Genomic DNA, 288,358 nt, shown 5'->3' with positions numbered 1-288,358 from the left:
CAACAAGTATCACACCTTATAGTGTGATAATTTTATAATAGGAGAAAGTAGGAACAGTGAGCTGCAGAAACATCTGGGAAGGACATCCAGCTTTGTCAGGGGGGAGCATCAAGGAGGAATTCCAGATGGGGGTATCTGAGGCCTGAGGGCCGGGCAGAATTCTAGCAAAGGAGCTGAGATACCTCAAGACTTCCTACATGGTCGGGAGCTTGTATACTATTGGGAGCTATGCAAACTTCCTGTGTTCTTTCCCACTGACTCACGTGAAACGTATGTTGGTGTCTACCTTTGCACCAGGCACTGAGCTAAATGCTACACATACAGTGATGATTAAAACATGGCCCGTGTTCTGCCTGGAGAAAATACAGTCTAGTGAGAGACACAGATGTCAAGAGATAAAGTATAAAATACTGTGTAAAATACTTTAACAGGACCCTGAATGCAGCAGTCAGACAGAGCAGATAAAAATAGTAGTAATTAACATTTACCAAGCTCTCACCATGAGCTCAGGATTTATACTAAATTTATACTATTTATATAGTATACTAAATAGTATACTATACTATTTATACTAAATATACACATATCTGATTTTTAAAAATTCTTTAATGTGTATTTATTTTTGAGGGAGAGACAGAGTATGAGCAGGGAAGGGGCAGAGAGCAAGAGAGAGAGAATCTGAAGCAAGCTCCAGGCTCTGAGCTGTCAGCACAGAGCCTGACGCGGGGCTGGAACTCATGAACCATGAGATCATGACCTGAGCCGAAGTCAAACATTTAATCGACTGAGCCACTCAGGCGCCCCAACACAGATCTGATTTTTAATGTTAATAACAATAACACTTATAGGGTTTGACCCAGACACTCTTCAAAATGCTTCAAATGCATTAATCCATTTATTTTTCACAATGACAGTGTAAGAGATAAATAATATTATTATCCTCATGTCTCAGGTGAGAAAACTCAGGCACAGAGTGGTTAAATAACTTGCCCGGAGTCATGTGGCTAGTGAGTGGCATAAGCGGGATGTGGACTTGGGCAGTCACTGTTCACTCTCAGCCCCTGCAAAGCACCTAATTACATATGGAGATAAAGGAAGACTTTGGGGGAGATGAAAGTTGATGAGGACTTGAGCTACAGCAGAACAATAGGGATATGGAGGAAAAACTATAGCCATTGGAGGGAGACCCGACAGGGTTTGGTGGTTTATTAGGGATTGGTGGGGGGTGGAACTGGGGTGCTGAAGAGGGACTTTGGGAGGGTCTAGCCTAGGAGAAGGGAGAATGGTAATGCCATCGGTCTGGAATATGAGAAGATGGATGTAGAAAAAGAAAGAGAAAGAACTTTGTTTTGATCAAGTTCCCTTTGAAAGATATGGTGGATAACCAAGTGCAGATTAGTAGCTGGAGGTCAGAGAAAAGATTAGGCCAGAAACAGAGATTGTGCAATCACCAGCATGGTATGACCGATCCTGGAAGCCTTAAGATAAGATCACTGATAGAGCATATGTGTGGCAAGGATAAGAGAGACCCAAGAGTGGAACCAGGAGAAACCCTAACATTTAAGGGTGGACTGAGTTGATAAGACAATAAACAAGATAGCACCAGGTAGAAAGCTTTCCCCTCCATGTTGCCATGAACAAGGAAAATAAATTCTGGAGCTTTAGCAGCCATCTTATAACTGTGAGATAATAAGAGGAGAGGACGACCAAGGGAATCATAGATATGTTGATCCTAGCATAGTCAGGGTACCAAATCACACTAGCATTTGGCTTTCTACAGACTTCTCTGTAGGAACCCATTCAACAGTACAGATTATTGTTAGCTATTGAGAATAGCTATCACAAAGGACAGTTGTGAAAACTAAGCCCAGAACAGCATTTGTCATATATTACACATTCCTTAAGCAGATGTAGCATAAAGATATACGGTAAGTGGGAGCACCTGGGTCACTCAGTCAGTTAAGCGTCTGACTTTGGCTCAGGTCATGATCTCACGGTTTGTGGGTTCGAGTCCAACGTCGGGCTCTGTGTTGACAGCTCAGAGCTTGGAGCCTGGTTTGGATTCTGTGTCTCCCTCTCTCTTTCCCTCCCCTACTTATGCTCTGTCTCTCAAAAATAAATAAATGTTTAAAAAAAATTTTTTTTAAAGATATATGGTAAATGTTCTTAAGCATTTATCTGACAATCTGGGAACAGAATCAAAGAAGGCAAATGGTTGGGTATCTCCAGAATTGGGAACCAATTGCAAGGGGTAGGGTAAAGATAATGGGTTACACAGAGTAGATGGTGAAAATATGCTTTTCTTGATCAGTGGGTCCAAACTGGGTAGGGGAAAAGATGAATCCAGGTGGGTATTGACATCTTGGATCTTCCCATCCCAACCACCAATGAAGAGGTTAAGTCTGCAGTGAGGACAAACTACAGGACCATTACTTAAAACAGGATAGAGGGTTAGGTCTTGGGACCAGAGAAAGAGATTCCCATAATTTAAGATTTCACAGGTAAAGGGGTTTCAAATAGTGACAAGTACAAAAGTAAAGGATTGTAATGCAGAAGAAAGGAATTCTGTCAAAATAATTAAAATTAATAATTAACATTTTATTTTCATCCTTATCTACCAGATTCCAGGTAATACCGGCTTGCTAAGGCTTCTATAACAAAGTGCCACAGACTGGGAGGCTTAAAATACAGGAGTAATTTTCTCACAGTTCTGGAGGCTAGAGGTCCAAGAGCAGGTTACGAGCAGGCAGTCTTTTCTGGGATCTCTCTCCTTGGCTTATAGATAGCTATCTTCCCCCTGTGTCTTTACATGGTCTTCCTTCTACACTGTGTCCTAATTGTACTTTTTTCTAATTTCTTTTTATAAGAGATTGGATTGGGTCCCACCTTAATGATCTCATTTTACCTTACTTACCTCTTTAAGACCCTGTCTCCAAACACAGTCTCTTTCCAAGGTAGGGGAGATTAGAATTTCAACATATGCATATGGGGGGGAGGGAGGGTACCATGTAGCCCATAACATCAAGCAAGGTGTTATTCTTTTTTCTATATATGAATGCTGAGCTTCTCTGTGTAGCGTTTAGTTCTCATACAACCCTGTTGAGAACAAAGTTACTTGTTTAAATTTTACATATAAAAAGCTAATATTCGGCGAGATTAAGTAATGTGCTCAATGTCTTCTTCAGTTCAAGCTGTTATAAGAAAATGCCATAGACTGGAGTGGCTTAAACAACAATTTATTTCTCACAGTTCTGGAAGCTGGAAAGTCCAATATCCAGGTGACTTCAGATATGGTGTTTGGTGAGAGCCCTCTTCCTTGTTTGCAGATGGCCGCCTTCTTTCTTTGTCTTCACATGGTAGAGATAGAGATCTCAAGTCTCTTTTAATTAAAAAAAAAAAAACGTTTATCCCATCATTAGGGCCCCACCCTCATAGCCTAATCTAATTCTCAATTACCTCCCAATGGCCCACCTCCAAATATCCTCCCACTGGGGACTAGAAGTTCAACATATGAATGGGGGTTTGGGAATAAACATTCTGTCCACAGAGCATAAGTACACTCTACTGTTTACCTGGTGCTTGTGTTCAAGCTCAATTCCATCTGATTCCCAAGGCCCTATGACTTATTTTCTCCCTTGCTTTTTTCTCTAATTTAAAATTTATATCCTCTATTCTTCCAAAATGGGGGGCATCTTACCGTTATTTCTAACATCAGTCAAAAATACTTTTTGTGTCCAAGTTCTGTGTTTTCAGAGTAACAAGAAGTAGAGAGGAGGGGCCATCAATCATGAAAGGGAGCCAATAAAGAGGTTTTAAAAGAGACAGTTTGGGACAAGAGCTAAGTGATCTCCTAAAAAGGGCTATAAACAGGGCATACCTCCAGGATGCATTTCTATTCGCCTCCAGTATTAACTTCTCTATTGCTACAATATCAAATTACCACCAACTTGGTGGCTAAGGACACCACAAGTGTCTAACAGTTCTGGAGGTCTGAAGTCTGAAATTAGTCTTAGGAAACTAAATCACGGTGTTGGCTGGGCTGTGTTCCCTCCGGAGGCCCCAGGGAAGGATCCATTTCCTTGACTTTTCCAGCTGTGAGGGGCTGCCTGCATTCCTTGGCTCCTGGCCACTTCCTCCATCTCCAATATGCATCACTTCAACCTCTGTTTCTATTGTTACATCTCCTTGTCTCACCATGGCCCTCCTGCCCCCCTCTTATAAAAACCCTTGTGATTGCAGTGGACCTGCCTGGGTAATCTAGAATAATCTCACCAAAACAAGACCCTTAATTGGGGCACCTGGGTGGCTCAGTCAGTTGAGTATCTGACTTCAGTTTAGGTCATGATCTCATGGCTCATGAGTTCAAGCCCCACATTGTGCTCACCACTGTCAGCGAGCCCACTTTGCGTGCTCTGTCCCCCTCTCTCTGTCCCCTCCCCTGCTTGCATTTGTCCAAAAATAAATACATATTTTTTTTAAAAAGATCCTTAATCACATTTACAAAGTCCCTTTTTTCCATGTAAGTAACATATCTATAGGTCCCCGGGGATTAGGACATGGTCATCCTTGTGAGACCATTGTTCAGTCTATACACCTACTACTAAGGATTGTCCTTGAGTGAAAAGTTGAACTAGGAGGGAAAGCACCAGAGATGTTATTAAAGTGTGTTGAAATTCCCAGCATATAGAAACTTTTGGAAGAAATTGGGGGTGCAGCACTGATAAACGAGCTAACATTCCTCTGTATAGTGAAGTTTGCAATATGTATGGTGTAGCCAATTGGAGCTGACAGTGATATTTCTGAATAATGGACATCTCTGGCTGTAAGATTTATGACTCTTATCATGTTAATGTGTGGGAATTGAAAACCAAAGCATGAATTATGCTCATGATTCACTCCTCAATGTGATATGTGAAAGGGAAAATAAAACATGACTGTTGTCAAGCACAGGACTTGAATTTTTTCTCTACCCTTATAGCACAAGGCATCTTAGGCAAGCAAGGTGTACTTTCTTGTCCAGACAAATGAAATACCAAAAACCTCCTTGTAGGGTTGCTTGACAGGTTAAACAGAGGTGGGGGGTGGTACATGAGATACTCTAAAATGTCTAATTATGCTACGTATCCTATGCCACTACTCACAGGAATTTGGTACCCGCTCCTTTTAGACCCACAAAAAGAATTGCCCTTCTCCCACTCCCTCGAAGTGAGAAGGATCCATATATATAACTTGCTTTAGCCAATAACATATGATTGAAGACGCTCACGCTACACTTCCCCTGCAACGGTGATCATGGAAACAGGTCTTGACATCATGACACCAACACAAAATGCCTAAAACTATGAGCCTGCATATGGAGGACAGTTGCACTGAAAAGCAGCCGAGACCCAAAGCAGAATGGATATAAACACGAAACAAACTCTTGTTTCACGCCACTAAACTTGTGGGGGGTTTGATTTCATAGGCTTAAACAAGCTGACAGAGATGAATCTTTAAAGGTGGGAGAGGCTGCCTCCAGAAGGTTTGGATGCTAGCCTGCTCCAGAGCTTTCAAGATAAATATATAGTAGCATTATTAATAGTAATAGAACTGCTTTGGTGCTTATTGTGCTCAGGGCGCCACATCAAGCTCTTCAGTTTCTTTGCACGTTTAGGCTGTTCATGCTGCTAGCTGCAGTGCCAAGAAGAGTGTAAAAACACACAGGAGGAATTTAAGTGCCTGCTGAATTACTAAATTTCTATTTTCTATTAGGTAGGGATTTAAGCTTTAAATGAAAGAAAACGAGTTTGATGAACTAAGTGATAGAAAATTGTTAAATGAGTAAGGTCACTCGCTTCACATAGGCATTCATTTGCTTTTCAAACTTTGCCATTTAGTGCTGATACCTCATCATCAACCAACGTCTTTTTTTTAATGTATTTTATGTTATTATTGTATTGTATTGTATGTTTTGAGAGAGAGTAAGAGACAGTAGAGGGTGGGAAACAGAGGGAGGGAGAGAGAGAATCTTAAGTAGGCTCTTCACCCAGAGCAGAGCGCAATGAGATGCAGGGCTTGGTCACAGGACCTGAGGTAAAGTCAAGAGTCAGATGTTTAACTGCCTGAGCCACGCAGGTGCCCCTCAGCAATGTCTTGAATGATTGTTGTGACTATTTCTGCTTCAATCTTTAGTGGTTTTCTCAGGTGTTTTATAGCTGTCATAACAGAAGAAGGTGAGCAAGCAAAAGGTGACAGGTGTCATTAGAGGGCAGAGTAGAATCTTTTTTATTGAGAAACAAACTCTAAATTCAAAAGAGTATGTATGCCTATTTATCTAATCTAAAGAGTAATAAGGAAACCCACATGCCATGTACCCTTCCAGACTTTCACAGAAATTCCAGTACCTCTGAAGTCCTCCACACCCCACCCTTCACACAGAGATGGTCACTCCCCTGAACTTTGTGTTAAGTGTTCTCTTTTTCTCTTGAAGTTGTATTTCCTCTATGTAGACAGTATCCCTAAACAATCATACTGTATGTATTCTGAGTCATTTTATTTTGCCTAATATGTTTTGGAGATTTATCTATACTGATGTAGGTAGTTGTCACTCAATCACTTTCATTACCAAGTGTATTTTGTGACTTTACAGAAAAAAATTATCCACTCACCATATGATGGATTTGGGCTTTTTTTTGTTTGTTTGTTTATTTCTGTAATGAATAGTTGAGCTATGGATATTCTTGCACATGTGCAAGGTTTTCTCCAGCTATTATTTCAGTTAGGCTTGGTTTCAGCCATGAATTATAGAAACTCAAAATAACAGTGGGTTAAACCAGATAAAAATGTATTTAAGTGAGACCTTGATAGATGTGGTGCCAGGCTAATAAAGATGCTCTGCTCTTCTAAATCCCCAGAGACCCAGCCTCCTCCCAGCTCATGATGCTGCCATTTCTAGAATGTGGTTCTCATTCTCACAGTCCAAGATAATGGCATCCTGTATTTCAGGCAGTGAGATGAAGGAAGAATAAAAAATCAGGTACAAAGCACACACATCACCTATCCATTAAGGAAGGTTCTTGAAAAATGTTACACAGTATTTCTACTTATATCCCATTGGCCGGCAATTATGTGGCCACACCTGGCTACAATGGAGGACAAGAAATGAAGTCTTTATTCCAGGCAGTCATATGGCCAGCTAGAAATTCTATTTTCAGAGGAAGATGAGGATAGATCTTGGGAAAGAGTTGGAAGACTCTATCATAGGTACATGCCTAGGAGTAAAATTGCTGGGTGACAGGGTAGGCATACCTTCATTTATACAAGGCATTACCAAATCATTCCACCAAAGAAGGTAGAATTTAAGTACAGTCACTCATTGGGCAAGTATTTACTGAACACCTGTTATGCTCCAGATTGTTCTAAAAACTGGGCTGTAACAGTGAGGTCCTGTTCTGGTGGAGACAACAATAAGCAGGTAAACAAATCAATGTTCTAATTTAGGGAGTAGTGTCAGGGTAACGAGTAGAGGTTGTAGGAGTGCTAGGTTTAGAGAGTGGTCAGCGAAGGCACTCTCCAGGGGACTGATGGGAGAGAGGTGAAAGGTCACAGTGGACTAAACTCAGATCCTTCTGTGTGTCTTGCATTGGCTCATAAGAACAAACTTGTCTTTTCTCACAAGTGGTCTTCTTGTTTAGCCCATCAAAAGAACTAAATGTGATGTTACTGATAATATATTCAAATAATGATGATTTGGGGAGCACCTCTTGCCTGGAATGCAGTAGAGCTATCCAGAAGTTTGGAGGCCAGTCTCTGATTTACCATTTATTCATCAAGAACATCACAAGTGCAGAGCATTGTACCAGCTGAAGGGGTATTAAAAATGCACGAACGAGAGTGCGAATGGTAGCTTGCAGGCACAAAGACAATGCAGTTGTACTGCCATTAAGGTGAGTACAGGAGGACAGATACCTGCCCCAAAATGTGCAAGGCTGGGGCGCGCATTCTGGGAACCAAGCCCCAAGTGCAGGTGTTCATATTTAATTTTCCCAAAATATGCTGAGAGGACTTCTTTGAATACAGCAGCCCAGCTGATGGCTTTTTCTTTGCTACTTATAGTTATAATTCTATTCCTGCTAATCCAGTTCCCATTGCCTAGGAAAATTATATACAAACCATTGCAACTTGAACGTGATATGGACATTATTCTCTCTCTCTCTCTCTCTTTTTAATCAGTGGTGTGTGAGCTAAATGGTATTTTTAAAAACACATTGCAGCATAGCAGATTCTACTTGCACATTGCATTTTCAACGCTCAACTATCCAATCCTGGAATGCAAAACTTTACTTGATGTAACTCCACATCCCCATCCCCTAATCCCTATCACACTATTTGATCACTGATTCCTGACTAAACTTTTGCCTGAAGGGTCAAGAAACAGCATGATGCTAATCTCCACCCCTGGCTTGAACTTGCAGCCATGCCCTAATTAGGCTTCAGCTTCAGGCAGCTGAAAGAGCCAACCACAAACAGCAGGGAAGCTGAAACAAAGAAACCAGCCACCATTCAATCAACAAACACCAAAAGTGAGGGTGCAACGCGTATTCTACGTGAACATCAAGGCAGACCCTCTAGGGTGCCTGTCCTTGAGAAGCGAACAGTCGAACAGGGCACCTAATCTGTACAAAACCATTAATTTTACAAAGCAAAACATGAGATGAAGTCAGTGCTATGCAATCTGGTGATGAACGGCACTTGCTGCTTCTGGAGCCCCATAAAGATGCTTTTGCAAGTCCCAGGACTGGGACCATCTATTACATTGAACCAGACAGGGCTCCTTTCCCCTACACATTACATCTTGGAAGCAGTCTTGGCACACGGTTACATTACAAAATTTCATCACCCTAAAGTAATCTAAAGACATTAAGTCAGGAAACAGAGTAAGACGTTTGGCAAGCCCCTTCCCCTGGCTGCCAAATTTCTGATTTAACAGTGCCCTTTGCTTCACTTAGGAGATTCAGGTCTGAAGTTGCATTCCTAATTTTCAGCTTCTCTGGGTTTAGCAGAGACATGTTGCCAGGGACACCTCCTCCACTGAGTGTTGTCACTGAAACCCAGGGGTACAACATATCTGTGGATATGAGGAGAGGTTGAGACTTTCTCAGACAGTGTCTTCTGTCTCCTGCTTTTGTCCCCCATCTCTCTATGTACAGAAAGTCCTTCACCACTCCACCAAAAGAGATCACTTCCTATCTCTTCTGGAGGCCTTCATAATTCACCAATCCACAGGTCTTCATTTCCCTCCAGCCCACCCCCCAAAACCCCTGCATTGTAGTGGCCAATCGCCAATGCGTCGGATACAATTGGGCATTTAACAATTAAGTGTTAAACTGGAATGACGTGCATTGGGCTTGTTTAAAGTCCCACTGCAGGTACAGGATTATTGAGCAATTATTTAGTAATTCCAATTGGGGAGGTGGCGAAGTCTTCTGAGAGAAGGCAGCATGTGAGCCTGAGGGATGGAGTTGGTCCTGATGGGGGGAGAAAAAGGATGGAACAGCATGAGTAAAGGCATGTTCAAGGAACAGTGAGCAATTTAGTGGCGATGCAGATTGCATGAAGTCGATGGCAGATAAAATTGAAAGAATGGGCTCGAGTTAGATCATGGAGAATCTTGAATGCCAGATTAAGAATTTGAATTTGACTCAGTAGAAAATTGAGAGCCATTGAAAACTTTTGTGGAATGAAGTTCACCTGTGCTCTAGAAACTCGGGCAAACTTGGAGGCCAGTAAGAAGGCTACCATGTGACATAATGAGTACTTATCATGGAAAGTAAGAGTGCAAATTAAACGGAGGGGACCAGATTCACAAGTCACTGGAGAAGCTAGCGCTTGGCTGCTGACTTTCTGATTACTAAAGTGAGATCCTGGGTGAGACCCCAGGATAGCTAGTCATGGGTCTGCCCACGTTTCTATGCAGGGGCAGAGGAAGAATAAGGAATAAATGTACAGAGCATTGGGAGACACAAAACTGATAGTTTTCCCATGAGTCATGTGTTTCAACATGCTGGTTACTTTAGGGCTTTCTTATATATTCACCAGGAAACAGTGCTATCCCCAAGGACAGGTGAGTAAGTGAGAACTGCTTCATTTATTCATTCGTCGAATATTTATCGATCACTTACTGTATGTTAAGTGCTCCATACATAAGGTGTTTATCATCTGGGGTGATGCAGAAAGTCATACAAATGGGGCAATTCCAATGGAAGGGGTAGCAGGTATGGTAGAAGCAAGCACAGGCACCCATAGATCACTGAGGAGGCAGCTAACTGAATCCTGCAAGAATAAAGAAGCATTAGCCAGAATAGCAGGAGGGCAGTGAAGGGAGGGACCCTCAAGTCAAGGAGAACAATCTTAATAAAAGCCCCAGGGTGAGAGAGGGCTTGGGTTTAGGGAAATAAGTCACGTGTATGGTTTGAGGTAAGAAGGAGACAAGAGTAGTGGGGACAGTACCACATGCAGACTGTGCAGCCTCCCAAACCACCCCAGGGGCTGGGGACTGTATCCCACGGCACTGGGAGCTACCCAAACTTGTTCAGCCAGGAGGCAACAGTCTTGTGCTTAACAAAGCTCCCTCTGGCTGCAGAGAGGAGAGTGGATCAGAGGGGCTGATCAGAGGCTGCAGCTTGGGTGTGTACCATTCATCATGTGGCTGTCCCTGCCCGGTACTCTCTTCTGCCCGTAGAAATCAGTCCTGTCCATCATGCAGCTCCTGGGACACCTTCTCTGTGTCTGTCAGCCAATCACAGTTAATTGCTTCTTCTTCGGCATTTCCACTATCCAGTTGCATACACCTCTATTTCCCTTAACACACCCAGCTCCATAACACCTCCTGGGATATTGAAATCATGAGGACACCCTTTGTAAATTATAAACTGTTGTACAAATGTTTGCAATGTGATGACAATAGCGATAGGTGGTCTTTCCAGTAGACCGAAAGATGGCTGAGAATAGTGATTGTGTAGTAAATCTCCCAAACCCGCACACCTCTGCTTGGGCAAGTCCTCACTCCAAATGGGCTTTCATGCTGAAGAGGCACCGAGACATAAAGTAGCAAGGACTTTAGAGCCAGACAGCCCTGGGTTTGAATTCCAGCTCCTGACTAGCCATGTAGTCTTGAGCTCATTTTACCTCTCTAAGGTTTAGTTTCTGTGTCTGTAAATAGTAATACAAATACTTAACCCACAAGGTTGTTGTGAGTCTCAGGAGTAACATATTGAAAGTGCCTGGCATACTATCTGAGTAGTAGTGGCTATTCGTGTATTGTCTCCATTGGTATACCCACGTGGGTGAAACCAAATCCCAGTTTAGGAAATGGCCCTCTGAAGAAACTAATACACAAACAAGAAAAGCTGCAATGAAAATTCATTTTGCTCAGATAAAATCCAACGAACAAGTTCCGGAAAGACAAAGCTCCTCACGGTGATTGTATATTCAAATAGGACTTTTGATGATGGAAATTTTATAAATCCACACTGACCAATATGTAGCCACTGGCCACCTGTGACTCTTGAGGACTTAAGGATGTGTCTAACGTTAATTTTTAATTTAATTTACTTTAATCTAAATTTAAATAGCGACCCATAGCTTGTAGATGTCCTGATGGACAGTGTGGACAGATGCTATGTCCCGGGGCAGCCCTCACAGTGTGGGGCTAGTGAAGAGCTTGGGAGGGAAGGGTAGGGTCAGGAAGGGGGAGAAGGAGATCTGTTTTCAAAGCTGTCCAAGAGGTTGGGTTAGTCTGCATACAGGAGTTATAAGAAGTTTTAAGAAGAAAGGGCCAAGCAGCCAGGCAACAAAGCAATAGGAGTTGAGGAAGACAGATGCCACACCCCTGCGTAAGGATACAGATGATCACCACTGTGTTCGGGGAAGGGAACGCCACCTCCAGAAGGCTGTGCTAAGTGCAGGCCCTGTCTAGGTATAACAGCCCTATGGCGTCCCTGCAAATGAATTTTATCAGCAGGTCATGTGGCATGACGTGCGAGGGTTTATGATCATACTTCACAACATTTGGCTAAACCCTAGATTTTACTCCAAAGAAATCTAGTTCTGGGGAGCAGTGAGCAACCGCCAGAGACTTCAGGTGAAAGCTGGGGTGCTAGGGTGGCATTCTGAATTCCAGAGGGGTCCCCTGCTCTGTGTTATCTCCTCTCACAGTGCCACGCAGGGGTTTATCTACAGAACAAGAGAGGAAAGGGGGCCTGAACACATGATTCGTTTTCCCATTCCTTTGCCTGCCTGCCGCTGGATGATTGTCTTGTTACATTCTGGGTCACATGGAGACAGTCCCAGGGAGGGCCACCTTCCTCCTTTGTGGGACCACCAAACAAGCCAGAGATGAAAGGACGCTGATCGCACACCCACTGGCCACGCAGAGGAGCCAGAGACTGGAAAGGAAAAGGAGAAAGAGAGGGACAGCACCAGGGTGCTATGAGGCAGGGGTTTTAGCTTGGTGTGAAATATCTAAAGATTTGAGGGAATGTAGGAACCTAATTCTAGAATCTATACCTATTTCTCCCAATTTTTCGTCCTGAGTGATATAACCAAAAATTAAGCTTGCACATACAAGTTTGGCTCAATTCAACAGATGTTTATTAGCCAGGCCCTGAGGGGATACATTCAAATTAGGCAGAATCCCAGCCTTCCAGGAAGGAGCCAGGAGGAATGTAACCATTGTCAGAGAGGAGTAGACAACGCACACAGGAGCAATAGATATTGTGAGGTTTGTGATCCCAATAGGTATTCAGGGATGTCTGCAGAGGAGAACGATGCTGGAGCTGTGCCTGGAAGGGTAAGAAAAATCCCAATTAGCCTAAAAAAAATAAATCAAGAACATTCTTGGAAGAGAGACTAAGTGAATAAAGGCCCAGAGACATGGAGTTGATATTGGTGACAAGGCACAGAGCAGTGCATGGTAGGTGCGCTCTAGGGGAAGACAGGGTTGAGAGAAAGGATGGTGGGGAACAAAGCTGTTGATTATCGCAAGGAAATGTTGATTATGGCAAGATTCACAAAGCACTCTGGATGCCCTGCCCAGTCTTTCTGACATCAGGTGAAAGGTAGTGGGGATCTAGCGAAGCATTTTATGCAGAGAAGTGACACATGTTCTTTCAACAAACTTTCCTGAAGACAAATACTTCTAAAGATAAAAAGACTGGGGCGCCTGGGTGGGGTTAAGCGTCTGACTTGTGGTTTCCGCTCAGGTCATGATCTCACAGTTCGTGAGTTCAAGCCCGCCATGGACCTCTGCACTGACAACGTGGAGCCTGCTTGGGATTCCCTGTCTCCTTTCTCTCTGCCCCTGCCCTGCTCGCTCACTCTCTCTCTCTCAAAAATAAATAAATAAACGTTAAAAAAAAAAAAAGATGAAAAGACCCTAGACACTTTCGTTGGGTTCTTAGGGTGTAAACGACAAGATGCTTTTGGAGGGACACGAGGGCAGCCATGAAAGCAGAGGTCAGCATTCTGCAGCATGGAGCGTGCAGCGAATGCAATGGTAATTCCTTAAAAATCTGTGTGAATGGAAAAGAAAGAATCATTGTATTTTCTCTCTTATTTACCCAGTGAAGTGAATTTAAAAAAATGATGAGTTGAATCCCAGGGCAACCATCCACATATAGTCAATATTGATCCCCATCCCAGGGAAGACCATAAGTAATTTTATCAAGCTGTCTCAACAACTCTGGATCTGAACGCAATGTGCGCACATGCAACAAAAATATACCCACACTGCTACTTGTTTTCTCTTACTAACCACTGGTAAGTTGTCAGCTACAGACATTCATTCCATATTCCCCAAGGCTTGTGTTGACGAAATGACTAGCTCAGGATTACCAACACTGTGGTATGTCACTGTTCATCCAAGATAAAGACTTACCCAGTGAAGGCTGGAGAAAAGAGGACACCACCAAATCAAAGGAGCACTAAAACAACTTAAAAAAATATTTTTTTGATCTTGGTGATTCCATGGTTCAAAAAAAAAGTGTCTGGGTATCTTCAAGAAACTGAAAAAAACAAGCCACACAATAGGAGAAAATACTTAAAAATCATATATCTAATAAGAAACTAGTATCAAGAATATATAAAGAGCTCTCATAACTCAACAATATAAAGACAAATAATCTAACTGAAAAATCAACAAAGTATTTGAATAGACATTTCTCCAAAGAAGAGAAATAAATTATCTCTAAACATGTAAAACATACTGAGCGTCATTAGTCATTAAAGGATACAAATCAAAGTCACAATGAAGTAGTATTTCACACTTACTAGAAATGGCTAGAATTGGAAATATGAATAATAACAAGTGTTGATGGGGATGTGGAAAAATTGAAACTGTCATACATTCCTGGTGGGGATGTAAAATGGTGAAGCTGCTTTTGGAAAGCAGTTTGGCCTTACATTAAAAACTAAACAGTGGGGTGCCTGGGTGGCTCAGTCGGTTAAGTGTCCCGGCTTCAGCTCAGGTCATGATCGCATGGTTCGAGCCCTACATCAGGCTCTGTGCTGAAAGCTCAGAGCCTGGAGCCTGCTTTGGATTCTGTGTCTCCCTTACTCTCTGTCTCTCTCCTGCTCTCCCTCTCTCTCTCTCTCTCTCTCTCTCAAAAATAAACATTAAAAACTAAAAACACACACAAAAAAAACAACTAAACAGAGTTATCACATGCCCTAGCAATCCCTCTCCTAGGCATATAACAAGAGCTGAAAACATATATTCACATAAAACCTTGTACATGACTGTTCATAACAGTATTATTCATGATAGCCAAAAAGTGGAAACAACCCAAATGTTTATCAACTGATGAATGGGCAAACAAAATGTGGTGTATCTATTCAATGGACGATTATCCAGTCACAAAAAGGAACACAGTACTAATACATGCTACAACATGGATAAACCCTGAAAACATTATGCTAAGTAAAATAAACCAACACATAGGGCCACATATTATATGATTCCATTTTTATGAAATGTCAAAAACAAGTGGATCCGTAGGGGCAGAAATTAGATTGTTGACTGCCAATGACTGGAGGAAGGGAGTGGAATGGAGGGCAATTGCTAATGGGTATAAGATTTCCTTTTGGGATAATGAAGATGTTCTGGATGCATCTAGTGGTGATGGTTGTACAACATTGTGGGGAAACTTAAAATCACCAAATTACATACTTTAAAGTAGTGGATTTTATGGTATGTGCATTATATCTCCATTAAAAAAAAAAATCAGTTGACTTCTTGGTCTAGTAACCTAGCTATTTTTTTAAAGGTAATATGTCTTTTTCACTTGTTGCTTTGAATACATATTATGATGTACCTAGGAGTGTATGTCTTTTAGCCTCCTTGGAATTCATTGGTCTTTTGAAATTTGAGGATTAGAGTCTTTCATCAATTCTGGAGCCATTATTCTTCAAAAATTGCTTCTCCTTCATAATCTCTCTTTTCTGCTTTTGGGATTCCAGGTAGACTCAGGAGAGATCCTTTCACTCTTTTTTTTTTTTTTTTTTTGATACCTATTAACTTTTTTCGTATTTTTATTTCTCTCTCTCTCTCTCTCTCTGCTGCATACTGGCTTTCTTCAGATTTATTTTCAATTCTGTCTTGAGATACACCTCACTAGCTGTTAAATCATCGATTGTCTAATTTAATTTATTATTACCATCCAGGTAATGATAATTCAGTCTAAATGAGACCATATCGTGCTTATCAATGCTTAGGTGGGCCTCCCCACCCCCACCCCCCACCTTAAGCGTCTGGGCTCAAAATAGGCAGTTTTCCTGTCTGTCCCCTATTGAGAAACAGGTGAATATTTTCATGTTTGTACATGAGCAAAAACTCCTAGCAAAGTATGAGTAAATGGCAAACACTAGCTAAAGACGGTACAACCCAGGAGAGATTTTCAAGTTTATCTCTTCCTGGAGCTACTGTCTGCATTTCAAAGGGTTGTAAATACCTAGAGAACTTCTTCTCTTCCCAGAGCAAATTTGTTTACATTAGAGAGCGAAGGGTCCTTTCCCTCTCTGCAGAGGGGAAGGTGGCCGCCGTGTGGCAGTTCCTGTGTAAACCGAGATTCATCATTTCAGCATTCCCCTCCTGCAGGACAGACTCCTCTGTACATGCAGGGTGAACATCTGCCCTTATCACATCACCCTTCAGAGGGAAAATGGAGCCTGCGGGACCAACACTGTTATTGCTGTAAGTAATAATGGCTCTGATCTCTGATCCAGAAACCTGGTGTTTGCTATCAAGATAAAATAACTAAGACCTCGCCCTCCCTTGCATGCGCAGGAGGTGAAAGGCTGGTTTATTCTATGGTCACTCTTACATTTAACATATAGACCTTTGAAGCTCCGGCTTTGCACAGGGGCTCTCCTAGTACACTCAGAAGTTGAGGCTTTTTCTCTTTTTCCCCTTGCCCTGTGAGGTTGTGAAAGAGAAACTCTAGATCACCAGAGTTGGTGTCTGTGCTCAGGGTGACCCCCACCCCACCACCTGCTCAAATTGCACCCTCTTTCTCTCAATAAATAAATAAACTTTAAAAAATATATAATAACTTATTTAAAAATATTTTCTCCAGACTTCTTCATTTTCATAGGAGGGTCAGTCAGAGAGTCTATTTTGCATACTGCCAGAAACAGAAATTTCATCTTCATGTCTTGCTGAGACTTCTAGATAGACATTTCTGGGGAACTGAAGAAGTCATACCTAGTAGACCCACTCCAGGGTCCCTTTCTGCCTTAGAATGTCATTTCTTTTACTACATTGTACCAATGCATTTTGGCATCTCAGCTGCATTTAGGTAGCAGAAAGCACAGGGCTTTATTTAGAGAGCTGCAGGGTTGCTTGAAGCAGGCTTTGGCTTCCTCCCAAATCTCCACAAGCCCTAACACATTGATATGGACAATTAGTATTTTTTTCAAAATTATGTGAAGTGCCAGGCAAATTCAGTTTGCCATGTGTCCTTCCTCTTCCAATTTGATTACACTTCCTAATTTCCTCTCACATTAGCACTCTAAATTACAATAATATGTAGGGGAAAGTCAAGGGACCATTTAAACAAACAAAAATCAGCATATACTGTGTCAACAGGAAGTCATCTAGGCCATGAAACAAGCTAAGGATGTTACAGAGGGGTCTCAGAAGTTCCAGAAGTCACTGGCTAGCTCCAAGGCAATAGAATGGTTTTACACTGGGGCGTTGCTCGGGGATCACAGTCCTGGAATGTATCTGTGCACTATATCACTACCACCTCGCAACGTATTTAAGCAGGTAAAATGGGGTTAAAATGAAGCACTGTGGCAGCCCAGAGGTGAGAAAAGAAATCAAAGGGCATCTTCTGCTATTTGTGTGTTCACAGAGCCTAGCCCAGGTCTTCACTTCCAGTAATTGCTTACGAAAAAATCAAATTGGGTGACCTATTACTTCAAGCACTGGAGCGACCTTCCTTTTTTAGGGTTGAGGTATAGACTTGTTTGCAAACGTTTATTAAATGTTTGCAGAATTCAATCCAGGTTCAAACTAAATCATTTCCTGTTCACCATGGGCCAGAGAAGAAGGTTTTCTGACACCTAAGTTCAAATCCAATCTCTGTCACTTTTTAACTGTGTGGACAGGTCACTTTGGAGGGAAGAAAGGAAGTGTCTCAGTTTCGTCCTCTTTAATTGGGGGGAGGAGGAATCCAACCAGCCCAGATTATCGTACTGCTGTTACCAATCGTTACAATCAACAAATGAGAGAAGAGATGTATGAAAAGTATATAGTGGTAAAACAGCGTAAGGAATAATATTATGTTTGCTGTTGATAATAATGCTAACAACTCAGCCCACTCCCCTGTTTGAATGGTGCACAGGAAACTTAGGCAGGAAAATACATTTATTGCTTTTGCAAGAACCTCCAGGGCACCTTCAGGAGTCATGTCTGAGTCAGGGCCTTTCCTTCTTCTCTCCAACTTCATGACAGGTTGGAAAAGACCTTAAATTAGATGAGAGGGAAAAAAATCATGAAATGGTAACCTCGTGGGCCAAACGCTTTGGAGGAGAGTTTGCATGTGTTGGACCACGGAGGGTATGGCTCTCTCAGTGCCAAGAGTTATTCTAACCCCCGTTAGGATGGAGACACAGGCTCTTTAGAGCCAGGGAGCTCGAAACACAGGCAACCACCTCATCCTGACTCACAAGGATGATTTTCCACTCAACAGCCATTCTTGCATCCCCCTGGCAAACAGGGCTTGTATTTTATTCTGGTGTTTAATACCTTCCTCACTTGACTCAGAAGGAAAATCCTAATTAAAGTCAGTCTTGGTGGTTTCATTTTCCTCTCAGCATATATTTATTGAGCACCTATTACATGTCAGACACTGCTCTAGGTTCTGGGAAACGTCAGTGAACAAAACACAGTCCCTTCCCTCAGTCTAGAGGGCAGACAGATAACAAACAGATAAAAACATATATCATGTCATATGGAAAGAAGTGCTTTAAACAAAAATGAAGGAGAATAAGGGTTCGAAGAGAGTGACAGAGGATATGATTTTAAATAAGGTTGTCAGAGAAGAACTTTCTGAAAAAATAACACTTCTGCACAGACTTGGTATATCAGTACCTGAAGCACTTTTACAATAGGCACACCTTCTGTATAAGCTTTTTATTAACACCGGCGTACCTCATTTTGTTGTGCTTTGCTTCGTTGTACTCGTACATACTGTGTTGTTCACAAATTGAGGGTTTGTGGCGATCTTGCAATGAGCAAATGTATCAGTGCCATTTTTCCGATAGCATTTATTCACGTCATGCCTCTCTGTCACATTTTGGTAATTCTTGCAATATTTAAAACTCTTTCATTATTACTATATTTGTTTTGGTGATCTGTGATCAGTAATCTTTGATGTTACTATTGCAATTGTATTTGGGACACCATGAACCACACCTATGTAAGACAGTGAGCTTAAGGGATAAATGTATCATGTGTGTTCTGACTGCTTCACCAACCCTGCTCGCCTGTATTTCTCCTTCTCCTTGGGTTTCTCTATTCCTTTAGACAACAATATTGAAAGTAGTCAGTTAATAACCCTGCAGTGTCCTCTAAGTTTTCAAGTGAAAGGAAGATTTTCACATCTCTCACTTTTAAATGTTTTCTATTTAATTTTTTATTTTAGAAAGGGAGAGAGATCGAGCACATGATCAGGGAAGAGGGGCAGAGAGAGGGAGAGACAGAGAGAGACAGAGAGAATCCCAAGCAGGCTCCATGCTCAGCACAGAGCCTGACGCGGGGCTGGATCTCAGCATGGTGGGATCATGACCTGAGCCAAAATCAAGAGTGAGGTGTTCAACTGACTGAGCCACCCAGGTGCCCTTCACATCTCTCACTTTAAATAAAAAGCTAGAAACAAATGTGGTGCCTAGGTGGCTCAGTTGGTTAAAGCAGATGACTCTTTTTTTTTTTTTTATATATATGAAATTTATTGTCAAATTGGTTTCCATACAACACCCAGTGCTCATCCCAAAAGGTGCCCTCCTCAATACCCATCACCCACCCTCTCCTCCCTCCCACCCCCCATCAACCCTTAGTTTGTTCTCAGTTCTCAACAGTCTCTTATGTAAAGCAGATGACTCTTGATTTCAGCTCATGTCATGATCTCACGGTTTGTGAGTTCAAGCCCCGCATCAGGTTCTACACTATGACAGTGTGGAGTCTGCTTAGGATTCTCTCCCTTTCTCTCTCTCTCTCTCATTCTCTCTCTCTCTGCCCCTCCCACAGTTGTCTCTCTCTCTCTCTCTCAAAACAAATAAACTTAAAAAAAAATTAAGCTAGAAATGATTAAGCTTAGTGAGGAAGGCATGTTGAAAGATAGGCTGAAAGCTAGGCCTCTTGCACATTAGCCAAGTTGTGAAGGCAAAGGAAAAGTTCTTGAATGAAATTAAAAGTGCTACTCCAGAAACCACATGAATGACAAGAAAGCAAAACAGCCTATTGCTGATGTGGAGAAAGTCTGAGTGGTCTGGCCAAAAGATCACACCAGCCCCAACATTCTGTTCCCTTATGCCAAAGCCTAATCCAGAGCAAGGCCCTAACTCTCCTCATTCTATGAAGGCTGAGAGGTGGGGAAGCTGTGGAAGGTAAATTTGAAGCCAGCAAAGGTTGGTTCATGAGATTTAAGGAAAGAAGCCGCTTGTCTAACACAAGGTGAAGCAGCACGTTATCCAGAAGATCTAGTTAAGATCTTTAGTGAAGGTGCCTATACCCCAAAACAATAGACTTTCAGTGTAGACTCCTATAAGAAGAAGATGCCCTTTAGGACTTTCACAGCTAGAAGGGAAAAGTCAATGCCTGGCTTGAAACCTTTAAAGGACAAGCTGACTCTCTTGTTAGCAGCTAATGCAGCTGATAACTTTAAGTTGAATCCAGTTCTCACCATTGGAAAAATCCTAGGGCTCTTAAGAATTATACTGAATCTATTCTTCCCGTGCTCTATAAATGGAACAACAAAGCCTGGCTGACAGCCCATCTGTTTACAAAATGGTTTACTGCATATTTTAAGTCCACTGTTGGGAACTACTACTCAGAAGAAAACATTCCTTTCAAAATATTACTGCTCACTGACAATGCACCTGGTCCCCCAGAATCTCTGATGAAGATGTACAATGAGATTAATATTGTTTTCATGCCTGCTAACACACCATCCATTCTGCGGCCCTTGGATCAAAGGAGTACTTTGGCTTTTGAGTCTTATTATTTAAGAAATATGTTTCGTAAGTGTAGGAGTGCTGATAACACTGACCCCATCTCTGGCCCTCCATCTTGTTCGTGCCTGTGCAATGATCTCCCTTGGGGCTACGTGTTCCAGGCCCCGTGAAGTTCAATGCATGCCCTGACCAGAATGCAGGAAGGCTTATTCTGATCTTCCCTAAAGTGGTGCACAGAAGGTTCCACTTTATTTTTTAAATGTTTTTTATTTATTAGAGAGAGAGAGAGAGAGATAAAGAGAGAGAGAGAGAGAGAGACAGAGAGAATCCCTGGCAGGATCCATGCTATCAGCACAGACAGCCTGTCTCAGAGTTCAATCTCACAAACCATGAGATCATGACCTGAGCCAAAATCAAGAGTCGGATGCTTAACCGACTGAGCCACCGAGGTGTCCCTACTTTAGATAACTAGTAAAGTTGATAGCCCCCTGGCACACAGATGGTACTGCTTTGGATAACTACCCTGTGACCACACCACCATGCTCTCCGCTTTATAAAAGCTGAGGTTGAGGCCCAGACTTGGCGGAGAATAGGGAGCAGGGGATAGCTTCATGGTGCCTGAGTCATACGTTAGCCAGATTCCTCCATCAGTAAGTTACTCTGAATAAAATTTGGTGTAAACAATATGGATATGGAATGACTTGCCTGCTTTTCAGTCTCAAAGTGCCTTCTCAATCTGGAGGATACTTTACTGACCCTCCTCCACCTTCTAACAACTGGCCAGCTAGCCAGGAAGAGACTGAAAACGAAGCAAGCATGGGAAAAAGGCTGGGCGGGTGACGGGGGGCGGGGGAGGAGCCCATTGTCCTTGCCTTGGGGTTTGTGGGGCGGGGAGAAACCCCTCTGCCCATGGGGGAAATCCCAGGTTGGCCAGCTACCTGCATGTGGGGAGACTTGGCCAGATATTTCGAGTGGTTCGGACCAGTGCATGAGTATAGGGCTGCCACCCAAATGCCTGATTGTTAGATATCCAATCTGAAATGACAGGAAAGAGAAATGGAAAAGGGAAAGTGAACAAGTTGTTGCTGCCATGGCTTGGTGATTGATCTGTGTGTTAAGAGATGCCATGGGAAATGGATATGAGTAAGGAGAGAATTGAAACAAGGGTAGAGAAGCATTAGCTTTGGAAAAGGATGCAAAATCCATATCTTCAATACAGACATTATGTCCAAAGAATCCAACCGTAGGAGGAACGTTTACGAATTCTGGCACATGAGATGGTAAAGATGCATGGGCACAGACTAGCGGGTGCTAAAGTGCGAACTCTTCCATCTCAAGAGAATCGGGCCCCTAAAGCATGGGATCCCTGAGGTCACGACTCCTCTAATGAGGAGAGCATTATCATGGAGGAGGAAAATGACTTATAGGCATGCCCTTTGATTCAAACAAAGACCCAGGCTACTCAGGAGTCTAGGGATGATCAAAAAGAAATTCCTGCTGGTCTGAAAATTTTACTGCTAGGGAATATCGTACCGCTTAGTGTAACTAAGCAGCTGCTTTAAGCAAAAGGGCTAAAAAGGGGTAGCTACTTGGTGCTACAACTGTGGGATACTGGGGGAAATGGTATTATGTTAAATGGGTTTGAGATTTCCAACATGGCCTCAGTCACTGTTCATCCCACCTTGTGACAAAGATTATTCACCACAGGCATGGGTGAGAATCTTGGGCACTTAGCTAATATGACCAAATGAATGCTTGTATTAGGATAACCTGGCTTCAGGTTCCCTCCCCTCAGTGACACTGGACCTCTATGGAAGAACTACAAGAAATTATATGTGAACTGGGAATGAAACATGCCATTTTTGCCAGGCATTTTAGAGGTCCAAAGAATTATTTTCCCCTGGGATGAAAGATTGTATCTTATAGTCAGCACTGGGGGCGTGGTATGAGACTTAAGTATCTGCTTTTGTCCCTAGGGTTTATCAGCCCCTTGCTATAGTAGCTGCGATGGTGGCTGACTTCAGTAAAACTGAAAAAAATCTGTCATAAGGATAATAGGTTGAAAAACAGAAAATCCTGCTGATGATAAAATGGCAGAAAGAGGGACCATCAAGGTCTCAAACAATTGTGGCAAGATCTAACATTATCTGGGGCCTCTAGAGAAAATACAGATCGCCCGATTCAGTCTTGCTGAGCCTATGGAAGGTGTTGTGTAAGGAAGGCAATTTATTCCTTTGAAGGAAGGTTCAAGAAAGCCAGGTGTGTTGCCAAGCACCCCTGCACTAACAGGAATTTTAGGGAGGGATACCCCCTACCTCTAGAGACCAAGGATTAGGCCAATGGCGAGAGTTGCCCTGTAGTACATGCAAGAGGACATGACTGGAGACCCCATCTTGAATTAACCATTTATTGGTCTCCCCGTAGCAGACTATATTAGCTCTAATAGACACTGGAACTGAATGCATACTTACTTATCCATGGAAACCTCTCAAGATTTGGAGGAGAAAAAATGGCTATTGATGGTTATGGGGGACAAATTGTCAAGGTCAAACTAGTCTCTCCCTACAGATTGGAAAACTCTCTCCCTGCTGTTTTCTAGTGCATATGTCCCCCATTCTGGAGTATATTTGGGGAGTAGATGTTCTATAGGACCTAGATCTAATTACAGTGACCGGTGAATTCAGGTTGCGTATTCAAGTAGTGAAGCCCATCATTGTGGGTCCCGAAAATGGGAACTTATATAGCTGCCAGATCTGGGAGAACAATAAATTTAAAACAATAGAAGCTACCAGGGGGCACTATGAGATTACTGCCTCATTAAAGAACTAGAAAAGCTTTGATAATCAGGCCTTCTCAGAGCCCATTCAGTAGTCTAGTTTAGACAGTGAAGAAATCTAATAGGACTAGCAAATGATGATAGATTATAGGGAACTCAAGTTACTCTGCCCATCCATACCCACGTGCCTAATGTATCCTTACGTGAGAAAATCACAGCATCCATTAAGACCCATCATTATGTACTTGACCTATCTAATGCCTTTTTCAGCATTCCATTAGGACTTGAATCCCAAGACCAATTCACTTTCACATGGAACAGGTGACAGGCATTGCCCCAAGGGACTATCTCCATAGTCCACAATTTGTCACAGGATGGTAGCCAGAGATTTGGAAAAATGGGTATTGTCAGAGGAAATGGTGCTTTATCATTACATAGATGATGTATGTTAACTTGTGGTGACTTATCCTCCCTTTCTCAAGTAGTCATACCATTACAGGATGGATTAAGGACAGGTTCAGTAAACCTAAGAGTGCCTGTGTTCAGGTAAGCATCTTACATAAATGGCATGCTTACCTACAGCAGATAAGCACTCATACTACCAGCCCGCTCTCTTATGAACTGCACTTGTTACTGGGGCTGGTCACCTATGGCTACCCAGCTCAACTTCCACAATTTGCAGACATTATGCCTCTCCACCCCAAGTAAAGGGTAGTCTCACCTCCAGTGGACACATGGAGCGCACACTGACAGCAGTTGCCAAGGAAACTCACCTATTGGGAATTCCTTTGCTGTCTGACTAGATTTTGATGCACTTTGGTTCAAAGAAGAAACAAAATAGTGGACAGAATTGAGAGCGGTATGGATTGTGTTGATGCATGAACACATGCCCCTCAATTTAGCCACTGATAGCTGGACAGTGTGAAACAGATTAACACCATGGTTACCACAATGGTACAAATAAGATTGGGCTATATTAAATGGCCCCCTGTGTGGAGTAGAACTATGGAAAACTATTTGGAAAGCATGCATTACACCTGATGCAGCCACCCATATATCTGTTCACTGCCCATCCACGCTACTAGGCAATCATGAGGCAAACTCTCCAGCCCTGGTATGAGCCCTTCTGCTGGAGGAAAAGCTGACTCAGAATGGGTCCACTATAAATCAGGATACTGAGGTCCCTGGAAAACAGTGAAAATATTACATTTGCCCTTAATATACTCTGGTCTACAAGTTGCTGACAAGGACTGCCCTCCATGCCACCTCAGGTGAAGGCTGTTGCACCATACCCCAGGGCATATTGGGCTGAATACACACCCCATTTCTCACTAGCAGAGGGATGGCCTGCACTGGAATTGGCAGAGCACAAATACGCACTGACCTGTGTGGACACATCTACAGGACTTGTGCAAGCTTTTGCCTATAAAAGAGCCAATCAGGGTGCAACTATAAAGGGATTAAAAAAACAACAACTAGAGGTCATGTATGGAATACCGACTCAGATAGTGATCAAGGGACATGTTTTACTGGCCATGATGCCCAAGAATGGGCAGACGCCTGGGACGTACTATGGACTTTGCCCGGGCCATACCGTTCCACTGCTGCCAGCCTAATTGAAAGGAAAAATGGACTGATGTAAAATACGCTGAAGACTCGGTCACCAGCTGGCTCCCTCCAGGGATATCTCCATAGCTAACAGGCAGTTTAACTCTTTAATGCCACATTCACAGCAAGACCTATCAGTGTATGAAAGCCTAATCAACAACCCCCCACAGCTCAGCCCCAAAGGTGCAGGTATTGTCTGGAGGTTTGAGGCCTAAGGTGGGGGCAGAGAGACTCATCTTGCTATTGCCATAAGACCTCCCACCTGGTAAGAATTTAGTTCATCGGACATTAGCTCGGGTGCCTTGCTACCCCTGAGGTGGGCTGATGTCCTAACACCTTGTGGCCAAGGGCTCACATCCAGTATTCTTAACCCCTCCTTCTACCTTGGTCAGGAACCCATACACACAAGTAACTTCTTCTGAACCTCTGGTGCTAAAATAAGGCTGTTAGTATGGGGGGCCCACCCAAATGTCTATACACTACAGACACACCCTCACATGATACTAAGGGGCAAAATAGATGGTATCGTCCCCAGGGAAAATACCTAAACCAGGGATGGTATTGGCTCATGGGGATCAAACCGCTACCATGTTGTTGCTGAATGAAGATTTGCTGTATCTATTGTCCGTAAAACATCTGTCTTATTGCGCCTGGCCTCTCACTGCTGATGTTCCATTCTGTTGCATCAGGAAATGTCTTCCTGTCACAGGCCACCACTTACGTTGAAGTTCACAATCGCCCCCACAGTTGGGTCTGTGGAAAGGACCTCTTCACTGGGTTGCTTAGCACCATGGTTCTAAGCTTTTGGTCTTCTAGGTATGTTAATATTGTTGCTGTGGCATAGGAATGCAAGTCGCCTCCCAATAGCTGGCTATAGAGTCATTGCAGAACAATGGCACGTAAATGTTGTATGGGCCGTATAAGAAGTTGGGAGGTAGAGTGTAGGAGTGCTGATGACACTAACTTCATCTTTGGCCCTCCATCTTGTTCATGCTTGTGCAATGATCTCCCTCAAGGCTATACGTTCCAGGCCCCATGGGGGTTAATATATGCCTTGACCAGAGTGCAGGAAGGCTTGTTCTGATCATCCCTAAATTGGTGCACAGAAGGCTCCACTTTAGGTAGCTAGTAGATCTGAGATCCTTTGGCACACAGATGATACCACTTTAGATAACTACCCTGTGACCTCACCACCATTTCCTTTGCTCTATAAAAGCTGGAGATTAAGATCCAGACTTGGCGGAGAAGAGGGAGTGAATAATAGCTGCACAGTGCCTGGATTGTCCACCTGATTCCACCCCCCCCCGCCCCCAATCAGTAAATTATCTTGAATAAAACTGTATAAATGGCATGGAGTGGCTTGCTTCACTTTTTGGTCTTGAAGTGCCTTCTCAGTCTGGAGGATACTTTATTGACCCTCTTCCACCTTCTAACACATAAGGATACAGCTGCCATGGATAGTGATCCCACTGATGGATCTGGGCAAAGTAAATTGGAAACCTTCTGGAAAGGCTTCCCCACTCTAGATGCCCTTAAGAACCTTCATGATTTGTGGGGAGAGGTCAAAATGTCAACATTAATAGGAGCTTGCAAGTTGATTCCAGCCCTCATCCTCCGTCCCTCACTTTGAGGGATTCAAGACTTCAGTGAAGGAAGTAACTGCAGATGTGGTGGAAACAGCATGAGAACTCGACTCAGAAGTGGCACCTGAAGATGGGACTGAATTGTTGCAATCTCATGATAAATTCTGACCAGATGAGGAGTTGCTTTTCATGGATGAGCAAAGACAGTGGATTCTTGAGCTGAAACTATTCCTGGTGAAGATGCTGTGAAGATTATTGAAATGAAAGCAAAGGATTTAGAATATTACATAAAGTTAGTTGATAAAGCAGCAGCAGGGTTTGAAAGGGTTGACTCCCTATGAAAGAAGTTCTACTGTGGGTAAAAGGCTATCAAACAGCATTGCATGCTACAGCGAAATCCTTGATTCCACAGGCTACCATTACGATAGACCGCAGGAATGTCATGTAGAACCACAGTGAGACATCAGCCAGTGGCTGGTTTCCCATTGCCTTACAAGTCACCCGAGTCCTGTGTTCATGTGCATATGCTCAGTTACTCGAACAAAACCAACTCTGCAGTGTTACACAGGTATCTGTAGAGACAGGACAGCATAAGCTGAAGGGAGTTTATTACTGCAAGTCACCTTAAAGGAGAAAATACTAAGGGCAGTTTTCACAGATATTACTTCCAGAGGCATGGGGGCAGACAACCCACCATCTCACTGCCAGAACAGATTGTATAATTTGTATGTTCAACCCCCAGTGGGTTTGTTTAGGGGCAGCCATACCACTTGGTTCTGCCCGGTGAGATACAAGCAGAGGTCGGCTAAAGGTATCTGGTCATACTTTTCTTGCTCTTGAAAGTAGGCACCTATCTGAAAGGCCATCCCAGGTACCCAACCCATGGTACTTCCTGCTCCTTGTCATTACCAGAAAGTGAACCACTTTTGACACCCAGATCCCAAGAAGCCCTTCTCCTGACACACCACCATCTTTTCAGCTCATTTGCTTTGACATCCCTACTTCTGCAATTCTAAGTCTTCCATGAGACCTCTAATCCACTAATCCACTGACTCGTCTATTATTTCCTTCTTTGGTGGCTTAGATCAGAGACGATCCTTGTCACCACTCCCTTGAAAACATCTCAACACCCTTGCCCCACTCCTTCTAAGGTATTTCCTCACCTTCTTGGAACCACAGGACTCTTGCTAACTGCCTCTCCTGTCCTGCTGATACTTAGCTGGGAGATTCCAAGACAGCTGTATCCATGCTTATGGCTGGCATCGGCCCTGGATGAATTTCAAAGTTGGGTTCACTGTGAAAGGAATGAAGTTTCAGCTTCAGGATCCTCCTTTGCATAACACCTTTCAAAGACCCTAGTGATGGATTTACAAGGCCACATCAGTTTTGTTTTTAAACTTTAACATGACGTTTTCTTAAAAATGTCCCCCTAAATTATATAAGCTTTAGGTCCTATAAAACTAAGTCCACACCTGCCAGGTGTTGATTATTTTGAATATTACCCCTGACCATCCCTTAAGCAGATGTACATTGCTTTATAATAGACTCATCACATCTACCCAAGGCCAAGATGATCTGGACCCTGCTTGTGTCTGCTCATCTGCTGAGGTCCTCTTCATTCTACCCTCCAGGCACACTGGTCTTCCTCCACTTCTTTAGCATGCCAAGTTTGTCCCCTCTGTGTCCTTCACACATGCTGTCCCCTCTACTTGAAATACTCTTCTCTTACTTATCAGGTCTCTGCTCCTGACCATCCTCACTAAAGCAGATGACTGTCACCTTTCAATCTCTTTCCAAACCTTCATAGCCCTGCAAAATTAAATTCTTTTATTTTTGCATTAACTTTTTGTCCATATCCTTCATGCAACTATATTCTCCACAAGTATAGGGATGGGATTTATATATTCACTATTGTGTCCCCAGGATCTACACACAAATGGTTTGAATTAATTGTGAACGACACAGACTGTGTGGGGTTGTTAGTGAGGGTCTATGGCTGAAAGGAAAGTCTGTAATGACTCTTTATGTTTCCATCAGACTTCTCTAGCTTCTGGGTACCTGGGTGGCTCAGTCAGTTAAGCATTTGACTTCAGCTTAGGTCATGATCTCACACTTTGTGAGTTCAAGTCCCTCATTGGGTGAACACAAGCCCCACTTCTGGTAAAACACAAGCCCTCTCTCTCTCTCTCTCTCTCTCTCTCTCTCTCTCTCTCTGCCCTTCACTCACTTGCGCCCTCTCTCGCAAAAACAACAACAACAAAAATGCCTAAAATGTGAGCTGGTCTCCCAGGCACATGGCCTTTGCAGGCTGTTTCTCCAGACTCCTGCAGAACCCTTAATGTTTCCAACCTCTGCAGGAGAGCATGACAGTTTCATGATGCTCTAGGCAAGTCGTAGTACTCCTCTGACTCCTTTGCTATAGCAAAAGTGAGGCCTCCCTTTCGGCACCTGCGTGCCTTCTCCTCTGCCCGCAACTTCTCTTGTTCTCTCCATTTGTCCAACCATGACAATTGTCCTTATATTAGGGGAAAGACCAGGGAAAGATACCTCCAACATGACTACTGCAGGGTATAGTACATTTATTAAGTTGGAGATTGTTGAACACAACATGCAAAATTATATAAATGTTCATGCATATACATGTAAATGTTAATTATATAAAATTTATGTTCTGATCACCTGGGGCTGGAAATATGGTAACTTTAATCAAGGGTTCCCTGAGGGAGGTAATATTGACAACTTGGCTGGGACTTGAGAGATTCCGGGTGTGTTTGCGAAGAAACTGTTATGTAAGAGCAGCTGCTTTTCCTTCCCACCATCAATCACGGTTTAACATCTCCCCAAGTGCCTTTTATAAACAGGACACTGTGCTGGTCAGTATTACCTCCCTTTACCTGCCTACTTTTATCACTTCCATTTGTACAGTGTACATTTTTCATACACTTTCTTTTTTTAATTTTTTAATTAAAAATTTTTTTTTCATTTTCGAAAGTTAGTATTGATTTGCTTTTAAGAGTAGACAATCCTGGGGCGCCTGGGTGGTGCAGTCGGTTAAGCGTCCGACTTCAGCCAGGTCACGATCTCGCGGTCCGTGAGTTCGAGCCCCGCGTCAGGCTCTGGGCTGATGGCTCAGAACCTGGAGCCTGTTTCTGATTCTGTGTCTCCCTCTCTCTCTGCCCCTCCCCCGTTCATGCTCTGTCTCTCTCTGTCCCAAAAATAAATAAACGTTGAAAAAAAATTAAAAAAAAAAAAAAAGAGTAGACAATCCATATGACATTATTGATTAGCAATATGAATGCTAAATTTTTTATATCATTTCCTCATGTTAATATGGTTTCATTATCCCAACACTCTTTCACCCAATTCTTTAAACTCTTACTGAATATTTATTCTATAGGCTATATAATGAAATTCTACCAAACAGTTATGTGCTTTATTTTATTGCTCTCTAAAGACCATATCTATCACTACATTGGACCATGGGCTCCTTGAGGCTGTAGATTCTTTTTTTTTTTTTTTACATTTTATTAATAATTTATTTTTTAATTTACATCCCAGTTAGTTAGCATATAGTGAAACAATGATTTCAGGAGTAGATTCCTTAATGCTCCTTACCCATTTAGCCCATCCCCCCCTTCCACAACCCCTCCAGCAACCCACAGTTTGTTCTCCATATTTATGAGTCTCTTCTGTGTTGTCCCCCGCCCTGTTTTTATATTGTTTTTGTTTCCCTTCCCTTATGTTCATCTATTTTGTCTCTTAAAGTCTTCATATGGGGGGCGCCTGGGTGGCACAGCCGGTTAAGCGTCCGACTTCAGCCAGGTCACGATCTCGCGGTCCGTGAGTTCGAGCCCCGCGTCAGGCTCTGGGCTGATGGATGGCTCAGAGCCTGGAGCCTGCTTCCGATTCTGTGTCTCTCTCTCTCTCTGCCCCTTCCCCGTTCATGCTCTGTCTCTCTCTGTCCCAAAAATAAACGTTGAAAAAAAAATTAAAAAAAATAAAGTCTTCATATGAGTGAAGTCATATGATATTTGTCTTTCTGTGCCTAATTTTGCTTAGCATAATACCCTCTAGTTCCATCCACGTAGTTGCAAATGGCAAGATTTCATTCTTTTTGATTGCCAAGTAATACTCCATTGTATATATATATATACCACTTCTTCTTTATCCACTCATTCATCAATTTGGGCTCTTTCCATACTCTGGCTACTGTTGATAGTGCTGCTACAAACATTATAGCAGCATGTGCCCCTTCGAAACAGCATATCTGTATCCCTTGGATAAATACCTAGTAGTGCAATTGCTGGGTCGTAGGGTAGTTCTATTTTTAATTTTTTGAGAAACCTCCATACTGCTTTCCAGGGTGGCTGCACCAGTTTGCATTCCCACCAGCAATGCAAAAGTGATCCTCTTTCTCTGCATCCTCGCCAACATCTGTTGTTGCCTGAATTGTTGATGTTAGCCATTCTGACAGGTGTGAGGTGGTATCTCATTGTGGTTTTGATTTGTACTTCCCTCATGGTGAGTGATTTGAGCATTTTTTCATGTGTCAATTGGCCATCCAGATGTCTTCTTTGAAAAAGTGTCTATTCGTGTCTTTTGTGCATTTCTTCACTGGATTATTTGGTTTTTGGGTGTTGAGTTTGATAAGATATTTATAGATTTTGGATACTAACCCTCTATCTGATATGTCGTTTGCAAATATCTTCTCCCATTCTGTCGGTTGCCTTTTAGTTTTGCTGATTGTTTCCTCTGCTGTGCAGAAGCTTTTTATTTTGATGCGGTTCCAATAGTTCATTTTTGCTCTTGTTTCCCTTGCCTCAGGAGACATGAGTAAGAAGTTGCTGTGGCCAAGGTCAAAGAGGTTATTGCCTGCTTTCTCCTCTAGGCTGTTTTGGTTTTTTTGTTTTTTGGGTTTTTTTTTTTGTCAACAATATGCATGTTTATTACTTTAAGCCATTAAGTTTCAGGGGGGTGTTTGTTATGCACCATTACTGTGGCAATAAGTCATTGATGCACCCTTGTTTGCGCTGTCTGATATGCTCTAACCTAGTTCTTTTTTTATTATTACTAATACGAAATTTATTGTCAAATTGGTTTCCATACAACACCCAGTGCTCGTCCCAAAGGTGCCCTCCTCAATGCCCATCACCCATCCTCCCCACCTCCCACCCCCCATCAACCCTCAGCTTATTCTTCCTCTAGGGTTTTGATGGCTTCCTGTCTTATGTTTAGGTCTTTCATCCATTTTGAGTTTATTTTTGTGTGTGGTGTAAGAAAGTGGTCCAGGTTCATTTTTCTGCATGTAGCTGTCCAGTTTTCCCAGCACCACTTGCTAAAAAGACTGTCTTTATTCCATTGTATATTCTTTCCTGCTTTGTCAAAGATTAGTTGGCCATATGTTTGTGGGTCCAATTCTGGGTTTCTATTCTGTTCTGTTGATCTCAGTGTCTGTTCTTGTGCCATTCATACACTTTCATATGCATTAGCTCATTCACTTCTCAGACTAACTCTGCAGTGAGGGAGAAGGGGTATTGTTATGCCTTTTTTATAGATAAGAAAACAGGACATTTAGAACCACAAGGAAGTGTATGACATACCCAAAGCCTATGCCTACAGTGTGTTCCAGGTTGGACTTCACATGCCCAATGCTGTGTTGGAGAAAGGCAGTACAGGACAGAGGGAAACGCCAAGCCTAAGGTTCCAACCATCTGTTTCTGATTCCAGTTATTCCCCAAACTACCCTGTGATACTTCACCGCTCTTTAGATGTTTGTTATCCTGACTAAATGAAGCCATTGTACTAATAGCAGTTCTTTGCCTGGGCTACCCATTAGGATCATCAGGTGAGCTTTAAAAAATTCCCGTGCCCAAACTATATCCCAAATCAATTATATCCAATCTCTGGGGCTGGGAGATGTGGCTTCACCTACGGTTCTTTCACACTCCCCTGGCTATTTGCAAATGGAGCTAAGGTTGAGAATATTGGCTCTGAAGTAAATGATTCCTTGTATTTTTCAACACACTGTAAACTTCCATCTGAAGACAACTTGTAGCCTCTGACCAATATAAATGTTCACTGATTGAGCTGTCTCCAAAGAAGCCCATTTAACATTGTTAACCCACCCTCTCCCAATCATATGTGACCACAAAAGCCTTTCCTCGCGTGATAATTTGTAATACCCTATTAATATCCTACATCCCTAATGTACTCTGGGAAACACTCCATTCAGGGTCCATCTTTTTTTTTAAGTCAATTCAGAAAAGTTTGATTCTCTGAGCTGTTTGAGGTGCCTTACATGAGTAAGTGCTTTACAGGAGTGCCTTAGAAAACATTCTCTTGCAAACTGCCAGCACGTGCCCAGATGGGATGATGGTAACTTCTACTCACTCCTCTGTGTTTGGGTTCAGTTCTATAATTAGCATTCCCATCAGCATGTTCTGAGGGTAGACTAAGAGAGACTCTTCCACATATGTTTCATGTGTTTCAGAGGTTTTAAAGAGCCAACCATTAAGGCATAACCATTAAAATATAAAATAAAATGCAGCAGCATACATAAAGGCACAAAATGCAAAAGCAAGAAAGGCGAGATAAATAAATTTGAATACATCAGACTTTTAAATGGCAGAAGACCGCACAGACTAAGAAGAAAAGTGTAGACTGGGAGGGAGCATGTGAAGCATACATAACAAGTCACAAATGTGTGGAATATGTAAAGAAGTCTCATAAGTCAACAAATAGCCCCAAATAAAAATAAATGAAGACATGAGCAGGTAATTCACAGAAGAAAGACAAATAGCCAACGTGAAGAAATGTACAGCCTCACGAATAATCAAGGGAAAACAGACTAAAATAATAACAAGACATCATTTTTCACACATGAGATTGGCACAAAATGTAAAAATATTAATAACAGGTTTTCCTGGGGAATAGCAAAAGCTGTACTCTTCCACACTGTTGGTGAGGAAATAAACCAAAAAGACCTTTTTGGAGGACAATTTAAAGTAGCTAACAAATTTTTTTTAATTTTTTTTTTCATGTTTATTTTTGAGAGAGAGAGACAGAGACAGGACATGAGCAGGGGACGGACAGAATGAGAGAGAGGGAGATACAGAATCCAAAGCAGGCTCCAGGCTCTGAGCTGTCAGCACAGAGCCTAACGCGGGGTGGGGCTTAAACCCATGAACAGTGAGATCATGACCCGACACAAAGTTGGACACTTAACTGACTGAGCCACCCAGGCGCCCCTAATAAAATTTTTAATTCACATTTCCTCTCACCCAGAACTCCATTTCTTCGTCTTTACCCCGACTTGCAAGTACACCAGCCCATGTCAATGCAAAAAAATGCAAAATAATGCCAAAAAAAAAAAAAAAATGGGCAAAGAGTAAGTAGCCAACAAATGCCTCTAGGGAAATGCAAAGAGAAACATCTGGAATCCCCAGGGGACTGGTATGTGGAGGTCAAAGTGGACTGCTTTATCTACATTATTTCATTTTTTTTTTTTTTGAGAGAGAGGGGATAAGATTGTCTTAATGACAGTGCACAACTCACAAGGTTGTAAGCATTAGATGAGTGAATATGTATAAAGCATACAGTGCTTTCTCATAGGCACTGGGTAGTATCTTTGTCATCTTTAGCAACAGAGAATGGTATTCAATAACCGCCTGTACCTCAGGAATGTCTTCTAGCCTCTGCTCTGCCATTGCTGTAGAAGACCTTCTGTCACCTATCGTGGCTTCTGGGAATCCCTACCTTTAAAACTCCCTTCCTCCTCCATTCGGGCAGTGATCAGGCAGTGATCACTGAATCTAGCCTTCCTGTGTCAAGATGACAGAGCGCAGGTGTTTGTTCAAGTCTCTGAGGTCGAGCTTGCCACAGACATTATGGGAAATATGCAAACATCAGTCATCGCGCTTTCTTAAATGCTTGCTGACTAATTCTCACTTCTCTAAGAAAACACATTTTCCCCTTCTTTGGAGAAGATTCCAGGCCCTGCTGGATGTGGGATAGGGGCATTAGAAGGGGAAAGGAAAAGAGTGAAGGGGCATCACTTTTTTATTTCAGACAAATTCTTAGGCTTCAGCGACAACATTTCCCACCTCCTCTAAAACGCATGGAACAGGGGCACCTGGGTCACTCAGTTAAGTGTCCAACTTGGGCTCAGGTCATGATCTCTTAGTTTATGAGTTCGAGCCCTATGTTGGGCTCTGTGCTGACAGCTCAGAGCCTGGAGTCTGCTTCAGATTCTGTCTCCATCTCTCTCTGTGTCTCCCTAGTTCACGCTCTGTCTGTCTCTCTCTCTCTCACACACACACACAAATAAATAAACATAAAAATAAAATAAAACCTATGGACATTTAGCCCTGGAAGCATTTACCCTAACCAAAAGAAAATGCATTTCAATAAATTAATTTTTTTTCAACAGCACTAATGAAGTGGTGACAGAGTATTGGGGAGGGACTCATTTTAGAGCTTGGTAAATTGGCACGCCAAGAAGGAAATTACAGGGAGGACTGAGTGGTGATTCCTTGCTCAGGACACCTGGAAGAAGCAAAGAAACACAGACTCTAGGAACTTACTAGAGATCCATTTGTTCCTTTCTCTCTCCGGTTGCTTCCTCTGGCATATTTTTTTCTTTTTTAACTTTAGTTTTGCAAGAAGACCAGAGTCAACCCTATCAGCTTTTCCTCCCTGCTCACTTGAAAACCTTCTTTTTAACCTCCTTTACCCAGAGTTCCGCTCAGGCCTGCATGAGGCTTTTGTCTCCATTCACCTTTCTCAATTTGACATGATTGACTTCTCTTCCATTCATCCCCTTTGGGAGGTTTTACCCAGAGATTTGGTCCTGCTCCCTGCTTTTCTTCTCTTCCTCTCCATGAGGGAATCTCTCCATGCTCAAATTTTCATTTTTATTCGGAGGCAAATGGCCTTAGACATTCCTTGCAGACTCTGCAATTCTCATGCAAGGCAGTTACTTCCAAAGCTTTCGCTGGGTTACTTTCCAGCTTCCCTAACTTCTCTCAAAGTTACTTCCATCTTGCTGGGTTCTGCCCAAGTCCCAGCTATCCTTCGGGCTCTGAGGAGGCAGGGAATCTCCTCCTCATTTCTCTTTGCCCATATAAATCTCCCCGGGTCTAATTCCAGTCCCACCTTTCTAAAAAGCCTTTTAGGATGTCCCCAGCCAGAAGGGATTCTCCCTCGTCTGAATTCCTATGTCACTTAACATCTATATCACTGAAGCACCCCGTCATCTATAGTCTGTGAAGAACTACAGGGGACATATGAGGTGCCAACAGAGGATGCTGTGTACATGTGTTCAGAGAAACATCTCTACCTCCTAGGTACATTGCTAGGGAAAGAGAAGGCAGTGTTTTATTTTTTTTTTAATATGATATATATTGTCAAATTGGTTTCCATACAACACTAGTGATCATCCCAACAGGTGCCCTCCTCAATACCCATCACCCACCCACCCCACCCTCCCACCCCCCCATCAATCCTCAGTTTATTCTCAGTTTTTAAGAGTCTCTTATGGTTTAGCTCCCTCCCTCTCTTTTTTTTTTTTCCTTCCCCTCCCCCATGATCTTCTGTTAAGTTTCTCAGGATCCACATAAGAGTGAAAACATATGGTATCTGTCTTTCTCTGCATGGCTTATTTCACGCAGCATCACACTCTCCAGTTCCATCCACGTTGCTACAAAGGGCCATATTTCATTCTTTCTCATTGCCACGTAGTGTTCCATTGTGTATATAAACCACAATTTCTTTATCCATTCATCAGTTGATGGACATATAGGCTCTTTCCATAATTTGGCTATTGTTGAAAGTGCTGCTATAAACATTGGGGTACAAGTGCCCCTATGCATCAGCACTCCTGTATCCCTTGGGTCAATTCCTAGCAGTGCTATTGCTGGGTCATAGGGTAGGTCTATTTTTAATTTTTTGAGGAAACTCCACACTGTTTTCCAGAGTGGCTACACCAGTTTGCATTCCTACCAACAGTGCAAGAGGGTTCCCGTTTCTCCACATCCTCTCCAGCATCTATAGTCTCCTGGTTTGTTCATTTCAGCCACTCTGACTGGCATGAGGTGATATCTGAGTGTGGTTTTGATTTGTATTTCCCTGATGAGGAGCGACGATGAGCATCTTTTCATGTGCCTGTTGGCCATCCGGATGTCTTCTTTAGAGAAGTGTCTATTCATGTTTTCTGCCCATTTCTTCACTGGATTATTTGTTTTTTGGGTGTGGAGTTTGGTGAGTTCTTTACAGATTTTGGATACTAGCCCTTTGTCCGATATGTCATTTGTAAATATCTTTTCCCATTCCATCAGTTACCTTTTAGTTTCATTGATTGTTTCCTTTGCAGTGCAGAGGCTTCTTGTCTTCATGAGGTCTCAATAGTTCATTTTTGCTTTTAATTCCCTTGCCTTTGGAGATGTGTCAAGTAAGAAATTGCTGCGGAGAAGGCAGTGATTTAAAAAAAATAATGTCCTCTCTTCATAGGCTTTTATGGTCTGGGAAGGAAAACACAAATTTAGCCACATATTGTCCATGTGTACAATCCTTTGGTTGAATTGGATGGTTGGAAGTATTATCATCTGCCCTCTTGGGGTCGATTAGTGAACTATTCAGCATGCCTCAGGACCTTTGATGAGATCATATGTACATAATACTTTAATCAGGACAGTTTTTAGATTAATTCCTGGAAACAGTTTCGTGGCATAATTTCTCATTGGTTTATTTCCTTTCTTTCTTATCACTATAGAAAATACCAGATACACAGGACAGTTACAGTTTCACAGATAACCCTCACAAAATGATATTAAAATATATATTTAAGAGAAAATGCTATGTAGCATACATAGCTCTCATTAAATATGTAAACACTGAGAATCTTTGGGTGAGCCCAGTTTCTAAAACCCACTCACTTTGCTCTCACATTGCTACCCCAACCCTCCTCACAGACCCATTTTCAAAACCTCAGATTTCCAATTATCTTAGCTGTCCTAACACTGCTTTATTTGTTGATTTTGATTCTATCCAAACCTGCTCTGGAGGGAACTATCTTGGATATTATATGGCCCGTGCCCACAAAATGCTCCACATATTCAGGCTAAGCAGAAAATGCTTCCTGAGTTTAGAAGCACAGTCTGTATCACCTAGATGTGACTGGCCACTTTTTAGGCTCTTTTCCTTTGGTTCAGAACTTTCAAACCTGTGTACATTTTTTAAAAAAATATGTTTCACTGGTTGGAACCTCTCCTCTCTGTTCCCTTTTAGTTATGTTTATTCTCTTTTTTTCTTCACTTGCTCCCCTAGGAGTCATTTCACATTCCCCTTGGATCATTTCCCCCACTCAATCAATTTCAAAAGTTTCTCTGTACATATAGCATTCCTATAGATGGCCTCCTTCCATGTAAATCTCTTGTTGTAAAATCTTGTATTACTCTGTTTCCCAGAGTAGCTGGAATCAAGATTGATACATCTTTCTCACTTGCCCATGACTTCGAGGATCCCTAGGGCCTATGTTGCAGCACTTGGGAGGTTTGGCTCAATGACAAGTCTTCCATAATTCTCTTACTTTGAGATATGGCCACTTCAAGCCAAATGGGGAAATAGTCTTCACCTACAAAGTAACTCTGTTCTGTTTCCAATCCCCTCCCCTGGTCTTAGGCAAAAATATCTGGTGCAGTGGGTAGAGCACAGAAGTGTGAGTAGGATGTCTCCTGGTGTACTTCTTTTTCAATAATGATCTTTCGTCCACAACCCAAACATGCCTTTTTCAACAGCCTCTCCTCTTTTTGTTAATGTTTGTTTGTTTATTTGAGAGAAAGAGAGAATGTGAGCAGGGGAAGGGCAGAGAGAGGGAGAGAGAGAATCCCAAGTAGGCTCTACACTCAGCAGTCAGCATGGAGCCCAATACAGGGCTCAATCTTACCACCGCGAGATCACAAGCTGAGTCAGTATCAGAGTCAGATGCTGAACTGAATGAGCTATCCAGTGCCCCAACAGCCTCTCCTCTTAAACTGAGCTCCTTCCATGAGGATCCTGAACCGATAGACAAGACCTCACATGGACTCCTCTCTCCCATCAATATGTTTGAATAGCCATCTCCTGATATAAGACCCTTAAAACAAGCTCATGAGTTTCACCTGTGATATGTTCAGCCCCCTCATCCAGTAAAAAGATGGTGAGATCTCAGATGTAGGACATTTTTTTTAGAGTCTGCCCTTTTTTACCTCATGGGTAGAGATATTATAGCATAGAGGTTAAGAGGATGGACTTAAAAGCCAGGATACTTGCACTTACATTTCAACTCAACCTTGAGCAAGTTTCTTTAGCCCCTACGAGTGTCAGTTTCGTTATCTGTAGAATTGGGGATGGTAATATCTATCTCCTAGTACTGTTAGGATTATTAAAATTGCCCATAAACTAGATCATAAAGCAAGTCACCACTGAAATTATTTAAAGCATGTCCTCTGGAATTAAGTTAGAAATTAATGATAAAGTACTAGAAAATTCCCAACTACTTGGAAATTAGGTAACCCGTGACTCAAATAGGGTACTCAGGTTTTGTCTACCCAGTTTTCCTACATGCATTTGCATACCTCAATACCCGTAAAAATTGCTGGAAGAAAAAAGCTGCCCAAGCAAAGAAGCTAACTTAATGCAACCTAACTGATGCTTCCATTGGCCATTGCGTGCAGAAAACTCAGTAACACAGGAATCTTCCTTTTTCTTGGTCTTCCTTTTTCTCATGGGAGCACATGTTGACACTACACAGGAGAGTGTCACCCTCTCTCAATATACACATTTGTGTACACAATTAGGTGAACTTCCTCTAACCATTTTGCAGATTCTGAAAAAGAGGATTTATAAGCAAAGCATAGTTTACCAGTTCATCTTTTTCTGTTCAGTAAATACAGAAATCACAAGAGGGAAAAACTGGAGATTAAAGACACTATTTCTGAGTAGAACTCACAGGCTAGAGGCCTTGTGGGCCAGGAGGGATGCTAGCTGACTCACTGGTGTGATCTGAAGGACTGCGTGAATTTTACCAGCTTGCTAAACAATTTGCACTTGACTGGGACCAGGACATTTTGTATTTGCACCCATGCCTAACATTTCAATCAGCATGTATGCTAATGATATATCTCCTAGGAAATGCGAGGGATTAATGATAAAAATGTGAATCATCATCCAGGGTTATGAGTTAACCAATTCTATTCTACTCAACAAACATTTATATAGCAACTATATTTAGTTACACACTGGGCTAGGGCAACAGTGCCACTAAATGCAAACATCCAGATGGACTTGTTATAGAAAAAGCATTGAATCTCAGATCAATTTCACATATAGGCTGGTCTAAGAAATGAACAATAGACATAGAACTGGAAGTTTTATATTCTGGTCCAAGCTCTGACACTTACTCACTGTGCGTCAGCAGGCAAGTTTAATAACCTTGCTTGCTGGCATACAACAAGGAGAGAGAGGAAACCAGTTATTTTCAAATAAGATAATGAATGTGAAAGCTGTTTTAATACAATTGAGGAGACTCTTTGTGTAATGCTGTGGAATGATCTCCAAGAAAGTACTGTTAAATTCTTTCTTTTTTTGGCAAGGGTACAGAAAAGCGCTTTCGTTTTCTTTCTTTGTTTGTTTTAAAGAGAAATCCTATATCTACAGACTGGTAAATGCATAGAATGTCTTTGGAGGTATACACAAAAAATGTTGGTAGTATTACTGACCTCTGGGGAAAGTTACAGTGTGGACGGTGGAAATGACAAGAAGAATTTTTAAGATAAGGAAATTGAAACATATAGAGGTTAAATAACTTCCCAAGGACATCTGGTAAATATCTAAAATAGCAGGGATTCAAAATGAGGCGGTCTAATCGTAGAATTCACTCTGTGACCACCATGCCCTACTGTCCCCTGACCTTCTGAAGAGAGGGTGTCCATGCTGCAAAGTTAACCTCTGCTCTAAAAGCCCACCTCAGATATCTAGCCATTATCTGTAGAATTCAGTCTACCAACCATTTCCTCCCCTTTTCTAGACTGACATGCCACACTGGCTGAGAACATTATTTCATTAAATTGCACTCTCTTTCTCTGGAACAAATCAATACAAAACAACAAAGATTTGCAGCGCCTGGGTGGCTCAGTCGGTTAAGCGTCCGACTTGGGCTCAGGTCATGATCTCGCAGTCTGTGAGTTCGAGCCCCGCGTCAGGCTCTGTGCTGACAGCTCAGAGCCTGGAGCCTGTTTCAGATTCTGTGTCTCCCTCTCTCTGACCCTCCCCGGTTCATGCTCTGTCTCTCTCTGTCTCAAAAATCAATAAATGTTTTTAAAAAATTAAAAAAAAAACCACAAAGATTTCTCTAAAAACATATACAAAATTCGTGTCCTAGGTCTTTTTTTTTTTCTTTTAATTTTGTATCCCTGACAGCTAGAAAAGAATCACTTATTTTAATAGGAATGATCCTTCCTGTATGACACTAATTGAAACGTTGTTTGCGTTCAGAAGATGTCTTAACAGAAAATGTCTTATTTAATTGGTTGGAGCCTTTCTGAAAGTCACTGTCTAACCCAGGGATCTTTGGCCAGACATTGCTTGGCTCCTTTCACTTAATTGGAGATACATGCACTGCTCTTTGGTTGTGGTGGTGGTTCATGCATTCTTCCCACAGTGCCTCTTTGCTGCCCTGCTTTAATCATCCACCAAACCATTTGGGGCTTCTTTCCAGAAACTTTCAATGTAACCTACCTGTTTCAAGACTGGAGCTGAAGCTATTGTTCTTCTTGGTTTTAGTTGTCTTAGCAGACTTCAAACTGATATCCTTCTGGGTCACTTCAGTGATCAGGGTCATGCTCATTCCAACAAGACCCATGTTGCCTGGGTCTCCTTCACGCTGTGACTTCATTTCCACATCGCTGCAGCCATCTCCTCACTCCCATGGTCACACCTTGGACTTATCATCATCATTCCTTTGATTTCCACCTCAAAAAATGCTACACTTAAAAGTCCCACTGCCTGATCACAGCCTCATAAGCTTCTACCCATCAACCCCTAAAACCATTCCAGAAATCCTATCCAAGGATCCAATATCAGGTAGCCAATTCTCACCTAGCTCTACTTTCTTTTCTATTCAACCTGGATCCCAAGGTCAAATGCTTCAAACCTAATAACAGCATCCTTAGGTCTTCACTTGACTGTCGTTCTACATCTGCTGGAATGTCTCCCAACCCTTGGAGAATCTAGCAAGTCTGTACCTCTACCTCTCCCAGGCTGAAAGAGTAAAGCATGTAAACTTACAGATTGATGACTCCACTGAGGCCTCAGTTCATGAATCCCTTTACTTGGCTCTAGTAAGTTCCTTTTCCCACTTACCTTAGAGACTGTATTAAGTTTAATAATCTCCTATTTCAGTTAGGACCGTATTTGGGTGCATATAATTGAAACACAATATAGCAGTGACCTAAACTTGATATAAGTTTGTTTCTCCATTATGTAAAAGAAAATCAGAGATTGGCACTCCAGGTGTGCTTGTAGAGATACCACAAAGTCCTCAGAACCTAGGCATCTATCTTTCTGTTCTGTGATCTTCAGCAGACGACTTGTAAACTTAAGATCACCTCATGACACAAAATGGCTGCTGGAGTACCTGTCATCATATTCTAGACAGCAAGAAAATAGAAGTCCAGAAGGGCAAAAGAATACCCCTCAAAGCCAAGTTGTCTTTCTTTAGGAACCTTCATAGAAGTCCCGTATAACACTCCTATTGATATCTTATTGGCCATAACTTGATCATATGAGCATGTTTAGTTGTAAGGTAAGCTGGGAAATGCAGTTTCTAAGCTATATATGTCACTCGCCCAAACAAAATCAAGACTCTGTTACTAAGGAAGAAGGGGGGGGGGATGGATTTGGAGTAAGCATCTAACTGCCCCTACCACATCTTCATAATGCCTCTACTCCCACGCTCCTCATTTCAGACAGCTCTTTTACTGGGAAGAGACCAACAGGTGTGAAATCCCTTAATATCTCTCCCCTCCATTTCTAATTCATCTGATTACAGAAACCACACTTAACTTATTTTATTCCTGTCTTGGAGGAAGAGTGTCTCTACCCCGCAAGGCTAAAACCTGTGCTTTTATCATATGTCATTTATCACATGTCAAGTGTGCAGCAATAAAGATGTTAAATTTTTTCAAATTTTAAATCATTCACTTCCTAATCCCTTACCATCTGTCTTCCACAGTCATTATTCTCCTGAAACTCTTCTAGCCAGGGTCACCAATTAATATCAAACTGCCAAATCCAAAGCAAGTTTTCAAAAAACAGTTTTACTGTTCCCCCAAAATTAACCATAGAATTATCTATTCTACTCCTACTCTATTCTTCCATGTATACTCCAAAAAACTGAAAACAAATACTAAAAAAAAATGCATGTACATGCATGTTCATAGCAATACTATTCACAGTAGCTAGTAGATAAACACAGCTCAAACATCCATTACTGGATGAATAGACTTAAAACATTGTGGCCTATTTATTCAACAGAATATTCTTCAGCCATAAAAAGCAATGAAATACTGGCAAATGCTACAATGTAGATGAACCTTTAAATCATTATGCTAAGAGAAAGAAGCCAGACACAAAAAGTCACATGTTAAGGGATTTCATTTATATGAAATATTCAGATGGATAAATCCATAGATATGTAACCCAGATGGGTAGTCACCAGGAGCTGGGAGGAAGCCACTTAACCCATATAGGGTTTTACTTTGAAGTAATGGAAATGTTTCGGAGCTAGGTAGAGGTGGTGGTTACATCGTATTATGAATGTACTAAATGCCACTGCATGATTTGCTGTAAAATAGTTCATTTAAATAGCTATGTGAATTTCATCTCAATAAATTACTCTTTTATAACATCACTTTTCCGTTCTCTTCCTCATACTTTCCACCATTGACCACCACCTACTTCCCAAATTCTTCCTTCCTTTGATTTCCTGAGCATCACTTTTTATGGTTTTCCTGCGTGCTTCTCTGACCATTCTTACCTTTCTCTTTTGCTGATTCAACTTTTTTTGTAATCACGTGATTTTGGAGAATTCTCCGGACTATTTGGGTTCTCTTCTATTTTTGTTCCTCCAGGATTCTCCCCTCTATTATCTCAGTTCTATTAGAGGAAGTTTATGCTCCTGTTCTCGTCTCTGGATAAAGAACTTCTATTCCCAGGAAGAAACAGTATTGGGAAAACCCATCTGAACAGACCATGTTACCGGCCCCATGGAAGAAGGAGTGATTTATCTAATTGGAGAGTTGCAAAAACCTGACACTCATTTTTACACAGTCCTTTATAGGGAGAGGTTAAAATGCTGAACTTCATGGTTCCCATGTGGCCTATCCTCTTTCTTTTTGTACCAGCCTTTGCAGAAACATAAATTCTGCTCTCCTCTATAAGCTAAGCTTAACTGCAAACTTTTGGAAGGAAGTTAGTAATTTCAAATTAGAAGGGAGAGTTTTAGGAAACCTCGTTGTGGCAATAGATCCGAGCTGTATTCGCCATGCCAGTCTTCTTAGTAATAAAACAGAGTATCAATCTCCACCTATTGAAATCTTTATTTAATTTATCTCTTACCTTTTAATTCAGAGGGAGAAGGACATGGTCTAACACCCTTTTAAGCCTCAACAGTTTCCAACCACGACTTCAGTACCAGTTGCTACCAAATTTATCACTCTGGCCCCTTTCTGTTTCTTCTTTTTTTTTTTTTTTAACTGAATTATGATCGATATACAGTAATATATTAGTTTCAAGTGCACCACATACTGATTTAATATTTTTAATTTTTTTAAGTTTATTTTATTTTTTAGAGAGAGAGTGTGTGCGAGCATGAGTTGGGGAGGGGCAGAGAGAGAGGGAGACACAGAATCTGAAGCAGGCTCCAGGCTCTGAGCTGTCAGCAAAGAGCCTGACATGGGGCTTGAACTTGTGTACCACAAGATCATGACCTGAGCCAAAGTCGGACGCTTAACTGACTGAGTCACTCAGGCGCCCCCTGATTCAATATTTTTATACATTGCAAAATGATCACCATGATGGGTCTAGTTACTGCCAGCATACAAAATTATTACAATATTATTGACTATATTCCCTATGATGTACATTAAGTCCCCATGAATTATTTATTTGATAACTGAAGGTTTGTACCTCTTAATCTCCTTCACCTATTTCTCCTGTCCCCCCACCCTTGGGCAACCGCCAGGTCTCTGTAAGTCTCTTTTGTTTATTCATTTGTTTTGGGTGTTTTTAGATTCCACATACAAATGAAATCATATGGTATTTGTCTTTCTCAGACTTATATCACGTAGCATAATACCCTCTAGGTGCCTCCATGTTGTTGCAAATGACAAGATTTCATTCTTTTTCTTTTAGAGCTAATGTTCCATTGTGTGTGTGTGTGTGTGTGTGTGTGTGTGTGTGTGTGTGTTTGTGACACACACACACACACACACACCACCACCACCACCACCACCACATTTCTTTATCCATACATCTATGAATGAGCATTTAGGTTGCTTCCATATCTTGGCTGTTGTAACACTGCAATGAACGTAGGAATGCATACATCTTTTCAAATTTGTGTTTTCATTTTCAAATAAATACCTAGAAGTGGAATTGCTAGATCATAGTATTTCTATTTTCAATTTTTTGAAGAGCTGCCATACTGTTTTTCCTAGTGACTGCATCAATTTACACTCCCATAAACAGTGCATGATGGCTCCCTTTTCTCCACATCCTCACCAACACTTGTTATTTCCTGTCTTTTTGAGTCCGGCCATTCTGACAGGTGTGAGGTTCACATTTTCCTGGTAGTTAGTGGTGTTGAGCACCTTTTCATGCACCTATTGCTGGTCCTGATCCTTATTTTCAAGTGACCACCTGTCTTCTTCCCCCATCCCAAACATCTCCTGTATGATTATTTGGTTGATTTTTAAAACTTTAACTTTATTTAACATGATTTTTTAAAGTTAAATCCAAATTAGTTAACATATAGTGTAATAATAACTTCTGCAATAGAATTTAGTGATTCATCACCTACATATAACACCCAATGTTTATCCCTACAAGTGCCCTCCTTAATGCCCATCACCCATTTAGCCCATCCCCCCACCCAACAACCCACCAACAGCCCTCATTTTTTTCTCTGTATTTAAGAGTCTCTTATGGTTTGTCTCCCTCTCTGTTTTTATCTTATTTTTGCTTCCTTTCCCCTATGTTCATCTGTTTTGTTTCATAAATTCTGCATGTAAGTGAAATCATGATATTTGTCTTTCTCTGACTTATTTTGCTTAGCATAATACACGTTAGTTCCATCCATGTTATTGTAAATGGTAAGATTTCATTCTTGTTGATCACTAAGTAATATTCCAGTGTGTGTGTGTGTGTGTGTGTGTGTGTGTGTGTGTGTGTGTATCACATCTTCTTTATCCATTCATCAGTCAATAGCTATTTGGGCTCTTTCCATACTGTGGCTATTGTTGATAGTGCTGCTATAAACCTTAGGGTACATGTACTCCTTCGAATCAACATTTTTGTATCCTTTGGATAAATACCTAATAGTGTGATTGCTGCGTCATAGGGTAGCTCTATTTTTAGTTTTTTGAGGAACCTTCATACTGTTTTCCAAAGTGGCTGCACCAGTTTGCATTCCCACCAACAGTGCAGAAGTGTTCCCCTTTCTCTGCATCCTGGCCAATATCTGTTGTTGCCGGAGTTGTTAATTTTAGCCATTCTGACAGGTGTCAGGTGGTTTCTCGTTGTGGTTTTGATTTGTATTTCCCTGATGATGAGTTAACATGATTTTTGAAGTTACAAGTATACAGTCTCTGGAGACTCAAAATTATTACACCTCAGAGCATTATGTAGTTGATAAAGATGACAAAACGGAGGAACCTGGGGAATGGGAGGATCAAAGGAGTTATATGATCCAACATCACTCCTATAAGTTGCCTAAAGCAGGAACTGGGAAACCATCAAGAGCCAAGGCAGCTGACTTTGGCCCTTTTTAAACCTTCTCATGATTCCAGAAGCGACTGGAATTGCTCTTCTCACAGGGGCTCCTCTGTTACTTTAGATTGTGTTAGAGACTTTCTCTTACCTGCAGCCAATGTCTGATGTTTATTATGTTCTCAATACTTTTCATTATTGTCCACATTTTCCTTGAGAGTGTTACAATTGAAGCACAACGTTTTAGGTATAAAGTAACATACCCACTTATGGGGTTTGGGCTGCTGTAATAAAGTACCATAGACTAGGTGCTGTATAGGCAACAAGTTTATTTCTCACAGTTCTTAAGGCTGGAAAGCCAAGATCTCAGTGCCGGCATGACTGGGTCTGGGGAGGGTCCTCTCCCAGAGTGCAGAACGCTGTCTTATTCTTCACACAGAGGCAAGCAGAGAGGAAGGAAGCCCTCTCACATCTCCTCCAAGAAGGGCACTAGTCCCATTCCTGAGGCCTCCACCCTCATGGTCTAATCACCTCCCAAAGGCCCACCTCCTAATATCACATAGGGAGTTTAGATTCCAACCTAAGAATTTTGAGGGGACGCACAGGCAGTCTTTGACAGTCCACTACCCTTCATTTGCTCCTTGTGGTGAGCAGATGGGTGGACCTCCTGCTCAGCTTCCTGTTCGCCCTCTACCTGATGCACCTGTTCCAATTGCGGAAGCTGGAAGGCGTAAAAGCTACATTTAGGATGTGGATACAAATTACGTGCCACCAGTTAGGTGCATTGTGCAAGACATAGAAGGCAGAAATGGTGCATAAGCCTTCTCCTTTCTCCTTTCCTCTTTTGGTCTGTGTTGTTGTTGTTGTTGTTGTTGTTGTTGTTGTTGTTGTGTTTTGTTTCGTCTTCTGGCAAACAGTATCTTGGACACAGGAGATTTTTCCATAGCAGGGTTCCAGTGACTAAGAAGAGGCAGTTGTGACAGAGACAGCAGGGGTAGTGGCCTCCTGATTTTGGCTTCCTGATCCTTGGAGGTGCCGTTCAGACAGTGCAATGCAGGGTCCTTGGCTACAGGGTGGAGTACTTCTCAACATTTCCAGGGGTAGCCTCAGAGGTGGTAACTCCCCTGGGGTCAATCCTGCTGTGTTGTTCTGGGAGCAAGGATTTTGCTCTTTCCAGGCTTCCAGTGATTTTTACTATCACTTAATTTCCTTTATTAAATCTTTCTTGCCTAAAATAGCTAAAGCACTTCTCTTTCCTGCATTGAACCCTAATGGATGCATTACACTACTTTTTTTTTTGAAGATTATGTATTTATTTTTGAGAGACAGGGAACATGAGCAGGGGAGGCACAGAGAGAAAGGGAGAGAGAATCCCTATAGCACAGAGCCCAACAGGGGACTAGCTCCCAAGAACCGTGAGGTCATGACTTGAAATCCAGAGTCAGACACCTAACCGACTGAGCCACCCAGGTGCTCCCTGGCTTTCTATCCCCAGTACCAGAAAGGAGTTAGAGATATCAATTATTTTATGGCTAAGGACCCAGGAATGCCCACATCCTGCTCTACTTTTATCCCTTTCTATTAGGAGTTTCCAAGGGAGCCATCTGAAAAAGGAATAATAAATAAAAATCAAAGTACTACTTTATTACTAGTTGTGCACAATCTTAAAACCCAAATGCAGTGCCTTGATAAAGGTTACAGTGGGGCCTGGGGCTGCCTGCTCCAAGTTCCCATCTTGACATCTTACCAATTTGGACACAGGCAGGCAGGAAGTTGAAGAGAGAGAGAGAGAATCAACAGAATCATCTAGAATCCACTTATTCATCCAGCTGTGAGAAGCAGGAGAGAAAGAGAGAAGTTTCTTGCATTTTAAGGGATAGTAACTTTGCCCACTGGTCAGCAAGGCCCAGTCAATCATCCTGGACCCTGAGCTCACAAACTGACAACTCTACAGAGGGGTAAAGGAGGGCGTGGATGTAGGCAAGGAACTGAGCATATATGTCAGCCATGGGACACGATGGATGTCAGGAAGGAACTGGCCAGGCAGAGCAGAGGGGCAAGGACTAGTGAGTATCCCTGTGACAGTTAGGGTCTCCTCTTTTGGATTCATGAACTTGTCATAAATGGGAGTGTGTGAGTGAAGGAAAGAAAAGTAACAGTCATGAGGAAGCTAGCCTGTGGGTAGTGACATTAACAAAGCAGGAGGTGTTGATCATAATCAACAAGTGTGTATGAATTTTTACAATTAGTTGGCCCTAATGGAAATGCTGGTGGAGACATTGTTAGAAGATACTGATTTTTCTGGTTGGGAAAGACTGAAAACAGAAATCCTGGATGCACCTCTAATAAGCTGTTCTATTTAACCCATTGAAGAGGAAATGGGTGATGTGAACTTGGACGTTCCCTCTAATGTTTTGCGATCCTAGTCTGTACCCCAAACTGGCAGCACTTTAGAGTTTTTGCCCTCTCTAAAAAGCTTCCTGACTCAAACAAATCAACAAACGCTACCACTCTAGCTGCTAATCACTACCTCCTTAAAGACACCCCTTAAAGGCAAGCCCCCTTATTTGTGTGCTAATGGAAAGAATACATCTTTCTGAAAAGCAAAGAAGGTAGACTTTGGAATTTTTCTTTTTAATTCAAATTGATCCTTTGTGAAAATAGGCAGGAGAAAGTCAGAAAAATTAAAATAATCAGAAAAGTTAAAAATAATCCAGAAAATAAAATTCTGTTTTGTTTATGTTGCTGAAACCATGGTTTACGTTGTTGATCTCATCATGAATGACTCAAGTTTATAGTCAACTGGCACTCTGATGATATTTAGCTCTTATATTAATATGGTCTTGAGAATATATCCTAAGAATTCTGTCATCTATACCAGAGATGAAATTTCTTGGGGACAAAAACTGTCTCATTAACACCTACATCCTTCACAGCGTAGGTGTTGACACAGACTCTAGGAGTCATTGGATGAATGGAGACATAGTAGGATGGGTGGTTAAGCAGATGGGCACACAGATGGCTGGATGGATAAATACAATGAGTTATTTTTGTTATCTTAATCAGTATACTCCTTTGGAAGGGCTTCAAGATGAATCTGTATAATCCTGAACACTTGAAAGAGAGAGGAAGAGTCAGGGATTATAGTAAAACCCAGACAAAATACAACAAAACATATTAGTACTGAAGGTTTTTAAAAATGTTTACATTCTGAAGTCAATAACTCTGATGATGTGCTTTTCTTGTAACACTTTTTTGTTTTCTTTAATACTTTTATTTATTTATTTTTGATAGAGAGTACAAGAAGGGGAGGGGCAGAGAAAGAGGGAGACAGTGGATAAGAAGCGGGCCCTGTGCTGACAATAGCAGCCCTACGTAGGGCTTGAACCCACAAATCGTGAGATCATGACCTGAGCCGAAGTCGGTCGCTGAACCAACTGAGCCAACTAGTCACCCTTCTTGTAACATTTTATATTCTATTTTTCATTTCTTAAATTTTGGTAGACTTAAAATAATGCTGTGTTAATGTTAGCTCCAGGAGAGTGTTAGAACACAGCTAACCTGGAACCTGGCCAGTCCCAAGTATGGTCCACCAAACAGCACCATCTCCATCACCTGGGACCGTATTAGAAATGCAGCATCTGAGGCTTCTTCCTAGACATACTAAACCAGAATCTGCATCTTCACACGTTCCCCGGATGAGTCCTATACACATTAAAGTCTTAGAGACACTGGTCTAGATCTGAGCCAATAATGAGTAGGAAGTGGGATTAGCCCAGAAACCATGGACTCTTGCATCAGAGACTTAGTCTAAGCAAAGTATAGTACATCCCAAGTCCTATCCTGATGGTGAAGAAGTCTCAGGTGCTAAGGAAGGGAGTTTGATATATTGGAACATAAAAAGTGAGCTGTGGAGAATGGAGACTGTAGGGCTAGAGGGGATTGTGCGTGTGTGCGTGTGTGTGTGTGTGTGTGTGTGTGTGTGTGTGTGTAGGCTGGAGGGAAGAACAGTAAAATTCATCTTCTGAATAACAGGAACCATCGGAAATGCAAGAGACTGCAGTCAGCTGATTGAAATATGATGCAGGGCCTTCCCTTAGGTCTGGACATCACTGCTGAGCCCTAGAGCCTCAGGGAGGGGCAGCCAGGTCTGTGTCTTGCTCAGGAAGGGGGACAATATGAGCATGAACATCTCAGCCACAAAAGATTTTCCAGCTTTGGCTAGAGGCAATACGCTGGGTGTTTATTCCAAAGAACCAAGTCTTTAGAAGTGAGAATGTAGGAAAAGGCCAGAAGTGACATTTGGGGAAAGTGAGGCAGACAGCTGATGTGACTTCTCAATCCCACCAGCTGGGTAGGTGACGCTGTGCAAATTAATTCACTTCTTCAGTATATTTTTTGTTATTTTCTTAATAGTTACTCAAGGGATTCCAATATATATCTTATTATATTTTACTTCAGGTTAATAGTGACTTAATTCTGGTAAAATATAGTAACTTGGCTCCAGTATAGCTCCATTTCCTTCTTCCTTCTTTGCGCTACTCTTGCCATTTTGTATACATACATCCAGCAGTCCGGTGTCATAATCATTGCTTTGCATAATCTTATATCTTTTTTTTTTTTTAATTTTTTTTTCAACGTTTATTTATTTTTGGGACAGAGAGAGACAGAGCATGAACGGGGGAGGGGCAGAGAGAGAGGGAGACACAGAATCGGAAACAGGCTCCAGGCTCTGAGCCATCAGCCCAGAGCCTGACGCGGGGCTCGAACTCACAGAACACGAGATCGTGACCTGGCTGAAGTCGGACGTTTAACCGACTGTGCCACCCAGGCGCCCCAAATCTTATATCTTTTAAACAAGCTCATATATATAATATATATATAATCCACAGGAAGAAATAAAGAACATTGGAGATAGCAAATCTAAAAGACTATATGGCCATATATACATTATCTAGTTGCATCTCTATCTGTATATTTCAAGTCTGCCCCAGCTTTTACTTTCCCCTCAGTCAGGCCTTCTCAGGCATGCACATCCTCTTAGCCAGTGATATGTGGAGAGCTTATCTAATTTTCAAGGTCTTCCTGTTAAATTTCTGGCCACAACCTCAGGCTGGCAAGGCTATAGGCTTTTCCTATTTGTTTGCTAATGAGTTTTCTAATGTTACTGCCACTGCCCTCCTCTGCAAATCGCGCAAGTCCCCTCTGGCAGCTAAAGCTGCTGATTTTCACAAGCAGCCCCACCCGGTAGCACTGTGGTGCCAACAGATCTGGGGTAAGGGTATGGAGTAGCCCCAGGCAAGAAAGCCACAGACTCCCATTGTTCTTTCCCAGAGTTCAGCAGGGTTTCGTGAATAAATGTTTCTCATTTTGTTGTTTGCTTTTGTCAGTTTCCAGAGCCCTGAAACGGTTGTTGCTTGTTGCGGGTAATTTTCTCTAGTTGTTTTTGTGGGAGAGAATTTGTCATCTTCTCCACTCTGCATTGCTAGAAGCCATGCCTCCTATTCACTTCCACTGGCTTTGGGTTTTTCATCGGTAAAATGAGGTCTCTACCACCCTAGTCCTATGCTATTTTCACTGGACCAGGAAACCAAAAGTTTTCAGGAGCTAGAAGCCTATTAAAGATGACACAGGATGGGGCGCCTGGGTGGTGCAGTCGGTTAAGCGTCCGACTTCAGCCAGGTCATGATCTCGCAGTCCGTGAGTTCGAGCCCTGTGTCGGGCTCTGGGCTGATGGCTCAGAGCCTGGAGCCTGTTTCCGATTCTGTGTCTCCCTCTCTCTCTGCCCCTCCCCCGTTCATGCTCTCTCTCTGTCCCAAAAATAAATAAATGTTGAAAAAAAAATTTTTTTTAAATAAATAAATAAAGATGACACAGGACACATCACTTAGGGTTCAGGCACCAGCAACCTTGGCTGACTCTGTCTGGCTGACGCGGTTTAGAAGACTATGGGGCAGCTCAGAGACAAGGCTGCCACTGTTACAAATCTAAAAGGATTCTTCTATGAATAAAAAAAAAAATGTTTAAATTAGTGTATTATTGCACAACTAAACATCACACTCAGGCAACCCCAGGAAAGTAGAAACCAGGCAGGTGGCTACCTCATCTGTAAAGGAAAGAGAAGGGGGAAGGGAAAGGAGTAAGTGACTAAAAGGAGGGGCAGGACAGTGATGGCTTCGATGCCATAAAGCAAACATTTTTTAAATTGGCCCGAATATACGCGTCCCACTCAGAATAAAGTAAAACTAAAGCTTTTTACTTGGGTTCATGGTCTGAATGCTTCTCTCTACTCCTACCGCACCCCCATGACATTCATATGTTGAAATCCTAATGCCCAATCTAATGGTGTTAGGAGGTGAGCTCCTGCCCCTCAGGAGGTGATTAGATCATGTCCTTGGAGTCCTCATGAATGGGATTATTGTTCTCATAAGAGATACCCCATAGATCTCCCTCTGTCCCTTCTACTAGTCAGCAGTCTCCAACTCAGATGAGGGCTTTCACCAGAACCCAACCGCCCTGGCACCCTGATCTTGGACTGCCAGCCTCCAGAACTGTGAGAAATAAGTTTGTGTTGTTTATAAGATACCTGGTCTCTGGGATTTTGTTACAGCAGCACAAACAGACTAACACAGAAAAATGCCCTTAGTTTTCCAGGCTCTTCCAAAGGAGGACTGCAAGGGCCCGAGCAAGCAGAAGATGTAATGCACACAAGTGCCCCCGTTCCTGGCTGCTCAGCCACATCCTGATGTGCAACATTCACATCACTGGCAGTAGGCACACTCCACTCTCCCAGCCCCTGCTCCCCAGGAAAAGGACTATGTCTAGGTAGGTTTGCTCTCAGATGCTGTCAGAGCATCTAAAACAATGGAAGGATGAGGGAAGCAACTTCAGGGAATACCCAGAGTTGCATAGGGACAGAACCAGTTTGTATATGTGTGGGTGCCAACAAGTGAGCGTGCAGGTGAATGTATATTCCTGGATGCTGGTGCAAGTTTATTTCACCAAAAACTCTCTGCTGCTTTGAGAGGATCCACCCCCATTCTCCTAGAAGTTAAAATCAGTCCACAATGTGAATGCTTTCCTTCCCTTACACTTGGTGCCCTTATATAGTACACAACGGGAACAATCGCGCAAAGGAAAGCTGGATAACCAAAATTTTAAAAGAGCAGTTTGAAAGATCCAGGAAGCAGGGCCTCATTCCTGTGATTAATAAACTTAAACCATATTTAATCATAGCCTCACTCTACTCAAGATAAAAAGATTCCTGGGAGAAAGCATCTGATTGGCTAACCCTGGGCCATGTGTCCATGCTTTGGCCAGGATGGGACAAGTTGTCTTGTCCCTTAAGTGCTTAATAACCTTTTAGCACTGTACCCTATCAAGAATAGTTCCCCAGAGCAGAATTAGGGTTCTGTTCCTAGAAAGGGGAACACACACTGAGCAGGCAAAAACAACAGATGGCTAACACAGAAAAATTAATTAGGGATCAGATTTCTTTATTATAGGACTTCTCGATGCCTTTATGTGGCAAATTTTGTTTTATGAATCTTTAATAGGAAATCAAATATGTAACATTTCTCAATTTACCAAGGAACACTTTTTTGGCAGAATACTTCGAGACACAAGGGCCCTCCCTTCCCCTCTCCCCCCAAAAAGACCACCTTTAGAGAAATTAGACCATATTGTCCCTGTGCCCACAGGTATTGTAGCCCGTGAGGGCAAGAAATTGAAATTTACCATTGAATCTCCAATGCCTGGAACAGACCTAGCACAGAGAAGGTACTCAATAAACGGAGCACTGAATGAATCTGTTTATATTATCTGTGTATTTATCTCTGAAAGTCTGAATTGCATGAGGCATTGCAGGAGCCATGCTCATCAAAGGAAAATTCAGTTAGGTTAATTCTATTGTGCTCACTAGGTCTGAGTAAATTATCCATCCTCCACAGAGCCTCAGAGTCCTATAGTTGAAAGGAAAATCCAATGCGTCACTCCTACTCCTAAAACGGACGCCTATTTCAGACCTGTACAAACTCCTGAGTATGATGTGCGGTGGCTTTGAAATTCTGGCCCCTGCCCGTCTCCTGCCTCTCTCCATCCCCCACTTTATGCTTCAGGAAAATGACTGATACGTTTATAAGTCTTTAAGTTTGAAAGGTTTTCTTACTCCTCTGTAACTATGCAAATGCTGTTCCTCTGCCCCCTCCTTTTAGCCATTTAGAAAATTCATCTTTCACAATCCGGATTCACTGTTAACTCCACTGTGAGGTTCCCCTGATCTCTCACCCGGCTGCTAGCCCAGTCCTAGTCCTCTCCTCTGAATGGTGGGCATTTGTGAACCGCTGCATATTCACCACATGCCTCTGCTCTCTATGCTCTTTGTCTTCCCTCATGAGCCCCGTGGGAATAAGGATCACACATGTTCACCTGAGTAGTTGTAGTACCTCATACCTAGTACCTAGCTTCAACTAACCAGGATGAGAAAAATCCCACCAAGAGATTCAGAGAGAGGGACTGTCATGCCAGGAAGTACATCCATGGGTGAGAGAAGAGGCTTAGAGGGGCCTGTGGGTGGCTCAGTCAGTTAAGCGTCCAACTCTTGGTTTCCACTCAGGTCATGATCTCATAGTTCGTGAATTCAAACCCTGCCTCGGTCTCTGCACTGATGGTGTAGAGACCCTCTCTCTCTCTGTCCCTCCCCTGCTCTCTTTCTCTCTCAAAAACATAAATGAACTAAACAAAATTTAAAAATTAAAAAAAAAAAAGAAGGAGAAGAAGAGGGTGAGAAGTCAACCAGAGGTAGTGAGCGCCTTAGTTTTTGCTTCCAGGAAGCAGGCTCTGAGACCAGTATTCAACTGCAAGCAATTTATTGGGCAATGAAAGGAATATGGGTAGATGAGGGAGGGAGTCCAATGGGAAGGGAAGACAAGGCAAGGCAACCACTACAGGGCATTCTTATTAAGCCATATACCAAAGTAGGCAGCTGGAGCTTAATCCCACACGGACACCCTGGAAAATAGTGCAAAGTACACACCTTAGAATTATCCTGGCCAAGGTGTTTGGGAGCTGGGGTATTTATACTAGTCAGTCAATGACTTGGACTATCCCCCCAAAGGAGTGTTAATTCTTAGGCACTGACAGCCTGCAACTTGGGTGCAGCCCTCCAACAAAGACACCTGCCAGAGCTGACCTTTGGAAATCAGACTGGCTTGGAAAGACAAGGTAAAAGGGTTCTCAGATGTGGGCAGAGAATTGATAGCATTGGCTAGAGTGAGGCAACTCAGAAGTTCACAATAACTGCTACTACCCCTGGCCTTGATGTACAGAGGGTGGGGCTGGGGTTACTGAGTCCCAGAAGCCAGCAATACATGGCAGAATCTGGAATCCTCACTGTGGGCTTGTTCAGGAGACACTAAGAGACAAAGAGGGCATTTACCACTCCCAAAGACTCTTCACAAGGCAGAGAAAGAGGCTTCCTCCTTCCTCTTTCATCCTTCCTCCTGTCCTCCAGTCTCCCACCAGGGCCTCCCATTCACCAAAACCAGCAGGGAGACACTTGACAAGAGTCTGGGAAACCAGCTTGCCCTCCAGTGATATAGAGCGGAGTAGATCAGAGAAACAGCAAACCAGCCCATCCCTGGCAGACTATGGTGCCACGGAGGGACTCTGTTCTCCCCAAAGCCAGCAGCATCAGGATTACATGAGTAGTTTTTCTAAAATATAGATCCCTAAGCCCTATGTTTGGCCTGATGAATCTGAACTTTACAGATAAGGTTAGGGTCCCAGGAAGCTGTATTTTAACAAGTTCCCAAGGAGATTCTTACACATAATAAAATTTGGAACTACTGGGGAACTGACTCAATGTAGAAGTTTTGGAGATTAAAAAAAATTAAATGAAATATATAACAAGATGAAAATTGTATTTCTTGCCAAAAAAATCAATTAGTACAAGTGGTCCTTCCAGTTAAGTTTAACTGCTTAACAATTTTACAGAGAAAAAGTACTCAAAATCAAAGGATGTTGGAAAATATAAAAGCCTGAGGCAATACCAATATGCTTTTGTCATACTATATTGCTATTATTATTTTGTTATTTATTATGATTATTATTTATGTGGTGTCTATCCACCCAGACCCCTGGATTGAGTTTCTTGAGGACAAGGATTAGGTCTTATTACATTTTGCATGCACTGCTCAGAACATGGCCAGTTACATAGCAGGAGTCCAACAAATGTGGATTTAAGTTCAGAGTCTAAAGCGACCCCTTAACCAGTATGTCTCTGACGATGGCTTTTTCAGGCACAGACCAACTCAGAATGTGGCCAAAAAAAATTTTTTTTTTTTAATTTCCAACACCCTTTTGGGTTTTCCATAAAATTGGGCTTTAAAATTTTTTTTTTCTCCAGTTTTGAGCATACATGCAACAAAGTTGTTAAATGATGCATTATACATGATATATTGCGCTTATTTCAGAATAATTAAGCAATTATTATCATAGAAACTGCATTACTCAATTTTATTAAGAAAAGTCCCCTTTTCCTTAGAGAGTAATATATTCAGATTAAGAAATATTCTAAGGCAAAAATCAGATGAAACAAGCTTTCAAAATTGCAAATCCAAACTAAGAAAAAGATTAACAGTGTTCTAAAATGAGAAGAGCAAAAACAATTTATCAATTTTACTGTTTCAAGGGAGTGGACAAGAGGATGAAAACTTTATTAAAAATTTTCCATTACCATAAAAAACCACATAAGCACATTTATTTACAGGGAAATAAAGTAGAAACATAATGCCACATGTAAAATAGGAAGCCTATTCGCCCCAAGGCTAGACCTATTTGGAAGACAGTTCCCAGAAATTGATTAAGAGGACACACCGAAATCAGTCAAACATGGTTTGAAATCAACACCCAGCATAAAATACCTACATGATCTTGAGCAAAGTTCAATCTCTGTACCTTTACATTATCATTTTGAAAATAAGACCAAAGACACCTACTTAAAGGGCTGGTTAACCAGTATACTTTTTAATTATTAACTACTGTCTTACTATTTATAAAGTTTGGAGCTAAATAGAAAGATGAATTGACCGTGTGGAATAGGCTTCTGGCAATCTAGCATACCTAATGAAATGATCTGGCACGGAAAGAGGGTCAGCAGGGGCATGTGGCTGTGAAGGAGCATGGATCCAAGGTCCATCATGGAAGGACATCAACCAGGGGTCAAGAGGACATAGGAAAGGAAATTATTCCCAGATCAAGCAAGCCAGGGGGCTCAAGTTTATGGATCTAGAGTAGGTAACTACAAGATAATTATAAAGAAAAATTCACTTCATGACCCATTAACTAGCTGTGTGACCTAGGGAAGATTACCTATTCTCTCTGGGCTTCAGTTTCATCATTAAAAAAAAAAAATAGCATAATAATGCCCACCTCACTGGATAACTGTCAGAATTAAGTGTGATCATTTGTGTAGTATGTTGACCACGGTGTTTGGCACATAATAAATGCTCAGAAAAAGCTAGCTAGTGCAGTATTAGCATCAGAGCCTCTGTTTCCAGGCTTTTGTTTAGAAAGAGAATGCCTGCTCCAACATGAGTGAGGACTGAAAAAAAAATTACAGTCATAGTTCTATATAAACTGAAGTTATCAAGGCAGGTACTCAGGGAAATAAGGCAAAGGTACAGATACAGAAGTTAGATACTATGGGAGACTGGCTCATAACAATGGTAGAAATGCAGTAACTGAAACTGGGACAAAACAGATTTTAACTAGCAGCAAGTATGACATGATGGATGGGGTCAACCTTCTGGTAGAGCTCAAGCTGGCTCAACTGTTGGTAGAGAAGGACTCTGGGAAAGGCAGACAGGTGATTCCTAAAAATATCAAAATTAAAGTGCTATAACTCCCTATCTATCCAGAGATCATTTGTGCAGCAGTGTTTTCACTCAATAAGCAAGCAGAAGAGCCTTCTGAGCAATCTAAATCAATGTCATAAAACTCATGAAACAAAATGGGTACCTATTATTACTCATAGGAAACTTTTCATCCCCTCATTCAGATCCCATTATATTCTTACCTTACAAGCAATTTTAATGAACATTTGTATTTGGTTTCCTAACCCACAACAGATTTGGGGAGAAGGGGGAAACTTCCAGTGGTGGGAATTCTATCAGAAAGAGAGGGACTATAGGGTCATCTGGGTGGCTCAGTCAGCTGAGTATCCATCTTCGGCTCAGGTCATGATCTCGTGATTCATGGGTTCAAGCCCCACATTGGGCTCTGTGCTGACACCTCAGAGCCTGGAGCCTGCTTTGGATTCACTCTCTCTCTCTCTCTCTCTCTGCTCCTCCCTGACTTGCGCTCTCTCTCTCTCTCTCTCTCTCTCTCTCTCATAAATAAATAAAACATTTTTAAAAAAAGAACAAGAGGCGCAATAAAGTTATACAAAATAGAAACAAGTCTTATAAAGCATAGTGGCCTTGCCTCATTTCATGCAAGGGCAAATTGTCCCGGATGCCTCATAAACCAAGAAAGCCCAGTATAGTACTAGACATTTATAATGGTAGTTTTGAGTTCCCCTCATCAACCACCCAGTAGATTGAGCCAAGAAACCAGAAGTTAACTTTCTTTGCCTCATCCTACATATCAAGTCCATCAGCAAGTCTTCTCCATCATCAATCCAAAATATGTTCTGGATTTGTTCATACACCTCTCTTTGCTTGCATCTGCATCACCCTCGTCCAGGCCATGACATTCTCTTTCCTGGATCATAGTAATGTCCCCTAACTGGCCTGTACAATGACCCATTCACCCAAGTGAGCTTTTAAAACAACTATTAGCATACATCAGATCCCTGATTTAAATCTCTGGTAGCTTTCTATCACCTTAACGGGAAAGTCAAAACCCAGGATTCTGTTCCTGAGGCATAAGGTCTGACTGTGGCTTTCCTCACCGGCTCTACTCACCACTCTCTGACCACGCTCCCCTTCTCTCTGTCCCTTGAATACCCCACACCCAATGGACACCCTTAGCACTTGCTCTTCTCTCTTCCTGGAATGCTCACCTCCCAGATGTTTGCAGCCACCAGCTCAAATGTCATCTTTCTCCACATGTCTACTCTGATCACTCGATCCAAAGTCGTCACACAGCTATTCAATTACTTCCCACTGTCTGAATATTTTGCATAGCACTTAACCCCACTGGATATTTCCTGTTTATTTCACAGAGTGTCATCCGTCTCCCCACACAGAAGGTGGTCTTTTCTCTCTCATTCACCCTTGTGTCCTCGGTACATAGAGCAGTACCGGGTACCTAATGAATGCATTATAAATATTTGTGAAAAGAATATAAATGAATAACTTTGCCCCCTCCCCCACCCAATTTTTTTCTTTAAAGGAAATCATCTACAATTCTTAGAACATCAGTACTGGATATATGTAAGTCACTTGCAACCCCCTCGCAGTAATCAGGTCCTGCTAATGGCTAAGAACTGCCACCATGCCCAAGGACAAGAAATATGTCTTCTCACAGGAGGGCAGCATAATGGAGAAGTTCTTTTAGAGATGTGAATCTGCACAGCATGTGCAGGGCACATCAGAGGGGAAAGACAAGAGCCAAAACGACCAGACGAATGTCTATTTTATCTGTCCACGTGTGGAGTGTTGGGGCCTGGACCAGTGGCTGTAAAAGGCACAGATGCAAGGACCACGGTGGCAGAAGTAACAGGATCAGAGGCAGATTAGGTTTGTGGAGGGGGCCACACGGGGAGCTACTGGGAGCTCAGAATTGTGGCAGTGATTTATTTTTAATATATATTTTTTAAAGTTTACTTATTTATTTTGAGAGAGGGTGTGTGCATGAGCAGGGGAGGGACAGAGAGAGGGAGACAGAGAGAATCCCAAGCAGGCTGCACACTGTCAGCACAGAGACTGATCTAATAAATGTATAGATTCACACATTCATATAGCAGGATGTTCCTTTATAATTTGATTTTTCTTACATGATAATCATGAAAATCATGCATTCTTTTAAAGACTGGAAAAATCTATCTGATGTCAATAACACATCAATCAAAAATGTTAAAGTAATTATAGCTATGTGCCAAATGAATACAATTATTTTGAATAAATTCAATGAAAAGCAGCAATTGGGTCTTTTCAGTTTTTTTTTTAACACTTTGAGGATTTAGCTGACTTTTTTAATGTTTATTTTTAAGAGAGAGAAAGAGCCAGAGCAAGCGAGTGGGGGAGGGGCGGGGGGGCAGAGGATCTGTGTTGACAGCAGAGAGCCTGATGTGGGGCTCGAACTCACAAACCATGAGATCATGACCTGAGCCGAAGTCTCAGGCTAAGAGGCTTAACTGACTGAACCACCCAGGCACCCCTGACATTTTTACTTTACCTACACTTGGTATGGATTATCAGTGTTCCATTGCTGCTGTTACAGATAATCACAAACTTAGGAGCTTAAACACAGTTCTGCAAGTCAGAAGTCTGGCACAGTTCTCACTGGACTAACCTGATGGTGTAGGCAGGGCTGCTTCTGTTTCTGGATGCTCTGGGGGGAAGAATATATTTCCTTTACCTTTCCAGCTTCGAGAGGCTGCCCACGTGTTGTGACTGGTGTTCCCTTCCTCCATCTTCAAAACCAGCAATGCATCTCTCTAACCCTTTCTCCATCACTGAATGTTTCTCTCTGACCACAGCTGGAAGAGGCTCTCTAATCCTCAGGACCCCTGCAATTAGACTGGGTCCACCCAGAGCACCTAGGACAGTCTCCCCATCTCAAGGTCTGGACCACAGCTGCAAAGTCCATTTTGCTATGTAAGGGGGCACGTTCACAGGTTATGGTGGTTGGGGGGCAGACATCTTTGAAGGGCCATTATTCTGCTAGCCACATGTGGAATCCTGTAGCTATAATTTTCATCCATTAGAAGTAAATCTTTAAATGTTGCCAATTTCCTCTTGTGGCTGGATTCTCCAGTGGCTACTCATGTCACGGGAGGAAAAGGCAACTCAAAAACTTGACTTGATCAATTTTATTGCCTGTGTTTTAGAAAGGTATTTTATTTCACTTATGTATACCCCCACTTTGTCCTAGGACCTTTAAGGGCCCCTAAGAATATGATAAGGATGATGTGTCAGGTGCAGAAACATGACCTCCTCTCTTTCCCTCTTTTCGTGTGGACCCTCTTGCAACAGTTGAGCACAAATGAGCCTGAAGTTGAGGGAGTTGATAAAACATAATACCAGGACCTGCCTCCTAAGATAGTTGTGAGGGTTAAATGAAGTACATTTAATTAATATATTTATTGAATGATCCTAACCCTTAGAGCAAGAGCTGACGTATAAGTTTTGAATAAAATTTTTTAAAAATTATTTTTTACCATTTCAGAGGTATGCCTCAATGAACAAAGGTTAAATGTTTTCCTCCTAGGGGTATAATTTCACTCCTCAAAGTGCCCTCTTGGGAGGTGCCAAAACCTCATGGGTTTCATTGTGACCTGCATGTCCTCATTCCTGTATGAGCCAGCAAGTTAGCCCATGTCTCTCGAGGTATCCAGACTTGGGGTAACAGGGGAACTTTCACACCCCAGGACTCTACAGCGTCAGCTCTGTCCTGCTTTTCTTCCAAGGAGAGATTCTATGATATTTAGAAACTCAGAGTTTGAGTGGAAATCCTTAATAATCACTCTCCACATATTGCTTTGAAGATTCAAGATAAAGTTAACATCTTCTAACACTCTGATATTGCCACTCTTGTCTTCTCTTCTTCCCTAATATCCAGGCTTCCCCCTCTGTATTTGCCTAGAAGTTTTAAAGTTCCTTTATGGTTTTTTCTAGCCTATGCTCAGCAGAGCTCCCTGGTAACCTCCCAATCAGCAGTAACTTTTCCAGGATAAGGATAGTGGCCCTTATCTCAATCACTAAGGGCTCCAGTTCTAGAAAAAAGTGAGCAGTCTGGGATGTAGATATGGGGTGACCACAAGGTGGTAAAATCCCACTTGAATTCCACCCCCCCCCTTTCTCTTCCCCTCTGAAAACAGTAGGTCTTGTCCCTCAGTTCAGACTAAACTATGGCCATATCAACTTTCCATTTTGCTTGAATACTCAAATACCCTCATGCCCTATTAGCAAGAAGTGGTATTTTGGGAAATCACCAAATCTAAGCCATTGACCAATCTCCCAGGAGCTTGCAGAGTGCAACAATATTCAGACCTGTTCCTTCACACCAGGCTGAAAGAGCAGTGGATCGATGGCTGCACAACTGAGATGTCTTCTACCTAGTGTCACCATGGGGACCAGTTCTGCTCAGTCCTTCCAATGCTTGCCCCCTCATTTGGACTCTGAGGTGATAGGTCTTTCAGATGACACCCTCATTCTCAGGAGTGTTCCGTTTCAGTCTTTTCACTTCCAGGATGGCTGGTCCAGAAGAGCCACTGGTATGAACGGTGCATTGTGTAGGAACTAGCCCTGTGTCACACACTTTGAGGTCTCAGTTCCAGGTCATCAGCCTAGATGTCCTCTATGCATAAGGTTGATTTTATTTTAGGAACCTCATAGCCCTTCCCTACCCTGGGTTTAGTAGGAGCCTTCCATCCCCTTCCTCAGCAGTTCTACCTAACCAGACCTCAGAGAGCAGTTTAGAACATTGGCCCCTTGTCTTCCAAAATGTTTTGGGCTCCTATGCAAATCAGTTGTCATCTTCCTCCAAAATCAGTTTCCCCAAGCAGCAGCCTTGCTGTGTTGACAAAATTCAGATATGCCCCAAACCCAGAACAGTGAGTGCCAGTTAGCCCTATATTAAACTACTAACAGAGCCGCTTAAAGGCAGAGGGAAGAGATGAGCCTCTCTTGATAACACGTACACCCACACATTTCAGATGAAAAAGCAAAGTCTGAAGACAAAATCAGATAATGCAGTGCGAACTTTTTGTATCAGGCATATTTTTACTTGATCTGTCTAAACATCAAAATACATTTCACCAATCTCCTCTTTTGTCTGATTTGTGTGATCTCCGGAAGATTTGAATAATTGAGATGTACAGATAGTAGTACAGATAGTATAACTTTCCTTTAAATATGTTGTTTATCGACAGGGCTTTCAAAAAGATATTTTGATACAGAAAATCCATTCTCTCCTTGGATACAAATATTTGTTAAAAGCAAATTGCTAGCAGATGGAATCCCTTAAGACCTCCCACAGCAAGAGCAAAGTGTTGCTACTGTGGATAAGCCATGCTCAGAGTTTCCTCCCTTGTGCTGAAAGGAAACGATAGCAGGATGCATCATTTACTCTTAATTGTGTATTATAGCATAGACATAATGCTTTGTGACACAGGATTTGAATAAGCAGGGAGAAACATATTCCACTCACCAGAATTGTTAAACAGTTTATGAAACACTTTGGGAGAGGCTGATCCGTAGCCAACACTATTCGTGGCTGTCTTAATCCCCAGACTGGTCTGCACTGGTCTTTTAGCCTAGAGCTCATTGAAACACCTCAACTGCCTCTCAGAAGGAGAACTGATTAGGGGTTGTCTCTCTCAAACCCTGAATCTTTATGCCTAAGTCAGGGAGAGCAAACAGACTTTCGTCTAAAGAGCCAACTCTGATCAATAACCGATTCAGCATTTGCACCCCGCTGACAGCCAAGAGTAATGTCTGCTTAGGCATGGAGGGGCACGCATGGGGTGCACAGCTTTGCCTCACTCACCTGGGTCTTCCCAGGGCCTCCCTCAAACAGTGCCCAGCTGACAGAAGGCATTCAGTCAGAGTATGGAAAATAAGTCAGAGGATGGGCTAATTGATCTATCACTTCCGGCTTCTATCTTTGAAAAAGCACAGGGTTGTAGAAATCACACTAAACTAGAGAATGTTTGTTCTAGGGCCATCAACTACCTGGGTAAGTCTCTTTACCACTGAGTCTCAATTTCCCTCTGTATAAAATGAATCTAGCAATACCCACCCTGATTGATCAGCAGGTGAAATAATGTGCTTTGCTGAAAACAACCAGTACCCTACATTTCTATGTAGCTGAATCCATCAACCGCCACTTGCTTGTGAGCTTTTCAGCCTGCTCAACTGACACTCAGGGCCTCCTAGACATGTACATGGTGGTTTTTCAGGGGCAGCTTCCTCCCGGAAACCAGCCTTGGAAGAAGGGAGAAAGACTACTGAGCAGCATGTCAGAAAAGGTAGTTTGTAGCAAATAGACTCAGTGGTGATGAAATCGTTAACTCCTGGGCAGAATTACACCGTGAACTTTACAATAACATAATAAAAGGAGAACATGAAAATTCTAAGTGCTACACGGTGGCATTTAGATACAAGAGGTTTCCAGAGGTATCTCCTTGACAACCAAAGACATGTGGAGGGAGCATAACCTTCTGTAGCCTGTTTCTGTCAAAACAAACTATCACTTCATTACATCTGTTCTAGGTGGGGGGCCTCTCTGTGTTCCACAGAAAATCATATTTATTCATTAGAGGAGATTTCCTACTCTGTTTAAATGATTCCGAAATGAAAATCCCAGGGACATTTAGAAGATCACATTCAGAGTTTTTAGGGCAGTGTTCCAGCTCCTCGAAGATAGGCCCCATCTATCTCTCATTCTCTCCGCTCCGCTCAGACCTCTGCAAGAGCTTTCCATGTACTCGGAATAAAATTGCAAACTCTCATAACACTGACAGGGCCTGATGATCTGGAGCTGCCTCACTTCCCTAGGTGCCTGTGCTACTGCACTGCCCCTCACCCACTCTGCGGAGGCAAGGCTGTTCCTTAAACAGCCACCCCCCCCCATCCAGACTTTTGCCTGTGCTGTGTCCTCCCCCAGGAACACTTTTCACCTAGAGTCACAAGAATCTCTCCCTCCCTTCTTTCAGGTCCCTTATCAAAGAGGACTTCGCTGCCATTCTATTTGAATTAGCAGTCCCTACCCCACCATTATTGGTTCTCTAACTTTCTCAACGTTTTTCTCCATCGCTCTTAAGCTATCTGACATTGTTTTTCAAATGTGTGTGTATGTATACACATATCAACAAATATAGACGTTGTTTATTTGCTTTTGGTTTATCTTCCCTTATCACATTGGAAGCTCCTAAGACAGGCACTCCGCTTTGATTTCACTGCTCTAGCTTCACTGCTTGGAGCCATACCCGGGGTTGTGTGCACTCAATAAAATGAATGAATGAATGACCACCCCCTACCCAGCCTGCTCTCCCATCCTGTTCATCCGCACCCCCCCCCCCCATGTGCACATTACTGTCTCATCTCCGTGCCCTCGCACACTGGGGCCCCTCCACCTAGAATGCCTTTTCCCTTCTTCATGGTTCCAGAAGGGACTCTGTCCACCACACAGGGTGGAACTGACTGAGGAAAAAGGGGAGGAGGAGCTTGCCAGAAAAAAAGTTGCAGCAGGAGAGAACTGTGACAGGAAACACAGGGAGAACTGGAGAAATAATCTGCTCTAGAGAAGAAGGAAAGGAGTGAGGGAGACAGAGAAGAGCCATTCTCCCCAACCCCAGCCTCATGCTCAGACACACACACGATGCTTTTTCACCAGCAACTGAGAAGCAGGCCTCCCACCTGTCCTCTCTCCCCCTACTTTCCATCCACCAAAGTCTTCCTTTTCTCCTTAATGCCCACCCAGGGGATCCCCCACCCAGCCCCTCAGAGTTCATGCACCCCGGCAACCTTGGTCAGGTACTCTGTCCAGCATTAGAGAGGGTTTAGTTTTTTCATTTTTTTTCTTTCTACAACTAAATAGTAAACTCCTTTGGGAAACAAAAATATATAGACTTTTGAGATATGTTTGAATCTTGACTCCAACACTTAGTACTATATTTCATTGAATCTAAACCAGCATTATTTTATAAACAGCATTATTTTATAAAAACAGAAAAATACAGCTAGTTAACTGTAAGACATGATCAATTATAAAATGCATCCTGATGGCAGGGGCACCTGGGTGGCTCAGTCGGTTAAGTGTCCAACTTCAGCTTAGGTTGTGCTCTCGCGGTTCTTGGGTTGGAGCCCCACGTCAGGCTCTGTGCTGATGGCTCAGAGCCTGGAGCCTGCTTCGGTTTCTGTGTCTCCCTCTCTCTCTGCCTCTCCCCTCCTCATTCTCTGTCTGTCAAAAATAAACTTTAAAAAAAAATGTTTTTAAATGCATCCTGATGGCAGAGATCTGAGAATGTAAAAAGGAAATGTCAAAGCATCGGTGAAATGCAGAGGGTATGTGGTCTTAGACGAGTGGCTAAACCTCTTTGAGCTTTAGACTTTTCATGTGTGGAATGAAAACCATACTTTTTCATTTGTTCAACAAGTATTTATTGAGTGTTTACGTGATGCAATTTTTTGGTTGAAAGGAATAGGAACTGGCTCTGGGTAACTTCAGCACAAGGAGATTTACTGGAAGGGTATTGGGAGCTCAGAGAATTCAAGAGGGGCTGGAGAAGCAGGCTCCAGAGGAACACTGAGGGTAGGAGATGGCAACAGTCATGGCAACAGTCTCCCGCCAGGAAGGGGTCCGGTCAGGACAGAGATGCTAGTAGTCAACACTTCCTCTTGCCCTTGGGCAAACTCTTTCCTCCTCTGATGGATGGAGCCTGCCCCCTGGTGCAGAGGGCCCAGCCAGCATCTGTCCCCTTTGACTTCTAAAGTAGGAGACAAGCACCTGAATTTGCCAATCAAAGCTTCATACAAGAGGATAAGAGATAATTCCCCAAAGTAATTTGGGTCACTATCAGGGAGGCAAGGAAGGTGGGATGGATGCTACATGGCAAAACAAAAGCCAAGAGAAAGATGAATATCACAGTGAGTTCCTAATATGTGCCAGGCACCATGCCCAAAACAGTCATGACTCCTGCTTTCATAGGGTAACTATCCAGTAAAAAGGACAAGTATTACCAATAACAGCAACAACAAAAAGATACTTTCAATGAAGAAGAAAAGCGATTGCCGTGAGAGAGGAAGAGAGGATAACTGGGGGGACTTCCTGCTTAGTTAAGTCCTGTGACCCATTCTCAGTCCTCATTTTATATGAACTGTCAAGGCTTTGACGCAGTTGATCACTTCCTCTCCGTGAAAAACCTTCTTCACTTGGCTTCAAGGAGATCATGTCTTCATGGTTTTCCTCCTCCTTCCCTAGCTGTTCCTTCACCTTTGCTGGATGCTTCATTTCCCCAACCCTTCCATGCTAGTGGGCTCCAGAGCTTAGCCTTCAGACTCCTACTCTGTCTATATCCACTCCCTTGGTAAGTCCATCCAATCTCACAGTCATAAATAATGTCTGTGCACTGACGACTGACAAATGTGTTTCTCCAGGCAGAACCTCTACACTGAGCCCCAGACCTGTGTCCAACTCATGCCTCAATATCTCCATTGGGATGTCCAATCCCAAATGGAGGTTCAAAGTTATCATGTCTAAATCTAATTCTTCATCTTTCCTCTGCCAAGCCTATCCCCTAGTCTTCTCCATTTTAGGCAATGGCAACACCATCCTCCCACAAACCTGGGTATCTCCTTTGACTCTGGTCTCTCTCTTACATCCTACAGCTAATTCACCAGCAAACCCTGTTGGCTCCAGATCTATCCACTTCTCATACTTTCACAGCTACCACCCTGGCCCAAGCCTGGACTAGGGTAACAGCCCCCTAAAAGGCTGGCCTGTTTCTGTCCTTGCCCCTACTACATTCTAATTTCAACACAATGCCTTGAGTAATCTTTTAAAAGTCTAGATTGGATTATGTACCCCTCCCCAAACTCTTGTGATAGCCACCAAGTCCCCACTCAGTCTTCCTTCTGACTTCTCCAGACCTGATCTCCTGGCTCTCTCGTTCATTCACTCTGTGCTAGCAGGGGTTGTCCCTACAAGTGCTCTTTTTGTAAGTGCTCTTCCCTCCTCCCAGAATGTTCTCTCCCCTGGGTTTCCACATGTCTTCCTTCCTCCCCTTTGAGGTCTTTACCAAAATGTTATCTTCTCTATTAGGCACTCTCTCACTACCATATTTAAAATTGCAGCACCCCCAAACATGCACACACACATAATCCTTCCCCCAATTCCCCATTTTATTTTCCTCATGCCATTCAGCACTATCTGGCATATTATATATTTTATCTATGGGTGTGTTCCCCACTAGAATATAAACTGCATAAGGCCAGGACTTCCATTCCCTGCTTACAATATTTCCTGGCACATGTAGACCCTCAATAAATAATTGTTGAATGAACCAAGTTGTCTCACCTTTCTGCATATCACTTGAAGAAAATGTAAGAAATAACCCTGCCTACAAGAGAAGATTCCCATAAGAAGCCAGTGAAATACTGTGCCTTATATACTGAGCTGCACTGTATACAATGAGGAAGTAGAGAATGTCTATCCCACACGGCCACGTTTTGACACCCTGCTCATTTAGCAATCCTTCCCATGGACTGAAAAATGAGGATTTGTTTTGCTATCTCACAATACAAGCTAAAGACTGAAAGGTCTTTCCCTTCCCTCTATAACAAAGGTATATTTCCTATCCTCTCCTCACCACACCCTCATAAAAAAAAATACCCACATGAAATAAAAACAGGCTGAAAACACCTATATAGCAACATTACTGTATAATAATAGTAATGATTGGTCGCCTTTCCAAAAATATGTTTTTAAAGCACCCAAATCTGTTAGGCTTTTATAAAAAGAAAACGAAGAAAAAAAATAAATAAATAAATAAAATAAAATAAAAAAAAAAAAAAAAAAGAAAACGAAGTACATGGTGGGCTAAGCTAGTAGGGAAGGAGGAAGATGAATACAGTGGGGGAGCTCACGGACCCCTTCTGTAGAAATATTCCCTGCGGCCGAAAAACACAGGCCGACTAGCCTCAAACTGACTTCTTCCCAGGACAGATCTGAGCCACATTCATATTGCAACAGCCCCCAAAGAAACGGAGCGCCTGGACGTATCCCACCTGGCAGGCTGGGAATATATAATTATAAGTCTGCAGATAGCAATTGTACATGTTTCAGTGGATTAGGAAAGGCAACTAAACAGAGAGTGATTGAATGCAATGCAGTGTGTCAGGACAGGGCCGATTTTCCAGCATTTGTGTTCCTTTCAGCGGCTTCCTCCCTTTCCATCTTCATGGTTTGCCTGTCACATCAGACAAGTCGATTGCAGTAGGACTCCATCATTCTCAAAATGCAGCTGAAAGCAAGGATTATCAAAGAGGAGCACCTACCATGAGGCAAAGCTACAGAGGACCTGAAAGGAAGTCTGCCATCTTGCTGTGACTCTTATGAGGTCATACCTGGAAGGTATGCCTTGACCAAGGCTAGCATAGGGTAGTACCTTGAGGGAGGGAGAGTGGGAATAAGGGTCATGGGGGGATAATATGATAGTAAGAACTACCATGAATTAAGTGCTTACTTTGTACCAGGACTCTATTAGGTACATCATAGGCATGCATTACCTAATTTCATTCTTGCACTAACTCCCCTGAGGTTGGCACGGATCTGCTCACGATTCTACAAGTGTAGAAAGAGGCTCAGAGTGGCGGTGGGAGGCTTCCAGTGTTCCTCATGTGCTAACACTAAGAGCACTTCGAATTAAGGGACTTTTCATGATCTGCAGCGCCTAGTCCCAGAGAGCAGGCACACACACAAGACTTTGTCTCCTTGTAAGAGGTCGCAGAAGGATCTTGCTCATAAAGCCACCTCTGCCTGTCCACATTTCCTAGAACTCAGCAGGCTGGGCTGTACTCTCACCGATTTGACTAGACTCTGGCTATGTGCCCCTAAAGAATCCACCTTGATGAAGCAGAGAAGGTATGGTTTCTAAATCTGGGTTTTTATAAAGAAATATTGCCATCTGGTGGACACCTGGTCACACTTTTTTAAAAATTGTGAAAATTCTCATTTAAAAAATTGTGAAAATTCTCAGAAGCAAGGGGAAGGGTGACGTCTTCTGAACTTGAGTTGTCCTCTTGTAGCTTCAACCCTTTTCGCTTTGGTTGTGGGACCCTTGTATGTACTGCACCATGAAATAGGCTTATTCTTTTGGTACACTCACATCAGTCTTCAGAATTTACATTAACCTAAAAATAACGTGACCACTATCCACCTGCCTACCACCCGTAAAAACCAAGTCCTCACATTTTCACCATCATGATAAGTCATCTCCATCAACCCAATTGTTTAATCCAGCAATCTGGGGGGCACCTGGGTGGCTTGGTCAGTTCAGCATCCGACTTCAGCTCAGGTCATAATCTCCTAATTTGTGGGTTCGAGCCCCGCATCAGGCTCTGTGCTGACAGCTCAGAGCCTAGAGCGTGCTTCAGACTCTGTGTCTCCCTCTGTCTCTGCCCCTCCCCCACTTGGGCTCTCTCTGTCTGTCTGTCTGTCTCTCTTTCAAAATAAATAAACATTAAAAAAAAAAAATCCAGCAACTTGGGAGTTATTTTGACACCTTCTTCTTCCTCACCTATCCTCCCTCCGTCCCAACATACAGTCCCTCACCAATGTCTCATCAATCCTGTCTCAAAAATATACTTCAAAGCTATCCACCAATCTCTCCATTCCTTTGGTCACAATGCTGGTTCAAACCACCATCTCTTGCTTAGACTTATACAGTAGCCTCTTAACTGATTTCCTTGCTCCTTATCTGAGTCCTGCCTGTGTTGTAAATCTCATATCACTGTCCCACTATTGTGCTGCATTCTGGCAACACTGGTCTTCTTTTGGATTTATATAACACCCCAAGCTCTTTGCTACCTCAGGACCTTCACACATGCTATTGTCATTGGCTGAGTTGCTCTTTGCACTTGAATATTGCCTATGTATATTTCAGATATGAATTGGAAATACTTGACTCTCAATGTAAATTATTTCCATTATTCTTTTTTATGACATCCTTTTAATTTTTTTCTCTTAGGGCATGTTACTTTTTATAATTATACATTTGTATATTTGACTTTTCAAAAAGTTTTCCAATTCTTCACCTATGTTATGACTGTGAGTTCTATGAAGTAAAGAGCCATAGCTATTTAATCTTTGTACCCTTGGTGCCTAACAGAGTAACGTGCATTGGAGATTATTTTTTTAAAAAAATGAAAGCTTACTATTATGACCAATATTACTACCATTGTCAGTAATAATACTCCCCTACCTTATTTTAGCATGTGGTTTATTAAAAGTGCTGTTGTCATTTCACCAAAGAGGACACACAGATGTTGCTATGAATGTTTGTTTCCCTCCCAAATTCACATGTTAAATCCTAATGCCTAATGTGATGGTATTAGGAGGTGGGCACTCTAGGAGGTGATTAGATCATGAAGGTTGAGTCTCATGACGGGATCAGTGTCCTTATAAGAAAAAGGGAAAAGGTGACTCTTTCTTTCTGTCATGTGAGGATACAAAGAGAAGATGGCCAGCTGTAAACCAGGAAAAGGTTCTTGGTCCTCATCCAGAACCTGACCATGCTGACTTCCAGCATCCAGAACTGTAAGGAAATGAATGTTGGTTGTTTAAGCCACCCAATCTATGGTATTCCGCTGTAGCAAGCAGAACTAAGACAAATGGCAAATAAGCACATGAAAAGATGTTCAACACTATTAGGTGTTAAGAATCTCTTTACCCGAAGAAATACCTTTTTAATTGTGTTGTCCTTTGCAGTGATACCAAACTGCATATCTTTGTACTCCTGCCCAATGAAGTCCCCGCTTCTTACTTTATGCATAACCAGAGGGTCCACTAAAGCGTTTTACTGGCAAGAGCTGGTTTTTTCCTGTCAACCAACCTCCTAGAAAAATGTGTTCAGGTTGAGGGTCCCGATCCATTAGTGAATAGAGAAACCCACTGGTGGGGCTGCAACCAGCATTGACTTAAAAGATACACTAGAGGGGTGCCTGCGTGGCTCAGTCGGTTGAGCATCTGACTTCAGCTCAGGTCATGATCTCTCAGTTGATGAGTTTGAGCCCTGTGTCGGGCTCTGTGCTGACAGTTCAGAGCCTGGAGCCTGCTTCAGATTCTGTGTCTCCCCCTCTCTCTCTGCCCCTTCCCCGCTCATGCTCTGTCTCTCTCTGTCTCAAAAATAAAATATTAAAAAAAAAAAAAAAGATACACTAGAAAAAACAGACACAAGAGGTGTTTGCAATATTGGCATTTTTATCTGCATGAAACAGAAACATTCAGAAGGAAACCTATTTTTTCTTCTCCCCACCTTTCTACCTCAACCCACAAAAAAGATAGCACTTATGCTCACCTTACAGGAGAGACAGAATTCCTACCCTTGCAGCCTCTCTATAGGCCCCCTCACAGTCGGCCCAAGGAGGAAGCCAGCAGGTGCTTATCCAAGAGATTGGAGCCTCATTCACATCTGGTGCTTCTTTTATTATTTATTTATTTATTTATTTATTTATTTATTTATTTATTTTTGAGAGAGAGAGAGAGAGAGAGAGGGAGAGAGAGAGAGAAAGTGCGAACAGAGAGAGGGAGGGAGATACAGAATCTGAAACAGGCTCTAGGCTCTGAGCTGTCGGCCCAGAGCCTGATGCAGGGCTCAAACTCGGGAACGGCAAGATCACGACCTGAGCCAAAGCTGGATGCTTAACCGAATGAGCCACCCAGGTGCCCCTCACATCTGGTGCTTCTTAATGTCTGCCTGGTCTGCTACCCTTATCCTCTTCTCCTTCATGCACCCACATGCAATGGCAGTCACACCCTGGGCATGGATGTTCCTTGAGGGTAGGCCTGGCAATACTTGTTCTGTCTGTCCAGATTTTTGGTCCTCAATGTGAGGTTGAGGCAGGCCAGTCCTCCTCTCCTGCAGCAGGTAAGGTGAGTGGATTAGAACCGCTGTGCAGGTCTTGCTGTTCTAGACTTCACCAATCTCCACTTGAGGGAGTAGAAACCCACGTTGGCTTCCAGACCCAACCCTCCAGCTAACCAGACATCCTTCTGTTCCAAGCAGATATGGCTGGCTCTGTGTTTCTTATTGGCTACTGATCCTCAGATATGTAGCTCCTTCAGCAGGGAGCCTTGGACATTAGGGGCGCCACAACTCCACTTCCAACTGCATATAAGAAATACACATGACTTTGATAAAATGTACACCAGTTTCATTTCATGAATATTTAAAAGCTTCACTCATTTGCTCTAAGACTTTAGGCAAGTTTTTAGCCATTCTTAGTCTAGCATTTTTTTTTTTAATTTTTTTTTCAACGTTTATTTATTTTTGGGACAGAGAGAGACAGAGCATGAACGGGGGAGGGGCAGAGAGAGAGGGAGACACAGAATCAGAAACATGCTCCAGGTTCTGAGCCATCAGCCCAGAGCCTGACGCGGGGCTCGAACTCACGGACCGCGAGATCGTGACCTGGCTGAAGTCGGACGCTTAACCGACTGCGCCACCCAGGCGCCCTAGCCTAGCATTTTTAATATAAGGTGACAGGACTTGAATCTCACCCAGAGTGCAGATAATACCTACTTTGTAGGGTGGTTGTAGAGATTTCATAAGATAATGCACACAAAGAACAGTGCCTTGCACACAGTGAGAGCTTAATAAATGTTACATACTAGTGTTCATATTATTTCCTTCCAGCTTAAAAAAAAAAAACTATTTTACTGTATCACAATACATATGTGCAATGACTAGGAATTTAGTCCAAAACACTCTCTCATCATGGTTGTCGAAACAAGGGAAATGTGAAAGTCAATAATAGCAAAAAAAGAAGAGAAAATTATGATTCAGGGAAGAATAAAGACATGTTCTAAGAGCCAAGAGAAAGAGAAAGAGAAAATGAGTCATGAAAATAGAGGCCAAGAAACACTGAAGCTTGTGTAGCGTCTCTGTAACCTCATTCTAAATTCAAGCAATACAGCCTCACAGAGATGTAACTATCAGAAAATCAGAACCTGATACTACCACCACCCAGACTGGCACATTTTTACCTGTCAGGCAAGCAACTTTGTGCCCGTATGGGGAGTTAGTGATACATGATTAAACACAGTTGATTTAACACAGAATTATTTCTACCCCGTCCTCAAATCACACTAAAATAACAATAAATGAAAGCAAAGAGCTATAAGTCACAGGAACAAGGAAAATGAGAGAAAGGGCTAAAGTAGACAAAAAATAGATAGTACATGAACAGACAAGGCAGCTGACTTAGCAGAAAAAAGAAAGCTGAAAGCCAAATATCTGAGAAGGGTAGGGGGAGTGCTAATATAAAGCAAGCTGGTTCAGGGACACCTTGCTAATAGAAAGCAAGTTGCTAGAGTGCGTGACTCCTAATATCAGGGTCGTGAGTTCAAGTCCCATGGCCCTATGTTGGGTGTGGAGCCTACTTAAAAAAAAAGAAAAAGAAAAAAAGAAAAAAGGAAAGCAAGGTGGTTCATTCCACCCAAATCCAGAAAGACTCAGGAATTGGAGGCACCAACCATTTTTGAGGATAAGGATGTGAAGTGGAGCTCAAAATAGAATTGGTTGAAAGTTTTTATAAGACCTCCAAATCCCTGCCACTTACTTTTGCAGCCAGCCAGCCACCCACTTTCCCTCACTCAGGAAGCTGACTGGAGATGTATTCCTATTAGAATGTAAGCCCCGTGAGGGCAGGAATTTTCATCTATTTTGATTGCTGGTGGGTTTGATTGAAAGCACCTAGAATTATGCCTGGCACAAAGTGCAAAGGGGATACCAGGTAAGTATTTGTTGAACGAATAAATGATTGGGAACCCAGAGAGTAGGGACACGAAGCACAGCTGAGTACAAGGTACTCAAAAACAAACACACAAACAAAAACAAAAACAAAAAAACAGATAAGATAAAAATCTAGATTTAAAAAGCAAAACAAAACAAAAACCATGATGAGATTTTCAGGCTCATAGAAGTCTGGCAGCCAGCCTTAACCCTTCCCACCTCCAAAGAGAGCCTCTGACCTCCTCCTTTCTGGCGTATTTGGAAAGTCCAAGAGAAAAAACCTACAGAAACCAACAGAGGTCTGCACTCAGAGACCAAATTTCTGCTACCTCACCTACTACTACCACTCAGTAAGCCCTGTACATACACACACCCAGAGGCTCTAATCAGAATCAACCAAGAATCAGTAGACTTTTGTGGAAAGCTAGCATGAAAGACACATATTAAAAACAAGGAACTAGGCATTTTTAAAAAGAAACACAAAAACTCAAAAGAAATGAAGGAGACCATGAAAAAAATCTCCAAAAAAGAAAACTACTTTCCAAATAGATACTGCATCCATTTAACCAGAACATTTATTACTAAACGTTTTTTTTAATGTTTATTCATTTTTGACAGAGAGACAGAGCACCAGCGGGGGAGAGGCAGAGAGAGAGGGAGACACAATCCAAAGCAGGCTCCAGGCTCTGAGCCGTCAGCAGAGAGCCCGATGCCGGGCTCGAACCCACAAACCACGAGATCATGACCCAAGCCAAAGTCAGATGCTTAATCATCTGAGCCACCCAGGCGCTCCCAGAACATTTATTACTAAAAAATAAAGTATGTGTGTGGTGGATGGGGAGAGAGAGGAGGCATTCAAAGAATAAGAGGTTTTTCTTTTTTTAATGTCAAGAAGACAACATCATTGGAATGTATATCTCTTAGAGGAAACACAACAGGTGTTGCACTTTGGGAGAAAAGTGTGGTCCACCGTAACACTTAATTTGAAAGTTTCCTGAGTATTATTCTTATATAAAAAGAGTATACAGGGACGCCTGGGTGGCGCAGTCGGTTAAGCGTCCGACTTCAGCCAGGTCACGATCTCGCGGTCCGTGAGTTCGAGCCCCGCGTCAGGCTCTGGGCGGATGGCTCGGAGCCTGGAGCCTGTTTCCGATTCTGTGTCTCCCTCTCTCTCTGCCCCTCCCCCGTTCATGCTCTGTCTCTCTCTGTCCCAAAAATAAATAAACGTTGAAAAAAAATAAAAAAAAAAAAAAGAGTATACAATACCATCAATATGACACTGAAATGCATGTCCACAAAATAACAATGTATATTTTATAAGGACACATACACATAAAAAGATACACATCAGAATTAGGTAGAATTAGAATGTTTGCCCATGAATAGGAAGGAAATGGGAGTAGGAACAGGGTAAAAAAAAAAAAAAGGAGGTATGAATGAAAATTCTATCAGATAAGAGAAGGCCCATGCACAGATTAATAATGAAGGTAAATCAAGAACTGAGAAATATAATTAGCTGAAGCTTCTGCACCTGAGTTAAAAGAGGGAGTGTCACTATATTATTCACAATTACTTGGGCTGAAACAAGCCAGAAACAATGGACTGGCTCACTGAAAAAATCTAGGAGTAGTCTTCTTCAGGAAGAATTGGATCCGGACTCAAATGATGTCTACAACTCTCAGTTCTGCTCTCCCAAAATTCAGTGGCTTAGAGTAACCATTTTACTTTGTTCACATGTGTTAGGAATTCGAGAAAGGCTCAACTGGACATTTTGTTTCTCTTTCACTTGGTGTCAGGTGATGTCTGGCCAGAGCCAGAAGTTCGTCTTCTACAATACTTCTTCATTCACATCTGTCCAGTATCTCGGTGGTCTGTGTCCCCACCCCTGCATGCACGCACATATTCTCTCTCTCTCTCTCTCTCTCTCTCTCTCTGTCTCTCTCTCTCTGTCTCTCTCTCTCACATACACACTGTGCATTATAGCTTAGTTTTTATTCAAGGGCTATTTCTTTTTTTTTTTTTTTTTTATATATGAAATTTATTGTCAAATTGGTTTCCATACAACACCCAGTGCTCATCCCAAAAGGTCAACGGCTATTTCTGTAAGCTACTTTTATTGTAAGTAACCTAGCACATCTAAAGTTCCTTGTTTCCATCATCTCTTCAGTAATTTGGTCTGTTAGCAGGGACTGATGGAGTATAGGGAAATCTTCATGACCTCACAGTTATTGTTGCAGGGCCATAGTTTAAGCTCTAAAAGAAGCTAACAGGCTTTATAGAGTAGAACTAAAGATACAAATCTTGGCTGAGAGCAGATCCATGTTCTTCTGAAATTGGAGGGCCTGTAAGGCAAAGTTCAGTGCATTATAAAATTATGATGCATTATACAAATGTGGGGGCTCGTTAACAATTGTGGACTGACCAGTATGTCTGCATGGAAAAACTCCTTTCTTTCAAAGCCAGCCTACAGTAAAACTTGTTTTTTTATATCGAAGCCATAGAAGATTTGGGGGTTTTGTTTCTTGTTTGTTTTGGCAGAGGAATGGAGCACAGTTCGAGATGCCTTCTAGAAAGAATAATCTGGAATCACTTAAGAAGAATTGGGAAGGGGCGCCTGGGTGGCGCAGTCGGTTAAGCGTCCGACTTCAGCCAGGTCACGATCTCGACGTCCGTGAGTTCGAGCCCCGCGTCAGGCTCTGGGCTGATGGCCTGGAGCCTGTTTCCGATTCTGTGTCTCCCTCTCTCTCTGCCCCTCCCCTGTTCATGCTCTGTCTCTCTCTGTCCCAAAAATAAATAAACGTTGAAAAAAAAAATTAAAAAAAAAAAAAAGAAAAGAAGAATTGGGAGAGGAACTCAATCTATGATCTCTAAATATTTTCATTGTGCACTTCATCAGTAAGGACTTTGAGTATGTTGTCCCAACATGCGTTTTTATTTACATATTATTTACCTGAACTACTGTACTAAGGAGAAGACACATATTAAATGTAGCTATAGTTTCCAATATTTTTTTATCTTGCCCTCAGTTGGCTCTCTTGGAGACTCGAGTCAGAAAGACCAGTGGAGAGGCTATTGCAATTATCAAGTGAAGTTTTCAAGAAAATAACTCACTTGTCAAGTTCATCATTAGGATACATATTAATTTAAGGGTGTTAATAAAGATAAGCTTTCTCTTTTAAGGAGGAGGAGTGAGCATGCTATTATGGGTGGAAGTGCTGAACACTGGTCCCAGTGTTACCAGCCTGAGAAAAGAGGTCAGGGTGGCAACTGCACTGGGAAACACAATTAATATTTGTAAAGGGCTTAGGGCCAATCAGATTAAGAGGCAGGGTCAAAGGCAAGATTCATTATTACTGCCAGGTTCCTGAATTCCAAACCAATTCCAAAAATGTGACCTAATCTACCAAGAGCTTTGGCAGATTTACAGAAGAGTAGCTTGAGTGAAATTGCCAGCATTGTACCCCACAATGTCCTCAAATTGCTAATGAATAGAATTTGGCATATGTCCTTCTAGTCCCAGAATAAGAGCCTCTGCTCTCAACAAAACTTGTTTAATTTCCTTTCCTGGCATTCAAAGCCTCCCATGATCTGGCCCGGGTACACTTTCATTCATTCTCTCTCTCAGTATTTCATGAGCACTGTTCTCCATCAGGCAACGTTATAAGAGCTGAGGAACAACAGTAAACCAAACAGACCTGCCCTCATGGAGCTTACAGCCTGACGAGGGAGACAGACCATACAAAAATAGTGTTAGATAATGATAAGTGGAAAGAAGAATAATGCATGGTTTAGAGTGACAGGGGAGATGGGGGTAAAGGAACTGGTTTCTCTTCCTACCTGAAACAACCTAAAAACAGACAAAATATATGAAACAACAGTTTGTAAAACACTGCACTTCAGGTGACGAGAGAAGAGGGATCCCTGAGAGAAGAAACAAATGAGGGGAGCCCTCCACCTCGCCTAGTGTACTGCCTTGAGGGAGTTTCCAGACACAGCCGAGAGCTGGGAATTCAGGAAGAGCCTGGTGGGCCCCTTGAGTTGAGATAGTGGGGATGGGAGCTTGGGGAAGTCAAAGCAAGTAGGACTACTTGCCACTACAGAGCACCAGAGAGAAGAAGGTTGAACAGAAAGAGAACCCAGAGACTGGCAGAAGGTCCCCTTGAGTATCATGATACATATGATGGGAGTAATGAGTAATGGGAAACTCGTGAGGATGAAGCGAACCACCCAAGGTCAGGAAAAGAGCCACCCGTCAGGATCAGAGGTAACAGGGCCTGATGATCACACAGGGCCAGGAATGGTGCCTCTTCCTACCAACCAGAAGGGAAAACCTCAAGATTTCTGGAGCATTGGGTAAACATTCATGTCTTACTTCAGTAGGGGAAAAATCACTTCTGGGGTGATAACTGTTCCAATCTTGTTGAATAAATCTTAACCGCAAGACCTAAAAGGATAAATCTGTTTCCAAGTAACTTAACTACGTTCCAGAACAAAGCTCAAGACTATTTATAGGAATACAAAAATATCTAGCACAATCCATCAGAGGCCTCTGGAAGTCGATCCATACCCAAATTGTTACTGGAACCATACATGACTAATAAATACAAGAAAAGATGTCCAAGTTTTTTGATAACTCAGGAAATAGGAAAATAACAACAAGATGGGGAGGGTTTAAAACACCAGAGGAATGTGGTCAGAACACTCCTCAAATTAATACACCTTTATTACATTCAACATTTCAATGTGGTTCATGATTCTCAAGGTAGTCTGAGGACAGAAATAGTTCATATGTCTATTTTTAGAAATACTGAGATAATAGAGTAATACTAATAATAATGCCAGGATCCTGGCATTGTTGGTATTTTTCTCTCAGTGAATCTCTCATTTTTCTAGAGCAATACCGAGACACTAAAAAAACAACAACAACAAAAAAAAAAAACAACAACTCATTTTAATTGCATTTTCTGAGATTCCCCTACATCCCAAAAAGCATTTTAGATATTCTGAGAACCATGCACTGTAAATTGGAGTCACCGAGGTTGCAGGCTTGGTATTTTCCATTCTCACCAGAACATAAAGCTAAATGAAATTAGCAGGTCTGTTATCAGAGTGCCAGAGCGAATACTTTCCATTCCCATCACAGCTTAGCTCACAGGTCCACAGAATCGACTGTGTCTGAGTCAAAACCCAGTGGCATAGGCTATAGATGGACCAATAATCCAATCATCATCCACCAGTCTGCTTCCTTTTCTGACTCTCCAGGGGCCTTCTATTTTCTTCAGGGGAGCTCTGGGGTGGGTGGTTGACAAAGAGAATGTTTCTGTTGAACAATTTAATTACTTAGCATCTAAGTAGATTCCACGTCAGGGCCAACCAACATCCAGCTCTTCTGGCCGAGTTCTAGAAAAGAGCCAGGGCCTGGCATTACTCAGACTGGCATTAGTTACTCTTGCTCCTGTGGTTTCTGTAAGTGAGAGCATTGATGCCGGGTACCACTGACGGTGAAGGAGAAAAAAATCCCAAAACTCCTCTGTGAACCTGGAGGCCAGATGGATTGTGTGGATGGGAAACTTTAAAGAAAACCGGAGGAGAGTATGACAGGAATGAGGGAAGACAGGGGACTTGCCCAATTCATTTCCCAGCCTTTCCCCTGGATCCTGACACCCTCCTTCCCTCCACAGCTCTGCTGGCTGTTTTTCCTCCAGGTCCGGGTTGATTCTTTGGGACCTCACTCCTCATCCCCTGCGATAATTTATTTTGTCCAGGATGTCTTCAATCATTCTGTCTTGGAGAGACCCAGGCCAGAAGGAGAGAAGAACCTCAGTCCCCGTCTAGCCCTCTCTTTAGTGAAATAGCATTTGAGGGCAAAATAGAGATCGGGTTATAACCTTATTTCATTGGGAAAATGAGAAGGAATTGGAAGAGCAGGAGGGCAAGGAGGACAATGGGAGGAGCAGGCAGAGAAAAGGAGGAGTAGGAAAATAGTGAGGGAAGAAGGGGGAGGAGGAAGGAGAATATGCAGACATTAACTACCCAAATATTGGTACTGTCACTTTGTTGTGTTGCTGCAATCACTACTCATGACTGGGAGGTACTTGAAATTATACAGACTATATTCCTTTAACACAGATAATTCAGATGCATTAAAATCTGAAGAATTAGTAAAATCTAGGCTACAATTTGCCATACTGAAAACGTTTTCAAGTCTACTTGTCTACACCTCTCTAGAGTGGCAGATAAATATTTCAAGCTTTGTGAGCCATAAGGTCTCTGCCACAACCTTCACTCTATCATTGTAAAGCAAAAGCAGCCAAAGACAATAGATAAATGAACGGGTGTGGTTGTGTTCCAATAACACTTTATTTACCAAAACAGATGGCTACTGGTCTGGCCCTCTGGCTGTACTTTGCAACCCCTGGCCTATCCAATGCTTTTTTTCTTCTTTTTATACTATGAAAAAAGACACATTTACAATATGCAAACAACTCACATTATTCATAGAGAAAGAAAGAAAGAAAATTCGTGCGGTATTAAAATATGTAGGTTAGCTGAAACTCCAGCACCCTGAGAAAATCACTGTTAACATTTGGGCAAACGTCTCTGCAGATATACTGATTTGGACGTGTGTGTGTACGTACATGTATGCTTCTTTATATGCGAGTGGGAAATGCTACGCGTGCTCTTCTATAACCTGCTTTCTATGCTCAAAAATATATTCAGGGTATCCTCTCATGTGAATATATTTACATCTTTTCATGGGGCGTTTTAGAAGGCAGTACCATGTTTTCTCTGGACATTTGGGTTGCTCCTCCCTATAGCCTCTGCACCTCTACCTTCTAGCTGACCACTGATTGAAACCCTCTACTGATGGGAATTTTGTTAACTTTTGAGCCCATATATTTGGCCTCTAGACAACAGTATCCGAAGACTTCCACTCTCCAGAGCTAGAGGGCTTAACTCCATAACAGCCAGATAGTTGAGTTAGTAATCACCTAATGTAAGTTACTGCCTCATCGTTGGGCCACACCCACCCAGGCCTCCAAAGACTTCCACCCAATTGAGGATGGAACTGTGATCAACTGCCTACTGATCTGTACCCACAGTTTTGGTCATAGCTCCAGCCTGTGGCGATACACGTTTCAACAAGTTCCTTGGGAATTTCCAAGATTGTGGGTGCTTCTCCCTAACCTAACTTTTACCATGGGAAGATGGCAGCCTCTGACTGAGCAGAAAAACCAGTTTGTGAAACACTTACCCAGGTAACGTATTCAAAAGGAGGTACCTCTCCATAACTTCCAGGGCAGGTTCAGGCAGAATGTGGCCATGTGCAACAGGACAAATAAAATTCTTAGGGAGCAAATCTGATATTCTAGAAAAGTTGTTCTGAAGTCTGTGGAGACATCATCACTCACAGACTGATCAATTTGCCCCACTTTTTTTTCTTCATCTTTCTTCACCCGTCTCTTTCTGACTGATGTTTTAGTTAGGGTGCTGTTACTGAATATTGAATAGTGCTTCACATATGAATTGCAACTAATTTTAAAAATCAGTTTTTTCTGAGGTATAAAACCATTTCTCTTGCTTGTATCATGAGGGATTATATAGCAGAAAAAAACACCTCTTTTAAAAAAATTAACTTCCATAGAATTGGAATGTTAGAGACCACTCTCTTACAATCCCTTTATTTTAAAAACAAAAAGGGGTGCCTGGGTAACTCAGTCAGTTAAGCGTCCGATTTGTGCTCAGGTCATGATTTCACGGTCTGTGGGTTCGAGCCCAGCATCTAGGAGCCCAGCATCTAGCTCTGTGCTGACAGCTCAGAGCCTGGAGCCTGTTTCAGATTCTGTGTCTCCTTCTCTCTGCCCCTCCTCCACTTGTGCTCTGTCTCTCTCAAGAATAAATAAAATTAAAAAAAAATTTTTTTAAGACAAGCAAATGCCTGGTAAAGTGCCCCAAATTCACAGTTTGTTAATGGCAAAGTCAGGACTTACTCCCAAAGGCTTCATCTCATAATGTATAATATTTTGTTCTACTATACTGCCATTCTTAGGCAACTCATTTATTTATTTGTATTTATTTGTCTCAAGTGCCATTGAAGGGGTAGAAAATAAGTCGGGTGAGAACATAAAAAGAGGGAAGGAAAAAGAGTTTTTAAAAGTCTAAAAGAAAAAAATTAGAGGAAATTAAATAGGCTTACGGTATAAGGAAGGTTAAGTGCAATTAACAATTTTCCAGGTGCTATGTGGAAGACCAAGGGGTCAGGCCCTCCTGGGCTGCGCTGAGTATTCCTGTTATGATTGACTGTAAGTCCAAGTGAGATCTCAGAGATCATTTGCCTAGAGTGATACTGTGGAGTTTCTCCCAGTCCTCTGTTCAGCCCTGACACATCTGTTCCTGACCATTCATAGCTGTGTCCATCAGCGGGCATTGCCCTCAGGGAACTGCTTTGCCTATGGCTTTGCCTCTTCCCAGGAATGCAGGATATGGAGGAGATATACAACTCCTGTACTCGCTGGGATTCAGGCCCAGCTGCAACCACATTGAGAGGGAGCTTCTCCCTCTGCCCAATCCTGCCAACCTCACCTCCTTACAGGTGAGATGTAACTTTTTAACCACTTGCCAATAAAACTTCAAATAAGGTGTTTCTAGGTAACTCAATCTAAGACACTACTCAAATGAACACTTTCTGCATATCGCTCAGAAAGGGAATAAAGCCCAGATTTCCTGTCCCATCCTCTTATTAACCTAAACCATTCTCAGCTGTTTTCCCTCTTTTGCTGGCTAAAAAGCTCCTGTTAAGTACAACTTGACATAAGCTGTCCTCCCAGCAGGGGTAGCTTCCCAAGCTGTGGAATGCTGACTATGAGTGTGTTCTATACAATGATTATGCTTATACTGGATGGGCTGATTTTTTTACTTTAACAGTTGTTATCTTAGCTTGGGATTCCCCAGAAGCAAACCTTGCAATGAGGATTCAAGTGAAAATGAGCTATTAGCATCCAGACCAGCTTCACTGATGTGCCATCTATAGAGTCCTGTACATCTATGCAGAAACACAGGACCCCACACTTGGTCTAATACTCTGCTCTTACCAACTTGAAATTCTTTATAACTTATGAACATCTTTCTTTATCTTGCATGGGGGCCTGCAAATCACATAGTTGGTCCTGATTAGAATGTGTTCCCAGGAAATACTGGTAGGGGAATGGGACCTAGAAGGGGAAGAAGGGCGATAAAGAATGTGATAACGAGGGGCGCCTGGGTGGCGCAGTCGGTTAAGCGTCCGACTTCAGCCAGGTCACGATCTCACGGTCTGTGAGTTCGAGCCCCGCGTCGGGCTCTGGGCTGATGGCTCGGAGCCTGGAGCCTGTTTCCGATTCTGTGTCTCCCTCTCTCTCTGCCCCTCCCCTGTTCATGCTCTGTCTCTCTCTGTCCCAAAAATAAATAAACGTTGAAAAAAAAAAATTAAAAAAAAAAAAAGAATGTGATAACGAGCAAAATCCCATAGAAGAGGGGAGGGAATTTAGTCTAATCTCATAGGGAGCTCTGTAGACAGCAGAGATCCACCCTGGGGTTGATCTCAACTGGAGGCAAAGGAACCACAGTATTTATGCCTCTATTCTCCTATGTCACTGGTTAAAGGGTGTAGTGGGGACAGGGGAGCATTAATTCCCAGGTACTCCCAGCTGTCCCTGGCACAGGCAAAGCAAATCCTGCAGCTGTTGAGGGTGGTACTCTGACAATGAGATGCAGGTTGCTATGACCGCTCTCCTGGGGCAAGGCATCCAACCAGCAACTACCTCTATTTGCAGTATCCCTGCCGCAACCTCATCTAATTGTTTCACTGGGAATGATACTTGAGTAGGGGTCAGGAGGAAAGTAAGAGTTAAGGTGATGTCCTCATCTCGGTCCTTGGCTGCTAGCTTCCCTGGGCCTCACTTCTTCTCTTCAGTTGGTGAAACTCAGCACACACATCCCTCACCAGTGCCACCAGACTCCATTTCAAGCATGCACTCTGCCCACACTGGTTCCGAGCGACCTACTTTGGCCTCACCTTCTCTTTTGTCTCCATCCTGTCAAACAAGAAAGCAGATACCTGGGGATACACGGGAAGTCTGCTGACTGCTAAGATTTCTGCATACCCACCTTTTTTACTCTTTCTGGACTTTTCGAGGGTGAGCGCCTTGTCTGACTCATATTTGTGTCCCTCCATCACCTTTAGTGCAATGCTTGGCACACAACAGGTGCTCAATGAATGTTCCTTGAATGGCTGTTTGTATGAATAGTTTGCACTCTGTATAAACAGAAGTGGCTCTTCAAACTACCTGACCTGAATCCATTCAGAAAAGACCAACCAAATCCAATTAATTCATTATGCAGAGCTCTGCCAGGTATTGGGTATTTGGAAGCCCAAATTTCATGGGGGAGAGATGGAGAAGCTCGTGATGGGTGCATGCACTTCAAATTCAACAATCCGCAGTTATATCTCCATTTTCTGGGAAACAAAATCTCCCCATGGCCCCAGGGCCCTTTAAATTTTACTGTGACTGTTTTCTTAAGAAATTCCTGGAGCAGAGCCTAACTTTTGTGTAGGGGGTTGGCAGCGCTTACATTCGAGGCCCAGGGGACGGTTGGCATAGGGGTTAGCGAGCCGTTTGCACGCGAAGGAAACTTTTGAGGAGTCTTTTGAGGAGCAGCACAGCGGAGGGTCGTGTGAAGTGGGGGGGCCCGAGAGTCTTTGAACTCCAGGGCCTCCATGAATCTGGGAAGGGAAAACGGGGATGGCCAAGGCGGCCAGACGTTTGTGGAGGTCCACAGCTCCCGACCTCTCTACTTTGGCGGCCCGGACACGGCACGGATTCTGCGGCCGAAGCTGAGAACAGCCAGGGTGCCTGGGCCAGAGGGAGGGCCAGGGCCGGAGGAAGGAGTCAGGGGCCGCCGCCGCCCCGCCCGTCGGGCTGTCCGCCCCGCCCACCCCGAGCGAGGCGGAGCCGGCGCCCGGAGGAGCAGGAGGAGGAGGAGAGGTCGGAGCCGTCTCCAGGAGCCCTTAGAGACCGAGTCCCCGGCGGCGGCGGCGGGGGGAGCGCACCGGCAGGCGAGTAGGCACCGAACGGCGGGCGCAGGTGGCGAGTCTGGTCCCCGCGGGCACAGGGGCGCAGCGCGGGGCGTCGGCCGGCCAGTTCGGGGGCCGCCTCCGAGTTCCCAGTGCTGGGAAGCGAGATGGAGGGAGGGAACGGAGGAAGGAAGGAAGGAGGGAAGAGTGTCCTGGAGGGCGGGGACTGGTCGGGGCCCTGGGCCCCGGAGAAGGGGATGGGGGAGGGAGGGCGAGGGACGCCGAGACCCAGAGACTGACTGCGCGCCCGCCCTCGACGGGCGGCGGCCGGGAGCCGCGGAAAGCGGGGGCCCCACGGGGCTACGGCTGGGGACGAGGCCCCGGGATGGGGGCGGGAGCGGGAGGAAAGGTCTCGCCCTCGCCCGCGTCCTCGCCGCCCCGCGGCCGTGCGCCCCGCGCCCGGTTGTGGTTGGAGGCTCCGGTGTTCCCAGCCCTTCCTTGCGGCGGTGCCAGGCTCTGGAGGCGGGCAGGCATCTGGGGGCGACTGGGGCGCCACGCCCCTCTTCCCTACTTTCTTCCGGCTCTTTCTTGGGACTAGCGGGCGGACTAGCAGCCCCGGAACCCGCTCGCCGCTGGGTCTAGCGGGGAGATAGCGGGTCGTGGGGGAGAACCCACCTCACATGTTCCACGAGGGACCCCCACCAGTGAGTGGCTCTGAGACGCTATTTGCAGGTGGTATGGGGAGGTCGAGGCTCACGAGTCTTGGGTGATTTTTTTTTTTTTTTTAATGCATTGTCGGGACATTTATTGCGTGGATCGGGGTGACTTATTTTTCCCCTTAATTTTATTTGGGGGTATCAGTTAAAACTAATTTTAAAACGCTGTCACTAAAGTCGTCGGACTTGTCCCTCGCCTTATGTTTGTGCCTTGTGAACTTAAACCATTCATAACTTTCGCAGAACTCATGGTTCTTGTTAAATCACCGCCGTGGAGTGAAACTTTGGACAACTGGAAATCTAAGAGAAGAAACTGATGAGGCCTGTTATCTTGTAGTCACCCTTGACCGGGCGTGGTTGTATACAAACAAGGTTATAGAGAAGGAAATGGGCAAAAACTGGAGAGAAGGCAGATCCCCTGCGCCCACGTGTCGGGGCACGTTTAATGGCTGCTCCAAGTGGAAACAAACCGGGAATTTATTAAGACCTTGTGGAGTTGGACAAACTTCACATGATTAGCTTCCTTCCCATCAGTTATTTCCTCTCCTCCCCTGCTGTCTTTGCGGACACTGTTTATATTTCCTGGGGCTGTTGTAGCTTGGTCTGAATGGATTGTCTATAATGAATCTTTTGGATGTTGTCAGAGTCAGGGTCTGTGTCTGTGTGTTCTCTACTTTTAAAAGCGGAGTTCGGCTTTATTTTTAAAGTGCTGGTCACCACACTGCACCATTGCTGGTGTTTCTGGGCTCTGCGTGTAAATTATCCCAGGATGGCGGCCCTTACCTAGGAGAACCAGGAAGGCAGGCAACGCAAGAATGACGGGGTCGGATATTACTATTGCCAAAACAATCACATTCAAGTAAAGAGCTGTTTGGTTGTTTTTTTTTTTTTTTAGGCCAAATTGTATGTATTAACAAGCTCCCCCTTTTTTTCTTTTTTTTTTTTTTTTAATTTTTTTTTTCAACGTTTATTTATTTTTGGGATAGAGAGAGACAGAGCATGAACAGGGGAGGGTCAGAGAGAGAGGGAGACACAGAATCGGGAACAGGCTCCAGGCTCTGAGCCATCAGCCCAGAGCCCGACGCGGGGCTCGAACTCACGGACCGCGAGATCGTGACCTGGCTGAAGTCGGACGCTTAACCGACTGCGCCACCCAGGCGCCCCACCCCCCCTTTTTTTTCAATAAACATGATTTACACACACATAATTTTTAAAAGTAATCAAACATGTTACAGACTCTTCAGTGACAAAAGGACTTTGGGATCAAATGTTTAGTCCCTTTGCTTCCCTAACAGTTAACTAGCACCATAAAATGTTGGTTTAAGTCCAAAAAATGGTGAACAGTCTAACGATGGTGTTTTTGTAAAACCATGTAAGAAATGTTGTATTTACTGTGTTTAACCCAGGTAATTCACTAGTTATTGAACCCCGACAGCATTTAAGTTTGTGTAGAAATACATACAAATGTGAATCTGTTTCACAAGAGACTGAAAAGATTAATATAAAGAGAGCAAGCTCCGGTCTCACTTGGAAGATTAGCTCTCTAACAACAAGATTCGAGGTATTGGGCTTGTATTGTCACTTGTTGAAGGACATGGGTGGTTTGTCAAGTTGTGACAGCAAAGAGGCTCAGTCAAAACACTTGAGGAAATGGTTAGCTAATACCAGATTAATTTTGTTTGTTTTTTATGTTGAAAATCTCTCTGAGACCAAAACGAACTAAAAATTTCAAATTTAGAATTAAGTAATTTATTGCTGGATAAATTGTAGGATTTGTTTTGGGTGTTGTTTTGTTTTTTTAAGTTTTGTATGTCAGCTCAAGCTTAATTTAGGGAGGTAAGTTGTGGAAGTCAACATTTTTGGGGCCTGATTTGGAAGAGAAGCTGTTTCATAGTGATTTGAGGTCTGAGTTCTGGTGTCAGACAGATCTGGGTGGGAATATTAGTTCTTTAACCTTCTCAGTCTGATTTGTATAATGGGGATGATAGTGGTCTCTATCTCAATGATTTTCATGAAAATATATGAAACAGCCTTTGCAAACTTTTTGTACCCAACACAGTTAATGTTCAACATGATGAGATTTTACTTTTCTAGCTTTCTCTAGCAGTAGGCTATTGGACAGATTACAAGATGGTAGTTTGAGCCTTCTGGAAATGCTAGATAAAGCTATTTATTTTATTTTTAAACTTTATTTATTTTGAGAGAGAGAGCGCGCACGCGTGGGGGTGTGAATGTGAGTCGGGGAGGGGCAGAGAGAGGCAGGCTTGGTGCTGGCAGCGTGGAGCCCGACATGGGGCTAGATCTCATGAACCTAGCTGTGACCTGAGCTGAAATCAAGAGGTGGAAGGTTAATTTACTGAGCCACCCAGGGCCCCTGGAGCTATTTTAAATTACAAAGAAGATACCTGATTTTATAGATAGAGCTATCTATCTAAAGGTATAAAATATCTGTGTACATCTGTGTGTCATGTTTCTACCACAGTGGTATGAATAATTATGATTCATTAAAGTTTTAATTAATTAAAGCTTTAATATGCTTTTAGTGCTAAAATTATAGTCATATAATATTTTTAGAGCCAGGCAGTCAGAAACATTTCATTAATCATATTTTAAATTTAAAGAGTTTATATTTTAAAAAGTTTTGTTTATTAGTCCTGGATAGGAAATTAAACCAGGAACAGAAATATTTATCTTTAACCAAGTATGATTTTTAATTAAAGTATGAAAAAATGTGACCCAAGGGTTTCCAGTTATTTTTCATGTACTGATGCTCAATGCCAACAGATAAGCCATCAGAAGTGTTTAGTACTGATTAGGAGCATTTTGTAAACGTTTTATAAAAGTGTCGTGACTGATTGTAAACTTTTGTAAGAATGAGTGTTCGGCTGATTCAAGGACTCTACTCATCACATTATTGAATCATTTGTGAAATTTAAAAAATGCTTCTATCTTTAAATCAAATCCTTTTAAGCACCTGTTGTTTTGTCCTTAATGTATATCAGGTGCCTGAGGTTGGACTGATTGGAATCATAGCTCGTGTAACAGATGACTTATTTTACTAATTGTACCACAGGGAGGCCAAGATGGTGTTTTATAGTATTTTAAAGTAATTGTAAAGGGTACAGTGTTATTATGAATCATTTCTTGCCTATGACATTATACTCTGAAGCAGTAAAGGACTTGATTGAATAAATTATTGATTCTTTTCACTCCTACAACATCATAGCATAGAGATGGATTCCTGACTCTTGCTTCTAGGTGTGTAGAGTGTGGGCAAATTGCTTCATCTGTCTCTGCTTCCATGAGGTATTATGAGGGAGAAATGAGTTCATCTGTCTAAAGCATTTAGAACAGACTCTGTGTTCAACAAATACTAATGTTAAATTATTACTTCCTGAGATTTTCTCTTTTCTAAATGCTATGTAATTAGCACGTATTATTTTTGTAAAAAGGAAAACAACTGTGTGAAATGGTAATGTTTCCCCCAAACTTGAAAAAGCTCAGTAATTATAGGGGTGCCTGGGTGGCTCACTCGGTTGAGAGTCCGACTTCGGCTCAGGTCATGGTCTCACGGTTCATGAGTTCGACCCCCCACATGGGGCTCTGTGCTGACAGCTCAGAGCCTGGAGCCTGCTTCAGATTCTGTGTCTCCCTCTCTCTTTGCCCCTCCCCTGCTCGCTCTCTCTCTCTCTCTCTCTCTCTTTTTCTCTCTAAAAATAAAATTAAAAAAATTTTTTTTAAAAGCTCAGTAATTATAAAGTCCTGCCAAACAGTACTTACAAAGTAAGAGAATATGATTAGGTAATTGTCATTGCATTTTTTAAATGTGAAATGGATTGCTACATTAATTTGTTCAACAAATTAATTCTCCTGGCTCTCAATGCCATTTTCCTTTCTTATTAGAAACTTAAAAAGGGGCGCCTGGGTGGCTCAGTCGGTTGAGCGTCTGACTTCGGCTCAGGTCATGATCTGGCGGTCCGTGAGTTTGAGCCCCACGTCAGGCTCTGTGCTGAGAGCTCAGAGCCTGGAGCCTGCTTTGGATTCTGTGTCTCCCTCTCTCTGCCCCTCCCCCGCTCATGCTCTGTCTCTCTGTGTCAAAAATAAACAGTAAAAAAATTAAAAAAAAAAAAACACTAATCCATGCAGTCTATGTTATGTTAGGTTAAGTAGGGGAAGGGAAGTGTGCACAGATACAGTGCATTATTAACAATTACAGCTAGGTCAAAAAAAAAAAAAAAGGATTTATGCAGATGAAGGAAAGTCTAGAGGAAAATACAGACCAATGGATGGTGGGATTCTGGTACTTTCCTACTTTTCTTCCCCATTTCCCCAGTGAGTATATATGTAATAAAGTCTACTTGTGTAACAATTACTTGGTAAAAACTCTGGTTTATTAGCTACAAATAGCAGGCTTTTGTTGTTTGAGAAAAAAACACCAGCTTGCATAGCAGTTGAAGAACCTTAAATGTCCAAACCTTTGTAGTGAAAATTGGTTAGCAGTAAAAGGCTGTTTCAGAAGTTCATATAGGTTTATCTTCCTAAGAGGTGTTTGAAATTAAGGACTGCATACAAACCAAGTCTACCAACCTTGACTTCATGGAAATGGTCACTTCTCAAATCTAGGCTCTGCATTGACAGGTTGCATGCCTACAGCAACTTCAGCTGTCAGGTGCCTCCACCATAGTCACAAGGAAGACATAAGTGCATTTAGTTTGGCAGGAAAGTTTGACAGATAAAAAATATTTAGAGCACAATTGTGTGCTTCCATTTATTGAGCTGTTCTACAGGTGCATCCAGCGAGAGGGCTTGAGGGATGGTGGGAGAGGGGAGTGGGAGTTCCATTTAGAAGCTATAAATCAAATCGACAGAAAGATGGGAAGAGGGCTCCTTTTAGGGATGAGTTGACCCACCTGAAGAGAATTATCAGTGCCTTTACATCGGGATTAGCTGGCTTTCAGTCAGAAGGCAAAGCTTCTAAAAATTGCCTCAGAGACCCAGCAGGCCTGAAGTGATCTGTGAAGTCGACCTCTCCCGTGCATGGACTCCCAAAGAGGCCTTGAGCGTACAGATGAAGGAACTGGCCTGCTGAGTCCCATTCTAGAACCACCTCATACCAACAAGGCCCAGCCTCCCCACTGTTCTCTCTTAAGAAGAGTAGTGATCAGGTGGCTTGGACGCAGGGCAGAGGGGAGTGATTTGACTGAAGGTTCCTTCTAGCTGGATTTTTCCATTTATTGCCAGGTCTCTTCAAAATCATTTCTAGTGTCACTTAAATGTTTGGTTTATCACGTCAGGCTTTATTGGGTACCGTAAAAGTGTTTATTGTGAGTGTCTGGTTGTCCTCCTCTGACAAGGAGGGTTTCTGTCTTCTTTTAATGGGTCTGCATTTTGGAAGATTACCGTATGATAAAAATCAGGGTGTTGCAGACTGTTAAGACTTTTGATACTTTCAATTCTGCTGGAGAATTAGTAGCTAAAAAAAAATTTCTTGTAGGGCTGCTTAGTGAATCAGTTACTAAGCATCTTCTGTAGCTTTTCACATTCATTGATTATAAGCAGAGACTTACAGAATAGACCACCGTTCTCCTTGCAGTCAATGTCACATGATTGACATAGGCTTCCCCGTTGGTTGATCAAGGAGACTAGTCTACATTCTGGTTTACCTGGGGTGGCGGCATCATAAATGCTCACTGGAGGGGGCTGTGAATCAATCAGCTCTGCACTTGCATTCCCGTATAGAGAGTTCATCCTGAATGGCTGTGTGCAAACCACATGAGCCCATTGGGGGTGGAATCTTAACTTTACCAATATAGAATAATCACGCTTTTATTTAGCGGCAGATGCTATGGGCCAGGATGTCCCTGAGCACTGGACATTAAACCCTAACCCTCCTGGGACCCTTTGACTAAGACCCCCAGCTTGTGGGGACCTCAAATTTGTCTGCTTTTCACAGAAGAATTTCTTGCAGAAGAGCAACACAATTTAGCTCTCAACGTGGGCTAAATAAATCTAAGGATGGAAAGAGGACTCAAAATCCAAAAGCTGCTTGGACTTTATTGAGGCTTAGTAAGGACTTTGTTGATATAAAACCATCACACTGGGTTTATTCAACCTGAATCTCGGGCAAATTGGAAAAATGTTGAAACCAGCAGACTTGATGCCTGTCCTGTACCCAGACTACTGAAACCTTTTGAATTATTAGAGCATGGCCTGTGCATTACACCATGGGGCTTCGCCTGGGTGTATAAGGTCATGATTGGCTGTCAGGGGAGGTTTGGATGCCTGGCCAACTAGCAGCAGGATTGAATTGTGACTTCTTGACAGGGCTGCCTTGAACTCTTGTACACGTTGTTCACTGCACAAGAGTGTCTGGCCAAGGAACCAAGTGGGGCTCAAATCTGCTCAAAAAACCATGTGTCCTAGGCTAGAACTGTCTGCCAGGAGGAGGGGGCACTTCCTGATGCCATCAAATCTGCAAGGCTAGGTCCACTTGGAGGGGTTGCTTTTTTCTAACTCCTGCAAAGGCACAATGTGGCTGCAGTGGCTCTGCCTCTCAAGGGCCTCTTTGGCCACAATAAACTGTAAATGCCATGAGCTGGTAGAGTCTGACATGTAGTAGGTGTTTAATAAATGCCAGTGGAATGAAGGAATAGAACCACGTTCTCTGTAGCGTGTGTCAGTGCAGTGCCTGAGCCAGTGTTCTTTTTTAATCAAGTAAAATTGATCGTATCTGCTAGGAAGTGCATGTTCCCTGTGATGGGCTTCTTAGTCTTCCATTCATCATTTCTAAGGGGCAGATCAAGATCAGTATTTGGGGTGTTGTCGACATTCTTTACTGTTAGTAACACCGACCACATGCTTAGTATTGCTGGGGTCTCTGCACCCCTTTCATGGTCTACCTGATGAAGGGAATACAGTGGTGACTCCTGGGAATGTGCAAAGGGATCCGTGTTATTTATTGACCAGCTTGGGCCCTCTCCTGGGGGGCAGGATGCAAAGGACAGTGGCTGCGGGAGCCTTTGGAACTTACCTGGGAGCAACTGCTTCTCCTGTAAAATGGTTTTTCTAGTTTATGGTAAGACAAGGGAGAGCCTTATTGCTAAAGCTACCAAAACCTAAGGGAGTTTGTCTGTGCCCCCTCTGTGCCAGCTGGCACTTCTTGCATACTTTCTCTTTTACGTTGATCCTTTAGAAAGCAAAGCCTACTCAGAATTAACTTCCTCTTCCTGGCTGCTCTCCCCAGAGGCAGTCCCACTGCAGGTAGGACAGGCCATGTTGAATGGATCAAACTGCTAAGACAGTGGTTCTGAGGATAAGGGTGCTGGTTTGGACTTGGGACTTTAGCCTTCCGAACCTTTATGAAGGGACTACCTAGCTTGTGGGGAAAAAAAAAAAAGTCCACAGGTACAAAACCGTAAATGCCTTTCACATTTGATCTTGGTTAAGTGCAGCCTTCTTCAGGCAAACTCAGATTCCCAAAACAGAAATAGCAGGTTCCCTACCGAATTTCTTAAATTTTTTTTTAATGTTCATTTATTTTTGAGAAAGAGAGCGTGAACAGGGGAGGGGCAGAGAGAGGGAGACCTAGAATCTGAAGCAGGCTCCAGGCTCTGAGCTGTCGGTGCAGAGCCGGAAGCCTGGCTCGAACCCATGAATCATGAGATCATGACCTGAGCTGATGGCAGATGCTTAACGGACTGAGCTACCCAGATGCCCCCCCAACCCCTGCACTGAATTTCTTTAGGTAGTAGACTCACCTATTGCATTTACAGTTATGATTTGATTTTACAAAATTCCAGGAGGCTCAACTTTTCAGGAATATCTCTCTGTTGAATTAAGCAGAATATCCCTATACATGCTTGCCCCACCCCCCTTTTTTAAACATAAATCTCTGATGAGCAGCATGCTTCAGCCATTACCGTCCAAATTGAGAAAGCAAATAAATGCCTCCGGCACGTTGCCTGGGAGGTAATCTTAGTGTTTCTGTCTTTACCTCCCATTTGCCTGCAGTTCTCTGACTTTCTTCTGGCTGTAATAAATAGCAGGGGCCTCAGGGATACCCCACACCCAGCAGGTGATGCAAAACAGGGCGGAGATCACCCTCTCCAGGCTCGCAGTGCTCACCTGAACTCTGGACCAAGGTTTCTTTCATTTACTGTTGTCCCCGTGAGAACTCCCTGCCTCGGTCAAAATTTCCCAGACACCTTCTGTGCTGAACTCCTCCTTAGCTTTGTGCCTTCCAGGCTGGTCTTGTCCTCTTCCTCACACTCCTGTGAAAAATGGCTTATATAGCCTCTTCATTTTTTTAAAAATAGGTCATGCATTTATATGGTCCCGCAAACCTTCACAACCATATATAAACACTGAGAAACCTTGCTGCACCCCTTCCCCATCCAAGTCTTTCCCACACTCTACAGGTTGTAACTTGCAAATATAGCAAATAAGAATATGTGTATATATGTGTGTGTGTGTGTGTGTGTGTATATGTGTGTATATATATATATATATATATATATATATATATATATATTTGAATTAGGGGTGCCTGGCTGTCTCAGTCAGACCACGCAGCTCTCAATCTAGGGTTGGAGGTTCGAGCCCCACGGTGTGTGTAGAGATTACTTAAAAATAAAATCATTAAAAAAATATATAAATAAATAAATTACCAGTATGTCCTGGAGATCTCTCTCTTAGCACATTATTTTGCCACTGTGTGGACATACCATAGTTTATTCATCCAATCCCCTGTTGCTGGACTTTTGGATTATTTCCAGCCTTTTGCTATTACAAGCAGTGCTGCAACAAATAAAGGTGTACTGGGTCATCTTGCCTGTGTGCAGGTGCACCTAAAGGACGGGTTCCCAGAGGCCGGTCTGCTGAATCAAAGGGCCCTGCCATCCCCCTCTGGAAGGGTTGGCTCACTTTGCTTTCTCACCAGCAATTCTCTGGATGGTCTTTTACCCCACAGCCCCACCAGCAAGAAGTCTGTTGGCTCTGGGGCGCATGGGTGGCTCGGTTGGTCGGGTGCCTGAATTCGGCTCAGGTTATGATCTCACGGTTCATGGGTTCAAGCCCTGCGTCGGGCTCCGTGCTGACAGCTCAGAGCCTGGAGCCTACTTTGGATTCTGCATCTGCCCCTCCCATGCTCATGCTGTCTGTCTGTCAATAATAAATGTTAAAAAACAACAACAAAAAAGAAGCGTATCAGCTCTATTTTTGCTAATCTGGTTGGTGAGAAATGGTAATTTGGAGTTGTTTAAATTCTTCGGGTTATGAGCGAGGTGGAGGTTTGGGGCCATTTGTACATTTTCCCCTGTGCACTGTCCATCCTGCTGTGGACATTTCTTGACCTTTCCTCCGGAAGCAAGCCTCTGTCAAAATCTCTTAAATACAGACTTAAGAATGTGATGGCTCTTTTGGGCCTAAGGGTAGAGGGGGCTGCCAAATTGTCAGTGCAAAATTGAGAGAAGTGGAAAGTAGGGTTTTATGCCAGTTGCTAATGTCTGATTTATAAATAGTTTTCGGCTAATGGTATTATTAAACTGGGGCTTCTCCAAAACCATTATAAGGATGATCTTCTAGTCTAGAATTTGTCTCAAACAAAAACAAGAGAAGAGATTGAGAATACGTAAATTCCAATGGTATTTCCTGCAAGATCTTTTAAGAAATGTAGAATTTTCTATTTATATGTTTCACCTGAAAGGCCCCACATGTCACATTTTTTTTGTTTCCCCGCTGAATTGGGCTCCTGTTCTTCCTTTGACTTCAGCATCAGAGAGCTGTCTACTCTATGTCCGAAGTGAAAGACAAGAGGGAAGGACAGCGTAAGAAGACCAGCTGGAGTTCAGGATTTGACGAGAGGCAGGGGGTTGGAATTGCACAGATTCTCCCCTCTTCTGGAGGTGCTCTTTCAGTCAGCTCTGGGGATGAGGATATGTTAACAGAAAAGTAATTGTCATCTTTTAAAAAATGAAATCCATCAAAAGAGAAAAATCGTGGTTTAGCAAAAAGATGACTGTGGGATTTTTGGTTTGCTTGTAGAAATTCATATGAGGCAGTCCTGTGTATCTCTATCAAAAAAAAAAAGAGAAAAGCCAAACAAACCCCACATCAGCAATAAACTCTCTTCCCCAGAGTTCACACATTTAGTAGAGGCCCATGGAAGCTCCAGAAAGGAGGACCTGCTCCTCCAGGGCCCAGGGCCCCCTTGTTACTGCCTGAGTATGTCAATTTCTCTGGATGCTTTTTATTTTTCCTTCCAGTGCTGCTTTCTGTTGCTGGCCTCCCCAACTATAGTGTTAGCTCCATAGGATAGGCTCTTGGTTTGCTGTTCTGTCCCCAGGACCTAGAAGGTTAGCTAGCACCTTGAGGTGTTCCATCAACAGTAGGTGATAAATGATGCTGTGGGCACATACCTTCTGGACCTGGCTGGGTCTCTGCAGTCAACCATGATAGAGGTCCCATGTCAGACATGGGCCTGCCATGGGCAGGGGCAGTGGCATGTGAGCCATTCCTGGCCTGGTCTTTCAGCAGGATTCTTTAGCCCTTATGTGATCTCTGACAGTGTGCATGATGGTTGAGAGCTCAAGCTTGCAGTCTGAATCACCTGGGCAAGTCACCTGACCTCTCAGAGCCTCTGTTTGCAAAATAGAGATAATAACACCATATTTCATCAAATTCGAGATGCCATCAATTATGAGACATGCTATTCTGTGTGCCAATAAGAAAAAAATTGCTGCTGATTCAACTCTAACCCACATCAACCATTATCAACCTTAAGACTATTACTTTTCTGTGGCTGCTATAATAGATAACTACAAATGTAACAGCTTAAAACAACACACATGTATTGTCTCATAGTTCTGTAGGTCAAAAGTTGGCAAGGGTTTTTCGCTTGTTGCTTTGGGTTTTACAAGTCCTGAGTCTTATTGGGAGGTTCTGGGAAGAATCCATTTGCAGGGTCATTGAGGTTGTTGGTAGAATCCAGTTCCTTGCAGTTGTCAGACTCCTTGCTGGCTGCCAGCTGGGGGGCACCCTCAGCTCTTAGAGACCTCTCTCTGGTGCTTGCACTTGTACCCTGCATCTCAGAGCCAGCAGTAGCATGACAAATCCTTCTCATGCCCAGAATCTCTCTGAGGCCTCCTTCTGCTCCATGTTTGCCTCCATTCAGAGAAAGTTCTCTGCTTTCAAGGGTTCATTTGATTTAATTGGGCCCACCTGGATAATCCAGAGTATTTCCCACCCCCCACCCCCCCCATATTAAGGTCTGTAACCTACCTTAATTATAGTTGTGAAGTCCCTTTTGCCATGTAGTATAATATATCACAGGTTCCAAGGATTAGGACATAGCCATCTTTGGGGGACCATTCTGCCTACTCAAAGAGCCATCCCAATATCAGGGATGTAAACAGAATATGCTTCCTAGAATTGATGAAATGCTATCTTTAGCCCAGGAATAAAGGAGCTACTGATAGATATAAACATTCAGTGTGTTAATAGTAAGTGCTCAAGTATTAAGGATTGTTGTTGTAATTAGTATTAGGATCATAGTGCTCACATTAAAGCTATCTTTAATTTCAGTTGAAGTTATTCACACAGTTAAATGCATTTGGAGCTGATTGGGAGAAGATAGTGTTCCAGCAGGTAATTTGATGCCGATGATGTTCATTTGCTAGGAGCTTTACATGCACTTACTCTCACCTTGCGGTAGCCCTATGTGGTAAGTAATACTGGCTCCGTTTACAGGCAAGGAAGCAAGTTCTGAGAGGTTGAATACCACTTAAGAGCTCAGTAGCAAGCGGTGGTGGCATCTTGCTCTGAAGCCCGGTCTGTCTGATCTGAAGTCTGCGCTCTTCATGGCGCATGCTCCCTGTCCCACAGTCCCTGGTGGGACCATGTGAAAAGTACAACAGGGAGAGGTGGCCACCAGGTTTGTGGGCTGGAGGGGGTGGTTTCCTGGAAAGGGAAGGAACACAGAGGAAGAGACAGTGCCCTGTGACATGTCTGTCTTGTACTCAGATGTTTCTTTGCTAAGAATGATTTAGCTCATTGAGGACAAACGTTCTGTCCTTTCATCCTTTTTTCAGTTTTTAGTAAGTACAAAAATGATCTTTTTTCATTCAACAGATATTTATCAATTACCTTCTCTGGAGATACAGCTATGAATAATACTGTGATTTATAATAAGAAATACATATATGGTTCATTGGTCCTGGCACTAAATTCCTACAGTTCTTGGACTTTTTTTTTTTTTTTAATTTTTTTTTCAACGTTTTTATTTATTTTTGGGACAGAGAGAGACAGAGCATGAACGGGGGAGGGGCAGAGAGAGAGGGGGACACAGAATCAGAAACAGGCTCCAGGCTCTGAGCCATCAGCCCAGAGCCTGACGCGGGGCTCGAACTCACGGACCGCGAGATCGTGACCTGGCTGAAGTCGGGCGCTTAACCGACTGCGCCACCCAGGCGCCCCTCTTGGACTTTTTTAAGTGATGAGAGTGATAAACATTCTTTTGTTGTGTTAATGAGGTGACTTTTGGGCCCACCCATAGGCTGGGGGCTGGTTACCAGAGGAATGAACCCCTAATTACAAAGTGGGAACTTACCCTCCCAGAGGAGGAGAAGGGCTGGAGTTTGAATCAGTCACCAGCGGACAGTGATTTGATCAATTGTGTCTATGCAATGAAACCTCCATAAAAACCCAAAAGGAGGAGGTGAGGATAGCTTCTGGTTGGTGAACACCTAGAGATGCAGGGAGAGGACCACGCCTGGGAAGCTCAGTGCCCTCTCCCCACGCTTTGCCCAATGCGTCTCTTCCATCTGGCTGTTCCTGAGTTATGGCCTTTTATAATAAACCAGGGATGTAGTAAGTAGGAGTTGAGTTCCGCGAGCTATTCTCACACATTAACCAAACACAGGGAGGGGGTCATGGAAACCCTGGATCTGTAGCCGGTGGTTCAGAAGCACAGGCGACAACCTGGGCTTGAGACTGGCGTCAGAAGTGGCAGGCCGGGGTGGGGTGGGGTGGGGTGGGGTGGGGTGGGGTGGGGCGGGGCGGTCTTGAGGGACCGAACCCTTAACGTGTGGAATCTGGTGCTATCTCAGGTAGACAGCGTGAGAATTGAGTTGAGTTATGGAACACTCAGCTGGTGTTGAGAATTGCTTTCTGATGTGGATCCCCCTTCTTCCCCTGTGAACTGGAATTGGTGACCAGAACCCTTTTATATACTGTGTGTGATTTTCAAAGGGAGATAAGTTTAGCGTTGGGGAATTTCTGCTTTTTAAACTATTTTAAGTGTAACCAGGACAAAGGGGGAAAAAAGGAGAAGAGTGGTTTAGCAGAACGGGAGTAAAAGTAGTTGCTACCTGAATTCAATAAACTACTCTAAGATTGCCATCTCTAGAATTTTCCCAAGGTGTAACTGCAGATTGTCTATCTTAGGTGCTTGAAATTCAGGTAAACATTGTTGAAAACCAATATTATCATCTGCTCAAAACCTGCTTTTCTTCCTGCCCTTTCTTTCCTTCTTTACTTCTTTTATAAAGTTTATTTATTTTGGGAGAGAGAGGGAAAGCAAGCAGGGGAAGGGCAGAGAGAGGGAGAGAGAGAATCCCAAGCAGGCTCCGTGCTGTCAGCACAGAGCCCAACATAGGGCTCTATCCCATGAACCATGAGATCATGACCTGAGCTGAAATCAAGAGTCGGAAACTTAATCAGCTGAGCCACCCAGATGCCCCTCTTCTTGCCTTTTCTAATTCGACTCAAGACTTATTCATCCACCCAGGATGCCAGGCTCTGAACCAAGTCATCTGGAACCCCTCTCTCCTCCTCACCTACCTCCAGTTTAGATGCTCTTGGCCCCTACCAATGCCTGCTGCATCTGCTTCCTGACCAGCCCACATGCCTGCCCTTTACCCCCACTGCCTCTCACCTGGATGGTTGCTATGGCTTCGAACTCACCTCGACCCTTCACACTGCTACCAGTGGAGTAAGTAAAACTTCAATCTGAATATGTCACTTCCTACCTAGCAGCTCCCCAAAGGTATCACAGTCCAGCAGTTAAGTGTTCATACTGTCTAGGTTCAAGGCCTGGCTATGTTTCTTACAAGCTTTGGAATCTCAGAAGAATTCTTTTTTTTTTTTTTTTAATTTTTTTCAACGTTTATTTATTTGTGGGACAGAGAGAGACCGAGCATGAACGGGGGAGGGGCAGAGAGAGAGGGAGACACAGAATCGGAAACAGGCTCCAGGCTCTGAGCCATCAGCCCAGAGCCCGACGCGGGGCTCGAACTCACGGACCGCGAGATCGTGACCTGGCTGAAGTCGGACGCTCAACCGACTGCGCCACCCAGGCGCCCCTCAGAAGAATTCTTTATTCACTTTGTATCTCCATCTCCTATCCCCAAAATGGGAGTGGTAGTAGCACCTACCAAACAGATAGGTTTGTGGAATTGAAATGAATTACTCTGTGTGGAGCAGAAAGCCCTCAGTGAACACTGTTCTCCCCCAGTCCTCGATAGCTGGAGTTCACCTTTCCTGTTGCCCCCGGCCCCACCCAGTGCCATGCAGGACTTGGTCTTCGGACAGAGCTCTTTGTTGACGAGCCATAGCTAGCGAGGTACACACGTGCACAGTATGTATTTAGGCATTTGCATAGCAATTTGCCAGTCATTTTAGGTCTCTTGAATCTGGTGAAAAAAAAATTGGACCTGCATTTTATATTTCATTTTTCTAAGAGTTCATTTTTAGTGCATTTTATCAAAGTATTGGTCCATGATGAATTGGAAGTAAAACCAAAAATCTGATCTCTCACCACAGATAGTTTGAGAAGCACTACTGTATTCCCACATGCCCTCTTAGTTGATTCACTCACACTGACCAGGTTACTCTTACTCACTGTGTAGCCTTAAATCTCTCTGAATTTCTTCCCATCCTTTCCTCTGCCTATGGTTTATTACATATTTATTAAGCACCTGATTAAGTGCTAGTCTCTGGGGGACATAAGGATGAATAAGATATGCCTCTACTTTTGAAAAAGTTTCCCTCAAACTACCCAGTGAATTCCTGCCTGTCTTTTGAAATCTAGCATAATTTCATTCCTTCACCCACTGAGAAAACATTTATTACATACCAACAGAGGCATTACATACCATTACGAGGCACTTGCTATCTGCTATTCCTGCCCTTAAGGATCACAAGCCAATGGGGGAGACAGACACAAGATGAATAAACAAATAACAGTGATGGGATAGGAATGTTCCACAGCATCATGAGTAGAGAAGTGTGGAAGGGCAGAGGAAGGTGTGCCTGGCTTCCTTGGCCTGGCTAAGGGGGGATGAGGAAGTCAGAATGGTATCACAGTTAGAGTAAGTATGGCATCATCAAAGAGGAAGATCAGGTCTTGAGGTCAAGCTCAGGGCTAAAACCCAGCTCTGCCACTCACTAGTCCTATGACTTTGACCACATCTCTGTCTCTTCAGCTTGCTATGACAATACCATGGACAAGGTGACTTATAAATGGCAAATGTATTCCTCACAGTTCTGAAGGCTGGGAGGGCCAAGATTAAGACACTGGCAGGTTCAGTGTCTGATGAGCACCTGCTTTCTGGTTCATAGACAGCTATCTTCTCACTGAGTCCTCAGGACAGAAGATGGGGAGCTCTCCAGGGTCTCTTTTAGAAGAGTGTTGAATCCCATTCATGAAGCCTCCACCCTTGTGACCTAATCACCTCCCAAAGGCTCCACCTCCAAGTAAGGTGGCATTGGGTTTAGGATTTCAGTGTGAATTTTGAGGGGACACATACATTCTGACCATAACATGCTCTGAACTTCAGACTCATCTGTAAAATCGGGGCAACAGTACCTGTCTACCTCACAAGGGTGTTTTGAGGCTCACCTGAAATTATTATAGACATAGTGTACCTAGAACACGTACAATTCCATAAATGTTAGATGCTGTCACCTTTTTGCTTTCTGCCGTCCTCTCTGAGCATTTAAATTTTCTCTTGTGTGGGTTTCCAGAAGCATACTGTTAAACTCATTATGACATTGAATTATGCAGCTTTACCTGCCAATGACAGGCACTGTCCAGTGTACAGAAGATTCAATGTTTAGGGAATTTCTATTAAAATCTAACTTTTTTTTTTTTAAATTTTTTTTTTTCAACGTTTATTTATTTTTGGGACAGAGAGAGACAGAGCATGAATGGGGGAGGGGCAGAGAGAGAGGGAGACACAGAATCGGAAACAGGCTCCAGGCTCTGAGCCATCAGCGCAGAGCCCGACGCGGGGCTCAAACTCACGGACCGCGAGATCGTGACCTGGCTGAAGTCGGACGCTTAACCGACTGCGCCACCCAGGCGCCCCTAAAATCTAACTTTGAGAGTGTCTTTTCAAAAAGCTTTGCAAGGAGTCTGGTTGTTATGGACTGAATGTTTAGGTTCCCTCCAAAATCCGGATGTTGAAATCCTAACTCCCAAGATAATGGTATTAGGAGGTGGGGCCTTTGGGAAGTGATGAGGTCATGGGGGCAGCTCCTATCCCCATAGGATTAGCTGTCTTGCTTCTGCAACCATGTGAGGACACAATGAGAAGATGGCCATTTTTGAACCTCACCGAATCTGCTAGCAACCTTAATTTTGGACTCCTAGTCTCCATAACTCTGAGAAATAAATGTTTGTTGTTTAAGCCACTCAGTCTATGGTATTTGTGCTCCACAGCACTCGTCCAACATTAATTTCCACTTTATAGATAGGGAAACTGAGGCTCTTTTTATAACATTGCTATTACTTGCCCAGGATCACGGAGCTAGCTAAGGGCAGAAGTGAGATTAGAACCCCACAACTCTTGTTTTCCTATTTTGTGCAGCCTCGTCAAATCTACCTCAAGAGCAGGAGTCTGTCTGGGTGCTCTCCAGGCTCAGAACCGCTTATCGCTGCCTGTCCTGGGATGGTTGAGTGGGCAGGAACCAGGCTTGGAGACGCCTCAGGACACACCCTCTCTCCCCACCTGACTGGCTCACTGCTGCCCCACTGGTATTTATGGGTCACACCCTTCACGGTGAGGGCTCACCTGGAAACCTGGGGTGGAGGTTGGAGGACAGAGGCGGCCTGAGCTGGAAGCAGGAGGCTGCAGAGGACTGGAAGGAGAAGGGGGACCTTGCATAGGAGTGAGTGATCTGTAAGGAAGGCAATGGAGCTAAGGAGGAGCCCGGTGAAGTCGGGCAGTTGGAGACTTAGGAAAGCTCTCGTAAAGATATCCGAAGGGCAGTGAAGCTGGTATTTTGATTTCTTTCCATCACCGTAAACATCTTGATGTACTTTTCTTCCCGTCCCCCCCCACCCCACCTCTTTGGAAGGGGTATCCTTTACACTCTACTCCAGAATATATTCTGTGCTCTAATCTCTTAGATGGGGTTGTAATCTTTATTATGGAGGCAGGGCAAATGAAGTCACACCGAGGACTCTGACCTTGAATATTTGCTTGAGAAAAGTTTTAAATGTAGGATTTTAGCTTATCTTTAAGTAGCTTATTATTATTATTATTATTATTATTATTATTATTATTATTTTGTTTTGAACAAAAGAAAAAGTTCTCGAAGGGAATAGGATCCAGTGGCTTAGGCAGCCTTGGTAGAGAATAGACCAGGGTAGCGGCTTGAGAACTGGTCTGCACATTAGAATCAGCTGGGGGGTGATTTTGACAATCACGAAGCCCTGGCTACATCCACACAGCCCCTCTGGTCTGGGGCCCCGAAAGTGGTGGAAAAGTCCCAGGTGGGTTCAGCACACGGTCAAGGGTGGGGGGCGCCAGGAGGGTGGCCTTCTTGACGCCTGAGTTCACTCTCCATCTGCAGTGCCGATCATTGACATGAGGGGAAGTCGTGATGTGGCCACCTGTGAGTCTTATGGATCTGGCTCATCCTCATGTCATTTTGGGGTTCGGGAGCAGCCTTTGAGCACACGTCCTCTCTGCACATCCTCTTCCTTGAAACACACTCAGCTCTATCCTGGAGCTGTCTAAGCCATCCCTTAAAAAACGAAAAGCTCGGGGCGCCTGGGTGGCGCAGTCGGTTAAGCGTCCGACTTCAGCCAGGTCACGATCTCGCGGTCCGTGAGTTCGAGCCCCGCGTCAGGCTCTGGGCTGATGGCTCAGAGCCTGGAGCCTGTTTCCGATTCTGTGTCTCCCTCTCTCTCTGCCCCTCCCCCGTTCATGCTCTGTCTCTCTCTGTCCCAAAAATAAATAAATGTTGAAAAAAAAAATTAAAAAAAAAAAAAAAAACAAAAACGAAAAGCTCTTCCTACATATGACTAAATGATTAGTGTATTCTGTTAGGTAAAAATAAAAAGGAGTGTCCTGGAAGGGTGAATGTTACCACCCTCATTTTAACAGCACAGTAACTCTGGGAACAAGAACAAGGTGCTCTGGTGCTAAAGGGGTCTTGATCAAAGCTCTGTCTCTCTGGCAGGCCACACCACCTCATGACCGTTTTTTGGGGAAGGCTGAAATCTGGGATTCTGTGACAGAGGTGTTACTCATGTCCAGGTTCAATATGGAGCCTAAGAGCAAATTGTTGTTTTTGAGGGGCATATGTAGGCTCTTGAATTTTGACTAGAAATGGCTTTGGTGGTCAACATAAGTTTTATGTCCAGCAGCATATTTTTACTTTGTCAAGGAAAGGAAAAATGGTGAGGGAAGGTGACCTATAAAATTTACATTCATAGAAATGATTTCTGGGTTTGTTTTGCCAGATACAAATACTGTTTTGTTTTGTTTTGTTTTGTTTTGTTTTGTTTTGTTTTGTTTTGTTTCAGAGGGTTGGGATTGAATGTCCATTCCACATAGATTTCCCCCATTCACCCCTGAGAGCTAGAAGCCTTCTGTATGGTAACACTTTCCAGAAGTATCTGAAAGTGGAAGTCCCTCAAGAACTCTTTTGATCATAGACTGAACAAAAATGAAAAATGAAATCTCAAAAGTGCAATGTGGTTTTAAAACTAACTTTTTATTAAAAAAAAAAAAAAACTGTTGTAACTTTGATGATGAGAAGGAGTAGAAGATAACTTTTCTGTGCCTGCTATTAACCAGGCTTTACAAGCCTTGTAAAATCTAAGTAGTTCATTTTATGGAGGAGAAAACTGTAACTCAGAAAGGTTCAGTAACTTGTCCAAGGCTGCACAGCCAGAATTCAAACCCATGCTTGCTTGACTATACTATGCTATCCTCTAATACTAAAAAAACACGCATAACTCAACAAGCGTTAATTTTCTTACACCTTTAAGAAACTTTTATTGTCCTGATAACCATAGAAATCATAAAAACACATGAAAGCATTGTAAAGCTTGGGGCTTAATGGAGTCAGCATCTACGTGAAGGACAGAAAGTCCAGAGAAGAGAAAGTGGAACTGCTTCCTGGCAGGTACCATGTTTATAAAAAGCCCAGTAATCATTCATGCAAATTTGTTTCTAAACTGGCTCATAACAGCTGCAAAGACTGGAATTATCAGTTCCCAGCTCAATTGTCTTTTTATTGTTTGTGACTTGTTCTTGTTAAAGATGGGGTTTCATAGGTAGGAACAGTTTTGCTGATTATTAACTTGCCTTTGGCTGATTGTTGTACTGAATGTAGTATTTTGGTAATTTCACCAGAAAACAATGCTGAGGAAGTTTAGAGTAAATGTTGGAAAAGTGACAGAATTAAAGGGTTGGCATTGTCCCGAATTTCAGAAAGGACTCAGAGCTGGCAGTCTGCAAGGGGTGCTAATGGACATTCTGGAAACTCTGTTTGCTAAGCTAGTACAATTTTTTTTTTTTTGCATGTTTTTGCAATGTTTTCTAAAGGTTTTTTTAAATGCATACTTTATAAGGTGAGACAGTGTTCATTGTCCATATTGAAAAGAGGGGTCCTGTAATGGCAGAGAACAGGAGCCTGACCAGCACCCAGCTCTGCCACTTGCTGGTGTGTGACCTTGAACAAGTTACGTAACCTTTCACTGCTTCAGTTTCCTCTCCTGGAAAATGGAGGTAGAGCCCCTTCTTCCTGGGGCTATTGTGAGGCATAAATAAGTTGATATATATAAAGTGCTGAAAGCTGTGCCTGGCACTGAGCGAGCTAGAAGCCCGGTAAATGTTTGCCATTGTTAGTTTAATTAATTGGAGTTTAATTAATCTAATTGGAGGGCCTGGTGGAGATAATGGTGAGGAGGAAGGAGGATGCTGAAGTTCCCCTTAGCCAACCTTCTGCTGATTCTAGCAGGATAGATAGTTCTTTTGGGCTCAATGATTTGAGGTTCGTGTTTTTTATTCTTGCAGTACTCCACATTTCTATTTCTGCAGTCTGGAATAGTAGAAAGATCATTGAACTATTTTTTTAAAACATGTTACCATTCTAGCTGTACTTTCAAAAAGTGTTAGATGTGACCTCTGTTGAAAATAGATATTCAGTGGGGGTAGAGCTTGACCCAGGAAGTGATCGGGAGCTCAGTAAGGAGATCATATCGTTCCAGGTGCTGTGGGAGGGGCCTCGAGCTCAGGCATGGACTGATACCCAAGCATCTGATGCCCTGAGGAGCCAATCCCACCTCCCTCCACCCCCCAAATCATAGTGAAGAGTGTAGTTTTCACCCCGTGGTGAAAAGAAGTGTACCACTTTCTGTAGAAATATATTTTTTCTGGCCCTAAGGTCCAACTGATTTGTCACGTAGATCCTTAGGTGAGGAACACTGAGGGTAGATTCCTTAGTATCTTCAGCAGTTATTCCCAGGGAATATTTGGAGGGGTTGTTCTGGTGGCTGTTTCTTATTTTAATCCTTGAAATGATTAGAAAGATGCAGTTTCATTCTTATTCAGTGATTATGTTCCTACAGAAAATGATAAAGTCCAAGTGCATTATTCTCCTGATCTAATTTGATGAAAGGCCAGCATGAAAGTCCTAAGAAAGGAGAGTGGGGAGTCAGAAGCCTGCCCTCTGGAGTTTTAGGAGCAGAATCATGGGATGGTACAGCTCAAAGGGGCCATTGTGGTGTTGGAGTCCAACTTCTGCTTTTTACAAGTCAGGAAACTGAGGCCCAGAGATCTGCTTGAGTTCATAGCACTAATTGTGGCATCCCTGGGACCCCTGATTCCAGGTCCAGCTGCCTGATGTCCACCTAACTATGACATCCTTGTCATAAAGGGTGTTCTTCAGAGCAATTCTGTGCAGAACTTTCTGCCGCTACAGAAATGTTCAGTCCAGATACATGTGGCTCTTGAGTACTTGGAACATGACTAGTGTAACTGAGAAGTTGGATTTTTTGCTTTATTTAATTTTAATTAAAATTTATATAGCCACATGTAGCTAATGGCTATCATTGTGGACAATCCAGCTTTAGAGATTCTTGAGGAGGAGGAAAAGGCCTGTCTTCCCCTCCTACCTCATTCTCACCAGGTGAGAGGCTCTCTTTTTCTAGTGGTTCAGGTACGTCTGGCCTTGTGCCGAACCAGGAGACTCACCCTGGGCCAACCACCCCACTTTCTGGGTGGAAGGTGGCTCCTCTGTAAAATGAGGGGTTGGACTTAGATCTCTCTCTGAGGCCTCGTGAGACCTAGTTCTTGCCCCTCGTCAGTAGTGTGAACTTTAGTGGGGCACTTAGCCCACCTGTGCCTCAGTTTCCTTATCTGTTACCTGAAGTAGTTAACACCTGCTCTGCATTTGCTCCCACCCCCACCCCCCCCCCCCCCACACACACACGATATTGGGAGAGGCTCAAATTAAAAAATCAGTGAGGAAATCCCTTTACTACCTCCTCCTTCTTAATTGGTCTTTGTTGTCTGGAAATACTTTTCGTTTTGATATGAGTCGTGGGTGGGTTTTCTTTTCTCTCTGATGCTGCATTTGGTGAACTTCGGTGTCAAGGTGAATCTTTTTGTCAGAGTAGAGACAGTAATAACTCAACAGCCCATATGAAATATGAGCTGGAAGGCTCGGTACTGATGATAGATGACAGATTTGATCAGCGGTGCTAGTTTTTCATAATCTTGCTTAACTAGGCATTCCCTCATCCACCCTTCCAAAGTCTGCTATTTCCTCCAAGAAACCAAAGCAGATCCCCTTTCATGAGAACTGTGACTTTTCTTCCTTTTGCTTTTTTTTTTTTTTCCACATCAGCCTCTTTAAGTCCCATGTGGAATATGTGGTGCCATATGGTCCTCAGTAAACAAACCCGCTCAGGAATTGTCTCCCCAGGTAGCACGTCTACGTCACTGGTCCTCAAACCTTGTCCCCAGGCAGTGATTCTCCGCTGCCATGCCCGCAGCTCACTGGTGGGCCTTGACTCTCTCCAGAAGTGCATCACCAAATTTTGGTCAAGCCATAAAACCTATTTCTGCTACAACAGAGTAGGTGTGCTGACCTCACGTGAGTGGGGTACAGCCTGCTCTGGGTAGCAGGCAGTGTGACATGTAGCTGGGGCCAAAGAAGGATGGTTAGCTGGGCATTTGTGAGAAGGTTGCCCCCACACACATACAATAGTGAAGGCAGGCCAGCAATATGGCCCTTGAGGGCAACTCTAGAGGGTGACCTTTCAGCTGAAGACACCCCTTATAACCCCAGGAAGCATTATTTTACTATGGCAGGATTTGCCTTATAGTTAGGGTTGAATCTTTTAGGTTTTTTCAGTGGTGCCACCAAAAACTGTAATATACGTAACTACACCAAAGACCACTGTTTCCTATTGCTGAAGTCCCTCAGGATGGCTGCGGGGAATGAGGCAGGACCCAGGGGGCACAAGTGGAGCCTTGCTAACCCATTACCATCAGAGCTGTTTCAAAGTTCCTTATTTTACCTTTGTCCAAAAGTATTCCCCTGCTTATAATAGAGAAAAAAAAGTTGAAAACCACTACCCTAGAGAAATGGTCCTCAAATTTTACCGAGCCCCAGAGTTACCTGGAGGGTTTGTTAAAACAGAAGTTGCGGGACCCACTCCTGGACGAGTCCGTGTAGAGGCTCAAAAAATTGTGGAACTGGTTGCCAGGTGACGCTTATGCTGCTGGTCCTGGGAACACTTTGAAAATAGAACCATTGATTCCAGAGAACAGAAATAATACTCACCACCTCTTGTGTGTCAGGTTCTGTGTTAGATGTGATCAATTCAGTCTCACCTGAAGCTGAAAACTTGTATTACTACGCTCTTTTTACAAACAAGAAGACACAGTCATACAGAGTTTAAGCAACTCACCTGTCATTAAATTGCTGGTCATCAGAGAACTGGAATTTAAACTGATGCCGGATGCCGTCCCAATCTGGGATATCTCTTGCCTCTTTTGTAGATCAGGGCTCTCCAACCTGCAGCCCAAGGTGGGGATGGGGGAAGGATTTATTGGAGGGGGTTTGAAAATCCAGATGTAAAAGCATGGCCTGCAGACTGAATATCTCACCTATTGGACATCTGTTGTTCACATGCATCTTTGTGATAAAGACACTATGAAGTCATGTTAAGTGTCCCAGCTGGACAAAGTCAATGTGGACTGAGCATTTTCTCACAATGGATACTAAGGGGACAGCTTCTATTACCAAGTGCTAGGAAGTTGTTTGTTTTATTTTTGATGGCAAGAAGTTGTCTTCATACTAGGAAAGATTAGGCGTTATTTCACTAAAGCATGGTGTCTGGTTGCCTTTCCTAGGTCTGGGCCTTGGGGAGAGGGAAGGTAGGCATAATATTGATGAACTGATTCTCGTTGAAGAAGGTTGCTGGAGAAATAATGCTGTCGTGTTGATTGATTCCACCAGGAATTCATTCAGCCTGCCTTCAGTGGGGACAGGATTCAGCCCCCAGGCCCTGCCCCCATCACCTTGCCCACAGACCTGAACCAGCTTTCTCAGCTTCCTTCCACTCTCTCCCTGCTCTGTTGCTTGCTAAACCTGCCCTTCCTCTTGGAATCTATCCCGTCCTGCTGCCTGGACCCCTTCTGCATCAGTTGTCTCCTCTCCCACTTGCATTTTTGCTTCTCTCCTGTCTCATTCAAGTAACAGTTTTGGGTGAGCTCTCCATGTAGCAGAAACTTTTTTTCCTCTTCCAACAGATGTGTTCAGGCCTGGCAGCTCTGCTCATAGTTAGGATAATCACACCCCTAGGATGTGTCTGACTTGGGCTAAGAACTAAACTTGCATCTTTTGCCACTGACCCCTTGTGGGGCCCCCTACATTCTCTAAGCATCTGTAAAAAAGGAACATAACTTCCTAAGATTGTTGCGAGGGTAACAGGTAAAACGATAAATGGTCAGCACTTAACATGGGGCCTCACCTGTGGTAAGTGCTCAGGATAGTTATGGTTCAGGAAGCTGACTTTTGAAGGAAAGGGGAAAAAAATCATTCTCACTGCTCTTCCCTACACATCCCCTGCATTCAGTCCTTAAGGGTGCCATTCTCTCACCCCTTGTATTGAATCACCTTCTAGATCAGTGCTTCTCAACCCTTGGTTCATTATGACCACCTATGGAGAAAAAAATAAATATAATTAAATTAATTCGCTTAAATTTAAATTAACTTCAATGTTTCCCCCACTAAGATAAATATAATAAGTGAGATAAAGAATAAGATTTTATTGGGTAGGGTTGAGCTTTGGAGGGACATGAACTATGTAATATCTAAGAATTGTTTTACTTCCCTTCCCTGAGAACCAATTTCCACCCCTGGAGTAGGCAGTGGGCAATACTTCTCCAGATGAGAATGCATCCTTTAGATCCTTAATTGTCTAACATTTGGGAAATGCACTAACTTCTTCTGGACGTGTCTATCACCTTTGGTCTCTTCTCACACGAACAATACCTATCCTCTGTCTGTTGCTCCTCTTCTGGTGCCTTCGATCCCAGCTTTCCTGGCCCACTCAGCCCCACAGCTGGGACTGGGCATCTGAGACATCTGGGACAGGGTCCTGTCTTGGGGGAAAGACACACCTCACTCTATTGCAGCAGGAGGAGCAGGGTCCAGGGGGAGGCTGGGAAAGGAGCAGGGAGAGGCAAGTGTGAGGTGGGGCGTGGCGGCCACAGCAGGTGGGGCCGGGGGAGGCAGCCGGCTGGACTAGCCTAGGGGACGATGAGCGAACCAGAGCTTCCAAGGTACCACTTTGAGCACTGTTCTCTCTAATGATAGTTTTGTCTCTCCATAATCTTAACAGATGACCTTAAAAATAATAAGTGCTGGGGCGTCTGGGTGGCTCAGTGAGTTAAGCATCCAACTTTTGATTTTGGCTCAGGTCTTGATCTCCCTGTTTGTGATTTCTAGTCCCATGTCGGGCGGGCTGTTTGCTGACAGTGTGGAGCCTGCTTGGGACTCTCTCTGTCCTCTTCTCTCTGCCCTTTCTCCCCCTTCCCTTTCTCTTAAATAAACACACATTTTAAAAAGTGCTACAAGTGCCACTTTTGGAAAAATCTGCTTTTGGGGAAGCAGTGAATGCCTTTCAGGCAGACAGAGCAGAGTCTGCAGAAGTCTGGTATCATGCAAGCATCAAATGTCAGGCTTGGCAGAGCAGCGGGAATGCCTGGCTGGAGGCAGAGATAGAGCCTAAGTGTGCCTTGCAGATGAGGGTTTGGAGCCATTAAAAATGGTTTTAAGCAGGTGCTTCCTTTTTTTGTGTGTCTCTGATCCCGTTTTCTCCTTTTTCCCCATTTGCCTTCATTTATAATGTCCCAGAATGTTAATTGATCCTTTACTCTGGGCCTTTCCCAGACTGTCCATTCCCTCTCCCCAGAGGACCTCCTGATCTTTGTTGCAAATCTGGCCCTTTGGCATCCATAGTACCAAGCCTCCTTGGCACCTCTGTTTGCATTCCCCGTGGCCACCTGTGTATCCACTCCTTCTGCTTACCGAGGCTCGAACGCTTAGAATGAGCTGATGCTTCTTTTATGTTCTCTAGTTTTGAAACCACAGCAGGGCTTGGAGATCAGCTCTCCCTGTGGCACTGCCCACCTTCACTCAGGCATTCAACAAGCATTTCCTTCTCTCCCTTTTTCCTCCTTCCATCTCATCTCTGCCTTCCTCCCTCTTTTCCTCTTAGCCTTCCTTCCTTTCATGTAGCTGATACTCAGTGAGCTGAGATGAGACCTGTGCTGGTTGCCTTGTGTGCATTTTATTTAATACAGTGATTCTATGAAATTTTATATGATCATTATCCTGTTCTGAAGATAAGGAAAGTAAGGATCAAACAGGAAGGCTAACTTTTCCAAATTCACACAGTGAAGTGTCAGAATTAGGGGAAACCTGTGAAGTGTGACACTCCCCCCACCCCCATCTGTCTTTTCACTTTGACCATGAACACAGGATCCAAACTGGTCTCTCCTGTCCTTCACTACTCCATGCCTCCCAGATCCCGTTGGGATTCTTCCTCTGCCCCACAAATGCGATCATGTATCTCCCTTACCCCAAATTCCTCAGTTCATAGGCCACTCATGCTGATATTCAATCCCCCCACAACATGGCTGTGCTTTCTGTTGCTTTGAAGACATCAGGGTATGGTGGCAACCACATGGGATATGGTGCCAGAAAACCTGGGTCTGGTGCTGGAGCCACTGCTTCCCAGCTGTGGGATCTTGAGCAGGTGACGAATTTTTCTGAGTCTCATTTGTTCATTTAACTCCATGAACATTCATTGTGTGCCTTCGTTGTGCTGACCTGTGTGTGAGGCTTCAAAATTCATTATGGGGAAAGCAAGCATAGTCCCTGCCTTTAGAGAGCTGCAGACTGACCTCAGTCTCCTCCCCTGCACCACAGGGGTTGGTAACCCCGTCTTGCGGCGCTGTTGTGGGGAACTGATGGAGATGGGGGGCAGTGTGAACGTGCTTTGCAACACGTAAGGTGCTGCTCATCTCAAGTTAGATTTTCTTCTGCTTCTGCTCCAGTTATGTTCCCTGCATATTTCTACCTCTCCCTTTGCTCGAGCTCCTCCCCACCTCATGCACCTTTACACAACCTGTGTGGTCTTGATGGCCCCACTGGAAAAGTACCTCATCCATGAAACCTTTCCAGAACCTCCATGCTTAATATGAAGTTTTATTCATTCATTGAGGGATTCAGGAATATTTATTAAGCACTTAAAAAAAATTTTTTTAATGTTTATTTTTGAGAGAGAGAGGGCAGGGGGAAGGGGCAGAGACAGGGAGACACACAAACTGAAGCAGTCTCCAGGCTCTGCACACAGCCTGACATGGGGCTCAAACCCACGAATTGCAAGATCATGACCTGACCCAAAGTCAGACACTTAACCCACTGAGCCACCCAGGCGCCCCTATTCAGCACTTTTCAGAACAGTGTTTTTCAAGGTGAGGTTCAAAGACCCTGGGAGTCTCAAGATCCTTCCAGGGCATCCACAACATCAAATTTATTTTTGTAATATTAAGATATTGTTTGACCTTTTCATCCTATTGACATTTAGAATGATGCAAAAGCAGTGGTGGCTGAAACTCTTCGTGCCTAATCATAAGTAAGGCAGTGCCACCAAATGGTATTAGTGCCCACATTCCTCACCACCACACACACTCACAGTTAAAAAAAAAAAAGCCATTTTCACATAAGTATGTCCTTGAAGCAGTAAAAATTATCAACTTTACTAAGTCTCAATCCTTGAAGGCACATCTTTTTAACATTCTTTGTGGCACAATTAGGAGAATAAAGCCCTTCTGATAATAAAGTGTGATGATTGTCTCAAGGAAAAACACTTGCGCGATTATTTGAGTTGCAAGCTGAACTGACCCCATTTTTACTTGAAAGAATGTCTGATAGACAAACTATGACTATTCAGACTTGGATATTTGGCGGACAGTTTCTCGAAAAAGAACAAAGTGAGGCTGTCACTTCAAAAAAAAACAACTGCCAGTATGTGTTGCCTGTGATGAAATTCTAGCTTGCAAGCAAAAATTGGAATTTTAAAGAACTTGTGTCTGCCCCCATAAGCTTGGTGACAACCCACGCATTACTTCCAGTATACTCAAAGACGTTCCGGTGAGATCCGTGGTGATATTAATGAGTGTGATTTTTGATCCTGTGTGATGAAATGTGTCAACATTTGGAATACCTGTGGAATCAGGGAGCCACTGTTTCTCAATGACCAGTGTGTATGCTACAAACCCTGCCTGGGTAAAAGTTCTATTCAAATGCAAGACAGATTATTCAATTTTCATATAGCAGAGTGTGAAAAGTTCATTGAAAGTGATTGAGGTAACTTTTAAGAACTCATCTCTTGGGGCGCCTGGGTGGCGCAGTCGGTTAAGCATCCGACTTCAGCCAGGTCACGATCTCGCGGTCCGTGAGTTCAAGCCCCGCGTCGGGCTCTGGGCTGATGGCTCAGAGCCTGGAGCCTGTTTCCAATTCTGTGTCTCCCTCTCTCTCTGCCCCTCGCCCGTTCATGCTGTCTCTCTCTGTCCCAAAAATAAATAAACGTTGAAAAAAAAAATTAAAAAAAAAACAAAAACAAAAACTCATCTCTTGCAGTGGTGCCCGGGTGGCTCAGTCGGTCAAGCGTCCGACTTCGGCTCAAGTCATGATCTCGCACTTCACGAGTTCAAGCCCCGAGGTGGGCGCTGTGCTGAGAGCTCAGAACCTGGAGCCTGCTTTGAATTCTGTGTCTCCCTCTCTCTCTGCCCCTCCCCTATTCATGCTCTATCTCTCGCTGTCTCTCAAAAATAAATAATTAAAAGAAAATCATCTCCTGTTAACTTTTGGCATGGTATCAAAGAAACATATCCACGGTTATCTGAAAAGCCTTTCCATCTATATCTGTATAAGCTTAGACTTTCTTCATATATGACAATGGAAACAACATATCACACAGCAGATTGGACTCAGAATCAGAAATGAGAATCTAGCCGTTTCCTATTAGAGATTTGCAGAGACTTGACATTACAAAATGTAAATCTCTTCTTCTCACTAAATTTTTTTTTGTTTTAGAAAACAGTTGTTTTTCATAAAATACTGCTTTTGTTGAGATCTGATGGATTTTTCATTTTTATATTTATACATATAAATATATAGTTTTTTGGTGTGTTTTTTTTTTAATTTTTTTTTTTAATGTTTATTTATTTCTGAGACAGAGAGAGACAGCACATGAGTGTGGGAGGAGCAGAGAGAGAGGGAGACACAGAATCGGAAACAGGCTCCAGGCTCTGAGCCATCAGCCCAGAGCCTGACGCAGGGCTCGAACTCACGGACCGCGAGACCGTGACCTGGCTGAAGTCGGACGCTTAACCGACTGCGCCACCCAGGCGCCCTGTTTTTTGGTGTTTTTAGAGAGAGAGTGTGAGCAAGGGAGCGGGGTGGAGGGAGAGGGAATCTTAGGTGGTCTCCACGGTCAGCGTGGAGCCTGACATGGGGTTCGATCCCACAGCCCTGGGATCATGACCTGAGCCGAAATCAGGAGTTGGACGTTCAGCCGACTGAGCCAACCACACACCCCTCCCTATCAGTTACATTTTTAATGGATTAATGAAGATTTTCAAAATTTCTGCTTTAATTTCTAACAGTGAATATATCAATAGGTTAAGCCAAATAAACAGAAGCCCTTTGTGAGCCTCAATTTAAAGAGTATAAAGGGGTCCTAAGACCAAAAGTTTGAGAATTGCTGTGTGAGAAGTGTGTGTAAACAGTTGCAGTGCCTGGCAGACACCGTGAGAACTTAAGTCCGTCCTCCAGGGAGGTTCACCCGTGAGTACCCTGTGGTTCTGGGTTATCTGGCATTACCTGCTTAAGTACAGTATCAGGACAAATAGGCATGAAGTGACTATAGGCTAGTATACAGTGCTCTGTCCTCCATGGCCAGGCCTAGGAATGCATATTTTATAAGGGCATTAGAGATGTGAAAAGAGCCATTCACCAGAGGGACTAATAAATGTGTCTGTAGCCCCTTCTGAAAAGTCCAATTTCTGCTGCGGGTAGCGGCCCAAACTGTTTGTTAAAAATGGCCATGTTCTTAACTAATGTGACTTCTTCCCTTCCCTTTCTCTCTCAGCCACAGTTGGTTGGATCAAGAAGAGCCCCTGATCCTCAGGCAGCCATAGTCTGACAAGCATCCTGGTCTGCTCTGACCAGGTCACAGCCCAGTACTGCTCAGCCTAGTAAAAATGCACCCAGTAAAATGGGCCTAGTCAGATTCTTTATAAGAATTTGTGCATGAAAGACACCCAGGGCAGGGACAGTTGCCCAGTGGCAGTCTAATCTGTGGGCTGGAAATAAAATCTCAGAGAGGCCATTGGGCAGGCTTTGAGTCAGCAGAAACTATGAGGAAGCAGAGGGAAGACCCAACATGTGTGGCAGGAGCAACAGAAGCAGAGAGGAAGAGGCTGGGTCATCGTCAGTGCATGGGACTCCACACTCCTGCTGCTGTTGGGAGACCAGAGAATCTAATTGTGGAGGCTGTTCTGGTTCCTTCCAGTTCTTGGCCTGTTGGTTTGTTTGGTTTGGTTTTGGTCTCAGTGAGGCCCGGCCCATGGCTCTTATTGTCTCTGTATACTTACAATAAGTGTCTCATAATTGAGGTCACTCAAGGGAGTCTGTTTATTTCCACAAAAGGGCTTAACATATAGGAAGGTGATCAGAAGTCAGTCAGAGAGGTGGGGTTGAGGGAGTTGGCTTGGAGGAGTTGGAGTTAGCAGGGCCTGACTGGACTTGAATGGACAGAGGGCATTCCATCCAGCCTGGGGCAGCAGCATGGCTGAGAGGCCAGGGCCAGGAGGGGAAGAGGATGGGAGGGGCAGTCACCATAGTAGAGGAAGGTAGAGATTGGTCAGCTCAGGTAGCCTCGCGTTGTATAGGGCATTAGAAAACACAGAGGAGGGCCTCTGAGGAGACTGAGGATCTGGAGAGAGAGCATTTGAATCAGGGAAGCTTGTTTTGAGGCCATTGTGGTGATCCTGTAGTGCCAGTGGGGGCGCTGGTTGCCTCGGCCCTGCTTGCAACAGAACTTGAGAAAGGCTTTGGCTTTGAGGATGTGGTTTTTTGTTAAATGCTGTGGTCCACGTTAGGAAAATCCCAGAGACAACATCCCTGCCCACTGGAACTAGACTGATCCTTTTTTCTCCATCTCCCACCCCATTTTCTAGGTTAGAACTTCTTCAGGCAAAGTGTGAAAAGTGTAACTGCGAATCAGTTGAATGAATTCATCTGGGATTTGGGATTTTCCCAAAGTCAGAACTACCACAGCAAGAGGCCCTTTTCCTTAAGCCACATAACCCTAGTTGGGCTTTTTGAGATTTCAGGTGTGGAATGTTAGGTCTTACTTTTGTGTTATTCATACTTGAGTTGTTGTTGTTGTTGTTTTCCCCATAGTCAGTTGAACTCATGGTTTTGAGCTGCCTAACTCAACTGTGCTTATATGTGTAAGCACTGGACAAGCAATGGGACTGCCTTTCTCTATGTCTCGTACTTGGTGACACCTCTTAGAGCATTTCCATCTTCCAGTGAAGCGTTGATGGGTAGGAGGTCTCTGCCTTTCAAGGGTCTGCATTTTGATGGCAGGACAAGTTAAGTTTGAGTGGAAAAAGAATTTTAGACATTATTCTTGCGAACATGACTTTTTGTGTCTTATCAGTTAATTTTTAACTCATAAAAGTGTGATATTCCAAGTTTGAATGAGCCAGGTATTGAAATGGGGAGAGGTGAAGTAAGAAAGATAACTAATCCTTTCTTGTTGACCTTAGCAAAATGTTAGCTTGTTGAGCAATTGACTTTAGCTCTCTGGCCCCCGTCTGTAAAGTGTTAATAATTATAATACCTCCTCAGTGTGGACATGAGAATTAAATGCACTAAAGTGTAACTCTGGGTAGACATGTATTTACTGAGCTGTATGCCATATACTCTGTGTTTGGGGTTAGAGTAGGAAACAAAGTTGAAGTGGGGCTCATAAGAAGTGCTTACAATTATGTTTAGTATATAGTGAAATATTCAAGAAGTGGTACCCATTGTTGTTTGAGAGAGGTGCACCCAAGTTCAGAAATTCTGGAAGAAGCCTGATTTAGCCAAGGGAAGGGTATGGCAATGCAGGTCTTAAGCAGAAAGCACCCCCGAGTGTGCCAGTCTCAGCAAGGAATGATTGTTCCTGCAAAGAAAACTGGATTATCTGATATATAGTTTGGAAAAGTGTCACTTATTGTGCTTTTCACACACATACACACACATAGGGCATTCATTATCACGTGGCCTTCAGACACTGAGAACAATGTATATGTTGAGCCTGGCAAATAAATGGATGTCTTTTACCAGTTAGGGCATTCATTTTCATCACAGGTACCTAGAAAGCATGTTTTTCAAAACTGGTCACATGTTCAGTTGTGAAGATGTGTTCTGTAAGAATTCTGTCATATTGATCATAGGAAGGTCTGTGGGAATAAAACTGTAGAAAGAAAAGCCAGTTGTGAGTGGTTTTATTAGATTCTGAATTTTTATTGGACACTTGAGAACTGTTCTTAGGAGTTTAGGCTCTCATTCTAATGCCCGTGTCCATGTGTGTATTTTTGCATAGTTAGGATCAGTGTGTACATCCTCTTTGTCTACTTTTGCATCTAACCTTGGTTCATGTTGCCCTTTTCCTGTGTCCTCATAGTTTACATCTTTCTCCTTACAATAGGTGATAAAATAATCCCCTGGGCTGGTAAGTAGCCGTTGGTTTAACTTTGTATCCAAGTACTAGACATTTGGGTTGTTTAGGGCTTCACAAGAATATATTTGCTATAAACATCATGTACAGATTGCTCAGTCAGCAACTTATTCGCCTTCTGGACTGGCACTCTCTGCCAAGGTCTTAGAAGTGATATCAACTCATTAAACTAAGAGTCTTAACAACTGGCATTCAGGATATCCTGAGACAGCATCTTATTCTTTGGCTTGTTTTTCTTCGTTTAATTAGCAGATATGTAGGGAGGACCTGTCATGTGCCAGAGAGTACCAGGCACTGGTAAGGTAGAAAAGGTCCCCAAATGATGGAGCATACAGTAGCCAATAGATTCGAGACGAATGTGGAAGCAAAAGGCATCATGGTGGCATTGCCATCCTGTAAACACAGTGTCAGTCAGACTTCCAGGTAGACAGTGGACCTTTGGTCTTGGTGAGACAAAATGTCTAGATACAGTACAGTGTAACTACTTTAGATTAACTGCAGATGGTGAGGTGGGGGTAGTAAGAATTGCAGAATATTAAAATCAATACAGTTTTAATTATTTCTAAATTAGGCCAGCAAAGTGATGGCTAGGTTTGAAGCTGCATGGTATAGTGAAAAGCACAAGCCTATGAATTCAGATAGTTCTAGATTTGACTCATAGCTCTGCCACTTGTAGACTTGTGGTATTGTAAAAAATATCTAAACCTTCTCAATCTCAGTGTCCTTAACTCTAAAATGGGTATAGTATTTTTTTGTCCTTTGGGTTGTTTGTATCCCCAGTGCCCAGCACAGGGTAGGGGCTCAGCAGTTGGTTGTTGGCAGAATAAAAGAGGGATTGTGGATAGCTGGCTGGCTGGATGGATGGAAGGAAGGAAGTAATGAACAAATGAACGAATGAATGATCACTGTGGATTGAGAAAGACTTGAGGGCCTCTTTGCTAAATAATAAAGCCAGAGCAAGTTATATTGGCCCTATTACCTTGAGGTTTGCCAAGCAAATTTTCTTACGTCTAAGTTAAGGGAAACCAAATTAAGCCATAATTTTTTCTTTTATCATCTCACTTGTGTCAAGGCTGTAAATGACAGAAAACATGACTATCTGAGGCCCTAACAAGTAGGGAGCTATTTCTCCAGATCTTCAGAAAGTCTGAAGGAGACAGCTGCTTCTGCCCTTTGCCACTATGGCTCTGTCTGTCTCCATTCCTTTGATCTACCCTGTTTGCGGTGTTGGGTTTAAAACATAGACTTTCTTTCTGGTGGTCACTAAACGATTGTCACAGTTCTGTGTCTCATGACTAGTTTCAAAGTTGAGAACCAGTGAGGGATCTACCATGCTGCTTCTGTCATTTATGAGGAGGCAGAATCCTTTCCCAGTACTCCCACAAAGCTCCCCCTCAGGCCAGGACCTTTTCTGAACTCACAGCATCTCTTCCTGAACAAACTGGGGTACCGTTAGCAGGGAAATGTTGAGGGCTACGGGGAGGCTGAACCACCATAGTGTTGGCCACATTTTCACATAAGTAAACTGAAAAAGCAAAAAAGGCAGAAGTTCAAGTTTGGATATGACTTATTTATAAGACTTTATCTGTGTTAGGGGCTTCAGGACTTGTAAGCCCCCAGCTAGGATGTTAAGATTCTTTTGGTTTTAAGCCAGATGGCACTGTTTTTGTGGCTGGATGTATCTTTGTTGAATGTATGAAAGTTTTTAAATTTTTTTTCTTCTTCCTTTTTGCATGGCAGAAGAAAAGAGGAGTAAAAGAGTTAAAATAGGGGAATATTTTCTAGAGTTAGTGCTAGGCCTCTGAAATGCTGCAACCCTGACTTTTGCCAGAAGCCCTACCCTGACACTGGCCAAAGGACTGTTAACAAAATACTTGTCCAACCAAGCTAAGTGAAGAGAAGAAAATATAAAACACTATTTGAGGGAAGCGGCGGGGGGAGCTTTAGGAGGGTTGGCAGTGAAACTTTGCAGAAGAGAGCAGGAATTTGAGGGTCGTTCAGAATGTCACTAGTGTATAGTTTATGTTGGCTCTGCCCATGTTCAATGTTCAGAGAACAGAGGGGAAAAGGCCACTTGTACAGCCCGAGAGGGGTGCAAGGACTGCAGAGTTAAGTCGCACATAAACACACAAACACACATGTTCTAGGAATCCAGATTTGTGGTTAAAAAAAAAAAAAAAGAATTGATTTTTTGGGAGTTTTTGACTTGGATGACGAAATGCCTGATAATCAATATCTACCATTTTCCTTTTTGGACACGCCAGCCTAACAACTTGCATTCCTAAACGATTAAATGAGATACCATGTCACAAACTTCAAAACTTTTAAGCTTTAAAGAAATACACATATAAGAAAAAGTTCACTGTGACTTGCATATGATTTATTGTATTTTATTTATTAAGGAGGTCAAAGGGCAGAACTGATATGGATCATTGTTTTCTATTTTTGTCAACTCCAGTGTCAGAATTTGACCATATCCTTGAACCGTGCTATGTCTGACTTAATTTCTCAAGTGACTGGAAATTAATAATGCCTTGTGTTTACATGAGAGGTCCAAAGTTTCACCCACAAAAGTTCGAGAAAAATGATGCTTTTAGAAAAGGAGAAAAGACACAGTAGACAAATGTCGCTGATTGAACTCCCTGAAGCTGAGGTCTGCTAAGAGGCCAAGTAAAGGAGAGAAAGGTGGAATTCAGAGAGTGAGATACTGGTCTCTGCAGGGTGGCATTCACTGCCACGCTGGGAAAATGCCAGAAGGCTGGGAGAATGGCTGTCCCCTCGGAGCTAACACTGACCACTTGGCGTATCATGATAAATGGGGTTCGTTCATGAAGGAAAACACTGCTCTTCTGAAAAGCACCCATATTGAAGAAGCCACCAGAAAATCCAAATGTATAGAAGATACCTGGCAGGAGAAATCTGTGCTCCTTTCTATTTTTTTTTTCCAAAAAGTTTTCTTAATGTTCCATAGTGTAATCTTTGGCCACGGGGACCAAACTGCTTTGGAAGCATACAACAAAAGTAGTGTAGCAAACCACTTGGCATTGAAATTTGAGCCAGCCCTATTCAGAATTAACTGAAAGAAACACTGCCATTACCATAAATAAGGCAGACAGTCTCTTTATTAGTTGAATTCTCTGAGCATTTTTTTGAAGGTAATAAAGCTTTAAGGCTTTAGTAAGAGGCAAAGGCTATAAAACATGTCAGATGCTTGGATAAAAACTCAGGACATAGCCATGAGTTTGTGTACGTTGAGCCTACCCACCACATCACTGACCCTCAGGGGGTGGGGCACCCTGGTCCACCCCCCAGTGGGGTGTGTGAAAGATGGCAGACATATCCAAACCTAAGCAAGGGAGCTGGGTCATTTAAAAAACCATACACTATGTGATGATTTGCTTAGGAAAGGGGGAAATATTTTCATAATATAAACATTAGAAAAATTCAGTTGCATAAAATATTTCTGGCTATTTGAGAATATGCATTCATTCAGTAGCAAAAAAAAAAAAAATACTAGTCCCTGTCAGGCGTCATCTCAGGCACGGTGGGTACAGCAGTGAATAAACAACGTCCTCTTCTCGTGGAGTTTACATTCCAGTGAAGGAGAGAGATAATAATTCAATAAGATAGCAAATAGAATGCCAGGAAGTGTTAAGTGCTATGAAGAAGAGCAAAGCAGGGTAAGAAAGGAGAGTGTAGGGCCTCTCTGAGGAGAGGACACTCGTCACAGAGACCTGAAGGAAGTGAGGTTGAAAAGTGCGTGTGAGCTGGAGCAGGAGGAAGAATGTGTCTCAGCACCGAGGCAGACGATAGCTTGGCATATTTGGGTTTTTTTGTTTGTTTTGCTTTTGTGTTTCTACATAAGAAATACTTTTTAAAATACGTGTTTTTTAAAGTAATCTCTAGGCCCAAACTTACAACCTCAAGTTTGGGGCTCAAGCTTATAACCTCAAGATCAAAAGTCATATGGCTCTACCCACTGAGCCAGCCAGGGGCCCCTGGATTGCTTGGCGCATTTGAGGAGAAGGGGAGGTCAGTGTGTCTGGGTAGAGTGAGCCAGGGCCAGTTCATGTAGAACCCAGGAAGCCGAGGATTTAGCTCGTGTGCTAAACATGCCTAGAAGCCCTTGGAGAGTTTTGAGCAGGGGAGTAAGGTGAAGAAAGATGACACCCCCACTGCTGAGGGACACTAGACTTGGAATGGGGGGAGGAGCACGGCCGAAGCCCAGAGACCCATGGGGATGCTGCCAGCTCAGACCAGGAGACTTGGAGGAGACCCTGAGGTGTGACTGGATCCGAGATGTCTTGAAGGTAGGGCTGATGGGATTTGCTGGTGGGTTGACTAGATGAACAGTAGGTGAGAAAGGAGCCAAAGGTGAATGAGGATTTGGGCTTGAGCAAAGGCATGAATGGTGGTGTCCAGCTTCCAGCACTGGGAGCCCCAGGGGAGCAGCGTGGGGGGATCATTTAAGAATTTGGTTGTGGCCGTTGTTAAGCTTGAGATCCTAATAAGGCATCCTTGGGAAGATATCAAGAAGTCAGTCGGATAAATAACTAGAGTTCAAAGAAGAGGCTGGGGATGGAGAGACGTAGATTTGAAAATTACCGGATTTAGGGGAGAGGAGAGGATCCAGCAGGGGAGACTGAGAACTCACATCATTTTCCTGAAACAGCCATGGAAAGGGCACATCAGAATCTGGTTAGGGAAGGGAAGGTTTTTATGGTTATCAAAAGTGTGTGTCTTAAAAGGTTAAGAAAGACTGCCTTACATCATCAGTGTCCACAGCAGTTGTAGAGGAGACATGTTCATAGGAACGAAACCTAGCTTAAGCAATAGAAGGTAAATAGGAACCTAATTTCTGGATTCACAATTCGTTATAAACATGAACGTTTAGGGCTTTTTTTTTTTTTCCTCCCTTTCGTTTATTGGAAACCTAGGGTGTGTTAAGCAAAGAGCTCATTCTTGTGGGAAGGAAGAAAAATACATAGAAGTATAAAGTATGGCCTGTGCAGTCACAAGGCCTTATAATCAAATTGCCTATGCAGGTGCATAAACAAATAAGAAACGGGGTTGGGGGGTCAAGGAGACGAGTTGAGCATGGAAATGGCTAGCTGTACAGAACATCATCAGATGCCCTGGGCTGCTGTTAAATCCCTTCCTAGAGGTATGGTGAATAACAGGGGTTTTTTTGTTTTGTTTTGTTTTTTTCCTTGGCTCTGGGTGGTAGGTTTTTGTTTGTTTGTTTGTTTGTTTTTTCTGTTGCAGTGAGTTCAGGCTTGTGCATTCCCCCAAAGGAAGGTCATCAGATTGTGTAGTTCAGCATGTATATAAAATGGAAAGCTCATGAGAATGTCTGGGAGAGGGTACAAACTAATGTTAACAGTAGAGGCAGCAAAGGTGGCTTTATCCAGGCAGCAAGTGGTAGGTGCAGGAACAGAGAGGTTGTGCCCGCTGTGTTGGTTTTCTTAAGACTTGTCTTCTTACTGTAGAATTATGTCTTTGAGTGGATTATGTTGAACACAGTGGGATTTGTTTTTGTAAGCTATTGATCTCTTGATATAGGAAAAGATGAACAAGTCCTTAGAATCTATATCTTATCTACTCCTTTGATTGGTTTTCAGTGACCAAGGGACTCTCACTCAATGCCCACCTGTTTTAGTGGCTACAATTTTAAACTGAATCACTGAGTGGAGTCAAAGCCCCCAAACCAGGGTTTGGGTGGCCGCTCCTAGCATCAGCTAAGGAGCATTTATCATTTGCTTCTGAGGCCAAGGCCCGGAGAAGTAGCTCATCCACGTCAAAGGTCTGGCAGAGTGAAACCAAAACCTTCCCTGTCTTGTTTTTCTGATCCAGCTCCGGGCAGTGCCCTTTGCTGCATCCTGCCCTTATTATGCTGCCTGACTCTGTGCAGCAGACATCACCTGAATATTTGTGGGATGACTGTCTTCCTCGCTGTCTCAGCATCCAACAGAAAGTATGTCATCGAAAGGAGTGATAACAATTAGAGAGCTAAGCCCAGTGGACAAAATGATTATTTTCACCATGTGGCAGAAACTCAGTTACCCGGGACACTCCCATAAAGCTGGAACTTGCAGAGGGAAACATAGTTATATATTACAGTGATAAATGCTGCTCAATTTTACTTTTTGTTTTCTTAAGTTTTCTGAGGCTAATAAAAGTTCAACCCTGCCGAGGAGTTGTTGCTGTTTTTTTTAATAGCTCTATTCAAGCATGGTTGGATTTCGAAAATATTTTTTTCATTGAAAAGTAACCAGAAATATGTTGGAGATCATTGTCGCCAGAGAAAGAGTCTAAGGCTCCTATCTCCATTCCTGTGTGGGGAGAGTTCTCACAGTGGGGAATTGTGTCTGGCTAACATTAACTGAGATTCTGGGAGGATGCCTTTGAGTCAGGATTCAATGGTGGGCCCTTGATTCCTATCAATTTGAAGTCTCTCTGCATCTTCTGCTGCCTGAAGGCCACATGGGCTATTTCACTCATACCCCTGTTGCAAGGAAAGGAGAGCCCTTGAAGAGCTTATGCTCCCTTTTCTCAGACCAGAACCCTGTACGGCAGATGCCTGACTCAATAGCACCGTAGCAAAAGCTCAAGTGAAGCCATCATCTCTTCCACAATCCCTGGTGATGGGTTTTCAGGGTGTTGGCGGGGGTATGGAGCCAACGACCAAGAAAGAATTCTTGAAGACAAACGTCTTTGGTGCAAGACGGTGATTTTATGAAAGCACGAGGACAGGCCCCGTGGGCAGGAAGAGCTGCTCTGGGGTCGTGAAGAGTGACTGCTTATATACTGTGGGGTTGGGGGAGGTAAAGTCAAGAGGAAGTTTCTTAAAGGGATTTCTACATGCTAAAGAGGATTTTTTAGATTATTGGAGGCCTAGCTATTGTCAAGCTAAGGCTATTTTTCCCTCTAGCAAAGTATTATCATTAAGATAGTGGGGAGTTCCTGGAGATTAGGCTATTGAAGAGATATTTGTAAACTGGTGGACTCTATCAGTTTAACCATTTGTTTTCTGCCCTTTCCTTTGTGCTTGAGCAGCCAGAAGTGTCTGAGGAATATCACACAGATCCCACCTGGGGGTTGGGGGGAAGTTGTGCTAGCTTGTGCTTGGCCCTCAGCTTGCCTAACGGTCCCTCATCACCTGGTCATTTTCTTTTCTGTAATTCTGCATGGCCCAGTTTTTTGCCATCATTCATTCTCTATAGATGTATCAGCCACCCCCTGCCTGTCAGATACTGTCATAAAGTAACATCCTGTTGTGACCATAGTTTTTTGGCAGCCGTGTTGTGTTCTTTTTCTTTATCTTCTAAACTTTAACTGTTGAACAGTAGCAGTATAAGCCATGGCCATGGGGTGAGGCACTGTAAGGTCCCTAGTTAACAAAGACACATGAAAATATGTTTGCTATATTCTGTGTAGGTAAGTAGATGAATTTATTTTAGGAAGATTTTCACTGTCACATGTTAAAGCTGAAAATGTTTGGTTAACTCTCAGTGAACAACAGCAGAAATTAAATTCAACCAGTCTTTTGGCTAATTGCTGTTTTCTATAAGCATTAAGTAAGTGGTTCTTTCCCTTCGGGACAACAGCTAGTGATCACTGGGCTCTCAACTAGTCTTTGTGCCTTGAACATATTATTCAGTAAGAATTATTGCAAATGATCTACGAGCCTCCAAGCCCCCAAGATTTTCCAGAGGGTCCCATGGCTCAAAGGGTCCAGATTAATTTCTGGGGATTAGATCACATTTAACATCGCACCAGTTCCCATATAAGAACCTGGGGCATAAACCCTTTGGTGCACTGTATGTACCTCACAAACCCTGAGTAGGGTGACCAACCATCTTGGTTGTATGTGGCACCGAAGGGATTTCTAGGATGTGGAACTTTCACTGCTAAAACCAAAAGTCCCAAGCATACCAAGAAGAGTTGGTTTCCCTAATCAAAAGTAGGATCTACGTACAGAAAGGAATATCGCTAAATATGATCTTCTGAAACCAGCAACTTATCTGTAAAATGGAGATAATTCTGTCTTCCTCATGGGGTTGTGATAAGGCTCAACTATTCCTATCTGTGGGGCTGGGTAGCTGGCTATTGCTTTGTCCTCGGAGGGGACCAGCATCATCTCTGATAGGGCCCTCTAACTGCTTGCTCTCCAGAGGCCTGTCAGTGAGTCAGTACTAGTTACTATTTTTTCTTGTAATGTTTATTTTTGAGAGAGAGAGAGAGAGAGAGAGAGAGAGAGGGAGGGAGTGAGCATGAGTGGGGGAGGGGCAGAGAGAGAGGGAGACACAGAATCTGAAGCAGGCTTTAGGCTCTGAGCTGTGAACACAGAGCCTGACGTGGGGCTCAAACCCACAAACCGCAAGATCATGACCTTGAGCTGAAGTCGGATGCTTAACCGACTAACCCACCCAGGTGCTCCAAATCAGTACTAGTTCTTTCTGATGTGAAGATGCTAGAGATCCTGGGTCATTTCTGTTGGCCCCATGCTTCTCACTGTAGTCACCCCCTTTGGGCTTTGCCTGGTACTGCCTCTTAGGTGATGAGGCCTCTCTTGCATCTAAAACTCCCCAACCCGGTGCATTAAGCAGTTTGCAGTCCTCAGTGGGCCTAGGTACTCACTTCCTCTTGGGCATTGGCACAGGTTGTTTCCTCTGCCTTGCTCACGACTCCCTCCTTTGAGTTTCTGGTTAACCTTGGCTGTTCTTCATACTTCAGCTCCAACACTGCTTCCTCTCGTAAGCCTTCCATGATCATCCCAGGCTGGTATAGATGCCCCTCCTCTGTGCCCTCAGAGCTCCTCGTACTTGCTGCAATTAGATAACATGCTGCTGAAGCTCTTAATTACCTCCTCATTTGTTTCCATGACTTACTGTAGGCTCCTCGAGGAGAAGGCCTATATGTTGCTCTCTGTTGCACCTGCAGCACCTTCCACATTGCCGGGCATGTGGTAGGCTTAGAGAGGCTGATGTGGGGCAGGATAGTGGAAGAACTCACCACCCTCATCTGTAGTTTGCTTTGACCTTGCTATGGCCCTGACCGCCCGGTCCTGTCAGTCCTTGGGAGACTTAAGCCACTCTTGATTTTTCTCAGAAGAACCCCATCCTGTCCTTACAGGGACCATCATCCAGTTTAGCTAGGTTTTCAGTCACCCTGTAAGGCACTAAGCACGTTATGAAAATACACACACAATACCAACCCAAACTGCCAAGGGTTATATAAATATCAGTGGGGAGACTTAGGAACTGAGAATATTACGTAAGGTGGAGGCACACAGTTTTTTTGCTTATTTGTATATACACGGAATAAAAATATTTCTACTGTGGCGAATTTAAATGTGAAATCCTCACACCCCCCTGCCCTCAGTTCTGAAGATGTAGTGACTTGTAGGCTTAATCGTGAATTTTGGAAGTTTCATTTTATAATTTGATCCAGATTATTTTTCTTTCTCCCTAGTGAACATTAATCGTTTCCTGTGAATTTTCCTGATATTAGGAAACAGATGTTTCATATTTTTATCTGCGTTTTTCCCAAATGCTGAACCAGGACTTTTGTAGTGTCTGTGTGTGTGTGTGTGTGTGTGTGTGTGTGTGTGTGTGTGTGTGTGTGTACACTGTGAATTTTTGAGGAATGAGTTATATCAGAATTTGCAAATAAAAGCATAACAGCTATATCTACAGAATTACACAGATTTGTCCAAGGCTGGAAACATTGTTGGACATTCTGTTTAATGTAGTTTGGTACTGTTTAGCTAATGTAGACTTCTGGCCTAAGAATGCATTAGGACTGTCTCATGTTAGTGTGCTTGCCAGAATAAGGAGCAGCTTAGCAAAAAGCACATAGTTAATGCAGCCTTCAATGCTCTGATTTTTAACTAACTGTATTTTTTTGTTTGTTTGTTTTTACCTTGGTCTCTTAACTGCATGAAGTGCTTCATCTCTTACTAAAACACTGAGTCAGTGTTATCTCTGTGCAGAGTAGGGTGCTAGGATTTTGGGGAGATACAAACACAAATAAGATACTGACCTTGGGATCTTACTCAGTAGAAGAGGTGAAACATATACTAAAATACTGCTATAAAAGGTAGAGAGTGATAAAGGTTATAGAAATTCATAGAGAAGAGTGGTTTCATTGAGCCCGGAAGGGAAGGAATACTGGCAAGAAGAGTGATGTTTATGCTCGTTTAAAAAAAAAAAAAAAAAAAAAATGACAGTAAAGCAACACTTAATTTAAGTCTAAGTTATTTGGATTATTTTAACTGCATAAGGATGGTCCATTACATAAGGCATTGTTTTGGTGGATTCTCTAAAAATAATACTAGCCAGAGAAAGACAAGTACTGCATGGTATCATTTATATGTGGAATCAAAACCAAAACCAATCAAATCAAACTCCTAGAAACAGTAGAAAAGTGGTTGCCAGGGGCTGGGGGGGACACAGGGAGAGGTTGGTAAAAACTTTAAGCTGTAAAATGAATAAGGGCTGAGGATCTAATGGGAAACATGTTGACTGTAGTTGATAACATTGTATTATATCATTGAGATTTTCTAGAAAAGCAGAACTTAAATTTTCTCACCCCACCCGAAGAAAAAGGTCAATATGTGAGATGATGGGTGTATTAATTAACTAAATAGGAGGAAGCCTTTTGCAATGTGTATCAAATCGCCATGATGGACACTTGAAATATCTTACAGTTTTACTTGTCAATTACACCTCAACAAAGCTGAATTAAAAATGCCAACATTTCTGGAGAGCCTCTAGTGCAGCAGGTGTGGTTCTCTGATGCTTTGTATAAAGGCTTTTTAATAGGAAATGAGGTAGGATTGGTGCTTGAGATAATTATCCATTTGCACAAAAACACATCTCTTTATTTTGGTTCCTGTGGTTCCAAGAACAAAGGGCTGAGTCCAATCTTGGCCAACTCCAAGGCTCAGTGACCCTGTTTAAGTTGCCTGGCCTGCGTGGGTCTCAGTTTTCTCAGGCGTGTAGTGCGAATTGTCGTATTCCGCAGCTCACTCACAGGGTTGCTGTGAAAATGAAAGTGGGTGTAAATGAACATTGAAAAGCAATCAAAAGCCAAGCATTTTGCCAAGAAACAATGTCATAGCTCATGAGGTTTATACAAAATGTGGCTGTTGCTTATTATTTATCAAAATGCTCTGTAAATTAAAAGGTGTTTATTCTAAAATTCAAAATACAGGGAATATATTTATAGCAAAGACAAATACTAACTCTTGATTATCATATACTATTTAAGAGCTCATTGAAATTCATAACAAAAATATGAAGATCCTTCTATGAATAAGAAAAACATAAGCTTATTTTTCAAGGTGACAAACCATTAATAAACAGGAAAAAAGTTCATTTTCACTAATTATCTTAGAAATACAAATTAAAACTGCATTAAGAATACCATTTTATGTGTAAAATGTCAACATCTCAGAAATTCCCCATTATTTGGTTGGTGGTGTTATATGCTAATTAAAGGCCCTTTTAAAAACAAAAAAATTGTTAATTCTACTGTTAGAAATTTAGGGAAGCTGGGGAAATAAGTGAAAGGGATGAAAAAAGCTAAAACATGAAGATATCCAATGTAATATTATTTATAATAATAAAGACTGGTGACAATTTGCATTATTTAGTGCAGTATGGGAGTGACTTAGTAAATTGGAACTTTTTACATGAAGGACTGATTTTAGGCCCCTTAAATAATCATTATGAATATGTGTAGAAACACAGAAAATCTTTAAAATGGAAAAAGAAAATACTAGCCGTCATTTATGGAGCCTTTCCTGGTGGCATTGGGCCAACATTCTCCCTGAGAATGTATTCTCTCTCTGAATACAGATAGCAACTGTGTGCTTAAAGGATTTTTACGCGTTAGAAAATTGAGGCTTACAGGTAAATGGCTCAAGGACTTGCATGTCATCAGTGGAGAAGCCAACATTCAGACCTCACCTTCTAACTCCAAAGCTTTCTCTGGGTTTACTATCAATAGCATTTGAACTGTGGCCATGGTCACGTAATAACGTGTGTGTGTGGAGCGTAACAGGCAAAAATAAGTGGTAGCATTACGATGGTGGGCATGTGGGCCCAGAGATGTTTGATGTCCTTTTAAAACTGTCATTGGGAGGGGCGCCTGGGTGGCGCAGTCGGTTAAGCGTCTGACTTCAGCCAGGTCACGATCTCACGGTCCGTGAGTTTGAGCCCCGCATCAGGCTCTGGGCTGATGGCTCAGAGCCTGGAGCCTGTTTCCGATTCTGTGTCTCCCTCTCTCTCTGCCCCTCCCCCATTCATGCTCTGTCTCTCTCTGTCCCAAAAAAATAAATAAATAAAAAAAAAAACGTTGAAAAATAAAACTGTCATTGGGAAACATACAGACACCACCACCACCACCACCACCACCAAAAAAGTGCCACTGCCCTTTCCATAGAAAAATAAGAAACAATATATTGAGTAAAATTTCATTTGTTTGCTCTGGCTTTTTATGTATTCTCATAGAGGTTGGCAAAATAGGGATTACATGTCTATTTTTAAAATTTCTCACTAGCTTTGGCATAATCAGGATACTTTCCCCCCAGATTATCTACAAAGTAGGTGAGGACACATCCCACCAGCTCTTTAATTAAAAAAAAAATTTCAAGTCTCTAACTCTTTGTGGATTAAGGACAGTGAGCAGGTGGGAGAATTTCTCCTGATGAACAGCCCAGACCAGCTCTTCCGGGCAGGAGCCCATCTCAAGGTGGAGATAATGGGGTGGCACCATTTGGTTAAAGTAGGCCAGTTCACCTGCTCAGGGTGTGCCCTTTCCTAGGACAAAAGCCCTTGCACGGTGAGGGAAAATGTCACCATTTTTGTTCCTACTGTCTTTCACCTTTCGGGCTCAAGACTTGTCCTGATTCTTTGATGCATTACAGCATTGCTTTATAAAGTCAGGAGTCCTGGTGCACCCGAGTGGCTCAGTCAGTTAAGTGTCTGACTTCGGCTCAGGTCATGATCTCGTGGTCTGTGAATTCAAGCCTAATGATGGGCTCTGTGCTAATAGCTCAGATCCTGGAGCCCATTTCTGATTCTGTGTCCCTCTCTCTCTCTGTCCCTCTGTGTCTCCCTCTCTGCCCCAGCTTGTGCTCTGTCTCTCTCTCTCTCTCTCAAAAATAAACATTAAAAAAATTTTTTTAAATAAAAAAATAAAGTCAGGAGCCCTGCAACATCTAGTAACACAAATTTCCATGATAGACTCAAGATACAGGGTATATTTTGCCTCACCTTTGTGGAACATGTATCTTTTACACTTACACCTACAGTAAGGGCCTTGTATGTTTTGAAGGCCCTTTTATATCCATTTTGCCATTTGAGATAACATCATGTCAGAATTTGCAAGTGGAAATCAGAACGGATCTGACTAGGGAAAGGTGGAGATGTCTTGAGAGCTGGAAACATTCTCCGACATGTTTCTCAATATAGCCCATTCAGGGTCACTTCCTATTTTGTGGGTGGGGAAATGGAGGCACCTGTTAGTTAACTGATTTGCTGGAAGTCATGGTAGTCAAGACAGCTAGAAGGCAGGCCTATAAAACTAATGTTTCCCCCACCCCACCTCCTACAGTGCTATATTCTGTATTTTCTAGAGAATTAACATGAACTAGAAGCAGGTATGATCAGGATCCAGTGGCTGTTTAAAGGTCTCCCAGGGCTATAATTTTGTATTTTATAATGACGGTAAATGTTATATAGTAATGGAGTCTAGCAAGTTATCACATGCATTTTAGACGATTCCTATCGAGTGGATCTTTTTATAGTGACACAAATACGTACACCTGTGCTGTTCAGTACAGTAGCTACTACTTTGTCTACTTGATTACTTGAAATATGGCTTATGAGTCTTTAATTGTTTAAATTCCCACATGTGCTAGCAGCTATTGTAGTGGACAGCAATAGTTCAAGACTTCTTGATGCTTTCTTGACATCTCCACTTGGGTAGCTCAAAGTTAACAAGGTCAATCAAATCAATTCTTTTTTTTTTTTTTTTTTTTTCAAATTAGAACTCTTGATTTTCCTCGCACAACCTGTTTCTCCCCTAAAGAAGACACCACTGACCCAGTTGCTTGAGCCAAAACCTAGGTGTCCTCTAGACCCGTTCCTCTCTTTCCTCTCCCACAACCACTTCAGCAGCAGGTCTTGATTGTTTTACTTCCAGAACCTATCCTGAATCCATCCACTTCTCTCCATCTCAACTGCTACCATCCTGTGCCCAAGGTACCATCATTTCTCACTTAAACAATTGAATGGCCTCATACTGGTCACTGATCCATCCATCCACTGTTGCCTCTTCCAGACTCCTCCATGCAGCTGCCAGAGAGACATTGTTAAATTCTTCAGTAGGTCACATCACTCCATGCTTATATGGAAAAATTTGTAGAACTTGTCACTATTTGAAGTTATCTTACTTCTTTGTGTACTTGTTTATTTTCTGTCTTCCATTACAGTGGGAGGGCCCCTATATCAGGAGCCTTGTTTACCTCATTTACTGCTACATCTCCAGCAGGTACAACCATGCCTGGCACATAATTTGCATTCAGTAAACCTCTCAACAACAATTAGATTAATGTTTATTGTAGAAGGTGATGAGGTAGGAAGAGTCAAAACACAATTGGTTGTTATAATTTGATTGTTAATAACTGAGATAATGTTGACGTCCATATACATGGGAAGTTGGTGGTTTCTTTTACATTCTGGATGCAGTGGGAAGAGGGGCTGTGGTGGCTAATTGCGTTTATTGGTGAGTGGTAGGCTGGGCCAATGTCCTGATGCAATCACTGACGTGAGCTACAAAGAGCTCTTTCTCTCCCTAGAAGTCTGTGTATGTCCCAGATCTTGAAACTCTTGTCTTTCCCACTGGTAGAGAAAGGGGAGAGTGTCCTCCTACAAGGTCACTTTTTATATTCATCCAAGGAGAGTTTAGATAGTGCTGGAAAGAAACATACTGTGGAACTGAAGGGTAAGGAATGACAAAGCCATGACTGGACAACAAAAGGAGATTTTCAACATGAGACTTTTATTTTAAAAATATTTGGAATATACTCACTGAGTTATTTGAAGCCAAGTAAATCCAAAAAAAAAATAGGGATTTGTGTACTTTTTTAACTTGAATATTGCTTTTATTAAAAAAAATTTTTGAGAGAGAGAGCAAGCGATAGTGGAGGGGGGTGCAGGGAGGGCATAGAGAGAAGGAGAGAGAGAATCCCAAGCAGAGCCCCCACTGTCAGCTCACAGCCTGACATGTGGGGCTCGAGCTCATGAACCTCGAGATCATGACCTGAGCTGAAGTTGGATGCTTAACCAGCTGAGCCACCCACGCGCCCCGAATATTGCATCTTTTAAAGGAAAGGGTCTTTTCTGTCATTCCTTTATAATGGTCAGCCAAGGCTTTCAGAGGGCATGTTATTACTTAGATCCACGTGCAAAGTTAAGGGAAGCTGATGATCTTGTTGGAGGTATGATCGAGTTGGCCAAGCTCTGAGTTGTGTCTGTTCCCTCTCCTAGTGAACAAGCATAGGCTGGATTTAAAACATATCCCCTCAGCACTGGCTGGATTTAAAAGATGAAGTGAAAGCTTGCTTTGCTAAAGAACATATTTGGAGACTTTTTATCCCAGTGTGTTTTTATTCACACTCTGGCTCTTGCACTTACAAGCTGGATAACCTTAGGCTGCTGACTTCTATGCCTCAGTTTGCTTACCTGCTAAATGGAGTAATAAAAGGACCTACCCTGTATGGTTACTGAGTAGATTAGAGGAACATGCAAAGCACTTGGAACAGTGCCTGGCACATGACTCCATAAATACCAGCTTTTGTTATTATCCGTAGTAGTACATAATTCTCAACTGAATTGAATGAATACTACTGTTACTGCAGAGAGAGAAAGCTGTCCCTATGGCAGCCAAAGGAGTTCACAAAGGCTTCCCAGAGGAGATGACTTTGGAACTGATTCCTACAGGTAGGCTGATACGATAGGGAAAGGATGTGTTTGACAGAAAGAACAGAATCTGCAAAGGCACAGAGGGGTGAGTGTGTGGCACGTAGGGACCTGTAAATAGGTCTGTGTAGCTAAAAGACAAGATATCTGAGTGCCCAGGAAGAGGTCAGGCATGAGACCACTGCAGCTTTTGAGACTGGGCTAAGGAACTTGGATTTGCTCCTACAACCTAGAGGAAGCCACTGAAGGACTTTCAGCAGGTTCAGGGCTCAGCATCCCACAGTGGCCTCAGTCCAAGGCCTGCTGATTCTGAACAGTGTCCCTGACCAACCTCCTTTCCTACTATATGGGCGTGGAGTTCACACGTGTGGATCTTATTTTTCTCACTAGGTGTGACTTCTTTGGGGACCACGGATTAATCAATTTAAAAGGATATGTTTTCTGAATTCCTTTCTACCTGATTCTTCTGGTCTTCCTCTCCACCCAGCTAGGACAGATATAGAGGTGCCTATCTTATAGACCCCTTTGAGAATCTGATGGAAGTGATAGACCCTTCCCTCAGAAAAATTGTGAAGACAAAATTTTCGAACGACCGACACCTACCCCCCCCCCCCCCAACCCCGACACCATTAACCTCCTGCTGCATCCTGGTCAGACCCAGGCCTGCTTGTGGTGATTTTGCTCCTCCTCCATGTTGTTTTTATTTTAATTTGCTAGCACATCCCGTAACTCCTCCATCTGCCGTCACTGCTATTATCTGACCATGTATCGTGACAGCAGCCTTGGATCACTTGGTGGTTATAACTAAAACTGAAAGTAATTATCTTATCTTGAGCCATTCACATTTAGGTGAGAGTCTAGTGGCTAAAGGACATGGGATCTGGAGGCAGACCTCTACATGGATTAGAATCCCAGCTCTGTCACCAACGTATAACCTTGAGCATGTTACTTAACCTCTCCCAAGTCTCAGTTTCCTTATTACAAAATGGGAATGATAATATGCTTATCTCATAAGGTTATTGTGAGTGTTAATTGAAGTCAGATGCCAAGAACAGTTCCTGGCACATAGTTAAGTGCTATATAAATATTTGCTATTATTACGTGATTATTTCCAGTAAAATGACATCACAAATGGGGTGATGATGGATTACTAAGAGGAGAAAAATAGATGAATAAAATCTCTTCATGCATTTGACTTGATTTACCAGTACCTGAAGGCCAAAAGTGGATTCCCTCTGTGTCTGATGTGGCTACTCGCCATCGTGGCTGTTGACTACTTGAAATGTGGCTAGTCTGAGTTGTGACGTGCTGGGTCTTAAAGATTTAGTGTGACGAAAAGAATGTGCAATGTCTCATTAGTAATTTTTCTATTGGTTACATGGTGAAATGATAATATTCTGAATAAATTCAGTTACACATATTAAAATTTCATCCATTTCTTTTTGCCTGTTTAGTGTAACTACTAGAAAATAGAAAATTATATATATATATAGTTCATGTTCTATTTCTGTTGAGCAGGACTGCCTTGGGCTCATCCTTATCAATAAAACAAAAATTTTTGCTTATTTGTGATCTATTGGGAAGCCTTGTATACTCTTCCCCATTGTCCTGGAGGTTGTGCTGGACTGTCCATTTTTTAATTGGTTCCATGCAGGGAGCCGTGGCTTGGTCCTAGCAGAAGGGGTTGAGGGACCAAGGCAAGAGCAACAACCAAAGAGGCTTCTGCTGACTTGGAGGGGTTTGGATGAAAACACTACCATTTATAGTTATACTGGCTTCAGACTTTCAGCGCTCCCTGAAGTAGAAGAGAGAAGGCTCTCTATTCAGGAAGTTGAAATATGTAGGCAAAAAACTCTCCCTATTCCATCAGGAGCCAGAAAAAGCTTTGCTAATCTTTAACTAAAAGAATAAATACTCAACATCATGGCGGTCACTTGGGACTGAAAGCACACCCTTTGCAAGTGTGATTTACTTATGGAATGTTTGCTTAATTCTATTTCAGATTCATTCTACCACTTCCAACCTGAAAACGGTGGGCCACAGGAAGTCTTTCTGGTGAGTTCTCTTTCATTTTTAAAACAATGTGACTGTTTGACATTATTTTTGAAATGATATTCACACTTCTAAGTTAGATACATCCCTACCAGGACTATGATTAGATGTCTATTTATTCACACTTTTTAAAATTTCCTCTCTGAAAGGATTTAAGATGTTTCCATGCCTTAAAAAAAAGCAGATCAATCCACATTCCTTTGCTAAGAACATGGTCAGGGAAAAGATCTATGATTATATGCCAAATACTGTTAAATTTTCTTTTTCTTTTTTTTTTTTTTTTTTTTTGGTAATGAAACTATTTCCAGGCCCTTGTTGATGGTCTGCTTGTTTCAAGCAGTATCCAAAACAACAAAGTGTTATTTCAGCCAAGGAATTCAGACAGTCCCTTGCAGTGTGTTGTAATGAAAATTGGCTTACAGCTACAACGTATTAGCTTTCTTACTGCTGGAGGTTTCTTCTCCTCTCTTTGAACCTAAATGTGATTGTTGTGAGAGAATAGTTATGCATTGGTAGAAAACTGACTTTAGAGTTAGGCAAATAATATACTTTTTAAGTGAAAAATCTTCTGGGGCTTCATGTGGCCTGACTCCCTAATACTGTGGTGATATTCTTATTTGCAGTGCGTAGCAGTTAGCTTTTGCTGCGTAAGAAACCACTCCAAAATATACTGCCAGAAATTCGAGCCGAAATTTCCCGACTCCAAATAACAATCATTTCCTTATCCTGCAATGTTGTGGGTTGGCAGTTTGGGCTGGGCTTTGCTGTGTGATTCTTCTGGTTTCCAGTGGGACCACTCCTGTCTGAAGTCAGCTACAGGTCCACGATGGCTAAGGCATGTGTCTCACCATCCTCCAGGCTACCCTGAGCATGTTCGCATGGGGTTGATCAGGGTTGACCGAGACAAAGTGAGAACGTCTTGAGGTTGAGGCTCAGCTGTGGCACAGCGTTGTTTCCATCACATTCTGTCGGCCAAAGTGAGCTGTATGGCTGGCCTGGAATCATGAGGCTCCAGAGTCTACCCCTTAGTACAGGAGCTACAGAACTGTACTGCAGGCAGCATGGATAAAGAGAGGGGAAGGATTGTGGCCATTTTTATAGTCCTGCCATACAGGGCTTCTGAGTCACAGGGAAAGAGAAGGGCATGGAGTGAGGACTCCGATCCATGCCTATCCCATAGCCTGCCATCCTCTGTCCCCATTCTGCTTGACAGGCCCTGGCACTGCCAGCTGGCATCTCAGTTCAGCAGGTTTCGAGGTGTTCTTGCCAGTGTCGGACTGCCCACTCTCTGACCTTCCCTCCACTCTACACTGCTGCACTGGTCATCCTTTGGCTCATCTTTCAGGCTGTCCCTGCTTTGCTCAGAAACTGTCGGTGCCCCAGGTCACCCACAGCACCAGCCTCGACTCCTCTCTCTGGCTTCTCCATGTCCATCACCTGGCTACATCCTTTCCTGCTCGCCTCTCACTATTTCCTTTATTCCAGCCATGCTGGTCCCATTACCATTTCTCTGGAGGATACGTCATGCTGCTCACCCCTTCTCCACTTGGAAACCCTTCCCATTCTGAAGGTCCCACTGGAATATTCTCTTCTTCACAATATGGCCTCCCCGCCTATTCCTGCCATCTGGGATCTGCCCTGCCCTGAACTACTTCAAAGCCAAACCCTGTGCTCTGTGGTTCACTCCCTTCACCTTGGCTAGTCTTCCTTCTTCCATTGCTTTGTCAGTGATATCTTTGAACCTAGACATGATTGCCATGAGATAACTGTTATACAGTGGTAGAAAACGGACTTTAGAGAGCAGACGGCTACCTACACTTTCCTTGTACCACAGAGGTGTATACTGAGAGTATAGCAGGTACTTAGTCCTAGCATAGCAGGTATACCTTAGTACAGGTACTTAGTATATAGCAGGAGGCAGCATGGACACTACAGTTGGTTGTCTGTCAGCAGCTCATCAGGATCACATGAGACACCTGTTGAAACACAAGCACACGGTCCCTTCTCCTGCGCCCTCCCCATTCATTAGGTCTGGGGTAGACTCCCAGAATCTTAAAGTGCTCAGATGATTCGCATGCGATTGCTGTGTGCAAGTTGGCAACCACTTGTTATGGAAAGAATAAGAAATTTATATGAGACCTGGGTCTGAGCCCTGACTCTTCTGCTGCTGGCTGTGGGACCTTATGAACTCAACCTCGTTGAGCTTCAGTTTCTCCCTCTGTAAAATGGGAATGATGTTTAACTTGAGGCCTGCCAGAAGATCTAAAAGGAGGATGTATGTGCAAGTGTTTTATAAACCATAAAAAATAATTAAAGTGCATTAACTGGTTATGGATCTGAGGCTAGCCAAGGTTAAGAAAGGGGAAGTTACCTTCGTGGTAGGGGTGGTCGTGGTAGTGATGGAGGAATAGGCAGTGAGTAGTTGCGTGGTAGTCATGGGAGGATACATAATAACAGCAGCAATAAGTCATATTAGTGTGTACTGGGGTTTTCTTTTCTTTTCTTTTCTTTTTTTTTTTTGAGTGCTGACTGTGTGAGCCAGGCACTGCTAACTGCTTTACATGGGATTATTTGAGATTTACGAGAAGAGCCCCCTGTTCAGTTGCATCTATACCATCATTAGGGCCTATTCCATGATTAGTGAATGAGCCCTTTGGGTTTTTTGTCCTCTTCAAAATACCCGGTTAAAATGTGCTCATCCCTGAAAGAAGAAATACTTGATTAAACTGCTGTCAACCATGGACAGCCTGTCAATGTCAAGTAAAAGGTCCTGTAGAAGTGTGAACTGCTTTGATTGGATGAGAGGAGATGGGAAAGGTAGAGCAACCATTAGTGGGAGGCACAGTAAAGGGCCAGAGGGCGTCCAGCTGCCCAAGGAAGGGTGGAGTGGTGGGAGGTCTGCACGAGGGCCGGAAGAGGGGGAGGAGGACCAAGTCATCTGCTGACAGTTTGGCGCAGGGCTCTTCCTGGTCCAAGGCCACCACCTTCTCAGCCTGCTCACCTAGAGCTTCCCCAAACAGCTACCACGACAGGCAGCATTTGTAAAACTGTCTTCCATTCACCATCCAATTTGTTTTACAAATAATAATAATAATAATAATAATTATTATTATTATTATTATTATTGTTTTGTTTGCAAGTAACAAATCCAACTGAAACTAGTTTCTTTTTTTTTTTTTAATTTTTTTTAATGTTTATTTATTTTTGAGACAGAGAGAGACAGCATGAGCGGAGGAGAGAGAGGGAGACACAGAATCCGAAGGAGGCTCCAGGCTCTGAGCTGTCAGCACAGAGCCTGACGTGGGTCTTGAACGCACGAGCTGTGAGATCATGACCTGAGCCAAAGTCGGACACTTAACTGACTGAGCCACCCAGGAGCCCCACTAGTTTCTTGACTTACGTTATTAAGATGTCTGCATTGGAATGGGCTTCTGGTATAGCTGTGTCCAGGGGTTCAAAAGGTATCATTAGGCCATTATCTTTCACTCACTCTCTCCATTTTTTGGCTCTGCTCAACTCTGTCAACTTCATTCACAGGCAAACTCTTCCCTCACCATGTGCCAGAGGTGGCCATCAATGTTACATTTCCATCATCCTCACAGCTATGGATCTCAGTGAAAAGGGGTTGCTTCTTTTGCCATTTTTCTAGCGATAGGACCAAGGAGGGTTAACGGGCCCAGTTTGGATTCTTTGCCTGAATCAACTTGGTTAGAAGCACACAGAAGACAATAGTAGTATCTATTTGGGCAAGGTTTGTTTCTGTGGCCCTTGAGAGAGGGTGAATCCCATTTCATGGAATGCAATCCCTATGAAAAAAGGAATAATTTCGTTACCAGTAGAAGGAAGGAAGGAAGAGAGTGCCAAGCAGATAAAATTTTTAGGTACCAGAATTAGAAATTCTTAATGGGGGCGCGGGAAGGGGTGTCCACAAAACTGGAAACGTTTAAAATTAGATTCAGCTTCAGTTTCATCGGCTATCTATTCCAGGTTTGGTATCATGATCAAGACTAGTAACAGCATATGGAGAGGTCAAGGATGGGTGACCCCACTGTGGGGTCGGATAGGCAGCTTTGGGCCTGAGGATCTCCTACCGCATCCCCAGAATCTATAGGAGTGATTATTAACCTGGACACAGTAAATAGGCTTCAGTAGACCTGTAACCCATTGAATGAAAAAAATGAATGAGCTTCTATAATTATTTGCAAAATTGTGTGTATGCACTTTTTTACTGGAAAAAGGGATTATGCTTCCATTGTTTTCTCATAGGATTCCATGGCCCCTACCGTTTAAGAGTCATTGCTTCACACGTACTTAAATTGTTTTATATTTGGCTAGCTTAATCTTATGCATCCATTTCTTGTCTTGGCTCAGCTAATAAAGTTTAGTGTCCATGATAAACATAGTTCCCTATGGAACAGACACAGTGATGTCAGTGGCTGAGTATGTTGCATTAAATTGCATGTTGAGGTTTTTAGGCATATATGTAAACTTTTTACAACCATAGCTGCCATTTACCTAAATGCTTACTCTGGTGCCAGATTCTGTGCTACGTGCTTTATGTGCATTATCTGAACTAGTTATTTATACACATGACTATAATTCTGCAAACCTCAGGTCTATAGTAACACATACAAGAACCAGCTCCTTCTCTCTGCCACTGTGAGAATACAGAATATAAACTCCATCTTTTCTGTCTTCCCTGTATGCTGCTGTGGGTCCACCTCTCTCTACCTTTCTCCCCACAGATGATAGAATCATAGAATCCCAGAGTTGGAAGAGGCCACTAAGATCATGCATTTCAGTTGTTACAAGCTCTGCTCTTTGGTTATCTAGCTTAGGGACTCCCAAGAGGAGTGGGAAGGGTGGGCAGGACCCAACTTCCTGCCCTACTTCAGTCACCACTGTCTGCTGAAAACCACTCATCTGCAAGGATAAAAAAGGTTCAGGATTAGATGTCAGACTTGAGGTTGAGTCCAGGCTACTACTTTGCTTACCAACCTGTGTGACCCTAGGAAAGTCACCCAACCTCTCTGAACCACAGGTTCCTTAGTGGTCAAAGGGGATAATAACACTTGCCTCTTGGAGTTGTTAGGGGGACTGAATGAGGTAATACCTGTAAAGTCCTTGGTCTCGTGCCTGGCACATAGTCTGTGCTTAGCAAAGGTTAGCTGTAATTAGACATTCCACACGTGGCATCCGAGACCTGATTAAGACATGGCTATATTGTCTGTCACTATTCGTTTAATGTTTATTCAGTGAGGTGTGTCTTTTCTCCATTTTATTTTGAAAACTTAAGCCTATGACTTCTCCGGTTTTTCTTTGGCAATAAAAAGTCCTATGGCCCCTGTAAGTAACACACACATACCACACATGCACATTTGCTTTGGAAATTGGAAATGCTCAATGTGTGGTCAATCAGCAGTCAGTATTCACTCAAGAGAAGACTCACCCCTCCCCCGCCATCTTGCCAGTATGGGTCTCCCCAGCTGCCCACTGCTTCAGGCTTCCCCAGGTGAAGTAGGGAGAGAGGGAGGAAGAGAGGAAGATTCTTACCTGACTGCCATTGTCACGCCTGGCACTGGGTCCTCTGAGCCTGGCTGATGGATAAATGGACTCTTTCTCTCCTGGCTGCTTCCGTGGCTTTCTCAAGGCCCCCCTGCTGGAACTTTCCAGCACTCAGGCAGTATGTCTCCTTCTGCTGGCTGTGACCATCAGCCAGCAGCTTCTGGTTTCCATTCACGTTCTGTCTTTGGGGTCCTCTCACCATCAGGCTGAATGAAGGCCGTTGGGTAGAACCTGTTTTAAGGAGACCGAAGCTGGCATTCCTGGAGCCCAGAGTTCATACTCCTGCAACCCCCCAGAGGTAGGGGGTGAGCAGTCACTTTCCCCGACACAGCCTTCTGTTCTCCCACCTTAGGCCTCCTTAGTAACCCCCTCATATTTTGGTTCCTCAGGCAGAAGTCACATACCAGTCCCCAAACTCTAGGAGACCCATATCAAGCCTTCCAGACATTGCCTTTGAAACCCTTTTCTCTAGGCTTGAAATGAAAGGCCAGCTCCCTCCACCCAAGCCATCTTGGGGAGGGTGGGAATCAGAGAATTTCCAAGGAATCTGCCTCACAAAATCCTCATCCCTTTCCACTGCCCTGAACCTGTTTATATATCCTCCTTATGGATCTTTGAGCCAGCTAAGTCAGCTTCTTAGAAATTTCCACATAATGGTCTGGCCCCTTGCTTTGGAATTTCCCATCTGTTGAATCTTGATGCTGGAGTGGAAACTTCCACTTTAGCATCTTGTAAGATTAACTGTTAACCCCTGGCTACTGCAAGGAACTCCTCTTCAGCGCCCCTAAAAGCGACTCTCCGTCCTGTTCTTGAAACTTGAGCGAGCATGGGGAGCCCCCCACCTCCTCCTCTTCTCCCAAATGTCTTCTTCCAATTTTCAGGTAACGTGAAGTTGCTGGAAGGATGCTGCTCCCACAAAGCCAGGCCCAGCTCCCAGCTACATTCCCTGTAATGGGTGTCAGAAGTGTGTGTGTGACTCCCAGTTTGAGGAAATCGGCCTGGGCGGCAGAGATTCCAATGGCAGCCAGGCTTTTACCAGCACCCTGCCTCTAAGACCACAGGGAAGCCTTTGACCTTGTCTCCGGGAAGGTTTTCCTTACCATCACACCAAAGTGCACTTGTTACAACCGCAAGAGAAAGCTAGTATTTGGAAACTCCATGCTCAATCACCGTCTCCCATGCTCATGACCCTAACATAGTTTTTCTTGTTCTGAGGGCTGATGGGGGCCATGCTTCATGGGGATTTCTAATCAAGGCTCCGTCCATAGTTTATGAACCCTAAAAAATCAAGACTACAGAATATGCCCTACTGTCCTGCAAAGACCACCCCTTCCCCCTGTTTTGTTTGTTTGTTTTGTTTTTTGCAGTTTTTCTTTTATGCTTCAGCATCCTTTGGAGTCAGCAGATTTTTCTGACTTCTCCAGCCCCAGCATTGTGAACTTGGCCTCTCTGGCAAGGTGCCCTCTTTTGTCATGTGCAAGTTGGGCCACTGTGATGGTAGGTAGGTCACTCTGTGTTTAGGTCCCCCAGCTCCTGGTAAAGGCAGAGTGTCAGATGAGCAAGTGACACATGCTAGCAGGACACTCGAGTCAGAGTTGGAGTCGCTTTGGGGATGATGGCCTAAGAATGTATTAAGTGCATTTTGGGCAATTCCATCATTGGACTGGTTCCCCCAGCAAGACTCAACGTGTATCCAGATGTGAACCTGCCTTATGCCCTCCTGTTAGTTTTTCTGGCTGTTTATAAAGATGGTAGGATCCAGCTCCCTTCTCCTCCATCCCCTGCTCTGTGTCCTCCTTCAAACCCCAGATGATGTTGGAGACAGAGGCTGACAGGGCAGAATTGAACCTCCCGACCACTTCTCACCTGTGTTCTTCTCTCGGCCTCCAAGGATACAGCGCTTTCCATTTGGCCATTCACATATCTAGATGTATGAAATAGCTAACAGGCTGTCAACTAAAACATTCTTTTTATTTGTGTGCATTTTACAGCAGGGAGGTGCATTGTGTAGACAGGTAGACCAGAGTCCAGACCTTTCCTTAGCTTTTGAGATACTTTGGGCAGGGTCTCTGAGCCTCAGTTTCCTCATTTGCTAAATGAGGATAATGCCAGTTGCCTCATGAGATAGCTGCATTGAGGAAATTATTGCATATAATGAATTCAGCACAGCGGCCTATCACATAGTATATGTTCAATAAATGGTAGGTGTTACCATTATTTGCTTTTGACTGTTGCAATGATTTCTTAAAAATCCTTATAGCCTTGAAAGAAGAAGCCCAATTCTCCAGAAATTTTTTCTTTTTTGGATCAAATAGGAATTTGAGAAAAAATCAAAATGTGTGCGACCACCTGCTTTGAAAAAATAGCTTGCAAATCTCATTAGTTCTTTGTCATGTACAAAGTGACTTTTTTTGGTTGCACAGGCAGCATGCCTCAAGAGCTAAAAATAAAGCTCAACCTGTCCAACCTCAAATCCACCACTAAATACCTTGGGCAACATGCGACCTCAGGCAAGTCACTTACTCTTGAAGCCTCAACTTCTGCATCAGTACAATGAGGATAACACTGCACAGGGTTATTGAGAGAATTAAGTGAAATAATCCACGTGAAATGTTGAGTACACAGTAAGCACCCAAATAATGGTGGCCACTATCTTCACATCACGATACTACCTTTATTTTGCAGAACATTTCTTTTTCCTTGTGATAAATGGCTTCATGGAGACACTTTTATATGTAAGAAGTTCTCACTGTTTTATTCAAGAAAGAACAAGAACATTTAGGAGCAGGTTTGCTTATAAATACCAGGCTGTAGCATATACAAAAGCAAGCTACATTAACTAAACAACTTGTCATATCTTTAGACCTCCTCTCATTTCCTTGTTAAGATTTGAATAAGTGATTTTGCCACTAGATTGGGAGAAGTTTATAGATTATTTTTACAGCGACTGTGAAAATATGCAAACATAGCTATATTTGGTGAGGTGCTTTAAATTCACATCAGTTTCTTTTCTGTTGTCAATAGGACTGGCATAGTTGGAACCTTTGTGGAGCCCAAGGAGGTCTCAAAAGGAGACCTGACCTTCCCATCAGGAGGAGGGGGAGAAGGCAGGGCCTGAGCCAACGGGATGACCCAAAACAAGGGCAGAGGCTTGGTCAGGCAGGGTTGGAGAGCTGGCCAGTGGTGGAGCTCGGATTCCTGATTAAGGAGGTTCGTTCCCTCTAACAGGAATCCCGTGGAACACTTCCTTCCTAGGATCCCCCTGGGGCAGTGGGCACTCTGGAGCCAGTAGAGCTCCAGACCCCTTGCATCTTACCAGGTGCCCATGCTGTGCCAAGTACAGGGTTTGTATAGAATGAAGCGGCATCATGATTTGTTGGACTGATTTTGAAGTTTAGGTAACTCATGCCTGTACATCTTTGGTGAATGAATTGCCCAGGGAAGCAGAAACCCGCTCTTATGTTGGGTTTGACTTACCCACCTCCACAGATAGACTGTTCAGGAGTACTTCCTTTACCTAGAAGCTTAAAACCTGGCTGGTGAGCTAGAGAAAAGGGGTGGCAGTACAGCCTTCAGGGTGGGACGGGTAGGTGGGGAAGCAGTGGGACACTTCTGTTGTTTGGTTGGGAGGTGTTTATTGAGCACCTGTGATGTGCCTGGGGCAGGGTGAAGAAGGAGCCGAACCAATGGGGACACTTTTGGCCGCCTACCACCTTGCACTTTCTTTCCCAGCCTCTTAGTCCACTCCCTGAGGTGGGAACTGAGCCATGTGACCATACAGAAATCACCCATTGCCATTTTGTGGACAAGGCTTGCAGGAGCCTCTTGCCGACACAGTCACTCCTCAGCCAGCAGTGCTGGCCACAGAGCTAATGACAGTTATGATGCCTGAGTTTCAGGGTCTTTCACCACTGGGGACCCCTTCTGAGACCCTATAGCTAATGTGCCATTCCTAATTTTATATTCTTCTGGTAAAGAGGCCCCCAAATCGAATAAGGCTCAGGGTCCACAAAAACTAGATCTGTTCCTAGGCCAGGGAGAACTGGCACACACTCAGGGTCTTTCCTTCTGCCCTGTTATGCCATCACCAAGAGACTAAACCTACAGTTTGCTTCAACTTTGAGAACAGGTTATGCCCTGTGTGAGACCTCTTCTGTGGCTTTATCTGAGTTCCCACTGGGAGAACGTAACCCTTTCTGTGAAGGGAAGGAAGGCCAGTGAGGAATTGCTGTCTGGGCTCCTTCCTGGCCACCAGACACCCTCAGGAGGTGGCAAGGTCCCACCATTCCTCCAGGAAAGCAGGGCGGGTGCTCTCAGGCCTCCAGTGGCTTTGTGGTTGCACAGAAGGAGGCCCTGCAAAGGGAACCCTGTGTGAGGCGCAGTGGAAAATTCTCCTAAAAAAAAAAAAAAAAAAAAAAGTAATATCCTTGAAACTGTATCAGCTTTGGCAAAACCTTAACCCTGATCTCAAGTTTTAGGAGAGTAGACCTGCCAACCTACAGCACTATGCTGATAAAGTGTTCCTGCTAGCTGCCTTAATCATGTCCCTTCCCTCATTGCACAAAAGGGCTGGAGTGCTTGTTAATCAGTGAGAATTAAATGTATTGACAAGAAGCAGGAGGAGGGGAAAAGGCCCATTTTGTACTTGAATATCTTCCTAGCGCTTTGCAAAAAAATCCCGTTTGAAAGGAATTTCCTTGTTTCAGTGAAATGCTGGCCAACTTCGCCCCCTGGAGTAGAATTGGAGAATTGCATAAAACGAGCCATCTAAGGCATCCTTATTGTTCTGACAGATAGTCTGGAAAGAAATTGTCAGCCTGTGATGACTCAGGATAGGGAAAGGGGCCTGGTCTGTAAAACTTTTTGGGGTTTTTTTGGTTGTTCTTTTCTTCTGCCTTCAAACAATTATTCTAAACCTAGGTTCAAATACTTGTTTTGTATCTATAAAGCATAAAATAGTTAAAATGTTACCAGGTTTAAGGCTCACACCTATTAAACTACAGTGGGCACTTTTTTTTTTTTTTTTTTTGGCCAGGTCTCGTGACCAATGCTAATTACCAATGCTAAGGATTGAGCCTCCTTTTATCCCTTGAAGTTGTGGTAGAGACAAAAACAACCAGAAAATAGAAATTTTCAACAACCAACTAGATACATATTAGTGATCCTAACTTAGAAACTGCAGCTCACCATTGCCTACATTGGAATCTTTTGAGTTAGTCCTGCTGGTTTAAATTACTTGCCTCAGTTCACTTACACTTGCTACTAGCACCTGCCAGAAAGTAGCTTTCAGTCACAGCCTAACAAAGTAAGACTTACTTCCCTACTACTTCCTATACTTTTTGTATATTTTTAAAACCAAAATGCAAAACAGAAGGGTAATAGCCAAAATATAAAAACCTTCCCATGTATTTCAGCTTTTGTTAAGAGATGATTTTGTCCTGATGCTTTTACTAATCCTTTGTTAATTACTCAACTGCTTTTAATTACCAGATCTGACCCAATTATTTAGCTTCTGTTGTGTCTTCTATAATTAGAGCCTTCATAATAAAAATCTCATCTACTATCTTTTGTTCATCAAGTGGTAGTTCATGTCCCTGGATGAATGTTTATCATCTCTATTGTTCTAGATTTTCATCCCCCAAGTGGAGGATACAATCACAGTATTTTTATTAGTAATGGTATTAATAGTTTAATAGTTATTGTTTTTCCTTTCCCTGCTCTCAGGAATCCTGAGACACACTTCAGTATTTGAGGGCATGGCATTGTTAAGAGGGTGTTTGTTACTTCTACATCAGATTCATTGCCTACTTGGGGCTGTGTGTCCTTAAAAGAAGGATGGGAAAGGGAAGACTGTACACATACCTTGTAGGTTATTATTGTGAGCCTTTTTTTTTTCAAGACAGAGGTTTCTAATGATTATTGATCATAACGTGTATTTATTGTGTATAATATTTCATCTTGTGCAATTTTTATATAAGAAAATGATTTTTTTAATGTTTGTTTATTTTTGAGAGAGACAGAGCACGTGAATGAGGGAGGTACACAGAGAAAGGGAAACACAGAATCCGAAGCAGCCTCCAGGCTCTGAGCTGTCAGCACAGAGCCCCACACAGGGCTCAAACGCACAAACCATGAGACCATGACCTGAGCTGAAGTTGGATGCTTCACTGACTGAGCCACCCAGTGGCCCCAGAAAACCATTTTTTCACTGTACCATCTGTTTGCTTTTTGCACCCAATGTATGGAAACCAACTGTCCTAAGTGCTAAGTAGGCATTGCTGGGGGGGGGGGGGGGGGTATATTTCCCCCAGGATAAGTTCCTGGGAGATTGCTCTTGTGTCTGGCCTCTTGACACACTCTGACGAAGCTCAGAGCAGGTAGTGAGCCTGGGGAGCGGGAATTCCTGCTGGCCCCGTCTCAGTCCACAGCACAGGGTGGTTTCTTTTCTTTGTGAATACTTACCCTCCTTGCCTTCGGCTGCAGCCACCACCCCTGTTATTTGGAGGAGAAGACACACACCTTTCTCAGTCATCTGCCCCCTTTTCATTGTTGAAAGTGACCATTAATCTAATGTTGAGACAGCCTGATTCATTAATGATTCCTTGATGTTCAGATAATTGCAAGGCTGAGCAACATCAGGATGGTTTGCAAGTTTCCTCTCATTTCAGAATTTTCAAGCTTTCATTATTCGCAAACTGCAACATGCTGACGTTCAGACTCTGCTGACTAGGACAGACAGGAAGGAGAAGGGCAAGGTTTGCCACTGAGAGATGGGAGTTTGGGATAGGGCAGAATATGGCTTCGTGTTTTTCGTAAAGGACAATGTTTTACAGACCTTTTGATGCAATTCTGTAGTAAGCACTTTGAGATGAAACAAGGGACACTGAGGCCTGACCCATTCCCCTTATGCTCCCCAGCTGTGGCTACACCAGTTCTGTCTGTCTCAAAGTACCAGGCTCTTCCCTGTCCCCACCCAGAGCACCCCCTCCAGTTACTTATTACTGGAGTATTTCATGGCCCTTAGTGCAATCTGTATTAATCATGTTTATCTCTTTACATTGGAGCTTGATGTCATCACCTAGAAGGACACTGGCACGCAGCTGACAACTCAGGGAATATTAGCTGAATGAAGGAAGGAACACACGAGAAAATGAATGTATTCAGTGTCATCAGAGGAACAACAAACACCCTTTGTAAACCATCCCTTAAAGATGAAGTCTACTAATACAGCATTGCAACATTTTTTGTCTTTCCAAATCAACCTATATCTTACAACATGCCAGTGTGGAAGGCCAGTTAGCCTGAGGTGGAGTAGACACTTTTATCGGTTATGGGTCTGCACACTGACAGGAGCTTTATAGAAAAAAGCAATAAATATATTAACACTTAAAATATTCTTGAAATAACCTGAAATCATTCTTTTAACTTTGAGTTAATCATTAATGTAGAAATTAATGGAGACAAACCAGTAGGTAGTTGATAGGAAGAAAGAGAAAGAGCTTCATTTTGGAATTACAGCAAAATTATATAATAGCCCAAATTCCATGATGAGGGAATGTTTACATAAAATGGAATCCTGCCAAAATCATTAAAAATCATGCATACTCACTTCTGTGGTCCAAAAGTGCATAATTTTAATCTAGTCAGGAAGAAAGAGCTGATAAACCTAAACTGAAGGGTGTTTCATAAAATAGCTGGTCTTTATGCAAAAGAATCAGTATCATGAAATACAAAGACAGACTCTGGAACCATCTCCGATGAAAGGAAACTTAAGACACACAGTTGAACTGCAGTGTGGAATTTTGAGTGTTCTTTTGCCATAAAGGACATTACGGGGACAACTGCTGAAATCTGAATACAGTTGTAGATTGGGTAATATCAATATCAATGTTAGTTTCTGGATTTGACTAACGGGTTATGTAAGAGAGCTCTTTATCTGTAGAAAATACATACTGAAGTATTTAAGGGCCAAGCAACATCATGGCTACCTCTCTTACTCTCTCATGCTTTTTGTTGGAGAAGAGAATGCAGGGATTAAAGTAAATACAGTAAAATGTTCCCATTTGAGTAACCCAAATCTGGGTGAAAGAGAATTATTTTTGCCATTCCTATAACTTTTCTCTAAGTCTGAAATTATGCCAAAATAAACGTTTTAAAACATGATGCTTATGAAGACTTTGTGATCACATAGGAAAATGCCTTTGCTGAAAAGGAGCAAACTGTAAAATTGTATGATAGAATGTGATTTCAGCTCCTTAAAAAAAAACTCACGGAGAAAATAGTAGAAGGAAATAGAGCAACGCGTTAACTTCTGTTCTCTATTATCCACATTAATAAATGCTGTACATTTTTCTCTAAGTAGCAGGTATTTCTTGAAAGATCAGGAGGAAAAAATCTTGTAAAAGAAGATGGTATCTAACTCTCAAAGAACTGAGTGAGCTTCGCCCTTAGTTGTCTTTGCCACCATGTACCCACTATACTAGAAGGGTGTCACACATGCGTAAGACGGTCTCCAACTTACAACTTTTCGACTTTACAATGGTGGAAAACCAATACACATTCAATAGAAACTGTACTTTGCATTTTGCTGTTTTTCCAGGCTGGCACCGTGTGCTAAGGCACTGTCTTGTGGTGCTGGGCACTGACTACCAGCCGCACTCAGCTCCCAGACAAGGACATGATCACGAGGGTGAACAGAAAATGCACTGACAACCATTCTGCTTTTCACTTTTAGTACAGTATTCAATAAATTACATGAGCTATTCAACGCTTTATTATAAAATAGGCTTTGTGTGAGATGATTTTGCCCAACTGCAGGCTAATTGAGTGTTCTGAGCATGTATAAGGTAAGTTGGTATATTTTTCTTTTTTTAAGAGTCGTCTTTATCGACGTATAATTTACCTAAAATAAACTGCACCCATTTAAAGTATATAGACTGTGGGGCTCCTGGGTGGCTCAGTCGGTTAAGCGTCCGACATCAGCTCAGGTCATGATCTCACAGTCTGTGAGTTCAAGCCCCGCATAGGGCTCTGTGCTGACAGCTCAGAACCTGGAGCCTGCTTCGGATTCTCTGTCTCCCTCTCTCTCTCTACCCCTCCCCCATTTGTTCTCTCTGTCTTCTCTCTCTCTCTCTCTCTCTCAAAAATATATAAACATTAACAAAGTTTTTAAGTATATAGTGTAAATTTTGACAAACATGTAGACCACGTAACCATCATCACAATCCTGATATAGAACATTTCTTCACCCTTAAAGGTTCTTTCATGCCTTCTTTCCTTTTCATCTTTAGTGTATTTAATTGTCTCTAGTCTATCCTTCCTCTAGAATATAAGCTTTTTAAAAAAACAACAACTATTTTTATTGAAGTGTAGCTGACATAGTGTTAGCTTCAGGTGTTCACCTCAGTGATTCATCAATTCTATGCCTTATGCTGTGCTCACTACCATAAGTATAGTCACCCTCTGTCATCATATTGTTATTACAGTATTACTGACAATATTCCCTATGCTGTACTTTTAACTCCATGGCTTATTTGTTTTATAACTAGAAGTTTTTACCTCTTAATCACCTTCACCTGTTTCGCCCACTCCCTCCCTCCCTCCATTCTGGCAGTTGCCAGTTTCTTCTCCGTATTTATGAGTCTGTGGTTTTTTGTTTGTTACTCTGTTTTTTATATTCCACATATAAGGGAAATTTATGGTATTTGCATACCTTTTTCTGATTTATTTCACTTAGCATATTACCCTCTCGGTCTATCCATGTTGTCACAAATGGCAAGATCTCATTCTTTTTTATGTCTGAGTAATATTATATACACACACACACACACACACACACACACACACACACACACACACACTACATTTTCTGTATCCATTCATCTATGGATGAGCACTTAGGTTGCTTCCATATCTTGGCTATTATAAATAATGCTGCATTAAACATAGAAGTGCATGTATCTTTTCGTGTTTATGTTTTTATTTTCTTTGGGTAAAAACCTAGTAGTGGAATTACGGGACCATACGGTGATTCTGTTTTAAAATTTTTGAGGAACCTCTATACTGTTTTCCACAGTGTCTGCACTAATTTACATTCCTACCAATAGTGCACAAGGTTTCCTCTTCTCTACCTCCTTGCCAACACTTATTATTTCTTGTCTTTTTGATAGTAGCTAGTCTGACAGGTATAAGGTAATATCTCATTGTGGTTTTGATTTGTATTTCCCTAATGATTAGTGATGTTGAACATCTTTTCATGTATCTTTTGGCCATCTATATTGAAACAGAAAAATGCTGATTCAAGTCCTATGCCCATTTTTAATTAGATTATTTGGGTTTTTTTTTTCTGTTGAATTGTGAAAGTTCATGTATTTTAGATATTAATCCCTTATCAGATAAATCATTTGCAAATATCTTCTTCCATTCAATAAGTGGCCTTTTCATCTTGTTAATGGTTTCCTTCACTGTGCAAAGTCTTTTTATTTTGGTGTAGTCCCAATAATTTATTTTTGCTTGTGTTTCCCTTGCCTCAGGAGACATATCCATAAATATGTTGCAAAGGCCAATGGCCAAGAGATCACTGCCCATGTTTTCTTTTAGGAGTTTTATGGTTTCCGGTCTCACATTTGGGTCTTTAGTTGGTTTTGAGTTTATTTTTGTGTATCATGTGAGAAAGTGGTCCAGTGGTGGGTGAGTATATTAAATGCATTTTCAACTTAAGGTATTTTCAACTTTTGATGGTTTATTGGGACATAACCCCATAGTACGTCAAGGGAGATCTGGAAGCATACATGCATACACACACACTTTTTAAAACTTCTGTTTTTCTGTAATGATGTTTTGAGGGAAATTTTGTGTTGAGCAGGAGTTCAAACATGATGGTACCTCATAAACCTCTTCCCAACTCTGAATTCCTTGCTTTACTTTCCAGTTCTTTGGAAGTCAGCCCCTTTGCAACCCAGACACAATGCTAGGTATTAAGTACATAAGGATAGATGGGCCTCCCAGCCTGTCTTCTAAAGATGTTCACAGTCCACAGCCAGACAAATCTGTGATTACAATCTTGTGCTGGGAACTTCGGGAGGGTAACAGTTCCCACGAGAGGCAGACTTGCCTTGGGGCAGCTGTGGTGGTCGGGCCAGGCAGGCATTGATCTCTAGACCTAGAAAGTTAAGTGAGATGTTGCCATTCAGAGAAAGGTAGCAGAGCATTCCAAGCTGAAAGTTCCAGCATCTCTAGCACATGTTCTCTCTGTGGCCCATTCAGTATCATTGGAGAAACCCCCGGCCAGGGAGGCGAGGTGTTCACGAGACCTGGGGGGCACGGGTCCTGTCCTTCAGGGGCTGCTATCCCAGGTGCTGGAGGAAGTGGTCCTGCTGCAGGGAGCCAGAGGTGCTTTCCATAGCCCATGAAATTGATGCCTCCACTTGCAGAATCACTGCAGGAGTTTGCCTGATTTCCCCCACTCTGGAAACCAAATGCTGCCCCCCACCCCCACCCCCACCCCCACCCAGGGAGGAGCAAGCAACGCTTGATGGTGGTACCATTTTGGAGAGTTTGCTGATCTCTCACTCTGTCCTCAGTGGCACTCCTGAAACATGCCTTATTCATTTGGAAACATAAATCAAGGGGTCAGGTCTAGCTGGCACTTGGCCTTACAGGCTCCATAGCTGTTTCTGAAGTCCCAGAGTTACGCCAAAGTAATGTTGAGAAGTGTGTTCCCTACTTCATTGGACAGTAATTCATCTTTGAACCACCATTTACCTGGGCCCATCATTCATTCCAGTCGTGAGAGCCTGAGGACACCAATATATAAGTATTTTTAATCTACCATGTAACCAGATCAAACAGGCAAAGCAGTTGTTAAGAATCCCATAACTGTGTTATGTTGAAAGCTTCTCCATTGATCTTGGGACCTTCTTTTTTCTTTTTGTAATCATTTGAGAGCATGATTTTTTTTTTTTTTTTTTTTTACTCAGGTATTATTTTTGATTTTTTTTAAGTTTATTTATTTTGAGAGAGAGAGAGTGAGTGAGCCAGGGAAGGGCAGAGAGAGAGAGGGGGAGAGAGAATCCCAAGCAGCCTCTGCACTGTCAGCACAGAGCCCGACACAGGGCTCGAACCCACAAACAATGAGATCATGACCTGAGCCGAAATCAAGAGTTGGATGCTTAACCAACTGAACCACCCAGGTGCCCCAGGTATTATTTTCATTTTAAAGATGTGTCAGTCCTAGGAGGATCTGAGCTGGAAAGAGGTCTTACAAATCGCCTAGCATCTAGTCTAACAACCTCATTTTCAGAAACTTAGAAAGGTAGAAGAGGCCTAAGTTTATTGCTCTTAGTGTGAATGTTCTCCCACTCATTTTTTAAAACAAGAATAACAGTTGCACCACCATCCTGTGACCATTGCAAGGATTACATGAGTTAAGTACCTCAGGCTTTGGCACAGTATCTGGCAGCAGAGTAAGTCCATAATTCATATTAACTGGTGGTGTTACTGTTGAATCCTGTGCAAGTGTCTTCCTCTCCTGTTTGGCTGGAAAGACAAGAGATTTGTTGCTTATCATCATGTCCCCATCATCTGGCACAGTGACCAGCACTTGGTTAGGTGCTCCATCTTGTTTCTAAATGATTGAAGACAGTATTTTGCTGAAGGTAGAAATTAGATGAAATCTGAATCAGAACCCAGATACTAACTCTAAGGTCTAGGCTTTCCATGCTGTTCCACGTTGGCTTCCTTCTCTCTTTGATTCTAGGCAACTTGCTTCATTTCTCTGAGCCTCTGTTTCCTCACTTTGGATGTGTCCATCAGATCCCTCTAGTCCTGAAGCTCTGTGTGCCCCACCCACCAGCCTTTTAAGGAGACATACTCTGAACTGGCCACTAGGTGTCACGATTGGCCAAGTAGCAGAAAGGGGGAAAGAGAAAAAAAAAAAAAAAAACGCATTTAACTGGTGAACTGGTTGCCCTAAAAAGAATATTAGTGGGAGTGATCTTGTAATTAGAAACCGTTGCCCTTGGATGAGTTGGAGGGGGGCAGTTGTCCCAGGATTTGTAAGCATGGACTTTGGAGCCAGGTATGGGTCAAAGCCCATAGCTCTGTTCACACCAGCTAGGACCTCCAGTTCCCTGGAACTTGCTAGGGCCCTTGTCTCAGTGGTGTCATGCATATAACATGCTCCGCACCTCGCCAGGGTTGAGGAAGAGCCTCACGACGTTAGCGGCTATGAGAGCTGCTTCTGGTATTTGATACCATAAAACTCCACTTTTCTGTTCCCTCCAAGCCAAGTAGACGGGCTTCAGAAGCCTTTGTGGTTTGCTCCCTGTTTTACAAGACCACACTTTTAAGTAGTCCCTTAAATGGCAGGATGGATGGCATGTCAATATCAAGTTAAAAGGAAGCCTAGAATATCTGGAGGAATATCAGAACTCCTGGAAGAGTCAGCACGGAGCCTAATTAGCACACAGCAGGGTGTCTGGAAAGTAACTAGAACTTGGGTGGAGGGGGGTGATGGGAGCATTGTCACAAAATGACATTGTTCAAAGAAGGGATTTCTTTGTTGCATGGACCATCATTTATATGTGGGTGTCTTATTTTTAACATACTTCAGGGAGAATCTTTTAGGAACAACAGTGACTAGTATTTATTGCACCCTCACTATGTGTAAGTTATTATACTAAATGCTGTACATGCATCATTCTCTTTAATCTTCACCACAACCCCGTGAGGTAGGTTTACCTCTTATGTCTATTTTCTAGATGAGGAAATTGAGGTGCAGAAAGATTAGAATAATAATAATAATAGCTAATGAGTACTGTCTAAAAGTCAGGCATTAGTCTAAGATCTATAAGTATCCCTCCCACAATAACCCTGTTTACAGATGAGGACTCCCAGGCACAGAGAGGTTATGTAGCTTTGTTGAGGTCACACAGGGAGTGGGTGCAGCAGTCAGGACACAAACCCTGGCCCACATGACTGCAAAGTTCTTTTTTTAACTACTATGCTATGCTACCTCCTACAGCCCTTTGCATGTATGCAGTAGGCACTTGATCGGTGTTTACTGAGTTGAATAGCTCTCAGACTATAATTAGCCAACACAGAAAAGTTTCTCTGAGGAAAGGACTCAGTTCTTGATATTCCTTTTACCCAAAACCACACCTCTGCCGGCTTTCGTTAACATTCCCTGAGCTGGACTTTGCACTGAACTTTTTGTCGGTAATAAGATCAATATTCTTCCATTGGAACGGTCAGGAGAAGGCTGTTCCCATGGCGAATGTTTTCAGGAAACATTTCTACAGGGGGCTTCTCAGCTGACTTTATTTTCTTCACGTTCGTCTGGTAGACGTTCCTTGGGTTTCTTCTGGTAGAGTGGTGTCCAGCAGTGTCTCTTTAGCCCATTAAAGCCACGACCAGAGGGTTGCCAGGGTGTCGAGCCAGCCCTCCGTGCTGCAGTCAGGGCATAGGGCACTCCCCAGGCCTGACACCAGGCGGATCCCAGGGGACATGAACGGCAGAGGACCTGCTTCCCTGGTTAGTAAGCTGGCCACGGCTACCAGACAACATTTTTGGTTGTCATGATGCCAGTGAGCTCTGAGGAAGGGAAACAGGACCTGGGCCACAGTAATCATTGTCCAGCTACAATAATTCAGTCCCAGCAGTTTGATCGATTGGTGTTTTATGTGTGCCTTATGTGTGGGAGGTTTCCACTGCAGTAGGAAACCCAGATGATGTTAGGCTGAAACCTCCTTCTCAGACCTGTGGTTCTGAGCACTGAGACTTGTTTCCTGGCCACTTTTTCTCTTATTTTATTTTTTTAAGTTTATTTACTTTGAGAGAAAGGGAGAGAGAGAATCCCAAGCAGGCCCTGCACTGTCACCACAGGGACGTGGGGCTCGAACTCACAAAACCATGAGATCCTGACCTGAGCCAAAACCGAGAGTTAAATACTTAACCGACTGAGCCATGCAGGAGCCCCACCACTTTTTCTCTTGAAGTGAACTGAGTCATCTCGAATCTTCCTTCGAACTTTGTCAGCATCTCTGGGGGCCTGTGTGAACTAGAGACTTGGGGGTCAGCCTTTCCAAGGAAAGCAGTGTTTTTCCTTCTGAATATTTTTCCATCTAAAAATGAGATATTTTTCCCCCATGGTGACCAAAATTATGCATATTAAAGGAGACAGATGGAGAGTTTGGAGCTGTTGAGGGTGGGGATGATAGCCAATAGAGGGAGGTCCCCAGGTAGTCAGAAAGGCGTGAGATGGAGAGAGCACAGGGACGGAGGCTTCCATCTGTCATTGCGCCTTTGGCCCTTTTACTTATCACCTTCTGTGTTCGCCTTCCCAGGATGCAGTTGGAAGCAGGTTGGCGTTTGCCTTGTCATTAACACAGCTAGTGGACACTTGAGAGATAGGAAGATGTGTAAGGGATAGGCCAAAGGAGCTTCTGGACTCGTGGATTTTTTTTTTTTTTAATTAATGTTTGTTTATTTTTGAGAGAGAGCGAGCGAGAAAGAGAGAGAGCATGCAGAAGCAGGGGAGGATCAGAGAGAGAGGGAGGGAGACACAGAATCTGAAGCAGGCTCCAGGATCTGAGCTGTCAGCACAGAGCCCAACGCAGGGTTCAAACCCACGAACCATGAGATCATGACCTGAGCCAAAGTTGGATGAAACTAACTCAGAGCACCTCACGTGGATGTTTTTCCTTGTCCCATCTAGAAGAGGACTTCCTGCTTTCTTCTTCATAATGGCATGCTTAGAAAAGTCATACTATAGTATGGAGGATAATGCCCATGGCCTGAGGCCCGGATAGCCAGGTCATGCTTGGCCATGTGGGCTGAGGCTCTCCTAAACCTCAGCCAGGGGAACTGAGTGAGACATTGTACTCCATACAATCAGAAACCTCAAAGCACAGACCACCCCTTCAGTAGGTTAGCAAGGTGTTTTACCAAACCCTTCTTCTGCAAAAGGTTGGAAATTCAAAGCAGTTGTTGGCTGTAAAGATTTCAAGGTCCAGATCCTTTGTGGACCTTGTGAGAAAAAAAGAGTCAAAGAGACTAGAGCCTGCACAGAGGGATCAGCAGTATTGTTGGGACCAGAACTATTTCTTGCCTAACTATAGAATAGGCGTGAACGAGGAGCAAGTACTTCATATCACATGCGCATGTGTGCACACGCACACACAAATACACCCCGGGTTCAGAGCTACTACTGTGCCTTTTTTTTTTTTTTAATGTTTATTTATTTTGAGAAGGAGAGAGAGAATGTGAGCAGGGGAGGGGCAGAGAGAAAGGGAGAGAGAGAATCCCAAGCCGGCTCCATGATGTCAGCACAGAACCCAGTGCAGGGCTCCATCCCACGAACCATGAGATCGTGACCTGAGCCAAAATCAAGAGTCGGACGCTTGACTGACTGAGCCACCCAGGCGCCCCTACTTCTTCTAAAGTAACAGGTTTTCATGTTTTCATTCTAACAAAGTATTGTATAACCAAAGAGAAATTTTTAATCGCTGCACTGTACCATGCCACGTCCAAAGCAGACCCCTTCCCCATCCTCAACCCAGGAGGTGGGAGGCTGATGTCCAGAGCTGTCATCCTTTGAGCAGCAGCCACAGCACCACAAGCTCCTGGGGACCCGGGCCCGACAGCATTTGTCTTCAGTCTGTGTCTAGCCTGAGAAGCCCGTGTTACCTGGCAGTGTCTCACAACGGCAGCCTCCCGGCTGGTATCCCCGACTTTTACCTTGTCTCTCCCACCCCATAATGCAGTGCGCTTTTTATAAACTATAAGACTGACAGGGCCATTCCTTTTTCTTTCTTCCTTTGTCCCTCTGAGGAACTAACTTCCTTCTGCAATCAGGTGCAGCCCACAGTTCCTCAGGGAGGTCTTCCCACCTCAGCAAGCGTGCATCGGGCATCGCTGTTGCAGCCTCTGCTGGACCTCTTGTCACAGTTTCCACACTGTCGTGAAGTTATCTGTCTCCCTCCCTCTGCTCCCAGATGCTAAGCCCCTTGAGGACGACGGTGCTGTCTTAGCTGGCGGTAGCCCAAGGGCCTGGCACAAACAAGATGGGCCTTCAGTGCACATTCACCAGCCACTTCTGCCGATCGAACCTTCGTCTTTGGCTCACTCTACGAGGCCTAGCTCTGCTTGTGGTTCTAGCTGAAAGCCTTAGCATCTTGGTGGTGTCAAGGCTTTCCTACAGACAGAATTTTACCACTAGTGATATCCCAAGCCCAGGATATATTTAGCATGGTTTGTCGGTAATTACTGTTCATCATCATGACCCTGGGACACTGTAAAAGTCTTAAGTGCCCTTGACTCATCACAGGCAAATTCAATTATTCATTTGGCAAACATTTTGAGGACCCACTTTGCACAAAGCATGTGCTTGGTACTACGAGGTATAGAAGGATGTATAAGGTAGGGTTAGCCTCCCAGAGTTGACCGTAAAGCTTTTATATTTTGCTGATGGTTCTTCCTATGTTGAGTGTTTAAAAAGTACACACAAAAACCAAAAACAAAAAAATTAAGCCCTTGAAGAAGGCAAGACCTATTTTAAAGGTACTGAGATGGGGCACCTGGGTGGCTCAGTTGGTTAAGTGTCTCTTGACTCTGGCTGAGTCCATCATCTCCCAGTCGTGAATTTGAGACCTGCATCTGACTCTGTGCTGACAGCGTGGAGCCTGCTTGGAATTCTCTTTCTCCCTCTCTCTGCCCCTCCCCTGCTTGCTTTCTGTCTCTCTCTCAAAATAAATAAAATAAACATTAAAAAAAAAAAAAAAAAGAGTACTGGGATCTCACAGTATAAATCCAGAAGACACTGTGGGCTCTTAGTTCAGTACAGAAATGGAATGAGCCACACTGCCTTTCGGGGATACAACGATAGATCAAACATAAACCCCACCCTCAGAAAGCCCATAATGGAACAGAAAAATAAGATTTTTACCTAAGTACTTCTAAGACAATATAAAGTGGAAAAAATTTCCTAAGTAGCTATATCCATTTTGACTACAAGTAGAAAACCCAACTCATCTAAAAAGAAGTTCAGATGCAGGCTTTCTGCAGGTGACCAATTTAGTAGTTCATCAACATCAAGTTCATTTCATCTATTATGTCATCCTCAAAGCATTAGCTAGCTCTCCTGATGGGTACAGAAAGGCTGTAGGCAGCTCCTTCTCTCCTGTCAATGCCAAGGCAGACAGAGAACTGTTTTTTATGCATCTCTCCTTAAGAATGAAGAGACTTTTAGAAACCCGTGTCCCAACCCCAGCTGACTTCTCCTCATGTGTCATTGGCAGAACTGGGACATATGCCCACCCCAAAACTCATCCCTAACAAATGGGATGAGGTCATTTATGTGGTGTAGACCAATCTGCATTTACCCTAGTCACGTGAGGAAAGGGCACACTTGTTCTGTCAGCAGAGTGGAGGGGGGAAATGGCTATCGAGTGGCAGGTTAGAGTGCCGGGTACAGAGGAAATCATAAAAAATATCACACTGTTCAGGAAGAGAGCAAGGTGGGCCCTCATAGAGGTTGCTTCCAGTGGAGAAGACCTACAAGCACACTTACTGTTTTAATGGAAGAAGTACAGGTGCTGTGGGAGCACATCAGGAAGGCTTCCTGGAGGAACTGACATTTAAGCTGTGGAAGAAGTCTACAAAGGGGAAGGACACAATATGATCTTTCTTTCAGGAAGTTTACTCTAGCTGTGAAGAATGGAGTGGCAGAGTTTGGATGGCAGGTAGACCAACTAGGAAGCTGTCACAGTGTTTCAGAGATCAGTGGCAAGCTGCTTGTAGTCCCAGCTAGCTTTGTGGCAGTGGGGCTATAAAGTACATGAATTTGAGAAATCCCGCATATGCAGAGAGAGCAGGACTAGGAGATTATAAGAAGAGGCGCAGTGGGAGAGAGGGGGGCCCAGGGTGACTGCAGAGCGTCTGGCTTAAGCAGCTGCCTGGGTAGTGGGGCGACTCCCTGAGTCGGAGACCGTAACAGTGGGCGGTTTGTGGTGGGGATGGGAATGTTGAGTTCAGGTATGACTGGAGCTTGCTGTGTGGGAGGCGGGTGGGGTAAGAAACAAGCTGGAGAGGTAATCACGAGTCAGAACTCTCAGGGCCTGTGGGCCCCGCTGGGAGGTTATACTTGATCCTCCTAAGAGGCCGTGCAGGGAGGTGATGAGGAGAAACGGAGGCAAGGAAATTCTATGAACTATGCTGGAAAGGTCATAACAAGAGGGAGATGGCAGGTTCTCACATGTCACAGCCAAGTGGGCTGCAGGAAGCGGGGTCGAGGGGGGCCCAGGGTGGCTGAAAGGGGTATGGTGGTATTCTAGAGCGACAACACCAGCTCCATACCCAACAGCCTCACAAAAAGGAGAAGTGATAACTTAGCAGAGCATTTAAATACGTGGTCACGCTCAAGGCGCACCACCTGTCGGGGGCGGGCATTCTCCTACTAACAAGTACAGAAACAGCCACGGAATGAAACCACCCAGGGCGGTCAGGGCAGTTCTGGAAGCCGCTCCCTGCGCTCCTGACTCAGGCCAGTGCTCTTTTTACTACAGATCCTTCAAGGAGCCTTTATGCACCACTGCCCAGACACTGGACTAAGTGCTGGGATCACAGAACTGGGGAGAACACAATCCAGTGTGGCAGGCAGAGAAAGGCACGCAAGCAAATAAATAAATAAATGCAGGCAATGAAGCATGAAGACAGAAAGAGAGCTATGAGTGAGCACAGCACTTTCAGTGCTCAGGAACGGAGGAGGGGTGGGGGGGCGAGAGAAAACTCCTGCAAGTCCACTGAGGGCTGCCCTGGGCCTCCTTTATCTCTGGCTTACCTGACCAGCACACCTTGCTTTATGATGTAAATGACCAGCACTGGTCCTGGATCCTCCATTCACTGTAAAACCTGCCTGAGTTGAAGCGCTGAGAGTATTTGAAAACAGGAGCTTTAAAAAAAAAAAAAAATTCTTGCAACATATATACTGAACACCCACTGTGTACTCAGCTGTGTTCCAGGTGTTGGGCATTCAAAGGTGAGTGAGATGTGGGGTCTTCATTGAGTAGAGAAGACAATTGCATGAACTTGCCATTGTAGTGCGATGAGGTCAATGCGGTGGTGGCACTGGAGGGCGCCGAAAGAAGGCCACTAATTCCACCTGGGAGTCACTAGGGAAAGTTGCTAGAAGCTGTAATACAGATCAGATTAAGCTACCCTTCTCTGCTTTGGAACTTGTGTAAGGACACAGGGACATAAGTCAGCACTGACTAACAGCATCTGGCACATAGTAAACATGCAATGGATGATAGCTAATACTATTTGTAGCTAGATTAGTGAAGGGATCAGCTAAGAATAAAGAGAATGTTGCTAGAAAAGTAGATCCTTTAGTCAACTGTCAGTTGCATAAATTTACATAAATTAAAGTGTTTGACATCAGAGCAGGAGTAGCTAACTGTTTTCAGCATATGCGCCACCTAGGGTCGATGGGAGCCAGGTGTTGAAAAGATGTATTAATTAACTCACATCTGGGCCCAATAAGAAAGCACTGTGATCTATTAGTGATGTCTGCCATGGGCACGGAGGGGGATGAGGCAGAATACGTGCCACACATCTGCCATCCTTAAATTAGAATAAGAGCTCAAATAACTGAGATCTGACTACATAAAACCTATGAACCCCACTCTTGTGCACTTCACATTTTCCAGAGACAACAACGCCCTGTCCATATGTGAAATTTTTGGAAGTAATCATACTTCAGACTTGTCTATTGGAATCTAAAGTACATTCAGCCCAGCCCCTTATATTGGCTCCAGCTAGACAGCTGTCTTCTTATCACTGATCAGAAGTAGAATCCTGAAACACCAAGGAAAGGTGAACATAGAGTAATTGATTGCCATGTTGATTGAACTATATTCCTCCCAATGGTGGGAGAGTAGAGGAACTTATGTTAGATTTTCTGTAAAAGCTGATATGAGAAAGGAGCTGCTGACGAGACTATGCCGTTATTCAGGGCTTCCGATTAAAGGGTCAGCCCAATCAGTCAGTGAAGGATGAGCCACACTGAGTTACTACCAGGCACCATGCGGGGAGGTGGAGAAGAAATGGCCGTTGCTTGTATTTTGGCAATAACTCTTGCTGAAAGACAGCTGTGATACGAATGCGCTAGCTCTTGTCATGCTTCACAATCATTAACCTGACATCTCTGTTTTGCTGTGCTAAATGCTGGTTTGGGTTAGAAAGGCAGCCAAGAACTCAAAGACGTAGAGAGGCATGTTCAGTACATGAGTTTAGCATGTTAAATTTGGAAGATCTTCCTGTTCACTATTGTTCTGGTCTCCCACTTCAAGAGTTGTCCACAGGTTAATCCTTTTTGTCAGTCTTAGAGATACAAGAGATCTCTTGCTTTTCATGTTGGAACATCATTTAGGTTTATCTTTTCGGGATACTTTTGAATGGGAACGAGGGCCAAGATAAGGCTGTTTAGGTTACCTGTGTCCAGAGGCTCTTACAGGGAGCCATACAACAGCAGGCATTTGGGTACATGTGACCTTTTCTACTCATGATCACAAACACAGCAACCCAGACTTGCTGGAAGGCCCCACCCTGGCAGTTAACAGTTAATAATGCTCCCTTAGAGCCACCACACCGCAGGCTTGAAGGAGATTGGCCACCTCAGCCACAGACTTCACCATGGGCCAGGGAGCTGATGGTGTTTGTCCTTCCCTGAAGCACAGAAAACTTTTTTCTATGCATATAGTATTATTCCCAAAGGCAGACCATTAAACATTCTCCTTATGCCCCAGCAAGAAAGTGTCTTAAAGATTCTGCCTTACTTTCGAACAACTGTAGCTTTTACTTTAAATTTTTTTAAATGTTTGTTTATTTTTGAGAGGGGGTGGGGGGGAGGGGGCAGAGAGGGGGGGGGATACAGAATCCCAAGCAAACTCCAGGCTCCGAGCTGTCTGCACAGAGCCCAGCGCAGGGCTCAAATCCACGAACCGTGAGATCATGACCTGAGCCTAAGTCGGACGCTTAACCGACTGAGCCACCCAGGTGCCCCTATAGCTTTTACTTTAAAAGCTAATGTCACTTACTTATTTAGTGGCCAACAAACATATATGATATATATATTTATTTATTGTAATAAATATATATATATTTATGTGTTAGTATATCTATGAATATGAATATATATATAGGTGTAGTAACAAAAATTTGAATGGCCAGTCACAGAGGCTGTGATCTTTACTATAAATCTTTTTTGAAAAGAGGTAAGTATGAATGGATATACAGGTGTGTGTGTGTGTGTGTGTGTGTAATAGTTGGAAAAATCCTGAGTGGCCCAAATAATTGTTATAGTTAAAAACTGTTGAAAAAATATTTTGATACAAAAGGAAAGACAAAAGTGTTATCTTTTTTTAAGTGGTGAACAAAAATAACTCTTTGTTAATGTTATTTTTAAAGTATCTGATATACAGATTATTACTTACATGAAGTGTCATAAAATAGGAAAATACATCCAACGAGGGGAAATACCTGTGCAAGTCACTGATGCTGTAACTAAAGTGAATTCACTAAAGTGAATCATTAAAGTAAATAGAAAGAACTGAAGTTTATTCTGCATGTGATCTGCCAATCTGATAGGAGTCTGGCTGAAAAAGAGGGTATATAAATATGGACAGGATATTCTGAGAAATGAGTGGGCCTGGCAACACAACCCCCAGTTAGAACACTGTTTCTGTGGGAAAATATGCTTCCTAAGAGCCTTCTTTGAAACCAGCTTTTGAAATCCTGCTGATTTATAAGTCAGGGGTTAAGGGTATAAAGTGATCACCTACTGATCTGTAAAATTCTCAGCACTATTTAGTCACCAGGGATTTATTGAATAACTGCTGGGTGGATTATGCTGTGTGTGATAAGCATAGCAGGGTGAGACAAAAGAAATAAAGGAGCATTTCTGCCCTCAAGAAGCTTGTACCCAGTCAGAGAGAGAGCCTGCGTGCAAAGCAACCGAAGAGCTTTGGGGCCCGAGCCTGCAAAACAGGAGTCCTCCAGGGGGCAGCAGGGAGGAGGGGTGCAAGGCAGTGTGGCTAATCAGGACAATGTGGGGTTCCACCAGCAAAGTGTGTTCCCCATTAATTTGTAATCCCCAGAGGCACACCGAAGAGTCTTTCTCCTCTTCCTGGAGAGCCTCTCACACAAGCTTGAAGCAGTGGCTGCAGTGAATGTCATATGATCCCAGAGTCCTGAGCAATTCAAAACCACAAATGGCATGTGGCATTACCTTATTAGGAAAGGTTCGGACTTTTTCTTTCCTTTTTTTTTTTAATTTCATTTTCTTTCCTATTCTTTTCTTTCTATTTTTTTCATCTCTTTTTTCCTGGTTTTTTTTTTTTTTTTTTTTTTTTGCTTCTTCTTTTTTCTTTTGGAAGGTAGGCTCTTGGTGGGCTAGGCTGTGATGTATACTTCCCATCCCCAAAGTTCCAGTTCTGAAGCACGCCCTGGTGAATCAGCCTTTCTGAGATTTGGAACCTGACTTTGTGTGTTTTGTGTCATTTTCTGGGAGAGTCTACAAATGGAACAAGGCTTAACCAGTGACTCAGTAACAGCAGGCAGGGTCCTTGCCTTATTTGTAAGGAGAAGCTACTGCTTTTCATTTTTGTCAAGACTGGGGTCACCAAAAGTGACAAGGGACATGGGGGGGGGGAGCAAGTTGGCTGTAAATTCCTGAGCCTGGGGCTGTGCTGCATCCTCCTGGGAATGACTCTCGCCTGTGGAGAGGGGGCTGTGGCTGCATCTTCGGCTGCCAGGTAGCCATCCAGATCAACCACTGTGCTCTGATTGGAAACGCCTAAAATAGGCCCTTTGCTCTGTTCTGCACATAGCCTCTGAGAAGTGCTTCCCAGGGGCTGTGGATCAGCAAATAATTGCATCCAAGCCATACTTACGGATCTATTCTTGAGTGTTTAGAAGCAGGGAGTCCTTGTTCCTCCTTAGGCAGCAGGGGAAGGGGGGGGGGGTGGATGCCATTCCTCTCCAAAGTGTTTACATTATAATAATAATAGTAGCAATGATAACGAAGCACAATTTGTTGAGTGTTTACTATGTTCCAGGAACTGGAAGCACTTCATATGCTTCATCCCATTTAATTGTCCTTAGAGCCCTGGAGGAGTTTTTACATTATTATCTCCATTTTGCCGATGAGGCAAGCCAGGCTTAGGAAGGTTAAGTAACCTATCCAGAGCCTCCCTGCTAGTAAATTACAAAGCCAGTATGCAAACTCAGATCTGGCTACCTCCACATTTCATCACCAGACTTTGCTTCCTCTCAGACACAGTGTTATTTACAATTGCTTACAGTTCTTTTAACTTTATTCTCCTGTGTTACTTGGGAAGGAGCAGAGCTTCCCCCTGCACCCCCCAGACACTCCCAGGGGAGTGAGAAGAGGGAGAGGCGTTGGAAAAATAAGTCAGAGATGAATTTATTTTGAAAAAGGAGGGTTAGTTAGGGAAGTGTTGACTTGGCCGACACAGAAGGAGAGGCTATTCAGGACTTCGCGTGCATTGCGGAAGAATGCATGGAAATGAGTGGGAGAAACAGAAAGTAAACTGGGACAGGGCAGGACCCAACAGAAGGAAACGAGATAGTCAGCAAAGAAAGGGGCAGTCCTGCCTTCAAAAGCAGTGTGTTAATGATTAGCACTCTGCAAACGTTTCAGATCTCACGCGCTCACGGGCGGTATGCAGAACCCTCTTGTCTGGAGGAGAGTTTTGCTTTCCCGAAGACAAAACCGTGACATTTAATTCTGAGTTTCTACAAAGACTGGATGAAATCACCACTGGAAAAACAAGAATGGCAGCACATGTTAATTATTTCAGGAACTCTAAGAGGGTGCAAATAAAACACTCGCCACCCCAAGGAGAGATGCTGCAGACAAGCCTTCCTCCACCCTCTTTTTCTGCTGCTCCCTCCCCCACAGTCATTCTGCCTCCTGCCCCCTTGCTGCCTGGATCCCACATCCCAAAGTTCCCTGTGAAGAAGAAAAAAAAATGCATAAAGGAGGTTTTTTTTTTTGCAAAGTAAACTGGCTCTTCCCAGAAACCAGTGGTATCCTTGTTCGGCTTCTCTGACCTTCCTATCACATTGATCTTTGATTTGGCATCCTGTCCCCTAACACTAGCTTCTCTGCCACCAGCATCTGAAAAGCCAGGGATTTCTTTATTGATCTTTAACCAAACTCTTAAATACCCAGGACTTACCCTCTTCAAAAGAACCATTTTGCAAGCAGAAGAATCTTTTTGAAAGTGAATTGTAGTCCACTTTGCATATTCTCCCCCCACTTTTTTTTTCCCCTAAAAGGAAAGCTCTTCATCCCTGCCCACCCTCCCCTCCCTTCCACCTTCCCCTCCCTTCCACCCTCCCCTCCCTTCTACAGATGAACAGTCTCTGGTTTTAATATAGCAAGTTCTGTAACTATTTGTCTTTTGCAGATTAGGAGAGTGAAACATTGCAGCCGCTCTCTGCGGGTTCCCATTCTGCCCCAGTGAATAGAACTATGCCCCACCATCCTTCTCCTCCTGGCCAGTGGCCTCAAGTCCCCTGGTATCTCTGCCTTGGCACAGGGAGCTGACATTGTTTGCATAGCGTACATTCCTGGACAATTGAACTAGCCAGTTTAACCTTCAGAGCATCCCCATCGGTTTGTGGGTGTTTGTTCCGGGGAGAGGGGGAGAAGAGACAGTGGCTTTCATGGTTCACACATGATGCTACCCACACACATAAAATTCCAAATCCTTATACTCTAGAGATTAGCTGAACACTGTGCTGCCGAAATTCACAAGTGAAATCAATTGTTGAAGGTACTTCAGTCTTTCCAAAAGCGGAATACCATTCATACTTTGTTCTTACAGCCCTCCCTGTTCACCTCACTGCCATCAGACGATTTCATGTGAAATTAATCTTCATTAATTAAGATGCAATAATAGCACATATTTCTTGAAATACATTATGACTGGCATCTAATGAGGGAGACTTTAAAAGTCTCTTCTTTCTTTCTTTTTTTTTAATGTTTGTTTATTCCTGAGACAGAGACAGAGCGTGATCAGGGGAGGGGCAGAGAGAGAGAGAGACACAGGATCTGAAGTAGGCTCCAGGCTCCGAGCTGTCAGCACAGAGCCTGACACGGGGCTCGAACCCACGAACTGTGGGATCATGACCTGAGCCAAAGTCGGACGCTTAACCGATTGAGCCACCCAGGCAACCCTAAAAGTCTTATCCCAAAGATCAAATCTTTGACCATCCAACACTCAGAAAAGTTTTTTGTGCTTTTAAAACTGCACGTTATAAATTATTTCCAGTTTTGTGTACATGAAGGTTGGTTCCAGAAATGACATCAGGAAAGATACAAAAGTTGAATCGCATCAATTTTTCTTCATTTTGAATGAATTATAGCCCCCCCCATCACCCAGCACTCAACCTCATCAAAAAACTTAATATATTACTTGCTTTAGGGATGTTTAGTAGACTTTTCCTTTCAAATTGGAGTTTAAGCCTACCACATCTATTATCACCTTTCACCTTCCCCAGATTCTAAAAGAATAAATGTCTTAGAACCTTGAAATCGAAAGAAAAAAAAATTGCAACCTCTCTGAATTACTTGCCGCTATTCACTAGGTTAAGCATAACTTTTTCTTTTTTTTTTTTTGCACATAATTTAAAAATCAGAACACCAACCGGTGGATTTAAGCCAAACCCCTATTTTTAGAACAGTGTAAAAAAAAAAAAATCACAGATTTTATTTTCGGCCACACGGAGGGACAGTCATGGAGGAGGAGGCTCCCGGGCGTTTCTCCGTCCCTCGCTGAAGAGCTGGTTTGAACACCTCCTCCCCTGGGGAGCTGCCTGCCTCCTGACGCCTTCCCCAGCACAAGCCAGTTCCAAACCTCTGACGAATTGGTTACTGGGAAGAAAGGATGTTGCAGGCTTACTTTAAAAAAAGAAGAAAGCAAACAACAAAAAGTGTTTTGTAACTTTCCTTTTAGTTATAGTGCATTTGACAAAGTGCTCAATGAGCTTGGGGGGAAATGGAAACTTTTTTTTTTTTTTTTTTTTTTTAATTAAGAATGGAAGAGAAAAGTTTCCTTATGTATTCTTACAGGAGTCAACTTAATTATGCCTTTGTCAGCAGGTAGTTTATAGGGGAGTCAATTTTTAAAAAAGGAGAAGGCTCTGGCCTTTAATTATCCCAGTTGGTATTCAGCTTTAGAAAGTCAGCGTACCTGCTGAGTATGTTAATTTAACCACTTTATAGCATCTTAACTCTGCTGCCTTTCCTCGACCAAACCAATTCCCCAAAGAAAAGAATTCAGAGGAGTTAGGTGATACAGGAGAGCTTTATACCTTCGTATCTTCCCTTCTGTTTAATCTATACTTAGGGCCTTAATTAAAATCTTTAGGTCAGTTGTTTTTTTTTTTCCTTAAAGTCATTTACTCATTGATTCACATATTTCTGCATCCCACAAATTCAATCAATAAACATTTAAGTGCTTGCTTTTCACTAAGTGCAGGGTTATCCTGCCTTCAGAAACCTTAGATTCTAAGGGAACAGAGACAAGTAATAAGGGGCTTATTCCAGACCATAGTAAGTGATCAGGTCATTTCCACAAATATTAAGTGTCCACCTGCTACCCAGAAATAGGAGATGCTCTTGTAGAACAGTCTTTGCAGAGGGGCTCTCAAATTTGCTTTCATTCTTCTTCCCTAATCCTGTGAGATAAAGGGGGACAGGTGCCATTTTCTTCATGTTCGAGGAGAGAAAATTAAAATTGAAAGAAATGAAGCCATGGGTTCCAAAGTTACAAAATCCCCACGTGGAAGAACCAGAACAGGGCACTTGGCCCAGTTTCTGTCATTCTTTCCCTGTGCTGTGTGCATCCTGGTCACAATGGTCCCAGCAGCTTTTAACGCAGGTGGATTTGGGGCCCAGGAGAATACAGTGCCTTTTCCCAATTGCACAGCTAATTGTCAGATCTGGGACTAAAGCCTAGATCTCTATTCTAAATGTATTCTTTCAGCTCAGCAATTCAGATCAAAAGCCTGCTGGGTCCCACAGCCAGTGGACATGGTGGGCTTGCAACTTGGCCACAGCAAGAGTGAATTTCAATACATCTTCCGTTGATAATATATCCATTGCCCCCTGCTTGGTTTATCAGCTATGTATAGGTGCCCACATAAGAGAGATTTGTATTTTATTTCACAACATTTATGAAATATTTACTATGTGCCAAGCACTGTTCCAAACACTTTACAAACATTAACTCATTCCCTCCTCAATACAACCTGAGAGGACAGGTACAATTACCACCCTCATCTTTGCAGATGAGGAAAGAGGCACAGAGATAATAAGTAACTTGCCCTCAGTCATACAATTAGTAGGGGGCAGAGCTGGTCAGGCCCAGACAGCTTGGCTCCAGTCTATGAACTTAGCCACTACTCCAGGTTGCTAAATGGGATCACATTTTCCCTTAGGCAATGTGCTAGGAGGGATAGAAGATTTGGAACCAGAGAGGCCTAAGTTCAAATCCCAGATCTGCCCTTTAGTAGGTGTGGGATTTGGCACAAAATCATTCTTCCCATCTGTAAAATGGGACTAATGCATACTTCCTAGGGTTGTAGTGAAGATGGAAGATATTTCCATAGCTCCTCACAAAAACACCCCAGTCGTAGCAGCCACTCAGCGGGTAGCGGTTACACATTCATGGTTCTAGACTCAAGCCTTGTCTCCATCTCTTTCTGTAAAGCTGGCTAAGTAAGATATGTGAGCTCTCTGCGGGTTACAAATAGGCACCCCTTTTCATGAACATTCTTTACCTATCTGAAAATTAGTTGGAGAGGTGCCTGAGTACGATGTGAGGCCTAGTGAAGAAGAAATACCACGGGTAGCTGTTGCCTTTCCTGGGACATCTGAGAATTTTGGCTTGGGTTCTAGACTCACATGTAGCAGTTGACTAGTTCAAAAACCCTGCTGCTTACCCTGGAACCATCTTGCTCAGAATGTAGCCAAGGAACTCATGTCTACCTGAGGTCAGATCCCAGCACTGTGGCGCTTGCTAGCTCTAATTTATTTAATTGCCTTGTGCCTTAGTTTCTCCCTATGTCAAGTGGGGAGGATAGTAGGTTCCCCCCCCCCCCATAGGATTAGAATGAAGATTTAATAAGTTAATCCTCATATAGCATTTAGCACAGTGCCTGGTACATAGTAAGAGCACAGTAAGTACTGTTGAGATTATCGTTAATAGTATTCTCCTCATTCAAGCAATATCCTTTGGGGACCCCGCCCCCCAACTTCCTCCCTTCTCTCTCTCACACACACCTGAAGTGGCTTATTACATTATTAAGGTACTGACCATTTTCAGTACTCTACAGACAGGTAAATACCATTTTCTCCATCTCAATATATTTCCAGAAAATTATTTAGCATCCAATCTATGTTCCCCAAGTCTCTGAGAGAACAAAACTTTCAAAGAAAGCTAGATGACCGGCCTGCCTCATAACTTAGCTCCTGCTTCCAAAAGCATTACAGACACCTTTATTAATTACATTGCTGATTAACAAATTATAAACTAATTATAATTAATTGAATTTTCTGAAGTCTTAAAAATAGGTCTTAAATTTAAATAGGGGCTCTTGGGGTGGTTGTTTGTTTGTTATGTCTTTTGGGGTTTTGTTTTGGTGACAGTCAAGAAGCGAATTCAGACATAGGCAGATAAGAGTAACCTCAACCGCCTTCTTTCCCTGGGGCCTCACCTTGCAAAGGGTGCTGCTTCTGCCCAGAGCCATTCTGGCCTGTTATCCTCCCTTCCCAGTCCAACCAGCCGTATCTGGGGTTCACACTGGCTGTGCCAGCACAAATAAAAAATCTCCATCACGTGCTGTACAGGAATATTCATGCCGCAAGATTAGGAGTTTTCATTATTCACAAAAATTTGTTGCATCTTGCTTTATTTAACTCTGTGTTGATGATGTTGGCTTACCTGGCGTTCCTATGCAAGAAGAACCTTGCCTCCGCATCACATACTAGGTATAGTACATACTAAATCTTGATGCTGAGAATCCAAGATCCAGATTCCCAAAATACCACATGGCATTTTGTTTTCTTTCCGCCTAGCTTCTCCTCCTCCTTCCCTACTTCAGACCCTGGAAGGTGGCTTTCATGATACCACCACCCAGAGATGTTCTCCTTCCTGAATCCATCAGTACTCTGAATTTTGCCCTTCATGATCAGAGACCTGTGTTCTTCTGATTAATAAGTAGACAGCTTGTGACTTCACTCTTCTAATGAGTAAAAACATCAGTATTTTGCCTACCAGTGCCAAGAGCATTTATCATACCTGTATAGCATCTAACAGCATATGTTTACTGTTTTTCTTTAAATCTATTTCAACTTAACTCAGTTTCTAAGGTAGCCTTTCCCTAAGCCATATCCTCAAGAAAACCATTGGTCTAGTGTGTGATTATCTTTTTCTAACAAACATCAAGCATTAACTATAATTATTATTAAAGAATGTATGTCTCTGACCACCAAAAATTATTGAATGTTCCAAAGAGTGGAAAATAGCACTCTTTGACATCAAGACCAATCACATGGTATAATTTGCTAGCATTCTTTCACAGGGTAGTGACTTTGTTTATAACCAAAAAAAAAATTTTTTTTTTTTTTTTTAGGTCGTGTGTGTTGCTTTTTACACACTGTTCTGCACTATTTTTCTTTTTCTTCAGCTTCTTTGGACTCTATCATTTAAGGCTCTAAAATATATTCCTCTCTTGAGATAATAATTATCCTTATGGTATAATATGAGGATAAAAGCTCTGAGCACAGTGCCTGGCACAGAATTAGGGCTGTTAGCTACTCTTTGGTCGGTGCAGGTGTCTTCTTCTCAGCTGAATTTTTCAAATCCTTGGAATCACAGAATTCCTAAATTCTTTGTGAATATATAGTATAGTGGCTTCTTGCCAGAGGAAACCCAGCACGTGCTTATTAAATGAATAAAAATTGGACAATTGGGGAATAGTCAGGGAAAATAAACAGAGACTGTGGGGGCAAGAGGATAAAACGTTTCTCGATATTAGTACACATTGTTGTGGATGGGTCTCTTTTTGTGACTGCCCTTATTCAAGTGATTTCTGAAAGGATGTTGGAGAATCTGTCTCTGGCCAGTTACCCCTCATTTATGCCACCTCTAAGAGGAGGAGAAAGGACTGAAATTATCTCAGGACTTTGAAGTTTGGGTCACTGAAACACTGAAATAACTTTCCAGAACATCTTTTACCCCATGGGCGAAAACTCAGCAGCTGAAGGACAGTGGAGCAGTGAATGAGACCCACCTCCCCCTGGGAGCATCTGTCTGCTCCTCAGCCCTAGCCCAGCAACCACATGGGAATACGTGCTCTGGAAAGATGCCAGAAGTCTATATTTTTATGTGAAAACTCTCAATTTTAAAATGTTGGCACTGGTTTTTTGTTTTTTTTTTTTTTTTTAATTTTATTTTTGTTGTTAATGTTCATTTTTGAGAGAGAGAGAGAGACAGACAGACAGACAGACAGGGCGCAAGTGGGGAGGGGCAGAGAGGGAGAGAAACACAGAATCCGAAGCAGGCTCCAGGCTCCAAGCTGTCAGTATACAGTCCGAATCAGGGCTCGAACCCACAAACCTTGAGATCATGACCCTAGCTGAAGTCAGACGCTCAACAGACTGAGCCACGCAGGTGCCCCCTCTTTTTTTTTTTTAAACTAATCCTCTGTGGGCCAAATAAAACAGGTCTGCAGGCCAGCCCCAGACCTCCAGCTGCCAGTTTGTGAATTCTGACTTACTTGATTTTAGAGTTTGTCCTTTGATAATACAACATTTTTTCAAAAACTTGTTCTAATGTCAGGCAGCTAGTTTAATTGTGATAAACTCTTGAGAATGCTGGAATGAAAGAGCAATTTGTAACTTTCGTGGTCACTTCCTGTTGGGTGTGATCCCAGCTCTTCCAAAATCTGAGAACCAGCTGTTGGCCCTCAAGCTTGGGCTCAGATCATTCCCCTCTTTGCAAACAAAGGAAACAGATGCCAGGCAGTTAACTGCACAGGTAACATCTTGGTAGGAGGGGCTTCTGTTAGAATACAGTGAGCTCTCTTCCAGAGTCCATGCATTTTTGTAAAGCAATAAGGAACAGCTTGGAAGAAAAATTCATGTTGGCTGCACATGTCAATGACCTTAACCCAAGAAGGTGGTGGCCTTGAAGTCCAGGTGTGCAATCATTTAGAATAGCCAGGAATTCTGACTTGTTTATTCTTCTCAAAGACCAGAAGAGCTTTAAAAAGCAAACAAGGGGTGCCTGGGTGGCTCAGTAAGTTAAGCATCTGACTTATGATTTCAGCCTAGGTCATAATCTCATGGTTCATAGGTTCAAGTCCCCCGTCGGGCTCTGTGCTATAGATTCTCTCTTGGGACTTTCTTGCCCTCCCCCTCTGTCCCTCCCCTGTTCATGTGCTCTCTCTCCCTCTCCCTCTCTCTCTCTCAAAATAAATAAACTAAAAAAAAAAAAAAAAAAAAACTTCTAAAAAAAGCAAACAAAAAAATTTAAATCATCAGAAATGCTTTTTGGTTCTCAGCACTAATAATCTTTAAGAAGTATTTTTCTGTCTCCTTTCCCCAGTGTATAATTTATAAAAATGAACTGAGGTGCAAGTTAGATAAGAAGCTATATGATTGATGCATGACCTTCATATCTGAATTGAAGTAGGAACAAACAGTGGTAAGAAGTATTTGGGCAGGTAGTTCATTTTAATTCTTTTTTTTTTTCTTTTAAGACCTTGTGGATGAAAGTACGAAACAGGTGATATACCCTCTTTATTCACCCATATCCGTGGCGTACCTGTTACGTTATATATGTAGTGGACTTCTGAATGAAGCCATCATCTTTCCCTACTCAGTGTCGGCGATGGGCAAACTTATTCTTTAAAGGGCCAGATAGTAATTATTTTAGGCTTTGTGGACCATGCAGTCTCTGTCACAGCTATGCAGTTCCGCCATTGGAGGGTGAAAGCAATCATGAATAATACATAAACAGGTGGGCATGTTCATATTCCCGTGAAATCTTATTTGCAAAAATTGACAGCAGACTGGATATAACCTTCAGGCAGTAATATGCCTCTTGAGCTGAGTGAGGAAGAAATATGGGAGACTTAATTATATTTATTTATTACATTCTTTATTGGTTCCATTGCTGAAACAATAATAGCAAAAGCATAGACCTACCTTGGCAAATCAACTTCATCTTTCTATGTTGTAATCACTCTTTGTCCATTTACATATGTAATTTTTAATGTTTATTTGTTTTTGAGAGAGAGGGGGGTATAGAGAGAGAGAGACAGAATCCGAAGCAGGCTTCAGGCTCTGAGCTGTTAACACAGAGCCTGGTGTAGGGCTTGAACCCACGAACTGTGAGATCATCACCTGAGCTGAAGTCGGATGCTTAACCAACTGAGGCACTCAGTCACCTCTGCATATATAATTTTTATACACCTTGTGAGTAGCGGAAGTAAAAATGTTTTCCTTAATGTGATACCTAAACATCTGTATATAGCAGTACAGTGTTCAGAATTATACCTTAAGTGGTGTAGGGTAGGGTACTTCTTGCTGACTTACCATAATTCATCCATTTCTGTGTTTTGTGAATTTTTATTTTTTTCCTTCATTTTTAATTTTTCAACAAGTAATATGGCAGTAAATATCTCTATGCACATGCCTTGTACTCTGGATTGTTTCCTTAGGATAAATTCCCTGAGTTAGAATTATTGGTTCAAAAGATAGGAACTTTTTTTTTTTTATGTTTATTCATTTTTGAAAGACAGAGACAGAGCACAAGCAGGGGTGGGGCGGAGAGAGAAGGGGACAGGGAATCTGAAGCAGGGTCCAAGCTCTGAGCTGTCAGCACAGAGCCCGATGCGGGGCTCGAACTCACGAACCGTGAGATCATGACCTGAGCCGAAGTCGGGCACTCAACCGACTGAGTCACCCAGGTGCCCCAGGAACTTTTTTAAATACATTTTGAAAAGGATTGAAAAGTGACTTTGAAAAAGTTGTAACTGTTGCCCACAGTAGTTCTTGTTTCACAGTGGCTTTCATGGCCACGTCAGCCTTAGATTAAGCGGGCCAGTGGATTTGGAATATCTGAACCCACTGTGTCTGCTTCATGCCCAGCTCTGGGGTGCTCCAGCCTGCAGGAGTGGAAACATAACACTTCCCTCCCCACTGAAGCTGATCTGCCGGATATTCTTAGTAATGAGGGGATCATTAGGAGTAAATATCTAACTTTCCAAGTAGACAACTCTGAAGCAGCTCCTCCTTTGAAGGCTAGATCTTAAACACCACTTCCGAAAGGCCATCCCTGATGCTCTGAGCCACTTAGAACCCCTTTGCTCTGTGATTTTCTTGGCATAGAGCACAACCCCATAGAATACCCACAACACATTTTATCACCTGTGAATGCCAACCTTCCCTCACTGCTCTATCCCTGGTACCTCATGTGGGTCCTGGCATACAATAGGTTTGCAGTAAACTTAGGTTGAATTAAGATCATGCTGGTCCCTGTGTGGCATCTCTGTTGTGCATTGGTGGTCAGTGGATAGGACGTTGTAAAGACTCACTGTGCTCTGCAGCACAGCCTAGAATTAAGATGGTCTTCTGAGTCCAAAAATGGCAAAGATCCAAACACAGGGGAGGGATGGACCGTCTAGATGTCACCAGAGGGAGAGGATCTCAGAGCAGGAAGAGCTAGGCCCAGAATTCTAATCACGGCCTGTCTGAGTATAACAGAAACTCTGCCCCTGGGATTCCCCTGTCTGAGGACAGAATGTGTTAATGGAAAGCAGGTGGTCTGCCAGGAGTCTGGAAGGGAGAAGAATCAGTTGATGCTTACTGAGCATTGTCCGGGCCGATACCTGCTAAATCTGAGGTCACAGGAGAAGTGGGCCAGTGTGCCGGCGGGCCTCACGACAGCCCAGCTGATCCATCTCACTGTTATTCACCTCCCTTTGCTTAGACCATGTGCTCCCCGTGCAGCTTCCCAGGGTGTCCCCTGGCATCCTTCCTGAAGCACCTGATCCCAGGGAGGGCTGACCTGCGTAGAAGAGCAAGCCTACTGGTTTCTCTGTCTCTTTGAGCTTGACTAGCGTGGGTCATCCCCGGAGAGGATTCCCTCTGAAGGTAACTGATGGGGTTTCAGAACCTGACAAGCTGAGGCCTGGACTTGACCATACTGTCTCACTGTGGTGTTGCCCGGCCCAAGCCCAAAGCTAAGGGTGGCTGGCATTCTGCCTGACGGGCATCTTGCCTGACTTCCTTGGGCACCTTCCACCTGCCTCAGAACTGTCAGTCCTGAGGAGAGCTGCACACATGGTCAGAGAAATGGGCTTTGGAGTTGAGCAAACCTGGAACCTCTTACTAATAAGAGGCAAGCAGGAGCTGGTGGGAAGACAGGCCATGGCTAGGACTGGTTGAGGCACTGGGCAGCCAGGGGTTTGGAGTTCCCTGACACCATCATCACCACCAAATCCATTAAAGGACCTATTACTACTTCTTCAGTGGCTGCTAGAATAATTCTGTGATCTCATTCTCAGAGAAGTGTCAGGATCCCACTAACCCCTGGCCCATCCAACAGAGTCACTGAGCCACCCACACACTGGGCCATTTCCTTGGGTTTCTTATCTCACATTTGCAACTGACACTCAGGTTCAAACCTTGTCTCTTCCAGTCAGTGACTGTGAGACTGCAGGCAGTTCACATAAACTTTCTGAGTGCGTTTCCTTGTTTGTGAAATGGTTGTAATATTATACACTTTGTCAGGTTTGCATATGGGTTACAGATAATGTAAAAAACAGAAGCTGGCAGGCACGTAAGACACATTCAATAAATGATATTTACAGTATTTCTGTCACTCGGTCATTCATTCAACACATACATTCTAGGCACTGTTCCAGGAGCTGGGCAAACAGCATTGAAAGAGACAGACCTTGTCGGGTGCGATAGTGTGTATAGAAAGCTATATGGTCCCAGCTACTCGGGAGACTGAGCAGGAGGATTGTCTAAGCCCATGAATTCTGGGCTGTGGGACCCTATGCCAGTTGGGAGTCCACACTAAGTTCGGCATCAATGTGGTGACCTCCCAGGAGCAGGGGACCACTGAGTTGCCTAAGGAGGGGGTGAACTGGCCCAGGCTGGGAAAAGACAGACCTCTCTCTCATGGAGCTCAGGTTCTAGGAGCAGAGGCAGGCAAAAGACACATAGAATGGAATGCCAGGCACTGAGTGACCCCTGTTCAGAAGAAAACGGAAGCAGAGTAAGAAGAAAGAAAGTGATGGGTAGAATAGAGTAGTGGCTATTTCAAGCAGGGCAATCAGGGAATGCCTTCCTGAGAAAAAGGATGTGAGCAGAAACCTGTACAAAGAGAATAACCCATACACATATCTCAGGGAAGGACATTCCAAGCAGGAAGGGTAGCAGATGCTAAGGCCCTGAGGTGGGAGCAGGCCTGGCATGTTTATGGAAAAAGCCAGTAGACCACAAAAATTAGGGAGAGGAGAGTGGGAGAGAAGCCTGGAATAGTGGCCAGTAGCCAGATCTAGGGTCTCCTAAACCATGCTAAGACTCTGGAATTATTTCAGGAATTATGGGAAGCCACTGAAGGGTTTTGAATCATGTGATCGGATTAAATTTAGAAAGCTTTGGGGGCACCTGGGTGGCTCAGTCAGTTAAGCATCCAACTTTGGCCTAGGTCATGATCTCATGGTTCTCATAAGTTTGAGCCCCACATCAGGCTCTGTGCTGATAGCTCAGAGCCTGGAGCCTGCTTCGGATTCTGTGTCTCCCTCTCTCTCTGCCCCTCCTCTGCCCATGCTCTCTCTCTCTCTCAAAAATAAATAAACATTTAAAAAAATTTTTTGGAAAGCTTTGCTCCAGCTGCTGATTGTAAAGTAAACTGTAGGGCAGCAAGAGAGAAATGGAAAAGGCCAGCTAACACGGCATCTCAGAGTCCAGGAGAGAGACGAGTGTGGCCTGGACCATGCTGGGGGCATGGAAGCAATAACAAGCCCAAGACGTGTTTTTGTAGGGGGTGCCAGCAGTGCTTTCTTGAAGATTGACTTCTGGATATGAAAGGAGTCCGGGATGCTCCAAGTATTCTGGGCCTGAGCATTGGATAAATGATGTCGCCATTTCAGAGATGGGGAATGCCAAGGGAGGAAGGGATTTTGGCAGGTGTGGGGGGAGGAAGCCAGAGGTAACTTTACACGTGTTAAGTTTGGATGCATTTCAATTGGAGATGTTGAGCTGGCAGGTGGATATTAGAAGCCAGAGTCTCCAGGGGAGTTTGAAGCTGGAGATTAAAAAGAGGAAGTGTTCAGGATTGTGGGAAAGAGTTGCTGTAGACCAAAGCTCTGGGAGCACCGTGTCTATTTTATTCACCTCTGTATACCCAGCACAAGCATTCAGAATGTATCTGACGAGTAAATGCATCCATTGCACAATGAATGTGGTTTAGTGCCAAACAAAATCATTAACTGAAAGTTTGCTTTATTATTCCCAGCAAAAAATAGAAACCTGGTGTATAGTTTCTTAAGAAATAATTGGCTTCTGATAACATCAAAGTTTGATACTGAAAGGAAGCTTTGAGGCCATTTCAAAATCTGTGGACAGAGGATGGTAAGGAGAGTAGACACTTTATTGCCAAGGGCGGGAGGATGTCTATAGGGGCCACACATTGACAATAAGCTGATTAAATAATGTCTTGAACATCACTGCACTGTTATCGTTCAAGTATATGAAGATGTTGCAATTAAAGAGAACAACATTTCTGTTAATTTTTTGTCCTGATGTGTTCTCATAACCAATAGGCTTCAAAAGAACAACTATCTTTGGGGGGGGAGAAAGTTCAGTGAGTGTTTCTATATTAAAAGGAGTCTTTATACTGAAGTGGATCCTCATTTTGCGAATGAAGAAACTGAGGCTCAGGTTAAGCAATTGCCAGAGTGCCAAAGTTAGCTAAATGGCAAGAGCCAGAACTTAAGCTCTGTTCCTAGCAACTCCCTTTGCCAGCATTTATTCAAAGTGTGGTCAGCCAAACACACTGATCTCATGAGATGTTCCTCAGAAACCAAGTCTAAGTTCAGGATGGGACATATCTGAAACACCGATCTAACCCATGCCCCCTTTTTTTCAGTTGATCCAGAAAGGGAATAGGGGTGGGAATAAGTGACTTGAGTAATTTAAGCAGCTAATTAACCAAATGGGCCTAGATATACCATAGGTCTCCTTAAGCTGGGCCTAAAGTTCTCTCTACCACCCCTATGCCCATTCTGTCTCTCAGCACCAACTTTTCTCAGACCAGTGACCGAGGTCTTGCTTTAGGACATCATTCATATCTAGCCATGGAATTATTTTGGTGATTTATTTTGCTAATGATTTAATACAAGGATTATAATTAGACTTTGTTTTTGCTGATTTCAGAATCCACTTATAGTTGCCTAAACACATTCCATTTGGCAGTGTGTAAGAATAAATAGTCAAAGAAGGGTCAAGGAAAGTGAAATTTTTAATGTGCAGTAGATCATTTACCAAGTGAGTGATTCTCATGTTGAAAATTAAGACTCGATTTTAGTTGCAAACATCATTTTAAGGAAGCTTAGAAACCCGTATGGAATTTCAGGATGGGGCACATCTGAATATCCACATTCTCAGTCAAATCCCAACTCCACAGTGTAACAGCTGTGTGGACCGTGGCCATTCCCCCTGCTCCAAGCCTCAGTTTACATATGTGCAAAATGGGCAGGGAGATACTTCCTTTCCAGTGTTGCCGTGGGCAGTAGGTAGCACACACATGTGGTGCCTGCACGGATGAGTCCCTGGGGAAAGAGACGAGCTCCTGTCATCTTGCATGTGGAGAAACTGAGGCCTCCCGGGAACCCAAAGAAACCAGTCTGAGTTTAGCCTCCTGGAGTCCAGTCCCCCTAGGTTTTAATTACTCTCCAACTCAGATCCCATCTCCTGATGTTCTTGGCTCCTGTCTAACCCAGGCTGTACTTGCCAGGACACTGCCTGTCCATACTCATGGACAGTTTCTCTGGCAGAGAAACTGCCTATGAGGGGCCCCTGCCCCTGGGGTTGGCATCACAAGTCTGAGCCTGTGGGCTGTTTGAGCAAGTCCCCCCGAGAGGCAGCCGAGGTGGCTCCATTACTCACACATCCCTGCCACACAGTGCAGCTGGCCCTGGCCCCAGCACAGGTTCATTTACATAGTTGCACAACAGGAAGCAAGTCCAGTGTTTAGAGCGACTGTGGCCCACTGGGAGCCAACTACTTCAGGTGCCCTGGGTCCTGGAAGCTTGGGCTGTGTGTGCCCTTGGCTTCCACTCTTGCTTCAGTCTTCCACTGCGGCTTGGTGGGGTTTGGGTGGGTGGGTGGGTGCGTGGGTGTGTGTGTGTGTGCGCGTGCGCGCGCGCAGGTTTTGGCTTGTTGTTTGTCAACTGTCACATGTTTGGCAGGCATGACCGGAAGGGGGGTTGCTGTGTCAGGCGGGGGGGAGGGGGTGCCTCTCGTGGAGGCAGAGTTCCTACACAGAGTTCTCCCACAGCGGCTGCAAGTGAAATGGCAGATGCATGTGTCACTCCGTCAGACGGGAACAGGAAGACATCCTGTTGATGCCAAGCCGTTTTGAGTTCAGTTCAAAGAACTGATCCCTTCAAAAAGTGTGCACCGTCCTCCTCTCCCCTGACGCAGTGAGTCCAGTACCTGGCTCTGAGGCTTGTGAAGGACGTCTCAGCTTGGTTTAGTGCTCAGGAAATTGGCTGGTGTCCTCCGTCTGAGTCTGTCACAGTATCAGAGGACCCTCCTGGCCAAGGAAACTTTCTGCCTGAACTGCTCTTTGAAAATAGTTTCCCTTGTGTCTCCTTCCCTTGGAATGGTAATGCAGTCTATGCTGTGTTCGGATTTTCTTTTGTGTTAAATGTTTTTCATGTTTTTCTGACAGGAGGAGCTGTTGTTAGTGAAGATCATTTAGAAGTTATAGTATTTATGGGGATTCTCGGCTCCTTTTAATGGAATTTTCATAATTCCCTTGTTCTTCTTAATCAGTATTCTTGCCAGTCGTTTTGATGGCTGCCTTTATGGAATGCTTAGAGCCAGGCACATTTTAAGAACTTCGCTCATGCACTTAATCCTCACAACAGCTCCATGAGGTGGACAAACAACCATTATTCCCATTTTGCGAATTAAGAAACTGAGGCTCAGGTTAAGCAATTGCCAGAGTGCCAAAGTTAGTTAAATGGCAAGAGCCAGAACTTAAGCTCTGTTCCTAACAACTCCCTTTGCCAGCATTTATTCAAAGTGTGGTCAGCCAAACACACTGATCTCATGAGATGATCTCGGAAAACATGTCTGTGTTCAAATAACTGGGGGAAATGCTGCAAACCATATGCCTCTTGCAGAGCATAAATGCATTTTACTGCAGAAAGACCACGAGAAGTCTTGCATGAAAGAAGCCTGTTTATCTTTGTTTCACTAGAATTTCCAAAATATATGTGACATGGAACCTTATATCTGTATATGCCTATGAAGTTAGAAACATATTTTGAGAAACCCCACACTAGCGTGGGAAGGCATGCAGCTTGGTGGGTAGGCTTCAGATTCCTTGCCTGCTACTACCTAGGGAAATTATGTAGCTTCCCCTGCCTCACTTTTCCCCTCTGTGTAACAGAGAAACATACAAGCACCTTCTCACACCCAGGGTGATTGATTGTGAGAATTAAGTTAGTCAGTGCATCTAACGGACCTAGAAAAGTGTTGTGGGCTGGCGGAGAGAAGTTGATGTTCTAAATGTAGCAGAACAAATCAAAACATGTGCTACCTGTGGGGTCTGACCACAACCAACCAAAATGCTGTTTCACGATGTTCAGAAAACATCACAGAGGCGCACCCTCTCTTTTCCCTCTTTCTCTCTGCAGATCCTGACTCAGGAGCAGAGACCGACTTTTCCCCTGGTGCTCTCTCTAGCTGTCCTGGATTCTCTCTGTCCCTCACCATCTGGTTGGTCCAGATAGCAGCTCAGACCTGGGCTTGGGCCTCAGCCTTTGAGTCAGGATTGGCATGCACCCCTCCTGGGACAGGGGATAGCTATCTGGCTTAGCCACATGCTTGTGGGTGGCCCCGGGTAGAATCTGCAGGGAGAATGTGCTGGTGAGACAGGAACTCAAGTTCCCTATTTAAACAAGATAGCTGCCCTTGCAAACCCATGGGCCCCTGGATTTCCAGAAGGGGAAACAATTGCAAAGCATTGCACTTTCACTGAATTTGCCACTGCTTCTGTCACCTGCATCTGACCAGAAGAGCCCTGCCAAGGGGAGTGGATGCTGGGCCAGGAGTCTTGCAATTCTGTAGACTCAGCCTCTAGGTGCTGGTCTCCCAGCACCCAGCCTGCCTGAGCCACCTTTCACAACGGCCTGCAGCAGGCAGATATCGCCCTGTGGAGGCTTGCTCTTCCCCTCCCCTGCATGTTCAGAGGTTGGTCCTGCAGTGACTCCCAGGATGATTAGGGAGAAGTCCACTGGGGAGAAGGAGGGGCAATTGCAGGAATCGACTACTTTTTTTAAAATGAATCCTATATATTTATGTTGCCCTTCGTGCTTTTTTCTGTACATTTTAGGTATCTCAGAATGAGAAAATTAGAAAAATGTACCACTCTCTGTATGAGCAAGCCTGGTTGCTCATAATGTATTGTTGAGTGAAAAAAAAAAGTAATTTGCAGAACTGTATGTAAATATCCCATTTGTTTCAAAACCCATACACATGTGTAGGATGTGTGTGTTTGTGAAGGCCAGAAGAAGGTGGGGAAGGAAAGAAAAAGACTGTATGGACCGTAGGTACCTCTTCTGAGTGAAATTAGAAGGGTTGTACTTTTCATTCTATTCACATGCATATAGTTTGAATTTTTCACCACATTCATTTTGTTGTTTAAAAAGGGAAGAAAATAATAAAAGGCAAACACCCAAGCTAGTTCCACAAATAGGGCCAGACTAAGTAGTAGTGGCTAATGATGGGTGTTGCCTGACTGGCTGGGAGGTTTTGCAGTAAGAAGGAAGGAAACCCAGACCAGACCAGAAAATGGGCCAATTCCAGTCACCGAGCCGTGCGCGCTCGGCAGCGTGTGGCTTCAGAGCCTGTGCACTTGCAGATGGTGCTGCTGAGTTTTGCTTTTCCTTCCCTACCCCTTCCCTGGGGGAAGCCACACGGGCTGCTCAGATCCTCCAGAGTTCAGCTCCCCCGAAATTGCCCTGAGTCATGTTAAATCACCTTCATCACCCAGTCCCTGACCACCTGCAGAGACTCACCCCAAGCTCATATACAAGTGGGTAACTGCCAGGAAGGCGGTCATGGTCACCGAGCCACCTCTGCAGAGTTCTTGCTCCCTATGAAAGCTACTCCCCCAAACCTGGAGCCCCGCCAAGTGGACAAGATCAGAGAGCATGGGATCAGGCGGGGAGCCCTGTCTGGGAGTCAGGAGCCCCAGTGTCTGGGGTTCTCTGCTCAGTTCCCGGGGGCCTTGGGTAAGTCATCAAGTTTCCTTTGGCCTCCGTTTTCTCATGGATGGACAGAGAATCTAATGACAGGGTGATTGAGAGATGTGATAACAATTGGAAGCGCTTCAAAAGGTAAAAGGTGGTGATACACAAAGAAAAACTGATCTTGTAGACGTATTATGAGCAGTACTGTGTTAGGGCACCTGCAGTGTCTGGGTTGATTTCTCTTTCTGTTTTGATTTGCAGGCAGAGCCCCTTTCTTTGCAGCATTCAGAGTATCTGCTGTCCCAGAAATTCCTTTTTTACAGATAAGGACCCGAGAGGTGGAACAGTCTGTCTCTTTTCCCCACACTCCCAGATTCCATGTGCTAGGGGCTCAGCATTTAGCCAGACTCTCCTGAGAGAAGAGTCCCTTTGATTCTGAGGGCCTCCCTAGAGGATTGTCAGCATTCATTTAAGAACATAGGGTGAGAGTCCACTCCCCACGTGCACTTCCTGAAGGGCCTTGAGGAAACTTAAACGTTCTCCTTTGTGATTGTGGAGTTTTCCTTCAGATGTCAGTCATTCAGAATAGTGAAGGCATTTAGGCATAGAATTCAAATCTTAAGGTTGAATGGAGCACCTGAACTGGCCAGCTCATTTGTGTGTCTTTTCTTTCCCATTTTCCCACTTTCTTTCCTCATTCATTCGAAAACCATTTTAAGTAGACATTGCATATTGATTTGTTAAGTAAATGTTTATTGAGTGCTACCACGTGTAAGACCATATGCTAGCACTAAAACCAGTTTTGTCTTCCATTAGCTTAAGTCCTGTAGGGGTGGGGAGCACAGAAGGGAAGCACTCAAATAACCACATTACAAAGCAAGAGGCAGTTCAATGCCACACAAACAGAACACAGAACAATGTGTTTTAGACCCTTAGAGGAAGAGCAGACCATCTGCATCCATCTGACGTAACAAGGAGGCACATCTCTGATCAGATCATTCCCTGCTCAAAAATTTTTCAGTGGCTCTCAGTTGCCTACAGCATAAAAGTTCAAACTTAAGAGCCTGGCAGCCAACCTTTTGACCCCCATCTCACACCCCTTCTAACTCCTTTTCATAATGTCTCTGCTCTGGGATAGATACCTGACCTTCCCTGCACAGGACCAGGGCTTTCATGGCTCTAGCCTTCGCCCCTCTGTTCAGAATGCCCTCCCCTCTCAGCTCCAGATCATGCAAAGCTGTGTCACCTCTTCCACAAAGCCTGCCCAGATTTCCCCCAACCAGAAGGAATCCCTCTGTAACCTGAACTCTCCTTGGACTGACCTCTCTCTGTTCTGATACTTTTCTGCTTACAGTTATTTGTGGATACATGTTTCCCCTCTACTGGATTGAAAGCTCCTTGAGGATTTGTTTATTTGTACATGCTTGTGCTTGGGGGAGGATCAGAACAGACCCTGGTAAACAGTTGTGGGAGAGAGGGACAGGGTAGTTTTGGGATAGAGGATCATCAGAGACCTGGTAGTAGAGGTAACCTGACATGACTTGAAAGCAGGGGTGGAATCTCAACAGGGGAAGGTGGGAGGGTCCAGGGCTTTCTGAAACTAACAGAGTAAGTCACAGCATTCAGTTTCAGAGATCACTTGGGTTGCTACAAGTAGGATGATTTGTCTTTTCCTCTTGGATTGTGTGGCCCCTTGGATCAATGCTATAGACCCTTTCCCCAGAAAATGTACATACCCACAGCATTTCACAGAGAGTACCTGGACCCTCTAGAGGCAAAGAATCCCCAAAGCAAAAAAAAAAAAAAAAAGGTTGAGAAAAGACAAAAAAGGTGAATTAGAGCCGTATTGTAATGGGCTTCTCAGTCACAGTGAAAGTTGTGTTTGGTTCAACAGTTCATTGGGGCAGGTGATGGTTTTGTTTGTTTTAACTTTTTATTGAAGTATAATCTCATGCAGCTACTTACCCAGATCATAAGCATAATTCCCCCCCCCCACCCATGTCTGTGGCTGAACACACACATGTAGCCAGCACTTAGAAAAGCCCCTTAATGCCCCCTTTGCCACCTTCTCCTTCAAAAGTAAACCCTAGCCTGATGTCTAACAGCATAGATTAGTTTCCCCCCATTTTTGTACTTAATGGACACCTATGGTATATATTCTTTTAAGAACCTGGCTTTCAGTTAACATTATGTTTGTGAGATTCATCCATATTGCTTCATGTATTTGAAGCTTGTTTGTTGTCATTTGCTGTAGAGTATTCCATCGAGTGAGTTACTATTCTCCGGTTTTGGTCATTTGGGCAGTTTCCATTGGGGACTGTTATGAATGGTGTTGCTCTGAACACCTTAATGCATGTCTTTTTTTTGAACACATTTCTGTTGGTATTCACCTAGGACTAGAATGGCAATGTGTAAGTGTTGTGCACAAGTGAATACTGCCATAATTTACATGCCCACCAACCAGTTGATGGTTTTTAAGGAACATCTTATGACTGGAGCTGAATTTTAGATTTATCTGGTTGTGGTATCTTTGATGGCCCAGAGCACTGGTTTCGAATTGTGTTTCAAAGAGCCCTGGGAATCTGCAGAGTCCCCTTCTGGGGGCTGCGCCAGGGGAGGGAGAAGGGAAGGTTGAGTTGTGGTAGGTGCTGTTCATTCCCAACCACCCTCTAGCAGAGCAGGAGAGCTCTTATCTGTTGATTAGCTTTTGCCATTATCTAGGATTGCTGGCCCACCACCAGCCATCTGACAGGTGGACAGCTGTTGGGGGAAAACTCAGGGAAACCAAGAATGCCAAGGCCACTACTGTCCTCTCCCAGCACACATCAAGGAAGGGCCTGACCAAAAGGTCAATGGCAGGGCCACCAGGGGGGGAAATGTGGACTGGAAAATAGAACATGTAGGACCCGTCACCTCACTGGATGTCAAGGAACAAGGGGATTGTTGCTGAGACAATGTCCTGAGTCTAGATAACTATAATAAAGGCTGTTGTATTAGCAGGGAGATTGAGAAGCCAAATCCAATGAAGGACCCCCTGTGTCAAAGAGGGGGAGTCCAACTTCTGGTGAGTGTTAGGAGCAGGCAGGGCTATCTGGATGGGGTTCCTGCAGACAGGTGTAGGGCCAGATATAGATGTAAGAGCCTCTGCCAGCCCTTGGGAGCAGATGAAGAAGAGATTGGAGAGAGGAAAAACAGGCACTCAGGCAGAATCTTCAAGGACTCCGACAGGGGAAGATGTCAGCCTGGAGACAGAAGGCGATCAGAGACATGAAGATGTAACCAGAGAGGACAGGAGACAAGTCAGGAGGGTGGGACAGTCCAGCAGTGTCAGTGCCAGAAAATGGACTTGTCCAAAGAGTTCTTCAGCTTTATCTAGAATCATGAAATTTCACGGAAGTGTCTTCTTAACCACCAGTTATATTCAAGGTTATGTGCATACTGTGCTGTTATCTTTGAAAACTGGCAACAGTGTGCCCTTGCACATGGTAACCAGAAATTTTGGTTTACTCTGATACCCTTTCCCAGAACATCCAGGCTAAAAGAGAACTTACTGTATTTGTGGGCGTGGCTTTAATTTTAAACGCCTATAGACACTATTTTCTTTCCTGTATGCTTGCTCGCTTTAAAACCCACTTGGTGGGAAAGCTGTCCTGCCCCTCCCTCACTTAGGCCGGTCCCCAATTGTAATGTCTTGGGGGCTTCAGGAGTAGCTCTGTACTGACCCCCGCCCCCTACGTGTGTAATACTTTCAGGGCACTAGATGCAGCTCTGTCCCCTTCCCAGTCGACTTTAGTGGCACATATAGTCCCTGCTTTGGTCATTATGATAATAGATAAATATTAAGAGCTTAAACCAGTGGTCTGGGTAGTTCTGAAGAGCAGGAAAGGAATCTAAAAAAAATATGAATAAACAAATAAAAAGCAGAATCAGACCTGTAAATACAGAGAACAAACTGATGGTTGCCAGAGGGCAGGCGGTTGGGGGAGGGCAAAATGGGTGAAGGGGAGCGGGAGATACAGGCTTCCAGTTCTGGGATGAATGAGTCACAGGATGAAAGGTACAGCATAGGGAATATACTCAGTGGTATTGTGATAGCGAGTGGTGACAGACATATGTGAGCGTAGCATAGAGAATTTGAATCACTATGTTGTGTGCCTGAAGCTAATGTAACTGTGTACTCAGATTTAAAAATTACAAAAGAAAGAAAGATGCATAGAAGAGGCACAGAGCACTAGTATTGTTCTCCCTTTTTAAGGATGAGGAAGCAGAGGCCCAGAAAGAGGAAGTGACTTGTCCAAGGCCACCAGCTTAATTCAGGCAGAGCCATGAGGGAGACCCGGGCGTTGTACCTTAATAGCCCTGCTACGACGTTCAAGTCCTGTGGCTCTTTCCCTAGAATACACATCCACATCACCCGGAGCTTTTGCCAGGACCTACCCCTGATATTTGGATTCTGGAGGTTTGGGAGTGAGGTTAGGAATGCAGGTGCATTGAACAAGCTGCCCAGGTGATTCTGAAAGGCAGCCTGTTAGAAATTCAGTTTCTAGTCACTTTGTGGTTTCTGCCTTTTGCTTCACATTACCTCTTAAGTGCAGGTATAATCTGCTTCTAAGAAAATGTCATCAACTGGGTTATATTTAAGAGAGGAAAAACCAATCCTTTCCTCCATTTAAGAAGTATGTGAGGGTGCCCGGGTGGCTCAGTTGGTTGAGTGTCCGACTTCGGCTCAGGTCATGATCTCGAGGTTCTGGTGTTCAGCCCCGTGTTGGGCTCGTTACTGTCAGCACAGAGCCCTCTTCATATCCTCTGCCCCCTCTCTCTAACCCTCCCCCACTTACACTCTCTCAAATAAAACATTTAAAAAGTAATAACAATGAAAAAGAAGCATGTATATATTAAAAGTGGAAATACACTACATATTAAGAGGGGAAGCACCTGACAGGTTACTAAGAAACAGAAGTCTCATGAGGTAAAAGAATTCCAATATTTTACCAATTATCTACAAAAATATCTTACTAACTGCATAAATTTGTAAGCTAAATTCAAGCAGTTCACACAAGTCCATTAGTAGAAATTAAAATACAATTCAGTCATTAATTGACCCCATCTAATATAGACAGTATATGAGAAGGCATTTTATAAATTGCAGTCTTTTAATAGCATTATTGTTATATCAGGCTTACTACATTAGAAATAGAATATCAGATTCTACATTGGGTAAAAGCAGAAGTAATATACAAACACGTGGCCACATCTGCATGTGACACTTAAGTGTTTTCCCAGAACTGAGCTTGGTATGGCTTTCATTTGTAAGGGAAGGCACAGGCCTCCAGTGGTCATGTGGTCACTGAGTCTGTTCGTTTTTAAATGTTGACACTGACAGGCGATAGCTGTTTGTAAGACTTGGATGCGTGGATTTCTTGGATGCGTGTAAGACTTGGATTTCTCTGTAATATAAACACGTGCTGTTTATTTTGACTTACACTCTGTATAAAAGCGTTCCAAAGAATCTCATGCACTTTTGAAAATATTCCAAGGACAAACTTTTGATAGAATCAACTCAACCTTCTAGAACTCCTATTTGGCCACAGACAACTGAATGCTGATCTCCTGTGATCTCTCTCAGGAGTTTAATCCCTGGATTCATTAAGTGTTAGAAAAGTTTAAGTAACTTTACAGTTAAATACATGAGTGAATAAAAAGTATTGATATTGCTGTATGAACTGTTAGGATTTGCTTGAAAGCGTATATTATGCCCAGGGCTGCTCATAAAATGAATTACCCTTGGGAAGCAGCCTTCCCTCCCTCCACTTTAAGTAACTGACCTGTGCAGGTGAATTTAAGCAGTGGAGCCATTTGGGGCTACTTCTTTCTTCCCAAGGCTTGCAGCAGCAGAATTTTACTTTCCTGTATCTATCCTTAAGGGGTCACAGGTCTCCTAAAAGCAAAGTCAATACCACCCTCCCTTTCACACGTACAGGAAGGAGGACCATATACACACTAGTACTGTATTTTGGAAACCAAGTAGAACTGTACTCAAGGCAGAGAAGCAGTTGTGTAAAATGTTACATTATAGTTCAGGGATGTTTAGTATGGTTCCTAATTGATATTTAATTAGAATCAGAGCTAAAAAATGAGTTTCTCTGACTTAACCTCTTGGTCCAATAGATAATGCATCTGGGAAAGTATTATCTGAAGGAATCCTTTGTGTTTTTTGTTTGTTAAAATATTTATTTATTGAGAGAGAGAGAGAGAGAGAGAGAGAGAGAGGGAATGCGTGCGGGGGAGGGGCAGAGAGAGCCTCTCAAGCAGGTTCCACACTGTCAGCGAAGAGCCTGACACAGGGCTCGAACTCACAAATCTTGAGACCATGACATGAGCCGAAATCAAGAGTTGGATGCTTAAGTGTGACTGAGCCACCCAGGCGCCCCTCTGAAGGAATCCTTTTGTCATGTGACATGATTCCATTTATTTGAGAAATTCTGATGTTCATACACGGGGTTCAGGCCCTTACCACTCGCCTATGATACTGCCACAGGTCCTTGTGTCATCATTTATTATTTATCATTTACCACTTACGGTAAAGTAGTTATTGAGTTCCTGCTCTGTGCCCGGCCCCAGGACTATATCATCCCTTTCGTTTCCTAAATTATGAAGAGGAAAAATTGCAAAGCTGTCACTTCCTGCCAAGGCCAATGACTTACTTCACTTAACAAAATACCCTGTAGGTCCATTCGTGTTGTTGCAAATGGTAGGATTTCATTCTCTCTTTGTGACTGAATAATATTCCGTTGTATGTATAGACAACATCTTTACCCATTCATCTCTCTGTGGGCACCTAGGCTGCTTCCATATCTTGGCTGTAGTAAATAATGCTTCAGAAAACATAGGGGTGCATACATCTTTTCAAATTAGTGTTTTCGTTTTCTTTAGGTAAATACCCAGTAGTAGAATTACTGGATTGTGTGTTACTTCTATTTTTAATGTTTTGAGGAACCTGCATACAAAATAACAAGTACTTTGAACTGTGAGGGCCAGCCCAGATGTTCATCTTGCTGGTCACCCTGGGAATCCCATAGATTTTGCTTTTCCTCAAAGCGGTTATCAAGTCCGGACATGTTGGAAAGGAGGTAGGACGTGTTTCCTGCTATACAGTTAACGGAAGGTGAGATGAAAGAGGAAAGGAAAAGTAAGAATCCTATTTTGTCTTGTGGCATTATGGTTATGGGTATGTGGACCACGGCCTTTTTTTGTGTGTGGGTGAATGCAGGGAGAAGCACTTCCTGGCCGGTTAACATCGGCATCTGTGACCCAGAGCCTGAGCACTGTGTAAAGTGGGCAAAGGGCCCGGATTGTGGCTGTTTTAGGCCCCTGTGTGCCTCCTTAAAAGGCAGTTACTTCCTCCACACTGTGGACATTGGACATACTTGCTATATCATGATCTGGAGGAGGAAATGGTAGATAATAATTAACGTATCTTCCATTCTTTAATGCCAGGGCTCATCTTCTAGTGCTTATTATTATTGTGTTACAGGTTGTGAAGTATTTAGGATCGTTGAATTTTACTTTTAACCTTTAATTCTTGAAATTTTCAAACCTATACAAACCGATACAAAAATAGAATGAATTCTGTGTACCCATCACTCAACTTCAGCAATCAGCCCGCGATTGTCAAATGGCCAGTCCTGCTTCCTCCATCCCCTCCGCCACTCTCCCCACTCGCCTAGTTTCTATCACATTTGTTTTGCCCTGAACCTTTTTTTCTGTCCTTAGAGATCTAATTCAACTTTGCCCATGAAATGACCTGACAAAGTCTCTAATAACACTTGTCTTTAATTCCATAAAATAACGCTAAAGTGATTACATGCAATTGGGATTTTTCTTTAATTTGAGAGAAAGAGAACACTAGAGAGAGCAAGCATGAGCAGAGGAGAGGGGTAGAGGGAGGAAGAGAATCTTAAGCAGGTTGCGTGCTTAGTGCAGAGCCTGACGTGGGACTTGATCCCACAATGCTGGCACCATGACCTGAACTGAAATCAAGAGTGGGACGCTCAACTGACTGAGCCACCCAGGACCCCCAAGTGGGGTTTTTCTTAATGGTGATGCTTGATGCTAAGAAAATTCCCTGGACTTCCTATGCATGGAATTAGACAGCAAGGGCTCTTTGTGCCTGGCTTCCTTTGCTCAGTGTGATGTCTGAGAGATCCGTGCATGTTGTTTGTGTGCACCTCTGCTTGGTTTCTCTTTGTTTCCCACCTATAAGCTCCCTTCTGGCTTGAGCTGCTGGGTGCCTGCCTCCCTGCTTTTCCACCTCTGTGTCTTCCAGGCCTCCTTCATCATCCTGGAGCTCCAACCTGAGCCCATGCTTTCTGGCCCTTACTTAACCTCTCTAGCCTCCTCACACTCTCCCTGGTTGCTCAACGCTCCTCCTCCGCTTTTTGAAAATGCTCAGATGACAGCCATCTCTTGAAACAATCCTCCCACCCCTCAGAGTTCCCGTCAAGTTCCTTGTCTTCACTACACTGCCACTTCTCTAAATATTCCTGACACTCAACCACCTGAGTTCTTGGATTAATGGTTCTCTCTTGTGCCCCTTCTCATTTGACCTGCGTTCACTTCGTGCTCTGGAAAGCTCACCCGGGGGTCCCCAGGAACCCCTTAACTACCCAGTCCTATGAGCTATGGTCACTCCTTCCTTCCTGTACACAACCCCGCCCCCCTAAAGTGGCTAATGACTGGCCCTCCTCCTGGTTTTGTGAGTTACAAATGCTGGGATTGATTGAGATAGATAGAGATAGAGATAGAGATAGAGATAGAGATAGAGATAGAGATAGAGATAGAGATAGAGATAGAGATTAGATATAGATATAGATATAGATATAGATATAGATATAGATCGTAAAAATATGACATGTGGATGCAAGCACAAACTCTGGAACCAGGCTGCTGAAATCGGAGTACCAGCTCCTCTGCATCTACTCCTGAACTGGGGAAAGCAATAGTAATAACCCCATAGCATTGTTTTCAGGAGTAAGAGAGTTAGTATCTGTAAAGGTGTTAGAACAACACTTGGCAAGCATACAACGTGCTATAGACATGGTAGCTGGTGAGACCAAAAGAGTAAAAACTTACAAACTGCAGGAGTGCATAAAAGCAATTCTAAAAATCCCCCAGTTCTCACCACCTAACAATAGCTACATTTTAGAATATATATCCTTCTAGTATGTTTTCTGGGTATAACATTTTTAAGCAAGCATATCTATATAGCATTAACTTCTGCCCTTCTCCCCAACATTCCTCTCTCCTCTTAGCTGTCCCTGCCAGTGTCACCCTGTCCTGGCAGCCCCCTTGGCCCCCTCTCTGCTCCTTTGAATCTGCCCTTTTTGTCCACACCCGTGTGAGGAAGACCCCAGGAAGCTTCCCGCTCTTTTCTTCAGGCCCTCCCTCCGGTGTGGTGCTAAACCACCACTTCTGGGCTGTCAGTCCCCATTCAACCCCAAGAAGGAAGTCTTGTTCATTATTAATGTCTCCTAGCTCTTGGATCCAGCTCTTTCTTTGCATTCCGGTCACCTTCATCTGTTTGATGAAGTCCTAGGAACAGTAATGACGGGGACAGACAGCCTGTGCCAGGCTCTTTTTTTGTGGGATTGCATTTAATCATTACAGTCCTGAGACGTAGGCACTCTTGTTTATCCCATTTTACAGGCAAAGAACCTAAGAGTTCAGTGAGGCTAAATCATTCATTCAACATCCTGCAACACTAAGTGACACAGCCCAGATTTGAACCCACTTCCATCTGACCCCAAAGCCTGGGCTCTTTCCCGTGTTGCCTGTCCCTAGGCCTTCCATGGAAATAGTCTATCTTGTCTTTCTCTGTCTCCCAGTTCTGTTCCATCCAATGTTGCTCGGTTCTTTTTCTGTTAATACTCCCTAGGTCTGTCACTTCTGCTCAGAAACCTGTGGGGCTCCCATTTTCACATAACAGAGTCAGCTTTAACCTACTTTCTGCTGCTCCCTCCATATCCATTCTGAAATTCTCTTCACTCCTTGGCTACCACCTACCCAGTTCCTTCCCTTCAAGGATTGATTCGTTTAAGAAATGTATCCTTCACACACCTCTCTGCTGCCCCAAGTCCCCACTGACCATCCCTTCCCCAAGCTCCTATGCTTACCTTTGTCTTGCTTTATTGGCCTTTTATTCCTTATTTTCCCAAGACTTCCTCTATCCTGTTGGGAGTCCTAAGCCTTTTAACTATCAGTCTGGTATATGCCACATGCCTTGTTTGTTAGGTGGCATAGCCCCCACTGTGACTGTAGACTCTTGTCAGCCTTCTCTTTGACCCTGCTCCTCCAGTGCCTCCAAGCACCTGGCCCCTTCAAAGCAATAAAACGGCTGCCTGGTTGCCTCTTAATCTAAAATGGATGCAGCAGCACTTGCCTGTTTCTTCGCTTTCAGTCATCCTATTAAGTGTTTGGGTGGTTTGTCCAAATGGACTGCAGGCAAGCAAGTGAACGTCTGTCTGCTTAGCAATATCAGAAAGCATGTCCTTTGCTTAAAGTAGATCAGATGCTAGGCCTTTATGACCAGAATCCAAAATGTCTCTGTTCTTCTGCTTTTGAGGGTAGAACAGCTATGTTGTAGAGAATGTCCTGGGCAAGGGATCCCATTGTAGATCACCTCCATCCCTGCTCAGCTAGGGCAGGTGGTAGGGGGTCCAGGAAGGCCGATGGGAAGGGCTCCCAGTTGGTCACAGACATATGGAAAGGAAGGTACAAGTTCTCTGGGTGTGAGTATCAAAAAGGCCACAGAAAACATTACAGGTCAGAGTTTGTTTGGAATGTATGCCCCCTTCCTTTGACAGCTTTGGGCCTGTGTCCTTTGCCAGGAATAACTTCCTCAACATGAAGGCTGTGTGCCTGTTTAGTCCTAGGATAATGCCAGGGATATGGACCAGGCTTGGTTTAAATAGACCAATTGTTGATTTACTTAAAAGCTGGATTCTGCTCCAGTTTAAAAAGTTCTAATTCAGAAATCACTTCCTCCTAACACAGTGGTTCTTCATTAGGGAGCATCTGAACCACCTGGTAGGCTTGTCAAACTACAGACTGCTTGGGACGCCCCACCCCTCCAGAGTGTCTGAATCAGGAGGTCCAGGTGGGGGGTTGAGAATAATCCTCATTTCTTTTTTTTTTTTTTTTAATGTTTATTTATTTTGAGAGAACACGAGAGAGAGCATGCCCCCACATGTGCATGAGTGGGGAAGCCGGGGGGGGGGGGGGGGGGGCGCAGTTAGAGAGAATCCCAAGCAGTCTCCGTGCTGTTAGCACGGAGCCCAACATGGGGCTCAATCCCATGAACCATGAGATGATGACCTGAGCTGAAATCAAGAGTTGGACACTTAACCAACTGAGCCACCCAAGTGGCCCAAGAACCCTCACTTCTAAGAAGTTCCCAGTGACGATGTTGCTGTCTGCTGGTATGGAGACTAACCAGTCTATGGGGACTTCTCCACTGAGGCCACTCCCCGCTCTGAGACTGCTTCCCTTCACAAATGCTTATTAGCACCTCAGGGTACCAGGGAACTGTATCTCGAATATGTTCTTATGTTGTTTGGAAATCATTCTCTCACTTCATATAACATCGTTTGCCCCCCCTTCCAAAACAGTGAGTCCTTTTAAGGCAGGAGATTTGTCTTCTGCTTCTCTCATCATTCCCACTTCTGCTTTCCAGCCCCAGCAAGCTCCTCACACAGGACCTGCAGGTGGCTGCAGTGTGCAGTGATGGTTAGGAACACCAGGGTTCATTTCAGCCCTGGCACTTACTCGCAAGGTATCCCCGAGAGCTTTGGTTTCCTCACTGGGAAAGTGGTTAATAATCCCACCATCATCATGATCTCCAGAATAGAGTGGTAGTTAAAAAATAAAATAGGGGCGCCTGGGTGGCTCAGTTGGTTAAGCAGCCAACTTTGGCTTAGGTCATGATCTCGCGGTCCGTGAGTTCGAGCCCCGCGTCGGGTTCTGTGCTGACAGCTCAGAGCCTGGAGCCTGTTTCAGATTCTGTGTCTCCCTCTCTCTGACCCTCCCCTGTTCATGCTCTGTCTCTCCCTGTCTCAAAAATAAATAAAAAAAGTTAAGTAAGTAAGTAAATAAATAAATAAATAATAAAATAAAATAAAATAAAATAGGCTACAGAGCCATGCATATAGCATGCTCCCGTTGGTGTTTTCTAAGATATGTAAATAATCATGCTTGTGTATGCATCACATGTCTTCAGAAGGCGACATGAGGAACTGATAACAGTGATCACCTCATGTAGTCTAGAGTAGGACAGCTAATTTTTGTTGTATGCCCTTTGGGTAAATTTGTTGTTTAAAATTTTTACTAGCAGCATATTGTTTTCAAATTTAAAAATTAGTTAATGAAATAGTAAGTTCTTTTTCAGAGTAAATAAAATAACTTTAAATAAAGCCCATAACAGTGCCTGGCACAGAAAATCACTTTGTAACTGTTAGCTTTTGTGTTGAATATTAAATAATTATAGAATTCATCCATGTATTTATTAACAGACAAGATTGCCAGCTGCCCCTTAAGCCAGCCATGCAAATATGAGCAAATCATTTCTCAAGCCGTCTTGCTGTGTTAGGTAGAGAGGAAAACTTGTTTGCAAAGGTCATACTCATTGTTGACTGCAAACACATGCTTCTGCTGGATCCTGGCCTGACATATAGCCTAAGGGGCTGGGTCCTGCACCCCTGTAGGTCACCATCACACAGCTGCGCCCTACGGCCCCCCTTCACTGGCTGAAAACCTGGTTGGGCACAGTATGGGGGTACAAAGCAATCAGCACTGCCCTCAGAATCTGGGTGCTACACAAGTGGCCAGCGCATGCTGAAGGTGAATGTTCACGGGCAGCTTGACCCTGTCAAGTGTCTGGGACTCCACCCAGGCTTCTCAAAGCTGTGAAGGGAACCAAACAGGTGGGTAACCTTTGGCTTGGAACAGTCCGTATTTTGTGGGATACTTGTGGGAAGGAGCAGCAGGGTGTATCCTGTTTCTAAGAAAACAAACACCCGACACAAACACCCCAGAGTGAGACGTTCACTGGCTGATGTGTTGGTGGCTACATCTTACCCAACTGTTTATTAAGGCCCCATTCTCTGCATTAGTCAGTGTGACAGAGAAGATGGCGTGCGATAACTCACCTGTCTGGTTAAGGGTGTGGCTTTGAAGTAAGAGAGATCTGAGTTCAAATTCTGTCTCTACCACTTACTAGCTATCTGATCTTGAGCAAATTATTTAACCTAAGCTTTAGTCTTGACAGATATGATAAAACTGAGCTCTTATGGTTGCAGATGATAGTAAATGAACTAATAACGGTATAGAGTATTTTTAAATAGTACCTAGCACAGAATAAGTAATGAATAAATGTTACTGGTATACTGTTATTATTCAGCTAAACTTCTCACAGTCTGGTGGGAAGACAATATTCGTACATACGAAGTCAGTTACATAACAATAAGCATTAGCTGCCATATCATTAGCACCAAAATAAAACTGCTGGATGACAGCTATATGTCTTCCTTCAGAAAGAGTAACATAAGTACACACACAGCTCCTGCTCCCTGCCTCTCTCGTGCCTGGGCCATCCCCTATGGGTCCTTGAACTCCTAAGCTTTAAGCATTTAGCAGGAATTCGTAAAGGGAATAAATTACTGTAAGCAAAAGCAGAGAGGCCTTCCTAGAAGAGATAAAAATGTGAACTAGGGCCTAAAAGAAGAGAGAATTTATTTTATTTTATTTTTTTAATGTTTATTTTGAGAGAGAGAGCATGAGTGGGGGAGGGACAAAGAGAGAGGGAGACACAGAATCCAAAGCAGGCTCCAGGCTCTGCTGTGTCAGCACAGAGCCTGACTCAGGGCTCAGACCCACGAACTGTGAGATCATGACCTGAGCCAAAGTCGGTGGTCAACTGGCTGAGCCACCCAGGTGCCCCCAAAAGAGAGAATGTAAATAGGCCAAGAGAAGCAGGCAGAGAACTTGCTCAGATACTTGCAAGAGGACTTGTAAACACAGCCCACAAGAAAAATGGGGAGTGTGGTGACAGCTCCCTGGCACTAAAGCAGCATCGCAATGAAGCTTCTGGGCCTGGCCTCTGGAATCAGACCGCCTGGGCTCGCATCCCACCCAGGCAGCTTGCTAGCTGTTTGATACGAGGCATACACTTAACTTCTCAATGGCTCAGTTCCTTCATTGGCGATGAGAAGGTTTTTATTATGGTGGCAGAAATATTAGAGAGGATCTGGATTGCAAAGCTGAGCCCTTTGGACTCTTCTGGGGGGACTGGAGAATCCTCTTCTGAGACCAGGGGAAATAAATTGACAGTGCCATTGTATCTGTGCATATACTGGTCAGGATAGATTAGATCGGAGAAAGAAAGACAAGAGGCATGAGTCCTGTTAGGGGGCTGATACAGTGGCCCTAACATGAGGTTCTGGGAGCCAAGACAGAGGTCAAATAGCAGTGGGGAGAATGGGGAAGAATAAAAATAAGGGGTTTGTCAAAACATAGGGATCAAGAGAATTTGGGAAGTGCCAGGGTCTGAGGATGCACTGTCTGGTGAGGCAGCCACTGTGTGACTCATGAATACTTCAAGTGCGGCCAGTCCAAATCAAGATGTGCTGTATCTGTAAAATGCAGACCGGGTTTTAAATATTTAGTACCAAAAAAAAGTAAAGCATCTCAGTAATTTTTTACATGGATTACATTTCAATTTTGGTCATATTCATCTAAAGAAGATAACAAAATGTCACTTTTTTCTTTTTTTCATGTGGCTACTAGAAAAAACTTTAAATAATCACATATGTGGCTCACATTTCTATTGGATAACACTTGGTCTAAGGAATTAGGAGAAGGCAAAAGGGGATGCTTTAGTGACCAGGACAGTGGTGGTGTCACTCATAGAGAAAGGGACACCAGCAAGGTTGGAGGCAGGCAGTGGTGTTTCACTGGGTTTTCCATGTGTTGTGTTTAAAGCAACTGGGCACCATTTTGCATGTAAATTTTTTTTAATTTTTTAGTGTTTATTTTTTGAGCGAGAGTGAGCAGGGGAGGGACAGAGAGGGAGGGAGAGAATCCCAACCAGGCTCTGCACTGTTAGCACAGAGCCCAACGTGGGGCTCAGCCCCACAAACTGTGAGATCATGACCTGAGCCGAAATCAAGAGCTGGATGCTCAACTGACTGAGCCACCCAGGTGCCCTACATGTAAATTTAAACAGGCTTTCATTTAAGACATTGAGATTGTGGTAAAGCATTGTATGCGAAGTGCGTTGGTCATAGCTAACGTCATAAGGGTAGATCAACGTCTACTGAGGACCAGTGTGGGTCAGGCAGGTGCTGTGTAATGTATATACGTTCTTTCATTTCCTCCTGGTAACAACCCTGTGAAGTAGGTACTATTATTATCCTTTCTTATTTTACAGATGAGGAAACTGAAGTTCAGAGAAGTGAAGCAACTTGAGGTGTAGTAGTGATGAGCCAGGATCCAAATTTATCTGTCAAAGCCCTGTTCACTCTGCTACATCAGTCCTCCGGGACGGAGCCCTGGAGAAATGAGAAAATGGAGTCAGAGGAAAGAGCTGTACTGTAGAAAGGAATATCACTGGACAAGCAAGAACAGGATAGTCTAGCATCACTAAGAGGAGAAACTTTTCCAGAAGGAAGTGGCTGTTCAGAAAACAAAGTTAGACTTTTATAGCAAAGAACTATGTTAGATGATAACAGCTATTTCGAGCTGAAGGGCACTGAATCCTGTAAGTTCAGGTCATTAAAAAGGAGTATTTTCCGGGGCTTGTTCAGAACCCTGGAAAGTTAAGCATGGATAGGAAGTGGCGTTCTTTTAAAATTTTTTTTTTTTTCAACGTTTATTTATTTATTTGGGACAGAGAGAGACAGAGCATGAACGGGGGAGGGGCAGAGAGAGAGGGAGACACAGAATCGGAAACAGGCTCCAGGCTCCGAGCCATCAGCCCAGAGCCCGACGCGGGGCTCGAACTCACAGACCGCGAGATCGTGACCTGGCTGAAGTCGGATGCTTAACCGACTGCGCCACCCAGGCGCCCCATAAGTGGCGTTCTTTTAAATGGACATATTTTATTCCCAGGCAAAAATAAACGTGAATAGAACCAAGAGGCAAGACTCTGGCAATCATTATTGGTGTTTCTCAGGAAGACCAAATCAAAATTACATGGGAAGCTTTAAATACAGATTCTTGGGCCCAGCTGCAGACCTATTGAATCAGATTTTTTTTTTTTTTAAATAAGTGCCTCAGATGCTCTAGATATACAGTGAAGTTAGGAACCCGCTACTCAGGCTCTGCAGCTCTCTCCTGGATTTATTACCCAGATTGGCTCATTCTCATGGCTTCCTACCAGCTTCGCTAGGGATGATGGGATCATCCTCTGTCTTTAGCAATAGCCTTACCTAGAATCTGGGACAGTCCTTCTCTTAATGAAGAGCAACCAATTCTTCTTCACTTCAGTCTTCTTCCAAGGCCACTTTCTCAACACCTGCTGTCATTGGTATGGAGACCACCTATCTAAATGAGTAGTGGGCCCTAAATGGAGGTCATGTCTTCTTTTGTCCAGGGCTCCTGACAGTTCCCCCCCTTCCTTCCCATTCCTTCCTGTACTCTTAATGTTCAGAGACCAGCAGTATAGGGTGGTGATTAAGAGGATGACCTTGGAAGTCAGGTGGCCTGAGTCCCAGCTCTGCTACATAAATCAGCATACTCTTCAGCAAGACTCTTTTGGCCTCTCTGTGTTTCATCTATAAAACAGAAATGATAGAAGAACTCATCTCTAAGAGGATTAAATGAAATGATTCATGGAATTCACTTACCAGGCACATAATAAATGGTGGTAGTTGTCACATTTTGTCATTATACCTACAACAGTAACATTGTCACCACCATCATCATTATTATTCAGGGACATGTGGCTGGATGGCAGGTAAAGTGAACTCATCAAAGGTACCAGATGAGGACCTCGCAGGGGTCTGCAAGTATAAAAGCATGCTACTTTTAGAGGATGCACTCTTGAGGTCTTGAGAGAATGCTGTTCTTACTCTTTTTCATCCTGCTCATTCTGAGCCCATATAAACTCTTAGAAGAGCTCCAGTCACTCTGTCTTCCCCAGCTGCAGTGGCATTTTCCACTGTTCCATGCAGCCCTTCCTCATCACGCCCTCTCATTTTTCTCCCCCATGGGCCGGTAACTTGTTCTTTTGCTCTTTGCTCTCAAAACTGGACAGGAACAGGGCAGGACATGGGGCTGGTCACAGGTTCACCACTCTTGATCTTACAGCCTGTGAGCTCTGGTTGGGGAGAAGGAGAAAGAGAATGTTATGGCTTGCATCTCCACGTTTTCAGGTCTTAGGGTTTGATGTGTTCAATTGTGGCATGATAATAATAGAAATCACAGCTAGCCTTTGTAAGTTATTTACAGATTACAAAACAACAGATTAACAATTGTGTATCAGTCAAGGTTCAGTTACCACAAGCAGCGTGCTTGGCAGTGCGAGCAGAATGGGCTTTCGTACAGGGGACGAGGTACTTGTGTAATCAGTAGAAGGGCCGGAGCAACTGGTTCTTGACTTCTCAACCAGGACCAGCTTCCAGACATCACCACAGAACTGGCCCCGGGGGCCCAGCAGGAGGTGGAGAATTGGGAGACTGCTGTAGCCACACAGTTTCTTAGCACCACATCGATAGAGACTGCATGCTGGGATGCTCCCAAAGAGCAACTTGCTCACCGCCCTGCTTGCCAGCAGAAAATAAGCCAAGCCGCAAGCACCGGCCTTCTCACTTCCACCTTCAGATCTCTGATGATCACATCCCTGTCCCTTTGGCGGAGCCCGCATCCTCCAGATCCCTAGTTGTAAGAGAACGAGCCGTGGCTCGTAGATGTCCGTCTTCTCCCTGCACCTTCACATGTTCTCCCCTCTGTGCCCATCTGTCTCTAAATTCCCTCTTCTTTTTTTCTTTTTTTATTTGAGAGGGAGAGCGTGCGCAAGCAAGCAAGGTAGGGGCAGGGAGAGAGAGAGAGAGAGTGAGAGAGAGAGAGAATATATATCCCAAACAGTCTCTGCACTGTGAACACAGAGCCTTGATGTGGGGCTTGAACCCACAAACCTGTGAGACCATGACCTGAACCGAAATCAAGAGTTGGATGCTTAACTGACTGAGCCATCCTGATGCTCCCTAAATTCCCTCTTCTTATAAGGACACCAGTCATATTGGATCAGGGCCCACCCTAATAAGCTCATTTAACTTAATCATGTCTGTAAAGGCCCTATCTCCAAATACACTTTATTCTGAGTTATGGGGGGTTACTTTTCTTTCCATCAGGGCGGTTCAGTAGGGCGCCCCAGGAGGAAGGTAGGGCAGTTGTTCAGTGCCAACCATCAGGGACTGCAGGTGCCTAGAGTACTTCTCAGGGGATGTGATCAGAAGGTATAGGTACTTAACAGTCAGCAAAAGTATTCTTTGTATTTATTATACTCACATGCTTATGTTATCTGATGCTCTTAACAGCTCTTTGAAATAGGAAAGTATTATTATCCCCACTTTTCCCATGAGAAAATTGAGGCTTACATGGGTTGCGAGTCCTTCCCTGGGGCCCCAGAACTAGGCAGTGGCAAGGGCAGGAGTGAGCTCAAGTCCCCTGCCCTAATCCTTGAGTATGTCCCTGGAACTAAATGTCCAAGGCATAGTACAAAGGCCATGTCACAAGTTCAAATAGAGGGATGGGCAGGTATGCCAGCAAATGTTAAAGCAGCAGCCTCTACTTAGATTCAGCCCAGTTTTATAAAATTTTCTGATTTTTCCAGAAATCTTTCTTTGTCTGAAAGGGATAGCTCAGTTTTTCAAATGTTGACAATTTAAAGTTAACCCCCCCCCCCCCCGCCCCCAACACACACAGTTGAGTTAACCCTGTGTGGGGCCCAGTCAAACACATCAGTAGTCTGGATTCAGCTTGCAGGCTCTGATTTAAAAGAAGTGTTCAGGAGATAGAGACACTGTTCTACGGATCTGACTGTCCTCCCTCTAAGGCCATATTAGAAACATGTTGCTACCTCATCATATTGCCTTGACATTCTTCTTTTGCTCTTTTGCTGGGTGAATTTTTCTCCTGTTTCACACCTGAATGCATGATTTTCAGTCTTGTCAGTGAACCAAGGGACCCAACATTATTAAGTATCTGTGTGTACAAGCTACGTACTGATAGGCACTCTTGTTTCTCTTCCCAACAACCTTGTGAGCTAAGTGTTGCTGCCTGCACCCCGTTAATAGATGAGGGGGACTGATAAAGGGCCAAGCCAGGGTAAGACATTAAGACTTTGATAGTTGAAGGAAGATCTGATGGAAGCCTTTTTTTTTTTTTTTTTTTTTTTTTTTTTTTTAACCTGCTCTTTTATTATAGACACAAGGGGTGTATTTGCTCAGAACACTGGCTTCGGTCCAGTGCTTCAGTTATTTGCCCGGCCAGGATGACCTTGTGATTCAGTTGCTGCTTCCCCAAGTGTGCTCCCTCACACACTTTCCATCCCCACCCTCTCCGTGCAGCAGACCCCTCTGGACAAAGGTTAAGATGCTCTTCTTTCCCTAATGGGAAATGTTGTTCCTAGGAATTTCTAGGAACCTAAGAATTCAGATGAACAACAGCCTTAAAACCAATGCCAACTATTTGAATCACTAAATATTATGTATGTTTATTTAGATTTGCTAGCCACCTGTAAAAATGTGAACAAGGCTGCAGAAGCTACAGCCAGGGTTTCATGAAACTGGGGGTCTGTGCAGGCCTCTGCCCTTTAGGGAGGCAGAGGCAGGGCTGGTGGCTCAGGATCTCCAGATGCTGACCTCAGTCCTTGCCTGGTCGTGACAGCTAGAACATTCTTGCTTAGCTTGCGGAAAGGAGAGGGGAGGCCTGTTTTTCAGGACACCGGATAAACAGATGCTTTCTGCACCAGAAGGGCTGTTGCACAGACACAAAGCAGTCAGCAAGCCCACAACTCCAGGTCATCAGTGTCAAGGTCACCCTAGCCCTGAGTGTTTGTGAATCAAATTAATTGGAATTGTATCCTTTCCTTGGTGCAGTAGGAAGCATGGCTTCCGGGGTGAAAGGCTTATGAGCTTGTTCAGGGCTTATGAGCTGGGTTAACTTGAAGCAAGTTTTTCTAATTTCAGTTGCCTCATCTATAAAATGAGTATGAAATAGTAATAACACCTTTCAGGATCGTAGTGAGGCTTCACGGACCGCTGCGCATGAAAGCAACGTGTGCAGTCTAGGGTTTCATACAAATATCTGGTGGTGTTTGCCTTGGAAGCTTTCTTAGAATAAAGCAAGCTTTTTATCCACGTGGTAGCACAAACAGACAGACATCCTTGCCTTTGAGGGAAGAGCAAAGAAAACCCGCTCAAGGCACAAAGATGGTTGGAGATACCTGTTCTCTCGGTCCAGCTGTTGAGGAGATTCAGAGAAGCTGCAGGTTAGGAGGAAGTCGTCAGCTAGACCTCCAGCTCCTGGAAACACCTCCTCTCTCTCCACAACCAAATAGCAGTGGCTGTTTTTGCAGTGACAGGAGGCATCTCAGCCCTGGGTCCCTCCATGGGGCTCCTTAAGTTGGAACTGTAACTTTGATCTGACTTTTCCCTGAGTTAGAAGAATGTTGTAATAAGAGATGATGTTCTCCAGTGGCCTGGTACACAACTTTTTCTAGGAATGGCCACAAATACCCCATTTAATTGACCTGCCAAACGCTATTCCTATATTCAGTAGGAAGTTGGTGGTGGTTAATAATCTGTGTGTGAAAATCACCCATCTCCTAAACTTTAACTACTTTTCTGGGTGAGTTTAGACATATGGTAGGAGAGGGAAACAGACTTTGAGAAAAGAACTCATATTTGCGTTGGGAGCCCAAGATAAGTTGGTGGGGCCAGAGGACGGGCTCCACTCCCCCTGAAGCAGAAGAGAAAGCGTCCCCAGGAGAAGGAAGCAGGAAGCTGTCTGAGAAACAGGGAGGACTGTGAAGGGAGCAGATATCAGAATAGGGGAAACCTGCCAGAGGCGCTAAACCTGCAAGTATGATCTGTGAATTGCTGTTTTCAATCACAACTATAATACACGAAGAAACTCACGGGTACTAGAGGCAAAGTTTCTTACCGATGTCAGAGGGACCTACCCCAGTATTTAAAAAAAATTTTTTTTAACATTTCATTTTTTGAGAGACAGGGGGAGCGAGCCGGGGAGGGGCAGAGAGAGAGGGAGACACAGAATCTGAAGCAGGCTCCAGGCTCCGAGCTGTCAGCACAGAGTCAGACGCAGGGCTCAAACGAACGAACCGTGAGATCATGGCCTGAGCCGAAGTTGTACACTTAACTGACTGAGCTACCCAGGTGCCCCTACCCCAGTATTTTATAGAGCCTGACTGTGGGCTCTTTGCTCATAGCTACGTGGGTGGGAGCAACGAGTGGTCCAGGCCTGACCGATGTGAACTGGTGTGCAGTTACAGGGAAACTTGCGCAGGCCTTGGAAACTTTATGCCCTGGAGCCTGAGAAGAGAATGCTTGGCGTTATTCTCATGCAAAGGGACATTTAGAAAGTCCTTAGGATGCAGCCTGGAAACCACAGGACCTTCAGAAGGGTATCATATTCACATTCTGGAGGTTGGGGGCCAAATCTCAGAAACCTTGCCAACTGGCACAGGAGCCCAGTTTAACATGCTGCAGGGCACAAAACGTGGAACTAGAATGCCATGAATCCGGATGCTTCACTCTGCTTGCAGGGAGGTTTGCCTTCTGCCACGGTCCCATTTCAAAGGCTCTGTTAATAAATGCTTGCCTGGGAGCACAGAACAACACTGGGCCAGGCCGCTGGGTATGAGCAAAACCACCGGGAGAGGACCCTAGGCCTCTCCCTTGGGTGGGGCAGGATGATTGGAATCTGAGGAAGAGGCAGCGAGTCAGGGAGTGTTGAAATGAGGTCGCCAAGGCCTAGGATTAAAGCCGGGCCACCCTGCCCTGTGTATGATGTATGGATGATTCCTCCTCCCAGTTTCCTGCACTGGTGGGACATCCTTATTTCTAGGGGAATCCTCTGTTGTCTGTCACCAGCCATTCCATTCTACCCTGACAGCAGAGTGCAGCAGAATCACCTAAGGATGCACTTACTAGGGGCCTCATGCCATGGCCCACCCAGGCCCCGTCATCAGAATCCTGGAGCCTCACTGACCTGGGCGAGGCAGCCAGGTACACAGGCGATTCTGATTCATCGTGCTGGGTGTGGCCTCCCAAGGATAAATACAAGAGCAGCTGCTATTTTTGGGGTACCTTGGTCCTCTGATAAACACTACATGTGCATCAGCAAAGTGGCTCCTCAAAAACCATCATCTCCTCAAATTATGCAGAAGAAAGCTTGGGCTCATAGAGGTTAAGTGATCAGCCCAGTTTCACCCAGCTAGTAAGTGGCAGAGGCAGGGTCCAAACCCAGGAATATGAAGCATGACGATGAGGCTGGATGTCAAAGTTCTGCACACAGTTAAAAACACAGGTTTATTTGTACAGTTGACCCAAAGCCACCTCTGACCAAAGCCCTGTCTAAATCTTGGAGCCAAGCCCTTGGGAGCATTCCAAGTGTGGCAGAGCTCAGGCAGAGCACCTTGGTGGCCACGTGGTGGACACCGTGGAGCCTGGGGGTTGCGGGCATGTTTTGTAGCCCTGCCTGGTCCTAGGCCTTTATGGCAGAGATGCTTTTTGCAAGTGCGGCCCTTCCAGAAGGTTGAGTCAATCTGGGTTTGCTGCAGGCGCCACGGTGCCCCAAGACTTTGCTGAGCCCTTGCATAGTACGAGGGAGGCATACCTACTGTCCACCTGCTTCTATGAGTCACAAAACTGCCACCCGGCCTGCCAGCTCTGCATTTTCCCCCACTCGCCACCGTGCCAAGACAGAACTTAGCCATATATGGCAGGGGCACCAGTAGTGCTTTTCCCTAGCCTGCCTGCCTGCCTTTTGGAATATGTCCTTGGACAACCAGCCGGATTAAAGCTCAAGGTCCAGGAGGTTTCATTTCCTTTTTACCAGGTGGCTGGGGAGCGAGAGGAAAAGAGCAGCCTTGGCTCCAAGGGCTCAGGCCTGAGAGGAGAGTCAACCCCCAAACATGTGGTGGGGGTACAGGATTAGCAAGTGCCCTGGACGCCCTGGCTGAGGCCAGAGAGAGGTAAAGGAGGGAAAGATAGAGTTCTGTTAAATATTCAGGCTTTAGGCTGCTCAGTGTATCCCCTTTGACATTTGCAGGGGGTTCATCATTGAGAGTCTTTCAGCTGAAAGGTTCCCACTTTTTCTTGAATAAAGGCTTCCTTATCTGCCTAACTAACATTCCTCAAATGATTGCAAACCTCGATAGCACCTAAAAATGCACCCTTTGTGCAAAGTTCTCCAGAGGCACTCTCCTTTGCTGTTTTCTGTTGCCAGGACTTGAATCAGTGTAATAGTTGGGTAAGAGAGCCAAAATGAAATAAAATCAAACCTTCTATTAAAGGACATAGCAGTAATATTAAACTACACACGTAATGTGGCCTGTGCTTGCATACGCTCATATGTGCCGGAGGCCCCCTAACTACTGCAAATGTTTATGTATATTTGTTTCCTCTCAGAAGATGCTAGAAAAGGCTCCATTGTGCTGCGTGTTGGGGTGGACGGATGAAACTAGTACTGGGTTTCTGCAAAGGAAAGATTTATGAAGGAGCTCCAATGGGAGGGCATTCTCATAACTACCTCACAGAGCCCGTGATGACTGGGAAAAATGCATCCTTTTCCCCTAAGTAATGCAAACTTTAGGAATGTTTAAACAACTTACATTCTTTTCAGGTTTCAGGTAAAAACAGTACCTGACAATGTCGAGCAAAACAGCAAGCACCAACAACATCGCCCAGGCAAGGAGAACTGTGCAGCAGTTGAGAATGGAAGCCTCCATTGAGAGAATAAAGGTAAGAGGCCTGGATGGGATCAAACGTGTTTTCTGATCAGGCCCCTCTGCTCCCCACGGCGGGGCCACGTTTCCGAGAAGGCAGTGCCATTCCCTGCGGCTTGGGGCCAGGATTTTCCTAGGGCCGGCTGAGAGCCTCAGAATCTAACGTTTATTTCTGCCCAGCCTGGGCTTCATTTCAAAAGCACAGGCAAGCCAAAGTGTCTGAGTTAGCCTCTCTGTTGGAACAGAAAACCTAGACCCAATGACAGGATTCCCCAAGAACCTACCTTCCCTGAAGGAACACAGCCAAGTCCCGTGATCTCTGTGTTATGCACTGGGACAGGGGTTCTAGATGGATTTTATAAACACCCTTGTTATCCCTCTGGAATTTACTAAGTGCGTTAGAGTATAGTCTGGCATAGCAAGTCAACACTCGGGGTCTCCTTTTTTAAGACTACGCCACTTTTTTAAATGTGTGTGCACTATTTTAATGACCACATTCTGTACCCGGGGTGAGTAATGCCAGCCTTAGTTGAGATCTACGAGAAAGGGGAAGGCATTTGTTAGGTCACCTGACTTCGAAGTCTTTTCTCCCCAAATCCCAAGAGAGAACTGGGCAGTGTGTGCCCTGGAATGTTGTGAGTAATGCTGTTTCCTAGAAACTGAAGCAGTCACCTGATACATTCCTCTGGGCCTGGAGATAGTCACCTGTCTTCAAAACATGAGGCTGCTTATGCTGTATTTGACGGGACTCAGCTGCCCTGTGTTCCTTGCCTGAGGACACTGATCTGATTATTCTGTGGAATAGCCCACCCAGACTTCTGAACAGGGTGTGGCATTTTCTGTTTTTAACTCATGCCAGAGGAAGGCACTGAATCTTCCCATTCTGGTTTTATCCCTCCTTTTATTTTTCTAAGACCAACCTTTAACAGTAGAACCTAAAGCTCTTCTCTCAAGAATACAGACTCCAAGCCCATAATTCAGTTCCAATTTTGTATCAAATACAAACTAAGATACAGCCTTCCCTTGATTCACATATACTTCCCCATTCCCACGCTTATTTTGAAAAGCGTCAAACCTGTGAAAGAGCTATCACAACAAACACCCATATACCCTTTGCCACGATTCACCAATTATTAACATTTTGCCACATTTGCTTTTGCTGTGTCTTGTACACACACCCACACAACACATACCCTTTAAACCACTTGAAAGTTATTTGTAAACATCGTGACTCTTCACCCTTAAATACTTCACCTTCCTCATAACCACACTACAGTTATAACATTCGGGATCATCTAATAATATCTAACACACAGGCCACTTTTGAAGAATCCAGGCCACTCATTTTGCAGAATGGCCCTCCCATGGGATACCATTGCTTGCCGATGCTTCGATGCCGGCTAAATGTTTTGGCGGGAATAGTTGCTAGCTGGTGGTGCATCATCTGTGCTCACCCTAGGAGACACGTGATGTCATTTTTCTCCGATCTTTAAATCCGATCACTTGGTTAAAGAAGCAGAGCTACCAGATTTGTCCGTTTACAAATCTTTTTCCTTTTTAACTGACAAGTAATCTGGGAGAAACGGGGTCTGGAAAGATCATTCCACCAGTCTTCTACATAGAGGACCAGCATTCAACTACCCTTTTAAAGTTTGTGAATACATTATTTTCTTGTGTGTTTGCTTTGGTTCATCCACACGTCAGGTGTCAAAGGCATCGGCGGACCTCATGTCCTACTGTGAGGAGCACGCCAGGAGCGACCCTTTGCTGATCGGGATACCAACCTCAGAAAACCCTTTCAAGGATAAAAAAACTTGCATCATCTTATAGAGGAACACGGAAACCGTCCCTCGCCTCTTCTCAACAAAGCAAATTATGAGCAGCTCCTTGGAAGACATTTACCTTCAGCTTATTTGGTAACCACTGCTAATAACTAAAATACTCTAACTTGGAACGATTGACTCTGATGTCTTTATTTTCCAAGCTGCCCTTTCTCTAAAACACCTTTTACTCATTTAATACAGAATAACAATCTTCTTTTCCATTTGATAACTATGGTGTCCTATTGGGTTACTGCTTCAGAAAAGTTGGTCTGGGCCATTTTAAAAAAACATTATCTGCTTTTAAATATATGAATAACCCAGTCATATCAAGACTTAAATTACCTAAGTACCTGTCTAGGTTAAAATGCCAAGAATAACTTACTGAAACCTTTATGTTTTTAATAGGGTTGTGCCAACCTGTACAGTGTACATGGGTGAGGAGTGTTTTGTGTATATATATATGTCTTTGTATATACACATATCAATGCTATTTCCTTTTTAAAATTTCTCTCTCCATGCCATCAGTTCGACTCCAGAAGTTATACCTTTGTCTTGAGCTGTATGTAGATAGAATAAAAGTTTTTCATATAGTTATTGTACAAAAAGGTATCCACTGTAATTGAGTTTTGAAGAAATGTTGCTGACCTCTTAGGCTAGAATTAACTATACCGATTAAAATTTAAAAACTGAACTAAAAACCCTCTTATCAGGTATTGACAAGGAAACCTAAAAAGGCTCCCATGATCCTGAGTCTAGAAGAGGGGGGGAGGCCTCTGGGCCAGACTCTGGGGCTCATGTTCTCTAGATTGTGGAGAGACACCTCTGAAATGTCCACCCTAATGCCTAGAGTGCACATGAGCCCCGCCCAGAGGAGAGCAGGAATGTGTGAAAACCAGCTGCTTTTCTCAGCCAAACTTTGTAATTTCACTCTCTCTGCCCTGCCCTTTGTCTTTCCTCTCCCACTAGAACATCTCTTTCCAGAGGTGGTATTCACCTCCCCAGCCCCAAGTGGGTGGAACATGGTGGGATGGAAATACATGAAACACAACAGTATCAGGCACTTTTCAAATAGCTATAGTGCCAGTGTGTTCCCTACCTTGTCCACAAACCACCCGAGGCAGGCTTGGATTCAGGGGTACATGACTTGGGCTTCAGGGTTCCAGCAGCAGGTTCCTTGATTTTCCTCTGGACATGAGTACAGCCCTCACATCCTTGGAATTTCCAGTGGGCATCCCAAGAATGTCCTGTGCCCAGAGAGAGTATTTTAACTTTATCAGAGAAAGACAAAGCGTTCTTAAAAAAAAAAAAAAAGCTCACCTAAGGGCTCAAACCATTCACAAGCCTTTGATATTTTAATTCATCTTTAGTTCATTAAAAATAACTACTGATGAAGGATTAAAAGCTTATTTTCAAAAAGGAGTCAACCCCAAAATGGAATTATTTCTGATGGTTTTCCCTAGTTCTGTACAATCTTGCCCTGCAACACAAGCCCCTTTTAAAACCTAATGTCTGGTTTTAAGTATTAAGTGGATTGTGGGTGAACAAATGTAGTGCTATTTTTAAACTGTTCAAATATATAGTATTTCCCCAGTCACCTATCTGTTCAGTATTGTGAACTGCCCTCACTTTTCCAAGATCATGTGAAAATCATGCCACTGGCCTTATCCTCTTGTCCTCTGCCTCTGGGTTTTGCAATATGACCAGTTTCCACATAAATTGTAGGCACCTGTTTAGGAGAGATAAAGGTGACATTTGAAATGTACACGAAAAAGACAACATTGCATTTAATGCTTCACTTAATGAGACATTTTCTTTTAATAAGTATATTTTTCTACCGATAGTTTCAGAACACTAATCTTATTTTCACTCTGATTTTTAACATGTTTCTTTAAATATTTATAATACAGCTTGTTAAATATTTTTATGAAATTTTATTATACCTTTTCATTATATGTGCACTTTTTCAGTAGCATAGTTCATTGCTTAGTACTAAGTTATGTTCTTTTACCTAATGGAAAACAAATATGTTTTGCTCCCTATTTGTTAATGTGCTTATAGTGGTAAGGAATGGACTTGAGGTCCCTGAAGATTTCATTTTTCCTGGTCAGATATCATAAAGGCTAGGAGTATAAATATCATGTAGCTTCCTAATGATGTATAGGGCATGTTTAAGAAAAGTGAAATCACATCCTTTGATGCTGGACCCAGTGGGGAAAAATTGTAGTTAAATGTTGATTTACTTAAAACTAGACGTCTGTGTGAGAAAGTACATGTATAGGACATACAGAAATCACTTTTGTCAGGCTTTATTTTACTTATGAAACACCATTTTTAACTGTTCTACAGCAGCTGGTTTATGATAATGGACAAATGCCCAGTACGTGTTGTTTTTCCAACTACCACTATAAAAATACAATCACATATATACATGCAACTTTTGGCTTCATATCTGTGAAGCTATTTAAATGTGTTCATTATACTTTTGCCTTTAACGCTGTTTCTGTTAACAGTGACTTTTTTTCATTCTTATATGTTCATTAGTGCATAAATCTGTCCAATTGAGGCCTCAGGACCACGGCAAGATATGCTAGATAAAATTTCATGACTCCGAAGTATTTTACAGAAACACATTATTCCAGTTTGTTCACCAAGTATAGGTTGTGGCTATTTTTTCTTCTCCAGAGAATCAGGTTTTTACATTTCCTTACCTTATGAAAATGAAAGTGCCATAATTATCTTTTAAAGGAAGGACCTGCCTTCTTTCCATACTGTTTTTGTACTTTACTAATCTTTAATTATCAAAGAAATTATACCAGTGACTTAGTAATTTTGAGGCGTAGGTTAGTTTAGGTAGTAGAGGATGCACCAAACTTTTTCTTCAGATGCCTTCTTCTCAGCTAATTTACAACTAAGTGTCATCTGATTATTCCAACTATTGATTGAAGATCTGTAGAAGCCCAAGAAATGAACTATAGTACATGTCTGTCCTTCTCCATAAAATATAATACTGGAGTGTGTTATGAATTGTATTGATTTCTTTTATGATAGATCTATTAACAGGAACAAAATACGTGAATCAAATAGAATTAAGTGTAAATTAAAATAGAGCACTTACCTAAAGTTGGGTGGCCTGGATCATAGCCTTGGATCCTTTTTTAGCCAATGTGGTGCCGCTGTGTCGTGTGACTCTGAACGAGGCACTTCATCTCACTGGGCCTCCGTTTTGCCATCTGTAAAACAAGGGGCTTGAAGTAGACGATGGTGGAGATCCCCCTGCCCCCGCACCTCCACTCTCCGAAGCCTCGGTCCAATGGCCTACCCCTCTACAGGTCCTGCCAATGTGTTGGTGCTATAAGCTGCTTCAAATATAAAATGGTTCGTCTATCATATATGCTCATTTAATAGCTTATGAAAGTCCTTTTTGTTATAAAGCTTTTTCTGGTTTTATGGACTTGATTACTGTAATGTTTTGTTTTTAGCCGTGTAACTCTAAACATCATTCACTTGTCCCAGTAATCTGGGATGGGATTTTGTTATTTTATGGCATTCTTTGGCTACTCATCTGTCCAGCATCTTATTAACCTAAGCACTGTGATCATTGTTTGGAAATCTGTCCTATGGAAAGAATAGAAACATTTCCTTCACATGTACTTCACAGATTCAAAAGAAGTTTCATTAAAACATCCTTCTCTTTACTGGATCCGTGCCTCACTGTATCATCCTACTCGTGTTTTGCTCAATAAATTAATAGAAGACCAGCTTTCTTCCATTCTCCTTCATTCAGTTACCATTGTCTTAACACCTGCTGAGAGCCAGATGTTGAATACCAGGCTCTGACCCTCTAATGAGTAAGACTCACACCAGCCCGTGCAAAGCTCACAGTCCGGAGCAAGGAGGGTGGCATGGCAGATAGAGAAACTGACAATCGAGCAGCAGAGTACCCTGTGTGAAGGTGAGCACATGGTACTGTGAGAGCCCAGAGGAGGAAGGACCAGCTCCACAACAGTGAGGTCTGAGGAGGCTTCCAAGGGAGGTGATGTGTGAGCTGGGTCTTGAGAAAAGAAGAAATTTTGTAAGCACTAGAATGAAGTCTTGGAAGAAAATGAGGGAAGAGGAGGAGAGTGGGCTCAAAACTAGAGTACAGAGTAATTCCCAAACTACTTGTTTGTCCTGCAAGCAACAGGAAGGCAGTGGAGGTTATTAAAGAGGAATGATGTAATGGTATCCAATGTGTAGAGAGGGTGGTTTCCCAGCCTGAGACCCAGCTGTGACCATGGAAACAGATAACAAATGAAAAAGCCATTACGCTCACAATGACTCATATTCACCAAGTATTTGCCAAAGGTACCCTGCCTCCTCCTCAATTCCTTCCCCTAAGGCTGGGATTCCCTTAGAGATGAAGGAACAATATCATCTTCCAGGAAGGGAAAAAAGGCAGCCAGTGAGTGTCTGGTTATGGATCTGGGCAGCTACAGAGATGACCCTGGCTTCTGAGAATCAGTACATACACACTATAAAGGGTAGGAGCAAAAGAGTCCTTCAGCCCTTTCTAGGAAAGGACTGAAGAATTGAGATTTTGATCATGAAAAACAGCAGCTAACATGCACTTTCACTGGTTCAGACCAAAGTATCAGAAGTTCCTGTGACTTTCAGTGGAGGACAATTGTATTAGGAGATGGGACTGGGTAGGGGTGAATTTAAAACAAAGTGAGGGAAGAGAAGGTAATGCAAAGGATAGACAATGTAAGTAAACATGGCAGATGAAATGTTATACTACCTTAATGTTATGAACAAGGAACTCAAACCTACAGGTGATGGTGGTAGCTTGGTGTGGAGATTCATGTCACGTGGCTTTCCAACTCTCCAAGATACGGGGGGTGAACACCTTCTCATCGGCAAGATGGTCAGTTACAACATACATATACATGTGTATAGTATTTATAAGCCGCCTTATTGGTGGTAGGTAGACACCTGTTGAGGATTTCTCCCTCCTTCCTTCCCTGTCCCTAGGTTTACAAACCTTTGGCTTACAGCTCTGTAGAACCTGATTCCACCATCAGCTATACCCATCTTTGCACCATCTAGCATGGATATCACCTTTAGCTTGTCTTCAGAGCATGGCCCTACTGGCTACTTTACTTTACCTCTTTACCACTGTAAGCAGCAAACAACCTTTGCCTTCAGATGAGCCCTTGTGCTATTCCAATTACTATCTCCTTATCAGAGTCATTCATGTCTATCAAGGCCGTTTAACTGTAGGCTAGCCTTGGACAAACATGCACAGTTGGTCTCAAGAACCCTTCAATTATCAATTTTTTCAGAAACCAATATTCTCTTTATCCTGAGGGAAAATGCAATCCAAATAAATTCATTCTAAAATGCTAGTGACTTAATGGTTAGAAGATCACTATGGAAAGAGCCATGTTTAGCATAAAGGAGAAGTTAATAGTAAAGTTTTAGATACCATTAAGAATTATTCATATGAAGCATTCCTATACCCTATAAATCCTAGATAATCTTCTTAATTATAAAAGCAAGTAATTGAAATCATTGAGATGCATAATGGCAAGATCCCAGGCTTGGAGGTCTAAGAAATTTGCAGCCAAAACATCTATGTACAAGTTGCTACTTCTGGTCTCTAGATCCGGTCACCCCCCCATCCTTCCACACACACATCCTACTTAGGTAGAAATGAGAGCTTCATTGACTAAGAGACTTCAAATCTGGTCCTAACACAAAATATTCATCCTGTGACATCATGGGGGACCCTGTGGATCTAGAAGTTGTTGTTCTGGGGGCAAGCCTAAGGCACTCACTGGAAGAACATGGCCAGCAGTACCTGCTTTGTTCCTGGCACTGACTGGCACAGAGCATTCATGTCTCCTGGGATCTGGTTAAGGATAACCCTAAAAGTTGGCATGTGAACAAAAGAGAAAACCCAGAAATAAACCCATGCTTACATGGCCAATGTATGGCGAAGGAGGCAAGAATATACAATGAGGAAAAGAGTCTCTTTGATAGACAGTGCTGGGAAAACTAGACAGCTACATGCATAAGAATGAAACTGGACCACTTTTTACATTATATACAAACAAAATGGATTATAGACCTAAATATGAGACACAAAACCATAAAAAACCTAGAATAAAACATTGGCGATGATTTCCTTAACATCGGCCTTGGCGACATTTTTCTAGATATCTGTCTCCCCAAGACACAACAAAAACAAAAGCAAAAATAAACTATTGGGACTACACCAAAATAAGAGACTTTTGCACAGGGTAGGAAACTAGCAAAATGAAAGTCAACTTACTGGGAGAAGAGACTTGCAAATAATATATCTGAAAAGGGGTTAATATCTAGAATAAATAAAAAACTTATTCAACTCAATACACACACACACTAATAATCCAATTAAAACTGGGCAGAGGACCTGAACAGACATTTTTCCAAAGAAGACATTCAGGTGGCAAACAGGCTCACGAAGAGGTGTTCAACATCACTAAGCATCAGAGAAATGCAAGTCAAAACCACAATGAGGCATCACCTCACACCTGTCAGAATGACTAGAATCAAAAAGTCAAGAAATAATATGTGTTGGTTAGGGTGTAGAGAAGAGGAATCCTCTTACACTGTTGGTGGGAATACAAATATTCACAAATACACTGTGAAAAACAGTATGGAGTTTCCTAAAAAAACAAAAACAAAAAAAAACCCCTATCATCCAGTAATTTACCTGCGAGGTATTTACCCAAAGAAAACAAAACACTGCTTTGAAAAGATATATGCACACCTATGTTTATTGCATTTTTAAAAATTTTAATTCTAGTATAATTAATATGCAGTGCTATATTAGTTCCAGGTATACAATATAATGATTCAACAATTCTATATATTACTGAGTGCTCATCAAGATAAGTGTACTCTTAATCCCCCTTCACCTATTTCGCCCATCCACCTCACCTACTTCCCCTATGGTAACCGTCTGTTCTCTATAGTTAAGAGTCTGGGGTTTTTTTGTTTCTCTTTTTTGCCTTTGTTCATTTGTTTTGTTTTTCAGGTTCCACATATGTGAAATCATACAGTATTGGTCTTTCTCTGACTTATTTTGCTTAGTGTAATATCCTTCTAGATCCATCCATGCTGTTGCAATTGGCAACATTTCATTCTTTTTTATGGCTGAATAATATTCCATTATATATATATATATATATATATATATATACACACACACACACATATATGTACATATATGTATACATATATGTACATATATATGTGCATGTGTATATATGTGTGTGTGTGTATATATATGCATATATATATATATATAAAACACTTCTTTATCCATGGACATTTGGTTGCTTCCATGTCTTGGCTATTGTAAATAATGCTACACTGTAGCCAAATTATGGAGGCAGCCCAAGTATCCATGGATAAATGAATGGATAAAGATGTGAGATACACACACAATGGGCTACTACCTCAGACATAAAAAAGAATGAAATCTTGACATTTGCAAGCACATGGATGGATCTAGAGGGTATAAGGTTGAGTGAAATAAGTCAGAGAAAGACAAGTACCATATGATTTCACTCCTATGTGGAATCTAAAAAACAAAACAAAAAACAGAAACAGACCCATAAATGCAGAGAAGAAATGTGATTGCCAGAGGGGAGGGGGTTGGGGGATGGGCAAAATGGATGAAGGCAAGTGGGAGGTATAAACTTCCAGTAATGAAATGAGTCAGTCATGGAGCTAAAAGGTACGACACAAGGAATATAGCCACTGATACTGTAATATCACTGTATAGTCACAGATGGTAGCTATACTTGTGGGCATAGCATAACAGAGAGAGTTGTGGAATCACCACGATGTATACCTGAAACTAATGTAACACTGCACGTGTGTCAATTTTAAAATCTCACAACAGACCCACGAGGCAGCTACTATTATTATCCCTACTTTACATATGAGGAAATACAAGTGTGAAGAGATCCAAATGCATATTTGCTAGGTCTTTTAAAAACACCGAATTTTTCAGGGGCGCCTGGGTGGCGCAGTCGGTTAAGCCTCCGACTTCAGCCAGGTCACGATCTCGCGGTCCGGGAGTTCGAGCCCCGCGTCGGGCCCTGGGCTGATGGCTCAGAGCCTGGAGCCTGTTTCCGATTCTGTGTCTCCCTCTCTCTCTGCCCCTCCCCCGTTCATGCTCTGTCTCTCTCTGTCCCAAAAATAAATAAACGTTGAAAAAAAAAAATTTAAAAAAAACACCGAATTTTTCATGAGCAGCTAGTATGAGGTAAGAGAACACATGTCCTGGAATCAGGAAATGTAGGTTCTAGTCCAACTGCGCTAATTTGCTATGCAACCTTAGGACCTTTATGACTTCTGGTCCTGCTTCCAGGAAAAAAAAAAAAAAAAAAAAAAGAAAGGATCTACTTTTTAAAAAGGACTTAGTCTAGGTAATTGTTAACGTTTCTTCTAACTTTACATTTTATACAAATTTGAGAGAGGTGAGCAATTCACTTTCAGGTGCATTTTGCCATCTCCACCCAAGTCATTTTATATTTCCTTGAATTAAAAATCAGGAGAACCAAGTCTAGAGTATGAGGTCAGAGGATATGTGGGTTTGCTGCGTGTAATTATAGGTATTTAAAAGATATTTAAAGAATCACTTCCTGATACTTCAGCTATTGACTCATCAACAGGACTGGAAAGAATTTTTAAGTAAAAATGATTTGCAGAAAGGTATTTTGTCTAGAGGCAATTAATAGAATTAAGAGAGCAAATTGCCAACAATGCCTTTCTAAGAGGAGTTCAAAAACATAATGACAAAAAGAAAAATAGCTCATCCAAATTTTAAATGTGAGTAACAGAGAATTTGGTTTTTAGAAGCAAGAAAAAGAGGAATTCATTCATTTGTTAATGCCCTGCTAGGAATGTAGTAGTTCCCACCGGCAGTGTGCTAAATATGTCCTAGGATAAACCCAGAAAAGACAGGGATCTCCCAGGATAGTTGAGGCAGAGGTTATGGGGATGGGTAGTAGGAGGTAAACATAAATTACTATGCATTGTGGTAAATGCTATTATTAGAAGTTGGCTCTGAAGGAACATGACAAAATCACAGCAGGAGATCTAAGCAGAAACAGAAATACGTAATATACCTGATAGAGAATTTAAGGTAATGATCATAAAGCTACCGGTTTCAGAAAAGAGTGGAGGATGTCAGTGCGACCCTTAAAAGGAGATAAAAACTAACATATCAGAGATGAAAAACTCAACAGATGAAATTAAAAATGTAATAGATGGGATAAATAGTAGGCTATAGAAAGCAGAGGAATAGATCAGTGACCTGGAGGATAGAGTAATGGGAAGCAATAAAGTTGAAGAGGTGAAAGACAAGCAAATACTCCATAATGAGAACAGACTTAGAGAACTCAGCAACACCATTCAGTATAATAACATGCACATTATAGGGATCCCAGAAGGAGAAGAGAGAGAAACGGGGGTAGAAAATGTGTTTAAAGAAATAATAGCTGAAAATGTCATGATTCTGGGGAAGTAAACAGAGATTCCCCCAACAAATTCAACCCAAAGAGGTCCACACCAAGACACATAGTAATTAAAATGACCAAAAAAAAAAAGAAAAAAAAATAGTGATAAAGAGGTTTAAAGGTTGCAAGAGAAAAGAAGACAGTTAAGGAAATCCCATAAGACTATCAGCTGATTTTTCAGCAGAAACTTTGCAGGCCAGGAGGGAGTGACATGATATATTCAGGGTGTGGAAAGGAAAAAATCTTAAGGTAAGAATAGTCTATCCAGCAAAGCTATCATTCAGAATAGAAGATAAAGAATTTCCCAGACAAACAAAAGTTAAGAATGCATGACCACTAAACCAGCCCTACAAGAAATGTTAAAGGGGACTCTGAGGGGGGAAACAACAATAACAACATAAGAATAAGGAAAATAGGAAGCACAAAAGCAAAATAAATAAGTGAATAAATAAATAAATCTGTAAAAATCAGTCAAGGAAGGAACAAAATAGAAGGATGTAAAATATGATACCAAATATCTGAACCTTGGAGGGAAGAGAAGAATGAGTTCAAAATTAAGCAACCATTAGCTTAATATAGACTGCTACAAGCAGAAGATGTTTTATATAAACTGAATGGTAATCACAAGCCAAAAAACAGTAAATAGGTATGCAAAAAAATGAAGATTAAGGAATCTAAGTATATCACTAAAGAAAACCGGCAAACCATGAAGAAGAAAAAGAGGAGAAAGGATCAGAGAAAAACTACAAAAACAACCACAAAACAAGTAAAAAAAAAATAGCAAATAGTTATCTGTCAATAATTATTCTGTATGTAAATGGACTAAATGCTCCAATCAAAAGACATAAGGTGATGTAATGGATAGAAAAACAAGTCATCTATATGTTGCCTAATAGAGACTCATTTCAGACTAAAGACACATGCTGATTGAAAGTGAGGAGATGAAGAAACATTTATCAGGCAAATGGATGTCAAAAGAAAGCTGGAGTAGCAATACTTATATTGGGCAAAATGGACTTTAAAACAAAGTCTGTAAAAAGAGACAAAGAAGGACACTATAAAATCATGAAGGGGACAATCCAACAAGAAGATATGACAACTGTTAATACCTATGCACCCAACATGGAAACACCCAAATACATAAAGCAACTAATAACAAACACAAAGGAACAATTCAATAATAATACAATAACAGTAAACAAATAACAGTAAAAGAACACCTCGCTTACATCGATGGACAAATCATCCAAACAGAAAATCAACAAGGAAACAGTGCCTTTGAATGACACACTGGACTAGATATATTCAGAACATTCCACCATAAAACAGCAGAATACACATTCTTTTCAAGTGCATACGGAACATTCTCCAGAATAGATCACATATTAGGCTACAAAACAAGCCTCAACAAATCCAAAAAGATCAAAGTCATACCATGCATCTTTTCTGACCACAATGCTATGAAACTAGAAATCAACCACAAGAAAAAAATCTGGAAAATCCACAAATACATGGAGGTTAAATAACATGCTGCTAAACAATAAGTGAGTCAACCAAGAATTAAAAGCAGAAATCAAAAAATACATGGAAACAAAATGAAAAAATGAAAAATGAAAAAAAATATAAAAAAGTAAAAAAAAAAAAAAAAAGAAAGAAAAGAAAAGAAACAAACATTAAAACACAATGGTCCAAAACCTGTATGATGCAGCAAAAACAGTTCTAAAGAGGGGAGTATATTGGAATACAGGCCTACATCCAGAGGCAAGAAAAATCTCAACTAAACAGCTTAACCTTACACCTAAAAGAATTAGAAAAAGAACAATAAATAAAACCCAAAACCAGAAGAAGGAAGGAAATAATAAAGTTTAGAGTAGAAACAAATGATTTAGAAAGTAAGAAAACCAAAAAAACAGATCAATGAAACCAGAAGCTGGTTCTTTGAAAACATCAACAAAATGGATAAACCTCTAGCCAGATGAAAGAGAGAAAGGGAAGGGGGGAGAAAGAAAAGAAAGAACTCAAGTAAAAATAACAAATGAAAGAGGAGAAATAACAATGAACACCACAGAAAGACAAATAATTATAAGAGAATATCATGAAAAACTGTATGCCAACAAATTAGACAAACTAGAAGAAATGGATACATTCCTAGAAACATACAACCTCCCATAAGTGAAGCAGGAAGAAACAGAAAATTTGAACAGACCAATCACCAGCAAGGGGATTAAAGTAGTAATCAAAAAACTGCCCACAAACAAAAGTCCAGAACCAGATGGTTCATAGGTGAATTCTACCAAACATTTAAAGAAGAGTTAATACGTATTCTACTCAAAATCTTCCAAAATATAGAAGGAAAACCTCCGAATTCATTCTATGAAGCCAGTATCACCCTTATACCAAAATAAACAGAACTACAGGCCAATATCTCTGATGAACATTAATGCAGAAATCCTCAACAAAAGTGCTAGCAAACCAAATCTAACAATACATTAAAAATATCATTCACTACTATCAAATGGGATTTATTCCTGGTTTGCAAGGGTGGTTCTATATCCACAAATCAATGTCACATACCACATCAATAAAAGGATAAAAACCATATGATCATTTCAATAGATGCAGAGAAAGCATTTGACAAAGTATAACATCCATTCTTGATAAAAGCCCTCAACAAAGTAGGTTTAGAGGGAACATACCTGAACATAATAAAGGCCGTATATGAAAAACCCACAACAAACATCACACTCAATGGGGAAAATCTGAGAGATGTCCCCTCTGAGGTCAGGAATAAGACAAGGATGTCAACTCTCATCACTTTTACTCAACATAGTACTGGAAGATCTAGCCACAGCAGATAGACAACAAAAATAAATGAAATTCATCCAAATCAGTGAGGAAGAAATAAAACTTCTACTTGCAGATGACATAATATATAGAAAACCTAAAGACTCTACCAAAAAATTACTAGAACTGATCAATGAATTCAGTAGTCACAAAAGACAAAATCAATGTACAGAAATCTGTTGCATTTCTATACACTAATAATGAAGCAGAAGAAAGAGAAATTAAGAAACTAATCCCATTACAATTGCATCAAAAATAGTAAAATACCTAGGAATAAACCTAATCAAAGGTGAAAGACCTCTACTCTGAAAACTATAAAACATTGATGAAAAAATTTGGAGATGAAACAAAACAAATGGAAAGACATTCCATGCTCATGGATTGCAAGAACAAAAACTTAAAATGTCTATACTACCCAAAGCAATACGCACACTTAATGTAATCCCTATCAAAATACCAACAGCATTTTTCACAGAGCTAGAACAATCCTAAAATTTGTATGGAACCACAAAAGGCTCTGAATAGCCAAAGCAATTTTGAAAAAGAAAGCAAAGCTGGAGGCATCACAATTCCAGACTTCAAGTTACATTACAAAGCTGTAGTAATGAAATAAGTATGGTCCTGGCACAAAAACAGACACATAGATCAATAGAACAGAATAGAAAACCCACAATTATGTGGTCAATTAATCTTTGATGAAGCAGGAAAGAATATGTAATGGGAAACAGACAGCTGTCTCTTCAACAAATGGTGTTGGGAAAACTGGACAGCTACATGCAAAAGAATGAAACTGGACCATTTTCTTACACCATACACAAAAATAAATTAAAGATGGATTAAGACCTAAATGTGAGACCTGAAACCATAAAAATACTACAAGAGAGCACAGACAGTAATTTCTCTGACATTGGCCATAACAACATTCTAGATATGTCTCCTGAGACAAGGAAAATAAAAGCAAAAAATAAACTATTGGGACTACATCAAAATAAAAGGCTTCTTCAAAACAAGGGGAACAATCAACAAAACTAAAGGACAACTTACTGAATGGGAGAAGATACTTGCAAATGACATATCCAATATAGGGTTAGTGTCCAAAATATACAAAGAACTTCTACAAATCAACACCCAAAAACCAAATAATCTAATTTAAAAATGGGCAGAAAATGAACAGACTTTTCTGCAAAGAAGACATCCAGATGGTCAACAGACACAAGAAAAGATACTCAACATCACTCATCATCGGGGAAATGCAAATCAAAACTACAATGAGATATCACCTCACCGCTATCAGAATGGCTAAAATCAAAAACACAAGAAACAACAAGTGTTGGCAAGGATGTGGGAAGAAAAGGAAGCCTCTTGCACTGTTAGCGGGAATGCAGATTGGTGCAGCCACTGTGGAAAACAGTATGGAGTTTCACTAAATAGTTAAAAATACAACTACCCTATGATTCAGTAATGATGGTACTGTGTATTTACCCAAAACATACAAAAACACTAATTCAAAGGGATACATGTACTTCTGTGTTTATAGCAGCATTATTTATGAAAGCCAAATTATGGAAATGTCCATCAATAGGTGAATGGATCAAGAAGAAGAATATTATTCAGCCATAAAAAAGAATGAAATCTTGCCATTTGCAACAACTCGGATGGATCTAGAGGGTACTATGCTAAGCTAAATAAGCCAGAGAAAGACACATATTATGATTTCACTCATATGTGAAATATAAGAAACAACACAAATGAACAAAAGGAAAAAAAAGAGACAAACCAAGAAAGAGACTCTTAACTATAGAGAACTGAGGGTTACCAGAAAAGAGATGGGTAGAGAGAAGGATTAAATAGGTGATGGGGATTAAAGAGTACACTTGTGATGAATGGAATTCACACCAGGTGATGCATGGAATTGTTGACTCAGTATATTGTACACCTGAAACTAATATAACACTGTATGTTAACTATACTAGAATTAAAATTAAATTAAGTTGTATTTTATTGTTTTATTATTTTGAGAGAGAGAAGGAGAGAAAGAAGAGAGAGAGGCACAGAGATAATCCCAAGCAGTCTCTGTACTGTCAGCACAGAGCCTGACGCAGGGTTCAATTGCATAAACAGGGAGATCATGACCTGAGCTGAAATCGAGTCAAACGCTTAACCAACTCAGCCACCCAGGCCCCTAAATTAAAATTTTTAAAAATGATAAAGAAGTTGGCTCTGCCTAAGTCAAAAATTCTCACAGAGGAGGCAATATATCAGTTGGGTCTTGAAGGCTGGGCAGGAGTTGGTTAGTGAAGAACAGGGACAGGACAGTCTCAGCAGAGAAGACAGTGTATGCAAATGCACTAGGTTCTAAATGAGTCTAGGGTATTCAAACAACCCAGATATTTGTGGCAGGTGTATGAGGAGGAGAAGGTTGATGAGGCTGGGAAGGAAGTTTGAGTCAAGTCAAAGGCTATGAGTTTGTATTGATTATACAGGCAAGGGAAGGGAGTTGGTAGAGGTTTTTAAGCAGGGTCCTGCCATAGCCTTTGTTTTCATAAAGGTAATTAGAATGTAAGAGGAAAATAAAGTAGTGGAGAGAAACTGGCAGTAGTGTTTCTAATCTCTGCTGAGTCCCCAATAGTGTCTCACAATTCTTTCATTTGACCTGTCTAGTTCCTTCATTCCAAACCCTTATCACCCTCCTCAAACCCTCCTACTTATCACCTTCCTACCAGGCAAACAATTCTGCCTTCCCCATCAAACAAACAAAATGTTGGGGCCATTTGGCTTGAATTCTCAAACTTCCTATCTTCTCACACTCAAATGTCTCCATCACACCCATCCGAGTATCTTCCATCAGATGCACAGGTTGAGAAGCAACCTCGAGGTCAAGTCCAAACCCTCCAGCTATTCCCAAAGCCCCTTGCCTTCTTCTCTCCTTTATTAAAATTTTCCAAAGAGTGATCAGCCTTCTTTGCCTTCTCTGCCCCACCTCCCTTCTTCTCAATTGGCTGCAATCCTGCTTTTACTCCCACTATTGTAATGGAACTGATTTCACCCAGTAAATTGGCCAATGAACTCCCAATTTCCAAATTCAATGGAGCATTTCAGTCTCTGCTTCAAGGACCCAACTGCTTGAATCATTCTTTTTCATAAACTCACCATTCTGCATCACTGACTTCTGTGATATCAAACTCTCCTTTTTCCCTCCTGTCTCTTCATTTTTCTGCCTCCTAAAATTCCACCCTCAGTCCCAAATTTCAATCCTTAGCCCATTGCTGCTCTTCCCATTTTACTCATTCTTCTTGGAAAGTCCATCCATTGTCACTGCTATTCATATGCTAAAGATTTCCAAATCTACACATCCAACCCATCTTTTGTCCAAGCATCAGACTTACCTACCCTATTGGACATTTTCAACAGATAGCACACAGGGACTTGGAACATGATGTGTCGAAATCCATCTCCCTTCCTGAAATTTAATTGGTAGCACTATCACTAAATTGCCACACCTGGAAACTGAAGAGGCATTCAAGAATCTCCCCTCATCTGTTACATCTGATCACCCATTCTTGCCCATTTCATTTCCCAAATACTTCACAAATCCATCCTGATTTTCCTCATCAGCTACAAATTCGGCCTATATCATCCCTTTTGCTGAACTACTGCAAAAGCCTCCCATCTGGACTCCAGCCTATGTGGCTGCCCCTGGCATTGGGGTAACCAACTATCTTGGCTTACTTGGGACTATTCTTGTTTGGGCTCTAAGAATCTCACATTCCAGAAATCCCTCAATACCCATTGTTCATGATACTTTTAGTTGCAAATGAAACTTGCTTAAGCACATTACTGGAAATCTATGGGCCTCACTTCAAGTAGAGCTGGATTCAGGAGTTCTGCTTTCAGGTTTCATCTCTGACCTTTCCTCTTGAATAGACTTCTCTATGAGGCAAGCCTGCTGCTAAGCAACACAGACACATGCATCAGCCCAACACCAGAAAGAGATTCTCTACTCTAGTGGAAATGTCTTGGGAAGTTTTCTGATTGGCCCAGCTGAAGTCACATGTCTATCCCCAAACCAATCACCATAGTCAGAAGGATTGGCTAGACCTGTATTACAAATCTACCCTTGAAGTGGGGAGAACTCCTAAGAAAGAAGATTCACAGAATGAAGAGGCAGGGAGTCAAGATGGACAGCAATGAACTGCTATCCCCTTTAAATCCCATCCAGCGTCCTGTAGTCTGGCCAACTGGACCCATCTGAGAAGAGTGCACCCTAGAACACTCCAATTTAACCATGTTACTTTTCTACATAAAACCCTTAAAATTCTCTCAATACGTGCAGGACAAAGCCCATGCTCTTTGAAAGGGTATACAAGACTATGATCTGGTCTCTGTCTACCTTTTCAGCCTACCTTTCTCCACTCCCTTCCTTAACACTTAGTCCTCTAGTAAATACCACAGACTACAAGAGTCCCTCATGGGCCACACCTTTCTCCCCTGACTAGTTATTAATCATGCTTCAAGACTCAGGTCAAGCATCTCTCTTTCCTGGAAAGCTTCCTTACCACCACCACTACCCTAAACACACACACACACACACACACACACACACACACACACACACACACCACATGCCCAAACTTGCCCTGACACCACACCAACTTGAAAATGTGTCAGCTTCCTCTACTAGACTGCAGGTAGAGACCGTACCATAATCATGTTTATATAGCAAGTTCTAGCACAGTACTTAGCATGCAGTATGTGTGTGACCTTTGATCTTGAACAGAAAATGTTCTGATAAATAAACAAGAAAGAACCAAATTCAGTTAATAGAAGTGGAGGACAAACTAGCTTAGTTGAAATGAACATAACCTAAGTAGATGGTGTCTTTCCATATTCTGTTCCGTTGGGCTATGTGGTTTATTGGGGGTTTCCTTTTTTCTTTAAATCACCCTCTAATTTGCAAATACAGAGTAATTACATACAAGACATACATAACATACATACATAGAAGATTACTCATGGGGGATGTAATTATCATTAGGTTGCATAGATCGAGTACTTCCAGGAACTGATCTAAGTGTTTTCTATGCACTATTCCTTTAATCCTCATAACAAACCAATGACATAAGCCTTGTTTATTTTCCCATTTTAAAGGAGAAATAATTGAGGCTTAAAGAAGTTACACTAACTTTCTCAAGTTCTAGTGAGAATCAAGGATCCAAGCCCTGGTCTTTCTGGTTATAAAAGCCCATTGTCTTAACTACTACACTTTTAGTCTTTATCTTTTTTCAGCTCAATCCTTAACAATTACACAAGGAAGCAAAAGGAAATCAGAAGGCTCTTCTCCAGGTAAGCCATTTCTTGTGAAGTTAGTATTTTGATAATTATAATACAATTACAATACAGTGATATAATCAGGTGTTAAGTGGTGATACTAAGAAAGTTTGCTGCTTCTGTACATATTAAATTCTTTCTCAGACGCTTGATTGTAGAAAATGAGTTAGCATAAAAGCTAACTCATAAAAGCATTAAAGCACCTAGGGACAGAAATCACTTTTCCCTTGACGAAGTTCTAAGATGAAAGAGAACAATTCTTAGAATTCTCCCCTGGTTTTTGTCTCCTTTTGTTTTCCTGAGGCTCTGTCCTACTTACTGGATAAGTAAAAGATTAGATCCAATTGGTTTCATCCTCCCCCAGGCTAACCTGTGCTGTCTGGTTGGCCTCTTCAAGAGATAGCTCCAGCATACAGAGGAATGAGTTCACAGTAAAATTCTGATTCTTCTTCCTTGCCTTGTGACTTTGGAAGTGTCTTTTGACTTCTCTGAACCTGAGTTGCTTTAGCAAGGACTCAATAAACGTAGGGGCGCCTGGGTGGCCCAGCGGGTTAAGTGTCCGACTTCAGCCAGGTCACGATCTCGCGGTCCGGGAGTTCGAGCCCCGCGTCAGGCTCTGGGCTGATGGCTCAGAGCCTGGAGCCTGTTTCCGATTCTGTGTCTCCCTCTCTCTCTCTGCCCCTCCCCCGTTCATGCTCTGTCTCTCTCTGTCCCAAAAATAAATAAACGTTGAAAAAAAAATAAAATAAATAAATGTGTAAGCATGTTATAAGCCAGACAGTTCTAATTGATATGATAAAAATACTAACTCTATTCACTTCCCAAGCTCCTAGCTTGTGTCTGACACGAAGCACTACTCCATCAACAACCGGTTGTTTTGATCATTCTGATCAGGTTCTTCCTTGTCTTGTCCAAAGTGCCCAGTGTTGTGTTTAGCACATAATAAACAGGTCTGTCAGTAGGCCAGTTCAAGGCAGTGCTAAGCGCCATTCTGTTTTGCAGACTCTTTCGCCTTTTGGAGTTCTTGTAACTTGTACAGTAACCACCTTAGTAAACTAGTAAATTCTAACTCCATCCACAAGTAGCAAAGATTTCTGGTTTTATCACTTCGCTGAAGATCTCTTCAACCTTTGCAGAGAAATGTATATTCCTTAGCTCCTAGTGGGTTAGCATCAGGGAGACTGGAGACTGATCAAATGAGAGCTTCCCCCTCCTTCTCTCCCACTCTCCCGAGACTTGTAGAATGGTTTTGCTGAAATTCAGCGGGAAGAACGCCAAGAGTTCTCAAACTTCTCTGAAAATAAGAATTACCTGAAGTGCTTGTTAAAAAATAAATTCTGAGCCTTATCTCAGCCGCACTTAATCTGAAGCTCCTGGGAAGGGTTTTGAAGCTGCATTTTTAACAAACACCCATAGGTCTTATTATCAGAACAATTGGGAAATCCTGATAATGCAAACACCTCACTTTATACAGGAAAGTTCTGAGGCCCAGACTGAGAGATGTGAATTGTTGGAGGTGAAGGGTGAACCCCACATGCTTAAAAGGATTAGGAAGGGAAGCCTAAGTGAGTCCAAGCAGGCTTGAGTTGACAATTGGGAGGGGAAAGGTCTGTGGCAAACAGGAAATCCTTGTTTAAAAGGGAAAAGCCTCCTCTGCACTCCAGCCAATTGTTGCCACAGATAGCAATGGAAATCAGAATTTTTCTAAAAAATGTCTCCATGTTTAAATGTTGACAACTGATTTAAAATAAATTTTTTTAAACATTTAAAAGCCAAACTTCTCTTAGCTAGCAGTTTCTAACCTTGCACTAGGGCTTTGTGAGCCATAGCATCTTTTCCTTGCCTTTCATGCTGGTGATAGCATACTGCCTCTTTTCTCAGTGTTAAGTGGTTAAAAATTTTTTTTTTCTTTTTACTACGTAATCTCTATGCCCACCATGGGGCTCAAACTCACGACACCAAGATCAAGAGTCCACATGCTCTACCAACTGAGCCGGCCAGGCACCCCTAAAATAGCTATCACCTAATAAAAAAGGCTGACTAATAGGACAGGCCCTTCATGGTCTGGTTCCTACCACCTTTCCTACTTCATTACCCATCATTGGAAAATAAGAATTCTAGACCCAGATTACCTCGGTCTGCATCCTGGATTTGCAACTTCCTAACAGTAATATGACTCCAGGTAAATATATCTCTTCATTTTCCAAATGGCAACAATAGTACCTACTTCCACCGGGTTGTTGTGAATATTAATGTGTTACCGTAAAGCTCTTAGAACAGTGCTCAGCATGTAGTAAACCCTCTATCTGTTATGGTTGCCCCCCCAGAAGCTAGCCCCAGAGATGCCTTGAATTCATACCTTCGGAGCTGCAGTTCCCCCTCCTGGAACAAATGTTCTTTACAGTCCCCTGGCCGAGCTCTTGATTCTTCAGGTCTCACTGTTCCGGCAATGCTCCTCGCCCAGGAACACTCAGGCCTTGAATATTACTCATCATCACTTATCACCCTAAATTGCAGGAGTCAGGCATCTCCACTAAAGGCGGAGACCTTACTTTTTCACTTTTGTAGCCCCAGGACCTAACACAGTGTCAGGTACATCCTTTCAATAAATAGTGCTAAAGGAATAAATGTGCTGATCTTGATTTTCTTATTTGATTATAAACTTAAGGGCAAACCCTCCCATAGGCTACATCTATGTATTCTCTGCAGCCCCTAGCAGAATTATATTCCATAGTCAATCAATTAAGTAATTTCTGCGGTTTGCAAAATACAGTGCTAGCTTCGGATCAAAGAGCTTATTACTACAGTTTGGTCCATGCCATCCCCACATGCCCTCCAGGGATTTCTACCTTTTGAATCCCATTAGCAGTTCTCCGGGCCTTTCTTCTGATACTGAGCACTTTTCACCTTAGATTATATCTACTGATGTGCATGTCTCATTGCTTCATTAGACTATGAACTCCTTGGGGCCAGAGTATGTGGCTGATTTTTTGCAGACTTCAATATAACTAGCATAGTTCCTTGCCCATAGTAAGGACTCATTAAATATTTCTTGGTGGTCTTCATGATACAGCCTTTTCACAGAGTTTCTTATGTTTCTCTAAGGACTGTTGGAAAAAAAAAGGAGGGGCGCCTGGGTGGCTCAGTCAGTTAAGCATCCGACTTCGGCTCAGGTCATGATCTAGTAGTTCGTGAGTTCAAGCCCTGTGTCCAGGTCTGTGCTGACGGCTCAGAGCCTGGAGCCTGCTTCAAATTCTGTGTCCCCCTCTCTCTCTGCCCCACCCCTGCTTGTGCTCTCTTTTGTCTTTCAGAAATGAATAAACATTAAAACAAATTTTTTTAAAAAAAGCAGAGGCGTCTGGGTGGCCCAATTGGATAAGCTTCCGACTCGGTTTTGACTCAGGTCGTGATCTCACAACTTGTAAGTCTGAGCCCCCTGCATCGGGCTCTGTGCTGACAGCATGGAGCCTGCTCAGGATTCTCTCTCTCTGCCCCTCCTCTGCTCGCTGGTGCTCTCTCTTTCATAATAAATAAATAAGCTTAGGGGCACTTGTACCCCAATGTTTATAGCAGCACTCTCAACTTTCTCATAGCCAAATTATGGAAAGAGCCTAAATGTCCATCAACTGATGAATGGATAAAGAAATTGTGGTTTATATACACAATGGAGTACTATGTGGCAATGAGAAAGAACGAAATATGGCCCTTTGTAGCAACGTGGATGGAACTGGAGAGTGTGATGCTAAGTGAAATAAGCCATACAGAGAAAGACAGATACCATATGTTTTCACTCTTAGGTGGATCCTGAGAAACTTAACAGAAACCCATGGGGGAGGGGAAGGAAAAAAAAAAAAAGAGGTTAGAGTGGAAGAGAGCCAAAGCATAAGAGACTCTTAAAAACTGAGAACAAACTGAGGGTTGATGGGGGGTGGGAGGGTGGGGAGGGTGGGTGACGGGTATTGAGGAGGGCACCTTTTGGGATGAGCACTGGGTGTTGTATGGAAACCAATTTGACAATAAATTTCATATATTGAAAAAATAAATAAATAAACTTAAAATAAATAAATAAATACATACATACATACATAAATACATAAAAAGAAAAAAAAAGATTCAGTGCAATTTCAGGGACACCGGCCCTGTGTTATGAATCATGCCATGGGGAGTTTTGTTCATTTGAAGGAAACACGTGTCACACTGTTTGCAGCTTCTTACCACATATTGAAGAACAAAATTTAACCTCTATAGTTGCAATTTGAGGAAACGATGGTTTCACAAGGGTTACAGCAAAGCATCTCAAAAGAAACTTTGGAACTGCTTCCAGTTGACAGTATACAAACGCTCTTTCCTAGAAAGAACCCTTTTCATTTATTTGGAAAGTAATGTATGTATTACAGGTGATTAGTTACCTTCATGAGTCCTTGTAGTATAGAAGTTTAACTTACTGAGGGCTTTGGTTAATTGTAAAAGGAGGAGGCAATGCCGTCTATGACACTGAGGTGAAGGTGCCAGTGGAAAAAATAGGTGTTTTCCACATTCAGCACACCTGAGTTAGATGAAGAGAGCTTTGTTCCTGTTGTAACATTTCCACCTACTTGCAATAGGTAGGTTTTCATAGCATTTAAGGCAACAACTGAAGAATATTAACACCAATTAGAGGGAGACGTTGTCTGGGTAGTTGCACACGTGTTTACAATCAACTGTTTCATGATTGGGTTTTTCAATGCAATGGTAACTTTGCGTTCTGTTCCGTCAGGGAAGAATAACAACAGTTAAAACTTAAAGCAAAACCCAAAACAAGAGTTCTGCATTAATTGTTGGGACCTTCCTGAAACAAAACACTCTGAAGAATGTAGACTATTAATTGCTTCATACCTCTAAGCACTATGGATTTAGAATAGAGACTCTAAACTCCTTTCTCAAAATAAATATATTTATGCTGTGTTTTAAGGCATCAGAGAAATCTGTCTGATGGATGGTTTTTAGTTTCCCTATTGCTATTGCAGTTTAGTAATAGACACACTATACTGAGCACTTATTTATTATATGCCAGGTAGTTTGCATTCATTATTTCTAAATCATTCATTGAGTCAACAAATACTAATTCAATACCTACTGCTTGCTAAAGCACAAGTGTGCTAAATCCTGGGCTACAATTATGAACCAGACATTAGCTCTTACCTTTAGGGAAGATACAGTTTTGTAGAAGAGGTAACGATTCTGCAAGCTGGGTAATTTTACCTCCATCTTTAGAGGAGGAGAACGAGATGCAGAGGGGCTAATACTGGCTGCTCCCCATGGTCTTCAACACCAGGCGACGCTGCCGATCTCTTCCCTGCTTCCTGCTTTAATTTACTCATCTTTGCAAGGGTTTTAAATCAGGCAACTGAGGAAGAGGCTTGAAAATCCTTAGTAGGAAGGCAAGAAAATTCTATTGAAAACTCACTGCTCTCAATCTTTTGGGAAAACAAGTATTAAATACTAGTTATGCTTTGGATTAGGCCCCAGCTTAAAGAAAATACAATGAGCTTAAACAAGGCCTAAAAACCCACATTTCTGTAAGATGTGGAAAAAGAGAAACTTAATTGCAAGGTGGAGGGCACACGGGCTCATGTTATTCTTAAAATGCAGAAACTTGGAGCTTTTTGTTAGTATTAGTTGGTTTGTTTTTCTCTCCAGACTTTTGCTTTTCCCTGATTATATGTGGTCATGACAAGGATGGGAGACAGATGGCAGGGGGGCCATTGAGGGTGCCCTTTGCCAAATAGGCAAAAAAAAAAAAAAGAAGAAGAAGAAAAAGAAAAAATATCCCGTGGACTAAAGCCATGTTAGACTTCTCAGTAAGCATTTTTGCTTTCTTTGGCTATACCTACAGGAGATTGTTGCAGTTAATTATCAAGTGACTGTTCCAACTAAGAGATGATTGTTCTGCTGAAGGCTTTCATTTATTTTGTTCTCTTCTTCCATCTGCCCCATCTAACTTAACCAGACCCCTCAAAACCATAGCAGAAATGCTCAGCTGGAAAACATACAGCTCTGGAGAGAATAAGGGCACCAGAAATCTTTGCCAGGCCACTTCCCTATTCCTTAAATATGGTTCTGCAAAATGCACAGCCTTGGACTGGTACGGTCACTTCCTGGTTGGCATTACCTACAGCCTCTTATCCCAATAACCCCTTTCACAGTCCCCGGTGTTATCTTCCTAGAACACTGATCACGTCACTCCCTGTGTGAAGGCCTCTGCTGAATCCCCAAAGTTTATAGAAGGAAGCCCAAATGCCTGAGGGTGAAACAGAATGGCCTTCATAGTCTGGGCCTAATCCCCACCTACTTTTTCAACCTTATCTCTCCTTTTTCTTTTCTACACCAGAGGCGCACACACAATCACTCTTTGTTCCCTGAACAGGGTTTGGTCTTTCAGGGCTCCACACCTTTGCACAAACTAGTGTCGCTGCCAACAGCATCCTAGCTGGGGAAGTGACACTTGTGTTTTAAGACCCACATAACTTGCTGTCTCCCCAATAAAACCTTCCCTGGTCTTGCAGGTTAACTTCGGTCACTTTCACCTTTCTGCTTCCTTAGTATTTTGCATATAGTCTTCTTATAACATTAATATCACTGAACTATACTCAGATTTTGCAAGTATAGTCTCTAACACCTTTTCCCTAACTGCGACCCCCAACTCCTCTTAAATCACCTTTGGTTTTCTGACTTTTGACACCATGTAGATAGAGTAGGGCCCTAGTAAAATGTCTGTTAAATAAAGAATAAAAAATAAAACTATGCCACATCCAGCTCAAATGTTTAAAAGTGGAAAAAAATACACACACACACACACACCAGAGATCTATCTATATATAGAGATACACACATATACTATATATATGATTTCATAAGGGTTTTAATTTTTCCATATAAAAAAAACTTATTTAAAATACATTCCAAGTTAAAAGAAACAAAAGCACACATTAAGAAATGATGCAATTATTCCATACCAGTTTATTGTAGGTATTGTGTTTCAAAAAATTTATAGCATAAATAACTTCTCATGTCATAAAATAACTTAGTACAATTTATAATAAAACTTTGAGAATTTAACATCTCATCAAAATACAATAAAATATGGTTTTAAAATAGGATCAACCCTTTCTGTTTTTCTTTTATTTGAGGGCACATAAACCAAAAATACCCAAACTACTGCCGCACATTTGAACTTTAACAAAGCGCATTTGGTTTATTTAAATGTAACTCAACCATTCTAAATTAATACATAGTTTGTTTTCCTTCCTGCGTGGTTCTTTGTAATTTTTGTTCCTTTTGACTTGTATTTGTTTCAACACAGCTTCCTTCTTCATTTTCACCTCTTTCCATCTGCAAAGTCATCTATCTCCGGGCCCTCGGAACATGTAGTTGAACTCACTCAGCCCCTTGACATCAGTTTCTGTAATCCTTGCATCAGTGTGGGGAGTAACTGCTTGAGTAACTACAAAGGTATTTCAAAACTTCAGTGCAATTTGGTTCAGTTATTTTCATTCAGATGCCATCACCGTTCGGGGAGATTAATCACTGGAACCCACTGATCCATGTAGCGACTTTCCCGGCAAAAACAAATAAGTTGACTTAAGGCAGGATCCTTCCACTGCGATGAATGTGGATTCTGGAAACAAATTGAGAAAAATAAATTCACCATTTTAAAAAAAATCAGCATTTGCTAATAATTACACTCATTTTAAGAGGAAGACAACCTGAACGTTCTATACTTTGGCTGTGTGACATAGAGACCAGTTACAACCATAAAAAATAAGCTTTCTTCTAGGTAGTTGGTTTCCTGCAAAATCATTAAGGGTAATTCTCCACTAAACCATACTCTGCAAAGTTTGAATGCATGCAACCCTCTGACCCATTATATATATATATATATATATATATATATATATATATATGCATGGTATTTATTTAGTTTTGCACGAGAGCATATTTATTTAGTTTTGCATGATATTATCATTCACAGGTTTGTCCTACCAAAGTTGTACTGTGGAAGAGACCTGAGTGAAAACAACTCTGAGGAATATTGCCATGCTGTGTGTGCAATGGATGAAAGCTGCATAGCAGTTAACTAGAAATGCCACCTGTTATACCTCTCCAAAGACAGGAGAGGAGTAGTAATTTTCAAGAGTACCAAAATGGTTAGGCTGCCACTTAACTAGACCAGTCAAAAAGAGTAAAATGTAAAAGACAAAGCTATCATATTACCTCTGAAAACACAAGTTCTCTATCTACCAAAGGTTTTTACCAGGGAAAAAAGGCCCATTAAAAAAAATGTAAGATTGCAGAGAAAAAATTCCCACTCTACCCTCTTCAAGTATTTCTAGGGAATTAATAAGGTCTGTCTCCTACACCATTTCTATTTTTAACTCTGAGTGGCGGCGAATGAAGCTGACTCCTTAATGAGGGTGAGCCAGGAATTTATTTGGCTTTATCTAATCTGCCCTACTAAAGGAATTAGTCACGGGAGGTAGTGCAGATGTAGGTAGGGAGTAGCTGGGCTGACAATGCTGACTCACAAGGATCTCTTCCGCTGCTGGCAGCCTCCAACGTGCTTAGACATGTTCTGTACCAGAGAAAATCCTGATGATGAAACTAGCACATCTCGGCCGAAAGTCCAGCCACACTCTCTAATGGGGCAAAAGCAGCCACGCTCTTGCCCTCCCCCTCATTCCAGATCTGCAGTCAGGCGACTCTGAACCCTCACTCACTCCCCTCCAGAACTCTTCACTCCAGTAGGCCCGCAGCCCCCCTCTCGCTTACCGTCACCAGGACGCAGTGCAGGTCCGGGGGCTGCTCCGCGCCCTCGCTCGCTGCTGGGCTTGCGTCGGTCTCCAGGAGCAGGAGCTCAGCCAGTCGGCCCGGGTTGCTGACGCGCAGGATGTTGATGTCGTTCTCGCAGCAGAACGCCTGGATCAGGGTGAAGTGGATCTGCAGAGCCACATCCCTGTCGTCGTCCTCGTCCGCCGCCAGCAGGCACAGCACCACGTTATCCGGGTCGCTGAGGGCAGCGGGAGGGGCGGGTGAGCGCAGAGACACCACCCGTCCTCGTGGACGCCCGCAATACCCGCCCGGGTCCCGGGGTCGGCCCCGTCCTGCCCGCTGCCCGTGGGGCAGGTGGGAAGCCGCAGGAAGCTGCGCTGCAGGGCGGGGGGGCGCTCGGCGAGGTCGCCTCCGACGGGGCTGGGGAGAGAAGGGGGTGCCACGAGGGACTCTCGAGGGCCCCACTTACACGTTGAGCAGCTTGGCCGCCTCGTACACACCGACGGTGATGGTGCGCTGACTCAGGGCTTTGCTGAGCACTTCCTCGAGGGCATCCCCCACCTTATCCATCCTACACGTGAGGGAGAGCAAAGGGGTCCCGTCAGCCCCGGTCCCTTCAGGGCCATCGCCGCCCCTTCGCCCTGCACCGCGACTCTCCCTCCCGAGTTCGTGCGCCACCGCGCCGCTCCGCTTTCTGCAAACCCAAAGCCCCCCCTCCCCACCCCCGGCCCTGTCACCCCCAGTGAACCCTCACACGCCCAGAGGCCGGGTGGCCTGCGAAAAACCCCGAGAGGGCCACCCGCCACCCTCCCCCGAGGGCGCTGCCAGTCCCCGGCGCTGGGCGCAGCCACAGGCTGCCAGCCGCAGGAGCGGCACCGGCAGGGACAGTCCCTTCTGCCTTTTGCAAAGGCCTGGAGGGCTCGGCCGGGTTTGGGGGCACGCTCCTTCCGTCCACGGACGCCTCGGGGAAGGCCCCCGGAGCTAGACGGACGGGAGGTGCCCTCTGCAAACTTTTAACCGGTCGCTCCCCGCCAAACCTTGCCCAGAGGGGCCGCAATGGGGTGCACGCAGTGGGCGAAAAGAGTTCAGGGAGAGACTCCGGCCGCCTTACCTTTCGGTCTTCTGCTCTCCAGCCGAGAATTCCTCCAAAGTCATATTGCAACTGCAAATCCCCCTCAGAGAGAGCGCGGCGTGCGGACTGCTCCAGCCACGGTGGGCGCTTGGGCGCCTGCTCTCTGCACTCCCTCACAGGCTCTTCCACCAGCTCCCGCTGCCACCGCGCGGTCCGTCCGTCCGTCTGTCCCTCTCGCCCCACTCGCTCGCCCGCTCCCGGCCCCCTCGCCTCACCACGGGCCGCGACTCCGACGGGGCAGCTGCCTCACAGCCACTGAAGGACAAAGGCCCCGCTCGCCCGAGTTATCCTGCCAACCTCCAGCCAACCACCACCAGCCTCATTTGCATACGCACAGCCATTGGGTTATGCAAATCAGCCTGCTCTGACAATTTGACCCCAGCTCCTGGAATCGTGGGGAGAGAAGCGGAAGGGGGTGGAGCCACGCGGAAGGCGAGCTCAGGGCCGAGGGCGGTGCAGGGACAGGGGAGGGCGGGGTCCGGAGCGGACTCTCTTAGCCTGTTGGAGGGTCCCGTAGGAGGGTGGGGGGCCCTTTGCAAAGGCCGGGCGGGAGGGGGGTGTCTTCCAATTGAGTCTGGAGCAGGCTGCCAAGTGTTTTTCTAGTTAGTGCATTCTTTTTTTTTTTTTTTTTGGTCGTTTCATGTCTTTTGTTTTTAGGGGTTGTTATTAAAATCTATTTCCAGGGTTAATGCACCCAAGTCTAGTAATTATTAGTAAGCAGGTTACATAAAAAGAGTGTTTCAGACCTCTGGGGCAAAGTTTACCTCAGAAGTGTTGTTTATGTAAGTCTAGGCAAAGCTGCTTATTAGTAGTAGTATTATTTCGGTGCCCTGATGGCTGGTTTGATTTATTTTTGGAAGGTTGCAAGGGTTGGAAGCTCAAAAAAGAAAAATCAACAGTTTTGTGTTTGGTGATGGCAGGGAACCAAGTTGGAATCTTTTCCACAGAAAGGCTTCCCACCTGCCCAGGGTAACTCTGGAAAACCGTGTTCAGGAGGAGCTCGTTACCACATGTGTGTATCCTAACCCAAATTCACCTTTCTCAAGAGAGCTTTTCCCAAAGGAGAATCCTCCTGCACAGGCACCAGCTAGGAGACAAATGTCTGACACCCACACAAGTCTAAATTCAAAATACTCTCAATATGCCCTAAGCTTCCTTTCATAAGGCAAATATGTCACTACCTTCCACAGAGAGCCTATGATCTCACTGTGAATTATTGATGTTAGATGCTGAATCATGAAGCTGCAGCTATAGGACCTTTTAGTCATATGCTAAAATTTCACCTTTGAGATCATGGCAACCTGTGGGTGGAAAACAAGCAGTAGTTACACATTTTTGAAAAGCAAACTTTAGTGTATAGACTTTGACTTAGTAAGTTGAAAATTCTTTCCTTTGTTTTATGAGTATATGCAATAAATGCAAAAACATGTCTTAAACCTATTGAAGTCACCAAAAGTGAAAATGCCTCCCATATGCTCTCATTCAAAACTGCCTGCATTATTAAGGTCTCTGGATAGCCAAAGATTAATTTTTTGCAAAGGTACATAGGAGTTTTTGCACCTGCATGTTTGTATCATTGTAGACAAAATATTGTCCAGCTCTCTTAATTTTAATTTTGTGGAAAAGTGATATGTTGGTTTTCTGGTTCATTTATTTGAGCTGACATTTTGCACTGAATTCCTAACTGCATTGTCAGCAAGGGGCAATGTTTGAGTAAAGGAATGGTTATGGCCAATACATAATTTACCCAAGGATGCTTGTGTATTTCGTATCTATGCCTAAATCCAAACATGTGATGCCTTTGTTAAAGAATTCCTTAACATTGAAATTTAGGTAGGTGCTGAAAAACTTGCAGTTTTGCAAACAAAAGGTGAATTACACAATATGGCCTGACTCATCATTTGGAAATTGTTGAACTGAGTTCTGTGGAACTCCAAGGTTCTGTCCTCTAGGTATTTCTTAGAGGTTCTTTGGAAGGAAGTGTGATCACAGCAAGCTGACAAAGATTTAGGGAATTTGTTGATAGCAGGGACTGTGACTTCATGAACTTAGTGTTCTCAGCATCTCACACAATTTCTGCATTTATTAGAAGAACAGTCAATGTTTATGGAGTTGAATAGAATCTGACAGTTGATCGAGATCTCAGGATGCTGCAGTCCTGTTCAGTGCATGAATTTTCTCTAAGATACTATACATTTAACTTTAATTCAAAAAAGTTTCTTTGATGTCATACTATATACCAAGAACAATGCAATTCCTGGTCCTTTGCCTTTAAAGTGCTTGCCATTTAATTGGTATGCCCATGCTTGGACTGGATTTTGGGACAAAATAGTGTGCACTGTCACCAGCTAGCTATGCTGAAAGTCCCATGACTTTAGTCATCTGAACGGAAGCTGTAGGATGGTGGAACCCGTGTATTGTTTATGCCAGTTCAAATGAACCACGGCCCTAATAATGCCCCACCCAAGTCAACTATATAGGCCTAGTTCCTCACTCAAAAACTCTACTGCATGGTATATTTGGCCTCATGGGAAACTGATTTGTTCAAGCATTGTGGGGTTGTTCTCTGTGACAGAAACCTAGCCTTCCAGTATTCAAAAATATTCATTTGTCATACTTTCTGACTCAGATATGTTACATAATTTCATCTCATTGCTGAGTCTACCTAGAGTGTTTCATCAGTGATTATCTTCCAAGTGGGTCCTCGTGGCTGAGAGTAGAGGCTCCCATTTCACTACAGTTGGATTACAGTTATATTTTCAGATGATCACAGATTATTTATTTCACAACACTTATTAGTCCCGGGGGAAGTTGCTATCCAATGATAGATCGGAGGAATTTCCCTAGATTGGTACAGAAAATGTATGTATATGTATTGTTTAAAATATTCTAATATGTGAAGTCATTTTAAAAACTACCCCAAATAGCCCCGAGTTCTTCAACTGCACAGGACTAGAATGACCTGTAATAATATTTGTAAGGATGCCAAATGGTTATATTCGGAAATTGGATGAAACTATGTACTCAAGAATTGTTAAATTATTTTAGTATCACTACCTACTTTGTATGTTTACAGTCTTTTTCATATTTTCTTCACTTTTATCATACATATTTTCCTACTATTAGTTCATAGTGTAGAATGATAATCTTTCTCTTTAGAGCTTAGTCAATCCTTTAACATCTGAAAGAAATATGATGCTTGCTATTGCAGTATTAGATCATTGTTTGTATTAAAGGAGATCAATTAGGCTATGACATAGTTATATATGTATAACTATGTAACTATTATATTTTTTTATTAAAAATCATAAGTTGTCTGATATAAACTGATATAAGTCTAGTGAAACTGGTTTCTAAAAGCAGGCTGTGAATTTTCTTCAGTTTCTTCCCCAGAGAAGATTATTCAGACGAAATTATTGTCACCTAAAAATGTGTTTTTTAGGGCAATATTTTCATTTGAATTTAACAAATTTGAATTTAACAAGTTTAAATAAATGTTTAGCTTCTTGGGCCATCACTGTGGTAGGCAAATTCTAAGATGACCTCAATGATCTTTAACCCTTGGTTTAGAGGTCTATATAATCCTCTTCCCTTGAGTGTGGGCAGAACCTATGCCTTGCTTCTAACCAGTTGAATATGGCAATGGCGTCGGGCGTCACATCCATGATTATATTACATTCTAAGGTAAAGGTGAAAGGATTTAGCAGATGTAATTAAGGCCCTAATCAATTGGCTCTGAACTAATGGAAAGGGAGATTATGCTAGGTTGGCCTGACTGAATCAGGTGGCCCCTTAGGAGAGGGCCTAGGTTTTCTCTGAAGACAGGCTAGGAGCATCAAAGACTCTCCATCACTGGCTTTGAAGAAGCACATTTTCACAAATTCTACAGTGGCAAGGTCACTAAGTTTGCCTGCAACCTGAGCGAGTTTAGAAACAGATCCATCCCTAGTCGATCCTTCAGATGAGAATGTAGTCCCGGGTAACACTGATTTTAGCCTGGTTTAGCCTTCTCTCTGAGAAGAGAACCGAACTGAGCCATGCCTGAACTTCTGGCCTGTAGAAACTGTGAAATAATAAATGAATGTTGTTTTAGATCACTAAGTTTGGGGTAATTGGTTACAAAGCATCAAAACCTAATACAATCCCCTTAATGCCTTCTTGTTGTGTGTTCAGCAAATCCTTACCCTGTGCAAATTCTCTTCAGTTATTAATATACATGGAATTAGAGTCATTCTGTCGTTTTGAGCCTTATGCCAACCATCTTGTGTTGCCATCAGCTGTTCACATTTCACCAGCCATGCAGGAGCCAGCGAGATGAGGTGTCAAATGAAGAGACTCACTGGGACATTTTTCAATGACCCCCTCAGCCCATTCCTCAACTCCCCACTGAGTCATGTGTATGTCAGAAGGCTTCTATTATAGTAGGAATTGTCTCTCTGTGAATGTCTCTGAATGGTAGACTAATCAGTGGTGAGGGAGGTAGGTGGTCTGAGGTGGTAATTGGCCAATGGTAATTTGTTCTTGAATAGGTTTCTGAATTTTTTATCTCTGAAAGAGAAGAGGTCATTCTTTTCACCCATCTACTTCATTGCAAAGTTTGCTTCTTCCTATGTCTTAACAGTTTAGTCCTTGGAGCTCTTCTCTTCTCTGTCTACACTCACTCTTTTGGTGACTTCATCCTTGGCTTTAAACATTTATATGCTGATGACTCCCAAATATACTTCCAATATGGTCACTCATCATTCTTGAACTTCAGGCTTACTCATCATCTCTGTCTTAATATACGATAAGCATCTCAAACTTAAAATGACAAAAGTTGACCTTCTGATTGTTCTCCTATAGGTCAATCCTTCCCATTTTTCAGCCTCCACATCATGGTGTCATTCTTGACTTCTTTCCTTCACAACCCACATCCGCTCCATCAGCAAATCCTATCAGCTTACCTCAAAACGTAAAATAATTCAACAATTTCTCAGGGCTGCCACCACCACCACCATCATCTCCCACCTGGATCACTGCAACAACTGATCTCTCTCTCTGCTTTTGCCCTTCCTCTGCTCACCTCCAGCAGCCAAAGTGATTCTATAAAGAGTAGGTCAAGTCCCAGTCGGTTCTCTGACCCAAACTTATGATAGATCCTCTTTTCACTGAGAGTAAAAGCCAAAATGCTTACTATGGCTTAAAAGAACCTATAAAATCTGTTCACTATGATGAAAATGTTCTAATATTGATGGTAGTGCTAGTTGCAGAACCCTGTTAATATCTTAAAAACCACTGAATAGCGCATGTAGGGTGAATTATACGGAATGTGAATTATATCTCAATAAAGTTACTATTAAAAAAATATATCAGATCCCTACGCCAACCTCATCTTTTACTACTCTCTCCCATGCTCATCCCTCTCTAGGCACACTGACTTTCCTTTTGTCTCAGGGCCTTTGTACTTCCTGCTTGCCTAGAATATTCTTTCTCCTGATAACCACCTTGCTCACGCCCTTCAAGTCCCCTTCTTAATGAGGCCTGACCTGACCACTCTACTTAAGTTGCAATACCCAGCATTACTGATCTCCTAAACCCTGTTCCTTCTCTCTTTAACAAACTATATCATTGGTCACTTTCTAACATATATTTTTACTTCTATATGTTGTCTATCATCTGGCTACCCCCTCAGCCCACTCTACTCCCCCAGTACAAATTCAATGCAGTAGGATTTGTTTTGTTCACTGGTTGATCTCTAGGTGGTTAAAATAGTGCCTGGCACAGAGTGGACCCTCAATAAACATTGAGTCAGACAATGTTGAAGGAATAAAAGTTGTCCAGATTCAAAGATGTAATTGATGAACTAGAACATAAAGCTATAAATAAACTTTTAGTCTCTTCTTATATATTGGAAAGGAAGATGTCTTGATTGAACGCTGTTTTTATTGGTTGTATTTTTTAATTACAGAGGCTTGTGCACCCTTATCTGCATTTTATATTCTTCTACATACTTCCTCAACCCCCAACCTGACAATTTTCTAAATATTTTTTTTTTCAGGAGCTATAAACTGGTCCATTTTGTAAGCTAAGGATTTGTGACCTCTACCAGTCTGCACTGTATACACATATAAAACCCAGTAGATTAAAAGGTGCTTAATTGCCAAGCTTCAAGTCTTGTTCTTTTAATGTAGCATAAAGAGATTATAATGATGAGGAAAACAACCTTGAAAGGTTTTATGAAGGTGAGTTTTGAAGTGGGAGATTTAAAAGGGCAAAGATGGGGTGTTTTGTTATAGAAGCAACATACGAGAAACACAGTGGAGATGAAGTTAAAGAAACTGAGTAGCATTTAGGACACCGTAAACAAAAGAAATAAGGGGTAAAGGAAAATAAGAGCATTCTTTACTCCTATTTGAACTTTTACGTTTTTCTCTGGCTTCAGTGCTTGCCTAAGCATTTAATCTCTATTCACTGAAAGTTTTTGACAGTGGAGCTTATGATTTGAAATTGCTTGTAAGATCTGTGCTGTGAGTAATATACATTCTTATATTTCTCTCTGGTTCTCTTTTACTTTGGCAATGAAATGTCAATCTCAAGGTCTGGAAGGTATTAAATATTAAAACAAGATAATTTATGATTAAACCCTGTAAGACTGGTCTTTTGAAGAGGGTCTAGGACACGGTCTTTTGAAGTGCTCATTTCTGGCTGGCTGGACTTGGAGGATGTCTGACAGTACTCTGTGTGGCTACTGTTTGACTTTATATTGTAAAGGTCCAAAGTAGCCTCATTTTTAGTAACCAAAGAATGTGGAGAGCAGACTGTTATCTGGCTGTCCATTATGAACACTTTACTCCTGTGCTCCACGGACCATATCAGTTTGTGGCAAAGTGATGGATTGTGTTTAACATTCTGTTGTTGACCTATAAGGATTTTTGCCATATGTTCTAGCTCATGCCCTTAAGATATAGGAGGGGGAGAGCATATTAGTATCACTGACCACTAAGCAGAAATGTGTCAGAGATTTTGCTTTCTCAGCTGGAACATCACCCTTGGCAAGCCGTCCCTCCCTATTCTAGGAAAACATCACCATCAAATACAAGAAGGCCTGTTTATAGATTAATCTGATGGTTTGTATTATGTATCTGTATTTTAGGGAAGTTTTGAAATAATGCTGTAAAATTAGGATTTATGTGGCTACGTTGCATGCACAACCAACATAATTCTAATTTGATGTCCTTTCAAGAATGTGGCTTACAAAGTGATGCATGATATTAGGCAGGCTGTTCACCCGCTCCATAACTCAGTTTCCCCATTTGTCAACTATTTTGTAATTTGTTTTTTAGAATTCCGTCTCCCCAGAATAAATAGTAGGCATAATCCTTACATATAGATAGATAAAAGCAGAAGTGTTCTGGCTGCACTAGCCAGATAGGGATGGGGGTAAAGGAAACAGAGTTCTGCAGATTTAGGACTCCTCTCACTCCCCTCCCCCAACTCAACCCATAGTCTCTGAAACACACATTGGTCACACTTGGAAACTGAAAACTTAGTCCTAAGGGACTCTTCCAGCTGTAACATTTTTTTTTTTTTTGCTTATTAATTTTGTTATTTTATAATTATTCTATAATTTTCACAGCCCCTGAGAAACTTCTATCTTTACCACCGAAATGTTTTTCTGGGCGTAGACAATGTAATCAAGTAATTTGTGTGAAGAATCAAAAATACATTCATAGTCTTCTGCTTTGATATCAATTTTCAAAAATTGCAATCCATTTCAATAAATTTAGTTGAGATTATGTTACAACTTGCCTCATTAATCTTAATGTATCGCCTGGTTACCAAATGCTTTGGAGTATGGTTTGGCCCTGTGTCTTAATAAACAGGTCGCACCTGGGAGCCAGTGGGAACTCTCCCATCTGAGAAGAAACAGCTACAACAGATGGTAAAACGACTGAAAACCAGGTGGGGTCATTGTTTAATGACCATACGAATTAAGTTTGGTTAATTTGGCGTGCCTCTCATTATCCCTGGCAACTGGACCCTCTACTCCATTTTGTAAGTTTGGATTTAGATCTTTTACATAAACTATGAAAACAAGTCCATCTGTGATCCCAAAGCTACACTCGCCTTGAATCCAACCACAATGCAAATCCTGATTTCTTTGGTTCTGACTGTGAAGAATCCATAAACGCGGGGCTCTGGCGGTACTCTGCAATTCACTTTTTTTTTTAGTTACTTCTTATCATCCATGACAGGTTCCCTTCACTCTTTCTGAAGTTTTTATTTGTAAAAAGAACTTAATTTTCAGCCTAAAACACATATGAGCATACTTTCCAAGAATCTGAGATGTCAGAGTTTCAACCCACGTGTACCCCTTTAGAAGATCTTCTTCTGAAAGCTGTGTGTAACAGTGAGTGACACAGGGATGTTTCCAAACATTCCTAACTCGACTTGTGATTTGCTAGTGAAAAACAGCACATTTGTTAAATGCTTGTCATGTACTTGGCAGTATGATAAGATTTTTATTTATATGACATCACTTGACTGTCATGACCCTCTTTGAGGAGGATATGGTTATCTTCATTTTATTGCTGAAGAAGCAATGTATGGCTTATCGGAGAGGTTAAGCTAGTTAACTAGCTCAAAGGCTCCACAGCTAAGTGGCAGACCCAGGATGCAAATGCACATCTGTGGGACCCCGGACCTCACCTTCTTAGCCATAGATTATCTTCCTCTAGAACAGCTGTAGTTCACATAGCATCAGAGCATCATACTCAGAATGAAGACTCTGGAGTCAGGCTTAGGCAGGTCACCTAACCTCTTTGGTCACTTTCCTGAGTAATAATAGTACCTATCTCATAAGTTCGTTATGACAATTTAATGAGGGAATATACATGCAGCATTTACAATGCACGGCACAAAGAATGCCATACATGTTACTTACACAGCACACATTTTTCCAATTCCCATTCTAATTTTTTTCGTTCCCAACTGCTTCATCTGTGTAAAATATCGGATTTTCCCTTTCCTCTAACATCTGGGGCATCAATCGCTCATGGTAAAAGTACTGGGCTTCCCTGATCTCACCTAATGCTGTGAAAAATTCCACTGAATTTTAATACAGCCACAGCTGAATCCAATATACGTGTCCCCCACCACCACCCCCCTCCCCTCAACTACAGATGAACCAAGTTTTCTCCGTTTGTGCACTTCAGACATTCACGCAGTTTTGAGAGCGTGAATGATGTTCTTCTGCAAGGACCAAATCTTGATGTTATTCAAACCCTTCCTGTGTGTGTGTGCGTGTGTGTGTGTGTGTGTGCGCGCGCGCGCTTGCAACCCCCACCCTTCCCAGCGCGTGACCTCGCGCACACATGTTTAATACAGAACAATGAGTTTCTTAAATTGTAGAATACCCTTACATTTCTTTTATCCTCTGAAAGCTTCCTGTATTTGTGAACTCCTTTCAAATCAGCAACTGCAGCCTCAACATCTGGGTCCTCCCTGCTGTAGGGAACATAAATTAACTGGTAGCATCCTGTAAATGTTACGGGTGGGAAATTGGGAGTACAGAGAGGCAGGCCAGAGTGCGTTCGGTATCTAGCAGCTGGTCCCGATGTAGTGCCTCAGAACTGGTTTTAGCTGACGTCAGATAACGCTGATGTGCACCAGATTGGCTTGTAGTACCAGTAAAGCTGACCCCTCCCACTTCCCCTACTGCCCCCGTGCTTGCCAGAATGCTGGAGACCATTATGAACTCACAGTTGTCATTTGATCTCCATCTGGCTGCTGTCACTAAAGCTGCCTTTTATCGCTTGCCAGAAGTGTAAAGCTAAAGACATTTCTCTTTCTCACAGATCTTTGCTTCTAGTCCTTACTTTTTTAATTTTCTGGGTAGTTCCAAATAATTCTCCTTCTGTCTGAGTCTATGTACCACCATCAGGAAACTAACAAAGGACCCACTGGAGTATTTACCCACATGTCTACTTGATGAACTAGATTTAGCAATAGATTTTTAGGAAGTGTTAGAGGTGGACTGTGGCTTTGTTGACTTCAGATATTATGTCTTAAACTCGATGTGGTTTGAATTTCTGAGATAAATGTAAGATTTGCATGTGTGATCTCATGCTGTGGTAAATTTTATGGAGCTGTAGATCACAACAGTCTAGCCATACAATTATAAGGGTCTCTGTACTGAATTAGAATCTACACAAATTAAACGATAAATATAAGACCACCATGCCATAAATTGGATCTTATAACAGCTTAATAATCTAAGGAGGACAGAAGAATGAATTCTGAGGTGATGTTTAATGTACTTAGTCACTAGAATGTTCTTAGTATAGAAAATTCATTGTAAATCTGGTACCAGCTTAAAGATGTGCTGTTAGCAATGGTCCAGTAGTTAAGATTTTGCAATCTTAGCACCACAGCCTGAAGATCATTCCTGGTCAAGAGACCTCTTGAGAAATAACATTTCACATTCAGTAAACATTGTTGATGGACATGGATGGAAAATGGGCTCTAAAAGTTTTAGAAACAAATTTAGGATCCTGGTTTTTAGTTAATGTAGCAAATTAATCCTTTAAGGAGTAATTATAAAGAACTTTTTATGTATGTTTTCAATATACTGTTTCTAAAAAAAAAATAGGAGTCACTACATTCTGTATTAATCCATATCATGTTTGCATGTAAAAAATGAAATAATGTGGAAGGACATACATCACAATGAAAACATGTTCCTCTCTGATGGGATTACAGGTCATGTTGATTTTCTTATTTTTACTTACTTTTATTTGATAATGTTTCATAAAATAAGCATGTGTTACTTTTTAAAAATATTTTAAAGAGGTAAAACTTATCTTCAATGAAAAACACACATCTTAAGTGTACACTTTGATGAGTTTTGACAAATGTATACACTCATTTAACTCAATCAAGATATAAAGTCCAATTAAGATACAACCTCAGGGAGCCTGGGTGGCTCCTGTGTCTCCCTCTCTCTCTGCCCTATCCCCACACTCATGCTCTGTCTCTGTCTCTCAAAAATAAATAAACGTTAAATAAATGAAAAAAGATATAACCTCAACAGTATATAACCCCAATCATGATATATAACATTTCCATTTTCCTAGAAAGCTCCCTTGTACCCTCTTCCAAGCCCCACATCCCATAAGCAGCCACTCTTTAATTAAAAACACAGCACAGTTTTTTTTAAAGAAACTTCTGTGTAGACTGAGATAGGAATAAAAAGTAAATAAATAAATACGTTGAAACAGTTCCCTGCATTCTCATCTCCTGTCAGTGAGGAAATGAGAGAAATGATAGAGAAAGCATGGAAGAGAGAATTTAAGATCTAAATCCTGTAACTCAAGAAAACTCGAAGAGCAAGATAATACCTAAGATTTGATAAGATCTTAGATCCATTATTTTATTCCAGTAGAAAAAGGGGGAAAGACTACTAGACAATAAGCTTATCTAAGAGGTCAGGGACTGTGTTCATTTTGTTCATCGTATCCTCAGTAACCTGACTCAAGAAATGTTTGTAGACTGAATAAGTGGATACTATTATTCAGTTACACAGTCAACAAATATTCATTCTTCCAATAAATATCTACTGACCTCTTACTATGTGCCATGGATTGTGCTAAAGCCCTGGAGACAGAATACAAGACAATGGTCCCTAAAAATGATAGAAATGGTGTCTAACCTCATGAACCTTACAATATGTATTGTCAGGAAGACTGATGTTAGCTGTGTTCTAGAAACAGATAGAATGACACTGTTGGGGAACTAAAGAAGAAGGAGCTTGGTGAGTCTGAAGAAGTGAGAGAAGTCCAGTGCAGCAAGGGCGAGAAAACAAAGGATGGGGGTGCAGAGTTAGTCAAGGAGATGATGCAAACAGGACCTTGTTGGTTGTCAGATGGATTTGATATTTTATCCCAAGAAGAACCTGGAGCCATTGGAGGATTTTAAGCAGAGGAAGGACATGGTGAATTTTGTGTTTTTAAAGTATCATTCTGGCTCTTGAACAGAGAGAACGGCTTGAGCGAAGATAAAGGCAGATATGGGAAGACCAGTAAAGAGGTTGTGGTAATAGTGTCAATAGTGCGGAGGGCTCTGGAGATGATGGCAGTAGAGGGAGGAAAGAGATGTGGAGTTAAGGCACATTGAGAGGTAGAACTGAGCCTTGGCAAACTGATTGGCTATGATGAAAAAATGAGTAGTGTCAGGAGTGACTCCAGGTCTGGGCATGAGCAACTTGGTTGATGGTATAACCATTTAATTTTCTTTCCTCTCAGATCCAGTGCAAAAGAAACCAAGCTCATAGCCTGACAATGGTGAGGGTCACACCTCTGTTGGGCAGAATTCAAACTATGGGTCTATAATGTGTCCACTGCAAACCTGAGGCACATCCCACAAAGGTGGTAATTCGGAATGGCTGGTATAGTGCAACATGGTGATGATGCAAGGATTTTTATGCCCACTCCCTTTTCTCTTGGGTGCCTTTCTTTGATCTTGCCCATGTTTCTCCCTTTCTTCCAATGACCCTCTTATCCTTTTCAGGTGTCTGATAATTCAGTTCTACTAAGCTAATTACTGATAATTGTGGCTCTAAGCCGGAGTTGCCTTTTCCCTACCTCCTAGACCCTACATATCTTGAGTCTTTGCTTTTTAAAAGTAATGGGATGGATATCACAGGGTTAGGATGGGTCACATAGCCAGTTGTTACAACTATAATTTCTTAGAGAAATGAAGCTGTCCTTAGCTTGTGTAGACTGGGCCCCTCCTATCGTTCTTTATTTCCCCTATTATTTTCTTCCTTGCCCTTTTCCAGTATTTTCTTGGCACTCTCTATCAATTGTTTTTATTTTGGATCCTAGCTCTGTGACCTTGGAAAGTTTACTTAAGATCTCTGAACCTCAGTTTCTTCAGCTATAGTTAGGGGATAATATTAACGTCAGTGGGTTTAATACCTTCTACATGATAATGTGTCACTATTGATTGCTTTCCGCCACCACCCACTCATTGGCTTTATTGCTGGCCATCTTCAGGAAGTCATTGTCAGACATAATCAACTTCTATAGGCAAGCTGAAAGGTACTGCCACAGTTGGATTTGGAAGGTGTTTCTCCCATCTCTGTTCCCCTCCTCACTTGTACACTACATGAGGACACGCCATCTTTGAGAGCTGGCTATTTGTCTCATCAAGTTATGAGTATATCTCAATGGACATAATATTGATTAAGGGATAGAGTGTGGCTAGACCTGCACAAGTCATGTCCACGATGAGAAAAGCAATTCAGTAAGTGTTCTATACTGATTACCAATCACAAATGTCCTTGTGTATAAAAACTAGTCCTTTGTTTGAAGAGTACACATATGAATCAAGCAAACCAACTCCTATCATTTATGTCTATGAATAATATGTGTGTTTCATCAAAAATCAGTTAACAAGGGCTCAACACCCACTCATTTGTAGTTATGCATGGTCATTAAGCACCTACTACATACAAAGCGTGCCCCAGGATCTGGGTTCACAGTGATGAACAAGACAGAGCTCCAATGGAGTTCACATTCTCTTGAAGAAGATGCACTCGAAACAACTAATTGCAGAATTAATTGATCAATGATAATTGTGGTAAGTTCCGCAAACAATTACAGGTTGCTATGAGAGTTTATAGCAGGGGATCTGATCGCATGGAGAGGTTAGGGAGGTGGGAAAAGACTTCTGAGGAAATTACTAGTAAGCACTGGATTTGAAGGCTAAAAAGCAATTCCTGAGAAAAAAAAGAGAGCTCCCCAGTTGTGTGAGAAATGATGATTCTGAGTTTCCCAGTGCCAGTAGTGTCTCAGGATCTGACCCCAACAGAGCAGACTTCAGTTTCGGTGACTTGGTGTTCTGAAGCTGCAATCCGTAAGGATCTCACCACTTGGTTACACCCAAACGGAAGAAATACACTAGGTGCTGTCAGACTCAACCAAGAAAAATTGGGTAGAGAGTATAGAGGTATTAAATAACATTTAATTTCCCTTACCAAAGACACACACAACCTACTCAGGACCCTTCACTCTATTGAAGGTCTGCTTTGGGACGCTAGAATACACATCCGAGAGCTCACTCACCCCTACACTAATCTTGCAATGCAGATATGAACCCACTTCACACCCAGGGGAACTGAGGAAGAGGGAGATTAAATAACCCTCCCCAAATCACACTTGTACCAACCCTCATCCCATGAAAGCTCATGATCTTCCAGCTACACCAAGCTGCACCATTGTTAGCATATTGTTAGATGACTGCTTTCCTCTTTAGAAGCACTTAGAACATTAAAGAAACAATTTAAAAGTGAAAGTGAGCCCTGGAACCAGAGAGGTGTTAAACCCAAATACAATCTGTGATGTTCCCATTTAAAAAACAATTGTTTAATAAAGATAATGATGACTTGTGAGCAGGTTCATGCTTTGACTATTTCAGTTTGTGTGTGTTGCTCTTCTGGCCCCCTAAGTTTTACCAGCAAAGAGGTGAGAAAGGGAGGTTAACGTGATTAAGATTTCTACAAATGGACTGAACCTTGAAAAACTAAATAGATCACACCATCAGATGGTTAAGGAGGAGTAATTTAGTTTTGTGAACCATTGTCAGCTTCCCAGGATCTGGATGTTTACTGTCTTCATGTAAATTAAACTATGCTGTATTTATATTGAACTTCCATTTTCAAAGCACTAACATGTTATTTAATTTTATCCTTAGTATATTGGAGATCACAGTCAAATAGTGCCAGAAAACCAAAGAGCACTCGGGAAGCTTCTTGAGAACAGTTTGGCAATTGAGAAATCACATTGGAAGGGTTTTAGGATTATTTCTCTCTCTGTTCCATGGGAAAACTCAAGTGACCCAAAAAAACCATGGTTCTTTGGAAAGAGATCAAGAAACAAATAAATAGACTCTTCATGCGCCTCTTTGCTTGTGGGAGTTGGAGAAGTGGAAATCCGCACAAAAACTTCATTTCTTGCAGTTTGTGCATTGGCCTCCTCCAGAATTGGGAGTGTCCCTGATATAAATGATGCTAAGTAATTATATGAAGCACTACTTTAAATTGGTCTGGTAGGCCTAAGCAAAATGATGTGCTCTCCTGGACCCCGCACCTTTGGTTGAGCCTTGGGTCTATTTCTCTCCTCACAGGCGCCTCAAGCACCTTGAGTGTTATGCTCCTACTCATTTCTCTGACATCCCCACTGAAAAGCATGAGTTCAAGCCTTGAGCCTCTCCACATCCATATAATCGCTACTCCTCCTGTCCTACACCCCCACCCCCTCTCGCCGCCACCACCACTTTCCTCCATATACTCCCAATGGGAGTGCCGGAAGTATATTTTTGCAAACTAAACCAATCAGGTTGCATCACTTCTGAGAAACTTTATTTGGCTTTCTTTAACTATGGAGCAAAGTCCAAGCTGCACAGCGTGGCAAAGGATCTGACCTCTGCTGGCCTCCTCAGTGTCACTTCCTGTCTCATAAAGTACTTGTGCCCCCAGGTACTTCTTGTTCCAGCAATGCTGGAGCATTTATGGCGCCCAATAGGTCTGGCTTCATGGATTTGCAACCTATGCCATTGCATAAGTCACCATGCCTAGAAGGGCTCTTTGATTTAATGCTCTGCTATAATAGTTTGGAACTCTTAATAATTTATGAACAAGGGGCCCCACATTTCCATTTTGTGCTGGGCTCTGCAAACTAGAGTAAACTAGACTAGTGGCTGGTCCGGATACCCAGACATCATCCTGCTTCCCTCCTCTGTGCCTTGCAGGTACTCTTCTCTCTGCCCAGCATACCTTTCCGTGTGTCTCCATTTCATGTGTTCTTTGTAGTCTTTCAAACCTAATCTGAATACTATTTCTTTAGTGGAACCTTCCCTGAACCCTTGTCTTTTTACCCTCAACGACATTAATCACTCCCTTCACTGTGCTACTTTTTATGTTGCACGTACATCTATTATTGTGCTTCCATGCTATATAGTGATTAATCACTCCCCTGCCTATCACCCCCAACCTATGAACTTCTTAATGTTTATTTATTTTTGAGAGAGAGACACAGAGTTTGAGTTGGGGAGGGTCAGAGAGAAAGGGAGACACAGAATCTGAAGTGGGCTGCAGGCTCTGAGCTGTCAGCACAGAGCCTGACGTGGGGCCCGAACTCACCAACAGTGAGATCAGACCTGAGCTGCAGTCAGACGCTTAACTGACTGAGCCACCCAGGCGCCTCATCAACTTTTGAACTTCATGAGGACAGACTCCATGCAGGCCGCAGGCAGTGGAGCATAATGATTAGGAATTCCAGAACCAGACTATATGCCTAGGTGTTACCCTGGCCAGGTCACCTGGCTTGTGTCTTCGTTTTCTCTCTTAACAAAAGGAGGGTAATCATAGAATCTATCTTGAAAGGTTGTTACTGTAAGGTTTGAACAAGATAATCTATGTAAAGTGCTTAGAACAGGGCCTGGCAAATGGTAAGTGCTCAATAAATGTTTCTTGTTCCTTTACATTGTTGTCTTTGGTTTCCTAGAATGTAGTTCAATGGCTAGAACATTTGTTCTTGAACATTTATTGAATACTGTGCACCGGGTTTTGAATACTGTGCTGGCTGCCTGAGAAGCAAAGCAAAATAAAGCATGACTTCTACTCTCAAAGAATTTAATTTGACAGGGAGAGAGACAAGCAATTAACAATTACAGTCCAGAATGATAAAATACTAAGTGCAGATTACTTTGAGAGCACAGAAGAAAGGATCTGAATCTGCCTGGGGAGGTGAAACTTGATCTGAATTGTGCAGGATGAGCAGGAGTTAGCTAAACATGGAAAAGGAGGAAGGTTATTTCAGGGAGAGGGAACAGTATATGCAAAGGCACCTAAATGTGACAATCTCGCCTGTTTAGGGAGATAAATGTCATTTTATGTCATTGAAGCAAATGGTGTTTGGTGATGCTTGGAAGTCTAGAGATAGCCTGGAAAGACTAGCAAATAGATTTTAACTCTGGTCTAACGGTGGTAGTTGCCTGGAACATCGCATTGAGAAAGATTCCCAAACCATGTCCAGACTGTGGGAAATGTGAGGAAATACATTAGTTCCATTTGTTAGGGAAGTAGAAGAGGAGAGTGGGACCCTGCATGTCACATATCTGCCATTATTGATAGATCATGTAGGGCCTCATATGCTGTATTACGGAGGTTGGATTTTATCCTGAAAACTATAGGGAATAATAGAAAGATTTTAAGTGTGGCAGTGACATGATCAGATTACATAATAGGTGCTCCATATATGCTTGTTGAATTGAACTGACTATGGGCCCTTCTTCACCTATTAATGATTTAGTGTATCAAATGCACCCAAATGATCTGAACCCAGCAAAGAAAACACGCATAACTGAGCCTATCGTGCTCAGAGGCACTGTGCTAAGTGCTGAAAGAATTGGAGCAGCATCTAAAAGGTGCTTAACATGCTCCCATGGTGTGGTTTACACAGCAAAACAGGCTGGTTCACACTGCAGTTTCGAACAGAGGATTAAAGTGGTATTAATAATTTATGCAGCTATAATATTTCATGCTATGAGCTGGACATATCCCAAAAGAAAGACTTCCAGTGGCTTTTTGAACCTTTAACCATTCTGCCAGTTACAAATCAAACAGTAAGGAAATGGTTGGAAGAAACGGATTGTAATGTTTTTAAACATAAATGTATTAATACATCTCTTTATAAACATATCTAATAGGTACTTCATTTGTAACTAGATGGAAAGGGCACTGAAATTTGGGCTATTAAAAAGTAAATACCCTAATTTATTATTCTTAAGAAAATAGGTTAATCCTATAAAATTAACATTTGTTATTGCAATCATTATCTTTCAACTGTGGTTTGAAAAATCTTGTGAGAAGCTGAGTTTCAGATAGAACATACAAAGGGAAGTTGTCCTCAACAAATCTAGCATAGTAGCTGAAGGCATATATTTCTATTTATTTTCCTTGATTCCAAAGGGATTTAATAACAATGCAAATGGTATAGCAAGGAAAAATTAATTTAAAATAACTATGAAAGATGCGGCAAAGGAAATTTGAATGTAAGAAAATCCAACGGAGTCCATGTGTGGGATTAGTGCACAACATAAAAAATTATATGCATCTCAACACACTCAAGCCATGCAACATTAGAGCATATTATGTGCCAGAAAGAAAACTGTGGTAATTGATATTAATTATTATAAGTAAAAAGACGAAAAGCAGATATTTCAGATACTGCCTAGATATGATTAAAAATATCAATGAAGATATCAAGATTAAAATTTCACTTTATTGGAAACAATTTTTAAGTTTTTTTAATTGAAATATATTTGACATACAAGGTTACATTAATTTTAACTATATGACAAGATTATACTTTACGCTATGCTCACCAAAAGTGTACCTACTTTCTGTCACCACAGAACACTATCACAATACCATTGACTATATTCCCTATGCTATGCCTTTTATTCCTGTGATTTCACTCTTTCTTATGTGTCTAATTGTTTTGTCTATAGCTTTTAGGAATTTCCCCCCTTTGACTTCCTATCATTATAAAGGCTGACAATGCTCATAGATCAGCATGGAAGAGTTTTGTCTTTGTGTAAATATCTTTGTTTGCATGGGTTGAGGGTAAAAGGAAAGCATTTGAACTGCAAACAACTTGAATAGTGTTATGTCTATATCACTAGTATCTAGCATAGTTCCTAATATATTAGGATATATCAATACTCAATAATTGTCAGTTGAAAGAAGAAATGAAGCTTCACAGAATTTACCAATCCTTACGAAAATGCATAACCACTAAAGATTTATGCCTCTATGATACCTTTATCATAGCTTCAAGGCTCAATTCTTAATATATGTGGTCATGTTACCTGGATATTTTCTTCTACAAGAATCTAAGCTACAATGCAGACCCCAGAGGAAGATACTTTAGGAAGACAAGGAATGCAAGTCAAAGAAAAATCAAAGAGAGAGAAATTTCTCTTGCTTTGCTATTACTCCATTTGCTGCCTCCATAACTCATGAATTTGTAAAAACAGGAAGACCTCCAGAGCCTCAGACAAGACTCTCCCACTCCCATCCAGCTGCCTCTTACTCTCTGAAAGGATTTTTTTTAAGCTTCCTTCCACTGGGACTCTAGAACACTCAAGAGATTTGGGAAGGAAACCACTTTTTTTTTCTTTTTCTTTTTTTTGTAGTCTACGTTGTGCCACATACTATGCAAAGCAATTTAGCAGAAATTGTATCATTTAATTGTCACGGAAAATTTGAGAGGCAGGTCTATTCTCACTTTATACACAAAGGAACTACTGCTCACAAAGATATCTGGCTTCAAGGATCACAAATAATGGGATGGAGCTGGGATTCAACCACATGTGTACTCTGCTTCTTTCCCCTGTGCTCTGCAAGACTGGTATTTCTCTGGCTCTCAAACCTTACTCCAGGTCTTTCTTGTTCTAATTGTTGTTCAAGAACCCTTTATGTTCAGTCATCATGAGGATATAGTATTTGTACCTTAGAATGGGCATTAATACATTGTTTATGTTTCTAATACATTTGGCATGAACTGTTAGGATAGCAGATTGATCCAGTTAGGCTGATACTTCACAACAATCTACTGTTTGAGGAGAAAAAGGAGGCCATGGCAAGTATATAGAAAAAATACTTTCTGTACTGTCCTAAACACAAGAGGTCTCCAGTTCCATGAGTTGACCATTAAAGTGTGTTACTCAAATTACCAATATGATATAATGACTTTATGGAGAATAATTTGGAAAGCAGCTCCACTGGAGGTAGAAAAACTGTCAAGAAGGTATGGGCACACTCCTTCCCAGCGGTGGGGGTGTGAAGGATGCACGAATAGGATTGGAGAGGGAAAGGCCAGCGTGGTAGACAGTAACATGCATTTAACATGTTTAAATACTATTATGTCATTTAACCTTGAAGCAGGTGTTATTGTCCTCACTTTTCAGATGAGAAAAGTAAAGCTGAGGGACTTGCTGAGTTCTTATAGAACTAAATGGCAGAGCTGGGTTTGAACCCAGATTGATGCTCATGCCCCTATTTTTAGCCATGATGCCATATAGCCTTACACAAGAACAACTGGCATTATGTTGCTATCCCTTAGATTTTAGTTTTGCTTTTATGTCTCTACCAGAATTGCATTTATTAGATTTCTTTTTCTGTGTGTGTGCGTGCATGTGTGTGTGTGTGTGTGTGTGTGTGTGTGTGCAAGTGTATGTTGTATGTGGTTGTAGTTAAGTCTGCCCTAAGGGAGAATTCAACCAACAATTCCATAGCTCCAAGGGTCCTCTTAGCCAGGATATACTAGTTTATCATGTAACTTAACTTCATTACAACTTACAATGCTTATTTTTTGTAATAGTCTTCAGGAAATGCTATTGTTTTACTTCATTCATGTATCTGCATATATATATTCACATACATAATATGAAAACATTGGGCATATAATCTCAGTGGCATTATTTACCTTTAAGGTGAAATGGTGTTTCCTCTCACGACCCAGCTTCTGCCACTTTTTACTTATTTAATATGTATTTGAGTACCTGTTATTAATTAGATACACTGCTAGACATCCAGGACATGCTGATATAAGGATATGGTTCATGTACTCAAGGAATTTATAGAAACTTATTCTACTTTATGTTTTAAACACAGATAAGGTTGATCTTAAATCAGTGGAATAGTCCAAGTCTAATTAAGTGAAATATATTCCCGTAATCCTATCCCCCGCCCTCCATACAAACTCCTCTATGAGGTGGCAATAATTTATAGAGTACCTATGTTTAGTGTGCAGAGTAAGAGATGCCCAATAGCCTGTGGTTGAATTCTAGTTAGTTCCTGCTAAAGAAGTTCCCCAAAGTTCTGGAACACTAAATGTTGGAAGAGTCCCAGAAATTAAGAGATGACCTTCACAACTATTGGAAGATTCTGTTATTTTAAATATATTATCTAAAGCCTAGAAAAACATGCCTACAGTCAAATCCTGGCTTCTTCAGCCACTATCTGTATCATGTTGCTATGTTATATAATCTTTCCTGAGTCTCAATATCCTTATTTGTAAAACAATAATAAGATAATAAAAAATAATAAAATAGTAATAAAACAATAAAAAGATAATAAAAAGATGATAATGCCTTGGTTTGCTTATGTATTTATTCACCCAGAAAACATTTTTAAAAATATCTACTTTAAAAACTTTAAAAACATCCCAGGCTTTGAGCTAGGCACTATATATAAATAATGTTCAACAAGATAGACACTGTTTCTACCCTCATGAACCTTACAGCCCAGGGAGGAACAGAGGCAATAAATGAACTGGATGCCATGATAGTGAATGAAGGAGAGAAACCTGCTTTCTAGTGGATGGTCAGCCAAGGCCTCTCTGCAGAAGTGACATTTAGGCTGACATCTAAAGACCGCAAAGGGTGAACTTTGTAAATGGCAAGTGGGTAAAGTGTTTCAGGGAAATTATTTGTGCAAAGGCCCTGAGTTGGTAAAGAGGGGTTGAGAAACTAAATGTAGTCTAGTAGATTGGAAACTGAAAAGGAGGGCATCTTCCTAAAAAGTGAATATTAACTATGCTCAAACCCAGTAATTCCACTTCTGGGTATATATCCTAGAGCAATTCTTGCATGAGTCTACTAGAAGACACATTTAAGAATGATCCTAATAGCGCTAAGATAACACAAGATTAGACCAATCCAAACACTGACAGAAGAAAAGAGATGTCAGTTTTTGTATGGTCACATAATGCAATGTTATACAGCACCAAAAATAAGCTACATGGACCAACAAAGATGAATCTTATAAACATTACTTTGAGTGGAGAAAACAAACCATTAAAAAACAACTCATGATGGTATTTACTATGCATTTAAAATCATCTTAGAATACCCAACATTTTAAAAATATTTTTTGTAGATACATATTATATTGTAAAAGTATTTTTAAAAAGGAAGGAAACTGAACCTTCTGCTTCTAGCCAAGATACTGGAATGGAGAGTAAATTTACTGTAACTAAGAAAGTATAAGATTATATGAAACAATGCTTTTTAGAAATTGAACAACAGCAGAGCAGGACTGTAATGCCTGAGTGAAGGAAAACAAACAAGGTGAGATCTGTAATTATACCAGCTTATCTCCTGGAAGGAGTTTCTAGATGGTAGTATAGGAAGGAGGAACCCAGAGGCCAGTGATCTTGCTGACTAGAGTAAACAGAGACTGGAGTGAAGGGAGAACAAGGCAGCCACAGTTTGCCTGACAGAATACTGCAGAAGAGGGAAGTTTGTAGAAAGAGAACTTCAGAAGGTGTGATGGGAAGGGGGATGGACTAAATGGGCAAGGGGCATTAAGGTGGATATTTGTTGGGATGAGCACTGGGTATGATACATAGGGGATGAATCACTGGAATCTACTCCTGAAATCATCATTGCACAATATGCTAACTGACTTGGATGTAAATTAAAAAAGAAAAAAGAAAAAAGAAAGAAAAAAGAAAAAGAAAAAGCTCCAGAGATCTGCAGAGGAGTCACCCTAATGTTTTTGGCTGAGTATGTATCTATGCTTGAGTGAGACAGGCTTACCCAAGGTCAGGGAAATACCCATTAGAAAGGAATGGGTCTCACACAGGACTCGGAAAAGCTCCTGTACCCACAAGTCAGAGTGAAAAGATCTCATAACGTATGTGGCATCAGGTAGGAACCTTAGAAGTCAAACACCTTAGCAGTGGGCTTCAAATCTGACTAAAGGCTGAGGTGGACCCAAAATAACAAAGCTTAAAGCAAGCTTGAAAGGATCCAAGTGTGAACTAGATAACTGTGTGCCAGAAAAAACAGACAGACAGACAAACAAACAAACAAACATGATTTAAAGGAATACAAGAAAATCTAGCAACCAGCAACATGAATTCATAATGTCCAGTATCTGCCAAAAATAAATAACTGCGAGGCATGCAAAAAAGCAGGAAAATAATGACCTGGAACCTAGACAAAACCAATCAACAGGAACAGGTATAGAGGTGATATTGATAATTAAACTAGTAGACAAGGACATTAAAACAGCTATTATAAATGTGTTGTGTGTGTTCAAAGGTAGGAGAAAATATAGCAATAATGAAGAGAGAATTTAAAGATGTGAAAAAGACCCAAGTGGAACTTCTGGAGGTGAAAAATATAATAACCAAAGTGAAAAATACATTGGATAGCATTTGTGTCACTGCATTTAAAGTACACCTCTGGCAGAAAACATATATTGAATATTGCTCCCTATTTTTTTAATGTTTATGTATTTGTTTTGAGAGAGAGAGAGAGCAGGAGAGGGGCAGAGAGAGAGAATCCCAAGCAGTTTCCATGCTGGCTGCAGGTGCAGAGCCCAACATGGGGCTCGAAATCACGAATCGTGAGTTTATGACCTGAGCCAAAACCAAGAGTCAGACACTTAACTGACTGAGCCACCCAGGCACCCCTGGATCTTGCTTTTTAAAATCCAGTCTGACAATCTCTGAATTTTGGAGTGTTTACTGCCTCATATTAAATGTAATTATCAAAATGGTTGGATGAGGTAGGCCATTTTGCTATTTTTTTTCTATCCCTCTCATCTTTTTTATTGTTGCCACTCCCCTCTTCATCCTTTACTACTTTTTGTGCTTAAAACTTATTTTTTGTCTTCCATTTAAATTCATCTGTTAACTTGATTGCTGTATTTCTTTGCATTATTTTTATAGTCGTTCCTCTAAGGTTATAATATGTATCTTTAACTTCTACCAATCTACCTTAAGTACATACTGATAAACTTCTGCTGAAATATAGGAATTTATCAGTAGCCTAATAGCATTTCTCTTCCTTTTGTGCTATTGTCATATTTATTACACCTGGATATGATGTAAACCCCATAATACAGTATATAATGTGTGCTTTAAGATTCATATACCTCTTAAAGAAATTAAAAGAATAAAAGGAAAAATATATAAGTAAGTATAATCTTTCATATTTATGCTCATATTTACCAATTCCAGTGTTTTCCATTTCTTCCTAAGGGAGAATGAGCTACCATCTGGTGTCATTTCCCGTTAGCCTGGTGGACTTCCTCTAACATTTCTTTCTTTTAAAAAAAAAATTTTTTTTTTAACATTTATTCATTTTTGAGAGACAGAGCACAAGCAGGGGAGGAAAGGGAGACACAGAACCTGAAGCAGGCTCCAGGCTCTGAACTGCCAGCACAGAGTCCCACATGGGGCTCAAACTCATGAACGATGAGATCATGACCTGAGCAAAAGTCTGACTCAACCCACTGAGCCACGCAGGTGCCCCTTCCTCTAGCACTTCTTATAGTGCAGGTATGTTGGCAACAAATTTCACCAGTTTGTTTGTTTGGGATTGTCTTTATTTTGTCCTCATTTCTGGAAAATAGTCTAGACATAGAATTCTTGTTTTTTTTCTTTCAACATCTGAATTATCATTCCAATGTTGTCTGGCTTCTATTGTTTCGTCAGAAACAGAAAGGAGTGGACCATTAATTGCATTGTTTTCATTCTTTATTCATTTAAATATGCTTCCTGCCACTTTATTTTTCCTCCCTTTGTGGGATTTCAACTACATGTAGCATGAACTGTTTCATGAGATTCTGTCCATTTTTTTTAATCTTTTTTCTCTCTGTTTTTCAGATTTATAATTCTATTCATCTATCTTTTTTTCCATTTTTATTTATTTATTTATTTATTTATTTTTAAAATGTAATTTATTGTCAAATTGGCTTCCATACAACACCCAGTGCTCATTAAGCTCACTGACTTGCCTCTGCCAGGTTGAATCTTCTGTTGAGTTCATCTAATACATTTTTCATTTCAATATGCAACTTCTGAGCTCTAGAATTTCCATTTGGATCTTTTTTTTTTTTTTATAGGATCTGCTTCTCTGGTTCTTATTTGTTCTCTCATTATTAGTATATTTTCCCTTAATTATTTAAATATATACATTTTTAAAAATTCCTTAGACATACTTGTAACAGCTGCTTTGAAAACTTTTTGTGCTAAATCTAACACCTGGGGCCAATTGGAATCAGTTTTCATAGACTGGTTTTTATTTCTGTGTATGGGTCTCTGTATATCTAATAATATTTTGGGTTAAAAAGCAAACATTGTTAACAATCTGTTTAGTGATTTGGGGGTCTGTTTTATTCTTCTTATGATTGTTGGGTTTTGTGCCAGTAGGTAACTAACTTATCCGCACGAAAAATTGTAAAAACTTACCTTTTCCAGAGTGTGCAACCATTGGTGTCTATATTCAGTTTTGTTCTGTTTTTTCCTGGAGGAGGATGCTTGGCTCCCTAAGGTCGACCCTATGCCTACATAGCTTATTGGTAAGTCAAAGCTCTGGGTACGGGTTATACTTGATCCTCAAGCCGGTGAGGCCGTCGCTTTCTCCTGAGCTGTGTGTAGGTTGAGGAGCACATTTAAAGATATAGTGAATTCACAAATATCCTCAGACTTTCCATTTTCACTGGGTTCTTTGGGGTGCACATGTAGTACAGCACGCTATACTACATGCAGAACTATGTGGAAATTTTATTTATATCAGCCCTCCTTTAACTCTCTTATTTCTAAACTTTCTCCATACTAGCTATCCCACTGTCTTCCCCCCCAAGCCAAGACAACCACTTTACCCAGCTGATAAAAGTGTATGTTTTTGCTCCTCGACATGGGGGTGGGTCCATGGGAATGCCTCCTCCTGTGCCCTGACCAGCATGAAGGCCACAAACTCATTCTTTTTATTTGGTATGGTAGAATCCACATGAACAAAAATTTGTATATTGTTGCCTGTCTTTGGTCACTTTCCAGTGCTATGACATGGTTGTTGTGAATAATTTTGTTCAGTTTTATACTAATTTGCTACCAAGGGGAATTTCTCTACCTCTTCTTCATGCCACCATTATGGCAAGTAGAGCCTCCAAGCAGGCTTTTTTAACAGAAATTGACAAGTTGATTCTAAGATTCATATGGAAATTCAAGGGAACTAAAATAGCCAAAGAATCTTGAAAAAGTAAAAGAAACTTACTTTACCTGGCTCCCAAAAACTTACTGAACAACTAGTGTGATATTAGCATAAGGAGAAACACCTATTGACCTAGATCAACTGAAAAGAGTAGACCCACTCCGGAAATAGACCCACTCATGTATGGTCAGTTGATTTTTGACAAGGGTGTTGAGATATTTCAACAGGGAAAAGAGAGTCTTTTTAACAAATGGTGCTACAACAATTGGCCCTTACCTTATGTCACACACAAAAGCTAACTTGGAATGTATCATCAACCTAAATATAAGAGCTAAAACTATTAAAATTATAGTATAAAAAGTCTTAGGAGAAGATATTTGTGACTTTGGAGTAACAACTTTTTTTTTTTTTTTTTTTTTTTTGCTAGATCACAAAAAGTATAAACTGTAAAAGAAAAAATTCATAAACTGGTTTTCATCAAAATTAAAATCATTTGTTCTTTGAAAGACACAGTTAAGAAAATGGACATGCAATCCACCAATTGGGAGAAAACTTTGCAAAACATGTATCTGGTAAAAGACTTGAATCCAGAACATATAAAGAACTCTTACAACTTGATAAGAGGACAAACACCTAATTTTAAAAATGAGCAAGCAATATGAAAAGATATTTCACCAAAGAGAATATATGCATGACAAATACATAAAAAGATGCTCAACATCATTAGTCAAGAGAGAAATGCAAATTAAAACCATAATGAAATACCAGTACATGCTCACTAGAATGGCTACAGTTAAAAAGATCAACCATACCAAGTGTTAAGGAAAATATAAAGAAACTGAAACTCTCATATATTACTGGGGGGGGGTGGGAGGATGAAAAAACGGTGCAACCACTTAGGAAAAAGCTTGGCAGTTTCCGTAAAATTAAATGTACACTTTCCATAGAACCAGCAATCCCTTCCCCAGGTATTTACCCAAGAGAAATAAAGACATATATTTACAGGGATGCCTGGGTGGCTCGGTAGGTTGAGCATCTTGATTTTGGCTCAGATCACGATCTCACAGTTGTGAGATCAAGCCCCACAACTGTGGGTGAGTGTGCTGAGTGTGGAGCCTGCTTGGGATTCTCTCTTTCCCTCTTTCTCTGCCTCTCCCCCACTTGCTTTCTCTCTCAAAATAAATACATAAACTTAAAAACAAAAAAACCATACATTTAAACAAAGACCTGTACCTAAATGTGCAAAGCATTCTTAGTAATAATAGCCGAGATCTGGAAACAACCCAAATGTCCCTCAACTGGTGAAAGGATAAACACATTGTGACATATCCATACATGGATTACTCTTCAGCATAAGGCATGAAGTATTAATATATATAACAGCATGGATAACTCTCAAAAGTATTATATTAACTGCAAGAAATCAAACACAAAAGACTGTACTATGTGATTACATTTATATAAAATTCTAGAAAAGGTAAAACTATAGTTATAGAAATCACTGGTTGCTAGGGGCTGAAGGTGCTGGTGGAGACCGACTACAAAGGGGCAAGAAATTTTGGGGACCGAAAGAAATGTGCTAGATTTTAATTATAGTGGTGGTAACATGAAGGTATATATTTATACCAAAATTCATCCAATTATACTGTTAAATTATGTTCATTTTATTGTATCTCAATTATTTTACAGTATGTCTGATTAAGAAAAACCAAGGGCATAATAAAAACAAAATTCAGATAGGGTTAACTTTGGAGGAAATGTAGGGAGACTGAATATGAGAGGTGTCCATAAGAACCTTGAATATTGCTGATCCTTCTAATAGTCTTTCTGTATATTAAGTTAAAAAATAATAGGTTGGAATGAATAGGGGAGAAGAAATGTGGACACATGCAAAAAACCTTAGAGAATTAAGGCAGCAGCTACAGAAGAATGAGATAGCAAGGCTTTTGTTTGTTTGTTTGTAAATGCAGGAGACCTAGAGCATATTGTTATGCCAATGAGACTGACTCACTAAAGAGGGAGAGAATTTTGATGGAAGAAGGAACAAAGAAGGAGTGAAGTCCATAGGAGGGACTTTGGAGCCAACAGGAGGGATCACTTTTGGTCGTGGGAAGTTTTCTTCCTCCATGGTAAGGGGAGAATAAAGGGAAGAGGGGTACAGATTCATTAGGCTTAGGAACTTGGTGCTGGGAAGATGAAGGAATTTCCTTCTCAAAGTTCCAGTTTTCTCAATGAAGTGTGGGTGAAGGCCATCAGCGGAACTGGGGAGGAGTAGGAGATTTGAGGGCAGGGCTTAAAATGACCATCTGGATCGAGTAGTGAGGATCCCATCAGGGAGTGTATGCTTAGTGCCTGGTGTATGCTTAGTGCTGGTCCTTCTACATCATTCACACTTCAGCTACACTGGGTGCCTCCTCTGGTGGAGGGTTATTTACTCCGGTGGCTGAGGTCTGGAGGGAGAAGGGCTCAGTAATGAGTAAGAGTCAGCAGAGGAGGCAGCTGTCTCCCTGGCAGTCTCCTTGTCCTGGATCTGCAGTCGAAAACACTGCTAGAGATCTGTTTACAGCATTTTGCAATCCACGGAGGGCAAGAGAGGCCTCTTCTGAAAGTTTTGCTTGCTAATCTAATGTTTCCAGCTAGGCCACTGCTAAACAGAATGTTTTCTTGCGTAGTTTTCTTTTGGGCATGTGTACAGGGTGGTGTTGTTTTAATGTTTACTTTTGAGAGAGAGAGAGAGAGAGAGAGAGACAGAGTACGAGTGGGGGAGGGTAGAGAGAGATAGGGAGACACAGAATCCCAAGCAGGCTCCAGGCTCTGAGCACAGAGCCTGATCCAGGTCTCAAACTCACGGACCGTGAGATTATGACCTGAGCCGAAGTCCAATGCTTAACTGACCGAGGCAGCCAGGTGCCCCTGTACATGGTGTTTTGATGTGTACTAAATATATCAGTTGATTGCTCCTTTTGCTCCCACTCTCTGTGCTATGCTGTAATATACATTATACTATATATGTATGAATGTGTATACTATAATTTATGGTATATTATAATAGTATTTCCTACTTACAATTTGTGCTTTACGTTTCTGTCTGAGATTGTAGGTATTCATTCCATGTGGAATGGATTAATCAACCAACCCAAATGTATTTATCGAACACTTTGTGCAGGCTTGGGAGACAGGCTTTTGTAAGGAGTGTTGACAGACACTGCCCTGAGATCCCCTACAATCTGGTAGGTAAGACGTATACATATTAAGGACAAGGTGTGGTAAAATACCAACGTACAGAATTTAGATTTGAATTTGAAATCTATAGAAGCTAACTATATTTATAACCTTAGGCAAAATACTTCCTTACTTCCAGGTCCTTGTTTTCCTCGTTTATAAAAAAATGGGGGCGTGGATTGTTGTAAGAAATAAATAAGTCACTATAGGGAAACTGACTAGCATGGTAACTGATCATAGTCAGAACTCAATAAAGTTGAGCCTGCCACATGAAGATATCTTGTGAGTTAATCACCACATCAAAGTGCAGACAGCTGTTCTCTCCTCTGTAAAACAGAGACCACAGCAACACCTACTTCTTGGGGTCATCATGGGAATTGTGCAATAATAATGCTAAGTTGATTACCTGTATAATTTCATTTGTTTTTCATAAGAGCCCTGTGAGGTGGGAGAATCAATGTCCATTTTACAGATGAGAAAACTAAAATACAGAGAGATTAACTTTCCCAAGGTCACACAGTTAGTACGTGGTAGAATCAAGGGACAGAAACCCAGGAAGCCTTTTAACTAAATGTTAGTAATAGGAGTGGTATTAGTAGTACTGGCCGTATTGCCAATAGAAGTAGTAGAAGTAAGACCTAAAGAGAGATCACTTTGGGGGCACCTGGGTGGCTCAGTCAATTAAGCTCTGACTCTTGATTTCGACTCACATCATTATCTCACGGTTCGTGAATTTGAGCCCAGCGTTGGGCTCTGTGCTGACAGTGTGTGCACGCACGCTCTCTGTCTCTCTCTCAAAAACAAATAAATAAACATTTTAAAAAGAGATAGAGAGAGAGAGGTCACTTTGATGGCAGTAGACACAAAAGACTTCTGGCCGTGGGGTCTGAGATTGGATTTTAAGTATGGCAAGATCTCTGTAGGCAGGGAGGAATGAAGGCTTCCCAAAGCAGAGGGCAATCGTCAGCCAAAGTTCACAGTCTGGGTTGCTCAGGTTTGCTCACAGAACTCGGCCTTTTTGACCCCTGCAAAGAGTGTGTCTTATGGGGAAGCAGTGTACGATGAGGCCAGAAAGGATGGATAGAGCCTGATTTAGAGAGAAATAAATACTGAAATAAGACATTTGCCTACAAGTTTGTTGTGAACAAAGGGAGTCTTTGATTGGATGTGCCAGCCTGGAACTCGGGACAAAAGCTAGCATAGAACTAAATATTTGGGATTTGTGTGCACAAAGGTGGTAAAGATTTCGTCTTACACAGAGCTTTAGAGTTTGCCTAGTGCCTTCACATCCAAGGCTTTTGCTGATGTTCACAATAATCTTGTCATTGGGGTGTGCAGGTAACTGCCATTGAGCTAGCGCATGTGAATGCTTGCATTAAAGTGGATAACTTAATTAAAGTCACTTCCTTGTTTATCGACAAGACAATAAGGGTCAAAGATGTTAACTAACTTGCCCAAGTTCACAATGCTAGTAAGTGTTGGAGCTAGGACTTGAACGGTTTCTTTGCTCCTAGCTTGTTCACTTTTCCACACCTTATATTGTCAGCCCAACAGTTAGTTCTGTATAATTAATTCGTCCAACCAACCACTGAGGACCTACCGTATGTCTCATACGGCATCAAGCTACAGGGCTGCAGAGACAAATATGTTTAGTAATGCTCACAACCATTAGGGAAAATAGATTTAAAAAAACAAACAGAATCTGGCAAGTGCAGAGACAGTGGTGGGAGCACAAGTGCTACAGAGTGGGGGTACTTGGGGGAGAATGTCTTCACAAAGAAGGAAAAGTTTGAACTGAACTGCGGATCCCAAGTACACTCTCCCAGATGGTCTGTCTCCCACTTAACCCTCCCAGAATGTCAAGTGGAAGTGGACACGCTGGAACTGTGGGTGTGCTGGAGCCTCTCAGAGGAGAAACAGTGTGAACAAGAGATAGGAAGGAGATGGATGTGGCAGCCAGAAGACCGCACCCTTGGATCTTCCTCCAAAGAACCAGATGTGAGGATTACAGGAGCTGACAGCCTTCAGCTGCTGCCCCTCCAGGATCCATGCTGCCTTCTTGCTGAGCTGATGCTCCCCTGGTTGCTCCTGGCCAGTGTCAGAGCACAGCAAAGGTAAAAGGTACTAGAGCCAGCTCATTCTTGCCCAGCGGGGGAGTCCTCAAACAGGTACTCTTTTCTCTGGAGCTCATCAGCCTGACCAAGAAAGTTTCTCAGAGCTGCCAGGCAGCCTGGGGCGATTCCTACCCAATCCTCCTTCATTCATTCCCCTCTCCTCTTACAGGCGTCACATCTGCATCATGGTACCAGGTTCTCCAAAGGTACTCCCTCCCCTTGCACTGACACTCAGGGTTAGACAAGGAGAGACACCAAGGGTGAAATGCTTGGAAATGCCTTTCTTTTTATGAGTGCGGAAGGAGAATGAAAAACGCCATGGAGGTAAGAGGGCACTCCACAGAAAGCCTTGTGACCACCATGTAAAGAGAGCGAATCTCAGGAGGATGATCCCCAGCTGGATTCTGAAGAGAAAACGGGGTGGTGAGAACACTCGCAGCTACATTCCAGGCACAATGGTCAGTGCTGGAAAAGCATTCACGGAATGAATGAACAGAAATGGAGAACACCTCAGCTATGTAAAGCCAGCAGCTGCCACAGGAAAAAAACAAAACAAAACAAAAAAACAAATTCTCATTTGGTTTAACCCGGTAAAGGTTTGTTTTTCACTCACAGTGAGACCAGTGCTGGTCAGGAGACCCTTCCCTGTGGCTTGTCCTTATCAAGCAGGAGTTGTCCTTGATGCCAAGAAAGGCGAGGAGGGAGCTGGAGCACGGGGGTTGGGGGGGTTTAAGGGTCTGCCTTAGAAGTGGCCTGCATCACTTCTCCCCACACCCCATTGGCTAGAACGTAGGCACATGGCCCCCACCTCACAGGGAGGGAGGGAGGAGAAAAGAGTTGCTCCTGAGTGCCCTGGAAGAGGAAGATGGAACAAGACTGGCTAAACCACACCATTTCCTCTGCCACACGGAGTACGCCCTAGTGCTTAGCAATTAAGAACTCACTACTTGCACAAGATCAATGCATGATTTTTAAAAATCTATGTCTAATTATAAATGTATTCTTTCAGTAAGTGCAAAATAGAAACACTACAAGATTTTTTAAACATCAAGTCCTAGTTTAATTAGCAGTATTTTTTCTTTCATAGTAGTTTTGATATTAGGATTTTATAATAAGAAATACATACAGTAAAAAAAAAAAACAACTCACTATAAACCTCCAAAAACATGAGTGTGTACATGAGGGGTGGGGGCATTTAAACCCAGCAAATGTTTCAGTAGTGGAAGCCGACACTCCAGGTGCACGGAGTGGGTGAAACAGCAGAAGGCTGTAAGCAGGTAGAGATAACTCAGTGCTGCCCACTTCTCTTCTCCCTTCTGACCCCAGGGTTGAGAACAGCCCTCTCATTTCCCATACACACTCTGCATTTCCCCCTCCTGCAACTGCATGAAAAGGACCAGTTCCATTCACGGAGCTATGAGCTCTGCAAGGGGGAGGAGGGTGTGGGTACGTGCTTCAGGTCAGCGTCCTCAGCCCTCGCTCAGTGCCTGGTGCAGAGCCGCTGTCTGTTGGACGAATGAAAAATAGTCTCCACTCTGGAGATTCTGATGGAGTAATCTGGGGTGGAGAAGGGGTATCCTCCTTTTTATTAAATTTATTAATTTATTTATTGTTAATTTTAACCTTTTTTAAGCTTATTTCTTTATATGGAGCGAGAGCACAACTGGGGGAGGGGCAGAGAGAGAGGGAGAGAGAGAGAATCTCAAGCAGGCTCTGCACCACCAACGCAGAGCCCAGTGCAGGGCTTGATCCCACAACCGTGAGATCGTGACCAGAGCCAAAATCAAGAGTTGGACGCTTGACTGACTGAGCCACCCAGGCGCCCTTAAATTTATTTTTTAAAAATTGCTGTAAAATATACATAATAAGAAGTTTACCATTTTAACCATTTTTTCCATTGTAACCATTTTTAAGTCTACAGCTCTGTGGCATTGAGTACATTCACACTGTTGTTCATCCATCACAACCAATCACTCCAGAACTTTTTTCCTCTTGCAAAACTAAAACTCAAAACCCATTAAACCATAACTCTCCATTCCCCCTTTTCCCAGCCCCTGGCACCCACTTTTTACTTTCTGTCTCTATGAATTTGACTGCTCAAAGTACCACAGATAAGCAGAATCATATAGTATTTCTCAGTGTACTCAGAAATGGATGAGAATGGGGCACCTGGGTGGCTCAGTTGGTTAAGCGTCCGACTTCAGCTCAAGTCACGATCTCGTGGCTCACGAGTGCGAGCCCCGCATCGGGCTCTGTGCCGACAGCTCAGAGCCTGGATCCTGCTTCAGATTCTGTGTATCCTTCTCTCTCTACCCCTTCCCACTTGTACTCTGTCTCTCTCTCAAAAATAATTAATTTTATTAAACATTAATAAAAAAACATTAAATTTTTTTCTTTAAGAAATAGATGAGAAATCGTTAGGCCAGCAAGGTGTCTGTAAGCACTCAGTCAGATGGCACCTGGCAGACTATGTCACATGGTGGGCTTGGGGGCTCCAGGGCAACGTGGAGAAAGTGGATCATGGAAATGATCCAGGATTGGAAATGGGCCAGAGGATGTGGCAGAAGGTCAAGGGAGGGGAGGGAGGCTAAATGCCAAAGAAGTGCTGAGCATTGCATACCTAAACAATTCCATGGCTTCACAGAGGTTTCTTGGTACAAATAAGGAGTTACTGTCCTATACACGGACACCCTTATCTTATCCCATCAAAGCAATCACAATGCTCCCTGGAGATCAACTCTATGCCTAGACTGATGGTCTTTCCAGCCAGTGAAAACTTGCCTTATAAATCAAGGTCTTCTAGATTGCACTCAGGAAGCAGAATTCTTCCTTGCACCTGCCTCATTGTTCTGTCACTGCAGCAGCCAGCCCAGTCCAGGACCACGAGGAACAGATTTCTAAGACCTCAGGGAGACCCCTAATGAGTCTAGGTAAGCCTGGAAGTTCCAGAAAGCCTTGCCCTTCCTACTTTACTATGACAGCTGTGGGCTGCAGTGACAATGTCTCCAATGATCTCATTTTGAGCTCATCTTTGTAAAAAGGAAAAAAAAAATTAGAAGTTTTCTAAGCAATTGTACTGAAAAATTCATTCCCATCCTCCTCCCTTCCTCCTAGATGACCCAATCTATCTTTTTGATCTGGAACTTTCTTTATCTGGAATCTATGGCAAATACGAAGCTTTTTTCATATTTCCCTCTGATGCCCCCGTTTACCCCTAAGTCTTTGCTGGCATTGTTCCATCTCTTTTCATTGCTCTGTGGGTCTCAGCTTCATCCCTGTGTAATTGCTCAGACTGCCTCCTGCTTGCTCTGAGAGATCTGTCAGTTGCTGCCTGCTGCTTGCTGTCTGTTATCTTTTACTTGCTCCACTGGGCTTTTGGCTGCCCTCTGGACATTGCTGCTGTTCTAGGACTAGATATAGATCTGTTTGTTTTTCTAAGTAGCCTCTTACACTAGCATTTTGCTGTCCAGATTTTTATTGCCTTTCTTTCTTTCTTTCTTTCTTTCTTTCTTTCTTTCTTTCTTTCTTTCTTTCTTTCTTTCTTTTTCTTCCTTCCTTCCTCTCTTTCTTTCTTTCTTTCTTTTCTTTCTTTCTTTCCTTTCTTTCTCCTTGTCTATTTCCTGTTGAGACCAGGCATGTTAGAGGCACTCCAGAAAGCAGGCAGCCTAGGGAAACCACCATCCTCCTGGAGTCCTTGGAAGTGTCCAAAGTGACAGTGCCCTTCAATGCAAATGTGCAGGCAGCCTGGCAAGTGGCCTGCTAACTCTGGGACAACCCAGTCCTCAGAGGATATGGAGGGAATTAACTTTGTTTAATAAATAGAATAGCCTGACAAAATTAACTATAAAGATGTGGGGCTGGGAATTGAAAAAGATGCAAAAGGAAGTGTCTTTTTGTTCTTTCTTTGGTGTGCACCAGGGCAACATTTTCATGTGCCATGTGTCTTCTAACTGATAATGCGAAGTGAGGCTACTCCAGGCTCTTCTTGGAAAGGCCCGGGACCCTCCCAGCTCCTATTCCAGCCTCCTCCCACCTCATTCCAGCTTCTGCAGAGCTGCTGACCTTTATACTTTCTGTTTACCTCTAGAAACTGGTGTTGGCCCCTGGCTTCCTGTGTTTGTACTGCTAGCACTCCCTGGGGATCCAGGCTGTTTCAGTTCTTGGCTGCCCCAGGCAGAACACCCCACACTAGTTTTGGTCCCATTTTGTACCAACTCTAGACACTACAGTCTGGCTTCTTCTCTCCATCCAGGCCTTCAGAGGCTGTCCAGTTTGGGGGATGGAGGGGTGGTGGCACATAGGTCACAATGAGTGTCTGAAGGATTCTTGTCCCTGGGTGGTAGAAATGTGAGAAGAAATGATCTTCAAGAAAGGAACAGAAAGTGGTTCAGAATAAGTTCTTTGCAATCTGAGTAAAAGAAATCTGGGGGTGGGGCACCTGGATGGCTCAGTCAGTTGAGCGTCCGACTTCAGCTTAGGTCATGATCTCACAGTTGGTGAGTTTGGGCCCTGCATCAGGCTCTGTGCTGACAGCTCAGAGCCTGGAGCCTGCTTCCGGTTCTGTGTCCCCTTCTCTCTCTGCCCCTTCCCCACACGTGCTCTGTCTCTTTCTGCCTCTCAAAAATAAAGAAAACTAATAAAAAAAATTTTTTTAATAAATAAATAAGATATCTTGGGGGGAAATGAGAGCATCAGTCAAATGGTTAAGAATATCATGAATCCAAAACTGGTAAAAGTCTTAAGAATTGGGGGGAAAATATTGAGTTAGATATTGGCATTGAACATAAGAATCTGTGTTAAGAATCCGATCTTATAAAATGCGGTAACAATAATCCAGATCACCAATTCGCAGCTGGCTGAAACTATTCAAGGTAAATACCACTCCATGATCAAAAGAGTGAGAATAGCTGGCCTATTTTTTCATTGCTTCACTGACCTATTTTAGAGACATTCTGAATACCACCCAAGTGCCTGCCTGGTGGTAGATGCCATGGAAGATAAAAAGAACTATAACACATAGTGCATGCCCTCCAGATAGTTAAACACATAAAAAGTGAAGTTAGGATAAAGAAACAAAAGGTGCTACAAGAGAAAATGATGAAGTACCAAGTAAATAAGTACTATGTGTCCTCATGAGGAAGCATCCCTGGGGGCTAGAGGGAATCACAGAGCATTCATGGAGAAGGTAGACCTCAAGGGACCTTGATGACTAGGTAAGATTGTAAAGGAAAAGAGGAATCATGCTTAGTGATGGTTCACTGAGTTCTCGTTATATACGACCAACTGTGGAAGAGCTGTCTCAAGTTGAAATCAACAAAGGACATCTTTGTTGTTTTCCCAATAAGAGAAAATAAGAAGATTCAATGACAAATGTCTGGTTTCTGGTTGTTGAGTCATTGTGTGTTTCAGATGCTGTATAGTATCTTTATCATGGTACCTATCTGGAAGGTATATTCTGTGACTTAGAGAAAAATATGGGTTTAGGATGCATTCACCTTCCAAAATAAAAGCTTGATAATGGTGGCTTAATCAATGAAGAAGCTTAATTATCTCACAAAACACGGAGTCCATGGTTACTATAACTAGGCACACATATCCTGGGTGGGGGGGGGAGGGGGAAGGGCAAGATATTTCCTTTACCCTGTTTTTTTGCATGCCCTCAGGCTAATTTCCCCATAGTCACAAGATGGCGACTGCAATTTGCACAGCAATGCATTTCAAGCATGAAGAAAGGGTGAGAGCCAAGGACATTCTCCTCCTGAGGCTGTCTTCCCATCTAAGAAGAAACATCTTTGACAAGCTCTCCAGCAGCTTTTCCCTGAAGTCTCATTGGCCAGAACTGAATCATATGCTTACCTCTAGCGAATTACTGGCAAAGATTTAAGCCCTTCATGAGTCATCCCCTCAGTCTGGGGTAGACGGCCAGCTTCCATGAGGTCAAGGGATCTCTACTTACTTTCTGAATAAAACCAGAGTTCTCTTTGGCAGAGGAGAGAATGGGGATGATGGATGAGGAGACAGTGAACAGTGTCTTGCCACATTCACCAGTGCTAAAGGTCCCTGCCCATGTGGCTTCTCCAGTGGCTACAGCCAGCTTCTTCCTTTGCTTCCAGCCTCTGACCTTAGTCTTCATTTACAACTCTGATTTTTTCCCCCAATTCTTGAAAATTATTGTTCTTGCAAAATGAATCTGACTTATGCAAGAGAGGTAACTGAAAACTCCAGTCAGTAAACCCTTATTCAGAAAAAACCCCTGTCTATACCCTATAAATTGGTGAATGAATGTACTTTTATAGGTTTTAAGTTTTTTTAATATAAAATTTATTGTCAAATTGGTTTCCATACAACACCCAGTGCTCATCCCAACAGATGCCCTCCTCAATGCCCATCACCCACTTTCCCCTCCCTCCCACCCCCCCATCAACCCTCAGTTTATTCTCAGCTTTTAAGAGTCTCTTATGTTTTGCTTCCTTCTCTCTCTGTAACTTTTTTTCCCCCCTTCCCCTCACCCATGGTCTTCTGTTAAGTTTCTCAGGATCCACATAAGAGTGAAAACATATGGTATCTGTCTTTCTCTGTATGGCTTATTTCACTTTGCATCACACTCTCCAGTTCCATCCACGTTGCTACAAAGGGCCATATTTCGTTCTTTCTCATTGCCCTGTAGTACTCCATTGTGTATATAAACCACAATTTCTTTATCCATTCATCAGTTGATGGACATTTAGGCTCTTTCCATAATTTGGCTATTGTTGAAAGTGCTGCTATAAACATTGGGGTACAAGTGCCCCTATGCATTAGCACTCCTGTAGCCCTTGGGTCAATTCCTAGCACTGCTATTGCTGGGTCATAGGGTAGATCTATTTTTAATTTTTTGAGGAACCTCCACACTGTTTTCCAGAGCAGCTACACCAGTTTGCATTCCCACTAACAGTGCAAGAGGGTTCCCGTTTCTCCACATCCTCGCCAGCATCTATAGTCTCCTGATTTGTTCATTTTGGCCACTCTGACTGGCGTGAGGTGATATCTGAGTGTGGTTTTGATTTGTATTTCCCTGATGAGGAGCGATGTTGAGCATCTTTTCATGTGCCTGTTGGCCATCCGGATGTCTTCTTTAGAGAAGTGTCTATTCATGTTTTCTGCCCATTTCTTCACTGGATTATTTGTTTTTCGGGTGTGGAGTTTGGTGAGCTCTTTATAGATTTTGGATACTAGCCCTTTGTCTTATATGTCATTTGCAAATATCTTCCCATTCCGTTGGTTGCCTTTTAGTTTTGTTGGTTGTTTCCTTTGCTGTGCAGATGCTTTTTATCTTCATGAGGTCCCAATAGTTCATTTTTGCTTTTAATTTCCTTGCCTTTGGGGATGTATAGGTTTTAAGTTTAAAAAACATTAAAGTTAGGTACCCTTTTCACCATTCTTTCTAACTAAACTGGCTAAAAATGAATCTCTAGACCCAACTGCTTTAGATAACAAGGCTTCTTACATTGTAATTATTAGCTTCTTGGCCTAAATTCCCCACTGGATTAAAATCTAGAGGACAGAGTTCAACGTCTTAAGCAAGTCTGCATCCTAAACTATAGAATTATGCATTTCAATGCAGTAGCCACTAGCCACACGTATAGTGACTAAGCATTTGAAATGTGACAAATGAGACTGAGCAACTGAATTTCTAATTACATTAAATTTTTTTTTTTTTTAATTTTTTTTTTCAACGTTTATTTATTTTTGGGATAGAGAGAGACAGAGCATGAACAGGGGAGGGGCAGAGAGAGAGGGAGACACAGAATGGGAAACAGGCTCCAGGCTCTGAGCCATCAGCCCAGAGCCTGACGCGGGGCTCGAACTCAGGGACCGCGAGATCGTGACCTGGCTGAAGTCGGACGCTTAACCGACTGCGCCACCCAGGCGCCCCTAATTATATTAAATTTTAATGAATTTAAGTTTAAAATTGAATTCAGTTGTTGGGAAACATCTAAGCATGCTTGGAACAATTCAGGTATGTGAGTCTACTTTTCCAACTACAAAGTTTATGAAATCTAAATACAGGCTGACTATTTCCAATGAAAACTTAGTATCTGAAGTGAGACAGGCCATTAAATGTAAAACATACATGGGATTTTGAAGACTTGATATGGAAAAAACAACGTAAAAAAAATCTCATAAACAATTTTTAATATTTTTTTTTGAGAGGAAAAGAGAGAACACAAGCAGGGAAGGTGCAGAGAGAGAGGGAGAGAGAGAATCCCAAGCAGGTGTGCAGAGCCTGACATGGGGCTCGATCTCACAAAGCATGAGATCATGACCTGAGCCGAAATCAAGAGTCCGAAGCTTAACAGACTGAGCCACCCAGGTGCCCCAATAATTTTTTATATTGATTACATGGTGTAGTGGCCATATTTTGAACATATTGGGCTTAATAAAATATATTAAAATTAATGTCACCTGTTTCATTTTACTTTTTAAAAGTCATTTCTAGAAAAAATTAAATCACACGTGTGACTTACTTTATATTTCTCTTTGATGGTAATGCTCTAGCACATAGCACATTCAAATGTTTGTTGAATGAATGAATGAGTTCAGGGACCTGACCCAGGTCACTCAGAAAGGCTCAAAACTGAGTCTCAGGTTCCACTGACCCTCACTGCCTCTTTCTTTCCACCACTCATTGTAGCCTCCTCTGCTCCACACAGTGCTTCCTGGTCACAATCTCATGTCCAAGTGTAGATCAGAAAACTTCCTCATGGAAGTCAGCTCTGTAAACTCTGACGAGCATCTGTGTTGAGGTTCTGTGTGGAAGTGGCTTCTAGAAAACGGAGCCCTCTTTGAGGGACAGAAGTAAATGACTTAGGGTGCCAAATCTCAGAGGACCTTTTTGTTTCATATTTTGCTGTTTCTGGGTATCTTTTCTGAAATCTCCAGTCATCCCATGTATGTTGCCATTCTGAAAATCCTTCCAGTAAAAGCGTGGTTTTACACTCTCCTGGGCAGACTTCTTGCCATCCCCTGGGCTCTGGTGACACAAAAGAGACAGGAGTAACGTAGGCTGTCTGCGCACAACTGGAGGAGGGCCGAGAAACTGTGGCCACCCACGCTGCTCCTCGCCAGAGGAGCTCGGCACTCCCTCTCCAGCGGCTGAGAGAGCAGCTGCTTTGTTAGACCCTACACCAGAAGATTCGCTCCAACTCCGCGGAGACCGCTCCCCCAGACTGCAGTCATTACAGAGCGGTGCTTCTGCACAAATCCTGCACAGAGCCATCTGGGCCTGTGACTTGTACACTGGAGTGAAAGCACTGTAATTTCTCAGTTTCAATTTTAGGTCCCCACGTTCATGCTGAAAGTATCTTTATTTATGAAAGATTTCATTTAACAGACATTCATTCGACAAATTTTTATTGAATACCTGTCACGTGCCAAGTGATGTGACGTGCCAAGATGAAACCATACAGACTGATTTACTGGTCTGAACTGTACAGACATTACTTCCTTAGCTGAACTATAAATAAATTATGCATAAATGTATCTGAACTATCAGAGGCAAGAGAGGCACAGATAATTTTTAAGAGCATAATCCAAAGATGCATCTTTATATAAAATAGTAGACTTACCATCCTGGCTCAAAACTAGAGTTCTCTCTGGACCAATTTTTTTGTTTTTTGTTTTTGTTTTTGTTTCTGACAGTGACATCAAAACATTTGGTGTAATTCTAGGAATTATTCTAAGGAAATAGTCAGATATATGGTGTAAAGATTTATAATATATGAGTGGTAATTGCAGTGTCACTTAAAAGAGAAAAAATGCAAACCCTCTAAATGTTGAATAAGAGAGGTTTGATTTTTGTGCCTATGTGACCGAAAATTATTGCAAATCATTGCAAATCAAGTTTTGTTATTTTTATTTCCTAAAAGTTTATTAATTTATTTTGAGAGAGAGAGTGTGTGTGTACAAGTGGGGTGGGGAGGGGGGAGAGAGGGAGAGCAAGAACCCCAAGCATGCTGTCAGCGCAGAATCTGGTGCAGAGCCCAATCTCATGATCCCGTGAGGTCATGACCTGAGCCAAAATCAGAGCTGGATGCTTAACTGACTGAGCAACCCAGGTGCCCCACAAATCAAGCTTTAAAGAATACTTAGTGATGTGGGAAAAATGTTTCCCTTATGCATTAATATTTAAAGGTCAGGACATAAAAGTACACGTGGTTTATGTTTTCAATTTGAGGGAATACCTATATAGTCAGAGAAAAATCCTGGGAGGATGGATATTGAAATTAACAACATCCCTGGGGGTGAAATCATGCAGAGCTTTTATTTTCTTCTCTCACCTTAATTTTTTTTATGTTCTGCATAATTGTTTACTATTTTTGTAATAAAAATAATGAAATTTTTTAATTTTTGTTTTTTAATACAATCTATTGTCAAGTTGGCTAACACACAGTGTATACAGTGTGCTCTTGGTTTCGGGGGTAAATTCCCGTGATTCATCGCTTACATACAACACCCAGTGCTCATCCCAAGTGCCTTCCTCAATGCCCATCACCCATTTTCCCCTCTCCCCCACCCTGTCCCCATTAACCCTCTGTTTGTTTTCTGTATTTAAGAGTCTCTTATGGTTTGCCTCCTACCCTCTCTGTTTGTAACTAAAAAATATTAGCTTTAAAAAAAATCAGTGCATTTTCCTCTATAGAACTAATTTGTAAATATTAAAAAAAAAAGAAACTCATCTCTGCACCCTTCCCCTTCCCCCCTCGCTCCCCCCCCCCCCCCCCCCGCCTCCCCCCGCCCCAACATCTCCACCTTTCCTCAGATACACATTCTGGATCTGTCACACTAACTCTGTTAAAACTTTTGAACGCTTTTGTAACATTGTGGTAAATTGTGTTTATAAGACACATTGCATGGGCAATTAAATCTATAAACTTACTTCCTGAGAGTGGGAGGTATAATGCTGTCACTTCCCTGGGCGATTGGGAAGACACCAAGTAGGGAGGAAGCTAGTGCAGCTCCTGGCCTATAAGGAGCCCTCCTTATAGGGAGCTTCTCTTCTCCCTGCCAGTATTTATCCCTTTCCCACTCTCTGCCTTGTAGAATGTTACATGTTTTTATATTAAATAATTCATTTCTTTTTTCATTGTGCTAACATATACATAACATTAAATTTACCATTTTAACCTTTCCAAAGTGTCCAGTTCTGTGGCATTAAGTGCATTCGTGCTGTTTTGCAACCATCAACATCATCCATTTCCAGAACTTTTTTCATCTTCCCAAACTGTAACTTGGTACTCATTAAACAATAACTCCCCATTTCCTCCTCTCCCCAGCCCCCAACCACCATTCTGCTTTCTGTCTCTATGAATTTGACTACTCTAGATATCCCAGGTAAGCAAAATCTTACAGTATTTCTCCCTTTATGACTGGCATAATTCACTTAGCCTAATGTCCTCAAGGTCCATCCAATGCTGTGGAATGTGTCAGAATTTCCTTCTTTTTTAGGGCTGGATAATATGACATTGTATGTATACAGTGCATTTTGTTTATCTGTTCATCTTTTGATGGACGCTTGGGTCGCCTCCACCTGGTTACTGAATAATGTTGCCACTAACATGTGTGTACAGATATCTATTTGAACAATTCTTTTGCTTGAAGTAGTGATCACTGGATCATATGTTAATTCTATTTTTAATTTTTCAAGGAACCAACAGACTGTTTTCAATAGTTGCTGCACCATTTTACATGTAATAGTGTTATTTTTATTCACTTTTCTTCTCCCTAATTAAGTTGATATCTTCTTGAGATCAAGTGCATTCACTTTGGAATCTCCCCAGAGCAATTAGAGAATTGCCTCAAGCATCATAGATGCTCAATAAATCCTTGATGAATAAAAGTCCTTTTTTCTAACTTCTAGAAGCTCATTTCCACGGTTAGTGTGTCCTTTTTCTCCTCCTCATTCTTTCCTCAGCTCTCATAAACTGTGATTGAGCAGACCTCTGCCAATAATCTCCATATCTTTAATGATGTATGACCTTTGGTCATGCAGCTTCCAGTTTAGTGTCACTCAGCTGTTAAGAGCTTGGGCAGTGGAGTCAGAAAGATGTGGCCTCAAGTCCTGGCTCTGCCACTTGTGAGGCATATGACCTTCGGTGAAGTTCTAACCTCTTGTTTTGGATATTTATGGCTGTATAACAACACACTCTGAAACTTAGTGGCTTGAAACAATAACCATTTCATTATTCATTACAATTCTGTGAGTCTGCTGAGTCAATTCTTGTACCCCACATGGTGTCCACTGGGGTCATTCACATGGCTGCATTCATCAGTGAGCTTGGCTAGGGTTCAGATAACCAAGAAGGCCTCACTCACATGTCTGGCTTCTCAGTAGGGAGGGCTAGAATCACTGGGGACTGGCTGAACCTTTCTCTCTTTTTTTAGTCTCTCATAAAAACTGGACCTCCTTTTCTGTGAGGTCTCTCTCAACAGGTTAGTGAGACTTCTTTACATGGCAACTGGCTTTCGAGAGAACAAAAATGAAAATTGCCAGTCATCTTACAACATAGACCAGAGTGGGCCCAGCATCATCTCCAATCTAGTCTGTACAAAGCAGTCATGCCCAGCTGAAACTCAAGGGAAAGGGAAATACTGTAGAGAGGCAACACTTGGTGGGACGAGGGCCATATGCATAGTGGGATGGGGAAATTGGTAGTCATATTTACAGACAATCCCTCTCTAAGCCTCTGCTTCTCCATCTGTAAAATGGGAGATAATAATAATAGTTATTTATAATATTATAGTGAACATTCAGCATGATAAAGCATGCAAGATATATACTAATCATGATGCTAATTATTATTGTTATCTTATTCCAATCAGGGTGGAAGTCATTCAGGCTTTTTCCGAAATTCACTTCTCTTCTCTTTATCTAATAAGATCAATGCTGCACTAATCATCACCACGAAGAGTACTGGAATCAACACAAAAATCCCTACTCTCCCTGGAACAGGCCAAGACTGGCCTCCTGGGAATCCTCAGGGCTTTCCAGTCCCCACACCTGTTGCTCACTTCCCTCTTGAGGTGTGGCTCTTGAAATGAGAGGTCATCACAGTCTTTGGAGGTTACTTTCGAAATGCAAGAGCTTTCTGTCATTTGTTTTTATGAAATCAACATTTTGCTTATTGAAACATTTTAATGCCTTCTCTTTGGGAACTTTGAGATTTCATTGTGTACTTTCATGAAAGAAAATAAAAAGCAGAAGACAGCACAAAATGCATGCATTTCATAACTCAGATACTCAAAGAAAAATGTCATTTCCATGCTGCTCTGGTTTTCTCACCAAATCGTATCCATTGGTGGGTAGGAGGAAAGATTTGCTTGGTTCGATCTGATTTAAAGTGTAGTCTAATCTGATCATTCCAACAGCTCCTTTCTAGATGGTGCACTATTTTTCTTGGATAAAATGCTCTGTATCTTAGTCCTGCCCTTCTTATAAGATGGTCTCTGGATATAAGGGGGAATGATATGGCTTCTAGTGCTTCCTGGACAAATGGAAGAGCCAGAGTCCTTGGGGCCATGTCCTAACCCTCCTCTCGTCCCCAGGGTGATGCCTCTTGTCCACCTGTTTACTTCTTGCCCCACAGGCACGGGCAGCTGAAGCCTGAGGCTGGTAACTAGTCATTTACTTTTCTGGGTTTAGGCAGCACTCCTAGTGCCACCAGCCTGATTCAATTTCAGCTGCATCCCTGTGGGTGCTGTGGCCAGTTGGTGACTCAGGCAGTCGGCTTTGCAGCCCTCTCTCAGGAACAACCATGCCTCAATACAACAACCTCTCTGGCATTCTCGGCAGCTCAATTCTCAGCCCCTTCTGGGTCCAGCCTCTCTCTAGTTGACCACACTGCCAGTGCCATCCCCTTATCCTTTAAGGGTTTTGCTCTCTCAGGGCACCTGGGTGGCTCAATCGGCTAAGTGTCCGACTTCGGCTCAGGTCATGATCTCACAGTTCATGGGTTTGGGCTCCGCGTCGGGCTCTGTGCTGACAGCTCAGAGCCTGGAGCCTGCTTCAGATTCTCTGTCTTTCACGCTCTCTGCCCCTTCCCCACTTGTGCTCTGTCTGTCTCTCAAAAATGAATACATGTTAAAAACATTTAAAAAAAGAAGTTTCGCTCTCTGAAATAATGCTTTGATAAACATATTGTGTGTGGCTGGTGTCTTCCAGGAATGGATACAAAGGAGTGGAATTGTGGTATTATTATATTTTAAAATGGTCCCATTTAACTCCAAAGTCACTATTGACAATTTATACTTTATTTCCCCACACCCATGTTAATTCAGAAGATTATCAACTCTATAAAGTTGGCCAATGTGATGGTTCTTATAAACGGATTTTAGTATTGCTAAGCATTTTTTTTTTCTTATGTTTAGTGACCATATCTATTCTGTGAATTTCCTGTTCATATCTTGACTTCTTTTCTATCATTTTTTTTTCTTATGGATTTACATAACCAAATGCCTACATTAGCTTGGGCTGCCATAGCAAAATACCATAGACTGGCTTAAACAACAGAAATTTGGTTTTTCATAGTTCTGGAGGCAGGAAGGTCCAAAACCAAGCTGCCTGCCAGGTGGGCATCTAGTGAAAGCTCTACCCTTGGGTTACAAAGTCTTGTTACTTTGTAGCCACTTGGGCCTGTTTTGGTGCTTGCATATGAAACATGAAAGACTTCCCTCTTCTTCTTCTTATAAAACCACCAATCCTATTAGATTATGATTATTTAACCTTAATTACTTCCTAAAAGCCCTATCTCTAAATATTATCACATTGTGGGTTAGGGCTTCAACATATGAATCTGGGGGTGAGATGGGGGTGGGGAGGAGACATAATCAGTCCATAACACTAGGGTAATATTCATTTGTTTGTTACACAATTTTGCATACACACATATGCCTATGTGTGTATGTATATGCATATACATTCATCTTCAAATATTTTCTCTTAGACCATAACTTGACTTTGAATTTTGTTAATTGTGTCTTCTGTCATAGAGAAGTTTTTAGTTTTGCTGTGTGGAATTCATTCATCTTTTTTTAACAGATTTTTTAAAACTTTTAAGAAAATTTTAATGTTTATTTTTGAGAGAGAGAGAAAGAGGGAGAACAGAGTGTGAGCAGGGGAGGGGCAGAGAGAAAAGGAGACACAGAATCCGAAGTAGGCTCCAGGCTCTGAGCTGTCAGCACAGAGCCTGATGCAGGTCTCAAACTCACAAACTGTGAAATCATGACCTGAGCTAAAGTTGGACACTTAACTGACTGAGCCACCCAGGCACACCTTTTCATGGCTTGCTATTTTTATGATTTGTTTAAGAGGGCCTTCTATATCCCAAAGTTCATAAACATATTACTTGTTCTTCTGTATTTGAGAAGAAGAATTTGCACATATGCCTTTTGAGACTGATGCCTTTTGCTGGGGTGGGAAGGAGGTATAGTTTTAACTAATGGTTTAATTTCTTTAATGGTTACTCATTTAATGTTTTCTACTTCTTGGACAAGTTCTGATTATTTATATTTTCTTAAAAAAATCATCCATCTCATCTGGGTCTCAAGTTCATGGGCATAAATTTCTTCATAATGTTTCCTTTAAAAATCACCCTTTATATGTGTACATCTGTCCTTTTCATGCCTAATATTACCTACTGTTTTCTCTGTTTTATTAATTGTTCTAGCAAAATGAATTTTGGCCTTAAGCAAACCTGTAGTTTTATTGATCAAGTTTGCTGAGTTTTTCTCTATTTCATTAATTTCTTTTCCAATATCAATTAATTCATTTCTTACCACTTATTTTGGCTTCATTCTGTTTTTCTTTTCAGTATTTTTTATGTTCTAATAAATAAATGTAAGGCTAGAGTTTTCTTCTGAAAATTGCTTTGGCCATATCCCATTGGCTTTGATGTGTGCTGTTTTCATTGTGGTCCAGTTCCAAGTAGTTTATTTCCTCTTTAAACCAACAGATCTTTAGAAGTGTTTTTATATTTCAGGAGTATAGACTTATTTTGGCTCCCTGTTTGTTAATTTCTAAATTTATTGCATTCTGACCAATGAATGTGGCCTGTATAATAACAGTTTTTAAAAATATGTTGCCATTTCCTTTGGGCATAAAACAGAGCCAAATTCGGTGAGCTCTGTATGTGTGCTTTTAACTGAGACAAAAAAAAAAAAAAGCTTAATATTGTATTATTTTTTGCCTTCCCGTTTTGTCATAACTTCTGAGACAGGCAATCATTTAGTTGCATTTGATAACAAAGCTATCTTTGACTCATTTATTCAACAGATAGCTATTGAGTGCCTTCTTGTTCTAGGCACCATAGGCTTTGGGGGACACAAAGGTGAGCAAAACCAGACTATCTGCTCTTCTGTGTTTATAGTCTAGTGAGAGTGGCAGACATGAACCACCTGGTCCCATCAGTAAGACAATGCCCCAAAGCAAAGATATTTGATTCTATGAATGCATGTCACAGAAGGTCCTGTCTTAAGGAAAGCTTTCCTGATGCTCGAGTAGAAAGCCAAAAGGGGAGTAAAGGGCTGAGAAGGGAGGAGAAGAGTGTTGTAGGCAGAACAGCATGTTGCAAGGCCTTTCTGTGCAATGTGAACAAGGTGTCCCAGGTCCTGGAAGCAGGCCAGTGTGCCTGCAGTACCCAAACCACGTGCTCAGCAGCTATGCTGGGAAGAGTACATGTGTGTGCATGTGGAGGGAGGGGGGGTGAAGACCACACCAGGCCATAGCAAGAGGTTTGTCTTTATTTAAGAAAAATGGGAAGCCATGAAAAGAATTTAGGCAGGCTTACAGGATCACATTTGTGGGTTTAAAAAATAAACTGGAGGGGCGCCTGGGTGGCTCAGTCGGTTGAGCATCCGTCTTCAGCTCAGGTCATGATCTCACAGTTTGTGAGTTCGAGCCCCGCGTCAGGCTCCATGCTGACAGCTCAGAGCCTGGAGCCTACTTCAGATTTTCTGTCTCCCTCTCTCTCTCTGCCCTTCCCCTGCTCATACTCTGTCTCTCTCTCTCTCTCTCTCAAAAATAAATAAACAAAAAATTTTTTAAAAATAAATAAATTGGAGAGAAACTGGTAATGTTTGCTCCAGGGAGGTTTTTTTCTTCATTGATGTTGCACACACAGAGGTCCTATGTTCCTTCTTGCTCCCTCCTTTTAGTGAAGTTAAATTAAATGTGTTTAAGAAAAATAATTGCCCAGTGCCTAGTTCATTAGGAGCCTACACATTTGCCCTGTATGTTTGGACCAAGCCTTCCCTGGTGGTAGATTACAATAATGATGACAGCAAGAGTCACATAATAAAGAATGATAGCTGTCATTTTTTGAACATTTGCTACGTGTCCTAGCTCTGTGCCAAATCCTTTACAAGTTTTATCTCACTTAATCTTTACAACAACCTTAGGAGATTTTTAAAAATTTATTATTATTTTTTTTTACCACATTCATCAATGACT

The 288,358-nt window shown here is 42.6% G+C and overlaps 2 protein-coding genes across 10 annotated transcripts; one reads left to right on the top strand and one right to left on the bottom strand.

Moving 5' to 3' along the window:
- Window positions 1-86,005: 86,005 nt before the first annotated feature.
- On the top strand, window positions 86,006-215,577 carry GNG12 (G protein subunit gamma 12). Of its 9 annotated transcripts, none has more exons than XM_086717251.1 (4): window positions 86,006-86,481; window positions 137,760-137,812; window positions 209,894-210,012; window positions 211,701-215,577. In XM_086717251.1, the coding sequence occupies exons 3-4, from the start codon at window positions 209,920-209,922 to the stop codon at window positions 211,824-211,826; spliced, it is 219 nt and encodes a 72-aa protein (XP_086573377.1). In that variant the 5' UTR covers window positions 86,006-86,481; window positions 137,760-137,812; window positions 209,894-209,919; the 3' UTR covers window positions 211,827-215,577. The 9 variants fall into 9 exon arrangements, with proteins under 9 accessions (XP_086573377.1, XP_086573376.1, XP_086573374.1 ...); XM_086717250.1 differs by having other exon boundaries at window positions 86,007-86,505; XM_086717248.1 differs by having other exon boundaries at window positions 86,010-86,477.
- Window positions 215,578-236,524: 20,947 nt separating this feature from the next.
- GADD45A (growth arrest and DNA damage inducible alpha) lies at window positions 236,525-239,763 on the bottom strand. The gene is made up of 4 exons (XM_025930957.2): window positions 239,465-239,763; window positions 238,823-238,924; window positions 238,354-238,591; window positions 236,525-237,202 (listed from the first exon to the last, which is right to left on the bottom strand). Exons 1-4 carry the CDS (start codon window positions 239,506-239,508, stop codon window positions 237,089-237,091), a joined length of 498 nt encoding a protein of 165 aa, XP_025786742.1. The 5' UTR covers window positions 239,509-239,763; the 3' UTR covers window positions 236,525-237,088.
- Window positions 239,764-288,358: the final 48,595 nt, after the last annotated feature.

The sequence above is a fragment of the Puma concolor genome, chromosome C1, assembly GCF_028749965.1.
Source record: "Puma concolor isolate L17-30 chromosome C1, mPumCon1.1.hap2, whole genome shotgun sequence".
Taxonomy (NCBI): Eukaryota; Metazoa; Chordata; class Mammalia; order Carnivora; family Felidae; genus Puma; species Puma concolor.
This window is presented reverse-complemented; position numbering and strand designations above follow the sequence as displayed.

Coding starts and splice junctions, on each gene's coding strand:
- GNG12 (XM_086717251.1), top strand. CDS start 209,920: ATGTCGAGCAAAACAGCAAGCACCAACAACATCGCCCAGGCAAGGAGA. Junction 210,013..211,700: donor CCTCCATTGAGAGAATAAAG/GTAAGAGGCCTG, acceptor TCCACACGTCAG/GTGTCAAAGGCATCGGCGGA.
- GADD45A (XM_025930957.2), bottom strand. CDS start 239,508: ATGACTTTGGAGGAATTCTCGGCTGGAGAGCAGAAGACCGAAAG. Junction 238,925..239,464: donor GGAGAGCAGAAGACCGAAAG/GTAAGGCGGCCG, acceptor CCTCACGTGTAG/GATGGATAAGGTGGGGGATG. Junction 238,592..238,822: donor GCGGCCAAGCTGCTCAACGT/GTAAGTGGGGCC, acceptor CGCTGCCCTCAG/CGACCCGGATAACGTGGTGC.